Here is a 273,864-nt window from a genome sequence, read left to right as displayed (position 1 = left end):
AATGGAAGCTTAAGAAGGTAGATTTCTATAGATTTTTTTGTTTTGTTGGAATAAAAAAGAATTTTTTTGTATTTTCTTACAAATGTCTGCTAATTGTGTACATTCCAAGTACTCGAAGCATTGAGTTTTCTTGTACTGAGAAAAGAAAAATGTACAAAACTGTGCATGATTTCAAATGTTACTAGATATTATAAATATATATATAATTTATTGAGTTTTTACAAGATGTATCTGTTGTAGACTTGTTGACCTTAACATTTCTTATGCAATGCTTATATAGTTTTATAGCCTGGACTATTATCTTTAAAAGCTAAAAAAAAATTAAAATTCCAATTTTGTTACATTTTATACTGTTGATGTTACAATCCACAGGTTTGCATAGCGTGATTTTTTCAGTGAGCAACTGTTAAGTTTATTTTAATACTGTATTTCTGTGCCTGACAGCTGCAGCTGTCGAAGGTGTGAGATGAACACTAAATAAAATTATTCTGCTTTTGTTAACATGGCAAACTTACTTTTACCAAAAAAGAAGATAATAATAATAAACAAGTTGTTAAATTCTGGGTTTTATCCCCAGTTGTGAGGGTCCTTTGCAAAACCAAGTCTTCTAGGCTTGGGTTTTATAGTGCCAGGAGGGTTTAATTTTTACAGTGCTGCTTTGTGAGTCCTGGCTAGTGCAGGTTTAATATTCACAATAAATTTGTGACCTTTTTGGATCAAGGGCAGTGTTATTTCTTTGTTAGTGGGTCTATCTATAGCTACACAAGCCATCGTGTGCATGCAGGTGTTTAACTCTGTTCTGGTACAGGATTAAACGTTGCAGTAGCACAAGGGCAGAAGTTGCTCACTAAACTTTTGTTATGGATTTCACCCAGACCAGGTCTCCCAGCTGGGAGCGGTGCTCACAACGCTGCATTCAGCCCTGCAAAGCTGGTGGAGCTGCAAGGTCCACAAGAGGAGCCCACTGCTAAAAAAGGGGGGAAGGTGGGTGTACCTAGGGCCAGGTGGGATGGAGATGAGGAACGTCATCCTGCCCAGATCCCAAGGAGTAAGGGGAGCCCAAGTTTGGCTTTGCCTTTGAGGGGCACTGAGCAAGGGAGCTCAGTAAATCCGTGCTTTGCTTGTAACAGACAAAGGAGGAGGATGTTGCAGCTTGGAAAACATTGGACCAATCCTACAAGCACTTCCATGTAAGGCTAGAGGATTCCTACAAGTTACCCTGTTGAAGTGCCTCCCAGACACCTTGATTATTGCATCCGAGTTTACTTATAGCCTGCAAAATGGTAGTAAGCATTTGTAGTTTTAAGTGGCTGAGCATGGCAGTGCATGCATCTGAGCAGGTTACATCTGCACTGCTGGCCTGGCACCACCTAGATCCATCCTGCTAGAATTTTTTTTTTATTGTATGGGTTTTAGGTAATTTTCTTGTCAATCTGGAAAAAAATTATACTGTTACAATGCACCACACTGTGAGTGAAGACTTACTGCCTAGAATGAGTTGTTTCCATGCTTTAAGGACACACTTTAATGTTCAGCCGCAAGTGCTACCCCAGCATCCTGGCCCTCTGTGGCTGCAGTCGGAGTGCAGCTGAACAGCCTTTTGCCTGCTCACATGGAAATGGCTTCATCAGCGCAGAGTGGTGAGGATGTTGTGCAACTTTTGATGCCAGGACTTGAAAAACGGGAGAGGGGGACTTAACATCCTGCAGTTCTCTGCAGTGTGTTCCGTGCTCGTGCTCTGGAACTGCCCCCCAAAAAGTCCTCCAAGCACAGAAAGCACAGAAGTCACAGTCATAAAGAGGCACGTCTCTGTCCTGGCGCAGTGACTGACCCACGCATGGAGCTGGTGTGATGTTTGCTTTCCCTCTTGGGTTTCATGATGTCATTCTTCCTCTGCTGGCCTTCACCAGCAGGAGTGTTTGCTTGTGGGTTAGGGAGGAGGGGGATAATATTTTACTTTAATTGCCCTACAATGCAGCTAGTTCTTAGCCCAGAATATTTGGCTGCAGCATATGATGTGCATTAAACAATGTGCAAAACAATCTCAAGGAATATTTGGGCATCTCCGAAGCGGCGCTGCATCACTTAGCAAACAGCCCACTGCAGCTCATCCTCCCCTTCAGTGACCGCAGCCTTCCACCCAGACCGTATACCCTTCCCACATGAAAGAGGTATTTTTCAAAGCAGAACAAATGTCTTTTCTTCCTCTGTGGGTGACTTGTGCTGGCCCCTGTGACCTGTTCCATAGCAACATTCAAACAAATTACTAAAATTGTGATTTATTTTTTTTCAATGTGTTCCATTGGTCATTGCTCCATGGTGAGACAGGGAGGATTTGGCAAAGGGAAGAGAAGTCTGAAGCTCTGCAGGTGTCTGTAAGCGATGGCAACTAAAGCTAAAATAGCAAAGTTTTCTGGTGAATGTTGCCATTTAAAACTCTTGAAGGAGGTGTCTCCTGCTGATGGACTACTCGGAGCCAGCTCGTCCCTCCCAGAGGCTGCATAACCTGCACAAAGGGGAAAATGGAGACGTAAGTTTTGTTTCCATGAAAAACAATATATATTCAAAGGTGAATGATGGATCTGCCCTGCACTGCAGAGCTGCTAGGAAAGGGAGGAAACAAGGAAATAGCCAGAGATGCCAGGACATAAAGTGCTTTCTACGGCAATCTGGCCCAGGACTATGGGCTCACCAAGAGGTCAGGAGGGTGTTTGTCAGTCTTACCCGTATGCTTTTCTTCCTCCACCTCCTCAGCTGCGCTAGCTCTAAGCATGGTTTCATTTTCTCATGCCTCTGATTTAGTTTCTCTGTTTCATCACCATCATGTTGTTTTCCACAAGCAACATCTTGGGTGTAGGCAACATGTCAAGCAGAGACATCATGCCCTGCCCCAACAAGATTATTATCTAAAACCAGGAAAGAAATCAGTGTCCTAGCACATGATGATACAATCAGCTCTGAGCCCTGCAGGGACATTTGTGCTCACACACACCACTGTGATCACCTGTCTTGGCTGGTGCCTATCAAAGATGAGACCACAACCATCGCACCTGTCCCAGACCCTTTTGGGAGGGCCTGGCAGCATGCAGGAGCAGGGGATGGAAAGGGAAGTGTGCAAGCAGAAGAAAGATATTTTACCAAATGAGCAGATGGGATTGGCCCAGGAATGATTTTACTAAAGGCCAAAATCTGCATGCATCACCCACCAACCATGGATTGCTCCAGGTTCCTCACCAGTGCAGACAAAAGTGGTTTTGCTGTCAAGGAGGAAGGACCACAGCTGGAATGGGAGAGCAGGTAGAAGGGGAAGATTCGGGCACATCATCCAGCCAAGGGCTACATTCAGATAGTCATTGGGCACCAAACTCAAGCTGTGAAAGGGAGCTACATTTCCACGACACTGAGGTGCACTCCCTACATATTCAGCCAGAAAATCAGGCAGCACAAACCGAAAACAGTTCTGAGCAGACCAATATAACGCCATGGATAATCATCACATGGCCTCACCAATGCTAACACACCTTGTCTAGCTGTTTGTACTGTAAACTAGCTAGAGACCAAAGACACTCGCCCCTGGGGTTGCCTCACGACCCTCTGCATGCTCTCACGAGAGAGCTAGACTGAGACAGGAGTGGAAGCTGTTCCATTGCCTTCCATCAAAGATAGGCACTGTTTGGCTTCAGCCCACCCTGAGCTAACTTCAGCACGGATGAGAGGATAATTACAGACTTCCAGATGTAACAGACTGTACTAAAGAGCAGGTTGCAAGCAGGAGTGGTGAAACTTGCTGCCTTTTGACTCATACTGACAAGACCTTTTGATAGGAGAGGAGCAAAACTTGAAGTAGTGATGGCAGAAAATCAAGGCTCTGAAAGGCAATAGAGAGCATAGCACACCCCCTGAAGACCCTGCCAGACTGGTGGAACTGGGAAAAACACACAAATGCCTCCAAGCCCTCACTGAAGTTGCTTCAAGGAACTGTCTGCTTTGGAGGGTAACTTTGCAAACACAGAATTCACAGCCTGCACAGGCAGAGCATGAAGCTCTGTGGAGACGTGCTGTCATGCACTCCTGACATGCTTGTAACCACGTGAAACAGCTACCCACACAACCAGGATCCCACCAGTAGCCTGTCACTTTCCCAGGACCTAGCATGTTTGCTCTATCGTAGAATCATAGAATCATAGAATAACCAGGTTGGAAGAGACCCACCGGATCATCGAGTCCAACCATTCCTATCAAACACTAAACCATCTATGTAATAACTCTGGTCCTTCAAAAGAACTTGAACCCAACCTAAAAGAAATCATTCCATGTATTTCCCAGGTAGCGCCAGAAGTACTTTTTTCTCAATATAGCCAATGACATGGTCAGGAAATGATTCCTTGTGCTGACCTTCTATCAGACTTTTATCTGGTCTTCTCAGCAAGGCAGAAAACCCTTTTGTTGGTTCCAGACAGTCAATGTCAATTTTTCCACTTCCACACCAGTAACACGGGGGAGACAGACACTTAAAATTTTCTCCCAAAATAAAAATCAACTAGTCTTTGCAGAAGTTATTTTTAAGCAGACCCTGGAATTAAATTTGTTTTAGTAGTACTGACAGGTAATCTGTCGTTATTGCAGGAGAGAGAGAGAGGGAGAGAGAAAGAGAGAGAGAGATGCTTTCATCCTCTTGTGCCTCCCTGCAGTGTTTGGCTTCTTCAGCCATTTCTGTCCTGAAGAAGATGGCAGACTTACAAACTCAATGAGCACCTCCAAAACAATCATCTTCCTGTCCTGGAGTGGCACATAAATATCTTCCATGTGGGAATAACTCTCTCAAGTGTTGACATTACCTGGATGATGTCCACCACACTTGCGCTGTGCACCACCATGAAGGCTGAGCAGCTGAACAGGATCAGTTCTTGAATGCATCTGATTGATTCTGTTTGGCCAGTGGTTTCAGAGGACTCCTAGCTCTCTGCAAGTCTTCAATTGTTGCCTAAAATAGTCTCCTAGGGATGTCTTCTCTTATTTCAGGTCAGTGAGGGTTTGTCCTAGCAGAAGCAGTCTGGCCCCCACTGCACACCATCTGGTCCAAACAAGGGAACTGCAGTAGAATGTTGACTACGTGATTGTGGACCTTGAGCCCTTAGGAAACCCCTGAATGGGCACTGCTGAACACGTCAGCAGAGAGGCACTGAGATGCTGGGCTGGTGAGGGCAGTACGGAAACCAAAGGAGAGGAGCAGAGGCGAGCACATGGATGGTGAAGGCTGAGTCATCTTCACAAGGGGAGGGAAAGGGCTGAGCTGCCAGATGGTTTCCCAGGAAAGATGCAATAACTTTCCAGGTAGCTGTGAGTTTGTGTGCTTGGAATGTGCTGCTGTTAAAAAGGGGCAGTCACAGCCTGCATGTGAGAATTTCAAAGTTGCGGCAGTTTGAATGTCACCTAAAAGCTCTTGTTATACAAGTGACTCGGATTTCTGGTGATTATTTCTCCTTGGACAGAAACCATGCAGCCAACTGTAACCCACACAAGAGATGGCAGAGGTAAATTTTAGGGTTGATTGATCCAGCCATTGTAAAATGTGTTTATAGAAACACTCTCATCAGTACATGCATTCCTGCCTAATGCCGTTCTTGGAGGCTTGTGGCTTGCACATGAAAAGCTTCTACATAAACATCCCAAAGGCACTTACAGTCAAATTCCTGGAGATCACTGGGAAAATCCAGAATTGGACCATCTTAATGAGACAATACAGTGTCTCCCTTTTCAAAAAAAAAAAAAAAAAAAAGACGTTCCACTCAGAATAATTCCATAACCAAGGAAATATTTATAGCCCAATGGGAGAAATGACAGAAAAGTCTGAAAACCAAGTAATGCCTTTGTAAGTATTATTACCTTCTAGGTAGCCCAGGAGAGAGAAGGAGAGGGTGTGCAATATACCTCTGATGACCAGGGGCTTTCTTTTGACAAGGCAACCGCCAAGGTCTGGAACCATCGTATTTGTCTCTTGAGCAGCACAGTGACTACTAGATAAAAAAGTGCAGATAAATGCAACCCATGTCATGAGGTTGGTGTTAAATAAATACCAAGAGCCAGACAGGGGTGTGGGTCTGAGGCTGCAAGTGAGGAAGGCAAAGGAGCTTCCAGCTCTCCTTGTACAAGCTGTGCAAAGATGTTCGTGGTCCATGAATGGAGCTGACTAAGCTCTGGACCTCCTCCAGCCCAATAATTGCAAAAAATTAGTGTTTCTGCTAAGATAAATGTCTGTGGAGAGGGCAGGCTGGTGTACCTGGAGCTGTGCCAGATGAGTATGACTCCCCTTTTCTCTGCAACAGCGGGATTTTTTGTGCTGGTTAACAAATATGTAGCAGTTAATATTTACATGATTACTATTTATATTTTGCTCCAAAGGACATAAATCTGCCTTAAACTGGAGAAGGTGTCAGATGGGCTGAAACATTTTGCATACTTCCAGATACGTACCTTCTATATAGACAGTATATAGAAGGTGCATAGGAGATACATGCACACTCACACCACATTTATTTTTATTCTGAATTATTATTTATTTGTGAGGATCACATTTTTTTTCTCATTTTTAAAAATAGAAAGGAGTTAAGAAACCTGAGCCAGTGGGAGTCTTTCGATACCAAGTCCATTTCATGCAAAGCTTCACTATCAGCTTTCACTCTTCGAGAGTGATTTTAATGACATTTTTCAGGAATTAGGTTTTTCAAAAGCAAAACTGTTACTGGATATTCAGAAAACAGAAAGGTGAGTAATGTATTCATTACAACATTACAGCGCTATGTTGGCACAGAAATACACATGACTCTTTCATCAGCCTTGTACTTAATATGGAATTTAAGAAATTTTTACAAGGTAGAGAAAGTGCAAGAAATTATTGGCAAAAGGGGTGGTTCTGAGGTTACAGAATCCAAAATAATTCTGGTTAGCTGACCAAAAGCTGGCTAATTTTTCTAAATACAGCACAATTAATGGTTGGACTCGATGATCCGGTGGGTCTCTTCCAACCTGGTTATTCTATGATTCTATGATTCTAATTGTCATATAGGTGGTACTAACCTGTATTTGCCTTGCCCTGATCAGTGAATCACATAGATTTTATGGACAGGGAAGAAGGAAAGGACAGCATGAGCTGAAGGAGAATGGGCAGCTCTCCAAAAGGGAGACGCTCATCCTCACCATTAAAGTCAATTTTAAGAAACCGTGTAAAAGGCTGTCGTTTTATTTGTTAGGCAAAATCTCCAGCACAGCCAAGGGAGGTTTGCTTGTGTGGGAGGGACTGGAGAAGCAAGGCCTCTGTGCATGTGTAAGCATGTAGAACAGGGCAGAAAAACAGTTGTTTATGCAACATTTAAGTAGAGAAACGAAGCAGTCAAGCAAAGCAGCGTTAGGGTTGAATGCTCAGCTGTAATGTTGCCTCCCAGCACTTAAGTGTTGGCAAAGGTGGTTTTGCATGTCACTATGACTCCCTGAAATAGGCAAGATCTGTGAAATACGCTGTAGTTGGGGTTGTTCAGTGACAAGTCAACCTGTGATTATCCTGCAAAAAAGAGCAACGCTTTAATTTGAGGCCTCACCATCCTTCTGGCCCCGTGCTTTGTCCTTTATTTCCCAGGTTAGCTCCTGCCTTGGTGCAAGGGCCACTTCACACTCTCAGGAGCAGAGAATTATGCCCAAAATAAGTCTGTCACTTAGCTGACCGCAAAGTGTTTTGGTCTGGATACCAGCATCCAGACAAGAGTCTAAAATTGTCACTGCTGACTTTAGCCGCTGCCTGCTCTGCAGATGAGTGCCGATGAGCTGAGTATCCCGGCTGCTCATGGAGAGGCAAAGTGGCCAAGAGCTCTGAAATGCCAGGGCATGGGCAGCCCCTGCCCATGCAACCCTGCACACAGCATGTTGCAGGACCAGCCTTTCTTATTCAGCGTCTCCTAGGGAAGCTGTGTTCTGCACTGCAGTTCCTGATTTTTCATTATTCACTCAATAATGAGCTGCTTCCTGGCTCTTGGTCTAGGATGCTCCTCATAGCTGACACGTATCAAACCCAACTGCCCCTTCTTGCAAGCACAGGAACACCTAAATATGGTGCTACAGATAGTCCCTTACAAAGTCCATATCTTTCATCTTCCAAGAATTCATCATCATCTTCCATCATCATCTTCCAAGATTCAGCTACGCAAGACAGCCAGGAGAAATACAGTCCCACGGGTTATGATGAGAGTTTTCTTCTGACTTTGAGAAATGAGAATCTGTGGCTTCAAAGGGACAGATCTTCCACATCCCTGTGCCTTTCAAACTTTTCAGCTTGCATATAATTCCAAAGCTGATCTGACCCTTGTTTATTTTTCTTTCCTCAATGTCTGAGTGATTCATTTGGCTCAGAAAATGGATTTAACTATCATTTCAAACAACCACTAATTACAGTGACTGCAACCTAATACTTAATTCCAACCTCAAACGAGCCAGTGGTTTGCATTAACTATCAGATAAGGCGAAACATCTCAATTTAGTCTGGCTATACATTTGTCAGATTTCTGTGCAAGATGCATGCATGAGCAAGATACAACCAAAACAGAGGAAATCAGATATCACCAAGCTCTCAGTGACACTCAAAGAGCATAACCCATGCCATTTGTCTTAGGTATCTTGAAGCTCAGACACCAGTGAAGCAGGTTTCGGGTGGGACATCTAATGTGCAAGGAGTGGGAATTTCAGCAGCAAAATAAATTGTTAATCGTCAGTTTCTCTGTTTTCATGTCCTAAAGGTGCTGAAGCAAGAAACACTTTTGCAAATTTAGTAGAGCAGGAACAATGTGAGCTCAAGGAATGTTGTGAGTTTGTGATGTCTCCCAGGCACACAGAGGTAGACAGGGGCTAGCGACAAGCAGGGGCACAAGGAGGGGGTTTCAGATCTCTGTGTAATCCTTTAGTATGGTGCCAAAGCTGCCAAACTTGAGAGCTGGGTTTCTACAGCTAATTATTGCAGTTTGCAAGCACTGAAGATAGAGTGCATGTTTTCAGAAGGGCTGAGAGCTCAGGCTTCCGATATAGTGCAAATTAAAGAAACAGCTTTGTTAACTATCTGGTTGTACATGTAATGTTGCACCAGTAGCCCTAGGAGCTGGGCATGGTGGAGGATTAGCTTCTGGGATTTTCCACCTTGCCTGGGTGAAGTGGCAAAGGTATTTCATATTTTTTGACCACTCCCTTAAAAAATATGCCTCACAAACACCAAAAACCATGGCATTATACTATTGCCAGCTAACATGTGGATTTATCTAGCTTATCCTCAAATACTAAGGTTTGAAACTTCTTGATTTTTCTTTTTACAGGCATTTTTCTTCCTGATGTTAAACTTCACATTGAGCATTTGCTTTGAAAAGCCAAATTTGAGGAAGGCTCCAAACTGGGCACAGATTATCCCAGTAATCCCATGTACAACCACCCCAATCAGCTCCCCGAGCTGGAAACCCTTCCATACGCAGCATTTCAAGGGCTCAAGCCCATTGCAGCAGTTACTTTTCCTGTAGTCCTGCTGCATCTGTGACTCTTACGCTGGAGTATGCCTAACCCATCCAGCTGCCCTGGAGCCAGGGCTTTACCTGTGCTCATTCTCCGTAAAACCCTGTTCTGTGGGAACATCTGCTCATTTGTGCTCCACCCAAACGCCCCACACATTCTTCAGAAATTTCTCTTTCTACAGGTCTGGTTGCTTTTTGCCAGCAGCAATGTGCACACTTGACATGCTAAGAAAAAACATTTAACAGAAGGGAAAATGAGTTCTTCATAGATTACTGTCATTGCAGGATGGAGAAGAGCAAACTAATGCTCCTGTCCTTTAGAAAAGCTGTTTGCAAAAGGAAAGGTGCTCAACTGTCTCAGCTAAGGTGAAATACCTGCCATTCTCTCTCCATAAAAGATATTACTGCAAAAAGCATTAATGGTAATTTACCCAGGTCACTACTGGACTAAGCAACTCTGGGAACTGAGCTCCCCTCATGTGAATCCGTACTCAGTGAGAGACCACGGAATGGTTTTCAACCTGTGCTTCCACCTTGGCTTCTGTGAAATGGGCTGTGAATTTGGGGCAGGTCTCTGGTCAGGTAGGACAACTCTCTTTCCTTAGGTCCCTGTTGGTGGTTCATACCTGACACCAAAGCTGAATTTGAGTGAAAGAGAAAGAGCCCTGCTCTGGTAGGCGTGGAAAAAGACACCCTGCTGTTACCTGCTGTAACCCTGCAGGTTATGGGGTTTATTGCAGTTTTCCATTCCAATAGACCCTCATATTCTTGACGGGCATGGTTTAGTATTGAGGGGCATGGTTTAGTATTTGATAAGAATGGTTGGACTTGATGTGCTGGTGGATCTTTTCCAACCTGGTGAGTCTATGATTCTATGATTCACAATTCCGGCTCAAAGAAGCAGGATTATTAATATTTACTACTTTTCAGTCTAAGTCAACAGTTAAAGCTCTTTTTATTTGAATTCTCATTGTTGAATTTGGTGGGTACTTTCCAAGGACCATTAACAGCTTTTCTTCCCAGCTATAAAATCTAAATGTCATTCAATGTTACAACCCTAACATCTGAGGTTTCAAAGGAAGCAAATATGACAGTTACCAACTCTGCTTTTCACTGTCATTTAAGACAGTGTAAAACTTTATTTTCTTTTAAATGACAAATTTCAGACGTGAAAACATCTATACATGCTCAGAACTAGCTAATGGTTCAGTTCTGAGTGCACTACCCCACTCTTCCTCTGACACTGGTGTTGCTTGGAGTAGAACAGCCTTTTAGATGTGTGGTGGGGGCAGACCACTAAAACCTCTGAGAGGCAGTATTTCAGTCACGCCTGTGCTTCACACTTGATCTTCAGCCGTACAAAAGCAAGTGAGTAATACCGTAATATTTTATGGCTAGTTGTGCTTGATTTGTTGCTAGAACTCCTCAGATGACCCAGTGCTTTTCTTTAGATCTTCGTTCTGAGTTTGCAGTTTCTGTGTTTTTTTCTCATCAGGTCGCAAAGAACAATCTCTGTCTGAGCTGACATGGGCAGAAAGCTTTTCCTGGGCTTCTTGGTTTTAGTATCACTATTTTACTTAAGTATCGCAAGATTGAGATCTCATGTGACTGGGCAGTGGACAAATTGCATGGCACCCAGCCCTTGCCATCCAAGTGGCTGCTCTGGCAGGGCTGAGGTGGAAAACCAGGCTGCAGACAGCACTAAAACCTACAGCAAGAAGTCAGGCAAAGAGCATAAGTCCCTCCAGCACTCAAAAAGCCCCACTCTGAATTTCAGAGCCCTCTAGGTAGATCACTGCAAATCCCTTTAGTTAGTCCTTTGCAGAATTATCCAGCTGGTCTGAGTGTCAAGAAAAAGGGGTCACTTGTAGGAGCTGCCTTCAAGACAGATAAGTTGTCTCTGGTTGGATGCTCGGTGTCAGGGCAGTTTGGTGGACAAAGCTTCTGTAAAACCTATTCAAACCGCAACAATGCAATCCGCTTCTTCCCTTGACTCCTGTAGGTTCAATTAATCCAACTCTATTTAACCTCTCATGATCGTGCAGTGCGTTTCCATTTAAATTTGCCTCTGGTCTCCTACTAATTAGTATATCCATGCATAAGTAATGTCGGTACCTCAGATCTTGCTGAGCTGCCTCACTCTCTGTTTCATCATCTTCAGCTCCTAAAATGCTCAGGGTGCCTGCCAGAAACTGAGTGAGGGCATTTCTCCCTCAAACTTCAGACTGTCTCATGAAAAGCTTTTTGCGATCATGAGGACTGCCCTGAAACAGCTCCGCATGCAGGGAAGGCCTGTTAAATCACCCTCAGAGCCATGTATCTTATCAGCCACATTTTTTTCCCTCTGACTGTCAGAAGTGGTTCCCGTAGGAAGCAGTGTGCTCATGCTGGCTTGCAGGAGAAACTTAAGGGTGAGCAACTGTTCCCATGTTGTTTGAACCTGGTTCAAGCTCCCTCTGCCATGTATAATAACCTCCAGAAATTGGTCTGTAAGATTAAACAGCTGGTCATGAATGGCTCTCTCTGGCTTCCCTGGTACCTACCAGAACACCTTCCCTGGTAGTGCTGGAATTCTAGCCATGAGCTGGGATGAGAAATCAAGAAATGCAAACCAGGTGTGGCTGTAGATGCACATAGGGGCCCTTGGACCCATGTTGGCCTTGGTTAGAGAAAGAGTTTGGCAACATAACCTTCAAAACCCACTTTCCTGACTCCAGCTGGAAGATTTACCAAGTCCCTTAGAAGTGTACACATTGCACAAAGCTAGGCCAGCAAAAACAAGGAATGAGTCCAAGCGCATCCTTCTCACTCCTCACTTTATGCTCACAAAGGCCCACACCACTTTCTTAATGCTTGCATCCCACCTGCCCTGACGCTAGAAGAGGCAACGAGGGAGTAGCAAGTTTTTCTCTATGTTCCCCCTCTGTTTCTACTAACAATGTTGTTGAGATAAGTGGGTGAATGCTCAAGCAGATGGTAATTACAACTATAATGAGCACAGACACCAATAAGAAATGAATGAGTTATGTACTCTTTACTTGTCCGGAACTACAGATTATGTCTACAGTGGAAAAGTTCATTTTAGAAAATACATTCATTAGCATGATTAGATCAACACCACCACAATATTCAATATTACTTTGCCTTTGGCAGCAGCAAGGACAGCTGGGCAAAGCAGCATTTAACTTGAAGCTAGTTAAGGCATGTCAGATAATATTCTTTCCAACATGAAGCAGTCTCCCACAACAGACAAGCCATAGCAAAGGAACCAGTTTCGGTGGTCACTGAAAAAATGAAGATCTTTCTGAGGTTATACATACGGGATGAGTCAACACCCACCCCAGCAGGAGCCTCTCAGGAGAGGGGCAGTCCTACACAGTGGCAGCTCACAGGAACAAGTGCTAGAGCACCATGACACTGGCATCAACAGGAGCTTTGGACCCTTCCAGCAACGTTTGAAATCATAGAATTATAAAATAGTTTGGGGTTGGAAGGGACCTTAAAGATCATCTAGTTCCAAACACCCTGCCATGGGCAGGGACATCCCACTAGATCAGGCGGCCCATGGCCCATCCAATTTGGCCTTGAACACCTCCAGGGATGGGGCAGCCACAGCTTCCCTGGGCAACACTCCCTCTCCAGTGGTTACAGGCACTGTATATGTGCAAACAGGTAGTAGATGAGATGCAAATGCTCTAATTGAATAACCTACGTACTCAGCAACAGTTTCTTGGTTTGAAGGAGCAAAAAAGCCTTGTAGTGCTTATAAGATGTTTCCTCAACTTGCTCCTTATTCCTTATGCAGTCTTAGACAAGTGAAAAGTGTCTGTTGGGTCAAAAATACACATATCCTGTAACCCATTCAGGAGATGCAGAGGTACATAAAAGTTCACAACAGTGTATTACTGCAGCAAAGAAACTATTCTTCAGCCATAGCAGAGATCAGCAGTGCTCAGTCAGCACAGCAGCATTAGAGCAACACTGGAGAACAAGCCAGTGAGCATCACAACCATTTGAGCTTCACTCAATATGGTAGGGACTGTGCAAAGTCAACTTTGCCAATGTGTAGACCACAATCAGAGGTCTCTGAAGGTTGCTGTCACCATCTGAACTACATCTATACCTGCTCACTTATTATACACAGGATACAGGCATCACTGGCACTTTCCCCAGCTGTAATCCAGTCCACGTGCTGGCAGTGGGTTTCTCTTGCACTGACTCTGCCTCACCAGAGGATTCCCCAGTTCATGGAAGCTCTTTCCCTTGGCAGCTTAGCCAGTCTTCCAGTTTGCTTTACATTGCTATAGTGGCACAGAGCAGCTGGTGTGGCTACTCTGGCTGACTGACTCCTACCCAGCTGCCCAGGAAAATTCGACATGAAAGTTAATGTTTCAGAAAGATTTGTCCTGACATGAAAAAAGCCTAGGAACTGGTGTTGCAAAGACCCTGGGTCAACAGTCTGAAAAGACCACGCAGAAGAAGTTACCTTTCCTTCACATCTAGGACAGACATCTAACCAGCATTTCAACCTTTGTCTTATCTGACAACCTAGGTAGTTCTATGGATATCTTCAGCAGACCTGCACAATGCATAGATATGCCTGGGTCTTTCTCTTGTCTTCTTTTTAAAAGTGGCAAATTGAAACACGAACTAAACTAGACAAGAGACGAAAGACTCTAAAAGAGCATGTAACAGAGTGGAGATGGGAATTCAGCTGGGCAGCAATTCAGAACCCTCACTTGAAATCCATCTTTTCTCTACAGTGGAGTGTCTGAACACAATGCCTAAATATCTGTACACACAGGACATGCTGCTACAGACCATCTGCAGACCCAAAAAGCAAGGAAGTCCTCTATAAAGCTTTTTCAGCTCCTTCTGCCTATAAAAGTAAGTAAACTCTGCATTCCTTGCTGTTAAAAGACAAGATTTAGTTGGTTATCTTCATGGATACAGCCCCTGCAGGCGATCATTTCTCTTTGCTCTCCAAAATTAACTCTTGTTTATACCTGTAAATCTTCTTCCCCATGACAGATATCAAACGTTATTGAGAGGTCTACAGAGTTCTCAAAAAAGTTCCCAAGTTGCAGTGTCAGAAAATGAAGCAAATTTAATTACTTTTGATATTTAAAACCCTGGGGCATCATATCAACCCCCGCATTCCATCTCCCATCTCCTGGTCACACACCCTTGTTCACTTCCCCTATCAGACTTCCACGTACCAATTCAATGCACTTGACCAGCAGAAAACTGAGCTACCTCTTAAAGAAAGGGGCAGATCACTGCTGGGTTAGATGTGAACAGCTCAGAGAGGGGGCTGCCAAGCCCCAGGGCCCAAGAAGGGGCTGTGAGAATGTGTAACCTGGGACAGATGGGGGAAGAAGAAGCAGAGTGAGCTAGGGTGTTGCCCTATATGAGTTCCTAGGCTGTTCTTGGAGGGGCTTTCCTTATCCTCCAGGTGTTCTCCATATGAATGGACAGGCCAGGTTTACCATCCTGTGTCACAGTCCCTGTGCCAGGGGCAAGGGTTTCCCTCTGCAGCTGGGGACAGAATGGGAGGCAAGAAGTTCGTCACTCCAGGAGGAGCCTGCAGCCTGAATCTGACATGCAAAATGTCTCCAAAAAGAGTCGTGAGTTATACTGAGACAGCTCACCCCCAGCATCAGAAACAGCAGCCCCTCAAGAGAAATATCTTTCTAGTCACAAGGTGCGAAATGATTTCTATTTGCCTTGCAATGAATTTGCCACTAGCAAGGGCTGAAACTCAAGAGTTAATATGCCACAGGTTAATGGTAAATGAATGCTGCTAGAGCCCTAATTCATGTTAATTGACAGAAGCTGTCTATGACACTATGAAATATGCATATCATAGCTGCAAAACAGGAATCCCTGTGTGCATTGGAAAACAAACAGTGCTTTTTGCTTCCAAGCACCTTGATTACTTCTCTTTTTCACATCAAATAAAAAATGCTAGTTACATCCACATCTGAAATGAAGTGTGAATAGTAAAAGACGTATCTATAACAAACCAGCCAAAAGCAAGAACTGGAAGAGCAATGTACCTGAGAAACAGCTGACCATTCCCACCCATGCCATAGTGATCACAAAGCACACTGAACAACCACTGAGATCAGTGCAACGAGAATCATCAAGCAATTACCATTAGTGTGACCCATTTTCATCACTTCATTAAAAAAGGGGCCAAATGGGGTAAAATGGCTTAGCACCACTGATCAGAGCACAATCAGCCCCCTAAGACTTATCTGCTTAGAAAATGCATATATTCTGTGAATAGATGCACTTTTAACAACTGAACTGAATCATAGAATCATAGAATAACCAGGTTGGAAGAGACCCACCGGATCATCGAGTCCAACCATTCCTATCAAACACTAAACCATGCCCCTCAGCACCTCGTCCACCCATGCCTTAAACACCTCCAGGGAAGGTGAATCAACCACCTCCCTGGGCAGCCTGTTCCAGTGCCCAATGACCCTTTCCGTGAAAAATTTTTAGGATTCCTAATGTCCAGCCTAAATCTCCCCTGGCAGAGCTTGAAGCCATTCCCTCTTGTTCTGTCTCTTGTCACTCGGGAGAAGAGACCAGCACCCTCCTCTCCACAACCTCCTTTCAGGTAGTTGTAGAGAGCACTGAGGTCAATGAGGATCTACACTGGATCTACAGCCATAAAGATAAACATGAAGTTCAGTTTCTTAGTGAGAGAATTAGTGAAATCAGTGAGGGGCCGTACCCAAGGGTCTTTACTGGGAATGCCAAGCCATGGATAAGTTTGTTAGAAATAGAAGCTTGTGAAGTGAGATTTCAAATGCTATGTATGGAGAGACTTAAAGGCAGCAAGTGGAACACCCTGAAAACCTTCATTTTGACAAAATGTGCACAGCCATCCTGCAAAGACATTTCAGTTTGACAATGTATTTGTGGAAGACTTTCTGGAAGTTTGAGGAATCCCTAGCTGAGAGAGGCATCATAGTATGGAGTGAATTTTCTTTTAAATAAGCTTTGTGACCCAAAACCAGTAAGAAATTCCATTTTAGGAAACCATTAAAAAACCCAAACCTGTCTGGTTCCTATGAAAAAAATCTCACTTTGAAGCTACGAATGCTGTCATAAACAGAATTATCTGCTTACATCAATAGCTGCAGGGCACAATATTTGGCCTTAGAAAATCCATCCTAGACCAACCAGCCCAGCTGATAGAAGTTAAACCCTGCAGTGGTAAATAGAGATTTTCTCCTCATTCCCTTCCCTATTAATATTATTGAGCATTACTGACTTCAAGGAAATGTACTGAGAAGCAAAGTCCTCCTTCTAGATTATACACAATGTACTTTTTTCTACCCAACTGAACACATCAATACAAGAGCCCAGGTGTGGCCTTAAGGAAGGTATGTTCACCAGGTTTCTTGTCTTTTAGCAATGATAAGCAATAGGCCAGCTAACCCCACCTGGCTCCAACGTCCAAAGCATATTTCCATCACCTCCCCTGAGACCTGTGAAAAACCTCATGGTCTACCCATTGGCCGGAATCCCCTCCCAGCACTGCCCACCATCTCTAGTAGAGCTCCCAACAAAGCAGGGTGCCATGCAGCTCCAGGTTGGTAAAGCAAGACCTCGGTAGATGCAGGTTTGGTCACAGTGTGAAGGAGGAGGAGGTTAAGAGACAATGTTGCTCAGTCTGGGAGACTGGACAAGGATCAGAAGGTATTGTTATGGGAAGAGTAGTTCGATTAGGTTCTACCAGATTTTGCCCTGAATTAAATCTTGCCATATTCCTGCCCAATTTCTTTAATCCATGGTCTGGTTTTATATCTAACACTCCAATGGAACAGGATCAGCAGCGAATATCTCATTATTTGTTTACTAACTAATGGCAGGACTGCCAATCCTTCACTTCGTGTTGTTCCTTATTCCCAAGACAGGTGATGGTACATCCAACAGTGATCAAGCCGCTGCAAGTGAGTTCACTGCAGGCAGAACTTGGCCCAGACAGGACATCACTACTTAGCCTTAACTTGCTCTTTTCATTAGCAGAGCTGTACTTCTGGTTTGCTTCCGCGTAACTAGTGTAGAAAAGAGTGAATGACGATTGCTTCCCCAAAAGGCCTGAAACTTGTGAGCCCATCCCTGCAGTCACCACTCCCGCAGCTCTTCCCTGACTTATACAGGCAGTTCCACGTGTGGATGAGGTTGGAGGATTTTTGAGATGAGACCTCAGGTAATCCTGACCTGACCTGACTCATGAAGGGGGAGGAAGGAGCTCAATCCAACTGGCTTGGGAGGCGGTTCATCTTGCCAGAGGTACCAGATGCCAGTTCCTTTGAAAATAAATTAATCATTTTTCAGATTCAGTTTAGATACTGTTAGATGGGCAAGGAGAAATGAGTCAAAGCAAAAGACACCATCAGAAAGGAGTAGAAGAGGAACAGTAGCTGTCAGGACAAATTGTTCTTGTTCGGAAGATCAGCTGAAAAGAGATGTTCTACTGCGGGAGGCCAGTGTTTGCAACTAACAGCCTGGCTTGTGAAGCTTTCCTCTCCCACACCAACCCGGATGCTGAGTGAAAGCAAAGAGAGTTTTTAACTTATTTTGAAACTTATACTGCATCGCTCAAATCAGCCAGGCTTTGCCATTAGCCCACACGTGGGGAAGAAACACAGGCCCCCACGTCCTGCCTATCCTGACAGCAGCGAAAAGAGCATTTCTGAAACATGTCAGCTAAAATATTTGAACAAGCAAGTTTTCAAATCCCAGTGTGGACAGAAGGAGCTGCTTTTTAGCAGGTGTTAGCAGGAAAAGATAAAACTGCTCAGTTGAGAATATGTCATGTTTCATTTGGAAACGTGTCAGTACAAGCGTGTTAGCACCTTCGCGCCAAGTCTGGACAAACCCTGGAAGAGGAGAATGGCTGAACTAGCAAGGGGAGGGAGTTGGAACTTGCTTTAAGGGCAGCACAGGGCTGTTCTACTTTGGGTAAGGGAGAGAAAACAACTACCTTCTAAATGAGCATTTCAAATCCAAGATGTTGGGGAAAGGGGTTTGCAACTGTCAGCATTTTACACCTGCTCCAAGCAAAGTCCAAGGATTGTGTGTGAGGCTGTTGTGGCCACATGGAGTCTTCTCTGCATTAGGATTCCTGAGGCTGGTGGTATCGTGGGAGCTAAACTAGGTTTAGTTGCAGTGGAACCACTACAGGAGTCAGACCCAAGTGAACAGAAACAGAGAGGAAAAGAGTCACCTCCCAAGACTTCAAGCTCTTCTTGTACTATCCCCTGCTGCTGTAGCTGCTTTGGCATCCAAACCAGCATTTTGGATCTTGCACACTCAGAGATAAACCCAGCCCAGGCATTTTCATGTCCCTCCATCAATATCCATAGCAGACCTTCAAGTGTAGGATTCACTTGGCTCGTTTTTTTCCATGCAAAGTGGCTGCGTTGTCCCATTCACTTGGCATTTACTCAAGCAGCTGCTGATGCAGCCCCAAAGAGACACAATAAAAAGGGTGGGGGAATGTACAACTTCAATTTAATGTGGAACAAGGGACCAGTTAATCTGATCCCACAGGAATATTTATTTTCATGACAGCGTTGTGAGGACTTCTATTGTAAGACAAGAACAGCTCTCATCTCTTGGATCCAACTCGCTCTGTGCAAACATGCCTGAATGGCCAGTTTTGAAGCCAGATCCCAGTCTGCTGCTTGCAACCAGATTTTATGGTTTGAGACATCTCTCCGTTTGGCATAAATGGGTATAAAACCCAAGCCACAGAGACATCTAACAGCAACAGAGACATCTAACAGCAACAGAGACAACATGAATTGAGATTTCTGTCCTGTTTCTCAGGCACACCATGGTTCCACTCCCACACCAACAAATCCAATTTGACACATCAAAGGGTGTGTCCTCTTGAATGGTTCTAGAGGATTATTAAACACATTCATGAGGTCTGAATGGAGTTACAAATAATAAATGGCTAGTGTCAGTGCCTCAATATCCAGGACAGATTCGTAGAGCTATATCCCGGTCATCACGTTGCAGGAAGAAATGCTCAGAGCAGGTATAGGGAGAGCATAGAATCATGGAATGGTTTGGGTTGGAAAAGACCTTAAAGCTCATCCAGTTCCAACACCCCAGCCATGAGCAGGGACACCTTCCACTGCACCAGGTTGCTCAAAGCACCGTCCAACATGGTCTTGAACACCTCCAGGGATGGGGCAGCCACAGCTTCCCTGGGTAACCTATTCCAGTGCCAGACATCACATCCCATCTAAGAAGTTCAATAATTGAAGCAGATAAAAGAAGCTTCCTCCCATGAGACAAACAGTTCTTCTGACAGATCTAGGGACAGACTTATCTATGTAGGGGAGCCAAGACAAAGTCAGTGCATCATCTCTGTAATTATCTGTCAAGCAAAAGCAGCTTCTCCATCTTTCTGGGACATGAGGAAGGACAAACCTTGCTACTACACCCAGCTATCCCCAGTGTGGGATGAGTCTCGTAGGGAATAATTGAACAAGTTATACCTCCTAGGGTATAAACAAACAGGCCCTTTAGACACTGTGAGCTGTGTGTGGTTTGGCCCTCTTCAGTGTGTATGTGACGGAATCAAAGCAGGTATATTGGAGTCACCAGGGAGGCAAAGGAATGTTAGGGGAGTTGAATGAGAAAACTGATGGAGCATGAGTCGTTTAAAGCAAGTATCATCTTTTCCTTTTACATTGTGCCATATAGAGGACTACAATTCCTGACTGGCAAACATAAGCACTTGTGCAACAAGATGAGAACAAAATGAGTATAGTACATTTAGACTGAATATCTGTTTCCAGAGTTCTTTTAATAACGGAGTAATTTGTCAAAGGATATTATAAGAGTCACATTTCAGACTTTTTTATGAAAGAAGCCAAAATATATTTTAGATACCATCCTATGTTAAGGACTGGAGGGGGTATTTCTTTTTCATCTCTAGTTTCTCCACATACTCAGCCTTTCACACAGAGGGATTATCTCTCTCTTAGCATGTTAAACATGAAGACTGCATACTTCTCTGAAAGATACAATTTACTGAAACACAAAGTATTGAGCTTAATACAAAAGTAAACGGGTGAAGTTCTGTGACCTCTGCATTTTATAGGGGATGAGACTAGATGATCTAATGGGTCCTTCTGCTCCTACTGGCTGTAACTCCCATCGACAAATGACTTTTTGGAAGTGGTTTTTAGTTTTGGGTCCTATGCAGTTCTTTTTGCATCTTCACTAAGAGAGGTTTAAGGAAACCAAGCTGAATTAAAGATCTATATAACAACAAATAAATAAATATGCAATGTTTTTGCTGACAAATTGAGGGTATCATGGATCAGCAGTTTTATTATAGTCTCAGAGAGAAAAGATCAAAAGACAGATCAATGCATCAGCTTTGAGCAGTTTTTAGATGCCATGCTAAGGGATTAAGAACTCAAAGGATTTCCCTTCAGTATCAGAGAATTTCCAGAACTTGTAACAGTTTTAGGTCAAATTATAATAAGTAACTTGAGATAGCATGTTGACTGAGGAGGAACTTTGCCAAAAACAATTTTGCACATCGCTAAATACTTACGTTTGAAATCAGAAGGGAAGCTTGCTTTAGCTCACCCACAAGTTTAGACAGGCTCAACTATTAAAAGGGAGGTTGGTCTTTGCAAGAAACAAGAGCTGAAAGTTGTAAAGCTTCTCAAGTCAGATGCAGAGTAGTTCCAAGAAGATGATATATAATGCAGCAGAAGGAATGTTTAAACATACATGGGATCATGCTGCCGTGCAGATAGACGTGGTCTCTTAAAACTCGGAAAATTAATGAGTGACAGAACTGTTAATCAGCACTTCTTTGTTCTTGAAAGATCCTCAGGAAACTGGTAAATGTAAATGCCAGAGCTTATTTTTAGTAGGCAACTCATCTTTGATAATGAATAGATGGACAATTGGCAGGAAAAAAAATAGTCTCAGCCTAAAGTTGAAATTTTACATTCTTATTAATGAACTGCAGCAGGTCAGCCAGGTGGGATGGCCCTGCTGCAGGAGTCACTGGGTGATAATGCACAGTCTGCATCAGATAACAAGCAGAGCTGTATTAAGAGGAAAAATAGTCAGTTTTAAGATGACAAGCAGCTGTTTATTAAACAGAAAATATCCATTCCCTGTTGCTCCGTATCCAAGTGAGTGAGCAGAAGGGAGATCAAACAACTGCACTGGACAGACCTAAGTTGCATTCAATTTTATTTCATCCCACATTCCTCAAGCTTTAAAATATCATTACTTCCTATTGCCCCTGCAGGCTGCTTTACCCCTGTAGAGGAGACAAGACAGCTGGAGAAAGTGATTTCATTAAAATAAGAACTAAAAAAAAACCAACAAACCCCACACCAAAAAAAAAAAAACCAAAAGCAGGCATCTAGGCTCCAGCTTGAAGTATTAGACAGTCCAACAATCACCGGCTCAATTCACATTAAGCTGAACAAAGAGCAGACGGCAACAAGAAGATGAGCTAAATGGCTCTGTGACCGCTGCCTGTCCTTAATTCTCTGTTGACTTTCACCAGCGCCTTGTCAGAGGGGGGCGGCAGCATTTGACCCCCCGTTTCCAGGCGCGGGCAGGGAGCTGGGGACACATGCGGCACCGTTAAATAGGCGACTCCGTCCCCGCGTGCCCCGGCCCTGCCATGGGTGACTGCTTTCCCAAGTCAGCCTATCAGGAATTTATTGCCTCTCCTCCATCGCCCGGCAAAGAAACTGTCCCACAGATGTTGGCATTGTAACTCATTCAGTGTCACCGTGGGGTTCTCCACCATTGTGTCCCCGCACAATGGGGCGGCATTGAGGGGAGGGCATGGCGGGGCTGCAGAGGTAGCCCGGGGCTGGGGGACGTGCTGATGCGCTCTTTGTTGCAGCTTCTTCGGCGAGGGTATCGCCTGCCCTTGCACTCCCCTGCGCTGGAGGCATGGCCTGGAGAGGAACTGGCAGGAAGGAAGGATTTTCTGCCTTTTGTGGGCTCTTTCTGTGCTATTTTTGTTCTCCTGGACGGCTTTTGTTGCCCAAGGTAATGATCCTTGGCCCTTATTCATATCTCAGCTTTTGTCCGGGGGCCTTTGTAGGCAACGCGGGGTTGAGGGGGACACCCGCCAGACAGCACCAGGGCCAGCCCCGCTATATATGTAGCTACAGATAACTATTTGCAAGTTATATAGTATGAATTCATCCTTGTCATGCTGTTGGCAGCAGGTTGTGCAAAGGGTTTCACAAGATACAGCAGATGCGTCTCAGCTACACGAGGCATCCCCCACTCTACCAGCTGCAGAGGTGACGGGATGACGAGCAGCACCTCAAAGCCCGGTCAGGACAAGCATCTTCCCAGACTGCCCCACAGCCATGTACTGTGGTCCCCTGGGTTTCATTAAATGCACATAGACCCCTATCCATAGCGAAGGCCAAGAAAAAGGGTTTACAGGAGTGATGTAAACCAAAGCAAAACTCTCCCTTCAGACCTCTGCTGAACCTCCTGGGATGATGCTCTCATTCCTTCCGCGTGCTCCTGCCCCAGTGCCTGTGAGGCAATGAGATGGCAGGAAACACTGTGTTCGTAGCTCTTTAGGCACACACATATGTACATAAATCTAAAAAACCAAAACCATCATGTATCCTTAAAAGAGGAGCTCCAAGGCCATATCTTTTCTCCCCACTGGCACTGCCAGCACCACTGGCATCCTCACCACCACTTGAGCCTGAAAGACAAAACCTGGAGGATCTTGGGCAGCCTGATCCAGTGGGAGGTGTCCCTGCCCATGGCAGGGGGGTTGGAACTAGATGATCTTAAAGGTCCTTTCCAACCCTAATGATTTATGATTCTATGACAACGCTCTGCATTGAAGCCTCCCCTGGTGAGCCCCAGCCTCCCGCGCAGAGCTGCTCCCTGGGCTCCAGACCTGCAAACAGTCATGCAAGTACTCACATGCATAATATTAAGCATATTTGTTTTTCGTTTTTTTCAGGTTCAAGGCCTCAGAGCATAAGCTCTGGAGGGTATGGAGGCTCTGCAGTTCAGACATCTGAGGCACCACACCCAGCCGGGAGGAGGAGGGATTTTTTAAATTTTTTTTTTTTTTTTTTAAACTCCCATCCATCAGCTCAACAGCAACAATGGTGCCAAATGAAGTCTTTCCACTCATGCCGTTTTTGCGGTCTTAAATTCACCACGTGTTTAACCGCGACTCTTTGGCTGTTCCCCACAGCACCCAGGTTCCCAGGTGGTCCCCAGTCTCAGCACCAGCCAAGCCTGCAACTGTTCAGTTTCTGAGCTCAGGGCAGTCAGGCCAGAGTGGATAGAGGCCAAATATAATATAGACACACACAGGCCTATATTATATAAAATATACACACACACTTGCACATATTTTATGCATATACATATATACATATGTATAAAAAAATGTATAAACTCACATACAATGTGTGTGCTTTTAATAGAACCCCTCAACCAGAAAATAAAATATTTTACTGCAAAGTGAATACGTTTTTTAATGCTTAGAAAAACGTGTTCAAATAAAACTAGAACGTTAATGAATCCCTGTTCAAATCTGATGAAATACTGTGCTTCTTACTGACTGCAAAAAAATTTTTTACTGTTTATTTATATCACTGCTAATAGGAAAATTTTATTTAGAGTGAAATACTACACCTGCTACAGAAGAGGCCTATGTCTTCACAGTCCACCAAGTGTCCTCTACAGCAAACCTATGGTACAAAGGGTTTGAAAAACCCATAGCCTTGCAGAATTTAAAGTTGAATATCAAAACAGAACTGCAGCACATAAATGTTCACCCTTCTGGTAAGGTCCTTTTGCCCTTGTAAGACTCCTGAGCCATGCAGTTTTGTCTGAGCCTCTGCTGGGGAAAACCTGTCCTCCATACCACTCCCTCCTTTTGAAGCTTCCCCTCAAACAGGTGCTATCTTCTGCGGAGAGATGTCTGGTGTCTCCACAAGCAAGGTGGCCTCCCCAAATGATGTACTTCTCCATAGAACTTAACCTACCGTGCATGATGCTTGCATTTGAAGAGAAGACCAACTCTACATAACACACCCTGTTGTTTGATGAAAAGACTCTGGTGAGAGTTGGTAACCCAGCCCAGAGAGGGTTTCTTGATGGAGGTAGGCTTTGCAACCTCAGACCTTCAAACAGAAGGCACGAATTGTGTGGGCAGGTTCCTGAATCATCACACCCTGTTATTAGGGCTTTCAGCTGGGAAGAGAAGAAACCTGGACTGTTCCAGTGGCAATTTAATTATTTTATACAAATGGGAACATCTTTAAACGTTTTAGAGCCTGGGAGAGGCTTTGAGAGCTGCGTTTGGACATTTCTTTGGGGAAAGCAAGTTCAAGTCCCATCAAGCACAGGAAAATCAGTCATGGGAGTTTAGTATGTCCCAGGTGAATACTTTAATTATTGGTCTGGGCACCAGGATTTGCTGGGGGCAGGAGGAGGGGAGGGAACAACAGTGTTAACAGTTTTCTCCAGTTCTCTTACTGACAGAAGTTATTAACCCTTCTTGGGCATCAGACCAAGTCCAAGTTTTGGTCCTCCAGTTACAACAGACACCTCTAGCTTATTCAGAAGTAACATCCAAAGGAAATGGTAGACAGTTCTTTGAAGTGGTGAGGGTGCTAAGGATGCCATTAAGCTTCCCCTGTGGTCATTGACCAGAGATGGTTGCCTCCAGAAGGCAAACACAACCATTGAAGACACACATTTCCCTCTAGAGGGGTCTGGTTCTTCCCATTGAAGGAATTGGGATCCCAGATCACCACAGTCCTAAGGAAAGGAACCTTCCAGGTGCTGAAACAAGGTGGGATGAATCATAGAATGGTTTGATTTGGAAGTGACCTTAAACATCATTCAGTTCAAACCCCTTCACTACTGGCAATCTGAGCACCAAACTCAGTGTTTCCTCAGTCCCTGCCCTCCTGAAATTCATTTATCTCATGCTATACAGTGCCCAGTGTACCGTGTGGATGCTCAGTTTCCCTGCATGAAGATTGTTTACACAGCGACCCGTAAATCTGGCCAGATGAGAGCACTAACATTTGTAGAGGCTTGAGTTCGTGGAAGCTAATGGGAAAGAAAACAAACTAGTACGCTGGCATAGCACTATAGTATGGAGTAATCAAGAAAAAGAGCAATGCTAACGTGGCTTGAACAGTAGATGAAATGAACAATGTCAGGTAATGCTGACATTGAAACGCCTGAAAAATGGTGGGAGGAATTCCTTTTCCTCAGAGCTGAGTAGAACACGGTGCCCTGAACAAGCTGGGAGAAACAGCCTGTCAGGACAGGACAGCAGACCCCTTCCCAGTCCAGTCAGTAACTACATTTCACCAGTTTAACAAGGAAAGCTTTCAGCAGGTAAGTGTAATGATGGCACAGCCCTAGGAGAAGGTCAATGTTCACAGTCAAAACAGACTAGTCCAAATCAATTTGTTATGGTGGATGTATCTGAGCTCAACCAAGGATGACTTTGAGATTCCTTGAGTAATCTTACATAGCAAACCTAGCAAATGGCTGAGCTTTGGGTTTGTATAGGTTGTAGTTCATAATCAACACTGCATCTGGAAGAAAAATACATTAAAAATAATTTTGCTTTGTGTTAGTCTAGAACAAGAACATAAATGTTGATGTTCCCCATGGAAAAGGCTTTCTGAAGCAAAATTACTGAGAACAGCTCGCATAGATTAGATACCTCTAAATCCCCAACAGATCCAGGGGTATAATTCTGGTTTTTCACTGACAGATTTTGCCCAGGATAGTCACACAAGCAAGGGTGGCTCAGGGTGTAATGAGAGCAAAGGAGTCAAGCCTATAAGTTAGGTGACAGTCCTCCTGAAACTATCCATCAGTGACTAGACCAAACACCCACGGAGCTGGTGGAAAGAATCTCGTTCACTTCAGTGGTCTTTGGATCCTTTCCCAAAAGGGAGAGCAATTTCCGTCACAGAAATATGTCTGCCACCTAGTTCATTTATTGCTCCTTTGTTAAATGTACTATAAAGACTCACACAATAAAGTTGCAGAAGTCATCCAATATCAACAGGTTTCAGCTGGAGTGATTAACTAAAGTCCAGGAACTTGGAGAGAAAACGTATTCATGTCTTCTGGCCACTAAATCTTTCTTGCCAAGCAATAAAAGAGCCAAAAAAAGCGAAGTAATTAGGAAGTTAGCACAATAACTCCAAATCCCAAAGAGGGTTCACTAATTGTTTACAGAAGATAGATTGCAAAGAAGGGATGATTAGAAATATGTCAGCTGCAGGACTTTGATAGCAGCAAATCTGTCTTGGTGAGGGGAGGAATAGACTAAAACATTGCAACAGCAGTCAGAGAAGCAGAGGGAATATTGCTGGCTGCTCAGCCTCAGAGATTTTGCAGTTCTGGAAACACCCCGTGTATTGATCTGAATGTAAGATGGTATCATGAATGCTTTTTTCCATAATGGGAAGCAAATTAAAAAGAAGTGAACAAATTAAAAAAGAGTGGACACATTGTGGAGCTGTGGTGTTGCCTTTCAACTCAGCCAGAATCATCTGTCCAGCTGACAAAGCCGAGGTGCTTCTTGGGATCAGCACTGTGCACAGCTGCTGTTGGGGCAAACGCTGGGCACTGGTGACCCAAGGCAGCTTGTGCCACTTCGCAGCCCTGAGAACTGAAGGCAAACTTGGGCAGCATCTGATTCTGGGTTTCTGTTGCTGCCCTTGGTTTTACAGGGCATGGGGACAGCTAGAGGATAAGGTAAAATCTGAGGTTCTTGATCAATGTCTTCAGTGACTATACAGTGAATTTTTATAATAATTTTCATGTCTGGGATAGTGCAATATCCCCAGGGCTGTGATGCTCCACAGTCCCGCTTCTTGGATGGCTGCAGCCCAATGGTAGGTGTATTGACACCTATAGCTTTGGGCTAGATCATGCAAAAAGGAGCACAGGAGTGCCTGTGAGGTGGATGGAGAATTCAGATACACTTTACCTATATGAAAAGTCAAGGCCAACCATCATCAGTCACATGAGCTCCTCTGACTGTTGCATCTCACCACTCCAGCTGTGCCAAACACCATGTGTAGAAGCTCAAGGCATCTATCAGAAGAACAGCTGAACAAACACACACACAAATACCTCCATGCCAAAATGCTGATAGCGTTGTTTCTCTTTTTCATGGCTTTCAGATCAATTTGGCTCTATTTACATCAGATTTTTTTTTTTTTTTTCAAATTTTCAGCACTGCACACCCTGCCTGGAGCCCATTTAAGTAGTGTCTGTACATCTCAGGACTCAGGGCTGTTCACAGTAGTTACACATGGGCTCTCAAGGGAGGGAGAAAACGGGGATGGGTTGTAATAGATACTAACATGGTACTTTAACAAGGCCTCTGGGCACAGGTCCATGAAACTCTCTGCACCTCAGCCTGACCAATGTAGCTTGTGTGCCCCACAGTGTCCTCTCCAAACCAGATAGTCCAAGGGTCTCCAGTTAAGCTGGCCAGTGGGAGACAAGGTGCTTTGTTCTGCTGTAGCTCCTTCAGACACACAGATCTCATAGCTGGTATCAGGAATTTCTGCCAATGACTTCAAAGAGGGCAGGATTCAACTCATCGTTTGAAGCCCAGCCCCATTCCCTGTCCTTAGGCAAGTGGAGGAGCCATGAGAACAGCTCAGAAACCTCAGCTGCTTCAAAGCACACGTGCCTGCCATGGGAATCTAGAGGCATCCTAAAAACACACCTCCCCTCTGCACCTGCAAAGCGCTGGTGATCCATTTTCACTGCCTGAGATGAGATGAACACCCATGCCCCACTTGCCAACCGCACGGTCCTCAGCTGTCCAAGTCCCTTCTATTTCACATCACCTCCCAGCTCTTCCCACTGCATCCTGCCACAAAAGCTGCGTCAGCCAAGAGGCTTCACACAAATCAAGCACCAACAATCAAATGAGAAGAGGCATAATCCCATCTAGGATGCACGTCTTGATAGTTTGTCCAGCCTGAGAGCACTGGCGGAAAAAAAACAAACACAGTAATGTTTTTGTAATGTTATGGAAATCTCCTTCTTAATTAATACTGTATTGCACTAATTCAGGCTGTTTACTGCTCACAAGACGTCAGTATGAAATGACTCACCCCCAAAGGGGCTCATAATTCAGATGTTTTCCCACGGTGTGGTGTTCCTCCCCCCATCCTGTCCCACCCGAGAGTGAGGCCAAGTAGCATCCCTGTTTACCCGTGAAGTCTATGGGGACATTTTGCAAATGAAGCAATACAATGCCTAAAGAGCCAGATGAAAAAGAGAGGGGGACCCTTCCCCAGCTCAAGGCACATAGAAGAGGTTGGCCAAGTGCATGTTCTCCCCACCCTAAAGGACGAGTTTTGGGAACAGCCCCAGGCTCCTGATTTCCCTCGGGTGGTGCTGGGACACCAGCTCAGCGAGTGTGATAGGTCAGGGCACAAGACAACGTGTTGGCTGTGCATGTCTACGAGAGGCCACGGAGCAGAGGGACCTGTCCATATCGACCACTGCCGCCAGCTCTGTGCATGACTTGTTATGGAGACAGAATTTCAAAAAGCAGACACTTAATTTTCTCTATGAAAAAGACCCAAAGGGAAATTCTGAAAGAGGCTTGAGACACTTAATGGAACCTTGAAGGAGCTGGTTTAGGATGCCACTGCATGAGGAAACATGTAGCCTTGGGAAAGCTCCCTTTTCTCCCTGGGCCTCCATTCCCCATCTACCCAACAGGAAAAACAGCATGTTCTCTTCTCTCAGGCATGTTGTTAGAGTTGTACATCAAAAACTACAGGGCGTCCGGGATGCTGTAGGGATGAGAACCAGATGAGCACCCAACCTGAGATGAAAACACAAAGGCGTTTTCAAACAGAAGTAGCCTAAGTCAATTTTGTCATCTCCAACTTCAAACACATAAGCTCTATTATTTTGTCTGCTCAGGAAGTGGAAAAACATTCTTCTTGTCCAATATAGATTCATGTCGACAGCAGGCAAAATTTTGGCCTATTGAATTAATTAACATTGTTTTTAATTGAGGTTCCAGATTTCACCCAGCCTGGCTTGGGGCATGTCTACACAGATGGGCGCAGACACACGCGGGCTTCTCTGTCTGCCTTCCGAGCCAGCTTGACTCAAGTTGGCTTCAGCATCACACCGTGCTCGTATGAGGTATCTGGCTACTTAAGGGGAACTAAAACACACTCTTAATAGACTGGGTACAATGTTTAAGGCCAACACTTCGCTTCATGGCTTCTGGATGATGCTGGCTTGTACCCAGTTGGCTTGGAGAGCAAGAGAGGAGCTCACATCTGTTTGCACCCGTCCATGCAGGCATGTCCTTATATGCCTGTTTTCATGTTTACTAAATAACTTTTTATTTGGCCACCCACTAATGGAATTATTTTCATGACAGCTTTCAGAAATTGTACAGCTTTCCATTTTACTATTTCCTTTTACCGTACGAAACCAAAATATTGTGATGTTCATAATCAGCAAAAATCAGGATTAGAAACATATATGATTACGACAGCATTAAATAGCAACAAATTAATCACATTTGTAAAACATTTTTGTTTCTGATAATCACAGGTGCTATTTACAATACAGATTTCATTTCACAGGTGGGCGTGTGCAATAATCTATTATGTTGGCATATTCTTTCTAAAAAAACACATTAATCAGTCCTTACTTCAATAAAATACTCAGCCACAGTAAAATCTACGAGACATGGAAGTATCCATGGAACGGATGCAGTCACAGGAAAACAAACCATTCCCATTTCATCTGTATTAATGCTCAGCCAAGCTCAGGATAAATACACACAGAGAGACATAGCTGAAACAATCTGAGCATTTACTATGATCAGTTTTCAGCACAGGCCACAGAGATGTTTGGAGTGAGCCCAGACACTGGAAAGAAATTCTCTGGTTGTGGAATAATAGGAAGTGCACAGAGTGCACAGGGCAAAAACTTTTTCACAGGAACACAAATAATTCAGAATTCACAGGGACATAATTTACAATGAATGTAGGAATTTACTCAGAGAAGGAGGAAACTAGCAATATTTAATTTTGAGTGGGTTTCTTTGCATAAACATTGACCAAGATCACAGAATCACAGAATAACCAGGTTGGAAGAGACCCACCGGATCATCGAGTCCAACCGTTCCTACCAAACACTAAACCATATCCCTCAGCACCTCGTCCACCCGTGCCTTAAACACCTCCAGGGAAGGTGAATCAACCACCTCCCTGGGCAGCCTGTTCCAGTGCCCAATGACCCTTTCTGTAAAGAATTTTTTCCTAACGTCTAGCCTAAACCTCCCCTGGCGGAGCTTGAAGCCATTCCCTCTTGTCCTGTCCCCTGTCACTTGGGAGAAGAGGCCAGCACCCTCCTCTCTACAACGTCCTTTCAAGTAGTTGTAGAGAGCAATGAGGTCACCCCTCAGCCTCCTCTTCTCCAGGCTAAACAACCCCAGCTCTCTCAGCCGCTCCTCATAAGGCCTGTTCTCCAGCCCTTTCACCAGCTTTGTTGCTCTTCTCTGGACTCTCTCCAGAGCCTCAACATCCTTCTTGTGGTGAGATAAAGCTTATCAGAGGCATTCTTATAGCTTTTGTGTCCAATTGTAGTAGTCCATGGAGTATTAGTTATTTGGCAGTTAACATGTTATTCAGCTATAAAACATATAAGGCAATTAAGTATATTTAACCATTCGCTGTCCACTGATGGAATAATGTTGGTCATCCTCATGATTCTCAACTAAAGTCTTTGGTTGTGACACTGGCATCATGATAATCTTGCAGATAAAAGGTAAAATGAAAGTTCCTACCAAAATAACAGTCGCCGGGGAAGGAAATTATAGAGAGAGGCTTGCAAATTCTACCCTATTGAAGAAAAATGCCCAGGATGCAAAACGCACATAGTAGCACTAAGACTTTCTTCTGAACAGCAGAGATTTTAGGTCTTTACTCAATGTCAACTCACAAATTCAAGCACCTGAGCATCCCAGGGGACAGCAGCTTTCAGAGCCACTTTGTAGACCACTGAGATCAGGTGGATTTTCCAGTCAAATGAGAATGGTTTTGCTGCTTGTGTCAGTGCCAGATAGTAAGAATTCATACAGTGATCAGGAGACACATTAGTCATCAACAGTTAGCGCTTACAATAATACAAAGAGGAATTGCTATAACGGATCAAGGCAACATCTAGGCTGTTATTACTGTTGAAAAGAAGCAGATTTTTTCATAGAAAGATAAAGGGAACAAGCCCACCAGACTGCTGTATTTTATATTCTTCTTGTAGCCTATTCCTCTGTTGTGTGCCTGAACTATTCATCCTAACATGATCCTTCAAAATCAGTAAGAAGCTGGCACGACTAAAGTGCAGGTAGGACTGACCCAACGTGAGATCTCCACCCATGCTCAGATGCTGCACGGACAAGAGATGAGAAAGGTTTATTGCTTGAAATCTGTGTGGAGGCAGGAAGTTTGCTATGGTCACCACTTCTTGGATCTTAATCTAAGCTCTTCAGGCTCAGAAAGAAATAAATTAATAAGGCTGGACACTGGAGCTGCCAAAACAAAAGATTACTCTACAGTCATAAGAATTAATATCACTCACCATCTGAGCCAAAATCTCTTCTAAGGAGAAAAGTTTTCTGATCATCTGTGGAAGATAATACCCCAATTAATAGAGGACCCTAACTAAACAGTTATTCAGGTTTGGCTTAAAGGGTTTGGCCTGCAGAGATATTGATTCCTTGTTTATAGACAACGTGCCTTACAAGACTGAGGGCTCTCAGGGCTGTGAAACAAAGCAAGGGGGCTTGAGACAGTTAAATGAACAAGATGACCATGGGAACTGGTCACCACACTGACCAAAGCTTAAGGTAAAAATATGTCTTTAACCATCATGGGATATCTAGTAGGTCTGATGAATTTCAGCTTCTCACCTTAGGCCCATACTGGTGAAGTTAGACTTAATATGAATGAGAAGACATATGCTTAAACAAACTTCTCCTTCGACAGCCTATCCCATGCGCCTTTTCTGGGGACACTGGTATCAATGGTATCCATATTTTCATTAGCTTCACTGTGCCTTCAGTCAGGTCCTACATCTTGTTTCATCTGGGTACCAAACATAGGCTGAAGCCCACACAAACCTGAGCCTGTCTGTTGTGTTCATTGCACAGACTCCAGCTCACAACTCCTTTGCCACATAAAGGGACGTGAAAACAGAACAGATAATGCTGCATATACAGAGCTCCCAAGAGTTTTTGCAACAAAATGCTCAAAGTAACTGTTTGATTAGTTCTTCAAAATAACTTTATAAGGTGGTTGTTCTTTGCATATTGATATAGAGTGGCAAGAGGAGGATTATTTTGATGTTGCATTTCTCTTTGAGCTTCATTTTGTCCCCTCTGAGTACCTAAGAACGGTGGGAATTGTACCAGGTTCTGCAGGTTTTCCCACCTGATAAGCAGGCGAATAAATAGTTGTTATCAACCATCACCAAACCCCCTTGCAAAAAAATACAGCCATGCCTTGTCTCCCAAAGGAACTTGCAGCAATATTTCTGACATGTAAATTATGACACTGTAGAAATAACCCCCTCATTCCTGGAACTGAATACAGCTCCACATTCACTGTTAAGATCTACTCAAAAATGTCATCAGGATTAATTCCACTTAAAAATACCCATCTGCAATTTTCTGTCCATTACCAAGCTAGACTGGGCATCCAAGAGGGTTTTTCCTTGATTTTAGCAGGAAAGCCTTTCCTTGGTTGTAGTAGGAAAGTCTTGTCCTTTCATCTATGGACTCTACCCATTGCTCTCAGCAAACGACCCTGTCCTATCCCATCCAGGCAGCTCTCTCCAGATCAGGAAAGACATACAATACTTACAACTGGAACATTAATTTTCTCTTCAACACACCACAGTTGCCAAAATAAACTCTCTAGAAGACAGAGGCAAAAAAATCACCAACAGAGTGAGTTATGCCCTGATTGCTGCATTCCTCTCAGCATTCCCTGGGGCTTGCTTGCTGCACAGCCCTGTGAGGAAGCGCTTTGCAAGCTGGATTTGTTTGTGTACCTCTTCAGAATTTAATTCTAGCAACACCTTAAGGCAGCTTGTGAATGAATGAGTGAATTACTGAATACAAAATAAGAGCAAACAAAGTGTGCTCAGTCCAGTTCCTGATTCGCTTTATCCCATGCTCACTGGGCCAAAATGAGGGGCAGGTGTATGTATTCGTGACCTACCAGGCTGTTTCTGCATGAAAGTATCCACCTTTCTGTTAGTTTTGAGCTCTTCATTACTTTTTTGACTGAGTCTTTCTTTACCCCTCTTTGCCTGCACTGAAGGGAAACTAAAAGCTCTCTCATGACCATGATGCTCCCTTTCCTTCATCTTCTTACTAAGGTAACTCATCTCAACCCCCGTCCAAGGTGTGCTGGCCAGCACCTCAGGCTGTGTGCTATATGAGGCCACGCTGCTCATTGCAGCAGGCAATAAAATATTCTCCCTGTTTAGCCTCCTCCTCATTCCTTTCCCTCATGTCTACTTGTTTTCTCAACTGATGAAATGCACAGAACAAAGGTTTTGCTTGTCTACAACCCTTTCCTAGTTAAAGCAGTTCATTGAAAAAAACTTTCCACAACCTGCACTAACTAGACTTTCTCATGTCATCATATTTAGCTTTTTCATTCCTGTGGCTTTAGTTACTTTTTTCAACTTCTTTGCTTATATGGAGACGTGTGAGAGGTTCATTCATTCCTTTATCATCCTCATAGTCTTTTTACATACTAGTGCAGTTTGGGCTACACTTTACGCCTCTGGAGTGGCACCCAGCGGGGAAGGACCCATGCACCCTTGTTGCTGGTGGCATCTCACTCTCAGCTGCCCTGGAAACTTCCAGCTGCCCAGGAGCATTTTTGGACAATCAGTTTTATTTCAGCGACCTGAAAGGCCACCAAGTGGAGAGGCGTCCCAGGTGTATCTCACTTCCACAGACCTAGCAACCGATGCTGAACAAATCTCTTGACCTCAGATTCATTATATTGCGTGGACACCTCCTACTAAATGCATGATTGAAAGCCTCTAAGGATTGAAGCCATATAACCATCACTTTCTTGTCCATTCAGCAAGTTCAATACATGCTTAAGCCTTATAAGGGCAATACTCAAACATCAAGCAAAATCTCAAATCTCCTTTATTCTGCACAAGGATAGAGTCCTACAACAACGATGTGACAGTCACTCTCTTGTCATGGTGAGATGACCTCTTTAGCAGACTAGTGACTACACCTAAGCTTAACACCATCTTTCCACTAACAACTGCAAGAAGCTGCCCGGAAAGGATCTGCTTTGTGCTCCCCTCCTGCTTTTTGTCATGTCCCCACGCTGTGCCCCAGGTAGCGCCAGTTGGGGTGACTGGCTGAAGCAGAGCTGGGAAACCAGAAGTTTCAACCACAAATCACTCAGAAATACTCGTGTCAGGCACTTCTCAGCACTGCTGCCTGCAAGGAAGATGCGTCTTTTACCATGAAAACTTGCACATCTCCATCAGCTGATCTCATCCACTCTCTCCATTCTTGCTTCCAGCTATTTATTCACTCCAAATAACATCCATGGCTGGCTGCATGCTGAGAGCTGGGTGCAGACATGTTAGCGCTGCCTCTGTTCAGTGCGGAGCCTGGAGCTCTTTTTTACAGGCGGTGCTTGCACCCTGCCCAATGTCTGCCAATTTATTAATTAAAACATGGAAAGCATCGATCTCTCTCTGGGGAGCAGGCAAGTGCCCCACTGCCGGGCTGTCCAGCCCAGCCAAGATTCCCTAATACTGGACACTTACTAAAGCAGATAAGTGGCTTATTTGGTCATTTGACCTCCTCCAAGAATGAAATCATAGCTCACCATGACATATTCAGGGTTGTTTTGGGGGGACAAATTCTCCTTCTCCCAAGAAACAGGTTTGCCTTGAGCAGAGGGTTGCCTGCCTTGATGGAGAAAATGCTTTTTTGTTTTTAACTGTTCATGAAAACAGCTTCTGCTTTCTAAAGTATTAGGATAGTTGTAACCTTCCAGAATGACATACTAGCTATCTTTTAAACACACTTAGGTGTTATTTTAAGGAATGTATGGCACAACCTGTACAAAACCTTAAGCTGCATCAATATTAATTTTCATAAAGGGAAGAGGACAAGTTTCTGAGCAAGTACAAGCCAGGAAAGCACGCTCCAATTATATGGAAAGTCACTGAAACATACAAACACTTGGGGATATCCTTGATAATCACTACGTGCCTTAACAGCCAATCATCCCAGTGTAGATATTTATTGGAACAAAGATCAGCTTCATCAGATCTATAAAGATCAATCATACAAACTTCTACAATAGTTCAGGGCTTTGAACACAAGCTAATTGCAACTGAAGCAAACATTTTATTCTTCAAAGCTTATTTTCTTCTGCTGACAGAGCTTCTAATCCCAGGAGCAGGGTTGCATCTGCAGTGTCAGTGCCTTCACTAATAAAGAATCCATGGTGGTTAAGAACCCATTTCTTGGTCAAACAGTAAAAATATGAGCTGATAAAAAGCTTCTGCTTGTGAGAAAAAGCACCTTCAGCAATAGCAAATGAAGTGCTGAAGATCAAAATAATAATTTAGGAGCATGATCTCTGCTGAAGCAGCTTTTTGAGTTGTCTGAGGATTTTAAGTAAGTAGTAAGGCTGAGCTGATGATGTGCATGACAGAGTGTAGAGGTAGGTCATCATTAGTCTGAATGGGTGCAGGGAGGGATAATGTGGTGCGGTGGAACTCCTGGAACTATCACTGGCAAAGGCAAAAATAGTTTCCAGCTCTGCATTTTCTAATTCAGCCATTAAATAAAGCACTCAATCTCCTAGTCTGGCTCTACATGGTGAGATAGGTAGGCTGTGATATTTGCTAGTAGATGTGATTTCAAAAGCAGAAAAAATATCCTGAGTTTCCAGTGAAGGCAGCTATTTAGGGTCTCTGTGCCTGAGGTCTATGCAGGTCCAGCTTAGCAAAGCATCTTCCTACAAACCAGACACCAAGCAAGAATGTTCCCACCAAGTATCTTTAATTAGTATGCACAGGCTGTATAAAAGAAAAACTGGAAACTTAACCAAGGAAAACAAATTGAATGGTAGGCAGCAAACAAAAACAAATACAAAGGTCTAATTTTACTTATCACTGGAAAATTCCACCAGCTCAAATGTCAGGATCTGCATTTAAATGTAATTTAAGCAATAAGAGGCTGATTTTCAAACCGACTTTGACTGTTTCTACCATCATCATTCGAACATCTTATATTTGGTTTAAAACTATGGCACTAAGAGTAGAATAAACACTTGAAATTAATTCTGATTGGCTTTGATACACTAGAAAATAAACCTGGCACAGACAAATCTATTTTATTATAGCAGCATAATGACATTAACTTTATATTAATGTATCATATACCCTCAGTGCCTTGTTGAGCAGGAGATCATGGTTAATGCTGGTTCAGCTGCACCCAGAGACACAGGAAAGGAGAGATGCGGTCTGACTGCTTGGCTGAGATGGGAAGGTGGAGCCCTAAATAGTCAAAGGGGAGATTAACTCACATAAGAGCTTTTTGTACTTAAAATAAAATGCAAAATGAGAGAGCTGTTACTAGCAAGTCTTGGCTGTGGGTGCAGCACAGGGGTTTCCATCATGCAAAGCTGGTGTGCAATGGGCTGCTGCTGAGCCCAGCTGACAGGGGTGCTCCAGCCAGCAGGAGCATCCCTCCAAAAGCCTCTGCTGCTATCATCGCTGTGTATCCTCCCACTCTGAAAATCCCAGTGAAGTTTGCAGCTATTCAAATCAGTTTTACATTTCTTTGAATGGACAGACACCAGTGGAGTGTCCCCACAGGCTGTGGCTCTGCACAAGCACTGCAAGGCAGCTGAAGAAAATTCAGCATCTGACTAAAGACCTCTCTGGCTTCCAGGATAAGTTACTTATTCTGAGATTTTTCTGGACAGAAACCTGTGCTGTGCTGTGCGCTCAGAAAAAGCTCCAGACATCAGAGGAAATCAGACATGCTATCCATACAACCTGCATACATATTATACAAGGTTCTTGGTGAAGACTTGTACCAGCAAAAGGGGTTTCAGTTGTCGTACCTTAGAATTTGAGGCTTTGTCAATGTTCCTACCCTTCTGTGCCCCTCTAGTCAGTTCTATTGACATGCAGCCCTGGATCTTTCACCAGGAGAGGCTCTGAGCAACCTGATCTAGCAGAAGGTGTCCCTGCCCATGGCAGGGTGGTTGGTAATAAGTGATCTTTAAGGTCCCTTCCAATCCAAACAATCCTATGATTCTATGAAAGACATATTTTGGGGTTCAAATGTCTATTACACGCTTCTTGCATCACATGGATTCAAATTCACCATCCCCAGTGATCAAGTTCAGTTCTAGGTCTTTCCATCCTTCCTAATGTGCCGCTGGTAGTTATAAAGCAAAATTTTTAGTTGCTCTGGCAGAAATGAGCATTATCAGCCCAGTGGCACAGGGCTACCAGACCTAAGCTGACTGCCCCATCTGGGGAACCAAAGAACAGCTGCTGCCTGAGACGCATCCCAACAAGAGGGAGAGGAAGCATGGGGGATTTGGAAACCCCCTGAAACCAGACTTGTGGCTGATTGAACTTGCTAGATTTGCGGACCTAAAAAAAAGAAAAGAAAGTAAGCCTCCAAGAAATTCTCATACCAAAAAGAACATTGGTAGCTCAGATGAAACCTGGCCGTGTCCACAGGGTGTGATTGGCCACACTTTTACAGCACAGGTTACTTCAGGCAGCAGAGAATGACCCCTATAAGACAGTTTTGGGAGATGAGATAAAGTTCCTCCTCGTATGCAGACTATGGAAGGTGCCTGATGCAAAGGCTCACTCTATGATATTGCCACAGCCCAGAGCTATCCTATATTAAGTCTCAGGAAGGATAAATACAAATAACATTTATTGTTATGCTTCTCATTACGCATCAATACTGAGTCTACCTTAGCTGAAGACTTCACAGGCTCAGCACAAATCAAGTTATTTGTTACTCTTACTCTGCACAAGAGATTTTTGTGGACACCTTTAAGTAACGAGCTGTGGTCCAGAAGTCATTTGCAGCTCAGCTCCCTGATGGTAACTTCACTGTGCCAACCTTACAATGTTAAAACAGATTTATGGTATTCACCTAACAAAGACAGACAGTGCTTTGCAAGGACCATTCGCAGACCACATTTCAACATGTAAAACCAGCTGTGTCTGTTCTATCAACATTCACTGAAGGAATTCTAAGAAATAATAATGGCAGAAAAGTTTCCTGTCTCTCCTTAAATGCAGTGGTGACTTAGTAATATTTGGCTTAAATAAGTATACATGCAGACGTATGGTTTTTTGCAGGTGGAAAATGAGCCAAGAAAATTTCAGCCCAAAAGCTGAGAATTGAAACAAATTGCTAACTGAAAATGAATTAGAATGGAAGCCATTATCCGACTTTATCTTTGTTATGATAATTTACAGCTACTATTCCCTTAGGCCTAGTATAATGCCAAACTCTAGTCTCTTATCAATCTTTTCCCTAGGACAAGAGGATCATGTGGTCTCTTACATTACTATATTATGCAAAGGAGATACTGTGAATTTTGGTTGAGTTTTGTAACCCTACGTCTTCAAATCCTCTTTCTGCACTCTATTTTAGAAAAGCAAGAACCATCAGACTTATGCTACACAAAAATTGTCTTTCCCTGAATTCATGAGCCTTGAATAAATGCGCAGGCACACCAGAGCATGGTATGAGGGTCTGCATATAGAGAGGAAAAAAGGTACAGGTCAGGTGCATACAGCACGCTACAGACTAACAATGTATTTTGTATTAACATTTTAGTAGCTCAGTATCATGACAAAAATTGCAATGAGGCAGAAAGAGGTAGGTTGAATCTACCCAAGGTACCATGTTCATGCAGAAAAGCAAAACCTGGTTCATAACAACTCTACTGCTGCCATACCAAAGATTTATCCACACTGCCCTTCCACAAGGGACTTTCCATGCATGCATCTGCAGGGCTCCTCTTCTCTTGCCACCCTCCCAGATGGGCCTATGCCCGGAAGGCTCCCGTTCCACAACCTGTTCCTCGCTTTGGCAACACTAGCAGGAGTACTTTGCATCTCTAAATCAAAGGTAATTTGCTCCAGGTGGAGGGTGCAACAGCAACAAACATCTCCCAGCATGGCTCTAAGCCCTGTGCCCATCACCTGGTATACAATGGGGGCAAAGATCCTCCAGGTTCACCTTCTCAAGGGCGTTTCTACACTAGCAGCCTCCACCAGTATTTCTAAGTTCTGTCTTTTCTCCCCAAACACATTAGTGTGCGTGTGATTGTATTTATGAAAAATGAATTGGTGCCTGCATTGAGTACAGGATGAGGGGACTACGGGGTGGAAGAGGTGGAGGGAAGGGCAGATTTGGAGCAAGGCCCTGGCAGCCTCACCATCCAAGGGGGCAGAGAGCGAGTGGTAACTTGAACATCTGCCATTCAGCAACACGGCTTCCTCCTGAATCAGCAGTTTGCTTGATGCTGTGTGGGAATGCCCACAGGACACATTTTGCTAAAGTTAGTGAACAAGTGCAAGCAGCTGTACACACTCACTTTGAAAGCATATCCTTTCCTTTCCAGGACTTTATGCACATCAAAATTTAACTCTGCCTCGTAATCGACTCCCTGCTCTGAGGACATCTCTCACTGGCCTTTAGAATAACCATTCACCATTACATAAATGCAGGGTTGATTCTTTGTGAGCCATTTAACTTGGTTTTGCCCCCTTTTTCCTGCCTGCTGGACAGAAGAGAGCTATTCCCCGCACACAGCTGCTCCGCTGGTGAGTTACCAGCGGTGCCTGACCCCATCTGTTCAGGAACACACGTGCACTAAGTCCAGCCCATGTGCACTCAGCATGCTCCAGTCAGTACTTCTCGCATGCTATATGCTGAACACACCCAATGGTTCCTTTCTTCCCTTCAACTGAAACATAATCTTGTTTTCCACACTTTTTCATCAGCTCTGGATGCAAATTGGCTCATTATCCATCTGAACGGAGACCATAGAGCTCTCGACAACCACTTGAAAGGAGGATGTAGCCAGTGGGTGTTGGTCTCTTTCCCGAAAAACAAGTGAAAAAATGAGAGGAATGGCCTCAAGTTGCACCAAGGGAGGTTTAGGTTGGATATCAGGAAAAAATTCTATACTGAAAGAGTGGTGAAGCATTGGAACAGGCTGCCCAGGGAAGCTGTGCAGTCACCAAGCCTGTAGGTTCTATAAAAAACTTGTGGATGTGGCAACTCAGGACACGGTTTAGTAGGCACAGTGGTGTTGGGCTAATGATTGGACTTGATGATCTTAGTGGTACTTTCCAAACTCAATGATTCTATGATTACCTTGACTAATAGTTGCCCCCGAACAATCCTGCTGCCAAAGTTGCAGCCAGCTACTGTTCATCCACACCCCATCTCCTTAGTTTACGCCCCTACCCTGAGTACACAGATACCTGTCAAAGACCTTTAAATGAAAATTTCTCCACTCAGTATTCAGTGCCTGATACCAGGGGAAGGGTTGGGTTGTTCTCTTTACCCTCATTACAACAACCTTCCCAGGACCTCCAAGTGACACTGTCATCTGTAATGATGCCACATTAATAGCAGCATTTGGGATTCCACAGATCTTAAAAGCAAGGAATGAAGTCTCAAAACTGACCTAATTTTTTTCATACTACTCTCGTGATAAGCACAAACACGTCAGCTTCTGACTGGGACTGAAAAACAAAATATCAAATCCTTGCTATCTGTTGGGGTGCTTTCTTTTTTCCTTTAAAGCCATTTGGATGCACTTAAGCAAAAACTACAGCACTACACTATCTACTATACCGTCATCTTGCCAGGCCCAGGTACATTACAATCCCCATTATAAAGGAGCATGTGCTGTGCCCGCAATACTGGATTTAGAATAGAATAGAATGGTTTGTATTGGAAGGGACCTTAATGATCATATGGCCCCAACCCCCCCTGCCACGGGCAGGAACACCTCCCACTGGATAAGGTTGCTCAAAACCTCTTCCAACCTGGCCTTGAACACCTCTAGGGATGGAGCATTCATGACTTCTTTGGGCAACCTGTGCTAGCGCCTCATCACCCTCACAGTAATAAATTTCTTCCTGTATCTAATCTACAATTTCCCCTCGTTCAGCTTAAAACAATTACCACTCATCCTGTCCCCACAGTTCCTGATAAAGAGCCGCTCCCCAGCTTTCCTGTAGGTCCTCTTCAAGTACTAGAAGGTTGCTATAAGGTCTCCTCAGAGCCTTATCTTCTCTAGGCTGGACAACCCCAGCTCTCTCAGCCTGTCCTTGTATGGGAGGTGTTCCAGCCTTCTTATCATCTTTGTGGTCCCTCCTCTGGACACGCTCTAACAGATCCATGTCCTTCCTGCACTGAGGACTTCAGCACTGAATGCAGTGCTCCGGGTGATGTCTCACAAGAGCCGAGTAGAGGTGCGGAATCACTTCCCTTGACCTGCTGGTGAGACTTCTTCTGATGCAGCCCAGGATACACTTGGCTTTCTAGGCTGCGAGTGAATGTGGCTGACTCAGTTTGAGCTTCTCATCCACCAACACCCCCAGGTCCTTCTCTTCAGAGCTACTCTCAATCCATTCTCTGCCCAGCCTGTATTTGTGTTTGGGGTTGCCCCAACTGCCCTTGTTGAACTTCATGAGGTTGGCACCAGCCCACCTCCCAAGCCTGCTGAGGTCCCTGTAGGTTTCTATACCTAAACCTCTGAAGAGAGGGCAGGTTGCAGTCTCATAAGGCATCCCATCCTGACTGAGGGTTATTCAAAACAGCAATGAGGTAATCCAGTAGGCCTAACAAGTCAGGTGTTCCTGTAAATCTCCTGTGCAATGGTGGAAATGTGTGAAAATTGCAAATTGGTTACAGGAATGGCTGGATCAATCAATATTTCACTCACAACAGGACGAGTAGTGTATCTTTAGCTGTCAGATTGGGCTGTACATTGCGTTGTCATCTGTGGACTGGCAAACAGTGCTTTATAGGAACCATGAAGGCTGTCAGCCCAGGATTTCATAGAATCATAGAATCATAGAATAACCAGGTTGGAAGAGACCCACCGGATCATCGAGTCCAACCATTCCCATCAAACACTAAACCACGCCCCTTAGCACCTCGTCCACCCATGCCTTAAACACCTCCAGGGAAGGTGACTCAACCACCTCCCTGGGCAGCCTGTTCCAGTGCCCAATGACCCTTTCTGTGAAAAATTTTTTCCTAATGTCCAGCCTAAACCTCCCCTGGCGGAGCTTGAGGCCATTCCCTCTTGTCCTGTCCCCTGTCGCTTGGGAGAAGAGTCCAGCACCCTCCTCTCTACAACGTCCTTTCAGGTAGTTATAGAGAGCAATAAGGTCTCCCCTCAGCCTCCTCTTCTCCAGGCTAAACAACCCCAGCTCTCTCAGCCGCTCCTCGTAAGACCTGTTTAAACCCAGTCCCACAGACGGCATCTCCAGCCACAGTGATCCATGTTTAATCCTATGTCTTCCAGTGTAACAGGGCACAAAAAGTGGTGCGTCACCCCAAAGACATCGTGGTCCCCAGGAACCTCAGAGCTCTGGGGCTTTAGCAGGGCATAGTTGCATGTGTAGCAAAGCCCAGGGACCAATCCATCCATTAGTCTGGGATGTAACATGAGATAAACTTCGTAATCACAGTAATCCTGAGAATTTGTCCCAGTTTATTCACTTGGGCAATTGGGCTGCACTTGTTGTGATTCCCTGTAATGGCAGAGGTTATGAACACATCAGGTTTTGAACTCTTTTAATGAAAAAAGCTCAACCTGGGAATCTCACTGTTTGTTAGTCTGTAACTTCTACATGACCCATGTGGCATTAGGAAGGGTGCTGGACCTGAGGGGCTGCCTTACACCCTGAGAAAGATTCACTTTACTGAGGACTGCTGGAGACAGGACTGATGTCTTCTCCCTTTTCATCTGGGTTTCTTTTCCCCTTTTTAATTATTTGATGCAGCCAGAGATTTTCCTGTCAATAACCCTAAATTTTAAACCAAACCAGGCCCATCTTCCCCCCCACACACACCTCTCCACCTCTCCGTTTCATCTTTACAATCTTTTTTCCCAACACTGAATAAGACAAAAGTGTTATAGAAAGAAAGGGGTTTTTTTCTTAAGAAAGCAATTCTGCGTCATTTCCTAGCTTATAGTCTTTCCTTTCTCTCTCCTGTTTCAGAGAAAGCCACTTTCTTATCCCTGCTGCTGCCAACCTCCTACTTACAAGAGAATGAGTCCAACATAAACTCTTTAATTTCAGTGAAGATAGTTTGGAATTATTTTATTAAAATCCAAGTATAATTTTCCCCAGTTCTCTCTAACCACTGCACAGATTCCTGTGATGCACTCAGATTTCAGCCTGTGTGCAGCACTCTTAATAACTCAATTAATGGCACAAAAAAAGTCACTATAACTGCCTTATATTTGAGGTTTTTTTCCCTGAATCATAGCAGATTGACCTGGGGAGACGCAGACAACCTGATCAGGTGGATGTCAGGATAGTGGAAGAAATATTATCTTTTGGAGGCGTAGGCTCTGCATTTCTGTGTTCCCATTTTGGAAGTGTAGTTTCATATCCCCAGCCAGAATGATTTCAGTTAGGGGATTTAATATGCAGAGTTTACCTTTGTTGTGAAAAGATATTTTAAAAAATCAAAGGTGAAAAACCACATGATCATTTATTACAATATATTCAATTTATACCATCCTGAAATTTTCTCTTAGAAAAGCCAGACGCATTATTGTCTAGAAAGCTGCCTGGAGGAGAGGGACCTGGGGGTGTTGCTGACAGCGACTGAACATGAGCCAGCAGTGGCCCAGGTGGCCAAGAAGGCCAGTGGCATCTTGGCTTGGATAAGAAACGGCGTGACCAGCAGGTCCAGGGAGGTTATTCTCCCTCTGTACTTGGCACTGGTGAGACCGCTCCTCGAATCCTGTGTTCAGTTCTGGGCCCCTCACCACAAGAAGGATGTTGAGGCTCTGGAACGAGTCCAGAGAAGAGCAACAAAGCTGGTGAGGGGGCTGGAGAACAGGCCTTATGAGGAATGGCTGAGAGAGCTGGGGTTGTTTAGCCTGGAGAAGAGGAGGCTGAGGGGAGACCTCATTGCTCTCTATAGATACCTGAAAGGACGTTGTAGAGAGGAGGGTGCTGGCCTCTTCTCCCAAGTGACAGGGGGCAGGAGAAGGGGGAATGGCCTCAAGCTCCGCCAGGGGAGGTTTAGGCTGGACATTAGGAAAAAATTCTTCACAGAAAGGGTCATTGGGCACTGGAACAGGCTGCCTAGGGAGGTGGTTGAGTCCCCATCCCTGGAGGTGTTTAAGGCACGGGTGGACGAGGTGCTGAGGGATATGGTTTAGTGTTTGCTAGGAATGGTTGGACTCAATGATCCGGTGGGTCTCTTCCAACCTGGTTATTCTATGATTCTATGATTATTCATTCCTGTATTGGGACAGGGCCCTGGAGCTCTCCTTTAACTGATTAAATGATTTGGTACTGAAATTTGTCCCACTTGTTTACAAGCACTGCAAAGCATGCAGGATACCAGTAACGACTGTGCTTCAGCTACACATCACCCTGCTGGAAAATCGGATTGTTCAGGACATGCACCAACATACAGACAACAGGATTTTGATTCCTAATTATCCACCCGCATGCGGGAAGGCAGGGTGTGTATATCAGTATATCTCTGAAGTTTGGAGGAGAGGTAATACCCAGGATTAAAACTGTTACAGACACGTTATTTCTTGCCATACAACATGGAAACATCAAAGTTCACACCCTGTCATTCTGGAAGATCAAACCGAGCATGGATGGCAGAACCTGTCTGGCTGTTATACTCGCTACGCTGAAGAGCTTGGTTGGGGTTTTTTGCCCAGTTCTTAATTTTTCCAAATTCTTCCTAGGCCATGCACTAGACCAAGAGAAATTGCAGTGACACCGCACCACGGTGAGGATGATGGAAACACCTCTTGGACTGAGCAGTTGGCGTTTTGGGGCATCCACCTCACAGCCCCATCACTCATCCCTAGAAACTCCACATCCAGCCCTGCTCCTCCCAGATCCCACACAAAGGCTGGAGAAATCTAAATATCACACACAGCCTTCCTGCATTGCACTGTAAAACTATTCCCCAGTCTCAAAGAGCTTTATTGCCTCCCCAAGGGCTCTTCTTCCCTCCACTCAGGGAGAAGGTTGGCTTCCCTGCCCTTCCCTCACAGCTCAGCTGATTGATACCAGCTGCAGTTGTCTCAGTTGCTCAGCATTTCCCCTCTCATAAGTAAAAACATCCTTTTCAATCCCCTGAGCCCATCCTCCTGTGGGCCCCACAGCTTCTGTGCACAGCTCCAAAAAAAGTGGCTGCTTGCTAGATAACAGCAACAAATCTCTCTCACTGGCGGAGCATGGGAGGCAGTGTGTGCTCCTTCTCCCTGCTTGCTCCCTAATGGGTTATTTAAACCACCCTAACCAAGTGATGGCAAACCATCACTCCCCAAGAGCAGGTTTTTTTCTGTTTCCACTTCCCTTCTTCCCTCTCCTGAAGCCTGGGTCTTCCTGCAGCAGTGTTGGGGCATCAGTGCTTGCTCGCCTGCCGCAAAGCAGTCATTGGGCACAGATACAGCCAAGTTAAACAGTTTTAGTGACTCCTGCAGCAGAAATGTGGGCACCTCATGCACGTGCTCTGCTTCCAGAGCCTAATCAGGACAATATCTTTTCCACTCAAAAGGCAGTTTTTCCCATCGGTTATGATAAAAGCTCAAAGTGGAAATGAGCTACCAAGATCAGGCTGGATGGATCAAGGGTTGATAGTCAGAACGGAGGAGCTGGGAGGAACTATCAAAGAAAGACTGTATCAGCAACAAATTGTCCTCTGGGGTCTTCTTGGTTGTTTTGCTCCCATTCATCCCAGTACATCACCCGTGGAGGTGTTTGAGGTCAGGCTGAATGGGGCCTTGAGCAGACTGGTTTAGTGGAAGGTGTCCCTGCCCATGGCAGGAAGTTTGGAACCAGATCATCTTTAAGGTCCCTTCCAACCCAAACCATTCTATGATTCTGTGATCTGTTTCTCTACCAAGATTTGCTCCAACTGCAGGAAAAGAAGGCTTTGAGAAGAGAAGCCAGAGGAACAGCTGTGGGCATCATCTGGTTTCCAACGCTGCCTGTTAGGAGTGCAGTTACATTTTTCATTTATTGACTAGGTTTTCACTAGGGTTGTGGAGGCCTGCAGGGGAACATGAAGTCCTGGAAGCCTCCAGAAATAACACATGGACATGCTAAGGACCACACATCAGCATGCTATAAAGGACAAGCTGTAGCACCAGCCATAGTATGGGCTACTGGCAGGAATACTGTGGTCAAAGCATTTTAGCCAGTGCCAGACTCATTGTGTCCCCATTTTTTTAAAAGTCTATAAATCTCCTTTTCCCCCTTCAAAACACCAGTTTTGCCTGTCAGCGTCTTGTTAGCAACCGGCAAAATGCAGAGGCATTGAAGAGACGTGGGACACAACGGAACTGCTGGTACGGAGCTCGCGCTGGGCTGCGGACATAGAGGCCACTGGAAGGGGGTAGCCCACTCCACCACTGACTGTGCAAACCTCCCAAAACCAGCAGCTTGCCAGGGTGCTGATCTCATCTGTCCCACAGCTACCAGATCCACACGCTTTCACCTGATCTGAAGACACTGCCCTTGGCAGAACCCTGGGATGCCTTCAGAGGACGCTTCGCAAATTAAGAAAAAAATCCTAGAATCATAGAATCACTAGGTTGGAAAGGACCCACTGGGTCATCAAGTTCAACCATTCCCATCAATCAATAAACCATGTCCCTCAGCACCTCATCCACCCATCCCTTAAACACCTCCAGGGAAGGTGACTCAACCACCTCCCTGGGCAGCCTCTGCCAGTGCCCAATGAACCTTTTCATGAATTATTTTCCTAATGTCAAGCCTGAACCTCCCCTCGTGGAGAGCTTGAGGCCATTCCCTCTTGTCCTGTCCCCTGTCACTTGGAAGAAGAGGCCAGCTTCCTCCTCTCCACAACCTCCTTTCAGGAGATGCTTTTCAGAAGCAAACAAGCAGCACCTGCCCACAGAGCCTCAGCTTTGGTATTTTATTGCAATCCAAATCATTTTATCTGCTCTGGAGAAATAAAAGCTCTCCTGCAAATTACAAGGTGCCTGGGTGAAGCAACGGGGATGGTCTGGGGACCAGCTGGCCCCTCCAAGCTCTAGTTCTTCCTCCCAGGTCCTCTAGCATCTCACCCAGAAACTTTCTAAATTGAGGTATGGTCTGCTGTGCCAGGGGCTGCAGGAGAAGCTGTTCACTTGCAGGTGGAGGCATGTCAGGAAAACTGCCAGGCAAAGTGTTAAGCTGTGAACTACAAGTAAACTCGAGCGCAAAGTGCCCACTCGCCGAAAGCAGGAGCAGTACCAAGGAATCAGCTGACATCCCACTGCTGCTACATCTTGCAGGAATTCCAACTCCTCCTCCATCAGTGTTCTGCCCTTCTCTGACCACATCTTATCTCTCTGCAGAGCTGTGTCTTGGGTTTGGAAATCTGAGAGGTAGAATTATCATCTTGATTTGTTCTGGTGCCATATCACAGGACCCTGAGAGTATTAGGGTGCAAACAATGGCCAATTACCCTTCCTTTGACCCAATGTGTGGGCAGCTGGCAGCATGACCATATACTACCTGGGACCAGTGCTTGCCATCACAGCCTCTTCTTGTAGCCAAAATCTCAGCACAGGCAGAACCAATGTATGGAGATCAAAGTCATGCATTTCACACACAAGGTTAAATGGCCCCTTTGCTCCACACGGTGGAAGAATGGGCATGGGCTGCAGGCTAAGAGGCCACAACTCTGCTTTTCTCCCAAGCTCCTCATCATGCTGGGACCTTCAGGGAGCACTAGCCTGACACAGGGCTCCAGCTTGGGTTCTAAAGAGTGGATTGAGCCACACTCAGTTGCTTCTGCTGCCTCCACACCTTTACTGGGAGCCCACAGAGACAGACTCACTGATGACCCTGCTTTGAGTGGGAGGGCAGACTGGAAACGTCTGGAGGTGCCTCCCACCCTAAATTATCCTAAAAGCCTATCAACTCCCCCTCACCCTTCCACCCCACAGTGTGACCCTCTGAAGGAAAGGCCCACCCAGGTGAGGACGGGGGCACTTGGCAGCCCCTTTCCCCGCAACATGGGCACATCAGGCAGATCTTTCATCTCAACCCCTGATGCTTCAAAAGCCTCATGAATTTTTATCAGACGCTAATGGTTTAATTCCTACTTACATATGTAGAAACTTTGACATGAATCTGAGCTTTTTTTTTTTTAGGGGGGTAGAGTGTTGTTCTGTTTCTTTTTTAACTTTATAACATATTCAATTTTACACGTTCATAAATCAACTCTTCTTCATTGCTCTGCCCCACACCTCCTCACTGGGTGTGGCTATAAGCAAATGAGACCACTGAATGAAAAATAACTTTCTGTTTCTTTCTTTTTTTTTTGTTCCTTCAAGAATTGCTCATGTCTCCTCACAGCTTCAAATATTTCATGCATGTTGTGCCATGTATTTCACAAGCTAAGCCAAGCAAAACACTGCCTTCCATATACACGGCAAAAAAATGTTTTTCAGAGCTCAAAGCATTTCTGTCTTTGGCAGAATCCTTTCTCAAAGCATACTGAAAGAAAAGTATGGAAACGAAATACAAAGAGTGGTTGAAATAATATTTTGGGTAGAGATGAGCCCAAACCAACCCCCAGACTAGAAAGCCATTTACCCCTCTAGATACCATTCCCAAAGTGAGAGGTTTGTTGTGATACTCGGAGAACAACTGGGAAATGTTGCAGGTCTCCCACTGAGTTTCATTTAATAATTAAACTTATAAATTACTTAACCCCTACTGATTAACAGCTAACACAGACCCTATTACAGTCACAGATTATATTTACCCAGAGAAGCCCTGGGTGGGTTAGAGTGGGGTGGACAGGCAGTGGGGAAACCGATGGGTGTCCAGCATGGCAGAGAGGATCCACAAGGCAGAGGGGCTCTGCTGAACCCTGGCAGGAGACCCAAAGCTTCCCTGGAATTCAGTGTGGTTATATCTGCTGCCTGGATCCAGCCCGTCACTGACATGGGCACAAACTGCAGTGTAATTTGGGGTTTCATACACAACATTTAGAACTAGATCCAAAACTCGAATGGAAGAAATGTGGGAAAGAGGTTTTTAAGAGTTTAATGTGAAACAGAAAACCCTATTTTTGCCCTGGTCTTCCATTGAGATTTTTTTTTTTTTTCCCCCAATCCTCTAGTATGCCCAGGCTTTTCAGGCAACCAACAGCAATTTCTCAATATTAAATAGGAGTCTTTATGCTATATAAATGGTGAACAGATGATAAACTCAGCTCTGTGTGCACCCGCTTTTCTGGAGAGGTGAACAAACAGCATGTTATGGCTCAGTGCATACTGTTACTCAACAGCAGCCAAAAGGAAAGCCAAAATTAAACAAAGCCTATCTTGACAACAGATTTCAAGAGGATAATTGCACCTACTAATTCATAAATACTCTCAGACACTGATAATGCAATTCTTAAACTGAGAGACATCTCTACTTTCTGTATTCCAGTAGAGTCCATGTGCATGACTGTAAAATTAAGATGGTTTGATCACATAAAGTATATTTTAATCTGTAGCTTAATATCTTTTATAAACCTTAAAATAACTTTGAAAACCTTTGTCCTAGCACTTGACGGGATTTGGGGTTTTTTTTCCATTGATTTAGTAGTTGTAACACAAAATTCAAAACAGAATACCTGGGGGATGGAGAGTGTTTTTTTATTCCAGAAGCTGAGAGTATACCCCACACATTAGCCTGCACCAGCCCCAGTGTACAAAGCACTTAACATTGTGAGCTGAAACTACCTCAGCTTTCCACCAACTAAGGATGGACCTGCCCTGAGCTCCGGCAATTGCTCTGCTCCATCCCACACGGTGCCAGGGCTGCTCGCAGCTGGTACTTGGACCACAAGCAGGTACTCGGCCAATTCTTCCCCCATCTTCAATAAACCAGTTAACAACACGTCCATTCCTCTGCCGTGAACACAAGGATAAGGCTTGCCTGAAGTGGTGGACCTTTAGTGAAGCACACTGGATAAGTGGATGCTACCTGTTACTAGGCAAAATAAAATGTATAAGGCATGAAAAGTCTACAGGGCAGAAGAGATGACTCATTAAAAATTCTTTTTTTTCCATAGAATGGTTTGGGTTGGAAGGGACCTTAAAGATCATCCAGTTCCAACCCTTCAGCCACAGGCAGGAACATGGTCCACTAGATCAGGTTGCTCAAAACCTCATCCAACCTGGCGCTGAACACCTCCAGGGATGGGGCATCCACGACCCCTCCAGGCAACCTGTTCCCTCTCTCACAGCAAAAAATTTCTTCCGAATATCTAACCTAAATCTACCCTCTTTCGGCTTAAAACTTTTTGATGTTTTATGTTGTTAAATCCTTGCCCATCACAGCCTAAAATTTTTTGGTCTGCATGTCCCACCTTTAATGCTTACAGCTTCCCCTGGAGCACAATCCCAGCATCGATGCCAACACCTCCTTGCTCCTCTCCCCAGACCATTTGCTGCCATGGATGCCTGGGGAGTTTTGAGAACCACGGGCGTACAGGCTCACAAGCAAACAATGGAAGTCAGTTGGGTTGCAAACAATGTTCCTGGACTCCATCAGCAACATCTTCAAACTCAGACACCTTCAAAGAAACCGGACTCCACAGACCCTGCTTGCATATACATACATGTGCACGCAAAAACGCTTATTAGCTTAAAAGGGTGAGTATCAAAATGTAATACTAAATTATCTGACATCTTTATTGCTTAGAATGACAGATTCAAACAAAGCTAACCCTTTAATTATGTTTATATAATGTAATTTGGCACAAGTCATAAAGCACCCCTTTGGCAATGCCAGATTAAATATTTTACATTTGCTTGGGCAGCGTATTACAAGATTGAAAGCAGTATTTTCTCCTGATGCTCCAGAGCCACAGTTGCAGCAGTGCAGATGGGAGCAAGGCTCAGCACAGAGGTTTTCCTCAGGGAGATCTGCTGTGGGAGTTGCTCTGTGCTCTCAGGAACCCCAGCCCCACATCCCACTTTTCACAGCTACTCTTCACACCCTCTCACCCAGGCGACTGGCAACCCTGGTGTTTGCCAAGAGCAAAACAAAATACCCCGATGATGCCAATGACACCAGAGGTGACTCTGCTACTGCTGGTGGGGTTTCCTGGGGCAGTCACCTTTCTGCTCACTGCTTCTCCAAGTCCTTCTTTTGTGTACAAAACTGGGGAGATACACCCTTTACGCTACCAGAAAAAAAATCTCCTAATGGACTTTAGTAAAGTTCATACCTGAGATTTCAGAGAGAGGATGAAGCCCCCTGAGCTGTTCTGCAACATGGCAGGGGAAAAGAAAGCAGTGTCAATGTTCAGATTGTCAGGGCTTATTTTACCCATCACTGCTAAGACTTCTTCCCAAGAAAAGTGAGTTTCCCACACCAGGCTTGGTGTACCTGTTCTCCTGCAGGAAACTCTGCAAGAGTCCAACATCCAGGCTCTGTGGCCTTGTTCCACACTGGGGAACCAGAAATGTTAGTGATACTAGCTGTCTGTTTCTAAGGGATTCCAAAATTTAAACATGGCACTCAATCCCACAGCAGGTCCTGTCAAGCCACTCCTCTACTCTCAGCACATCAGGTAAGTGGATGTAGCTGAAGTTAGAACAAAATCCCTAAAGATCCAAGATAAACATTTCACTGGCAACCGACTGGTCTCCCTTCCAAAGGGTCTGCATTTTCCACAGGTCACCACCACCCTCAGCCCTCTGAAATACACCTGCTTACTCCGACCATAACCACCTACTCCAGCATATGTAAAATCACCATTCCCAAGGGTCAGGCTTGTCCAGCCTGACTACGTAGGTTCTCCAGAGAGGTTTCTCTGGCCAGGTTATGCTGCTACAATTACACAGTAGCACAAAACTGATATCCATAAACAAACACAACACAGTAGGATCCAGCAAGTCCAGAAAGAATGTGGTTGCCCTTGGAAGATGTTTGATTGTATTGAAACCTGCTCCACATTAAAAAATAATTCAAATTGTGCCCAAAACAATGCACAACGTACAACTCTGAGCAAAACACTGAGTAATATAAAGAGAAGAGGACTTCAGGGTACCAAGCAGAGCAGTGATTTACAGATTCTGGGGTATGCAATGTTTACATCAAAGCATTTTAATTACAGAAAGAATAAATCTACCCAGACAAAATTTCCTTGCATTCTTCAAAGCGAGTCTTGTCTGTTGTCAAAGCATGCACCCTTTTTCACCTCCATATAAATTATTATGTGCAAAAAAAAGTCAATTAAGAGAGAATATGAATTATGAAATATTTCCCTGTGTATATGTAGAAAGGTGTGCAAATCTCATTGAGATTCGGTTGAGTTGTATTGCCCACACAACTAGCAATCTTAGCGAAAGCCACACAAAAGGCTTTCTTCCCTGTTGTTTATATAAGTATTTTGGAAACAGAGCAAATATTGCTACGCAGAAAGGGAGCACAGACAGGACTGAAATGTAATATGTTGAGCTAATAAAACTGCAAGCTTTCCATTTGTTTCCTTAGTCCTACAGAGCCATTTCTGCTTAAGATTTATATGGTCCACTGTTAGCAGAGCTGGTGACAAGCATTTTCACTGCAGATTGTTAAAGCTTGGGGGCTACTTTAGTTTTAATTAAGAGAATGTTTCCCAGTGGCTTAACTAATGATTTAAGAATCATAGAATCATAGGATGGTTTGGGTTGGAAGGGACCTTAAACCACCCTGCCATGGGCAGGAACACCTTCCACTGGATCAGGCTTCTCAAGACCCCATCCAGTGGGGCCTTGAACATTTCCAGCCATCCACAACTTCCCTGGACAACCTCTTCCAGAGCCTCACCACCCTCATCGTGAAGAATTTCTTCCTAATGTCTGATCTAAATCTTCCCTCTTCCAATTTACAGCCATTCTCTGTTGTCCTATCACTCCACGCCTTTGTAAAACATCTCTCTCCTGCCTTCCTGCAGCCCCTTTTAGGTACTGGAAGGCTTCTGTTAGGTCTGCCTGGAGCCTTCTTTTCTTCAGGCCGAACAATCCCAACGCTCTCAGACTGTCTTCATGGGAGAGGTGCTCCAGCCCACTGATCAATTTTGTGGCCCTCCTCTGGACTTGCTCCAATAGGTCTGTGTCCTTCTTTTGTGAGGGGCCCCAGAGTTGAACAGAATACTCCAGGTGAGGCATCACAAGTAAAGAGGGAGAATCACCTCCCTCAGCCTGCTGGTTGTGCTTCTTATGATGCAGCCCAGGATTAGGTTGTCTTCTTGAGCTGCAACCACACATTGCTGGCTCATGTCAAGCTTCTTATCAACCAGCACTCCCAAGGGCTTCTCCACAGGGCTGTTCTCAGCCACATCACCCACCGGCCTAAGTAGATTGGCTGGCTACACTGTCCACCTAACTAACTAAACTCATTTAAAGACTACACCAACCCTAGAAAAACATGAGATTAATCTGAATTCCAGGGTTTCTGATGTTTGCAATGAGCTTGGCCAAGAATAATCTAATTATTTTCATATTGCTTTACATAGCGTTACCAGCACTGCCTAATTAAATGAGTAACAGCAAGCAACAAAGCCTTCTTCTCACACATTCAGAACTGTAGAGACACTCTTTCATGCAGAAAAGAACGGTATATATAAAATAATTAATGTGGACATTAGTGAAAGCAAGAAGGGGCATGAGCTTCAGGAAATCAGCCAAACCACTGGAGCTTGTGGCAAAACATCCTGAACATCTGTGATCTATTTAGTCAAATAAGGGCATCAAAAGTCTTAGTGGAGACACCCCATGTAAGTCAGTGGTCACAAAAGACCATGGAACAGCAGCTGTCTCCTGCTGTCCTTACAGGTCAGCTTGCCCACTTCAGCCCTTAACCAGCAATGACAGAGAAATTGAAAATAGATAACAAATTCTGTGGCAAGCAGCTCTGAAAAAGCTCTCAGAGGTGTCCATCCCTGCGTCCCAGGAATTCTAGTTGCTCAGACTCCATCACTCCATCTCTAGAAGGGATCACAGGCCATTCCTGAAGACATAAGAAGATACTAATGGGAGGAAAAGCTCAAGCGTCCAGGAGTTTCTTGTTCCCATCCCTCCCCTGATATTCAGGCAAAATGAATGAGAAAAAAGCCAGCTTTGCTGCACATGTACTCTCAGATCATCATGGCTGTAGCAGCTTAATGCTGCTCTGTACATTTGCAATGCCAATGCCAACATTTTTCATTAATCTAAAATATATTGAAAGCAATGGACTGTCTTCTGCTCAGTAGAGAGGGCTGTGGGCCAGCTTCAAACTCTCTTACCTCTTGGAAATCTCAGTTGATCCTCTCACTCTTGAGGACGGAAGGAGAAAGAGATAGACAGTTCAATCTAGATCCTCAGTAGATTTCAACAGGATTGTGATCATTTACAGTAGGAGATAATGCCACCAACAGATGAAGTAGTGTTTTTCTTCATTTGTACCAGACAGGGATGAGATTCACCATCAGCAGGAAAACCATCAGGGTGCAGATGAGGCGTCCTCAATAACCAGGTGACATCAGCATGTTTCACTTATGAACCTCACATCTACACCAAAGTAAGAGGAGAAGGTATGCTCCTCCGCAAAACCTCATATTTACACGGCTGTGTGTGCTGGGGGATTAGGTGAAGCATCTTGGAAGGTTTTATGGAAGAGAACTGAGCACAGAGCCTTTCTACAAGACAAAAGATCCTTCCTACAGGAACAGAGCTCTGAGAATAACACCAAACAAGTGGAAAGCATGTTAAAGTCTGCAGCTGAGCTGGTAAACGTCATTGGAGGTAACTGGGCAATTTCTTTCTGGCCATGCAATCCCTTTCCTAAGCAACCACACAGCACCACACTCTCCCAGTCCAGCCTCAGCAGAAACACCTCCCTGGGTGTTTGACCTAACTCATCTTTTCTTCACTCAGTCCTTGACTCAGAGTCAAACCTCCCTTCCCATGTTTTCTCCTCACACATTCACACAACATTCCCAGCTGGTTTGGTCCATGGCAATCTTGGGTGGATGGTCACCTCCTGGTGACAGCAGCAGTTTGCTCCCGTGCCTGGAACCATCCAAGCCATTTGCCTGCAGCGTGCACAGCTCTAGCAGATGTGCTATCAGGGCAGCTCAGTGGCTATCAGGGAATACACAAACTAGAGCAATGAACTGTACGGATTCTAACTGTATGGATTCTCCAACAAAAGTGCTTCTGGCACACACACACTTATGCAGCTGGAAATAAAATCAGGTTTCATTTCCCTCTCTGTGTCACACTAAGTAAATCATCATTTGCCTTGTAAGCAAAGAGCCTTCCCCAGCAATAAGCCTTAGCAGTAGAAATATAAAGCTACCAGTAGTGAGAAATCTATTTTCATTTGTGTTTTAAACTAGCCCTTCTTCACCCACTCCTGCATGTTTTCTGCTTATAACAATTAATTGCTTCATAGCTGAAGGCAGGGTTTAATCCTGCAAGCATAAATTCACACGTACAGTGATGTGATCACTGAGGTTTTTGGAATTAAGTCCTTGAGTCCACCAGAAATTTTCACAGGAGTATAATTATAACCAGACATGCAGCTACACGAGTGTTAAAGGTAAGCACATGTGTAATTGCTTGGCAATTTGTTGCACTTTTTAAAATCAGAAAAATTTTTCAGCATCAAAATAAAGCGAGCTGCCTGGGCAGGCATGCACAGAATAGAGCTGATCAGAAAATTCCTTTTGAGGGATTCTCCTGTTGGTTCTTTACCTAGCCCCTCCTCAAGCCCCAAATCCTTTCTGAAGAAGCAACTTTCCTCCAGCAGTCTTTATGCTCTTGGTCCTCCTGACTTGAGCCCCTCCTACCACCTCTGTATTAGTCACAGACCTAAAGTTTCATCCAAAGATGTTAAACCTTTCACCCATACATCTCACAGCTTTTTCCTTGCAGGCCAAAGGACAAATAAGCACTAAACAAGAAGTTAACATTCTGTTAATTACATGCTTTTTTTACCTGAACCCCTCCCATTAATCCAGCAGCTGGGAAGAGGAGATCTTCGTGTTATCTCCAAGATGACCTGCTTGGTACAGTGGGTGCTGTGGCTCAACAAATAGCTTCTTGCCCTCTTTTGAGAGCACATCGCTCATGCTTTGTTCAGCTCTGTCCTGTTCCCTCTGCATCTCAGATGAAACCCCAGCTTGAGACTCCTCACTAGTAACTGCAAGTCACAGGCCAAACAACAAGCAGCCACAGCAGCAGGGAACGCACCAGAGGAACTCCAACCGCCAAACTGCAGCTCTTCCTGCTAAAGTGATTAAGGAAACAATTTACAAAACGTGTTCCTTGAGCAGCTCCTTTTGCAAAATCTCTCCAGTCAGACACTTTCCCTTATCACCTGCTGCCACTGCATCCCCAGCAGCTGCTTCTGATCCGCTCCCAGGTCTCCACCAAACCCATCTTTCTCATCTTAAATTTCCCACATCACTGTCACAACTCCTGTACTTACAGGAATCTGGCAGTGCCAACCCACACGCTGCCTGGCCAGCTGCCCAGTGCTGGTACAACCTCCCACATGCTTTTGATCCACATTTTCAGCTGCTTTAGAGCCTTTCCAAAGGGCTGCAGTGAAGAAGCAAACCACCTTGACTGCACCTTCTTGGTGCTCTGGGGTTTGGAGTGGAGCTTTCTCCAGGTAAGTCCAGCTGCAACTACTGGATGAATGAGGCAATTCAGATGGCTAGTGCCCCAGCCTGTCTGCTGCTGAGAGCTGTAGCCCTGCTGAACACTTCCTGAGACCTGTGGCTATCGCTCCAGGCTTTCCTCCAGCCCCATAGTGGAAATCAGATCACTGGGGTTGCATTTGCACCATAACCTTGGATTTGAACCACTGGTTGTAACTCGTGCATGGACTACATGGTGCAGGTGCTGGTGTTTTTTGTGATTATCCAGCTGCACCAAATTATGCAAAATTCTCACTAATTGATGAGCAACATCACTACTGCAAGAGGTGGCTGTCAGGTGAGACAGATTGAATAAAAGGCACAACACCTGCCCCATAAGCAGTGACCCTACAGCAGCAGTGAGGTCTTCTGAAAGTACTGGGAATGTACCCGCATCCTCCTTTCTCAAGGGCTCTGCTTGTTCCTGTCCTCTGAATTCTGGGCTTGGAGCCAGTAGGACAGAAATCCTACTCTTGCATGCTGTGCAAGCTTCTCACATACCTATGTACACACTAACCTGAGCCAGTATGCACAGTGTCTTAGTGACGGGCTGAACTGTCACAGGTATGAGGAAAAACCACACTTCTTTGTCCAAATTTTGAGCCTTTCTGATGGTACCAGTCATCAGCCTGTTTCGTGGGCTACAGCTAAAATCTTTAAATCACAGAAGGAGACAACTAAGGTTGATTTAACAGTAAGTTGTTTGCTTAACCAAACAGAGTGCCAAACAGGGAAATATTATTCTTTCCCCCTACTAGAAGCATAATACAAATTAAAGTAAGGGTAATGAAAGAGGAAAACACATCTTTGGCATTTCTCCGTCAGTCTGAAATCAAACTTCTTGTTATAGACCCTTTTAGAAATATTTGCTCCTTTCAGATCACACATGCTAGGTTTTGAATGGAAATGAACTGAGATAATCAGCATTTAAACATCCACATAGAAGGTTAAATTCCAAAATGACAAAACAGCCTTAAATATTACCTCTCCAGTTATGCACTGCACAAAAACTTTGCTTACTTAAAACTGGAATTATTGTTTTTGGTACTGAGTGACAGCTGCTTGCACAGCTGTTTCTAGTGAGAGTTTATGCTTGGTTCAGGCAGAAGAAAGGAGCCTAGAATTAACCTTTGCTCTCTGCTACTGGTAATTACCTTTGGCACAGCACAGAGCGCACCAGGCACGCAGCATCCAGGCAAGGTCCTGCCATCAGCAGCAATGGCATAAATCAAGATGTGACAGCATGAAGGGACAAATAAATCATTAAGGGAGAGATGACATGGGGACGAATAAGAGCTATAAGCAATGCAAGCAGATGAGTACATGGCCAACACCAGCTGAGCTGGAGCTGGTTTGGTTGGTATCAGTTGAATATGTGGAGTTGAGCCTGGTTTGTGCTGTGACCTGTGTTGCGGAGACAGGAGAAATAAGACACAGAGAAGTTAAGTTTAAGTATTTCAAGACGTTCAAGGGATTGAGGCACCCTCTCCTAGCATAGGGTCTTGTCTAAGCAAAATTCCCATGGAGGGTTGGTACCAGGGCTAGAGACAGCATAAAGGCATCCCAGACCCTCCTTCTCTGACATTGGCATGGGGAATTCAACTCATCCTTTACTATTCAAATATATCAGCACTTCTACTGGAATGCTTTCTTTTTGAACTTCTGCTGTTCTTTTTGAAGAGAAAAAGAAATCTGTGTTAAGGTGCCTTAACAGATATTGATAAAGAAACGTCCTAATAGAAACTACTTTCTTGGAAACTACTATGCAGAAAGAACCTTTACTCCTAAAACTCTACATTAGAGCTGGAAAAATAAAGAGGAAATCTGCTTTTTGGTGATTTTTTTTTCTTTTTCTTTTTTTTTTTAAGAGGAAGTGAGAATGAGCATCTGTGCAGAATTTGGCTCTTGATGGTATCTTAGGGATGTTGCTTAGGGATATGATTTAATAGTGGACATTTACAGTTGGAGTTTATGATCTCAAAGGTCTTTTCCAACCTAATGAGTGCTCCCATGTGACAGGGAGTACTCTCTCAGGTATGGCGTTGTGGTTGGGGAGAAAGCAAAATTACTTCGACAGCTTCCCAGAAATCACTTCCCAAGGTTTCATCTTTAATCTCTTTCCCTCTGTACTCTGATATGAACAATATTGAGGAAGCCCTGAGATCAGCAATGCAGCCCACCCTGATGACAAAGCCTGTAAACACATCCCAGCCCCTGCTTATCAGAAGTGATAGCAACCATTTCATTTCCTACAAGGCTTGTGCAGACTCCCATCGTAGTTATGTCTTCATTGCCACTGAACCGCAGATATTGTCAATGGAAATATCTGCTTTGGGCTGCAGGTTCCTCCAGCGGGAGGGTACAAGTGCAAAGCTGGGATATTCTAACAGGAAGGGGTAACTGCCAGCCAGCTCCACAGTTAGGGAAGAGAAATCTCTTTGCTGGAAAAAGTGAACCTGTACAAACAAGCTTTCTCAGCTCCTCTTCTCTTGCCCCAGTGAGGGAATGAACTGGCTAGTCTTTATACTGTCAAGATGTTTGTTTCCAGTTTGGTGTCTCACCATGAACTTGAAGGCCAGGACATAACTTACAGGTGGTGAATAGCAAAAAACAATGATAATTACAAGGATAGAAGCCACATAACGGGGGGAAGAAGAAACACAGCAATGACTGAGTGAAGAGAAATCATTGCACACCTGGAGGACTACAGACCAGGACCCATTAGAAAGCCAACAGGCAGCCAATGTGATGTAAACTGCAGTAGTAAAAAAAAAAAAAAAGAGACATATAGCATTTTGTGCAAGATTCTCACATTGGTTTGTGTCCCACAGCACTTTTGAAGTTAACAGCTTGAAAAGTCCTAAAAAGCATCCAGTGTTTTTGTCAGTATTACATGTTGGGAAGTTTTTGTTAACAAGGGATGATAGAAGAGGGTATTTTTAATAATAAAAATGATACTTTTTTTCCATTTAACTACTTTGAAGAACTTAGCCCTGAGGAACAGACGTCCCCCTGGAAGCTGATAGCAGGCTGAGAACATAAGAGCCTAAATCATGAGGTGCTTCAGAAAATTTTATACTAGCCATGGGGGACACAAATACGTGCACTTTGGGAAATATACCAACGATTAATTATGGATAAAAGCAATAGGTGGAAATAAAGAAAGAAGTCCATGTTATCAACAAGGAAATCTACCACACTGACCTGCTACCCTGCTGCAGGAAAGCATTCCTCATTCTCCCCCAACTTGCATTTGATTTTGTGGAATCAAAATCCTGACAGATTCCAGCTTTCTTTACCCTTCCCCTCAGTTTTTTTGGACGGAATTACAAAATGATGGGGTTAATAAAGCAAAGAGCAGCTGCAATCTATTTGGAATTCACTGAAGGGCTTGATACTGTCTCCTGAAGTCTTACGCTCCAAATTAATTCAAGTTGGCTCTGGCAGGAAAACACTGTCATGTCGATGGAGAGCTGCCTTAGAAGACTGTAAACACAGGGTAATGACTCCCAGCGACCCTTTTGCTGTGGCTATTGCAGGCCAGAGAGCTGCGTGCTGGGGTTTAACCTCATCGGTTCTCATGGGACAAAAAAGGGAATCCAAGGAGCACTGACAAAATGTCACAAATGCAGTTAGAATGAAAGGAGGTTGCATGCATTGGGCCGAAGGATAAAACCCTTGAGGTCAAGAGAGCTAAGAAATGTTGATAAAACAAGTCAAATTTTCAGTGGGAAGGGAACGTAAGAAGGGTTGAGCAACACTGCCTACCTGTGATAGGTAAATGTGTAACATTTGAGGGAAGGGAAAAATCCGGGGGACGGTGGTGTTAGGAGAGATCTTTCTTACTCAAAGGCAAGAACAATAGTAACATTATTAGATTCGTCAGCTCCCAGCCACAGAGCCTTCTGCGATGCCAGAGGCTGCACGCGCCGGGTGCATTCCCACTCATGTTGCAGCAGGGATTCGTGGCTTGCTGACGCGGGGAGCTTGACCAGAATAGCTATTGCAGAATGAACTATTCCACAATCATCACTCTGGAACAGCTCCCTGCTCAGACCACGGTCTTCCACAATAAGAGTCATTTTACAGTGGAAGAATTAATGCTTTCTTCCAGAGCAAAATGATTGCTCTGGAATACATTCCCTCAATAGGGATTAGAGGAGCAGCAGCTCCAGAACAGCTCTTACAAAAGAGATTATTATGGACAACTTTGCCTGGTAGGCAAGCCCCCAAATCCAAATGTTCCTGATCCATGGCAGGAAATTCATGTGGTGACTGAGGAAAAGAGCTTTGTAGCTGATGCAATCAGGAGTCCGCTGCCTTTATCAACTTCAAACTCTGATGAGTGTTCCTCCCACAGCTCCTGAAATCTGGGGGAATTTTGCTGGAGAGGATTTGATTATGGACAGTTGCAGGGTTTTCAAGGAAAAATGGCTTTTTATATTAAAATTTTTAATCATTTTTGGGTTTAGTTGGGGGTTTCTTTTTCCGTCTAATTTCAGTACAAAATGAAAGTTTGTCAGCTTTGGAAGGGGAGGAAATTTGGACAGAAAGATAACTGAGAAGAGTTTGGGGAAGTTTAGGAGAGGGTAATATATTTAAAGAAAATGTCCAGAAGAAGATAGCTTGCATTTCCCAAGTACTACTGACAATTGTTTTCTTTGGCCCACCTGCTTCCTCACATGCGTGGTTCCCAAATTCTCAAGCAGAAGATAAAACTTCAAGAACTCCCCCAGCATCTCCTGCCCAGTGCTCTCCAGGCTGTATACAAGGAGCTCACCTATGGACTTCGTGGTATTTCAGTTTTACAGCAACCCATGTGAAACATCATCTTCCTCTTCTCCTTCCCTGTATTCTAGAAGAAAAATCACTGGTGCTCTGAAGGAGCCAGTACCTTCTCCTGCTTTGAAATATTCACCTAATGCAGCAATGGGCATTTCCTGAAGCAGCCAGTGGCTGGGGAAACCAATCGTTCCGAGTGCTTTAACAACTGATTAAGTCATTTAGCTGTTGGTGTTCCTCCAGTGATTTGGATTTTGTGTCCAGAGTTCACAAGAAGACACTACCCTCAGCTCCATCACCCCCCCAGAGCAGGCTGCATGTCCTGGGAGGAGGCTTAGGCAGGGGTCTGCTCTCATCAGTAGCTCAAAGCCCAGGCTCAGGGCTAGTGGAATTCATTGCTGGGGTGATGCTAGTTTGCCTTTCCAAATCCACAATCTTCCTTGCTGTTTCTTCCCTTACCAAGATCAGGAACTTGAACAAGGCAGGGCCAGCACCAAAGCAGGATGCAGGGCAGAGTGGATTCCCCCTGCTCCCAGCAGAATGGGAATCCTTCACATGAGAGTTCCCTGTGCTGTGCAATGCCCTGTCTCATCATTGCTATTCACCATCACTCAACTCACAAAACACAAACACCCCCAGGGTGGAAAAAAGCGACCTTAAAAAAGCCTGATTTCTAGTTCAATGCAGACTCCATAAATCACCAGTCACTGGGGATGTAAGATTCAACCTTCTTCATCTCTCCCTGCCTAATACAAAGCAGATGCCTTTTATTAATGAACTAATTGCTAATTAGTAAACACTTCATTTCTCTTCCATCAGTTTTCTTCTGGAGTTCAGGCACAGAGAGGGAAGGCTGCATAAACAAGCCAATCCCTATAGGAACGTACTGCACATAGAGCAATTCAAAGGCAGCAAGGTAGGAGGTGAGCAAGTCAGTGCCTTATGCCAGACAGGGCACTTGACAGGGATGTGGGACACCCTATTTGCCACTTTGAACATCTGTTGACTTCACAAGGTATTCAGCCCTCCTGTATTGGCTCAACGTTGCTCATACCTTGCCTGTTCCCATGATAAACACTAAACAATGGATAAGTTTCTGATTTCAGTCCTTAGCAGAAAGGGGCTGTGCTATTTCCTAACATCTTGGAAACTGTAACAGGTTAAAACACTGTTGCAGTTTCTCCTTGCTTGCTTGAAAAGGAACAGAGCTGGGCGATGTTGCAGCCAAATTCACATGCCCAGCACGAGCTCGTACAAAGACAACATGCACGGAGCTCTAATAGGGAACGAGGACAAAGCCAGACCTTGTGCTCAAAGCCATGAGGACATGTGGGTTAAGCTGATGTGGCATAAAACATCAGGACTTCTGTTAACATAATGTTATTACTAAGACCAGAATCACATACCTCCTTGAAGCCAGGTTCATGAACAAAAGCACAGACCAACAAGGCCTTACTCCACTGTCCCATCGCCCGTGGGACAGTGTGTAGGGTACCATGACAGTAATCCATGAGTGACTTGGACAGCACAGTGATTGTACCATGTAAGTGCCCCAGAAACAAAGCACATCACTCCTGAAAGCTGGATGAGATGCCCTCTGTTCTTTTTTTCACACTGAATTCCCACATGAAACTCCAATATTTCCCTAAAAAGTTTTCTATTCGATGCGTCACTCTGAGCTGACATGGATACAACACTGTGACTTTGAATCTAAGTGATAAATATTTCACCCACAATCCACAGACGAAAAATAATGGTAAACATTCCATTTTCCTAGTGGATGTGGCAGTACATCTCAGACAGCCCTCAGAGCAAAAGGCTGCAGCTCACTGATCCATTTCAGGTCCAGCGTCCTCATCCCTCTGTCCCTGGATGCTCAAAGGGAGAGGGGAGCACCAGCAGCTGGGACACACCACCCAGGAGCCCTGAACTTAGGACCTCTGAATTCCGGCCCGAAGTGCTACATCCCAGTTCAATCAAGAGAGATTATTTCTTTCTGCAGTCTGCATTCAAAAATGTGATTATATTTACGCATTATTTATAGAAAAGGGAAGACATTCAAATTCTGCTTGGGTCCCAGCCACAACATTTCATCTTTCTAATGGCTTTCCAGCAGAGACAGATTCCTGTTCTGGTTGCCTGACTCCCCTTTCCACTTTCCCCCTGATACTAAGGGATCTTAGAAGCTGAGAAAGATGTAGCCATGCTAATTTTGTAATACACTGGAACCCTTTTTTGCATCATCTTAAGCGGGACTTACTCTAACTTGTTTCTTGGAAGTCATTTCACCCCTCATGAAACAGCCTAAATTGTAAACTTTCCAATTAACTCCTTACACTAAGGCATTTAAAAGTTTCATTTTAATGATCTTTGTAATAAACAGCTCTAATCCTTATAGAGCTTTATATCCTCATGGATCCCAGAGTGCTTTCAACCACTGCCCACCAGTTACAGACAGCGATGAGTTCAACACCCTTCGAAAAGGTGGCGGTTCCCAGTGCCAAGCAGCGCTGTGAGGGACAGATGCCCGAGCAAGGGGAGAACAGCATCTCTGCAGCTTGGCCAGCACAGTCACTGTGTTATGATGCTCAGATCTGACCAAAGCAGGAACTGTTCATGTCCTCCATTTCTGCAGCACCATGAAATTACAGCCTGGTAGGCAGTTACCAAGAAACAGACTCCTAATTGATGGATTTATTAATTATTAATTGACATTATTGATTGCACCTCGATAGATAAGAGGCAATCGTAGAAACATAGAATCACAGAATCACTAGGCTGGAAAGGACCCACTGGATCATCGAGTCCAACCATTCCGATCAAACACTAAACCATGCCCCTCAGCACCTCGTCCACCCGTGCCTTAAACACCTCCAGGGAAGGTGAATCAACCACCTCCCTGGGCAGCCTGTCCCAGTGCCCAATGACCCTTTCCGTGAAATATTTTTTCCTAATGTCAAGCCTGAACCTCCCTTGGCAGAGCTTGAGGCCATTCCCTCTAGTCCTGTCCCCCGTCACTTGGGAGAAGAGGCCAGCACCCTCCTCTCTACAACCTCCTTTCAGGTAGTTGGAGAGAGCAATGAGGTCTCCCCTCAGCCTCCTCTTCTCCAGGCTAAACACCCCCAGCTCTCTCAGCCGTTCCTCATCAGGCCTGTTCTCCAGCCCCCTCACCAGCTTTGTTGCTCTTCTCTGGATTCGCTCCAGAGCCTCAACATCCTTCTTGTGGTGAGGGGCCCAGAACTGAACACAGGATTCGAGGAGCGGTCTCACCAGTGCCGAGTACAGAGGGAGAATAACCTCCCTGGACCTGCTGGCCTCACCGTTTCTGATACAAGCCAAGATGCCATTGGCCTTCTTGGCCACCTGGGCCACTGCTGGCTTGTGTTCAGTTGGTTGTCAACCATGGCTACAAGTGACAACACAGGAAATTATAATTAAATGTAAAGGGGAAAAAAATCACTCTAAAAGTTGTCAAATGTCTCAAATAGTTTGTCCAGAGGGTTTGTGGCACCTCCGTCCTGGGACTGAATCCTTGAACCCAGCGGGATGAAGCCCTGAGTAACCTGGTCTGGTTGGGACCTGCCTTGTGTAGGGTCTTGGATGAGAGATACCCTGCAGTTGCATCCCAAATTCTTCTACACTGTAGTCTGGTGCAATAACTTAAAGCGTGAGTGGTGTTGGTTTAAATTAACACATCAACTGCTGAGTTGCAGCATCTGTCACGGACTGGCATTTACTGTTAGTTTACAGGCCTAGAAACCTCCAGCCAACACCGGGAACTGCAATGCCTCAAGTTGTGCTACTGAGAGCCTGCAGAATCCCCACTGTTCCAGTAATTTCACTGAAAATTAAGTTGATTGCTCTTGTCTCGCCCCAGCAGCTGCGGAGGAGAACAGAGCACCAGGCCCCACACAGCAAATGCTTCTGAACTTGGTGTTCCCTGCCTTTAGTCCTGTTTTCTAGATTAAAGCAACACAATGCTGTTAACTGTTCCTCACAGCAACCAACCACTCATTATTCTTGTTAAGCTGGACGCGCTCCAGTTCATCAATACTAGCGGTGAGGGGCAATACTCAAAGCTGGATTCAATATGCTGTACTTCAGACCTCATCACCACCCGGTGTAGCCACCTCTCTTATCTCATATACAGCTTTCCTATGAAGCTGGCCCAGAAAGCTCTTACGAGGCAGACAAACGGCGTCACGCTGTCCCACTTGGATTACAGCCTCCCATAGCTTCCAGATGTTTCCCTGTCATGCTGCAGCCTCACCAGCTGTTGCCTCCTCTGTAGGAATTTGTGCACTGGATCACACCTTCTTGCTTACGTCTTTGCTGAAATTTGTTTGGCTGATGGCAAATTTGTGGTTAACGTCTTCTGAAAAGTAATTATTCCCCCTCTCACAACTCCTGTTGTGCATCCTATGCAAGGAATGACAACTAGACCTTGATAGCAAGGCTCCACCGCTGCCTAGGGGTTTATTTCAATAGTTAACTTTCAGAGAACCACTTTTCAGCTTGCACTAGATACTCAGGAGGTTTCCTTGTGGCAAAGCTACAGCATGATGTAAAGACTTGGTAGCTAGACAGCAGCTACAGGCAAATTCATTGCGTAAACCAAGCCTTTTGGGGCTGGGAGCCAGAGAGTGTGGAACTCAGTATGGAAGACATCACTGTATTTTTCCTTGATAACCTTATATTTTAAGTTCTGTTTCACTATAGTCTGAAAATACTTTTTAACCCACTGCTCTCACTGTGATCTGCCATGACCTGATTGCCTTGTGACACTGATCCTGAAGGAATCCTCACCTGCATTCAGGCTCTGCCCAGACTTGGGTTTGGGATTTCAATCTGATTTTGCATAACCTTCAGATACTCTAAGGAAACAAACAGTCCCTGTAGCGTGGAGCATTTTTGAACAAGCAGTAGCTCTGAACTACTGAGGCAGCATTTTAATAACAGTTGCAGGGCAGGGAGACCTGGGGCAAACAATATAGATATCTATAGATCGAACAAAAACCCTGTAACTCATTGACTTTGGACAATGGTCTAGCGAGTTCCAGCTCTGCTGCACAGCAACTTCTAAACTGCAACTACCAGCACTGTTAAATAAGTCGAAAAAAAAATCTATACTGCTGAAGTTCACATCTCAAAAGGACATAGGGCAGAAAACATGCAATTCAAAGGTAAATTGTAGAAAAAATTTTTGTTTAAAGCTTTACCCCACATAGTGTAAATAATGAACGGGTCATTTATAACTTGTAAGATCAGTACATAAAAAAAAAATCACATAAACTTTTCAACTTACAACATTTCACAGTGATAGGAATGCCATTACTCTTGTCATCATTGCAACTGAACACACACCACTGTTTAGAAGAAATGGGGGAAAGAAAAAAGGAAACTTCCCACCAGAAAGTAATGAAAAGAAAGTTAATTACAGGACTTTAAAAAAAAAATAGTAGTTGGACATTGGCCAGAAAGCTTTCTATTTAGACCCGGTTAATTCTTCCTAAGGGAAGCATTATTTGATTTTGATGCAGAGACTCAAATCTATTTTTAGAGTACGTCATAGTCAATGAGTTTAGTACTTTCACATTTGAACCAACAGTCTATTAATATTTTTTTTCATTCTTTCTGTAACACCACATGGTAGTTTGCTCACTTAATAATAATTGCGCAAATTGTCGTCTATTCCGTGCCTGTCATTAAACTGGCTTTACCCTGAATAACCTCCAGGATTTGGCAAGTAAGACTCGACTATTCTACGTTGTGCATTAACCGTGTGACCTCCTGGTTTCCATTTCAACCCGTCTTGTTCAGTATTTTGTTCATAGTGGTCCTTGTCCCAGAGGGGAGGGCTGTGTGCATAGGAGCTCAGCATCCTGGAGAAAACAGCTGATGGGAACATTATGAAGTGATAGAAAGGGAAATACAAAGTACTGCATTTCCTGAGAGGAAAACTCCCATGCACTAGTACAGAGTGGCCATTCACCATTTGCACCACGTCTTTGCAGAAAAGATCCTGGTGGAGAAGTTGACCATGAGCCAACAATGAGTCCTTGCAAGCGAGAAAGACCAACAGAACCCTGGGCTGCGTTAGGGAGGGCACTGCCTGTAAGTTGAGGGAGATGGTTCTTTTCCTCTGCTCAACGTTGGTGCTAACACACCTTGAGTCCAGTTTGTGGCTCCTCACTGCATGAACACACTGGAGTGGAAAGAGCACAGGCCACCAGTTTGGACGAGGGCTGGAGCACGTGGTGTATGAAGAGAGGCTGAGCCAGCTGGGCTGATCTTGGAGAAGAAAACTGGGGCCCTGCTGCAGTCTGTCACTACCTAATGAGAAGGTGTGGAGAAGGTGAAGTGAAACTCTTCCTGGGGTGCATGGCAATAGGGCAAGAGGCAGCAGGCACCAGTTGAAACTTAGGGCATGCCCATCAGGTTGTAGGAAAAAAATATCATCAGGAAGATGGTCAGACACAGCGCCCAGGGATTTGTGTCTTCTCTGCCCCTAGAGACAAGCAAAACATGAACTGGGCAAGGCTGGGAGCAACCTGATCTAAATTTGGCCCTGCTCTGAGCAGGAGGGTGGATGACCCTGGGGGTCCCTTCAAGCCTGAATTGTTCCAACTCTCTGATTCATACCTTTTCACCAAGCTACATTTTTAAAAAACATTCCTGAGTCATTTGAAGCATTGCATCCAAACCACTGAATCACATGTGTGTCACCCACTCTAAACTGACCTAGCATTTGATCTTAAAAGTGCGTCACGTCGAAGAAATGAGAATGGACTTTCAGGTTTTGTTCACTGTTTATAGCTCTGAGTAATGCATTTGTTAAGACCTTGAGACAAAAGCCAAATCTGTCTTTGCACAGGAGAGCACACCAGCACGGCTGCTTTTATAGCACTGGGAAAGTGCTGGGCTCTGCGGGAAGATGCAAACCAAGATTAGCAATTTAAACCATCACAAATGGACTGTATCATCAGGGATGTTTGGGTGTCACCTCTAGATGTCAGTCAAACTGAATGCCCTGTAGCCAAGGTCAGTAAAAAACCTGCAAGGCATATTTGAATACCTTGATCGCAGTGTCAATACTGAAGAGCTGACGAGCCAAGGTGACATGTCAGCAGCCCAGAGGGAAGAGCTCTGGGTAGGGCAGGACACAGGTCACTAACTAGAGGGTTGGGTAACTTTCGGAGGAGTTGTGCAGCTCCAGAGTTACCCTCCTTACCGCAGCCCCTAAGCAGCCACCCCAAAGAAAAGACTGTGGGGAGCTTTTCCACTGAAATAAATAGAAAATGGCATTAGACAAATTCACTAGACACAGTCTGGATTTTTGTTACTTGATTTTCTAAGGTGGGGAGTTAATTTGTCTATTTTTAAAGACTCTTCTCCTCCTCTGCAAGAAAATCCCCACAAAGCGACAGCGACAAATGAATGCAGGGGCTCAGCAAAAGGATTGTGGTGGATTCTCCTTCACTGTCACATTTTAAACGGAAATCAGAGAACTTCCTAGAAATGATGCAGTATTTTAAAGCGGGATTAATTCTGGGAAGTCCAGAGGCTGATTATACCAGGTCATTTGACCGGATAGCAAAGGTTTATTCTGCTTTGCAGGCGTTACCCTGTTGGAAAGCAGAGCAGGCGGTCAGGGCACGCCATCTAGTGAGGTTCATCTAGAGAGATGTAATCCCTGGCAGCCACCCTCCCTGGGCTTGGGGGGCAGCGTCTTGTTTTGCAGCTTGTGTGTAGTTCTTGGGGTGGAAACCCCAGAACGATGCTGGTCGCTGTGCTCGGACAGGCAAATTCACACTGCCTGTAGCCTCCATGACACACAGGAGCTTTAGCAGCCGCTGTGTTCCTGTGGGATAGACGTGTATAGATAGAGAGAGGGGTTTGAGATGCTTTCTCTATTTCTTTAAAGCCCTGAGTTTCAGAAAGGACTTCAGTAAGAGTATTAAGCTTGCTGGCCTTGAACACCTCCAGGAACGGGGCAGCCACAGCTTCCCTGGGGAACCTGTGCCAGGGCCTCACTGCCCTCATGGTGAAGAAATTCCTCCTTCTGTCTAGCTTAAATCTGCCCCTCTCCAGTTTATACCCATTCCCCCTCATCCTACCACCACAAGCCTTTGCAAACATTCCCTCCCCAGCTTTCTTGTAGCTCCTTTCAGGTACTGGAAGGTCGCTATGAGGTCTCCTCAGAGCCTTCTCTTCTCCAGGCTGAACAAGCTCAATTCTCTCAGCCCGTCAATGCTTCCCATCATTTATTTGTAGAGATTTTTTGGGTTGACATCAGTAATTTCCTGAGTTTGCAAGTCCAAAACTTAAGACACCCAAAAGGATCTCATTTTCGAAGTGGGTACAAAGGATTTTCTGGGGAGAAAGATGACTTAAGTGCTTTAGGTACAGCTCAAATTAAATTATACTGAGCCTCTAAGGAACCACAGCATTAGTTTAATCACAGAATTTGGATGGGCAACTCAGATTGCAGAAAGGAGGTCTAAAAAATATATGTGTGCCCTCTCTCAATGTCACTCTTGATTTTCAAGAGTCTTTCTAAGATCATATTTCCCCCTGAAATGCTGTGGCTTATGGAAAGGCATATGCAGTTCCCTCTGATAAGAACACACGGGATTCAAAAGGGAAGGATGAAAGTCTTCTGCTTTTATGAGCATCACACAGGGACCATGGTGGAGCTGGTGTAATTATGATAGAGGAAGGTGAGAGTGGAACTTGATGAAGGCAACTAATGACTGAGTTTATGTAGAAGCAATCTAGTGAGTAGATGTTCACTGGAAAGGTTAATGGTCACTATATTTCAACTCTACATCCACCAGTGCGAAGAGAGGTACTGAAAAACTCGGTGCAACAAGGACTCCATAAATCTTTCCTACGTAGTGCTGCATATTAAGCGAGGGATAGAGAAAAGGGAAAGATAGTGAATAAAGACCTGCTGATTTCCTAACTGTTTTGGGATATATTACCTGATTAAATCCAGGGGCATGGGGGAAGAAATCTCACATTTACAAGTTTGGAGTAGGCTGCAGAGATCCCCAAGTTTTCTGCATGACAGGCTGTTAATTCCCATTGTAATTTAGTAAGATTAAAGACTTTTTAATTCTTATTATTTTGTTGCTCAACTCCCAGTTGCCCTTCAGCTCCTCGCAGAAGCTCTCCTTCAGGTGGAATCTGAAGATCTCGCTTAACCAAGGATGTGAAAACATGGTTAGAAAATAGTAGGAAGGAACTTGGATGGCTCTAGCGCTGGAGCTAAGACAAAAGGAGGGGGAGAGAGAATCCGCAGCCGCTCCCAACATTCACGGGAGACCTGACATCTTGAACTGCTGGCTGCAGCATTCCGCGAGACATAAATCAGGCCAGTCATGAAGGGGTCTGCTCTGCCAATACACATAAAGAGAAATACTAGACGGAAAGAGGCAAATCTGAATTAGATCCATCTCTCACACAGCAGAAATCCTTTACACCAGTTAGATGAGAGAAACTGATGTTTGAAAACCACAGAAGGTTTGGCAAGGGTGAAGTTTTACATGCTAATGAGCCCCCAAAGAATTTTAACCTGCAAAGGGTATTTAACTACTGAGAAAGATTTGTATCTAATAACACGCAAAAATGGAAGCGAGCACAAGAGTATGGGGAATTAGAAACATACTACAAACACCCTCCTGCTCTCATCAGGGTTGAGGAATAATTCAAGAAAATACCAGAAACATTTTTTAATATATAAGCAATGAGAAATGTAAGATTCCTTAGCTGTGAAAACTATATGGTATGTCCTGTCACTGTCTGCATTCAGTATTTAAAAGCTTTATTACAGCAGAATACTCTAATAGGTCCTTGCAAGGAGAGACTCTGCTCTGGAGAACTTGTCATCTGCCACATCACTGTCAAGGAGGTTTTATGTTCCAGTGGCACAAGAGCCCAGTGACATACTATTGAAAGAACAGGCATTAATGGAAGACATTTCCAAAGCCTCAGGTCGATGAAATAACCACGAAGCTATCCATCTGTCCCATTACCACTATGCATACGTATTCACCCTTTAAATGACATTTCACCAAAACAGCTTGCAACAAAACTCTTTCTAAATCCTTTTAAGACCTCAATTTCACAAAGTCAGAGGTTTTACCAACCAGCTTTCTGAACACCTGTTATTACCAACCTGCTGTAAAAGGGGCTTCCACACAGTGAAACTGTATCAATAGGTCTGTTATCTACGATTTCTACTTTGTGAAGTCAGATACCATTCCCTCTGTGACTATTTGTGGACAACGCATAAAATCGTATCTATAATAAGAGGTTATTGTTGCAAATATGTCAGAAAAGATTGAGGAAAGAGTACAATTCCTTTGATATAACCAATATATCTCAAAGAAAACACTGGCTCCAGACCATCTCTTTCCTGGGCATTGAGGAGAGGGGTGACTATGATGAAGTGCATGTGCCATTGTCCACATTTAATTTGCAAACTCAAAGCCATAATTTCTCCACTAATCTGCTTTAACACACTGCTGTGCAAGTCTTGTTCACCCTAAAAACGTCATTAAAGGAAATCTTTAAAGCAGAAGCTTAAGAGGAACAGGTTATGTCACTTATTATGCCATTTATTTGATGTTTGGCTTTAAGAAAAAAAAGGAAAACACTACAAACCAACCTAGCTTATCTGTTATTTTAACAGTATCTCAAGGCAGGAGGTTGTTTTCAGCCACCTGTTGAAACACTTCGACACCTGAAAGCAGATGTTACGTTTGTGCATTCCCAAATCCTCTTTGAAAGCAGCCAGGAAACTTACTTTTGTCAACACAGACCTGTGCAACAGGGCCTCCACATCCTCTGGGTCTGGATCTTCTTTGCTATGCATGTGCCAACCACAGCTGGGCCAAGAGAAGCACCGAAGCTTCCGAAATACAAGGCGTGTTTGAGATATCTCAATTACTTCCTAGGGAGAAGATGTGCATAGGGCACCCTGCTGGTTTGGGATGTCTCTGCCTTCCCACCCAGGCTACCAAGGCTTCGGGAGGAGAGGTAAAAATACATCATTAAGAGCTTTTAATCAAAAAAGCATGTAGTTGGATAAGCTTAAAGCCTTCTGTACACTGAGATTAACATTGTGAGGAATATTAGGATTATAGGGGAATACAAATAATTTTGTAGAAGCACAGGTGAGGGGCACAGTGTAGTATAAAATAATCTCTAGAACCATTTCAGACGTGTTTTCTTCCCAAACTTCAATAAATACCACAGATCCTTCCGAAGGAGGCTTATTTCTGTTTGGGATAGATCTCAGCCTTTCCATGAATTACTTATGGTGAAGAGTACGCTGCTCCCCCTTTTCATACCTAAAATGTAATAGAAAGTTTTAGCAGAGCTCACTGCACCAGGCAAGCAGTCCCACATGTGACAAGAGAATTTCTGCAAGAATCAACACCCACACACACAACCTACCATCCCTAGTTTAAGATTTGTCCTTCACTTGCTCCCTTTCACCCCAAGAATTTTTTATATTACTCAGCTCATCAATGCTCAGCTCTGACTAGCACCTCACCTGAACAACAATAAAGTCACAGTAAATAATCAAAAACAACAGAACAGTAATGGAGAAATTAGTTTTCAAAATTATACATTTATTGTAACTAAACAAATGACACAAGCTCCAATTAACTTAAAAATCTTATATTGCATTATGGCAAACACAGGACCAGTATGCTCAGAGCACAGACAAATGATTTTCAACAAAATTTATAACGTGGGCTGAAATTCTTTAACTGAAACAACAGAATATGGGATTATTCTTTTAATTAAATATACCAAATAATTTTATATAAACCATTTAAAAGTATTTAAATACATGCTGAAGTAGCTAAAGTTTAAACAATTAGCAAGGTATGTAGATACAAAGTTACAAGAAGTATTTTGGAGTTGTATAAAAGATGTAACTTCTTCCCCCAGGCAAAGCCTAACTAAGTGTAAGGAACTATCCTGTGAAGAGATTATTCTCTACCTGCATGCACTCTTAACTTGCAGGCAGACTTACTCTCACAGCATGCAGTCAGGGATGAAAGTCTCTGTAAAAACACCATCTTGCGAACCAACACAAAATGGAAACAAATTTTTCAATAAAACAGGTCCTATAAGCTGCTTGTTTTGAAGGGGAAAAAGAAATTACGACCTACTTTACCTCTCTTCCCTGTTGCTAAATGGATTTTAAAAGCTTTTCATATATTTTACATTTCCCCCCCGAATAGTTTAGAATCAGAGTCTGAACTTATCTGAATCTGAAACAACTCTAACTGTGGTCACACCAATTACCTAACCCTGAGCTTAGAGGCTTTGCCTGTGTAAGTCACAAGGTCACCAAAATCTCACATATCGTTTAATTATTTAAACAAATATTTACACCTCCAGATTAAATAGTCATTCAGGAATAAGTTCTGACCAGTTACTATATACTCAGCAGTCATCCTTTCTCTGGAAGTATTGCAACCTCTCTTTTTTTGGTCAACACGAAAGACAACAAAGCACATTTACTGCAACAGTCTCAAGCCACGGATTTGCCAGCATGGTCTGTAGCACCAGGCCAGAGCTGCTCACAGGAAGGTTCAAAACTGAATAACTGTGAAGCACCAAGGGCTTCCTAAACTTTTTAAGCTTGCAGATCATGTGTTGTTCTAGTCCAGCTGTCATGGGTTTTCCTATTTCCAACATCACAAGGAAGATATTCCCTGCAAAAATGCTTCACTACGTTTCATGTGTACACCCCTTAATCGGGGAAAACTGACATTTGTGATTGACATTTAAATGTATTTTGTGTAACCTCTTGCAATTCCACAATATGCCAAATTTCAAACAAGTCTGAAAGATAAAAATGTTCAATAAATGTATCCATTATTTTAATCGGCATGTTTATTAAAAAAAAAGAGCTGGTTTTGGCTCCTTTCTTGTTTAATCCACAGAAAATTTAAGTGTACAGTAAACACAGAAAAAGTACAGCAAAGTGTTTTAAAATCCTAACTATTACAACCAGATAATTTACTGTAAGGATAGTTAAAGCTCTGTAAAACTTTAATCAATATATCTTCGAAAAAAGTTTCTTCTGCCACTTCCCTGTTTTAAACTTGCATGCATTCAAGTGCACACAATTCTTAGGTTTTTGATATTGCATAAAACGCAGCAGACAATTTTAGACTATCTTTACCATGTTTCAGGAATGTCAAGTAAGAGAGTTATATATCATTTTCAAACTGAACATACACAAATGCAAAATTTACTGTACTTTAAAGACTATTAATTCTAATTGTAAATTATACAATACCAAATTAGATTTGAAATTATATTTTTGTGAAATTAGTTTTACTCTTGCAATTCCATCTAATATAAGTTTTGGCCTAAGAAAGCACCTAGTGAAGCCTTATCTTCAAAATCTACCAAATGACTTTCATGCTGAAATCTCTAAGTTAATATTAATTTACAAGGAAGAGAACAGCCCCCTTGTTTAGGGCCACACTACCTGCAAAGATTGTACTGATGTGAAACTTCAGCTTTGCCACAGCAATTTTAGACTTGTGATAAAATTACAGTAATTCTCAGGAGGATCTTACTTACCGTAAGCAGCTTTCTTTGCAAACTGTACAGAACAAGAACTCAATACTCAAAACTAAACACTGACCCTTGTTCTACAATTAATTGTATTGTACATCTTATTGTACATCTTGCTTTGGAAACAACTAAATACAATGGTCCATCATGCAAACCATGAGACTGTCAAAGCTTCTTTTGTTCCACTAACTTCAAATGAGTTTTTACAAACAATTTAGCCAATCTAGATAAATACTGAACATGGAATTATGCTGAAATACGCTTAGGAGCCAACATTTTCTATGAAAATATGCAACTATGACTAAAAGCATTTAAGTATTAACTGCCCACCTCTATTTCACTGTGTACAGTGCCACTGTAAGATGTGCTCTCTATAGTGTACACAAAATCAAGGATGCTCATATATTTTATAATACTGGGTGCAAATTCAAAATAAAATAAAAAACCAAACCACAACCCTGCTACTTCAAGTCACACTGTATGTATTTCATAACAAATTTTAAGAATGAGTGGAAAATTTGGGCTACCGGGAATTACAGAACATCCTGAAGTTGGTATTCTAGCTTTTGAACTTAAAAATTTACAACTAGAGACAAACATTGAGTGAAGCTTGACCTCCTGTCAGTATTTAATCACACAGTTAAAAGACAGTAACCATAATCAATTCATAAGAAAGCCAAAAATGTCATGAAAGCACTGGCAAAAGCAGACATGACTTGTTGACTGCACAATAACCAAGGCCATGAGATAAAAGTATTTATGTATTTTGACTATACCTGGTATAGTGATTTTATACCTGAGATGAAAATCGAGAGGTAAGAGAAACAGTTATGGTGTAACTAATTACCAGATGAAAAGTGACAAACATGCAAAGATAGCTGCATTTTTTAAAAACATATGCAAAAAGATGACAACATTTTCCCCCTCATGATTATTTTCATGTTGCTATTCAGACAAACTTTAACTCATTTTACTGTGTGATAGATTGCATTCTGAAACAATTTTAAAGGCTCCTGTGACTTCAATGCTTTAGTAATACACGGAATTTTGAGTAGAAGTGACATCCTCTATTGCCTAGTCTTAAGAAATTTAAGGCACCCAAAAGAAGTAAACTTCATGGGAAATTTCCAGAAGAGAAATTTTCTACATAAAAATAAATCTGATTTCCCCTTCAACAGAAAAAAACAAACAAACCAGGAATTCATAAAAGTGATTAGAATGCCACATTCTCTGTCAGTGAGGCAACAGCTTAGTGATATTTAACTTAAATAAACTCAACCTAAAGAGCTGCTATTGAAGCCACAGAATCTTCACTAATAGGTTACAAAAAGTGTAATACTTTGACAGAATGGAAAGTTTGTACTAAATTCTGAAAAAGCTAAAAGGTAGAAGCAGAGCAAGGTTGGGCCCTGTGTAATGATGAAAGGAAATAAGTGAGAAACATTTTTCCATGATTGATACACTTAATTTATACAGCAAACCTGTAAGTTTAATGGATCACTGTACCACAATGAGTGCAAATACTTGATTTTGTGGGCAGGAGCACTGCTAAAGAAGCATCTTTTGTTTTCATCTGTATGGAATGACAGCAAATCACTTCTTTGATGAACAGAAGTTTCATTCCATATGTCAGAAAACATTTAGGATTTATTACTAGAATCAGCTCAGAACACTTCCCATAATCACAAAAGCTCAAGTGATACATAGTCATTAGACACAGACACATATACAAGGTTTTGGTTACAACTCAGATTAGCTTCAGATTCTGAAGCTTAATTCTTTGCTTCTGCAGCTTCTTTATCATGCTTTTCCTTTGCTTTCTCTTTTTCTTCCAGTTTTTCTTCTTTTTGAAGCAGTGCCATAATCTCAGCAACTTGACTGGTGCCAATATCAATATCTTCTTTGTCAATCAATTCTACTACCTACAGGAACACAGAATGAAATTGAGAGAGCATTTACTTTTCACATAATTGAGGCATTTTCACATCCTAAATTTTGTTGAGGAATCGGTTCATTTATAATGGACCTGAAAGACAACTGATGGTCTGATGTCTTTCAAGCATAAGAAATAGATATTTCACTGAGACCCGTAAGGTATACAAGCAAAGCACAGTTGCTATACTTCATGGCAATAACACAAAGATAACTACACACACTATGTCAAGACTTTGGCTAGTACTGGTATTCCTAGAGTAGCTCTTCTAAAGCTCCTTCCCATCCTCCCTCCTATCCATTAGCAGCACACCGAAATTCCTGTATTCTACAGAATATGACATACGCACGCTGAAAAACCTACAGCTTTAAAAGTAATGTGGGTAACAGTCCCAGGCTAAAGATAGCCTCCTCAGACACCCTGAACAGCCATATAAATTCTGAAGTTGCTAATGTGTATTGTAATATCTATTTATAATAGATTACCAATTACCTCACTACCACCAAGTGAATAGTCTTGCAGAAGAAAAATACATAAATTTAAGTCAACAGGTACAACGTCTGAAGGATGGCTACAACTACTTTCTTTAAGTAGTCCACAGACTTACCTTAACAACATTATCAATATCAATTTTGCCATCCTTGTTTTCATCTAGTGCCTCTGCAATCCTAGTTAGCTTCTCCTCTGGAATCTTCTGAATTTGTTTCATCGCGTTAATTAGCTCAGCAATACTGATGAGATTCTCCCTGAAGAGGAAGCACAATCTGTACATGGCAAGCAGTTACTCCAATGGAGTAAAGTTGACAAAAGGTAGCCCTGAAAATCACTAGACTGCAAGTCATTTTTAAAAACATTAATTGTTCATTTACAATCCTAAACAGAAGGCAAAAAGCAAAAATGATGAGCAAGCAGACTTCAAATCAATCTTTATCTTACCATCAAATCTCATACTGTTGGTTTCCATGTGCTTTACTGCACAAACACAGGTATCCAGTAGGATTTGAAATAAAGTTCAGCACAGCTTCTGTGCTTCCCAGACTGTTTGTCTAACGCCCTTTGCCCTTGCCACCTACCCAAGATGCAGTGCCATGCACCTGCCATGCTTTTAGATTTAGGGAGGCTGGCCTACACAAAATTAATGAAAATGACAGGAAAACAAAAGCTGCAAATTAATCACTTGAGAATTTAGCTGCTTTGTTAAAATAGGCTTCATCTGCTCATGCCAAGGAATGGACTTTGCTGAAGAGGGGGCTAAACCTGACTAGCATATTTCAGATGTTTTCTATCTGCTCACTGATCTCACAAAGCTCAAGTTGTCTGCCCTCTGCAACCTAAAACATCTGCTTGCCTTTGTAGTTCTGTTAGCATGAAGAACCATCTTCCAGCACAGGTCAAGCTGAAATGCAAGAGACTGTGAACCCAATAAATATTAAGCAGAAGGGCTTTATCAATGTAGTCCCAGCTCCATAGCTGTCCCTAGTGTCTGGGCACAGTCTGACTTTTAATCAAGAAACAATTTCTCAAGCTGCCACTAAGTGTCCTGGGCTTGTGTTATTTCTATGACTCTTGATGGCTCAGTAACGACTGCACCAACTTGAAGGTTAAAAAACAAGCCTTTGTCAATTAGACAATATTTAGACTAATAATCTTCAGTCATCCACAATCACCTACAAAATTATCCACAAAGCCATCCTTTACATAAAATATAATTACATTCAGCACAAATAGATTCTATATTGTGTTTTTAATTCACAAACTCAGATGGTTTTGATTATCAACAACTCCAGAGCACTACTCATATGGCTGCCTTAATCTTATTACACAAAATTTGAAACAAATGACCATTTGCCCTGGGGACTGGAAAAAACAAAGTCTGGAAGCAACAAAAAGAGAATCCTTATTTCTGTTTCTGTTATGCCCTATTGGTGTTGGGGAGCTCTTAATGAATCGCACAGAATGGTGCAAGCATAAACTAGATTAATACAGTAATAAATCACAAACTGAGAATTATAGTTACAGTTTCTTAGGTACTGCAGTGCTGGTAACGTACAACAAATGTTTCAACATACAACCGCCTGAAAGACACTGCGGTCGCATTTTGACCTGGAGAAGAGTTGATAAATTAATTTTACACTGATATTATCAAGAAAGATTTTTCTTTGAAAATCTGCAAGTGTGTTAAAGTTGAAATGAAGCAAATTTTCAGAAAGGGATCATGTAAAATTGCCTCCTTACTTTCATCAGAGCTGTGTCCCCTCTTCTCTCCAGAGACAGAACAGACTTTATTGCAACTTTTTTCCTCACTGACATCCTCACTACTGAAGAACTAACATTCTTACCATACTGTTGCCACCCTTTCAACCAATGACACAGGGCAAACCTAAAGCATGAGGAGCACGACTAAAGGTATGACTTCATCTGCGTCACCATTAGTGCTAGAGGCATGAGCAAGATGGTAAGATAAAAACTGACTCCTCAGGACTAGCATCTGGGGAATGACACCTGCTTTTTTTTCCTTCCTCATTTCATCACATTTAACATACCTTACAAGAGAAAATCTACAATTTTGTTTATTTTTAAAATAAATTACCTTATCACTCTAAACACCAATTTATTTGCCAATTATTTTTTAATCACACATCAAACAAAAGCAAGACTGAAGAAGAACAGTCAGAGATAAGTCACTTACCCAGCAGGAGGACTATCACCACCTTCCAGCTTTACATCCATCGTCTTCTGACTTGTCTCCAATTCATTAATAATTTTGTCTATCTGACCAATCATTCGGTTCACCCTCTTGGTCAACCGCTTGCTTGCCTTTGACTCTTCCACCACCTCTTCCTGGCCAGTTTTAGAGAGCTCTTTTATCTCTTGCAAATCCTAAGAGAAATGGTCAAGAGAGAAAAGCTTCAGTTGGTGTGATTTCTCAACAACAGACACTACTGACTTACACAAGTATTTCAAGACAGGAGCCATTTGTAAATGAAATGCAAATGTATAGACATATAAAGCCAAAATGGAATTAGAACAATGAATTCTAACACTGCACCCATTAAATGTTATTTTCCATGTCTTTCAAAAGGCTGGGTAAGATTCATTTGACTTAACATGAAGTATCTGTAAAACTGACGTGTATGCTTGATAAGAAAGTTGAGAACCTATTAGTCTTGTCACCTGGAAATAAGAGCAGGAACATGATTCTCAGCTGGTGGGGGCCGCTCCAGTGATTTTAACTAGGCCTTACACACATTCTACAACTGAGGATCTGTATAAAAGCTTATTTACTCAGCTACCAAATACAGGCCAACAGTCATCTAAGTAAGATAACCTTTAACTTTGTGGATCATTTATGCTAAAACTAAACACATACAGAAATTTTGTAAAGACACAATTTCCATGCCCCATTCTTCACCTCATTATACTCCTGGACATCGCCCTTCAATTCCTCAAGCTCCTCCTTTTCCTTTGTTAGTGATTTTTTCTGTTCCTGCAGCTTGGTGCAAGCATCACTTAGCATGTCAATCTCCTCTTTAGTAATTTCCTCACCCTGTAACAGAAAATACATACAAATTAATGAAAGACACATACATGATTCTCCTCAAAGATTTCAGATCTTTTACTAGAAGAGACAGACTCAAGATTCTTTTTCCATATTTGGAGTCAATACTGCACAGACTGGCATTTTAAGGCTAATGCCAAGATCTTAAATGCTAAGGCAATTAGTTTGCTACGGCACGTATCTTAAGCACAGTAGTAACTTCAGCTAATGTGATTTACTATGTGGGTTTTCACTGTTTGAAATTGTGTCTGCCTCATTTAAAAATGTTTTAGTTCCTTTTTTGCTGGGTGAAAAATCCAAACATTTGAGATGTTTGGATGACCTGATGAACGTGATTACATTCGCTAAATGTAGGAAAGACGTGTTAGACAAAAATTTGCAGAACAAAGCTCAGGAAGCTGAGCTGGAACAAAGTTATCTTCAACAACGTTTCTAAGAAGAAGTATGAATATGTATAGTTTGAGGGATACCTGTCTCCTGTAAAGCTGAGAATAAAAACCTAAACCCTGGCTGAACATTTGACAAATAACACTAGAAATGCTAAAATACCATAATACTAGCTACAGTTCGCATATTAATCTTACTCAGACACCAGCTTTTGTTTTGAACAGCTAAACTCTGAAATTCTGAAGAGCCACATAAGCCAGGTAGAGAAAGACAAGTGCAAACAAGGATGCCAGAAACAGAGCAGAATGGCAATATGCTTCCAGGGAACAACTACAGAACAGTTCACAAAGTAGGCATTCAGCACCTTTGCCAACTCAGAGTCTCAGTGTACTATTAGTATCTGGGCATCAACATCATCTCTTGTTTTAATACAGTATATGTAGCTCACTTTAGCAAAAACAAAAAAAAAAAGGCAAGTAATTCAGTTTGAAGACAAACTCCTCAAACAAAACTAGTCCTCTTCAAGAAGTCGTACATTTTCCCCCTAAGAGGTGAAAGTGTATTCCTCAGTGTCTAATATCTTTGGAAGCATTTTGAGAGGACAGGCCACACTAACCTTGGTTAAGAAATGCCACGCTAACTTTACTTCTTGTTTCTTCCTATCAGTTCAGGCTGAGAAATCACTTCTTGTGGCCCCCTGCCACACGTTCTCACAGTGCTGGAGGTGCAGCATGCAGCATTGAGAATGCTACACCAGATGTGGCAGCATCAGCCAGCTGCAACATCACACATCCTTACTGTTTCCAAACAAGCCCATCCCAGCCTTCCCTGCCTCCCTCCCATGCCATTCCTCACGGCTGCGCTGTCCTGCACCCAACCACAGGGTCAGCCAAGTCTCAAAACTCATCACACAAACATGTGTTATTTCAATATGGATTAGTTCCATTTTGCTATTACCATTAAAACCTTCTTGCCACTATTCTGAAGTAAACAATGCTATAATAAACAGGTAGATAATTATGCTGTGCAGGAAAACCGAGAATATTTTTCTACCTACATATAATTATTAAATTATTTTTTCTCTGGAAAGTAACACCGGGGCTTAAAAAAATCCTAACATCAAATGCTATGGACAAGAATAAAGTGCTCAGCTACAAATAAAACTCAAGGTGAAAGTGAAACATGAAAAGAAAGGTATACAAGAGGTTGAAGGCGGCCTGCTGCTAAATGGGAGAGGAAACCTGGTGCAGGAGTGGAAGAAAGCAGATGTCACTCCTATGTTCAATAGGGGCAAGGAGAAGAATCTGGGGAGCTACACACCAACCAGGTAGCAGATGGTTAAAACCAGCATGCTCTGACTGTAACGAAGAATGCTCTAATCACAACAAAGCATGTCAATCCCAGAAATTAACCTGTTACTTTAATGGTGGCTTATTGTTGTTCAACATCATTCAAAACTAACACTGAAAGAGTACACTAGAAGATTTTTAGGCTGGTACAAGTTTAAAAGACGAAGTCAATACAAATCTACTGCAGTCTAGTCCAAACCTAGGTCCTTACTTAATCCTTTGTCCTAGCTACACCCTGCAAAATAGGGGAACACTCATCTTTACTTAACTCTTGCCCTCTCCCTTCTCATGTGGTAACTGCACACAGATTAAACACGCACAGATCTATTAAATCTACAGTCAGTGCAAGTGCCCCCTGAAATAGGTATATTAGTAACACAGATAAAGGAGGTACTCAGAGATGGCTTATGCCGACGCCAATTTCTACATTGGTAGTTAAAAATTTGCAATCTACTAATTAGTTGGTTTTAAGTGACAGAATAGGGCAAAAGGGTTAAAAGTGAAGGACAGTCAGGCAAGTTATCATGACTCTTAAAGAAATGTTTTGAATCTTCTCATTCAAAAGGATGAAAATGTACAGTTACCCAGATTACCTTAATGCCTTCCAATACTGGGGCCGTATCTTTCAGTGTCTCTGAGTGCACCGCCATATCTGCTCTTGCCAGTTCCTGTTCAGTATCCACAGCCATTTGACTTTTTTTAACCTGCAAAGCAGCTGCTTCAAGATCTACTGCTGCTTCCATCTCTTTCTAAAGTGGAAAGACCCACAAAGTTTTAATTAAAACAAAACCAACATTAGCATTAGTAAAGAACAACTTCTCAAAATCAAAAGAGTTGCCAAAGTGGACGCAGACATTTTTGTGAGAAGACAACATTAAAAAACTGCAACACAACAGTGTTTTCACATTAAAATACCCACTTGCACTTAACAAACTGCACTTGTGAGCACCTGAGGCCTAATTCATCATTAAAGGAGACCAGTAGCTTTTATAATCAAGTATTACACAATGACATTATCAGGTTAATGGTAAATAGAAAGAGCCAAAGATAAGAACATTTAAAGTAGGAGTGGGGGAAATCAAAAAAACAAAACAAATACAAACCAACCCATCACCTTTTCTAGAGGAATAAAAGGCTTCTTATTACTCTAAGAGGAAAGAAATCCAAGATATTCATGACTGAGACAATCTTTTATGTGTCACATTTAACCTTTCTGTGTTGCAGCCCGTTTTAATACTCTCCCACATCTTCCACATGTAGACTTAAAGTCCAGTTGCTTGTGGGCAACCCTCTGAGCGGAGGCAGTAACTTACAACACGTCAATGCTGTAAAATCTAGCATTTATTTCTATATGGTCAAGAGCAGAACTTACCATAGCTGCAACCTGAAGGGTTTCTTTGGCTTTCTCTGCAGCTTCAGATATTCTTTCCATTTCCTTTTCTTCATTTTCTTTTCTGATGGCTTCCTCTTCCTGAAGTGTTGCTTCCAGCCGCGCTTTGTTATCTACTTTTTCACCTTCAACTTCTGCCACTTTGACTTGAGCCTCTTTGGCCTAAATAGGACATAATAAGTCACCTTGAAGTCTTTATGTGCATGTATATGTATGTGTACATAACGTAAGAAATTTGTATATCCTTACTGAGGTACAGTATGCTAATGAATAGTTAACCCCCCACAAAGTTACCCTATTTTTGCATTTCTCAGAAAAGGATGATTTTTTCTGAAAATGAGAACTTTCCACCCTGAAATCATGCATGTTCCCTATTCTAATATTCTCAAGACCACCAACAAACTATTCAGATAATTTCTCTCTCTCTACTTCAGCATCAACATTTCCTATCTTTATGACTTGATATCGCCTGGATTGTAGACTGCTTTTTTATGTAAGTAAGAAGTATATTCTAAATCTTCTTAGATTATTACTGTCTACCATCATGCAATGAAATATTGCCTTTCATTTGCTTTATTCTCAGATCCCTCCACATAAAAGCCAACTTCATCTGTATTTGAAGGTCACTCAAGTACACCTATCCATCGTTCAGCTTGTCACAGTAAATCATGGAGCTAAGAGGAATATACTTCTCTGAGCAGATTTTCAGTGATACTGAAAGTTGGTTTCAACAATACTTACAACACTCTCTGGTAGTGTCTGGAGTGTTGTTTTGAGCTGATCAGCTGGAGAAAGAGTATCTGGAAGATACATGGCTCTGGATAAAATAAGCAACGAAGTAGGGATTTCCTGGTTCAGGTGCAGATCTAGCCACTGTAAATGCAACAGGTAAAACAAACCTTCAGCTTCTGGATTTCTTTTTCTTTTTTAATGATCAAGTCACACATGCACAAAAAGCGTGAACACTTAATTTTTTTTACCACTGCTTATCAGCCAACATCCTACCACAGGAACTACAGGTTTAAACAGCAAAGAATTACAGCAATTAGGCTGAAGTATATGAAGAAATAATTTCTTTAAGGTAGTATTTCAGGAAGTATCGAAAATATATCTGAAAAAATGTTTCATTTCACATGTATCTTCCTCTAAATCAGGCAACTCCAAAACACAAGGAACCAATCTACTTTGAGAAAAGTTCTTTACACAATAATACAAATAATTAACAAGACAAACTGGCAAAGTTGTAAACATATTTTGGATACACTTAAGTCTAAGTACCTACTTGCATTACTAAAATATTATGGTCCAGTCAAAAATCAGAAGACCACTGCAACTACATACTTGCGCAGTAGAGATGACAAAAGCTTATTAAGGAGAAAGACTGTTTTAGCCAAGCCTCTAATGAGAAGAGAATCAAAATGACTTCTCAGAATCAAAAGAAAAATCAGAGCTAGCAACTGAACTATATGGTCTTGCAAAAACATACCTGTTTAAGCTGTTCCTTAAGACGCTCCTCTGTCACACCAAGAGCTCTCATACCTCGGGCACGACAAGCTGCCTGCAGTTCTTTAACAGTCAGGCTATCAACTCCTTCCTCAGCAATCAGCTGCACAAAGCGCAAAATAAACTTTAACATCTACCTGCTCAAAACTGAAGAGCTACCACCAACGGACACCCAGAAGTCCGTATTTTACGACAGCCACTAGAGGCTGCTGTGATAACACAAAATAGCATCTGCTTTTTAAGTGGTGAGCATTATGCTGCTGTCTGAACAGCTCCATGATGGTAACGTCAATCTCTGTTAGTATTCCAATCAGCTTCCTTACAAATTATAGTTTCATATAAACGCCTTTCTCTATAACAGAATTACTTCCATTTCTATTAAAGATAAAAGTAAAAAAAGGTCAGCTTTTTCTTACAACTAAGGACACCTGTGATTTTGAGCTCTTCGAGCATATTTGTTCTCGGTTAGCTCAAAAATATGACAAATAAGATACAAAACGAAAATGCCTATAAAGACACACACACACACATATATATATGCCTTTTATATATATACATATATATATATTCATATATATGTGTGTGTATATATATGCATACATGTCTTTATATATAACTCCATGCAGCACTACAGGACTGGTGAAGTGTGGCTGGAAAGCCGCTCCATGGAAAAGGACCTAGGAGTGCTGGTCAATAGCCAGCTGAACATAAGCCAGCAGCATGCCCAGGTGGCCAAGAAGGCCAACAGCATCCTGGCTTGTACCAGAAATGGCATGGCCAGAAGAAAGGAAGGGATCGTGCCCCTGTTACTCAGCACTGGTGAGGCCAAACCTTGAATCCTGTATTCAGTTTTGGGCCCCTCAGTAGAGGAAAAACATTGAGCTGCTGCAGTGAGTCCAGAGAAGGGGAATGAAGCTGGTGAAGTGCACAAGGCTTAAGAGGACTGGCTGAGGTTTAAACTCGGGCTGTTTAGTCTGGAGAAAGAGGGGAGACCTTACAAATCTCCGCAACTACCTGAAATGAGGTTGCAGCAAGGTAGGTGTTGGTCTCTTCTCCCAAGTGACAGGAGATAGGACGAGAGGGAATGGCCTCAAATTCCACTAGGGGAGGTTTAGATTGGATATTAAGAAAAATTTCTTTACCAAAAGGGTTGTCAAGCATTGGAAGAGGCTGCCTAGGGAAGTGGTTGAGACATGTAGATGTGGGACATGGTTTAGTGTTGGATCTGGCAGTGTTAGGTCTACAGTTGGACTCCATAATCTTAAGGTTTTTTTTCCAACCTAAATGATTCTATGGTTTTATATAAACACACTCATTACCCTCACATGTCAAAATTATTAACCATTGCCTATTTAGAATGACTCACTTTGTCATCAGCTTTTATGCTTCTCAACCTCATGGTCAGCTGGAAGCGGAGAAAGTTATTTGTCCCAATTGACTGAAGTTCCAACAATTTACAAAGTGCCACCAACTGAGGCCTGGTCAGATTGTCCAGAGTCAACTCATCTTCAAACAGTTTTGAGAACCTTAAGATCTCCTCATTACTGGGTCTTTCACCAGTTTCCCTGATCTGTAAGACAAAAACACACACAAAGCTTTTCAAAGCAAATGTTATGGCTGGGCATTATTTTGAACAATAAACATATTCTCCTAATTTGTCAAGTATTTTGGATCAATTTGAAAACAGGCCATGGAGTACAGGAGAGAAATTAAAAAAAACCAAAACTAACCAAAACCGAAAAAACAACCCAAACTTATTTACTAAAAAAGGCAAAAGAATTAATGGTGTTGACAGCTTCCAACAACACTGCATAATATACTCAGGATAAAAGTAACAAAACCAAAAATTAGATCCATCCATTCACAAAGAACCAGGTGTGTTCAAGCTGGCACTGCCATGAGATACACCAAAAAAAGAAAGATCTATCTAAGTGAATAAGTAGTTGCTACAGAAGTCACAGTGGCAAGTATTGTTTCTCGTAATGTACCTACTAAACAAAAAAGTACATTAAAAACATCACCCTGTGAGGATAAAGTGAGAAATATGTCCAGTGGCAAAAAGTTCACAACATTGGCATCCCTAAGAAACATGGATTTGGACACTTGCACGTGCCTACCTACATTCTCTCCACAACCAGATTTGTTACAATACTGTTTTGCTTCCAGTTCCTAGCTATTCTGCAGCACCTCAACACAAATGCACTTGTAATCAAAGGTATTCCAAAGTATAAACCACTATTTGACAAGGGACTCTGCATCCTCCTTGATGGAAGGTTCTCCGTAACTATTTGTACAAATGCAAAGTTAAGCTTTAAGTTATGTGTTGCCAAATGGCACTTCACTGTAACTAAATCCAAATACAGGCAGCAGAAATAAAACTCCAATGTGGGGAAAAAAATAAAAAAATCATTCCCTAGTCTCATCAGGTCATAGTAAAATATTATCATCAGTATATATGTTGATCTTTCTATTTTAAGTATACCACAGAGCGCTTATTAGCGACATTACTGAATCCAAAATTTAGAGAACTCGATAATCAGGTACTCCTAGTCACTTAATACCTTCAGTGTAAACAGTAAGTACATAGATATTCAAAACATACTTCTCCCAATGCCTCTTTTTTAAATCCCTGTAAAGATTTAAATCCCTGTAAAAAAAATAGAAGCTAAGCGATAGTAAGGACAGCCTGATTTATTACATCTACCTGTTTTACTTGTCAACTCAAATCTTTGAGTACAGGAAGAGGCAAAAAAAATGGAGTCAAGATGGTCTTGAGTCCATTGACTTTCGGAATATTTGTGTAGCAGAGAAACCAACTCAGAGGAAGAAAGGTCAAAGGCCTTGCTGATGTACTTCACCAGCTCCTTCACTGCAAGAGTGTACAAACTGAAACTCTCTAGCAGATCACTAGCAATAAAGCAACACAGATAAATTCTGAAATCCTGCAACAAACCTGTTAAGCCCTGATCAATGTTTCTTGCAGCACCGAATACTTTACTGCAGAAGCAGCTATGAAAGAACAGCAAAACGGTGGGAAACATTTAGGCGGCCTCTTGCTCTAACACTTCTTATCTAGTGCAGTGAAACAAGATCAGTAGTTTGAATGAGGAATTTATAGCTGTAAAAAGTACACCCACACATCAGAAATGCAGTGCTTGAAACCTCTTTTTAATCAGAGGAATCTGGGACTTCCTCCAGCAAGTGTGGAGTGATACGTCATTTATTTCCACAGAAATTAACCGCCAAATGTAAATTATCAGTAGCAGTTCTTTCAGAGAAAAGGAAACGTTCCAAGCATGAAGCACAGCCGTGGCATGCTCCCAGAGTCTGCAGCATCAGTGTTTCAGCTACTAACTCCTAAAATTAATAGTTCAAAATTTTGTGCAGATGAAAAATAACAGAAACAGATATTGCACAGAAGCTTCAGAGTACACGGCCTTTGCAAGCAGATACCGACCAGCAAAACTTACTCAGCACTATAAATACAATCTTATTTCCCCACCATTCAGAACTTTATTCTGACTGAGAAGCAGAAAAAGCTCAAGCTAGCTGACAGGAATTGTAAAGTTCAGATCTGAAACTCAGGCCTATGTGCCTTTTTCTGTGCAAGTACAGACTTTCCCCAAAGGAGGAGACTACACTCTTACTTTCAACTTTGTTGGCCTAATCTCTTATTCAACAGCCCCACAGTTAAAAGAAATCAGAAGCGCGAGCAGACCAAGATAAATCCTGTCCTGAGAAGATATAAGAAGATACTTTTCATTTCTCCAGGGAACACCTTACCCTTATCTATAACTTTGTGAAAGGAAACACTGTCAAATCGAAAGGCCATTAGTGTAGGCGGCAGGTATCTGACATTTAGTCTGTGTCAGTAACTGCTTGTGAACAGAAAAAAATCCATACCAAACACAGCCCTCACATTCTAGCAAAATCCTAGTTTATACCACACTCAGAAAGGATTTCAGCAGTACAGCAACTGTACACAAAAAAAATGATTTTATAAGCACAATAAAATTTGACAAAAAAACTTTTACTTTTTGGACACTAAGTTTTAATAAGTTAATTAGGAAAGAACTTTTCCCTCCCTTTCTACTTCAAATGTTCAAAAAGATGTCAAAAACTACACAAGTAATCACTGAGAACATAATCTTTTTGATGTTAGAATTAACTTAAAAACAAAATAAGAGAGTAAAAAAGAGAATAAAAAGTCAATAAGTAGAAATATACAGCTTCTAAAATTAAACAGTGTGAAAGTACCAAACCCAACTACAGTAAAACTTAAGCACGTTGAAGTATTACTTGTAGAAAAGAAATCTATCCCAAAAAAAACTATTACATCCTGCTCCTTCAAATTCAATAGAATAAGGGTAGCTGATGACTACCAGAGACCAAACAAAAGACCATGCTATTTTTTGGTAGGAAAAGAAAATACATGTATACATTTTTTTACCTTTTGAAAGAACGTTGAAAAATCTTTTGTAACATTTCCTTTGGCTGCTTTATTTTTTAAGGCCATCTCCTCAATCGTGTCCTGAAGGAATTTAGCCACTTCAAGCTTTACTCTCAACTCTTTCTTCAATCTTTCCTCCTGTTAAAAAAATATTTGGTTTTAAAAGTTCTTTCCAGAAATACACACACTAAATATCATTTCTTCTGCCCTCAGAGAAGTTATGTGGAGTATTTCTGAACTTCTGCTGCAACACACACAAGAGGACATTCACTCTCACCAAAGATCCCCAAATCACACTGAAAAACAGGCTGATGAGCACAAAGCTCCATGAAGCATGAGATGCAACATCAACAGAGTGAAATGCAGGATGAGCGGCCTCTCCTGCTACAACTAACAGCCACCCTCTGAGTTAGTAACAGGAAAAGAGATACTAACCAACTTCAGTTTGTGTAATTTCCAAATCGTGTGTCCAGCACAGAAATCCTATACTACACCTCGTTCAAACAGAGAGGAATTTATCACAGAATTAGAAATTAATGGTTGTTTAGATCCAAGTATACAATCACGATTGATTATATCTGTGGCTAACTAGGGGCTCCCTACATACAAACCTCATGTACGTAAACTGTGTTCTGAAAGTGAGAACTTGGGGGGGGGGTGCCTTTACAAAGCTCTAAACAATTCTGAGAAAACTTAATTAAAAGAAACAAATTTTAAAGAAAACAATGCATAAGACACTATTTCAAATATTGAGCATATATCTAAAAAATCTTGCATCAAAAGTAAGCACTACAAATGTTAAAACAAAGTCTGCCTATTTTAATACAAACTATAGAAAAATAAAGGTTTCATAGTTGTCATTTCTGCTTTGTAAGAGTCACAGAAAATGGAGATGAGGACAGCAAAAATAACAAGAGAAGTTAACAGCCTAGCTAAGCACCTGCCATACAAAAAGGTAAATCAGGGTGGCACTGGTTCATCACTATTTGTTAAAAGCAAGATCATCAAATCAACATAAAGATAACAAAGCATTCCCATAATACAGAAAAAAAACCCTTCTAATTTTTAGATTATATTCTGATTTATGTGATTTTTCCGATTTCTTCCTTCACCAAGAAAAAATCTATTTCTTCAAAACTTATCACTTGATTATAAATTCAGACCTCCTTACCTTTTTAGACTTTGTCTCAAATGTTGAAGGAAGCATATTAGGGAACAACTTAAGAGCTACTGGAAGCAAAAATTCCATAAATGGGACGACAATAAAAACTAGGAAAGGGACCAAGCGGAAAAGATCAGCACATATTCGAAGAAACTGGAAGAAGAGAAAAGAAAAAATTGATCGATAAGCAAAATTCTAAACATTTATCTAAAAAATACTTGATATGATCACTCACATTATCATTTAAAACTCACATATGTATTGGCTACAAAGGAAATTTAAAATAACACAGAAAAAGGATTGACAAAGTCAGGTTTTAGTGTCTTTCTTCAGGTTGCTATATACCACACTGCATCAGAGCTTCACCAGTTTTCAACACTATCGAAAGTATTCCAAAAGCCTCACTGTGTCTCAATAGGATTATTGAACAAGTATCTCATTTAAACCTCTTAAAAGCACCTGAAAACAGGAGGTGGTCATTTGTTGTCATTAAAGCTGCTTAACTTCTTTTATTCATCTTTATTTGCGCTCCACCACTTCTTACATGCATGAGCTACTAGGGACTATGTAATCAAGAATAAAAAGAAAGATCCCTCCTCCTCTGCCTTATAACAATTGTAATGTACATTTAAATCCAGGGTAATGAGCCCAGCTTGGTAGATCCTTGCTTTTTTTAATCAATGCTTTTGTACAGCAGTAATCCTCTGAAGCAGGCCGATGCATTAGTTACCAAATCTTGAACTGCATAAAATATTGTCCTTATCATTTCTGTAGACCCACAAATGTATATATTAGGCTGTACAGTCTATAATAAAATCTTTCAGTAACAAGGTTAATAAGTTGCTTTAGATTGGGAAGTACAAACTGCTTGACTCTACCTTGTTTTACAAAGTGAATAAACTGTTATTAGGAATAATGTCAGAGACTGAAGGTCAGACCAACTCTACAGTGCACTCCTGCCACAGCACTGCCATTCAACATCATTATTTCATAAACACAGCAATAATTGGCAAAAACTGGCCACATGAATGTTATTACACAAGGAAACCCATGCTTGCCCCTCTGTGCCCTCCTCACAGCTCATGCCAATCCAGGGGAACAACAGCCACAATCAGTACAGATTGCATGCTTTGCGAGAATACAGAACCAGTACAACTTTAACCATAATCTTCCTAGAATAAAACCAGCCGAAAATATAAACACGGTTTGAGGAATCTAGACTCCAAGTTCAGCATTTCTTATATATAAAAAAAACCACTTTCCCCAAAGGGATGCCTTGGTCCGTTGTTTGCAGGCACAAAGATGCTTCCATTCATTCCAAAAATAGAAAACGAATGACTACCAGCATGTTCAAAAATATGTAAGAAAGTTTGGAAGAAAATCTTAAAAGTCAGAAGAACAAGTACATTTTCCCTAAAAATACCCTCAATTTCTACAGCATGCAGTACAGAATTCCTATTTCCAATCAGTAGCTATTTTCAGACAGCATGTACAAGTACTTTGCACAAGGCAAAATCCCTCTCTGAGGAAGCAGTTGTACAACCAGACTAAGCTAACCTAATGCTGGCCTGAGATAATGTATAAAGAGCCATGAACGCAAGCTAGCAGTCACAATGTGAAGTTATACCACTGATACAGCTACAACTAACCCACAAATACACACACACAGGCAAGCAAAAAAGGAACAGTACAAACTGAAAATGGGGTGGGGTGGAAAATCTGATTCAAGGACCAAGGAGGACTGTCTTTTTTTTTCAGCAGCACTGCCCTGGATATCAGTTTACACAAATCATGAAACTACACCCTCCGCTAACTCAAGGAGAACAACTTTGCCCAGGAACCTAATACAATGGTGCATGATTACACACGCATTATTTGGCAGCTCAGCATGAAAAACTTGACTACTCTGTATCTGCTGCTACAGTTCATGTATTCCACTCTTCCCTCCTCTGCAGGGCCAAAAGGTTTGTAAAGGTGATATACCTGCCACAAACTCCACAGTGTTCACCACCTCACTTTGTGTCCTGAACCATCTTGTTGTAGGAGGCAGCACTAGAGCAATGAGTTTTTAACAGCCGGCACCATATTCTGCACATTTTACTTCTTCCTGCTTTCTCTCCTAAGTGCAAATATGTGACCCTGCCAAATCCAAACCCTACCAGCAATTGTACAAGCAGAATTTTGGAATGAACTTTCAGTTTACATAAGCAATAGCTGCGTTGAATTAGCCACGCTGCAATGGCTTGTTAATGTGTTAGATTACATGGATATCTTTCCATTATTGCCTCCAAAGAGGAAGGAAAGGGCAGGCAGAAATAACTCATTTGTCAGTCTGCGTGAAGATAAGGTTTCCCTAGGACTGTCAGTTCAGATGCAGTTTCACACATTTAAAGCAGTATGTACTTTTTTTTTTTTTTTTTAATTTCAGGAGCAACTTTTGTGAAGTTAGCCACTAATCTGGCATCAAAGTTTTAAGACTCCTTTAAATCAGCTAGCGTAATTTAAAGCTGAACTGATAAAAAATGAACTACGTTGAAATAAACTTAAAGTAAGTTTTTAAAAAGGCTGTAGGCTGGGTTGCTTTTCACTGACCCCAGGTTCTAAGCCAACCATGACTCCATTCCAGAGACAGGACATCCTCTGCCTACATACAAAGAAAATACAAAACCGAGATTGAGAATATAACACTGATGTAATTCTTAAAAGTATTTTCTCTACATCTTCTACACTGGATTGAACGCACACAGACACACACACATCATTAGACAAGAGACAGGATACAGCAATGTAAACACTCGTTTATACCTGCACAATAAATTCCTATTTTATTTTAAATAAGTGAATCGATACTGAAAAACCACATCTGTACAAAAAAAGAGAATCCAGGAAGGCCAAAGGTCAGAACACTATGTAAATATGACAAAGACAGCTCTGTCATCACTAGATGATAAAACTGAAGGGCAATCAAATGAGTACCCCATCTATTGATGGACTAATGCATGCATGCCCAAAGGCAACATACTACTATTAAAGGTTCATGACTCCTAGTCCTGATCTTACAGCAGAAATATTTCCATGATATCCAAATTTTACTGTTATTTGTATAATTTCTCAGAAGCATGGCTCAGTGAACATGAAACAGGCAGGAAAACCAATGGTTCCAGTCTTGCCCTCTGGAGGATTTCTGATTCTGTTTTAAGCCATAAATTAATTTGTCTCACTTGGTTTTCCAAGTTTCCCAAAGCTCTCAAGAAGCCAGCAAAAGCCAGAACTGCTGCTTCAAGGAGTTCTGTGGTCCTCGTTCCCTGCTGTCCTTAGTTACTCTTTCCTGGCACTACATAATCCCCTCTCTCACGTCAGCACAGACTGTTATATTTATTGCTGAGCAGCGTTTTGTCTGGAGCAGCTGCCAAACACTCACACCAGCAGAAGGAAGAGGGCAAAAATAAGCAGCATGAATATGCTGAGACCAAATACAATCAACCAGTGCCGTTGTAGAAAGAGATCAGGTGTAATCACAGATGAAAGCTGCTACATTTAACAATTTTTTAACAATTATTTGTCTTACCTTGTGAATACAGGAAAAAAACCAAAACTTTGGCACACTGCATTAAGATGTGATGGTTTTTAATGTCACATAAAAATGTTCAATTATGTACCTAATTTTATCAGGAAATTATTAAAACAATGAGAAAATATTCATATTTGTGATCATTTCACAATTTTTTTGAAGGCAGAGACATGAACCTAACGCATGGTGTATAAACTGCGAAGAACTGGACCCGTGACTGCAAGCAGCACTATTCGCTCCTGCTGCCGAAGTACGGACACTTTTCACTCTCCAATATTTCTTCCAGCACATTGTTTTCTCAGCAACTGCTGAAATGTTTTGGGTGTTTTTAAAAACAAAGGCATGAAGACAGACTTGAATGTCTTATCTTAATAAACTGGTTAAATATCTTTTCGTTAAAAACAATAAAATGGGAACTACTAAATCAGCATGTTTGATATACTGCTAATTGGTGAACACCAATGCATTCTTCCAAAAACATTTTTTTAAACCATAGGAGTCTTGAAACAGCTTATTATTTTGTATTCTTTTCATATACAAAAGCTCACATCAAATGTTTTTAAATCATTCTAGTTGAATAAGCACACTTACTTCACAAACTGAAATTACTATTGAAATGCATATATATCCTAATTTGAAAGCACTCTCATTTTGCACTCCAGATTTCATCCCCACCTCCTCTTTCCTTTTCCTTAAAATTATCAGTTGCATTTTTACAGTTTCATATATCTAAGTTATGTGCCATAAAGAAACACAGTATTATAAAGCAAAAATTTTCCTCAAATTATCTTATTTGGACTAAAATTAGATGAGTTAGAAAACTGATTCTACTTTAAACTCAAACCACAACACAAATATATTTGCAACAGATAGTACTAATATCTGATTATCAGCCATACATTTCAGCCTGCAGCTTTTCTTCTGTTTAAAAATAAAACAAAACACAACATAACTGGCACAAATCCAACCTTTACTAGAAGTGCTTTCCCTCTATTTTTACAGCTGGAGTGAAAAGCCAGCGAAAGTGGCCATCTACACAGAAGCAGCACATGGATGGGAACTTGAGAACAAACCACAATTGCTGTCCACAAGCCAAGACAGAAGAATCCTCTGCTGCTCCAGCTAGAAAATACCAAATTCATCTTCAATAACAGGGAACAAAAGTAAAACATTTTGGAGTCGAATCCAAAATTCTTACCGTCCTCACAAGGAGGAGGAGGGAAATACAACTAGCAATTTTCATTCTAGGAACAGAAGACAACGGAAGGAATTAACTCAGTTCAAAACAAACAGAGCAATCACTAAGGATACTTGAACGACATCCATGTTTACTCAGTACCTGTCTCCGTTCTCGACGAGACAAAGTATTTCCATGAAGTATTCGCCAGAGCATCCTCGCAGCTATCTTTGTGTCAATCCACAGTAATCGAAAACCATGGTAATAGTGCTTCAGTTCATCCACAAACCTCTGTCCAAGAGATTTTTTCACAACTTCCACTTCTGTTGGACTATATACAGGACCTCCTTCTTCCAACTTCTTGTTTTTGTCCTTTAAGGACTTCAGTGACTTTTCAACTATGGAGTCATCTTGAAGGGGACGTGAAGAATGCCACCATCTAACTGGAAGATACTGGGGACCTAAAACACCCACGGTTGTTAGTGGCGTCCATGAGCCAGAGGAGCTCAAGTATTTTTGTTCAGATCCTTTAGTCCAACAACAGTAGTGATCTTTTCTGGAGTATGCGTAAACAGGAGGGACGCTAGTGCAATATTTAAAGTGTACAGTCCTTCAGAAGAAAAAAGCATTCAAGAATTAGCAATATAATATAAGCTATTTATATATTTACATATATTTGTGTAGTTACATAAATTTATGTATTCAGAAAATGCATCATTTGAGAAACATCTACTGCATATTTAAGAAAAAAAAACATACCCGTGACTCACAATCAAGATGTCTATACCTGAAAAGAACACTTGGCTTTACTTGATCACAAAAAATAACCTGCAGGGAATTTTGCATTAGGCAACTTTGAAGGTAGCTTATTTTACTCCAATTACATAAACATCACCAACCAGAAGTGCTTTCCATTTAGAAAGCTACATTTGAAAATAGATCTGTAAATTGGCAAGTAACAAAGTCCCTTCTATTACTTCTGCTTGAACAAAACACTCAAAAGAAAAATAGAAGTTGTAGCCTTGGGATAGATGCTTAGTTAGAAGAGTATTAATATCAGAGAAATTCAGTTTTATTAGAGTTCCTCTTCTATTATCTCCATGCATCTAGTCTTCCTTTTTCAGCAGGAACTTTATGCACAAACTTCCATCATGGTACTGAGCTGGGGAACACAGAATCAACACTCTGCTACCTTATTCAGAACTTTGCTCTTTTCCTTTAATTAAATGTAAATTGAAGTTAGAAAGAAAGCATTGCTCGAGTACCCCAAACACCTATTATACACACAGAAGAACTATTCATTATAGTACAATTGCACACTTTTATAAAAGGATATGACAAATCTGAAATAGTAGATAAAATACTTAATGTAAATGAGTTCCATTAGTTGTCCTTCAAATTGAAACACCAACATTAAGCCATCTACAGAACAGAAATTACTGGGGTGTTTCTTCACCAAGCCCTTGTACTACTGAAACAAAATCTAAACAGGTATTTGTCTTTAGACAATGAACAGAAAATAGGTGCAAGTGGCTCTACAGCTCTGAGTTACATTTCAAGAAAAAAAAAAAAGTTTATTGAATATTTGTAAGTGTAGCCTCACTCATTCAATTTTCAGCCAAAAGTACTTTTTAAACTTAATTATCACATATATCCAATGAATTCAAATTACTTGAATGGTTTTATCTATTTAATGTTATTCAAATAGAGCTTTGTACAAGAAAATTTACTAAATTATTACTTTTTAAAGACACATGAATATTTTTTAGCTTAAGCTAAATTTTTAAGCATCTGACCATTCTCTGGCCAGATAACTGCTGCAAAAAACAGCCACACAAAACATTGTCTTGATTAGCTAGAAAATTAGACTCTCATAGATCATAACTAATGAGAATTGCAGTTCCTTCAGGAAAATAAAGTACATATTCAAAACCAGATTAAAAGACTTGCATAAATCAATCCACCCTGACTGTAAGTCATTACCCAAAAGCAAAGATCCCAGCCTGCAAACCAACTTCTATCTAGAGGCATCTACATCCTTCTGCATGCAGAGAGGAAGGGAGCTCTGCCAGCAGAACTGGTTCTGAGTCTGCAGGGAAAAAACAGTTTCAGAAGAAACGTGCCTCTCTGAACACTCTTGCACTAGCAGGATGTCAGACAACTTCCGTCCCAAATTGTCCTTAGAAACGGTATCGCTGCAGTCCCTTGCTTTTGGATCTGGGTCATCTAGGGAATGCACGCTAGTTTGTTTTATTTTAAGCAGCAATATTACATGAACAGCAGTTTTTGGTAAAAAAATTTCCCCAAAAAATAACAGCAGCTTTCTCCCAATATTCTGTGGCTCACGTAACAGACTTGTATCTGTCAGTTTCCATTTTGCCAAGAGAGGCCTCATACAAAAATTTAATAAAGAGTAAAAAGAGATCTGAAATGCTTTATGTATTAAAAAAATACTCATAACTGATTATACGATAAGTGGTATAGAACTAAAATGACATGAAAGGGATTACTTTATGCTTTCTATCAGAGGGTTATGTGTAGAGACACATCCTTATGTTAAAATGGAAACAGGAAATTGAAGAATAGCCACTGTCTCCTGAGCAGTTAGACTGTAAATAAGCTAGAGAATACATCTTTTAACATTCCAAGGAAAGGAATTAGGAAATTCATATCCACAGGTATGCCTTGTGAGCCAAGTCAGGAACAGGAAATGGAATCTGCCAACATCCAACTACTTAAGTTCCTTAAGACCACACAGCAGCTGTATTACTTTTCCAAAGAGGATGCCATCTCCTAGAAGAGCCTCACTCAAGGCTGTCACATACAGCAAACTACTTTGTTTTAATAAAGATACAACTCAAATGACATACATTCCCAACTGTCAACTCTAGTTTTTTGTCCCAATTTCAAACCAGATTTGACTGAACGATTACTGTAGGCAACTCCACAGAGAAAGTATGCAAGAAGCCCATGATATCCCATGACGTCACCTGGAATCACTCACACACAAGATTAATATTCTACTGCTTTCATATTGTAAGTGAAACCAAAAGGGAGGAAGTGGGCGGAAAAAGGAAGACCTCACTTTCCTTCTCCCACACACAGCCAAGCAAATCAAAAAAATAATACCCAGCCTTCCTTTAACTTGTCAATAACATAAGCTAAAGCTAATATTTTCACACTTTGTCTAGAAGATTTTAACCTACATTCTATGAATATATACTAACCGATGATTTTGTACAGATTCAGTTTTAAGAAATAGTTCATATTTACTCACATTTTGTCTGCCAGCCTCAGGGATGTACAGCTAAGACATGCCCGATCTCCCAGGTTACCTACAAAACAAGCAATAATTAGCATTAATTCTGAAATTCAGGAAGACCTTTACCCACATAGTGACGTGTACATAAATACGTGACTTAAAAAACTGACTTATGCAAAAATGTCTACTACTGAAAGCATAAAACTGACGCTGCTTAACAGCAACAGGGCTTCTTTACAGTGCCTGTTTTAAGCACATTCCCACTCTGGATGATTGTGCATCACAAACAGCCAAGTCTTAAAATTGTTTTGCTTTGACAATAACCAAGGGAACTACTGAAGATCAAATACCTCATCCTGTTCCAATACAAGTCATAGCACATGCCGTGTTCTCCTTATTTCTCTCAATCTGTAATCCCAACACACAGGATGAAAGACAGAAAACTGGTGGGAAACAATTCTGTAGCACAGGTGACATCTCCATAAGTGTTCAAGCAAACAGTCCATATATGCAGTCAAGCTCTGTGGATGTGCAGGGTACTGACTGCATTTGTTCCACTGCCTGCAGACAGGTTTCCAAGCCCCTCAGACAAGTAGGAACCTAAGCGCACCTCACTGGAGAGGTGGAATCACATCACCACTTTGATACATTGCTGTCCATTTTTATCAGCACCTGGTAAAGATAGCTCTGCACCTGGATCTCTCTGCAAAGAATTTAAATTGTCCTGAAGGGCCAGAGATCGATCCAAAGCCCATAAAATGTTAGTTTTCCAGCAAACGTCATGTTCCTCAAAATGAATTTAATCTGACATGCTAACTCAGAATCAGTCCTAATAGTAACTAATAAATTCCACAAGGAGGGCTGATGTCTATGCACGTGCATCCTCTGCCCAGGTTCAGAGACAAACAGCATCCATCCTGGTAATAAACTGAGGAGACCATGAAAAAATAAATCCTAAGTCAGTTCACATGTTTCTGTAAAGGACTATGCTTGAGAGCTTTCCAATCATCCAACACCATGGAAGCATCATCAGCTACATAAAACACTACCTAGTCATTGTATGCAATCTACAATAACTGATTCCTGAACCCATTAGAAAAGCATCAATCTCTCTACAACAATTAAAACAAAAGATCTTGTATTGATATCTAGCTGCAATAACTCAAAGCTAGCTGATACCAAGTGCAAAAAGACTCTAGGACAGAACAAAAGATGGTCTCATGAGCAGGAATCCAAACACCTTGATTCTTCTTGGCTAATCTTTTCAGAATTCACTGTACCCAAAACACAAATGGAAAGCTGGATGGAGTATGCACACTGTGGTTTGTTTCTCCCAGCTGGGTCCTACTATTTCTGGTCAATCCTAAGAGACAGCAGGATAGAAAGGTCATTTTAGAGGTTAGCGGTCAACATTTTCACCTTCAAAACAAAGATATAGTCTGTCACAGAACCTGAAGTAACACTTGTATCTGAGAAAACACAGCACTCGATGCTGATCACCAGAAGCCTTCCCCAACAAAATGTCTTAATTATTAGAGGAAAAGAGACACCTCCAAAATTAGGTAGGGAAATCAGAAGATAGAGGGGGAGATAAGTTAATTTACCAAAGAAATTTTTCAGCAATCGTGCTAAGTGGGCTTTGGTGTCATTACAACAAAAGCTACATCCTTGACAAGTCAAAGGAAAACAATTTACCAATCTCAAATTATATCAAACTAACAGGCACTCACTGCTATTGCAAGTGGAGTTAGTGGAAATTTTATCTCCTTCTGGCTCAAAAATCAAGTCCTGAGAATCTATGAAGGCATTCTGACACTCTCTAATATTTACAGAAAGATCAGCAGCTTAATTTCTTGACTGAGAAGTCTAGCCATCTCAGAAGGACGTCCCTGACTTTAAGGAACAGCTGATCAAAGCAGACATGAACTCGAAGTCTCGAGGAATAAGTAGCAGCACAGTAATCTGTCTCTCACCTGAGTGCCAGGAAGCACGTAAGGTCTACAGCACAGTAATCTGTCTCTCACCCAAGTGCCAGGAAGCATATAAGGTCTATGTTCCAAAAAGAGAGTCCTACTAGCAGTGGACATTACCTACTATGGACAGGTGTCCCCTCAACAAAGAGGAATGATCTGGAGATCAAAACTGTTTTGGAGTTCCTTAGATGAAACTCCATAAAAGCAAGACACTTTCACTTTGCTTATCTTTCTTTTTCCAACCAGACTCATTAATGCTAAGGAAGGGGCCAAAGAACAAAATACCATGGTTACCATAAGAAAACATGCTGACTCAAGCACTTCTTGTCATACAGCTATTCAGAGTGTGAACAGGTACATAGAAATATCATTTCACCAAAAGATTCCATAAAGTACATGTTAATTTCAACTCTACCAGTTCTGACAACAAAGCTCTTCATGTTTTGCAGTGTCTGTTCTAGCCGTGTACCTAAGTACAAGCCAGCCTTGAAATAAAATACGTACAGCCTCCACAAAGGAGCAAAGTCCATATCCTAGGAGCAAGGAATAATACAGACATTCAAAATTGTCTGGAGAAGGTCAGTGTGACTAAGCACACTCATTTGAAGTGTTGAGCGTGTAAGGGATCTGCATTAGGATTACTCTGTTTGGAAGTAAGACAGGCAATAGTGCCAGAAAAGCTGTTTGCTATTGCATTCTTCATGGAATCAGTCAGAAGAAGCTTTTTTTAAAAGATATAACCAAACATCAAGTCTAAACTTTAAATGTAGAATAGCTATATACTTTTACTATTATATAGATTTTTGCAAAGAAAAGGCTAACATGAACTGAGTCTCTACAGAAGTACAAGCCTGTGGTACTTAACAGCTTGATCTTGACGGGAAGAACATTTAGGATTCTTAGAAGCACTTAGCTTTAACCTAATCTTAGACTACTTACACGCAAAGCAAAGAAGATGAGCTAAGTAAAGCAAAACACTATAAAAAAGAAACTACACCACAGAATAATGTAGTAATAATACATTATCACCCCAATTAAAATCACTGATTATGCCACAAGCATGGTGTATTGAAGCACACAAATTACTTGATTCTATCACGGTATTTCAGCAAATGAGAATTTTCATGTGGGTCGAGATCTATAATATGCAAAAACACAGGGATGATTAGCATTTCTCCTTATGCTTAGGCCACAAAAAGAGTCAGAGCTCTAATCTAATTTGAAGGTACGTGATGTATTTCTTTCCTGTTTTAAACAACTAGGATGGCTAAGATACCCCAACTTCTTGTCCAGGTCACTGTGGAAGCTCAGCCTAAATAAATGTTTTTACAACAATAGCCAAAAAAAAAAAAACCAAAACAAAACTCAAACCTTCAATAAGAAACAGCTACCGTACTTGAGGGATTACTGGTAACCAAGAAGCCAGCTTGTTTATCAAAATGAAGCAGCATCTGTATGGTTGATCAGGTTTGTCCGAATCTAACATGCAGACACTCTGTCCTCACTGACAGCACTTCAGGGACAAATTGCTGCCTGTTAAGCTTTCACTCATTCCTCACTAAACCCCTACTCCAGCATGTAAAAAGCAACTGCAAGCCTCATGTACGTCACAGGTTATCAGCTGCTTCGTGACATTAAACTTCACTGCCCTAAGATATTTAAACCACCAAATGATCTTGATTATTAATGGAAACTACCACACATTGTGTTTCCTTTCTACTTTCCAAAGTTTTCAAAGCCACTTGGTAAAAGGCAAACTCACACTTTCCTAATGCAGGCTAAAAAAGCACGCACTTTCCTAAAGCATATGGAGATGTGGGTAACGGGTGACAACAGCCAAACTATATTGAGAATAAGGCAGACAGGTCTGAAAAGTAATAACACGCTCCTCTGCCTTAATAAAACCCACGCGTTTTAATTCCTCAGCCCACTGGCATGCGAGAGGCACACAGGTCCCCACTGCCACTTGAGTAAAGCGCCTCCAGCCTGCTGGGGCGGAGGGGGCTGCACGGGTTGGGGGTCCCAGGAGATGGGGTGGGGGCACATGGGACAGAGCAGCGGGGTCGCACAGGACAGGGTCACAAGGTATGGGGGGGCACGGCAGGGGTGGGGGGTCGGAGAGAGGCACAGCAGTAGGGTCTAAAGGGGGCACGGCAGGGGGGTCTGAGGAGAGGACGGCAGGGGGTGTTGGAAGGGGGTACAGCAAGGGTGGGGGATCGGAGAGGGGCACGACAGGGGCCCAGCGGCCACCCCCGTCCGGGAAGCTAGTCCTCGGCCCCGCGCCAGCAGCCTTCCCTCCGGCCCTCCCTTCCCCCCGTGCCCAGGCCTTCGGGCCGCGCCTCGGGGCGGCGGCGCCTCGAGCCTCACCCAGCTGCGGCTGTCGGCGCAGCGCTCGGGGCAGGCGGCAAGCGCGCCGGCCGCAGGTCTGCAGCAGCATGGAGGCCATGGCGGCGGCGGGCTAGCGGCGGCGGCTGCGGGCTACCGGCCTGCTCATGTCCCGCCGGGCGATCCCCGCACGCCCAGCAGCGCCGGAGCCGCCGCCGCCGGCCGCGCTTGCGTAGCGCCGCCTCCCGCCGCGCGGGGCATGCCGGGAACTGTAGTCCTCGGGAGGCGCACGGTAAGCCGCCAGCGGGGGCGCGCGGCATGCTGGGATCTGTAGTCCAGGGCGGGGTGGTATGACCTCATGGAAGAGCTTTGGGCGGAGGTTCGGGACGCGGTGCATGCTGGGAGATGTAGTCCAGGACTGGGTAGTAGAACGCGGTAGCGTCTTCGCGGAGGCGCTGGCGCGGTGCATGCTGGGAGATGCAGTCCTCCCGCAGGCGCGCTTCCCGCATGGCGGTGGCTCCCCCCCGGCAGCCCGCGGCGGGGAGCGGTGGGCGGGCAGGTCCTTAAGGGAGCGTCGGAGGCCGTGGGAGCCTCCCCGGGTTTGTTTACCCGAAAGGACCGTGGAAACGGCGTGGCGCGGAGCGGTGGCTGCCGGGAAGGTGGCGCCGGCTGCCCTGAGCCGCTCGGGCAGCGCGGAGCCGCAGCCCGGAGAGCAGCGCCCCAGCGCCAGCGCCTCCCTGCAGCGGCGTTCCCTCCCGTTTGGGGCTAAAACGCGGCGTTTACGCTGATGGCTGCCTGGCAGCAGTTGTTTGGCTGCCTGCACGTCCATTGTGTTGCATCTCGGGGGAAACGTGTTCTCTCCCCAGCCCCTGTCTCGCTGCACGCGATCGATGGAGACCGCTCCCTCGTGTTGCCCAGGCCTGAAAGAGGCTGCTTGCTTCCTAAAGCTCCAAAATGAGCCTTAGAGAGTTCTATTTGCTGGCGTTTTCGGTATCACTGACAGAAAAAATACCTTTCTGGTGGAGCAAAAGCATTTTTTAATATGAAATCCTACATAAATTAGCAGGGGTGCTTTGGTAATGCTGGCTAAGTCTGCCTACAGGTAGCAGATTATTCGTTGAATAACAGTCAATACCTGAGAAGCATCGGGATCTTTTATATTTAGGTACTGAGTTAAAACTGTCTTAAATAGCACCATTCATTTTGCTTAGGTTTTAATTGCACAGAGAAGACGCGGGGAATCACCAGAAGCAAATGGCAGAACTTATAATTTCATCAGAGAACGGTGTGCTCTCTGATTCCATGAGGCATGCGTATGAGGTTTGGGTGTTAACGCCTTCATTTTTCATGGAAAATGGGAGTGGGGGGGAAGCTGCTGGGTCTCTTATTCAACAAGATGGCTGACACCCCATCAATAAGATGGCTGCCTCAAGGACAGGGCTCCACATGACAGGGATGCCAAGGTTTCAAGGCTCCTCTCTTCCGCAGCGCTTGCTCGCCTCTACACCCACCTAAGCCCCAGAGAAAACAAGTCCTGTTCATATATAAATGGTAGCAGGAGCTTCAGGTTTGACCCAAAACATGAATAAAACGGTGTCCCACATGGAAGGCACCTTAAAATCATCTGGTTCCAACCCCCCTGCTGTCATCCTTTCATGTTTGAGACTTGGTAAATGTAGTAACTTGATTGGTGGTATTTTGAAGTTGTTTTATGTATTTAAATAAAATCCTCAGAAATTTCTCTTTAAGTATGAAAAAAATAATTAAATTTAAAATACTTGTGTTTTTAATTCAAGAGAATATGGTGTGATATTCAGTTGACCAAATCTGAAAACAAGATTTTAATCAAGACATGCTTTTCTCACATGTTTTAAGTGTATTATCTACAGAAACACTAATGTTTAAATTCAGTGACTATTAAAATTTAATTGGTATTTTTATTTATGTACTTATGATTAGAGCTGCTTTTAAAGTGTTAGGCTCCCAAATGTGTTGCAAGATTTTTAGCCAGCTGTGTTTGCTTTACGAGTATTTAAATATGTGGTACATTTAAATGGTTAAAATTGTTTAAAATGTGCAACTCAACAATAGTGCTTTATGTTAATACAGCACTCTTAAAAAAAAAAAAAAACAAACAACAAATCTTCCAATCTACACATTTCTCTCACTAGGCTGGATTTGTAGCCTTCTCTTGTTATTCTTTTTTCTTTCTGGTTGGCTGATAACAAAACCAAATTAAATGGGGCAACTAATGGCAGTTCCTCTAACAAAGCTGCTTAATTATGTAGAAACATTTTATGAAGCCTAAAGAAGAAGAATAATATGCTCTGAAGTCATTAAACTATTGACAAGAGATTTCAGACAGCAAACAGATGATTACAGAGGTCTCAATACATAGTAACCAGACTTTCAATAGTTTCATTAAATTCATTAGTATTCAGGGTAGCAGACAATGTACATGCATGAGCCTTTTCAGAACTGAATCCGTTATGTTTTTTGTACAGTCTTTTGTTCTGGATTTGTTTATACCTGGAAGTTACATGGTTTTCTATCCTGTATGCACTCTGTAAAAATTTCTTAAGTGGAGACAGTTTCAAAATACTAATTGGTTTTTTGCATTTGCCAAGCATTGTGAAATAACGCGTAAGAAAACACAAAGTATTGATAATATTCAAGTAGCTGTACAAATTGATCCCATGTGAAAAGGCTCTGTGACTGTAGGTGATAACATGGGCCTTCAATGCAAGTCAGTTTTTGCTTTAAAGAAAAATGTCTTTCACTCCGTCCAGACCAACAGCCTATTAGTTCACAAAGGAAGCACTCATCCCCAGAGTAAAGCACGACACGCATAGCTTCTAGGGTTTAATTTTTTGAAAAACTTAAGCTGCAGCAACAGTGTTGTTTGAAAAAGTTGTCAGCCATCTTATTGAAAAGGATGTATTTTCTAGCAAAAACAGGGTGGGAGACTGAAAGAAATACATCCTCCTTTTTCTGTATCAATTTAATGATTAAAATAAATGTAATCTTTAAACAAAATTAAGGCTATTATTTAGACTTAAAAAAAAATTCCCCTGAATGGTAAATGGAAGGAAAAGCAAGGTGAGATTTATCTGAAAAATTACAAAACAAACTCCAGATAACAGAAGATTGTGATGCCTGTTACAGGCTGTGGAAATAGCAAACATGTTTTATATATATGAGCACAGCCCAGTGATATGAAAAAAAGCAAGAATGTTTTACTTGTCCAAAAGCATTATGTGTATAAGACCTAAAAATCACAAGATATGCATACATCTGTGCATTAATTGCATAGACGTGAAAAAGGAGCTGATGAACCTGTAATTCTTGCTGAGGAAGTTTGAGAGATCCGTCTAGAAATGTGGGGGCAAATGTCAGTATGAACTGGGAGCAAAACTGTAGAGTAACTAGCTATAAATGCAGAATACTCTTTTAGAACACCGCTGTTCCACATTGCAAAAAAATTCTCATAGTAAATAGTTAAATGAAATTCTTATCTGCAGTTATCCCTTATTTTTATCTCTCTCTGCCACCTAGGGAGCTCTGGGGTAAACAGATGCACACAGGGATCGGGATTCCCCTGTGGCCTGTCCAAAGCATCTGCAGAGTTGGAGGGGACACCCCTTCATGCTCACTACTGTTGCCATCCCTTCCCTAAGGACATGTCTCAGGAAGGGCTTCCTAGATCCTGTTGGTTCTTAGGATAAAATATCCTCACTCCCAACTCAGACAGGTGCTCGGTTACCCTGTAGCTTGTGAAAGCTGCTGTATAATAATACAGAATCAATGATGCTCCTGCCAGAACCACCACGCTCGTTACACCGGCACAGGCTTGGTTTCCCGTCACACTCAGGTGACAAGCCAGGCTAGCAGCAAGGACAGCAAGGACTGGGGAGATAGGATTCAGTGGGTGGAGGGGAAGGAGGTGCAGTGCTTCATGCTCTGTCCTGTAAGCTGGAGGAGGTGGGAGCATTTGAGGAGATGGGAGACAGGTTTGCCATTTTTTCTGCTGGAACATCGTATTTGTGTACACAGTGTGATTCTGAAAGCTACACAGTGGTACAGGTCCATAGACAGTACTGAAAAGTAGGATTGCATCGTTAGTCTGTAGAATCTGTTTCCATGGCAATCCTCAGGTTGTCTCCTTGAATAGATGTAACAATGTGGGATTAACCTCATCTTTATTCACCGCTGCTCAATGTACATCTGAAGGAAAAAAGAGGGAAAAAAAGACATTACTGTGCAGCTAGTTGCATCAAGTTTCCACTGGAGGGAGAAAACCAACAGATTATTAGTAGTTCTTTAAAAAAATACTCCCATTCATCATCACAGATTTTTAGGAGAGACTCCTGGGATACGGAAGCTGGTTGCTCTGTAAATGTTAGAGGCCAAAGGTAAAAGTTCAAGTGGTTGCTGGATTACAGACTTGCTCTGTATGTACGTCCAGGTCATAAGTTCAGTCCTGTGTGTAATGGGCCAAAAACAAGCGGCAGGGGCTGCAATGTTAGCGACAGCACAGAAACAAACTGCCTCGGGAACCTTTGCACACAATGCAGTGAAAAGCTATCCAGACATTTCCATGACAGTAATAGCTTGCTGTAAACAGTCATTCCAGATCCAAGGATAATTACCTGCTCAAATTCTAGTCAAAAAGTGACATTTTTAAAAGATTGCATGGGCTTGACCCAAATTAGCGACACAAAATAATTTATTAGGTTGTCATTAATTAAATGTGACATGCAGGCAGATGAGAACACAGCTGGGAGAATACAAACAGGTAATTTTGAAAATATTTTCAATTTGAGGGAAGAGCAGCACTTGCCGTTCATGGTGAGTCACACAGATTCTAGCTTTAACCAGCAGATGGAGCTTATGTGAAACAAACAACCTGAAAAACTGCATCATCATCATCATCTTCATCATCATCATCGTCATCCCACAAAGCAGTGTTTTGGGGTGCTGCTGTCTGCAGGGCTGGAGGAGGACATGAGGAAAAAGCTAGAAGGTTCTAGCCAAGGCAGGGTCAAGCAGGGCAGGCAGTGTTCAGGCTGTGTACGGATAGCAAAAGGCAAAAAACTTAGCTATAACGAGTAAATTGATTCAGAGACTGAAAAATCGGAAAGGGGGGGAGTGGAGAAAAAACAAAAGGAGTCTCTACTGTTAAAAATACACCTGTAAATTCCAGCTGATAGGAGAAGGTATGAGATTTTGCTACAGAATTGCCAGTTCAGTATTTTAGATAATCTGTTATGCCTCCAAATGTGTCAGTTTGATTTTATGAATGACAGGCTTTAGAAACATGTATTTAGAGTAATTCTTTGCTTCCAGGTTTTCTTGAATCTGTAAGGTGTGCAAGTTCCTGTGTACTATTAGAAACACAGAAAGCTGACAGCCTTATGTCATCGTCTGCGTCTCAGAGTTAGGTCTTTAAGAAAACACCAAATGTTGTGTTACTGTCAATAAAAGCTCAAAATCTGCCACCTCTGTTTTTATGAACCCCTTAAGAAACAAGACAATAAAAGACCGGGGAAGTCCTTCTCCACCCCAGCCCAGAATTTGTGGACCTGATCCTGCACTCCTTATGTATCTCCAGACTCCTGGTGAAGTCAGCCAGTTTTATAGGAGCGCTGGAAAAATAGGAGTTCCCTGCAAACCAGAGATACCTTTCTGTTTGTGTCCATTAAAGAAACAGCAGAAGGTTAGCACCGTTTAGGAGAATTTTTACCTCTATATTCTAAAAGGGAGAAGAATGGGCTACTTCCAAAGGCCATTTTAGTGGCAATAATGTAACTTTCTTTAGCAATTTGGCAAGGCTTAGCCTGCCTGTGGTAAGCACTGGTATAGAGGGGAAGAATTACAGCCAGCGCACACACACAGCTGGATGACTTGTTGCAGGCAAAATGCTGTGTAGTCCCATTGTCCCCCAGGCATATTCGGGCTTGATCTGTATCTAAGGAGAGAAGAAGAACTAAACATTCCTGTTAAAAGAGCAAATAAGAAGGATATTGCAGATGGATTGGTTGATTTGCTTTTTGCTTAAAAATTCCTGTGCAGATTTTAGCCCTCTTGGTCTTCAGCTGTTGTTACTTCTGTCTTGCTGGTTTTGCTGATGATCTTAGTCCTGGCCCATATTTTTCCCTAGAAAACAGCCTGGATGACCCCTCCAGAATATCTTTTCAACCTTTTAATTGCTGTCTCCTCTTTACCTTTCAGCATTAAACTTTCTACCTTATGTAATCCAGACCAAGCCTGTAACACAGATCTCACACTTTTTTATCCTGTTCTCCTTGACCTGACTAACACTCCCATCTTCCGTGCTGCTGTACAATGACCTCCCCATTCCAGCAGGCAAACCCGCAGCCCCTCCTTTATTCAAGTCAAAGAGCTGCTTTTCTCAAGAGGCCTCCCCACAGAGATAATGAAAAGCAGATTAAGAGATTTAAAAAAAGGAGTTGGTTCCTTTGGAATGGTCAGTGCGCTTTCCCTTTTTACAACCATCCTCTATACTGTAAATTTTCTAAATCAGGGTTTGTCTGGATGTCTGTCCCGTGACCTCAGCAGGACCTAAGCTGCTGGGCCCCAATCCTACACATGCTTATGCATTCCATGTCACTTTGCTATCAGTAACGTTCACAGACATTGGTAAAGGAACAAGCAAAGTTATGTATTTGTAAAATAAAATTCTGGTGCTTGCCAGGTAATATCATAAAAGTGTTGGAAAAGGCTAAAAATTAATATTTTTATCTTTGTCCTTGTGACACTGAAAGAATGGCAACCCTGGTTTGGGCTGATTTGTAGGTATCTGAGAATCTTGAGGGGAAATAACCTGGTGCAATGTGATGTGAAGCTATAGAAAAATAACAAAGAGCCATCAGCACAAGTACATCCCAGTGGTGCTTTGCCAGTATCCTGCCTTTTTCTTGCAGCTGAATTTCAGGCATCAGAAACAGAAGATGCTTTGTCTGGGCTATCCATGTAATCAGCAACCTCTCTCCTGCCTGTCTTAGGCCTCTTTTCACTTTATTACTATTACAGCATTACCTAGAGACAGACAGAGACATTTAGCCCAAAATGTCCTGTTACCTTAAAGCGATTAGTTATTTTGTCAGTAATGTATTATGTGCTTTAATCCTGGGTTTGTGCTTGTGTGAGGTGTGGCTTTCGAGTTATATGCCTATATGAGAAAATACAAAGTTAACATGAGAGAGCTTTACCACTGGATTTGATCAGTATCAAGGGGAAGTAAAGTCTCAGAAAGCAGGCGCTTTTCTCTAAAAGAGGGAACTTTGAGTACAAACTGAAGTCTTAGCTGGGGAATGCTAAAATCTAGCCATTAAATCAGCTGGATAGAGCGAGTGGAACTCATTGGGACTAATCTGAGCAACAGGTAAAAGTAAACCATCCAGAGTGTTTGTCAGTCAGGATGACAAGCCTCACACTCATTCCAATACAACATATATTGATAATTTTCTTTTTTAATTACTACTCCAACAGCTGAAGGAGGAAATACACCCAACAGATAGCAACAAAAAGACTTCATTCCCCTTTGGCTCAGCCAGCAGTGCTGTCCTGCCGTGCCAAGGGAACAACCGCCTCCCCTTTCTGAGGCCTCTCCTCTTAAGGAACAGACATCTAACTCTCCCTGAGTGGGAAGCCTCTTTCAGCGTGCCAGCTGGGAATCAGGGCCCTGGGCACAATCCCAGCACCTGTGCCTATATTTCTTACAGAGCACGGCCAGCTGCTTTCCCAGGTCTGCAAATGCCCCGTACACCATATTTCGCCTCATTTCTGTGTATTGCTCTGGATAAGCCATGCAAATGTGTTTCTTATATTTGGAGTTTTGCAAATACACTATTTTACATTTTTCTTAACCTGGTGTATGTTAAGCATCGTTTCATGGTACTGACAAGTAGAGCTATGCCTTGTTTTCAGTAAGCCTTAAAGCAGTGGTGTTGAAGCAGCAACGCCCAGAACCCCTGTACTATTTTTGAGGGAATTTGAAGGTGAGCAGGGTGTAACTGTGGGCCACTTTCTAAACAAGTCACACAGAGTTTGGGCAGAAGAAGTGTTTTTAATGGTTAGTTTTTGTTAGCAAACTTTTCTGTCATTAATCAAGGTAGCACAGAGTATAGCTGACCGAGCGTTCACACGCGTTAGATAATTGCTTTGGCTCTGACTTGGTTCATAGCACATTAGACTAGTCATTTCTATCTGTGACACCAAACTATCAACTGCAGACTTCCTGTGTGGAAAAAATTATGCATATTTTCCGAGTTTGCATTATGTTCTTACTTATCCAGCAGTTCTTATGCAGAGGCAAGGCTAGAGTTAAGAGGAGGCTGGTGTCACTGCTAATAGCTTGACTCTGAAAAACCCTCCCATAATTCAAAATTCTAGTATAAACAGGAGCCAGACTAGCGTTTGCATTCTCTACTGCAACAGGAAAAGGATACGTAGAGGTCTGGAAAATAGTGAAGGTGGGAGGAAAGTGAATAGAAAATGGTTATTATCACTGCTGATAATACTGTATTAAGGCAATCAGTTTATCAGGGACCAGGGCTTAAAAAAGGAAATAGGTTTTCATATGAAGTCTTTGCCACTGAATGTTCTAAAACCCTAAAATATTAATAAATAGGTTCAAAAAAATAGAAATTCAAGGGAGATAGGCTTACTGAAGCCTGTGACACATGCGCATCTAGATGCAATGTCTGGTTCAGAACCTAGGAAGTCCTTAAACTACTGATTTTCAGAAGCAGGAATGACAGAAGCAAGTAAAAGCTCCTTTTCCTGTGCTCAGTTTCCAATTCTAAATAACTATTTCTACTTCCCTTCTTGGTTTTCCCTGAGGAAAGGACATCCCTGTGCCTGCTTTGAATTTTTAAAGCCTTCTCCATTCTGTACATATGGAGGTGTGAATAAGAGACCATAAATGATTAACCGTGGGCAGCTAATGAAAACCACAGGATGTGAGTCCTAAGTTGGAACCAAGGAGTGTCAGAGGTGAACTGAAGGGTCATTTTTGGTGGGTCTCAAGCCACTTGACTGGAAGCATCCATAGCTCATCCCATGCTGGGGGTTATGGCAGTTCAGTTAGCCCTAGACAAGCACAACACTGTTTCTGCCATCCTTGCAACTCCAGGTATTGCTCTCACTACGGAAAGAACAAACAGGTTAATAGAGATGGGGATTTTTTGAAGAAAAGTGAGATGAAAGGCAGGTCAGAAAGGGAAAGGATTTCAGTCCAGTTGGTAACTTACACAGAACTTGGCAGCATAAAACCCTGCTGGGGAAGGGAACTCGCATCTTCTCTGGCTTTCTTACCACAGTGTTTCCTCTCTGGACTTTAAAAGTCCAACTTCTGTCATAATTCACCTGGCAACAAGTTACTGTCTATCTCCCTCTAGTGGGTAATTGCCCGTGAAAGCCATGAGGAGACATGCATTAAAAATTTGCCTTGCACTTACTTTCCTTTATCTTCTTTCTTCAGTTTCCTTTCTTCTTCTTCTTCTTTGCTCCATTATCTTTCTCACAAATACAATCAGTGTTTTTCTTGCTACCTTCTAAACATAACGCCTGCTCTTCCTCCATTCCTGTGCTGTGTGAGGAGTTGGGCCATTTGAGGGTTTCTGTTTGGCTTTGATATAAGGGGAAATGAAAGTAAAGAAGCTGCCCATTGGTGGTGCTTGCACAGAGGCACGTGTGCAACCTCCAGGACACGAGACTTAGAAATCTGGGAAAAAGAGAAACCTTAAAACTTAAATGGGCTCCTGAGGTTTTCAATTGGTTTGGTTTGGTTTTTTTTTTCTTTCTGGAGTCAGTCAAAAGAAATTCACAGTTGGGTTTTCTTGTTCTCAAAGTTGATTTATTTGGGTGGAAAATCTGCATTCTGTTTAATAGTTTGCTCTTTCTGCATTTGTTGTTCCATTACCAAAAATATTAACAGCAAAATACATAAGCCAGCTGTGTTATATCTGAAGTTAGCTCTCTAACAGCAACAGTTAACTACCACAGAGTATTCCCAGAGCAGAGCTGACATTAATTGAGAAAGATAGTGCTCTCAAATATGTCAAGACAAGATGCTATAGAAATTGATTTAACCAGACCATGCCTTTTGTCTATGGAACTGCATTTCTGTCCTTTGCAGAGCATATAAGCTAAATAGTATTGCTGTTACTCCATTGTGATTAATGGAAATATATTAGGGATGAATCTCAAAGGTGTTTCCTTTCTCTGACTACACTGATTTTTTTCTCTGGCTAAGCATCTTTCAAAAAACAAGATGAACAAGCCAATATTTTCCAAATGAAAAATGACAGATCTGGTTGAAAGAAATTTTAGGTCAGGATTTGATAATAATGCATTTCTGGAGTGGTAGTAGGCTTTGCATTAATAATTATCTGTTACCTTTCTGATTACAACTTTGAATTATCTAAATAAAATAACAGGAAAGACATTTTGCTTCAGTCCAAGTATTTTCCAGATTCCTTGAGGCACTGACTGACCTTTTTCTCAAATCACTGTGGCAATGGCGTTCCTCAAAAGTCACTAATTAGAAACCCAACAGAGCCTTTATTATGGTAACTTTGAGTTCAGCAAGGAGAATGAATGAAATGAAATGAAGATAAACTGGAATTTAACTAAAACAAAGGAAGATCATGGATTGTTTGTTCTGAGCAAATTCTGCTCCCACTAACACCTATGCAATCCATATACTTACATTATTTTATGAAACCGCATCATATAAAAATAATTCTGCTATATAGCATATCAGGATTATCCACAGAGTCATTTTACTTACATGGATAAAAAAACATTGCAGCTTTTGCTCCCTTTATAACTGAGATGTCAACATAACTAATTTCATCTCACTGTAATAAAGAAGAAATGAATTCCAGTCCTTCTCGTATATCAGTAACGACATATTTTTATTCAGCTGAGACGTTTCATAAACCTGCTGAAGGTAAGAATTGCAAGCGGCACTGAGACACAATGTGAAGGCAGGGAGAAGGTACTGCAGAAGAAATTTACGGATTTTATCTCCAGAGCTTTACTTGCATTGATGTACCGGAAAAAAACAATCCAGTGACTATCAGCTTTCAAGACCAGCTGACAGTAAGAAAATGTTCTTTTCCTTCCAAATCGAGTACATTTGTTCTAGAATTTATTAACGTGCTATAAACAAAGAAACTTACAGTGCCACATCCTGTTCTTTGTTCAGGTTGGATGAGGGCTTCATTTGGCATTGCGGAAACTAGAACAACTGCGTCGGGCTAAACCAGAGGCCTGTGAGTCCCTTTATCCGGTCTCTGATCATGGTCAGAAACAAGTGCTTAGGGAAAGAGTATGAGAAATAGGGCAAGCATAGCGTGCTGCTGCCATCAGCCTAGTCTGCCTGCAGCAGTGGCTGCTGTATTTCAGCGCTGCCGATAAAGAAACAGTAGAGGTAGTGTACTGGTCTGAGCACAGAGCAGGGAGCTATGAATCTGCATGTTTCAGTCTTGCCTTTGTCACCAAGGTTACTTGTAGATTGCTGTGTCCCAGCTCATGTGGATGTGTGCTTGTGGCAAACCTGTCTTCAAGCCTCTGCACTGCAGAGGCACAACACACACTTATCTACCCACGCTCGCATTCACGCTATAGTTGGCCAGGTCTGGAGTTATGGTTTGGAGAGATTTGTTCCTCCCTAATGAGCTACTGAACATCTGTGTTTCCTGAAGAGCTGCGCAGCAACCCAGTGCACTTCTTATTGTGACCCTTTCCTCTTCTGTCTTCCGCATTCCTTCTGGTTCTTCTGTTTTTCACAATGGTTATCATCACCTCTCTTTGATGTCCTTTTGCTTTGTCTTAAGTGTGTCATCCCTCAGTTTTAGTACTCCAGAACAGCAGGCTCAGTGTAGTGTAAAAACTCTACAAATGTTTTCCCTGACAGCATATCCTGAATCAAGATCAATCTATAAGGTGGCATGGAGAGGCTGACTCTTTCAAATATTCCATCCGAAGCAGCTGATAAAAAGGAGATGTTGTTAGATTTCCAGAACAACCAGAAAGGTAATGTTTAAGTCACCTCCTTAAAAATTTCCATTAAAAACATTGCTTAAAAACTACACTCCACCTCACTTCAAGACTACCTTGCAATGCCCAGCACCATGGAACCTCAGAAAACTAATCTACCAGCTGCACGCCCACTTCTAGTGAGCCCACCGTTGCTCGTGAAACTCCGCCACCTCCTCCTCAACTGTCTCCTCCTCTGCAACTGTTGTTCCCACCTCTTTTGGTCTACTATCTTTCCAGAAACACAGTGTGCAAGCTCCACACTCGGGGCAGAACTCTGAACAGCATGATGCAGGCAGGTAGGTAGGGAGTTGCCAAAATTCCTGTTTCCATCTTTAACTTGCAATGGAGTTTCTTTGCCAGTTTGATGCCCTCTACAGCTGTTGGCCATGTCCTCATTTCTATGAGCTGATTGAAGCTGGCTGGATCCAAGGGCACATTTGAGGCATTTCCCCCCCGGATCCTTGCACCTCAGGTTGAGCAGAACCCTGGAGAGCTCCTCTTCCTCCTCTTCCTCCTCTTCCTCCTCTTCCTCCTCTTCCTCCTCTTCCTCCTCTTCCTCCTCTTCCTCCTCTTCCTCCTCTTCCTCCTCTTCCTCCTCCTCAGGGGTGCACAGAAACTGGAGGAAGCCACATGCAGATCAGGGTTGAGTGGTAACCAACCATGTCTAACCCAGGGAAGCTGGTGGGAAGAGCAGAGTCAGTGCAGGGGAAGGGGGTGAGCAAACAGACTGGAATATACAGGTCTTGGTACATCAGCATGTCGGTGAAGGGCTGTGTGTAGTAAATAAATACAGGTACACACGCTTTTGGTATTTCCCCAGGGTGAAGTGGGTAAGCATGTGTTCAAGGAATAATATTTGCTTTAAACTGTCCTGCGAGCACAGGTTCAACACATACATTAGGAAGTATTTATAGGTTGTACGTGTGAATGATCAAAGAATTTAGACAACAACCTGAACAATCACTAGCATACACCAAATCACATCTCTCTGATCCCAGCCCTAAGTTGCTTACTTCTCAGTGTTACAATTTCACAAGCAATTAAAATGGCTACTTACCTGTGTTATGTTATTATGAGCAACATCACCTGTCAAGTATTTTAAGTAAGAAAAATGATGTTATCAGTCACTACTGCCCAGGTAAAAATTACATCCCAGTGTTAAGAATGCACAACAATATACCATTAATTTGTTTAGTATGATAGTTTCCAAAGAGTAAAACGTTTCTCTCTTAATTTGTTCATTTAAATGTTTCTGCAGTAAAGATGATGATTTTGCAAACCAACCTCATCCCTAGATTGTTACAACTTGACAATTTTGAAGCTTTTCAACACAGACCCTTGCATGGATGTCATGTATCGCATTGCAGATTTCATCCAATAGCAGAAAATGTACTCTGAATGCAATATCATCTTATCAGTATTCTGGTACCATAAGCTTTCTCACTACAAGCAGGGTACTGTTCATTACAATGAAACTGAAAATGGAATAACTGAAGGATTGATTTATATGAGCTTCAGTCAGGAATGTTCTAATTCTGACATAATCTCTCTGATTGAAATCCTAAACTATGTGTAATTTTGATTTATTACCCTTAAAAGAGCTTAGATCTATAGATCAACAGAATACCTAGCATGAAAAAGAGTGGTGCAACAGCTCAGGAAGACTGCACGAAAATGCAGATAGATCACGTGACTTTACTCCAAACATTGTCTCAGCCAGCAAATCCAAGAGCAGTGCTGAAAGCAAGTGGAAAAACATTATGCGGATGTTTTCACAAATCCGTTCCATCACTCGGAAATCTCTCATGATTATATACATTTTTGTAGGAAAGATAAGAGTATGTTAATAAGTTAAAGCATTAACCAATTTGTTTACTAAAAGTTGCAGGCAATATTTATTAAAACAGCTATTTTATGGCAAAATGGGGCCAGAGCTCGATTCCTGATGTACTACACAAAAGGCTGCTTTACCAGGCAGCTCTGTTTTCCTCCCACACCAGCGGTACGATCCGTTCTATGCTATTCTCTCCTAACATCTGCTTGTCATGGGAGCCTGGGGAGGGCTTACCTGGGGGGTCAGGGAAGGCTGGGCCTGTGTCTGCCAGCACGAGAAAGCCAAAGCAGCCCTACAGTGTGCTGCCTAAAAATCCTAGCTGGTATATTTAAAGCAAAGCAGCTGGATCTAAATCAAGTAGGGCCTTATTGTACTGAAAGATGAATCGGGTTGGTTGTGCTGCTACTTGTATTTTTTAGTGAGGTAAAGAGAGCAATTAGAAGCAAGGGCAGATACAAACTGTTCACAACAGACGGGTTGATAAATGTACATTAAAAGCTCAATGAACACAGTTTTAATACCCTCTAGAATTGAAATCAACAGGTTAATGTTAAGCAGACTGAGAAACAGAAATCTACCCCCATCCGCACCTTTTTTTCTATTCTTAGTGTTGGGTAAAATGAATTCTTGTCTCCTTCCCTCCTACACACTCAGCTCACATTTCCCCCTTAGCCACTTCCCAGTCTTGTTTTGGAGAAATCTTTATCTTATCACCTTTCTTTGCAAATCCTTCTTCTCTAGAGCACTTAACATCCTCCTCTCACAAAATCCACCTTTTAGAAGTGGTGCCTAATCAATCTCACTTTATCCTAGCTGAAAAATAGAGGTATTTATTTTAGAAAAATACAAACTTTTATTCAGTGCATTTTGTGGCTGCTACGCAGGAACATTTGTCTGCTTCGCTGTATTGCACAATACTGGTCCAGGCATATTATTCTCACCTATGAATGGGCCTGTTCCTTACGACTCCCAGAGATCAAACATTACACAACTCTGCCAGGTTTCTTCACTTTCAGGCAGTCTGAGCTACAGCTACTGCAGCCATTGTAAAAGCACTACAGCCTCAGAGAGATTATTCCTTCCTTCCTGAATACGTTAGAGTGGATATACCAGGAGCTAAATTTGTTCTTAGGGCATAGCAGGAAATGCCTAATTCTTTCTATGCATTTGTAGAAAGGAAAAAGAAAAAAAAATCAACAAAACAAACCCAAAAACCTAAACCAAAAAGAACTGGGGTGGATATTGCCTCAGCTGTATGGATACAGTTTTCAAGACCAGTAAAATATGTTATTTATATCAAACCTTTTTTTTCTACTAGAATGATGTAAAATCCTGTTAGCAGTGGAAAAAAGAGAAAAAAATAGTGCATATTATTTTTATATTCAGTTGACACCATAATCTTATATGGTGCATATCAACATATGTGAACACAATATAGACAATATTATTTGGACTAGAAAACTTAATGTAAAGCCCAGTTCTGCAAACCAGGCCTGGCATGCTTGTTTTTCAGCATGAGCTGTTTATTGAATTCTCAAATGAATGTATTTATCAGGGAAAATCAAACCAGCAGAGGAAGTAATATAGTCCCAATGGTGAATTCATTAGCAGAGTCAATTCTGGACTCGGCCTGGCATCTTATCCACCAGACAACACTCACTTTCCAACATCATGACAGATGGTTGTAAGAGCTTAACAGCGTTTTGCCGTGTTGTTAAAGCAGGTAGGGATGGGAGTGAAAAGCAGCATGGTATCTTCTTCAACCAATGGCAAACCATTAAGGATGAGAGACTAGGAACTAGACTTTATTAGGATGATTGTCATTACCCTCAACAGCAACTATAAAAAGCTCTAAGTCAAATGGTTCTGACTCACTTGTTGAAGGGTACTGGCATCTGTGTAGGAAATTCTGGGCATGGGCTGTTGCTGGTGGCTAATCCCTCTGGAACAGGTGCTCAGCCGTTTGCCAGTCCCACATCATCGTAGGGCTGGAAGCCAGCAAATCCAGCTCATAAAAGAGATGCCCATCTGGAAAAAAAAGGTGGAACAAACCAAGAAAAGGCACTGCCTGTTGTGGCATCTCTCCTGAGTGGCTTCCATTGGTAAAGTTTTGGTTCCTAGTAGAATTTGGAAGCCTTTCTCTGCTCAATGAGCCTCAGTGGTGATACCCTCCTTGTCCTTCCCCAATATCAAATTCCCCTGGACCACAGCAGCAGCGCTTGGGTGAAGTACTTTTGCAGGCAGTATGTTTGCAATTGTAAATTCAACAGATTTACTGTAAACTGGTGACTATACGGTTAAAAATATCACTAAAACGCATAAGATCAATCTAACCTGACTAAGGTCATAGAATAATTATTAAGCCCTTACAGGACAGAAGGCAGAAATATTGCAAAATTGACTTTCAAATTAATTAACAAGGAATAGAGACTCAAAATCTGAGCTCTGGCAGATGCTGAACCTGGTGTCATTTGATCTGCTGCGGCACTAGGGTGTGTGAGTAGGTCAGCTGAAGCAGAAGGAAACCTTTCTCAAAATTACTGCTCTTGATCAGCTAGTCCAAACTGGTGGCTTCTGAGTAAGAGATAAACACTTTCTTGCATTATAAGTAATATAAATAAAATATAATATAATATAAAGTCTTGTTACTGATTCAGATACAGCTATTAAAAATTAGATGTTAAAGAGTTAGAGGACCCTGTTATGAGACTGATACTGTACAGATGGGATTTTTTGAAGGGATTTTTTAAAATCTGAAATATAACATACCTTTCAATATAATATTTCTGCCTAATTAAGGTCATTCCATTGATGGAGAGCCTATCAGTCACAGTTAGATTATGATTACAATTTATTGTAAATTTACTACATTCATTATTAACCGGAGCTGTAAAAATATTAATACTAGTAGTTACTAAATTCGAGAACAATGCAAAATAAAGACAAATTTAAAAAAGAGGGAAATTCAGCTGATTAAATGTCTGGCTCCCATTGATTGCCAATAGCTGCTAGTGTTAAATTAGGAGGTTATTTTATTGTTCTCTGCAGCCAAGCTCAGCCATACTCCATTCAATAACCAATAATTTAGGTCTTTGTGTTAATAATAATCACAATAAAAGTATTCCCCACTTTCTGGCATGCTGTGTTTATTTTAGGATATTAACACAGCAATCCAAATACAACACGTAAGACTCCCTCGAGGCTTTCTGTCTCTCATCCCAGACCTTCTGTTTCTTTATAAGCTTTAACAGCCACAGTTATAAGAGATATAAATAGTCCGAAGCACAAGAGAATCTCTCTTCCCTGACAGAATCTTTATTTACAAGCTGTACAAACCTAAGTGGGTCAAATAGTCCCTTGCTGGCAGGTTAATAAGGCCCACCTGCCAAATAAACCCACCAGTGAACTCCATGGGGCCTACATAAATCCAAAAAGCTTGGACAAGGAAGATTTTCTCCCTAGGAATCACGCTGGGATGGGTTGCTTATAGTTCAAAAGGGGTTCATCTTTCAAACTCCAGACTGCTTGTCTACCTGGCACAGACTCGGGAATGTGCAAAAAGCTTGCAAAATGCATGGTTCTCACCTCCACAAGACACCGTTCCTGAACATTTATGTTTCAATTTTGCCTACAGGACATCTGTGTGCCAAGGAAACATGTAAGACTTCTAAGTCTCTGCCCTTGAGAGATTTTAAAAGGCAAGTACAGTTGGGTCATAAATTAAATCTTTAAAATTATTTAAGACTTAACATACAATTAATTTGCCTACAATGCCATGAAAGGGAAAGAGAAGAATAGGATAGCTGATTATATAAGCTGACCTAGAAATAAATTCTCACAAGCCGCAGTACATTTTGAAATGAATATTGACTGCTATCAAAGTGGAATTCTGTTCTGAGGCCTGAGCTGTTCAAACACCACTCTTGGGTAAATGTTTCCCACTGAATCAATGACTTCTTTATGCTCTTCCCTGAGTCAAATAGGTCCAGCAGCTGTCCCAGTGAAGGCACATCCATGGACTTTTCAAAAAGCCTAGTCACTATGTTTATATTGCATTGTAAAAGCATCTCCAAGCATCCTTCGGATTTCTCTTAGCTGTTTGTACAGTCAGCAAACTGGTAAATTCTGCAAGTGCGCCTCCTAATCTGTCGTACTTTTAGGATGGCATCAGGCAGATGGAGGCAGGCAGCCTTCATCAGCGGGTTGGGGTTGAGCAGAAGCTCCCCCACCCAAGACTCCAAACCAGGAACTTGTGATCCATTCATGAAAGGAGTCGTTTACCTTTTTCATGCCAGACTGAGAACTGCAAAAGAACCCAAGCTGATTCACAAATGGATCCTATGTCCCAGCCTCAGAGGTGGCAACAGGGAGGGCACCACATGTCTGGAGAGGCAGCGTGTGTCTATGGAGGGATCACAGGTGCAACTTAAACTAGCCAGTGAAAGCCTGATGAAGCCCTTTAAATATATCATGAGTTTTACGCCCATGCCAGGCCTACGAGCTGTCTTATGCCTGCTTGTGAAAATCCTTGAGGGCAGGTTATAGGCAAATCAGGGATCATATAAAAAGGCGTGTAGCTTTCCTTCCTGCAGGTCTAGAGCGGGTTGCACCAGACTCGCCGCAGGCACTGGGGATTACAGCTGTATTAAAACATATCGGGTTGGGGTTGCAGAGAGACAAGTCACATACGTAACGCTAAGTACCTATATTTGCCAGACTGGCTCCAAGTATAAGTCAAATATAACAGTTTTACAAGTGTACATGAAACAAGGAACACATGTAGAATGTGCATTTCAGACAGTATACTGTGGCAAAGCATTTCATCATACTTCGAAGGGTCCTGTGTCAGATCACTGGAGAGAATGCTCAGTTTCAGGATCCTGGCATTTTAGATGAGCTGCATGCTGGGAGCCGTGTACTTCTAGCCAGAGGCAAAAGTACCTCTCCTAATCCCTATAAAGGGCTTTTGGGCTGAGGCAGCAGTTGGGGCTTTGAATCACAGGTCGGACTCCTCAGTTCTGAGTGAAATTTAAGCGCCTGTCTCCTCCTTTGTACCAATAAAAACAGTTTATTCTCGCTTTGAAGAACCATCTCAAACCAGAAGATGCACGTAACCTCAGCACCTTCAGCAAACGCTACATGCCCAATTGCTGTAGCAATTGCTGAAGGAGGAATGTCCAGCACGTGATGGCGTGTGTCCACGGGAATGATGCTGTTATTGGTATAATGGTACTACAACCATGCCCAGCTTCAGTGTTCAGAGACGACATAGACTGGGTAAATCTTCATGTGGGCTGTCTCCTACACACTGGCCAACCCCTACACTTCTTCTCTGTTAAGTATGTGCTTTGTTTGAATCACAGTATAGTTCAGTTGCTGTAGACGCAGCTGAGGTAGCCCAGTGTTACGTAAACTGGATGCAGATTCGGCGCTGGAGCCAGAACTGCCACAGTGGGATCACTCTTGCCTTTAGGGTTGACCTGCTGACACTGAACCGCAGTGTAACCCCTGCAGGCAGCTCAGCAGCCACCTTTCACTCCCTGCCATGGCTTGTTCACCAGGCAAGGGTGTCTCATAAAATGCCAGCGCTGATTTGCAAAGTGAAAGCTTTGGCTCATTAACAATCACTGAAGCGAACAAATATAGCTTACAGGAGCAAGCATATCAAGCTCAGGAAGAGTGTAAGAACATGGTGAAATGTGCAAGAAACACATCCTACTCCTTTCAATTTTCACAGCAAAAACAGAACAGGTGACACTTTAGCAGTTAGGCCTGCATTTGCAAACTCTTTCTATGCCTCAAATCCAGTTGTTTCAGCCCTCGTTTGTCAAGTGCGATTGCACATACTCAACACCAATATAAAACAAGTGCTAGGCATCTTATATAAAGTCCCTAATCAGTTCTCAAAATCAGCAGATACTTCTGAAAATGTCTGTCAGTGAGTATTTTTCTCAAGGCATATATAGGGAGTCAATGGGATGTGAGCACAGCTACAGTTTCTCAGTACAGGAAATTGCCAGCCACCAGCATAATTAGAAACAGTTCATATGATCAAATTAATCATTCAAAAAAGAGCAATTACTGTTAACAGAATAACGGCATGCCTTAAAAAAGAATGAAATTAACCTTTAGGACTGACATAGTTACCCTCACCATTCTGTACTGAGGCAGCAAAGATTAATATATGTGCAAAATAAAACACTGCATTAGAGTCTGCTGAAAACAGAAGTAGCATTATCTATCTGGCCTATTCAACCCATAACAAACTTTATTCTTTGGCACTGGCACAGAATGGAAATATCAATAGCCACTTCTCTGCCAAAATGAAAAAAAACCCCCACTTTGAAGACTTACATTGCTATGTAACTTACCACATTGTGTTTATCACTGAACAATAATTACATGAAGATTAAGCATAAGCCAGTAATTTGAGATGCAGTAAAATTAACATTCAAACATACGTTATGGCTCCTCAAAAGCTTGGAGTTAGAGTTAAGCTTTAGCCTTAACAAGCTCAGATCTAGAAATGCATACTAAGCATATTGTGAAAAAACTGTATTTTTGCTCAGTAGTGCTAAGCATTAATTCTGATTATGAATGTATTTCAGTATTTATACTTCTAAATGAGATTAAATTTATGTTTATAAACGTAACAGCACTATGCTATCAATAGAAGATAATGTGTTTTGAATCCTCAAGCTGTGTGTTTCTACATAGGTTAGATTTATTTAATTCTGAATGTCAGCAATGTTTAAGTCATACTGATGTTGAGGATAATTAGAGACATATAACTTATATAGATAAATTTATTAGCACACTGAAGTTACTTATACTAGGCTGGAGCCTGTTAGCTGCTTAGAACTGGTATACAGCTGGTTTTTATCATCCCAACACTGGAAAACAGCAGGGACATGCTCCTCGGTTTTCCTTTCTCCTGGCCTCTGCCTTCCCCCGAAGATGTATCCCACTCCCTCATGTCTTCAACTTTCCTTTGCTCCCTCAGTGACACTTCCCTTAATTCTGTTCAGTACAAATGATGCAAACAGCAATGGTCATTTGCAAGAAAAGGGATGTTTACCCCATTCTTTTCCTTATAGAAATGTATCTGCTCAAAAAGACTGATGCATAACTCTTTATATGAAGAAGATTCACATTTAACTGTATATTTTCATCAGTTATGATTTCTTACTCCGTACGGTATTTAAGATATAAGCTATAGTTGCACTTAAGATGTCTCTCACTTGAATAGACACTAACTCTGTTTGAAATTCTCTAAGCAGATTTTCATTTTCCCAAAGAATCAACTTCCAATTAAGAAATAGTATTACTTCATTTTCATGAGATTACACAAAACATATGGGAAGTCTGAAAAGCCTGCACCTTCTCATTTTCAAGTTAATTTAAAAGTAAAACCAATTCTAATACACAATAATGAATTTTTAAATAACCATTTTCAACGAACTTTCATTCAAATTAATTGGCATTTGTATGTGCAAGTTCTCAAGAATGCATTTAGTGCTATAATTTTAAGATGACTATGCCACATTTAATATAAAAAAAAATCAAAATGCTGATTTACGTTTTATACTACATTCTTTCTTGATTCTACATCAGCAGCTTGCCTCTTTATAGTAAACAGCATGCAATATGCCACTTGGCTAAAGGCATAAATGCATAAAACACCCATAAAGATTTTTCTTAAGAGTCAGGATGACATACAGAGTGACACACTGAAGGATCAGTGGCTCTGTCAAGCTATACCTGTCACAGGTTCAGACAGGGTTCAAGCACGTTGGAAACAGTAGTTCCTCACTGTTAATCCAACTGAAAAACATGGACCCCTGGCCAAAGTCAGCACTCAAGTGATGGGTTGCCAGCTGACAGTGTGAGAGTAATGGTGATGGAGGTGGGGCAAGGCTGGGAAGATATCTCTGCAGCAGTGCTCCAACAAAACAGAACAACGGGTGGCATTAACTTTTTCCAGCGCATTCAAACTACTGTGAAATAAGGAAAACCTATATCTGTAGATTCTATAGCCCTTATCTCATTAAACACCTTTAGCATAATAAATGGTGTGGAAATGCTGTTCTACTGTACTAACTCGGGGATATCTGATTAACCCGTTGACTGCACTTACATAACTTCAGTTTAACTCTGCTCATAGTTATCATAGAATCATAGAATAACCAGGTTGGAAGAGACCCACCGGATCATCAAGTCCAACCATTCCTATCAAACACTAAACCATGCCCCTCAGCACCTCGTCCACCCGTGCCTTAAACACCTCCAGGGAAGGTGAATCAACCACCTCCCTGGGCAGCCTGTTCCAGAGCCCAATCACCCTTTCTGTGAAGAATTTTTTCCTAATGTCCAGCCTAAACCTCCCTGGCGGAGCTTGAGGCCATTCCCTCTTGTCCTGTCCCCTGTCACTTGGGAGAAGAGGCCAGCTCTGTCCTCTCCACAACCTCCTTTCAGGTAGTTGGAGAGAGCAATGAGGTCTCCCCTCAGCCTCCTCTTCTCCAGGCTAAACCACCCCAGCTCTCTCAGCTGCTCCTCATAAGGCCTGTTCTCCAGCCCCCTCACCAGCTTTGTTGCTCTTCTCTGGACTCGCTCCAGAGCCTCAACATCCTTCTTATGGTGAGGGGCCCAGAAGTGAACACAGGATTTGAGGAGCAGTCTCACCAGTGCCGAGTACAGAGGGAGAATAACCTCCCTGGACCTGCTGGTCACGCCGTTTCTGATACAAGCCAAGATGCCACTGGCCTTCTTGGCCACCTGGGCCACTGCTGGCTTGTGTTCAGTCGCTGTCAACCAACACCCCCAGGTCCCTCTCCTCCAGGCAGCTTTCTAGACAGACTTCTCCTAGTCTGTAGCACTGCACAGGGTTGTTGTGCCCCAAGTGCAGGACCCGGCATTTGGCCTTGTTAAACCTCATGCCATTGGACTCTGCCCAGCGGTCCAGCCTGTTCAGATCCCTTTGCAGAGCCTCCCTACCCTCCAGCAGATCATGTTTGAATTGCCACTACGATGACATGCGTTCAGGAAAATATTTACTAAGCAGATGATGATATAGGATCCTGAAACAGGAATAAAAAGGGATACAACAAAGGCATCCAGAAAGCAACGAATCCTTAGGATCCACACAGGAGAGCAATGTAAACGTGAGGCTCCTGCACAGAGATGGACAATGAGATGAAGCGTGCTCGCTAACTGCGCTGTCATTAAGCTTGGCCTTTGCCAGGAGGAAGGCAAAGCTTGAGCACAGGGACTGCTGGTCTCCGTTATTTCTAACAGCAACAAGTACCCCAAAATGTGCCCCATCCCTTTGTTAACAGGGCTGACCAAGCTCTCAGGGGACAGAGTTCTGCACTGTTGCATGGAGAAGTGCCACGCACGTAGAATTTGTTTCTGAGCCCTGCCTAACGCAGTGGAACTACAGCAACAGCGATGTAGGCCTCAGCTTTTCTGGCACCGTCTGTCCCTGGGGTGGCAGCAAACAAGTCGTCTTTCAGCTTCAGAATTTCACCATATCCCAGTTTCTGCCTAAGGTCAGGAGCATGAACCATTACTGTTCAATAAGTGATCTTGAAAGGGTGTTTAAATTGTAAGTTATCCTTTAGCCTAGTAACTAACCGATAATCTCTAAAATATCTAAATATTCCTAGAAAAATATGCAACCGCTACATTTATTTAAATTCCTTTATTGAGTTGAACAGAGGGATATAGAGCTTGTTAATATTTCTGAACACGATATATCCATAGAAGTTGAAAGTAAAGAGCAAAAAAATTTTAGATTCCAAATAAAATAGGTGTCATTAATAAATGCTGTTATCAGCTCTACTTCGGTTTCAGTGGCCTGTACAGCTATCTGAGAAACATCAAACGATTAAAAAGATTGGCTAATTCAAAGTCACAAGAAAATACACTAAAAGAGAATAAAACCTCCACGAGGTTCAGTCTGGAAATCTGTGACTACTAGAAATAGATTAGAGGATGTTTACTTCAACTGTTTCAAGGCCGTAACTCAAGCATAATGCAGTGTGCCTTTTACTTGTCAGCACGAGCACATTTTGCATCGCACGTGCATTTACACCGTTGGAAGTTAAAACTTTTCTGAACTCAGTTTTCAGAAGTGTAATAGAACTATAAGAACTCTAAAAGAGTCAGCCTCTTTGTCTAACTGAGTGATTCATTATCAGAATATGAGAGCAAGAAAACAGGCTATTGATTTTGAAATTAAAAAACCCGTACGAGTAGTTTCTGTTTGAAAGGGTCACGACATTGCAGAAGTTTGCACCAGTGTTGATGCAGAGCATAAACTGGTGCTATTCCAGTTAAAGGTGTTAAGTCCCAGCATAAGATTTCCTGGAAATTTGCAGGGGAGGCTGTCAGGAGGTAATTACATGTTTGCAAATCTGAGTGGCATGGAGAAGGCGACTCATCTATAGGAACTGAAAGGACTATAACTGAAAGGACTGTCCAGGGAGGTTATTCTCCCTCTGTACTCGGCACTGGTGAGGCTGCTCCTCAAATCCTGTGTTCAGTTCTGGGCCCCTCACCACAAGAAGGATGTTGAGGCTCTGGAGTGAGTCCAGAGAAGAGCAACGAAGCTGGTGAAGGGGCTGGAGAACAGGCCTTACAAGGAATGGCTGAGAGAGCTGGGGTTGTTTAGCCTGGAGAAGAGGAGGCTGAGGGGAGACCTCATTGCTCTCTACAACTACCTGAAAGGAGGTTGTGGAGAGGAGGGTGCTGGCCTCTTCTTCCAAGTGACAGGGGACAGGACAAGAGGGAATGGCCTCAAGCTCCACCAGGGGAGGTTTAGGCTGGACATTAGGAAAAAATTCTTCACAGAAAGGGTGATTGGGCACTGGAACAGGCTGCCCAGGGAGGTGGTTGATTCACCTTTCCTGGAGGTGTTTAAGGCACGGGTGGACGAGGTGCTGAGGGGCATGGTTTAGTGTTTGATAGGAATGGTTGGACTCGATGATCCAGTGGGTCTCTTCTAACCTGGTTATTCTATGATTCTATGACTAAGGAAGATTTGTTGTCACCTTGATCGTGATAGCAAAGTCCTGTCTCTTAAATCATAAGCATCTGACACAGAATGCAAACGTGGGAACTGCAATATCTGGAAGGTCTTATGTATTTGTCATAAGTACAGAATAAAAATCTGTTTCCCTTCTGTAAGTCATATATTGAGATGGATTTGTATCATTGGGCCTGAACACAGAATTTATTCCCAAGGAATATAGATATCAATAACTGGCACACTACAGATGTGTTAACTAACCTGGCTTCTTACACAAGTGGTGTTTTTTGTGGGGTGGGGGGTGGAGGGGACATCAAGCACCTCTGCACACATGCCATGCTTTGTACTTTTAATATGTTAGCATTATTGTTCAACTCTGGAAGAAAAACATACCTGTATATGCCCTTATGTAGCAAAAGAACAGGATTCACATATTTGTATTTCTGTTTATTTGTATTGATAATAGTGCCTCTACTTTTTTTTTTTTTCCTATAACTGCATTTAACAACTCCGGAGAGGAAGCTGGAAGATAAAATTACCGTGACTTAATTCAAATTAGCTGTTTTAAAAATGTGATGGCACTTTATCTTTCTCTTTAACACTGTAAATACTGACATTTGGAAGCTAATCTTGTTTGTCTAACACCTTAAAGATAGTGTATTCTTTTACAGACAGGCTGTAAAACAAGTTAAGGTACCTTTATCTCTACAGACAGATTTCCTTCAGCCACTTTCAAATTAAAGTTTTAATCAGCCGATGATGAAGTTTTTCTTTACTAAGTAATTAACACTAAGTTTTCACTTAACTGCTAACTGCCACACTAAGAAAGGTGCACCCACCACTAAAACACACACATTAAAACATCAAACTTAGACATGCAGAAGTAAATTAAGGATTATGGGGAAAACAATAAATCTAAGCCTTTCACAGAATCACAGAATCACAGAACAACCAGGTTGGAAGAGACCTGCCGGATCATCGAGTCCAACCGTTCCTATCAAAACCCGTTCCTATCCTTTCTGTAACAGATGGCATGATTTTACCATTACACAGAACGTATGATGCTGGTGTGCTCCCCTCCTCCATTATCGACTGTTTACCTTCTGCAGGAGCTGTGTTCAGCCCTTAACGACCAGGTTAACACAGTATCCATAGCACCAAGGAACACTGTTCTCAGCCTTGCACCGAAAACACAGGTTCCAAGTGCTGCACGAGTCCTTTATCAAACCATCGAAAGCTTGAAAGAAGTTGGCCATGACCTGCTTTACATTAACTGGCGTGACAGTTCACGAGAATATTTCTTCCTACTGTAACATGACATTTAATGATTTGGCCTAAAAAAATAGAGGCACTTTCAACTGGCAAATTGCAAGCACATGTACTTAGTTTGATGGAAGCTTTAAAACAAACGAAGCAGGCTGTTCTTCCAGAAGAGCGAGCTTGGGTAATTCACAGCCAGGTGCACTTGGGATTGTTGGAATCACTACAAGAAGGACATTGAGATGCTGAAGTGTGTCCAGAGAATAGTGAAGAAGCTGGTGAAGGGGCTGGAGAACAAGCCCTGTGAGGAGGGGCTGAGGGAACTGGGGTTGTTTAGCCTGGAGAAGAGGAGGCTGAGGGGAGACCTTATCACTGTCTACAACTGCCTCAAAGGAGGTTGTGGAGAGGTGGGTGTTTGTCTCTATATTCAAGTAAAAACTGATAGGATGAGAAGAAGTGGCCTCAAGTTGCACCAAGGGAGGTTTACATTGGATATCAGAAAAAAACTCTTGACTAAAAGGTTTGTCAAGCACTGGCAGAGGTTGCCCATGGAGGTGGTTGAGGCCCCATCCCTGGAGGGGTTTAAAAGACGGGTAGAAGAGGTGCTCGGGGATGTGATTTAGTAGTAGGCAGGTATGGCTGGATTTGACGATCTCAAAGGTCTTTTCCAACCAAATGATTCTATGATTCTGATTTGATGCAAGCTTTAAAATACATAAACCAGGCAATGCTTCCAGAAGAGAGAGACGAGGTAATTCACAGCCAGGCACACTTGGATTTAAGAACCACCCGACAGCCTCAAAATTGTGTGCACTTGTACAAAAAGTCAAAGTAATTTGTCTTAAATCAGGGTTTCCAGAGAGTTGCTGAGGCCTGTGGATGAGGAGGGCACATTCAGCAGAGAACACAGTCCATGGCGAACGTCCCCCTGCCCCAAAAGGAGGCTTATATGATTATATTAAAACCAGAATATATGACATATCATAATATAGTATATTATAATACATTACAATACTCCATATTAGAATATATCAATATATTAGATAACATAAATATATTATGTAATATTTTACAGCCTATTACGATATCTAAAATAATATTGTATCATCATATATTGTAATATAAAATAATATAGTATAATAGAATCATAGAATCGTGGAATAATCTGGGTTGGAAAGGACTGTAAAGCCCATCTAGTTCCAACCCCCCTGTGATGGGCAGGGACGACCAGGCTGCCCAAGGCCCATCCAGCCTGGCCTTCAACACCTCCAGGGATGGGACAGTCACAGCTTCCCTGGGCAACCTGTGCCAGCGCCTCACCACCCTCATCGTGGAGAAATTCCTCCTTATGTCTAGTCTAAATCTGCCCCTCTCCAGTTTATACCCATCATATTATAATAGCATCTATTATTCATATATCATCATATTAATAATGACACAATTTATTTATATAATACATTATACTATAGTATATATTATGATATGTAAAATGATATCATAATATAGTATAATAAACTATGTTTATTATGTTTATTTATATTATAGTTCTATATAGATATTTATGTATTATTCTATAGCTATTTATTATATTTAACTAATACGAATATACCAATATAATAAATAATATTACTGCATATTGTAATATTATGATGTAACAGATTGTAATTACATATTCTATAAAACAATGTATATATAGTATATATTATATAGCAATATACTATAATATAACTAGCATGTCCCTGGCCATCGCAGGGGGATTGAAACTGGATGATCTTTAAGGTCCCTTCCAACCAAAACTATTCTATGATTCTATGTTTTAGTAGTGGGCAGGTATGGTTGGACTCAATGATCTGAAAGGTCTTTTCCAACCTAGTGATTCTGTGATAATAATTTATATGCATATTATAATAATGTAATGTAACATATTATAATTACATAATGTATAATATAATGCATATATAATACACAATAAAATATAATAGTATAACTAACACAAATATATTAATATCATATTTGTATTACTGCATATTATAATAACATATAATGTCATGCATACATAGTATAGATATTATCTAGTGATATATAATAATATAACTAATATGAATATAGTAATATAATTGTTTATATTACTGCGTATTGTAACATCATAGTGTAAGTTCTGGTAATTGTATATAATATAATGAATACATAGAATATATTTAATATAGTAAAATACAATAACATAACTAATATGGATATACTAATGTAATACTTCATATTACTGCATATTGTAATTAAATTAGAGTGTAAGATATTCTAATCACATCATATAATGCATATATAGTATATATTATATAGTAATATACAATAATATAACTAATATGAATGTACAAATATAATAATTTATATGATGGCATATGGTAATATTATAATGTAACATTGTAATCACATAATATATAATGTAGATATAGTGTATATATATTATAGAGTGATTAATAATAACATAGAAAACATATATAACATAATATATAATATATATAACCAATGTAATCTATATTTTATATATATAGAAAATATAGCTATAGCATGTATAATATTCATATATAACATATAACCAATATAATCTATATTATATATATAAAATATAGCTAGAGTCATGCATAATATTTATATATAATATATATAACATATGCAATCTATATTATATATATAGAAAATATAGCTATAGCATGTATAATATTCATATATAACATATAACCAATGTAATCTCTATTATATATATAAAATACAGCTAGAGTCATGCATAATATTTATATATAATATATATAACATATGCAATCTATAATATATATATAAAATATAGCTAGAGTCATGCATATTTATATATAATATACATAACATATGTAATCTATATTATATATATAGAAAATATAGCTATAGCATGTATAATATTCATATATAACATATATAATATATATTATATATATAAAATATAGCTATAGCATGTATAACATTTATGCAAAATATATATATTTGCTGCGTATTTTCTCTATAATTACATATACACCGTATCGCGTTCTCCGTGTTGCTGCATTGGGACACCCCGTTCCCCGCTCCACCCCCACCCCCGGCTCCGCTCCCCCCCCCTCCTCTCCCCCCCCCGCCGGGCGAGGCCGCGCGTGCGGGCGGCTCCGCGCGGGGGGATTTGAAACAGCCGCTCCGGGGGCCGCGCGGCGGCGCCGCCCAATCAGCGCGCGGGATTTTTCGCGCTGGTTCTGGCCGGAGGAGGGGGCGGGGCCGCCGCGCGCGATCGCCGGAGCCGCCGCCGCCGCCGCCGCGTCCGCCTCGGCTCCCGCCGCCGCCCGGCTCCGCGCCGCCGCCGCCGCCCGGTCCCGCGGGGCCGGGGATGCGCTAGGGCACAGGTCGGTGGGGCGGGGGAGGGAACGAGGCGCCCGCCGCGCGGGGTTCCCCTCGCCCGCGGGGGACGCTGCGGGCGGGGGGGGGCCGGGCCCGGGGCGCCACCCCCCCCCCCCCCCCCCGCGGGCTGCGCGCCAGCTCCGCGGCCCCTGACCCTCCATCCCTCCTCTCCTTCCCTCCATCCCTCCTCTCCTTCCCTCCATCCCTCCTCTCCTTCCCTCCATCCCTCCTCTCCTTCCCTCCATCCCTCCTCTCCTTCCCTCCATCCCTCCTCTCCTTCCCTCCATCCCTCCTCTCCTTCCCTCCATCCCTCCTCTCCTTCCCTCCATCCCTCCCTCTACCTTATCCTCGCCGAGGGTCGCAGCACCCCCTCCATCCTATTCCCACACCCCCCCTCCCCAAATCTTTTCCCCATCCTGTTCCCACACCCCCCTCCCCAAATCTTTTCCCCATCCTGTTCCCACACCCCCCCTCCCCAAATCTTTTCCCCATCCTGTTCCCACCCCCCCCAAATCTTTTCCCCATCCTGTTCCCACACCCCCCAAATCTTTTCCCCATCCTATTCCCACACCCCCTCTCCCCAAATCTTCCCCCCATTCTATTTCCCCCATCCTATTCCCACACCCCCTCTCCCAAAATCTCTCCTCCTCCCCATCTCATTCCCACCCCATCCTATTTCCTCTTCCCCCCTCCCCAAATCTTCCCCCCTCCCACCCCCATCCTATTTCCACATCCACCCTCCCCAAATCTTCCCCCAGTTCTTCCCACCCCCCATCCTATTCCTACCCCTTCCAAATCTTCCCCCATCCTGTTCCTACACCCCTCTCCCCAAATCTTCCCCCCCCATCCCATTCCCACCCCCTATCTTATTTCCACATCTACCCTCCCCAAATCTTCCCGCGCCCCATCCTGTTTCCACCACCCCAAGTCTTCCCCCCCCATCCTATTCCCCCCCCCCAAATATTCTCACACCCCTATCCTATTTCCAACCTCCAATCCCATCCAATTCCCTCCCCCCCATCCTTTTCCCCCCCATCCTACTCCCACCCCCCAACTCTTCCATCCCATTTCCCCCCCAGCTCCCCGGGGTCGGCGCTGCGGGCCGGGCCCGGCTCTCGGGTGGTGGAGGAGCGGAAAGGAGCGATGCCCGAGTCCCCGCTGTGGCAGCTTCATCCTTTCCCCCCATGCCTGCCCTCCTCCTCCTCCTGCCCCCCTGGGCGCTGCGGGAGGCCGGGGGCAGCATAAAGGGCTAAGGGAGAGCTGCCCCCCCCCCCCAGTCCCACCTCCCGCTCCCGGGAAGGGGGTTGGAGTCAATCAGTGCGAACCAGAAAGAAAATCGGAGCTGGGGGGGGGTAGGAATCGATAGGAAGGGGAGGGAAAAAAAAAAAGGCTCCCGCAGGGTTTAAACCGCCTCCTCCAGGGATGGGGTGGCTGCTGATGTCCCCCCCGCACCGTGGCGGTGTGGGCGTGCGGAGGTGGAGGCTTCTCCTGCCCCTTCCCTCCGGGTAGGACTGGGATTGTACGGCAGCTGGAGTGAATGTAACTCTGGAAATGTATGGAGGGGGAAGCCATGTTTGATTTATTCCTCCACTAAACACTGGTGTGATGATCCTCCTGCTTACACCCTTCTGCAGTCCATCCTGGACCTGTATGGCAGGAGAGCCTTGTTAGGAAAACGGGAAGAAAACATTCCTGGGAAGATGTACGGGCTCGGTGGCTCAATCTTCATTAAGTATAAGAGGATAGGGTTCTTGTAACTTGAATTGATATTTGTGTGGTAAAAGAGCCTGGGGAACTTGTATTCCCAAGGCCATAGTTAGAGCTCATCCGCTGTGGCTTTACCGCTCTGGGGGTGGAGAAGGGAATTTGCCACACTTCTTGAACGTATTTATACTTGCTGTTTTGTTTTGTTTTTTTAAATATGTCGTCTGAAAGGAGGAGTAAATACTAGTGGAAGTACAGAGACAGTAAACAGCGTATTTAAACAAATTTCAGAGAAAACAGGCTTCTTGCTAACAGGCATTACACAGGCAAGAGGCTGGTATCAGTCACTGCCCCGGTATTTTGTGTGCATGAATAGTTTCCTTATTAGCATTTGCATTAAAATTGGTTTATAATGATTCTTAAATTTAGGAGCCAGTGCTGCCCACGCTGAGTAAGCTAAATGAAGTCTGCTTAAAAAGAAAAGGGAAGATGTGTTTGGTGTTTAGTCTTTTCAGACATCTAAGAAAGGTAACTAAACACTAAGATGGCAATGAAGTTTGTAATATGTTTTGCAAAGAGTCATTGCGGATGGTTTGTGTGGAAATATATGCTTACTGAAATTCCTTAAACGTGGACCGTGTGGCTTCTACTGAAGGATAATTTGGTTCTTCACCAAAATGTTCGTATGTTAGTAGTAGAATTTCTATAAATTTATGACTGAAGCTATTACTTGCTTGTTTTGCTGTGGGAATTTTGCTCAGGAAATCTAGCTTATCAACCTTAATGAACTCCTCAGTTTCACATTGTGGTATCATTGGACTGTTGGATGTAATCATTGAATAAAACCACTGTTTTTCAGGACAGCTCAGGGCTCAGTACTTTGAGTATGGGCAATTTTTGATTATTTTGATAAGCATCTATATCATTTATTAAAGCACGCTACGATTTTCATCTAGTATGCAGCCATCAGAAAACATGACCTTTTTTCATGATTTGAATAAAAAAATCTCTGGATATTCCTGGGGACTATATGGCTGATTGTTGTGACGGTTATATGAGTATCCACCCTCATGCATGCTCAGAAAAATTCAGATATTAATTTATCAAATATTACTTGAAAATGTCAGAAGAAACTAGGTCATTTATACTTTAAGGGTGAAGGTTTAAAGTAGTTTAGAAAATGGAAATGAAATGTAAAATATATTTACTCTTGGTTCAATATGAATCCATTGCGTGACTAGTAAGAACAAAAAAGTGGTTTAATATCTGTAGGGCTACGTGCTTTTGCTGAAACCAGTGGTTGCTTTGCAGCTGAGACTATTGCATTTAAATTACTGACTGCATGCGATAGACTGGATATTACAACAAAAACAACCCCACTTTTGTTTTAGACTGGAAGCAAAAATACTTGTTGGGGGAGGTTTGCTTTCTAATATTTGGGTTCTTAAATTGATGCATACAGGTATGCATATGTATGTGTATTTGTGTCTCTCTCTCTCTCTCTCTATTTTTTTATATATATGTTATATATATAGAGTTTGTGTCCAAAACATTGCACTAACAAAATAGCAAAGGAATGGAAAGAAGGGATTGTTTTTCAGTCTCCTATTGTTTGTGGCCCATTCACCTCTCACTTTTCCACTGAGCCTGCTTTTTGTTCCACCGGTGCCAGTGTGTTTCCCAAGTGAGGCCCTGTTTCTACAGACTGATAAATGCGTGTCTTTCCTTGTGGTCGATGAAAGCCTATTGACTGCATTGGGACTCCATGTGTATATAAAGGTTCACCTGCTCTGGTCAGATTACTGGATCGAGAATGTAGTTCATGATGAGGAGAGGATACAAGCACAATTCTTGCAGTGTTTCAGTCGCCTCTGGTCACTCCTCCTTACATAGCTACAAGGCATCTCTTCAAATTTTAAGCACAGAAGATGGTTTAACGTATGAAAATTGCAAGTTTTTTTTTTGTGTAGAACTAGGTAAAGCACCTAGCCTTTCCTGTGAAAAAATCTCACCTCTTCCCAAGAGCACTGGGCGGCTCAGTGGGAAGCATCCACTACGTCAACAACAGGTACTGTAACATTCAGTAATCAAACATTGATAAAGAAATGCTTGGTGGGACTAGTAATAATGGCCTAGATGATGATGGCTGCATATTTTAATATTATTTGGCTATGCTATTTTGGGTCTTTCATTACTTTTCTGGAAAGACGAAATGGCCTTGTGGTTGAGTAAATGTGATAGATCTGGTATAATTGAGTCTAGCCTTTCAATGAAGGAAGAATGGAGATACTTAAGTGGATTGAAATGGATAATTAAGTCCACGTTTCTAGAAAGCAGTTAGGTTCTAGCTTTAAAAAATGTCTTCACTGAAGATATGTGGAATCTCGATTGTGTGAGTGAGAAGATGGAGATGGAATATGGCACCAGGATAAGTGGTGAGGTAGAAAGAGAAAATAATGTCATATCAGAGCTTAGCACAGAAATCCATATTTCCTTTGGTGCACAATTGCCGAGGGCTTGGGAGGAATGGGGTGAATGAGCAAAGTCTGGTTGACAAGCCAGTAGTCATCTTGTGAATTCATGTAGCTCGCTGAACCAGTCAGCTATTCTATAAAATCGATGGTTACTTGGTAGGCTTTGGTTCTGAGAACATTTTTGAAGGAAAAGAGGGAAACTACCATGATTCACCCTACACTGCATGTTCAAATTAGCTTCTCTGTGACCTGCAGTCATTGGAAGTAATAAGACAGTTGTATAAGTGTATTTACTTTTCTCCTTCCAGTTTACTCTGACAGAAATTACTGAAGTGATGTGTTGAGTGCTATTTTTAATATTTTGATAAAGTTGATGTTGTCCAGCATAGTTATTTTAAATTTTCTAGCAATAGCAGGAAGCAAAGTTTTTGGAACATATTATAAAGGAAACTTAAACCATACGCTGTTCTGCTGCCCTTCTGGTGAACAGCAAGCTACAAAAATATGTAAGATTCCCGGAGAACAGATCATATATACTAATACCTTGTGTGTGGTGATGATAGGTTAATGCATACTCCATCATGGATTACTTTGCTCGCAAGCAACCTTAAACTTTTAACACTGGGTAATCTATTGGCTCTGGTACATTTAAAAAGCTCCTTCTGTCCAAAGTGCGTAATAGTTTATACCATAAACTGATTTTTTTTTTTAAATGTATTTTGTGTGCAGTTAAGCGTGGTTGAACCAAAAGCAAGATTTCTACTGTCCTTCTTGCTTTTGTTATTTCTTAACACCATTACATGGGAATTGTTCTGATAACAGAACGTTGTGATGAGCTACATGTGGAAGGTAGATACTGGAAAAGCTTTTTAAGGTTTCATAGCAATTGGATTAACTCAACCAAGTATGGAAAAGTGAAACCTTAGCCCATACATACTTCAGAGTATTCTTGTGTTGGGCAAAAATACTTTGCCCTGGGGCACCACTGATGTAGGTTCTCATACTTGATGCAGTTTGAAACTAATAAAATATATGTGACTTAAAGCATCTATTAAAATAGGAAGGATTTTCAACATGTGGTGGCTCGGTTTCTAGCTTTGTCCCCATGCTTTTAACTTGTCCTATTTTTATCTTAGTGCAAGATAGCAATTTGATCTTATTTTGAACTTCCAGTATTCAGCTCCTCAGCATTAATTTGAGCTATTCTATATTAATCCATATTTGGGGTAAGACTAAATATGTGACAAATGACTGGAAAACTATAGCGTGATGTGCTGTTGAAGTAGACTTTCATAGAAGATTTAACATGTTTATTCTGCTGTCTGTGAAGGGTAGGGTGGTCTTGTTCTGTTGGCTGAGGGGAATGGCTATTTAACTGTCTTTGAAACATTTTCTCACTTGTGCCTCACATCAAGATAATAAAATACTGACATCTCGCATCTGTGCTAGAACGCATAACAAATTAGAAAATCATCTTTAAACATGTTTGGCCTTCAGGGTTTAACATCAGAATTCCAAATCTTTGCCATGGGCAAAAACCTAACAGAGAGTGAATTTTGTCCTCAGCTGTACTAAATAAGAGAGGCAGGCACTAAGGAGCAAAAGATGAAATATTTTGTGAGAAAATATTTTCAAGAAAGAAGGCTGAGGTTAGGGGAAGACTTTATTAGAAACATGGTCTAAACACCATTTGAAATATTTTGAAAAGGTAGGTAGAATAAAAAAAGCAATAGGAAGGACGTGTTAGTCTCCTGTCATCATATTTGGGGCCCATTTCACTCACTTATTCATTTTAATAAGTCAGAGTGTAAGTGCTCCTGCTGTGGCATGGGTTAGTCTGTGGAGCTGAGGTTCCCAAGATCATGTTTCAGATAAATCAGTTGTGGAACTTGCCAGCCTTGGTGGGATGCCATCGGAGCAAAGAACCTGACTGCACTGGCACTCTGAAACATGTAAATTGGGGAGTTATCTCTGTAGTAAAGAATGCCCAGATTCTAGTCTGATAATAAAGCCAGAGGGATTTAAGCCAAAGTATGAACCTTGTAGAGCAGTGTAGGATGAAGATACGAATATGGATCATTTTACTATACAGAATAGTTGCCAAGAAATTTCAATCAGATAGTTCAGAATGAAATTACTGTTTAAGTTTTTCTGTGGATGCAAAATGCAGACCATCAGAAGCTGTTTTACAGTAGCAGTCCTGAACAAACTAGAAACAAATGCTGTGATGAAATGTGGAATATGACTGAAATTCAGCAATAGTGCAAAAAAACCCCAAAGTACTAGGTTTAACATATATGGTGGAATGTGTACAATATCCATTCATCAGGTGAGTGCTTGGCTCGAGTGGTAGTGATCGTTGAGTCGCCAGAAACTGCAAGGAAGGACAGCAACTACAATTGCTTAACGTAAATTATTTCTACAGTCAAAACTTTTTAGGTTTTCCCATGCAAACTAGGCACAACAGAATTTGTCTAAAGAACTAAACTTGATAAGGCAGTGAAGTAATTCCACAGAATGAATGCAGTGCTGAGAGAAAGGACAGCAAACATAAGAGAAACCCGTTGCAAACATCTCAACACAAACATTTTGGAATGTGGACAAGGCTTTGGCTTGTTAGACAAGAAAGTGTTTTATCTTTCTGTCTCAAGTTAAATGGTTAAGTTACACGTATCTGCAGAAATGTAAAACTTGCCTAAAATTCCAGACCTTTTACCTTTTAGTCGTTCTAATTTTTCTTCCAGAGAGATTGTTGATGTCAATGTAGCAAAAAAAAAATATAGGGAATTGAGACACCGTGAGTAGTAGTAATGCATTTTGGCAAGAGCATGTTAAAGCCCCAGCACAGGGAGATGCTTCAAATAGTGTCCAAACCAGAAAGGTCATTTATTAGCAAGCATTTGGATTTGTTTGGAGAGGATCTAATGTTTTAAGTGTCTTGTGAGCTCAGGCCTTGTTTGAGAGTTCCTGGCATACGTCTGCCAGTTGTGGGTATGTTTTTCGCTTCAAGGTAATAGATAGAATAATTAACATAATTGCAGGTATGTACTTACAGTCTGTGTATAAAGCAGACCAGAATTAGCACAGTATGGCCAGGATTATGTTACGTTGCAGACAGTTACATTGATCAGATACGGATATATACAGTTCTTGAGGAAAGGTGCAAGTCTGTAAGTAAAATTCTGTAGTGCCATTAGGTCAGTATTAACTACCTTAGAACTTTGCTGTCTAGTTCTTTGCATAATATTACGGGATGTGAGGTTGAATATACTGGCTAAAAAAAATATTTTTGTGTTACCTGTGCACTTAGAGGCAGTGTGGCCAAATATTGGTCCGTGATAAAGATTATGGTACTCTCCTACGTTTACATAGCTAGCTAGGCTTTTGAAGTGTAGACAAGGTGTCATGTACAGCCATGGCATAGTGCTGTTTTTTAGAATTATTCCAATGCACCAAGTTTGCGTCTGGCATCTAAATCCACCCGCTTGGGTGAATAGGTCATGGTAGACAAAGATAGCAGATTTTTAAGGGTGTAGGCAAAATGACTGTATCCTCTGTATTAAAATTAATTGTCTGGGTAATGCTGTTTATTTCTGTAGAGGTGTAGCAGATGACATTTTCTTAATATTATGGTTTCATTCATTACTTACATTGATAACTTATTTTGTGGTGTCATCCCAGATTGGATTTTCCCTTCTCAGAATTTGCACAACCAGAAATTTTTGTGATGTTTGCAGTGAAGCTTCAGGCAATTGCTGTGCTGTCATGACTGCATATGGGAATAAGGTCAGAATCATTGGCACAGTGAAGAGGAAACAAACAGACTATAGCACATTTATCTACTGCAGTGAATATTCTCTAGAACCAGAGGATCCAGGTCCTGAAGGTATGCTGCAAGGAATCAGAGGTAGGATGCTGAAAAGTTAAAGCAGTGGAATTAAAAAAGGAGAGGGAGGGAGGTTCAAGTAGGCTGGGACTAGGTGAAAAAGCATAAATAAAGAAGGATCTCTGCACTGAAGTGCTGAGCTATTTGAGATTGTGTTTGGTTCTGCATTCCCAAGCTAAGTAGATGCCAGATGCACAACGCTGTCCACCTGAGAGATATAAATTCATTGATGAATAAAGACTGAATGAGTGTTTTGCTGGAGAGGGGCCGTTCCCCCTTCAGCTGAACCCATTTGGAAGTCTTCAGGAGACAGAAAAGTCCCTAATTTGCATTTGAAAACATAATTTTATTTATTTATTTACTTCTAGCCTTTTGTTAAGCAACCGTTGAGTGCTACCTTTTAGAGTTTATTAAATACTGGTAAGTAAGTCGAGTAGTTCCTGCCATCTGAGGTACCAGTGTTCCTCTCTGTTCATCTGCAGAGAAGCAATTCTTTTCCTTTTGATTTGTGGTCCCTCCACCGTTGTATCTATATTCTCTCTTCAGACAGAAATTCAGTGTTTTACAAGAACTTGAATTTATTCATATCTATCTCCTTCCTCTACCACCCACCTTTAGCAGCAAGAGTGGAAGTGACAAAATTCAGTTTCTGCAGCAGTGGAAAAAGAATGTCTCTTCTGATTTTTGAGGAAAGAAATTAATGGAAACGAGTCCTGTTAGCAAGTCTTCTAGTTTTGTCCTTAGCAGCAAGGGTTGGTTGCAAAAGCTTTTCCTGAGGAGGAACAAAAAGTCAAGTCCGTCAGTTTTTGTAAGCTTGCCTTCTACAGTAGCAAGAAACATTTGAATCAAAGAAATTTTAGCTTGACATTCAGCAGTTCCTAACTGTACAAGCTGGTATTGCGTGTTGCATTCATGAAAAGGCAAAATTCCCATTTCAGTTGATAAAAAAGACACTAACAATTACATTCTGAAATTCTATCCAGTAGAAAAAACAAGTTAGAAAATATCGATGCTGATTTTTTTTTTTTAAAACATTTGGTGGCAAATAAGTGTAAGTGTAACTGTAAGTACACTAACCTTTTCCACACAATTCTCAATGCATTCTTGATCTTTTTGTGCAAATGTGTATTATGTCTCTAATCATTATGTATTATACGTGCAAAGAAATTTTTGTGTACTTTGTAGGTCACCCTTGCCAGCCGACTGGTTAACTTGAAATCATTGTATAGTACTGCAAGGCTAATGAAGTCTTCACTTCATCTGCTTTTTAAGTTAAAGTAGGCTTCTTTAAACTAAAACTTACTTGTTTTTTCTCTTTGCTTTCCTAGGTGTTCTCTAAGACTAGCGGTAAATTGTTAGAAAGTTTTGGTATAATTGTTTTCAGCTCTCTATCAGCTACTACAACGGTGATTTCCTTCATGAGAGAGAATGCTTTTGAATTTGCTAGATAAAGCTGGTTTGTAACCATTTTTTGCAAACTCACAATGTGATTTTCAGTTACGTGGTGTTTTCTAAAAGTAAATCCTATTTAGATCCTGTAGTATTTTTTCATTTTTATAAGGTGAAAAACAGCCATAGTGTACTGCATGAGAGTAAATATCTTTACTCCTATTTGATATTTTAGGGGTTTTATACAAGGTAACGTGAATAAGCATAGTCAAGTTTCCCATGTATTAGCAAGAACGTGTTGTAACATTACTGATCTCTTAAAGTGCTTTGTTTCATTCTGATCTGAAAATAGGAAAACCTTTGGTCTTAAAATTGATGAGGGAATGGAGAAGACTTATCAGAAGGCGGTCTTTACAGAAAAAAGCAGCAGCCAGGTATTAGCTTTTTCAGTGCCAGCTGAAAGCCTCATTTGTAGGTAAAAAAAAAATAGGTTTTGTGGATAACTGTTCTCTTACTGTGAATTTGTATCTTAGGTGTGACATCTTCCCAGTCTCCTCACCTCCCAAGTAATTCACCTGAGAAATGGGTTTAAGAAAACCCTTAAATAGAACAAAAGTGGTATTTAATAGTGATGCTTGTTGTTGATTACCTACTCTATTCACTCCTTTTGGCAGAATTGGAAGGAATGGACTACTCCATTATTTCTGACACACAAGAAATGTATTTCTGAAATTGCAGCAGATGTGGAAGAAATGAATAATAAATATCACATAAATGATAGTGGCCTGGACAGTGAAGGAGGAATCTGGCATGCAGACTAGCTGTATTTGGTTCTTGGCTCCTGTCAGATGATGGACCTTCAAGTAATTAATAACATTATTTAAAATGCCGAAAAATCATTTGCCTCATGTAGAAGTTTTTTTTAGTATGAGAATATCTGCAAAGCCATTGCAGGGATTGTCTTGTCTGGTTAAAATATCTAGAGACCTTTCTCTGACAGGTGAATCTTTAGCTTGCTGAAAGCTATTTGTTCACAAGCCAAAATATGTTTATTCAGCAGACTCCTTGGCTATCGTGTTTTTTTTCCTCTTTGCTAGTGAAAATGGTGCTTGTTGGGTCACCAGACCCTCAATATGGGACTGATACTAACTTAAGCTCATTAGCTGCTACTCGTGTGTGGTGCTTTTGTCCCCTTCCTTTCCCTGCCCTCCCCCCAGTTTCCTTTTCTATAGATACAGAGTCATCTAGAAAAAGATAAGGGAGTGCTTTCACTTCTTTGTGATATGGTGGTCCGGCATGAGTGCACTAATTTAACTACCAAATCTAATCATATGCACAGCTGCTTCAGGATTTTACTCGTATAACTTTGGTCAGCCAGATCTTGTCTGTGATCTATCTCACTTTATTTCGTGTCCTGCCTTCTAGATCTCCTTGCATTAATTTTAAACTCACGGTACTGCTTGGTTATCTGTTGCTGATAATTTTCTTTCCTTGCCCTTTTTCTTTTCTGATCTGTTGTCCTCTCACAAAAAATTTAGTCCTTTTTCTTGCTTATGGTTTTGTGCACTCATGAGTTTTAGATAGCAAATGTTATGCAAAATTTAAGTAGCTTCAATTTCACCGTTGTTTCTTGAAGCGCTGTTATTCCTGTGCGTGTGTTTGCTATCTTCCATTTAACAGGACCCCTCCATGTAGCATATTTCTTTACAAGGAGGACAGAGATGCATATCAACCATTTCCCTCCATTGCTTGTCCCAGGGATGTAGAGGGCAACTTGCAGGTTAGTCATCAAGTCTCATCTTTACAGTGGGACTGTATTTACTTGTAGGTATTCACATCTGTTTTCCTTGCCCATTATTCTGCCTTTTAATTTAAGCCTTTTCTCATTTGGCTCCATTAAATCTTTGTACAAACATGGTGTATTTTCCATATTCTGTGATCTGTATCTAATGGTTCTGATGATTTTACCAATTCAAAGTCTACTGCCTTTATCTTCATCTTCCCATTTACTTCTGGCCTAGGTACATCAACTTCTCTTTACCAGTTATACTAGCAATTCAAGGGGCCTTTTCAGTGCTCTTTAGTGACCTGTTTTGGAGAGAATCATTAACTGGACCTTCCCTCATTGAAGTTCTAGAACATACATGTTGAGTATCTTTAGACAAATCAAGGTAACCCCTAGAAGTTCAGGATCTTTCACTGGGTGGTGTTATAATATGGAATTATTAGCCTTAGGTCTATTAGCTAGAAAGACAGTAAATTGATTTCTTGAAGCCTTGTCTTTTCACAGTTATTTATGTGTCACTGTTCAGACATGGCCCTTGGTGGCTTGATCTGTATCAGGTTGGAATAGATCTCGGGAAGCCCTTTCCAGCCTAAGTTCCACTGTGACTGTGATTTTCTTTTTTTTATGTTTTGAAACTTTTAAACTGTCGGGTTTTTAATGCATTCAGTGTTCTGAGATTGAGTACACCAGTAACATAATCTAGTTTGTTGCTTTTTTTGAGTTGTCCTGGTTTGCCTCAAGCTTGATGGCTTTCTAGCTTAAAGAGAAAAGTGATGGGAGTAAGAGTTACTATTAACCAGGACAAAAAAATACTAGTAGAATTACGTATTAAAACAAACAGCAGTACAAAATGCAGGCATCTCAATCCAGAAGTCCAGACCCTGGTAAGCAGCTGATGGAGCCATATTAAAAAATAATTTTCAACTTAACTGTAGCTAATGGACAGGAGGAAATCACACAAGGTGTTCCTGGTGATAGCCTTCTTGCGAGAAGCTGTGCTTCACAGCAGTCTGTTGGGCAGGGAAGTGGGGAGCTTCGATGTTGCTGCTCTGGCTGGTTCAGGCAACCACAGGAGGGCGTCCGCAGCCGCAGGAAAGCCACTCACCCAAGTGGCTTGTTTTTTTATATAGAGGAGAATGTAGATGCCCAAATAAAATCTCTGTTTTGCATTCTGACTTGCTATGTTGAGAATTTGTGGGAAGGAATTGCAGCTTTAGCAACAATTCAGTGTTTTGGGGTTTTTTTAAGGATGCTGACATTTCTGTAACCATAAGCGTCATATGTTCCGTAATGGATTTGCCTTTTGCTTAGAGCTTTACAGAATTTGTCATCAGTTGTTTCTTAAAATATATATGGTTTCAGTTAAATCTGCTGAATCACAGCTTGAAACATCGTCATAGTATTAATTGGGTTGAGAGTCTGTCTGATGTCCATGTTTTCAGAGAGAATCTTGTGAAAGTACATGAATTTTCTTTCAGTTTAGCGAGTTCTTTGTTCTGTTCTGGTGGAGTTTTGAGTTTCCTTTTGCCTCTGGCTCCATTTCAGCAGGGTTAATGTCATTGGCTAGTTTCCACTCATTTATCAGAGAATTTATCGATAATCCAGACTTCATGTGGTTGAAGAAAGATTAGAACCTTTCCTGTTGGAGATTCAGTTGGAGTTCAGGTACGCTTGCTCTTCTTACCTTGTTAAATGCCAGCTTTTCAGGCTGCTGTTTATCCCTGACAACCATTTTAATCTCTCAAATGAGTCTGTATAGCTTGTATGGAGAGATACCCTTTTATCTTGTAGGTACCTTAGAGGAGCATGTTAAGAAGGTGGAATCATTTTCTAGGGATGATGGAGTTAGCATTTTTGGATTTTTTTTTTTTTTTTGACTGCACCATTGTGCATGAAGAGATTTCATGTTGGCCAATTGCTTTGAATTCAGGCTTGACACCCTTAAGAAGCTTTATCAGGCTAGGGTAATGCTCAATTACAAGCATTTGTACGTTGCTACTCCTTACGTAGAGGTAGCAAATGCACAAGATTTGGGAGTATGCCAGTTGTAGGCATTACAACTGTGTACATTCATAAACAAGGTGGTAAGATTCGGAGGAGATTTCTTCCATGGCAACCAACAATGCAATAGTTATTCATTATGGGGTTTGCTGCAATTTTTTTTGAATCATTTGAGACTGGATTTGATGAATTTTTTACTTGATGTGACAGTTCTTGGATTTAATCATGTATGAAATTTGTTACCTTGAGCATGGATGTGATGATTGTTGTGCTGAGATTTCATATTTATGATGGTGTATTTCTCTGTACCGTGTATACAGTGGACCTGATAATATGAGGAATCTATGCATGTGAATTTTAAAAAAAAATTATCATCTTGCCTGGTCTAGGAGCACAAAGGAGCGATCCTGCCAGATTCATTTGTTTGCGACGGTAGTATAATGTTGACATGGGTAGGGTTGGCTTTTAGAACTCTCAGAAAACCTTTCTAGGGTAGATAATAGTGCAGTTTTAGCTTGTTGGATGTTTTCAAAAGTACATATGAAAAATAGGTCTTAGGTGATGATAATGTTACTAAAAAGCTGAAAATCTTGCAGTTGCTTTGACCAGTTAAATTTTGCATAGTGTGGCCACTGGCCTGAAGGATCAGTGTTTTCCAGTGGGATGGTATTCATGAATCAGAGTGCTCACCTTTCATTTGTTCTCGTAGCCAGAAGGCTTTGGGATACATCTGAAGACTGAGCAGTGGTGTTTCCTCAGGGGGCGTTTGGTGCAAGATGTAGGGCCTGTCTGCAGAGTGAAGAAGAGAAGCTTGTGGTGCTGCTGTCCATGGTGTAGAAGCTGCAGTAATGCAGCCAGTGAGGTTTTAACGCTGACATGACCTCATAGGAATAAACTGATCCATTTTATACTGTTGTTACTATTATGTAAGGTATAACTTGTTTTAAACAGCGCAGTAATTCTGGGTAAGATTCGTGCTGTAGATTGCTAAAGTAAAAGCTGTGATTTTGCTTTCTGCTTTGGTTTTCATGAAATTGATCATTTCATAAATCTGTTTTTCTTGGACTTTTTCATAATGCCCTTTAACAGATATTGAATTATTTTGGTTATGAAGATTGTAAGCAACATGTTAGTAAAACTCAAATGATGTACACTTATATTAGTGGAGACATACCTATCTGAATATTTATGGTAGCTTTTGATATTTCTGTGTTATTAAAAATATTCTCTCTTTCCCTTTTAATATAGCAGTGTAAGACTGGAAACATCTGGGCTGAATGGACTGTAGCATCAAAAGAAGTTCTCAACTGTTAACTCGAAGAATTAACTACATCAAAATGAAGCAAGTACCAGAGATCCTTGGAAATGCCAATGGGAAGACTCAGAATTGTGAAGTGAATCGTGAGTGTTCTGTCTACTTGGGCAAAGCACAGCTTTCTGCCACCCTACAAGAAGGTGTCATGCAAAAATATAATGGCCATGAGGCTCTTCCGTTTATTCCAGCAGACAAATTGAAAGATCTAACCTCCCGTGTGTTTAATGGCGAGTCTGGGGCCCAAGATGCCAAGCTGCGCTTTGAACCCCAGGAAATAAAGGGAGTTGGAACACCACCAAACACTACTCCTATCAAGAATGGCTCTCCAGAAATTAAGCTGAAAATCACTAAAACCTACATGAATGGAAAGCCTCTTTTTGAGTCTTCCATTTGTGGAGACAATGGTGCAGATGTGTCTCAGTCAGAGGAAAATGAACAAAAGCAAGCAAACAAGGAAAGAAGAAACAGAAAAAGAAGCATAAAATATGACTCCTTGCTTGAGCAGGGTCTTGTTGAAGCAGCATTAGTATCAAAGACCTCGAGCCCCACTGAAAAGAAGGTAGGACTTGTTTTTATATTATTTCTTTTGCAAGGTTTGTTAATACTGAGAATGCATTTGTTCATATGCTATTCTTCATTTTGGGTATTTCAGTAGGTGCTTCCCCCAAATAGTTCTCCTTCCGTAACCTTATTTCTTTGTCTTAATCAAGGACAGATACGCTCTTGTTCTGATTAGTGTTTCTTGTCTATGCTAGGAGTACTCCATAAATTCTGTCTCCATGTAAGTAAAATAAGTCTCCAGAGCAAATAAGGGCATGTGGTAGTATGGGATGTATGAAACAGAAGCTTTATCCAGCTATGCAGCCAAGACCTAGCCAGGATGTGCACCTGGGCAGGGAGCTGGGGATGCCTCTAAATTTAGAGATGGCCTTTAACTGTTGGAGAATGAGGTATTCTGGCTTCCTAATGACCAGGTGTTTCAGAAAAAAATGTTCCTGGTTCCGGATTAAAGAAAATTGTACTCAGCTGCCAGTTGGCTGATGAGCTAGTCCCTTTACCTTCAGGTTTTGGCAGTTGGAATGTAGTCCCTACTCTTATTTGTCATCTGAAAAGAGTGGGGTTTACTTGCTACAGCCTAGTGAATTGTATTAATTTAGAAGGTCTAGGTACTTGTATTACATGTTATTAACTTCTGTGGGGAAGCTCATCTGTTTGGGTATTTTTCTTAAATATGGGGAGAAATGGAAATTTGACTTTAAATTTTGCTTCATCAAGTTGTAAATAAGAATGCTGCTGGGAGCCCTTTTTCCCCTTTACTTAGTTTTTGTTGCTAGACTCCATTTAAAGAAATACAGTTTGCAATCATTTTGTCTTGGAGGAAGAAACCTACGTTGCAGGGGTGCTTCTATGTATATTAAGATTCTTGGTGAGTAATTCAGAATAGTGTTGTATAACAATGGTAAATGTTAATGATACTTTTGCTACTGAAGAGGTTCTGCTTTTACACACCTTAAGAGCAAAATATATGTTGTAGTTTTCTGCCAGCTGCAAGTTTACTAGTTAGTGTTGATTCCTACTTTTCCCAAGGTCGCATGTGCAGAGAAGATCCGCACACATAGCTGCTGTATTACTGATTTTATTTACCCTTGTTTTCATTAAAACTACTTAATGAATAAGTTTATTGAACTGTGTAAACAGTCGAAGTACCAGAAATATTTATCATTAATTTATATTTTCACTGTTACCCATCCTAAAATGATCAGTAGTGATGCTTTCAAGAATTTTATTAGACAGATTGTGTTCTTTAAGGAGAATGTTTCAACACTAATTCAGACTTTTTGTTCAGACTTTTCCAATCACTACTCTGAGGTAAAAAGAATGGGCACAGTCAATAATAGGAGTAATTTTTTTTCCTGTTCATGGTTAACAAGGATAAATTGGACTAAAAGGCGGTATATTTATTAGCATCAACAACTGCATCGCATTTATGTGGCTTTTTTTTCTTTTTTTTTTTTAGAAGGATGAGGCAATATTTAGTGTGCCTATCTACAGTTTATCATGAAGCCTTTCAAATCGGTAGTCAGTTAAGGGTGATTATTTTTCCTGGTCCAGTTAAGATTAAACTCTGGCTTCTCAGAGTTGTCTTTTGGCTAGAAATGGTCAGGAGATGTTTCCTAGTGTTTGAGGCCTGATGCCTGGAGGGTGATAGGGTTACTTACTTCTGTGCCAAACTGGTAAGCGACCAAACTACCAAATCTGGACAACCACCTGCTTTATCTGACACTTTGCAGTATTATAACCTGACTCTTTTCTGAGCATTTGAAACAGAATGTCATACTTCTGGCTGTTTTTTCTTGCTTAGTGTTCTTTAAAGCACAAAGGGCAGAAGGAAAAGCATTTGAAGGTCACAAAACGTTGTTTTATGATGTAACTCCTTGACTGTAAAAAGTCTGAGACTTTGCTCTCTCTCACAAGGAGGTTTTGCAGCTGCAGGTTTAAAATAAAGGAAGAAAAATACAATGCTAGGGAACATGCTGAAGGAGATTTTTCAGATGTTTGTGTAGATATAGACTAGTAATATGCATGTGATCGTAACTAATCTCTTAGTATTGGTGTTCTTTGGTTTCAGGCCCCTAATCTGTTATTTCGTCGCCAACATCAACCTTAACATTAGTGCTTCATACTGTGGTTTTATGTAGCTGATTGTGGCTGCACAGTGGAAGTTGGAGAAATACCCTTGGAGTAAAAGCTGATTAATTTTGCACTTAGATATCTGCCTATTGTAGGCTACAAGTTCATGTAGAACCTGTTTGTCTGGTTTTATTTCTGGGCTGGTTTCTCTCTTGATTTCTTGTTGTCCAAGCTCATATTCTTTTGATTTAGCAAAAATAGCATGGTTCAAATACTACCTTATGTGGAAGGTAATTACATCTCTGTTTGAAGGACATAGCAGATTACTATCTTGCCGAGGCGAGGGGCATATAGTTTAACAAATGCTTCAGTGCTCTGTTGTTAGGTTTTCTTGTTGTTTGGTCGTTTCTTGTTAACAGAAAGGAAGGCTGTTTACAACTTTTATCTGCAAGTCAGTTTTCATTTGGGGATAAATGTGATCTGCCTTGCTCTGATGCAAATTAGATTTCTGGTGATAATCGCCACCTTTTCCAGGCCTCTGAGAAGCAGCTGTACTGCTTTCACTTCCCCAAGGGGAAGGAGAGAAAGCGGGATAAGCCATGGTTCTTTCTTCCCTACTCGCCCTTCTTCCCCCCATCCTGCTGATCGTCCACCTAATTTAAAATCCAGCCCCTTCTGATAAGACCTTGTTTAGCAACTTTCATGCCAACTACACCAGTGGTGGTGTGACACCACCTCCAAACCTTCTGTGTCACTGGTGGCAGGAATCACGTGTTAGGATACCCATCAAACCCATGGACTCTGATAGCCGCCCGCCTGGTGGTGCTGCTCACAAGAGTGGCAATACTTCAGCACCAGATTTTGTGGTGACTTCTTTTTGAGTCCTTATTTTTGTCATTTCTCACAACACTACCAGCTAGGAATGAGGATTTCTCTAGATGTTTCTCACTCGGTACTTTTACTAGAAGTGAAACAATCCTGTTTAGAGGACAATGGTGGAGATAAACTTCATATACTAATATGAAGTAATCCAAGGCCAATCCCTAGAGCTATCCAGAGTTTCTGTCTGGGAAATAGAGTTCATGCAATTGCAGCTCTCATGCTGGTGGTCCCAAAGTAGGTCTGTGCTCTCTGACCATTAGAACAGCTTGGTATGTGCTTCTGGCACATTAGAGCCTGTTCTGCATAAGCCGGTTTGGGCCTGCGAGTGGCAGTTTGCCCTGTTGGCAAGGCTTCCTGGCATGACCTCCTAGCACAAGTGCGGTAGCTCAGAAAAGCAGCAGTGCTGTGTCCAGGACAAACCTCGAAGTCCACATACTGCTACACTTGCTAGTTTAGGGATTCCAGCTGTGTAAGAGGTACATGATCTGAAAGCTGTACCTTCCACATAGCTTTGTGTCCAGTTTTCTGGTAGCTCGCTTTTGTATTATACCAGAAACTTCGCAGTTTGTTGTTTTTCTCTGCTCAGTATGGTCCATAATAGACCTTGCAGCAGCTACTTGGGAGTCAGTTGCAAGTTACTGCAGAAATTCCCCTAGTCCTTGTCATGTGTTTATGTTGCCATTTTATCTTCACAGAGGAAAGCTGTTCTGGCCAACACCATTATATTCAATACCTACATGGCATTGTGCCTTTCCTAACGAATGGCTAAGATTCAGAAACCCTGTAAAGTAAGACTGAAGTAGCCAGAGGATTATCCGCTGCTTTTTATGCTTCTGTGTGTACTAAATAAAGGAAGATGGGGACCACTGAAGGGCAGTGATGTTGCTCTGATGCTTGCATCTAATCAGTAGACATGAGCAAAAACCAAGTTGCCTCTGTGGGACTGGAGAGCTGTGCCCATCATGTTTGATGATCCTGTTACAGTCAGAACCTTGAGTGACTTGGTTTGCTTTAATTTCTAAAAAGTAAGAAGAAAAGGAAGTAAAATAAATGTGTCTTTTTAGAAGGAGGGCTTGCTTGATTGTTTTTTGTCATCAATTATTAGGAATTTATGGTCAAGTACAGTTACTAAAGTTGCCATAAAATGTGCAGCTAAACTACCACGGGAGTCAGGATCTGTAGTTGTAGGGTAAAATGAACTTAATTGCCTTTTCTTTTTTAATAGACTGTTCTTCAGGTCTTAGATCCTGTCTTCAGGCCCATAATAATACAGGCTGTCTGGCTGATACCGTCAGAATTCCAAAGGAATAGGAGTAACCCTAAAAATCTCTTCTGGGTGATCCCTTCTGGAAGAATAAAAATAAGTTCTTACCCCTTTTGGAAGAGTTCCTGAGCTACTGTTTTGTGTTAGCGCTCAGTAAAGGATTATGTTTAGCTACGCCTTGAAAACTTGTTTGTGCAAAGCAGCTCACAATGTGCAGCAGTAATTGTTACTTTGGAACTTTTAATTGTTTGTTCTTAATGCCTCATTGGAAAAGTATCTTCAAGAACTACTTACAGAACTACTACAAGTTCCTGTTAAAGAACTGCTAAGAAGCACCAAAAAGCATGCAGCCTCAAGAGCATACTGGTTTGCGGGGAGATGAGAAGCTGTGAGTATTCTCAGAGCGGCTACAAAATTAATTACAGAAAGCTGAAGTATTTGTTGAAGGCTCTCCATACCAGACTTCCTGTTCTTTTACGAAAAACTGGCTGAATTAAGTACACTTTCTGCGTAAAACTGTCATCTCAATATGTAATATGCAAATATTTCCACCCCCACCTCCACTCTTCAATCATATTGGTGAAGAATCCAAATCAAATATGAAATATCTTGAAGTGATGGCAAAAATGCTTTATAAAAATAGTTCTACCATATTGGATCAAGGAGCCATTTGACTCGGCTTCTCGGCTTGGGGGTGAGGTTCAGGGGAGGGTGCTGGATGGTAGGTTATAGACATGGCAAATGATGGAGTGATGGTCTCTTCGAATACATTCAGCCACCAGCATTTTGTGACTCAGAGCTTTCTATAGCTGGTGACTTTGTGTTCAGTAGCTGTCGGTGGCTACATTCGTGAATGAAGACCTGGGTTTTTTTTGAGCCATTGTGAACTTTCTGCATCCGTGGCATTAAGTAGTTAAGCAACAGAGCTGCTAGTTTTCAATTTGCCACCTACTTGTTTCCCTTGATTCTTTCATTAAACTAGAAGGAGGGATCACGGACAAACTTCTCTATTACTGATAGCATTTCTTTTTCTCAAACCTGATCAATTTTTAATTTTGGCTTGAAGAGACGTAGTGCCTTGTTCCACATACAGGAGCCATTCCAGAATGTTACTTCTTATTTCTTATCATTGTTTCTCTGTACTGTGATGCCCTGTGGGCTTGTTTGATTTTGTTGGTTGGGTTTTTTTTGAGATTGAGGGACCAGAACAGTACAGGACATTCAAATACATGTCAGACGAAGGAAACCTGCTCCCCTCAACCAGACAGCAAAGCCCCATATCCCCCTGGTGAACAAGTACCACGTGCTGCAGGAGGAATCCAATCCTGCAGATGAGGATGATGGCTCCCACAGCCTAGAATCTTTCCCTAGGCCGCACCATCCTCAGAAAAAGATAAAAACATCCTCCATTAAGAAGAAGAGGAGGGTGATTGTTGTAGGGGGCTGCCTCCTAAAAGGAATGGAGGGACCCATTTTCAGACCAGACCCACTCCACAGAGAGGTCTGCTGCTTACCGGGGGCATCAGTGAAGGAGGTAGCTAGAAAACTTCCTTCCCTGGTCCATGAGACAGACTACTATCCTCTGATAGCAGTCCAAACTGGTAATGATGATCTAGTAAACAGAAAGACCAAAACCATCAAGAATGGCTTCAGGGCCATTGGGAAAATGATGGAGGGGTCTGGGGCACAAATAGTATTCTGCTCCATCCCAAGGCTAAATAGAGAGGAGCAGGAAGTCAGGAAGAAGAATTCGATTAATGCCTGGCTCCGAGCCTGGTGTGAGGAGAGGGGCTTCGGCTTCTTTGATCATGGGGTGGCTCGCGCACCCCCAGGCTTTGTTACTAAGGATGGGACACGTGTGTCTCCTAGGGGGTCTAAAGCCCTTGCTAAAAACCTAGCTAAGCTCATAAACCGAGCTTTAAACTAGATGTGAAGGGGGAGGGGGTTGAGACCAGGCTAGACAGGAGCGAGCCTGGACGTGGGGCACTGGTGATTCGGAGTGAGCTTGCTGGTGAGGACCACCAGTACATCACCACACAGAAAGTGGGGGAGGACACACCTGGGGGTGCTAAGGGAGATGCAGGCACTCTGGAGCTAGCTACTCCAGTTACCAGGCAATTGGGAATGAACTCTGTTCCCTCTAGGAGGGCTGAAGGCTCAGCAGCTCAGCTGAAGTGCATTTACACCAATGCACGCAGCATGGGGAATAAGAAGGAAGAGCTGGAAGCTGTCGTAGTGCAAGGAGCCTATGATGTCGTTGCCATCACGGAAACGTGGTGGGACGACTCATATAACTGGAGTACGGCTATGGTGGGGTACAAACTCTTCAGGCGGGATAGGAAGGGTAGGAGAGGAGGCGGGGTAGCCCTCTTTGTAAGGGAGGACTTGGACTCTGTTGAGATGGATTGTGGCGATGAGGAGATTGAGTGCCTGTGGGTTAAAATCAGAGGAGCCCACCAGAAGGTAGATTTTGTGATGGGAGTCTGTTACAGACCACCCAGCCAAGGAGAAGCAGCTGATGAGCTCTTCTATAAACAGCTGGGGTTAATCTCTAGATCAATGCCTCTTGTTCTTGTGGGAGACTTCAATCTTCCTGATATCTGCTGGAAGTACAATAGAGCAGCAAGGAAGCAGTCTAGGAGGTTCCTTGAGTGCGTGGAAGACAACTTCCTTGCACAGTTGGTGAATGAACCAACAGGGGAAGGTGTCCTCCTGGACCTGCTGTTTGTGGACAGAGAAGGCCTTGTGGGGGATGTGGCAGTAGGTGGACACCTAGGACAAAGTGATCATGAGATGATAGGGCTTTCTGTTCTAGGTGAAGAGGGTGGTTAGCAGGACAGTAGCATTAAATTTCCAGAGGGCGGACTTTGAACTCTTCAGAAGGCTCGTTGGCGAAGTCTCATGGGAGACAGTACTTAAGGGCAAGGGAGCCCATGAGGGCTGGGAGCTCTTCAAAAAGGAAATCCTAGCAGCTCAGGAGAAAGCCATCCCCATGTTCTGGAAAAAAAGCCAGCAGGGGAGAAAGCCAGCTTGGTTGAACAGAGAGATCTTGAGTGATATCAAGAAGAAGAGAAATGTTTATGGGCTCTGGAAGAGGGGACAGGCCTCTTGGGTGGACTGCAGGAGGGAAGTGAGATTGTGTAGAGAAAATATCAGAAGGGCTAAGGCTCAGCTAGAAATCAGATTGGCAAAGCCTGTGAAAGATAACAAAAAATCTTTCTATAAATATATAAATAATAAAAGGAGGACTAGGGAGACCATACAGTCCCTATTGGATGCAGAAGGAACAACAGTGACAGGGGATGAGGAAAAGGCTGAGGTACTTAATGCCTTCTTGCCTCAGTCTTTAATTGTAAAGAACGTCGTTCCCTCTGTGTACAAACCCAGGAGCTAGAGGAGCATAATGAGGCTCCCGTGATCCAAGAGGAGGTGGTCAGAGCCTTGTTAGCCTGACTAGACACCCACAAGTCTATGGGGCTGGATGGGATTCATCCAAGGGTGTTGAAGGAGCTGGCGGATGTGCTGGCCAAACCCCTTTCCATCATCTTCCAACAGTCCTGGAAGACTGGGGAAGTCCCACTGGACTGGAGGCTGGCTGATGTCGTGCCCATCTACAAGAAGGGTCGCAGGGAGGATCCAGGGAACTACAGGTCTGTCAGTCTGACCTCAGTGCCAGGGAAAGTCATGGAGCAGGTGATCATGAGTGCTATCATGAAGCACATGCAAGAGAACCAGGTGATCAGGCCCAGTCAACATGGGTTCACAAAAGGCAGGTCTTGCCAGACGAACCTGATCGCCTTCTATGACAAAGTGACTCGGCTGCTGGATGAGGGAAAGGCTGTGGATGTATCTTCCTGGACTTCAGTAAAGCCTTTGACACAGTTTCTCACAGCATTCTGCTTTGGAAACTGTCAGCCTCTGGCCTGGACAGGTGCACACTCTCCTGGGTGGAAAACTGGTTGGCTGGCCGGTCCCAGAGAGTGGTGGGAAATGGTGTGAAATCCAGCTGGAGGCCAGTGACAAGTGGAGTTCCCCAGGGCTCAGTGCTGGGTCCAGCCCTGTTCAATGTCTTTATCAATGACCTGGATGAAGGCATCGAGTGCACCCTTAGCAAGTTTGCGGACGACACTAAGCTGGGTGGAAGTGTTGATCTGCTGGAGGGTCGGGAGGCTCTGCAAAGGGATCTGAACAGGCTGGACCGCTGGGCAGAGTCCAACGGCATGAGGTTTAACAAGGCCAAATGCCGGGTCCTGCACTTGGGGCACAACAACCCTATGCAGTGCTACAGACTAGGAGAAGTCTGTCTAGAAAGCTGCCTGGAGGAGAGGGACCTGGGGGTGTTGGTTGACAGCGACTGAACATGAGCCAGCAGTGGCCCAGGTGGCCAAGAAGGCCAGTGGCATCTTGGCTTGTATCAGAAACGGTGTGACCAGCAGGTCCAGGGAGGTTCTTCTCCCTCTGTACTCGGCACTGGTGAGACCACTCCTCGAATCCTGTGTTCAGTTCTGGGCCCCTCACCACAAGAAGGATGTTGAGGCTCTGGAGCGAGTCCAGAGAAGAGCAACAAAGCTGGTGAGGGGGCTGGAGAACAGGCCTTATGAGGAGCGGCTGAGAGAGCTGGGGGTGTTTAGCCTGGAGAAGAGGAGGCTGAGGGGAGACCTCATTGCTCTCTCCAACTACCTGAAAGGAGGTTGTGGAGAGGAGGGTGCTGGCCTCTTCTCCCAAGTGACAGAGGGCAGGACGAGAGGGAATGGCCTCAAGCTCCACCAGGGGAGGTTTAGGCTGGACATTAGGAAAAAATTTTTCATGGGAAGGGTCATTGGGCCCTGGAACAGGCTGCCCAGGGAGGTGGTTGAGTCACCTTCCCTGGAGGTGTGTAAGGCACGGGTGGACGAGGTGCTAAGGGGCATGGTTTAGTGTTTGATAGGAACGGTTGGACTTGATGATCCAGTGGGTCTCTTCCAACTTGGTTATTTTATGATTCTATGTTCATGATTTTCTTATATCGTTGGCAACTTCATTATTTTTCATTATAAATAATACTTAGCATTTGATTGATTCTTGACTGTTTCTGGATACTGAGCCACTTTTCTGTGGAAAAGAGCTGACCAGATATAATCTAACTCAAATTTGGAGAACGTCAGCAATTTGCATTGTTTCATACTCGTGATTTTGCTTTGTGTTTTCCAGGACTTTATTTTGGTCTTTTGGGTACTATCGTAGACAGGATAGATGAAGTAAAGTGCTGAGCAGACCATCTTCTGGCCTTTGCAACTCAACAACAGCTTGTGTGCCGTAACGCAGTTCAGAGATTAACGATGCTTTTTTGGTTTAATTGTCTTTAAGTTAACCAGACTTATTCCGAGTCGTAGCACTGATAGTATCATTATTTAAACGAATACAGTCATCTCAGCATGTCCTTTTCACATGGTATTGGCCATTACTGGTGTATGTGGCAAGGAATTTGCTTGTTTTCACTGCTTTTCTGACCAAGATGCGGTGAAGACTTTCTGTGCTCTGCTCAGAGTTCTGCTTCACCAAAATTATGCATGCGTAATTCTAGTATTTAGCTGAGAGTTAGATCTACAGTTCAGGGTTATGTTACTTGGATGGATTTACAGGCAGATTTTTGGGAAAGTTAAGTGATCTGTACCAGATGTCATTTCTGGCCCTTAAAGCCCCTTTTTGTCAAGGAAGAAGGATGCTTTGTGGTAACCCTTAGGCAAAGTAGCAAGAGCAAAATATTTTGATCTGTCTTGGAACAGTGATATGGCCTCCTTTACAAGTTTCCTTGTTCTTGAGTGTATTTCATGTAGGGCACGTGAACTATAGTGCCTCTAAAAGACACTGATTTTGTTTGTCTATTACCATGTTTAGTTATCCTCCCATTATAAATAGGTCCAGCTATGTTAACATTTACATTTCTGGTTTTTGCAAATACCATAAGTGCCTACAGAAGTTGTTCTCTTGTGCGTCATAAAATGTTCAGTAGTTGAAAGTGTATGTTGTCAATAACAAGGAATTATTTCTCTTCTCAGAAAGACAGTTCATAAAATTGCTTTGCTTTGGAAGCCCAGTGCAAGAGGGAAAGCGATCTTGTGCAGACCTTTGTCAAACAAGCCCTGCTACTCTTGCATGAAGAAAGAAAGTGTATCTGTGGCTTGATAGCAGCAACTATTGCCTGAAAAGCTTGAGTTTGTTCCTTTTTTGTTGTTTTGGTAAATAAACATCAACTGAAGTGTATGTTGAGGATGCTTGTGATGAAATAAAATAATATGTGTTCTTAGTTCTTGTGGGATTGATTGCACTTGGATCACGTGCTTTCTGATGCTTTACTGCAACAACTGCCCTATTTTAATATTCATATGGCATTGGGACGTTTCTCGTTAGAGTTTTCCAGGTTTTCTGTACATCTTTATTGCTGAAGGTAAGTATCGTTTCAGGAATATGGTTCAGCATTGCCAAATCAAGGTCATGTCTGCCTGTTTCATTCTTGTGGTTCCCCCCACCTGCCCAAGGCCAGTTAACCACTGATACTATTTCTTGTATTTCGTGTGTGGAAGAGAAGGACCTGCCTAGGTATATGTAACAGCATGACTTGGGTGGAATCCTCTTGTGCCTGCTTTTTTATTAGTTAGCTATAATGCTGTTTCTTCATGCTGAATCAGCATTTGTTGAGCTTAGACCTCTTCTTTCAGCAGTGTTCTTGTTGAAAAGAAAGCATAGAGATAAATATCTGCCTTCACCAGTAAACAGTAAGTCTGTTTGTATGCTGGAAGTGTTATCTGCACTTGGGTTATTCTACTTTTTCCAAGAATATTAGGGTTCAGAACATCTACTTGTGCTACCCTGGGTGCTTGTGAGCTACCAAGAGGAGGGTACATATTAAGAAAGAGTATTGGGAGAACTTTCCTACTGAACTCCGTAAGGGTGTAGGAGAGTGCTAAGGTTATGGCCCTGATACAGATTCTGATCTTGAAAGTATGTATATTGTAAATGTAGTTAACAAAATACATATGGAGATGGCATTCTGAAAATCTTTAGGTACACTGAGATGGTTTAGCTTTCATTCTGTTATCTTATGTGAAATTCATATGGAGATTATTCAGAAATAACCATTTTCTGTGCCAGACTTCCTCATCACTCTACAGCTGTGCTTTTCCAGACTTCTGTAGCATCTCACATCCACACTGTCTTCTGTACCCAGATACTCCATCAAAAGTTTATGCTTTTGAGGTTGGGTGAAGGTTATTGGAGTTGGATGTAGGCAGGAATCTTTTTCTAATACTCAGTGTAAAAGAAGGTTTCATTCATTCTCATCAAGCCTTACCTAATTTAAATTTCTGAAACGTGGAACCTTTCAATAATAAGGCAGTAACTTACAATTTAAGAGGTCATCTAAATGTAAATGCAGAAATTCAGTAAATGAGTTCAAAGAAACTTCTCTCCATATTTTTAAGAAAGCTGGAAGGTTGGGAGGTGTTCAAGAACTTGCATCTCACTGGATCTATCTATGATTTCTTGAATCTGTTTCTCTCCATCCCTTTACTCTCAAAAAAGGGTTGTATCCTAGTTACTGAAATACTGTATTACGCTTATTTCTAAAATCTTGCTCAGATAATATTTTTGTAAAGGAAGACTGCTGATTGGGATAGACAGATTTGTTTTTAAATGTAGAAGCATCTTAAAAACAAATTTCTCATCTGCTAGAGGCTTGCTAATGAGGGAACCAAAGCCAGAGAAAAGAATTGAAATGTATCCAGGAGTTTAGTGATTGATTTGAAATACAGAGTTGTCTTGTTTTTAAATCCATAATCTACATTATCAATTCCTCTCTAAACTTAAATAGTTTTTTTTATTGCCTCCTGCTTGCTTTCTGTCTTGGAGGAGAGGGTCCTATGTGAACCCAACATGCTGTCCCTGAACTACTTTAAATGAGTTTGTGGAAAGACGTGAAGGAAACAAAACATATTGCCATGAAACTTATATTTGCTTTCAAAGAGCCTCAGCCAGCACAGAAAAGTTTTCAGGGAATGTGCAAATAGAGCAGTGATTTTTCTTCAGCCTATTTTATCCTCTTGTTTCATAGCTTTACCAGCTAAGCACATTGAAAAAAAGTAAGAACGTTGAAGAAAAGTTGTGGCAGGAAGGTTCAAACTTAGTGTCTTCTGTAAATGTAATTCACATTGCCAGATATGACTCCCTTTTAGTAACAGAAGAAAAGAAGTTAAGTGGTTAGTAACAGAAGGAAAGAAAAGATAACTTGAAGAAATACATTTAATGTAATTAGTCTTGAAATTTAATTGGGAAGGTTTCAGTTAAATCCTGGCTTAGTATAAAACATGGAAATCTGAAAAAACTAACAAACCATCTCCCAGTACAGGGTTTGTTCATTTTTTGTGTTGATCTGGATATTTCATACCTTTCTTCCCCTCAGTCTTTACCTCACTGCACAATGTGATGTGTGTTATACAAGGGTGTTGCAGATTTAATTGCGCAAAGGTTGATGCAATGGCCATTTGAGGGTTGCAGTCTTTGGTCTGCTGAAGTGTCCCTTTCTGTTTTACTGAAGGTGGAACACAAAACTTTGCCCATTCATTGCTCCTTTCTTAATGTTTCTTCATCCTTCCCCATTTGTGTTTTCTCTTAATCATCTGATGAGGGTCTGGTTTATTCTTTGGTCTTCTGCCTGAAACATTCTGTAGACAGCGGTTTGCTGAATAAGTCATTACGTAGCATTCTTCCGTTAGATGATAAATAGAATATAACAAGACAAAGTGGAAAAACTTATTTTTATCCTTTACTCGCTCAGTTACTTGTGGTTTGCTATCAAAATATACTCCCCCACATCCCAGAAGTTGGTAGCTATTTGGATAAACATAGGGCCTCTGAGGATTTGTCCTTCTGGGATGAAAAGATTTACTGTAATGTGTGAATTATCTTTAAAGAAAAGAAACTCCAAACCACTAAGTGAGGATACTGTGGTTTTATAAGCAGAATCAATTAGAATAAGCACTGGCCATTCCTTAAGAGACTTAAATTGCCACCCTTTTCATTTGAAGCAATAGTGTATATTGAGGATTTTACATAGATTTTAATCAGCTGTAGTTATAATTTTTTGGTTTGTAGTGATTTGACTTCATGAGATTTTTGTCCTCAGTCAATGGAGTGAGAAGAAGCTGTTTCTGTGTTGGGAAGGACAGAACATCCCTCATTGGGAAAGTAGCTGCATCCCGCCATTCCTTTGCCTGAAGACTGAATGGTGACTTGTCTTTTGTCAAGTGCAATTCCTAAAGTTTTCAGGAAGCAAGAGCTTTCCTAAGAGCATAATTATGATGGTGGTTTTTCAGGGAAGAAATGTTTTGTATCATTGTCCTATTACATAGTTTGGTGGGATTTTTGTTGTGTCCTTAATCATTGGTGAACTCAAGTGAAAACAACATTACAAAGCCAGTCTTGTTTGTTCTGTTGCTCCCTTTTGCTCCAGACAAACCCACCACCTCTCCTGAATCTCTGAAAGGAATGAAGTTTGTTCTACAACCACTTCCTTAGTTCACTGTCGTTCCTGATACAGGCAAGAGATGACAAAGTATTTTCACTTGTTTTTCTGTTGCACAAACCCGTGATAGGAAAGCAGAGTATGAGTGGGTGACACACAGAACAAGTAGATAGCAGGACCCGAAAAATATGTGGCTTGGGTCAGCAAGCAGTGTTGTCCTTTCCATGGTATGCAAACATGTTTCACTGTTTGTGTGTTCTGTTTAGGGAACTTGATTATTTTGGTTTAGTTTCTTTGTACTGCTGGTAGGTTGGCTTTTATTCTAGAGTGCTAGTGGACCTTCAGCAGTCGGTGTTTGTAGTGTGGCCTTCTAGTACAGTGCAGTCCAGTAGAAGTTCTTTGATACAGGATGGAGCTGAATTGAAAATGAGCACAGAAAGTGGGATAGCAGATATCTGCAAGTTCTTCAATATGTACTTGCCTGTTATGTTCCACTAAGAACGTTTACTGTCTTCATTTCTTTTAATTGTTCTTTTTTCCGCCCAATATTAAATTCTGGTGGTGTATCCTTCACTGATCCTCAACATTGTTCTTAGTCTGATCACTTTTTGACACTTATAGTTTAGTGAAGGGGATTTTTTACATTATTTCTATATCTTTCAAAGTTTGTATAGTGAAATAATAGCTTTTTGATGCTTAAGGTAATTTAGTAGTTTTGAGGGGTTATAATTACTTGCACATATATGCCCATGTGCACATATACACAAAATAGATAATATTAGTATCTCTACCAGTGGTAACTTTAAAAGGGATAAAGTTATCTCAGTCTGATGGCATTTAATAAGTCTTCTAGGTAGTGGGGTGTGTTTTTTCTTTTAAATTACCTTTGTCCTTTGTTTACTAAGCAGTCATTATGGTGTTTTCATAGCAGAGTCTACACACAAACCTAAATCTCTCAGTACAGTAGAGATGCTACCCTTAAATGCATTTTTCTATGGTCATTTTAAGATAGTTTTAAGCTTTGAAAGTATCCATCGTTCACAGTGAGTTCCTGTCTTGCCATTACTCATTAGTCAGACCAGAACTAAATGGAAACTGATTGGATTCTTTTGATCAGACACAGGCAAAGTCAATTAAATACCAACGTCTTCTGTGCCTGAGCCACTTCTTTGGGCTGGTAGAATGCTGACAGCAGTGTCATAAATCCTCATCAATCTGCCTGTCACTAATTGCTTATGAAAGTGCTGAGAGAAATGACAAACAAATCTGTGAAATGGTAAGGGAAGAGGAAAGCATGTTAAATTTTCTTTTCTGTTTTGGCCCTTCTCAGCCTGTTGCAGCTGCCAGCCCAGATGTGTTTTTAGGGATGCTGGTACTCTTCAAGGAATCACTTCTCACAAAACCCCTGAGTTGCAATAAGGGAATTACTCCATTCCATGGCCCACACCCCCTGGACAAAATAAATTTAAAATTCATCTAGTTGCCTTTTGAGCAAGTCTTTCTTACAATACTAAGCCAGAAAATCGGGAATTCTGATATGTGCCGTACTGAATAGTGCAGAGCCTGTCAGATGGCCTGTGTGTTCAGCACTAGGACTGGCCTGTCTGGGAGTCATCACCTGCTCCCCTAGGCTTTCATTGCCCATTTATGTAACTTCTCTGCAGTCCGGGCTTGAAAGGGATAAAAAACCCCAAACAAACCCAAAACTGGAATAGGGTAGAAAAGATAAATGATCACTAGCTGTTTCCTTCTTCTGTTCAGTAGAACTGGTTTAAATTTGAGGCTAAGGTGTCTGAGATGGTCGTTATCTCGGAGGCTGTAGAGAGTGTAATTAAGGAAGGAGAGGGAGGGGAAATTGTGACTAAATACTAAGACTAAATGTGACTTCTATTAAAACTGCAGTAAAAGGTGATGGGATGGGGCACATGCAGAGTAGTCCAGACTTCTTAAGCAATGACAGCAAGCAAAGGTTGTTCTATGCTCCTCTGCAGCACAGAAATCCAGACAGTCATTACTTGGACATTTATGCATAGAAAATCTAATTAGAAATGAGAACAATTTAAAGAAATAAGTTGTCAAAAAGGTGCAAAGAGCCAAAAATTGAGGGGAAGGTATTCTAACATAGTTAGATTTTGTGTGACCTTCCCTTAACTTTGCAGTTTTGCTCTAAACAGGGAGTCTCCCATCTTAGTTTGCTTGCTTAAGTCTTCTCACAAAAAGAACTGATTGACTATTGCAGGAGGAGGTATTCCCTGTCTTCTGGTGCGTTCACACAGACCACCAAATATGCTCTTCCTGTCCTTGCCTCCCCATCTTCGACAGCTGCACAGCCAGATGCCCTGTTCTGTCTGACTTTATATGGCTAGTAGTCAGAATTTCCCTAAACAACAGCTCCTGTTTTCTTCTGGATTAAAAAAAGCTGCAAGCCAAATTACGTTTTCTCTGTACCACTTTGTAACTTGGACGGTGATTTCCTGTTCTTAAAAACTGCAGAGAACAAGCGTCTCATAAAGAAGCTCCAGCTCTCACTGCATGGGGACACAGATGCCATCAGGGGACTGGGTGGCAGATTTGTTTAGAAATGCTCTCTTCATCCCACCCCATCAATAGTTTAATAAAAAAACAAACCAACCACAACGTGGATACTGGAGTAAAGTCTGTGCATATTATTTCCTTCCAGTATTGAGCACATTCTGATGGTTTTAAACAATTTAAATACTTAAGCAGTCAGTGCTATGCTGACAGTTTTCACAAATATTTTTGAGAGGAAATATTGAAGGGGCTGTTGATGTCCTACCATTGCTTGTCTTGGAAGTAGATGCCAGGAATTAGACTTCACTGTTTACTATTGAAATACCTGTTAAATAGATCAGAGTTATTCCTAGAATGAGAAAAGCAAACTAAACCAGGATGATGTGGGAAAGAAAGATGGAAATGAGTGGGTTCATGGTGATGTTTTCTATAGGTTTTTAAATAACCTCATATGAGAGCTTTTAAAAGAAATTAAATGTATGGAAGTCTGTGCTGTATTTTGCCGTTCTTTTAAAGTATCACAGAACAACCAGGTTGGAAGAGACCCACCGGATCATTGAGTCCAACTGTTCCCATCAAACACTAAACCATATCCCTCAGCGCCTCATCTACCCGTGCCTTAAACACCTCCAGGGAAGGTGACTCAACCACCATGTACATACAATGTACATGTATGTACATTTTATCAGTAAAAACCCCCACAAATACAGCAAGTGTATAGATAAACCTTGCAGGTTTTATCAGAGCCTGTTATTTTCAAGATTTTAGTGTGATCCAGTGTAGTTAAAGACTTCTGGGCATATTTAAAATTGGCAACGTATTTGTAAGTGTATTGAAATGCCATATTCATCCAGTACTATGTCATGTCCCTGCTTCCCTCCCCTGTTCCGCCCCCCCCGGCCTCTTTAGATCATGCTGCAATAAGAAGCACTGCTAGAGCCTTTTCATTATTGCAGCCAGCTCCCTCGCAGGCCATAGTCATAAATCTTTGTAGCATAGTCGCACTTTCTGAGAAATACAGGGGCTCACAAATTAAAGGCGAGAGTCAGAATCCTGAGTAACTTACATTTCTGGAAAATTAAGTCATTGAAAAATATTTTCATCCCACCTGAAGTCAGTTGGTGTGTGTTAGGATAATGTTTTTCCAGATCTGTTCTCAGCTGGCATGTCTTATTTCGTTTTAGCTTTTAAGCATAACTTTTCATGTCACCTTGAACTGCCAGAAGGATCATCTGATTTTTCACATCTGCTTGGAATCTTTTAGGTCTGTTGAGTGTGCTGGACTTGAGGCAAGCTCAGTGGGAGAGATTTTCTGACAGTCTTACAGAATCCTTAGAGAGCCAAAAACCTCCAGACATGGGAACGTGGCTCTAGCTGGAGGCACATGAACCAAGTCTGAATTCGTCAGAAAAGCTGAATCACAGGATGAGTAACTGTCCGTAGCAATCAGATGACATAGCATCATGTGTGTTTACCAGGCAGAGCTTTAAAAGCTTTCAGGAAAGAAGTTTGAGTCTATTAAGCTTTAGGGTTTCTACTTGGATGTACATCTGTGTTTGAGTTGAAAGAAAATCTCTATGCTGTTGCAGCACATCAAAGATTTTTGTTGTTTGTGTTTGGAAAATAATGCGTAATTAGTCATGGCAGTGTTCTGTGGGTTTAGAGATCTGTACAAGGTAACCTGATCTGATTCAACATAAGCTCAAACTATTTTTTCTGCATTCTAGATTTACATTTTCATAACAGTGCTCTTTCTTCCCTCTTAACTCTTTTATTAATTACAACAGGATTTTGCTTCAGCTCTAACATTAAATCCAGTGAAAGTCTAAAGTTCCAGTCTGTCTTCTGTTGGGCTGGTACTATGCAAGGTGAACAATGTAACATGTTTTACATAAATTTAGTACTAGAAAAATGCAAAAACAAGTTAAAAATGTGAATTTTATTTTTCTTTCCCCAGATATCGGTAATGAGACACATTCTGTGCTTTCTTACATTGAGTTAGTGCCTACCTCAGTAAAGGCATTAATTAAATAAAGGCATTTGAGCAGTGAAGCTGGTGAAGGGGCTGGAGAACAAATCTTAGGAGGAGTGGCTGAGGGAGCTGGGGTTGTTTAGCCTGGAGAAGAGAAAGCTGAGGGGAGACCTCATTGCTCTCTATAACTACCTGAAAGGAGGTTGTAGAGAGGAGGGTGCTGGCCTCTTCTCCCAAGTGACAAGGGACAGGACAAGAGGGAATGGCCTCAAGCTCTGCCAGGGGAGGTTCAGGCTGGACATCAGAAAAAATTTTTTCACGGAAAGGGTCTTTGGCAGAGGCTGCCCAGGGAGGTGGTTGATTCACCTTCCCTGGAGGTGTTTAAGGGACGGGTGGATGAGGTGCTGAGGGGCCTGGTTTAGTGTTTGATAGGAATGGTTGGATTCGATGATCCTGTGGGTCTTTTCCAACCTAGTGATTCTGTGATGGTTTATGTTAAATAAAACAGATGGAGGCAAAAAGACAAAATTTAACTAACTTGATGGAATGGTTTTAGTTGGTGAGTAGATGTCTGTCATAGGGGAGCATGGAACTCCACATAGCAGTGAAATCTATCCTTTGAAATGGAAGTAGTACTGTAATTGGTTTCCAATAGCTAAAATAGCTTCAGAGCACTCACAAACTTTTGCTGCTAGAACCGGAACATAAAGAAAAACCCTGCAAAAAGATGTGGGGAAGAGTTCGTGTCACATTCTCAGGATGTAAAAAGGCAGCTGAAAGATAGAGTTCAGCATTTTTTGACTGGCTGTTTGTTCAGGCATAAAGACACAATTTCAGCCTATTCTAGTTTGGGATCTTATTTTATTTTTAAATCTAAGAACACATTCATGTGTATAGCACTTAATTTGTTTAATAATATTCAGTACAGAGGGAGGTTGGTTCTTCCACATCCAGAGCCAGTGCTCAGTTAATATATTTGAAACTGAAGTAAGCCTTCCTTATGGTCTCTCAGTAGTTTTTCAGAAAGATAAAGGGAAATCACAGCTTACTTGCCAGTATTTCTAACTAAAACCAGAAACAAATGGAACTTGGATTTATTATTTTTTTTGCTGTGAGAGAAAAAAATTGTGACTTAAAGCTTTTCTTATTTGTGAAATATAATTATGCTTTCTTAGCAAACGTGATAGTTCTTTATTCTGGTGAACTATTTCTTATTTCTGTCCTTCCATTACCACTCTCTGTGTTTTTACATAGAATGTAAGTGTTTAAACACAATATGAACTGTAGTTTGTTTATTTTTGTGAGCTATTCAGTAATCCTAGTACATATCTGAAGAAATATATATATATTTCTCTTTTTTAATCTTTAAGGCTCCTGCTAAGAGAGATTCAACTCAAAGTATCATCAAAGAAGACAAAGTCCATCTGTTGAAGTATAATATAGGAGATCTAGTGTGGTCGAAAGTGTCTGGTTTTCCATGGTGGCCATGTATGGTTTCTGCTGATCCTGTTCTCCATTCCTACACTAAACTAAAAGGTATGTCAGTGATGCTGCAAATATCTGGATTTCTTCAGGTATACGTAATCATTATTTTGGGAAAATTCTGTTCTTTATTTTATCTTTTCAGTTGTATCAGTAACTGGATCAGCTCCTTGTTGTCAAGAGGAATGTTAAGATCATGTAAACGCTGTTCTTGAGCATATAGCAGACATGGTTTTTTTCTGTCTTTTTAATTCTGAACGTTTTCTAAAAGATATCTAAATTGTAATCTATGAAACTGTGTGGACTCTTTTATTAAACCAGTTACCTGATGGTACTTTCCATTGTTTTTGTGGAGATGCTTGGAGAAGTGACGGGCTAAAAATTTTATTGAAAGCTAATGGGAATTAAATACTCCCTAATTCAGGCAGCTAGGTTTTCTGTGATTCATAGAATGAATACTGTTATCTACAGACAGGGTAGGGTGATTCTAAGCTGAGGAACTACCAACTGAGAATGACATTTTTAGGTAGGAATCCATACTGTTTCTTAATCTCATTTGCATCTTTGATTTCTATGCTGATCCCCAAAACTTCATGGAATCATAGAATCGCTAGGTTGTAAAAGACCTTTAAGATCATTAAGTCCAATCATACCTGCCCATTACTAAATCATATCCCTGAGCACCTAGTCTACCTGTCTTTTAAATACCCCCAGGGATGCGGACTCTGCCACCTCCCTGGGCAGCCTGTGCTAATGCCCAATAACCCTTTCAGTGAAGAAATTTCTCCTAATGTCCTGTCTGAACCTTCCCTTGTGCAACTTGAGGCCACTCCCTCTCATCACCTCTTACTTGGGAAAAGAGGCCAACACCCACCTCTCTACAACCTCCTTTCAGGCAGTTGTAGACAGTGATAAGGTCACCCGTCAGCCTCCTTTTCTCCAGGCAAAACAACCCCAGCTCCCTCAGACACTCCTTGTGAGACTTGTTCTCCAGTACCTTCACCAACTTCGTTGCTCTTCTCTGGACATGCTCTAGCTCCTCAATGTCTTTCTTGTAATGAATGGCTCAAAGCTGAACACAGTATTTGAGGTACCACCTCACCAATGCCAAGTACAGGGACAGAAAATTCTGAGACTTATCTGTGCTGGTTGTCAAATGATAAAGTAATAGAGATTGGAAAAGACCTCTACAAATCATATAGTCTCCAAGTTAGAGCAGGTGTCTCAAGGCATTGTCCAGTCAAATATTTTATGTCTTCAGGGATGGAGACATTACGGCCTTCTGGGCAACTGTTATGGCAAGAAGACCTTTCCCTTTATCCAGTTGAAATTTCCTTTGTTTCAACCCTATGCCCATTGCCTTTTGTATTAGAGCTGTGTGAATCTGATTAGCCACAGTTTGATCTTGGTGAGTCTGTGCAGGCTTTTCCCAGACATCATCTTGCCTTTCACGTTGTAAAGCCCGACTTGGCTTCTTTCTTTGCCTTAAACACTTTGTCTGAAGACTGCCCATTTGTGTCTTTGTTTTGTGGCATGAGGGGTAATGCAGGAGCGAGCGCTGCTCTCCCTTGTGCGTCTGAGCTCAAGGTACAGAGCTGGCTGCAGCGGGGGAAGCTGATGCAGCAGCAGGCGCTGCCCCCCCAGGCTCCTGGACCCTCCCAAGAGACATGTGGCAGGCCCACCCCGGCGCATGCAGATAAGCATCGGGCAGGCCTTATGAAAGAACTCACAAGGAACCACACTGGGGTTCTCACTTCCATGCTCTCATGCTTTCTCTCGACCATCACTTCCCATCACTTAGATTGGACCACACAGCCCGGCAGAAGCTGCTGCTGCCTTTGATGTGGTGATTTCTTTCCTTCTCTTTCTCTCTCTCTCTCTTTCTCTGTGTCTCTCTCCCGTTATCTTACAGTGTTCATGTCTCAAGCTCTGCTAGGGGAGATTCAAGCTGGACATCAGAAAAATATTTTTCACCAAAAGGGTCATTGGGCACTGGAACAGGCTGCCCAGGGAGGTGGTTGAGTCACCATCCCTGGAGGTATTTAAAAGACGGGTGGATAAGGTGCTCAGGGGCATGGTTTAATGGTTGATAGGAATCGTTGGACTTGATGATCCTGGAGATCTTTTCCAACCTAGTGATTCTGTGTTAGGTCAGATCCAAGTGACCTGGGTTGCATTTAGGGATCAGATTGTGATCTGAACATGTTGGGGTTCGTTTCTGTAACTTTGTGAAGTCGCACCCCCATGTGTCGACGGTGCACCCGAGTATTTTGGTCTGTTTGTTTGCTGGAGCCAGAATAAATATTGCTTTTGATTTTTTCCCTGGGAGTGACCTTATTGGCTTCTGGATTGCTGCACGGATAAACAAACCCACTCCCTGAGTTGTGCCTGGACACAAGCATGTGGCTCGTGGGCCTGGGGCAGGACACATTTGCATGGACGTGGCTTTTAGGAGAATTTACCCCACAGCCTTCTAGGCATTGAGAATAAGCTATTCTGCTTAACTTGTAGTTCCCCAGATTGTTCTTGTTTTTCCTCAAAGATAGGTGCGATGCTTGCCATATTTGCCTTTTTCCAGTCATCGAGTATCTCCCCTGATGGCTGTGACTGAGGTCACCCTTGCCATCACATTGGGTAACACCTTCAGCTCTTTCTGAGGCATCCCATCTGTTCCCATAATCTCATGAATGTCTAGTATGATTAAGCGTTCCCTGACTTTTTGTTAATAAGCTCTGAGCAATGCCTCAGTCTTGTGTCCTCTATCACTGAAATAAAGAACCTAGAGGCTTGGGGGCAGATGTCTGTTTGTCCATTTAATAAACTAACAAAATGCTGAGAGACAGAAAAGGTATAGAATACCCCAAACTTTTCTGTGTCCTTTGTCACTCTGTCTCCTGCCACAGTCAGCATTCCTTAGCCTTCCTTTACTGTTTTATTTACAGGAAATCTTTTTGATGCACATTGCATCCCTCACTAGTTTTAACCTCAGCTGAGGACAGTAAACTACTTTTTTAGTATATTTATGCCAAGCTGTACTGAAAGTTTGAGAAGCCTGAAAAGAGAATCCAAACAACTTGCAGTTTAAGTAGAAAAAAGTTAGCAGGAGTATCAAACCCAAGTAGGAGCGGCATGTAACTTTAGAAGCATAAACATCAAACCAAATACTTTCATGTATTTAATTAAAATAAATGAAAATGTCAGCTTCCATTGCTGTGAACAGAGTAGGGCATTTACTAGGGCATTTGCACTCTCACTAGAGATTTTAGTAACTTTTAACTATGTATTTCCAAGTGTGTAAGGGAGTGTTTTTGTGGTTTTGTTCTTATGTAGTTTTCAAGGGTTGCATTGAGAACTTGGAAAACGGACTAGAATATGCATCAAAAATTGACATTGGAATTATAGGTTTCCAATGCAGAGGGACTGTAAAAATGTAGGATTGGAAATCAGAATAATGTTGATGTTTTGGAATTACGGTGTGAAAAAATAATGTGGTTCTGTAGGAGTAGGTGTTGGATTTTTACGTGGATCAAGCTTGCAAATGAGTGGAAAGCTGCCTTTTCACAGAAAGGAATCTGAGAGTTGTAGTAACCCATTGTAGTTTTCTCTACAGAAAGACCACATTCACACTGACTTTTTGGATAGTTAATTGTGCTGCTTATAAAGAGCCTGAAGTAGATCCTTTGATTTTTTCCCGTGTATCATGATGGGATTACATTCTTCATTTTATGCTGTTTGGGCCATTTCATTTCAAGAAACACGATCCAAGAGGAGAAGGTTCTGAGGCCAGCATGAACAGGCATCTAGGGGTCTGCCTGCACGGGCAGACGTAAGGAAATGGGGCTGTTTATTCTGACAAGAAAGAGCTAAAGGAGAACCCAGTAACAGGCCTTAAATAACTTGGATTATATGCAGACAGGAAAAGGCATAAACTCTTCTTGTTCTGGGGGGAGAACAGCTTAGTAGCAATGATATTTAGACATATTAAGAGCACTTGAAAAGGATAAAGATAGAGAAGCATTGGAGTGGATTTTTTTGAGAAATGGTATGGTCTCATTCACAGGAGGTTTTTAAGAACAAGTTGTATGAGGATGTCTAGGATTGTAGCCAGACTTAGTGTTGGTAGTAAACGAAATGGTTTCTTGGGAACCCTTTCAAGCATTCATACAATTGCTAGAATTGTTATTATAGGCTCCTCCAACAAATTTTTCTTGTAGCAGTCATTCAGAGTTTTGATCAGGCAGTCCTTGGGATTCTTTGGATTATTAGGTCTATTATGAGATAAAGAGCTGGGTTTTGAGAAAATTACAGCTATTTATAGAAATAGATCTAGCAAAAGCCAATGTCCTGTGTCTAAATGCCACCTGTGGAGTACTAACAGAAGGAAGAGCCCACATACTTGGAGATGGTAACTTCTATCTGTTTGATGTAATATGGATAAGGGTCATTTCTGATCTTTCCTCTGGAGTCTGCCTTTTCCTTTAGGAGGTTTCACTAGATCTAGGTAGCCATCATAACTTGGTAAGTGCACGCTGATATGCGTATTCATTCCCATCACGTACTTCCAGCCTTGTGTTATCTTCCTAACATTTACTGTAGAGGCACTATCAAAAGTCTGCTGTTCCGAACAGAGGAGTTCTTTTATATGAGAGTTGTAGAAATACTCAACTAGGCCTGTTTTCCTCCTTCCTAGGTTTAGGATCACCAGCATTTATAAAAACCTGAATTTTGGGATGCTAATACTTTATTTCATCATTCCAGCTGTTTAGGCTTGAGAAAAGTTTGTAAGTTTGAACTTGCAGGATACACACTTTTGTGCAAGAAGGCCCATACTAAGTCAGACCAAAGCTCCATCTCAGTCAGTGTCCTGTCTCTTGACTGCTCAACCACAGATGCTAAGGTACAGAAAAAGACAAATAATAGTGGTGGTTCTCCAGAACACTCTTCCAAACCTTCCATAACTACTGGTTCCAGGATTCTGTGAGCCAAAAATGATGTCTTTAAATACAGAAACTCTTAATGAATTCCATTATTTTATCCAGGGCATCAATATGAGTTCAACCCACAGAAAATATCTGAAGATCCACAAACTGGTTCAGTGCTTCTAGTGGTAGGCATTGTTACTTAGACTCCTTGATTAGGCAGCTGCAGGGGTCTAGTGCTATGTTGCAAAAGGAATAGAGTATCTATGTCTGCTTGGAACTGACTGCAATATTGGCTGCTCAGAAGCAGATCTTTGCAAGTGGTTCTAAATGTCGTCTGCCGTCTTTCTGGTAGGACATTCTGGTAAAATAAAAAATTACCCTTTATTTTGTCATAGATTGTTATTGGAGTTCAGTGGTTCGTAGTTAAGCAACATTTTCTTGATAAGGACAGAATAATTACTGTGTAAGGGAATTGCTCCTGAATGTACATGACTTGAACATGTCTTAGACTACTGGATTGTATTTGTGATGCTTACAGTCCCGAGACCTTTCCCTGTGCCATTTCTCTAGATTCTCATATCTGATCTCAAATGAGTCATTATCGTTCTTGTATTTCTCATATATGGAGTTATTTATCTATAAAATATATTTATATCTCTCTGTGATGGTGAGTAAAACTTAGGGTTGTATTATTAATTAGGTTTATTTCATATTACTGACCCAGATGTTTCATCTGGAGACAAGAACACACCCCTTTAAAAATAACTGAGATTTAGGGTCCTGACTATACTCCTCGCCTGTCCCATATTCCTCAGGACTTTGAACTCCACTAGTGCATGGTCACTGATGAGCTCACTTGTATTGGTGATTGTCAGGTCCAGTATTGCATCCCCTTGGGTGGGGGTGTCTGTTAGCTGGGTTAAGAAATTATCTTCGGTGTGTTCTAGGAGTCCCCTGGATTGCCTACAGCTTGCTGTAACCTTAAGTAATTTAGCAAAGCATATTCTTTTTTGGAGTTGAACTATTGGGCTTTTGTATCAGACTTCATGGATTATGGCTCGGGTGAGTAAGTTGGGTTTTGAAAGGGTAGCCAGTTGTGCTGTACTTTTGTCATGGTAACAATAGCAGCTTACAAAAGACTTTTAAGTCTGAAAGTGCAGAAAGCAACAGAAATTGTATCTTAAATACATTTTGTTTTAATTTTCAGGACAGAAAAAGAGTTTTCGTCAATATCATGTTCAGTTTTTTGGAGATGCCCCAGAGCGAGCCTGGATATTTGAGAAGAGCCTTGTGCCCTTCAAAGAAAAAGACCAGTTTGAACAGTTATGTCAGGAAAGCGCAAAACAAGCCCTCACTAAAGCAGAGAAAATAAAGGTAAGAGGCCACCAAGTCAGACAAGATTTAAAAGTTTTTATTTTACTGTTACATGTATATATGAATATAAATAGTTGTTCTAGAAAGCTTTACTGACAGTTTATAGTCTTATATTTTGCTTCTAGATGCTTCTGCTTTGTCAGTGATTCATGTATGATGTCAGTACTATCAAATACAGTTCCATCAGAATGTCTGAATTATAATTATTACATTTAGTCTCCTGGGTTTGTTTTGTGATAATATTGACGTTTTGAAATCACAAGTGGGCAAACTATTCACAGTCTTCTTTTCTTGCAGATGTTAAAGCCCGTTTCAGGGAAGCTGCGGCCACAATGGGAGATGGGTGTCAAGCAAGCAAGTGAAGCGGTAGGCATGACAGTGGAAGAACGGAAGGCCAAGTACACCTTCATTTATGATAGGGACAGACCTCATCTTAATCCTCGAGTGGCAAAAGAAGTTGGCATTGCTGTTGAACCGATAGAGGAGACAGATGAGTCATCTTACTCAAACGAAGAAACCACTCAAAATCTGAAATCGATGAAGGAGTCTGGCATTCCTAACAAGAGGAGGAGAAGGACATCAAAACTGTCTGCCACTGATGATACACAAGAAAGCAATCAGTCAGGGACTAAGAATACGACTCCTCAAAAGTCATCTGAACAGGGAGAATCCAGAAGAGGGATAGGCTCCCCTCTCAATAGAAAGAAAACTCCAGCATCTACTCCGCGAAGCAGAAAGGGCGATGGAGTATCTCAGTTTTTGGTCTTTTGTCAGAAGCACAGAGATGAGGTTAGTCTCTTTTAGCTGTTACTGTTGTTGATTGTCTCTTCTCATTACTGTACTTAAAGAAACTTATTTGCTTGAGTTGATTAAAAACCAGTTGTTACTGTAGAATCAATCAATAATACTCCAGGCTTGACAAGAAATGCCTGCATCCAACTTTATTCTAGACAGGAACAGAGAAAGAAGGGAATGTATTACAGATGAGCAATATAAACAAGATAGTGATAATGCCATTGTACTTTAAACATAAGTTGTGTTAGTATCTTCCTACATAATTTGATAGTCCTTTGTATTAGCCATATTTTGTTTTATGTGTGTAAAATATATTTGGTATGCATACATGTGCTCAGGCAAATACAACAAAGGTTATGCTGCTGATGGCAATCCACTCGTAGTTATCTTGTATGTTCTTTTTGGTGTGGCTCAATACCTTCAGTGTGTTCCCCTGTCTTTAAATTCCTCCAAAACTCCATCTACCTACCTTGAGTCTTTTGCTGAGCTTCCAAAAAAGCCAATTACCAGAGTTTGTGAAAATCTCTGTCAGTGTGCCGGCTGCTGGGATAGAAACTAGGGTCGTGTTGAGAGGATTGTGCTCCAAGTCAAGGTAGGATAGGGGAAGTACCTTAATATCAGCATTTCTTAGGAAGGCTGTTAGGGAGTACAAAAGCAGTGCTGCTGTTCTAGCTCATCACTTTAAAATCATGACCATAATTTTTTTTTACCCTGCAACCCTCTGCTCCAGCTGCAGTACAATTCTTTGCACTGAAAGAAGCATGAGATGTCATTTTTCTTGTAGTTGTACTATTCCATAATACCCACAGAGGAGGACCAGAAAGTTAGTGGTGACTGTCACACTTGTTAACTACTGAATGTTTGACTTTGTTATAGGATATTTGTTAGAAAACATTAATAGATATGAACTTCATATAGAAAAATTGACAAATGGTTTCTGTTGAATGGGAGTCAATTAGTTGTGATTCAACTTAGGATCTTCTTAGATCATCACAACTTAAGCTAATATTGAGAATGAAAATGAGCAGTGTAACGTGTACCTTTTAGTGCCTTTGGTTAAATTGAGAAGAGCATTGTAGTTCAGTTTGCTGGTTCCAGAAGGGAAAGGGGTTTGTAGCCAGACTATGAAATACAGTTTGATGTATTCATTATGAAATGCTGTATGGGTAAATTATCTGTCTCTTGAGAGACCTAAGTTCTACTCTAAGTATTGTTGTGCCTTGTACAGTGGCAAAGGGAAAATTCCTTGGCCTTGAACAGCGGTGGCAAGAATTCATGCAGTATTGAGGGATGTGAGATTACTTATCTGGAGGAAATAAGATTATGATGACTGGTTTTATAAACTCTTAGCCAAATCTATCTTACCACAGTAGATACATGTTAAGTCTCTGTTATAGTTGTATTTTCTGTGCCAGTTACAATTCTATTTTCTGTGCTTTCATCCTCTACTTTGGTTATACGGTAATTCTTAAATTAATAGATGAAAATTATGAAGACTATTAACAATGTTTGGCATTGAGGAATTGCTTTGTCTTTAGTGTAACTTCAGGAAACTGCAGAACTTGCATGAACTTTAAAATCACAGTAATTGTAGTGGCTAATTTTGCACAGTTTTAGGTAGAAGAGAGTAAGTTTCAAAATCTTCATATATGTTTAGAGAAAGGATGTCCTACAATTTCTGCCTAGAATACCCTTTAATAAGATCAGTCATGAAAACGCAGATCCACCTGATTGTGTGATCTACTCTAAAAAGGCACAGAAGCACTTCCGTGTGTAGAACAGAAATAGGTTACGAAAACTGCAGGTATCAGCTGCAGAGAACTCTCTAACTGATCAGGGCAGTGGAACTCGTCTCTCCTTTCCATTAATTTGAAGTTAACTGGTGAAGTGGGGAAATACCATTTTGGATCTTCATGCTTCTTGCATAGAACCCAAGTTCCCTGAGTTTAGTTAACATTTCCAGTCTGTTGGGCTGCTTTCAAAATGGCAGGTTTGTGCCTCTGGTGAAAGGCTGAGATTGTATCCAAATTAGTGTTTGGAGTTCAACTTGCATGGTTTGCTTTCCATCCAAGAGTTTGTTTAATTACTGTTGTAGATGTTCTGATACTTTAGGAATGATAACATCAGCTAAAAAAGAGCTGGTTTTGAGCTACTTATACTGGTGGTAATTCAGAGTTTAGTGTATGGCTAAGAAAGGAAAATTGGATCCAGAAGAGGCTTTTTGGCATCCAGATTTGCAAAGGGGTGGAAATCGGTGGAAAGGAATGATCGAAGACTTCTTTTTTGGGACCTCTATTAATAATCACGCGCTCTCGTAAAAGTAGAGTCATTTCTGTGGTGTCTTGCTCAGAGTCCAGCTTTGTATGGTAGTAGGATTCGTGTTTCAGTTCCATTTTATTAATTACCACTTTCTATGCTGCTTTTTCTGTGGATAGGAAGGTGAGGAATATTGAAATTTTTAGAAATGAAGGATGGCTGCTGGAAGGGTGGATGAACTGCTGGAAAATCTTTTTAATTATTTAAGAGGCATGGTTCTTTGAGGTGTTGAAAGCTTGGAGCACTTTCATGGTTTCAGTGATGCTCTAAGTATTTTGTGCTGTTACCAATAAGCAAAGATCTATTTTGTACTATTGAGATTCTTATGCACTTCCTCTGTGAAATGTAAGCATTGTAATAATTAGAAGGGAGTGTCTGACTTGAGGTAAAGGTATCGTTCGGTGAGAGGCAGACAGTTGTGCTGTTTATACGAGTTCTTTTATTTGGGCCTTGAGTCTCTTCTTAGCTAAATGAAGAAATAATTTCACTAGTAGGGTTTACAATTCAAGACTTCTGCATGCGTAGGGAGATGTTGAACATCAAAACAAATAAAAGCAAAGATAATATGCTTTGCTTGGATGTACTGGGATGTGCCTGGTCTAATTACCATGTTTCCTACACCTATAGTGATATCAATTCCCAGATCCGAGAAAATTTCTTCCATGTGTTTCGTAGCACCTGGGAGAAGTGCATGATTTCACGTACGTCAAGGTACCCAATGCATCATTTCCAGCGTGTATGCCAAGGTTCGAGTATTACAGTATGAAGACTAGAGAAGCCTGCTGGGAATTTTCCTTGGAGGCCTTTTTTACAAGGATCTCTTTAACCATTAAGAACCATTAGTATGTTTTATTTGTTATTTCACTGTGCTCCTAGTTAGTTGAAAGCTGGTTTTATTCGTATTTTGGTGGGACTGGAGGTGATGTTAAACTGTATCTCACTTGTGTGAACAAAGCTAGTTATTTCCTAGAGGTACTTAACTGTGCCCTGCGTGAGTGCGATAAATGATACGCTTAGCAGCAGTGGTCAAAATTTATGCTAATTTCTTTTTCTAAAGAAATGAGATTTGTGTGAGGGGTATCTTGTCTGTGTTCTCCCCTCTCCGTAACTTTTTTGACATTGTAGGATTTTAATTAAACTTTGAGTAGAGGCCTCCAGCAACAGTTGTATTCTGCAAGCTTTATGCAGAGGGGTTGTGCCAGATAGAAGCAAGAAAACTCTTAGTATTCTACTAGGGGAAAAGTTAACAGCATGAATTTCCCTACTAGACACTGAATAATCCCAGTGGAAGGAAGATACTACAACTATTCTAACCCCTGGAGAAGCTTCAGTCACACGCGTATCATTTTGACAACAATAAACACAATATTAAGACACTATGTTCTAAGAAATTAGGTTTAGTCATTTCCACTTGTCACAGAAAATTTGTATTTCTGTTCTGTTGAATGCTGTCAGCGTTTGAATCCTTGGCTTTGTTTACCTCGTTTTTATTTTGTTCCACGATTTTGAGGTATTGATTGCATCACTTTGGTATTAGGATTTTGGAGAATGCTTGGGTAACAAGATTAGAGGGGTTGTTATTAAAGCTACTGTTTCTTTTCCGACTTCTGTGGTTAATCAAATATGGGTTTTCTTAAGTGAAAATATGAGAATACTGAATGAGTTTGGGAGCATTTTTTGTTTAATACTAGATTTTCCTGTTTGTGTTGAATAAACGAGAAACTCTTTGAAATTCCATATTGATGGCTGCTATTTGTCACACTCTTTTTGTGTGCAAAAAAGTGCACAGCTTTTGAATTCCTAATATTCATATGCATAGTATATAAAGATGAATTAGTACAGGAAAATGTTGTGTCGGGTGCTAGCTTGTGTAAATCTCTGCTAGAAGAGGTGTAATGAGCTCTCTGAGTTCCCCAGTGAGTTGATGGGTGTCTTTGTAGGCACGTGTGTATTCCAGTATTACTTGCCTTTCTTTTGTACTGTAAACACCATCAAGAAATAATACAAATTTTTTTGAATGGCTAGAAGACAATATTTACTCTTATTCAATTATTTGAATGTTAATTCAGATAGATTCTTCCAAAATGACTCTTAATACTTCTGAATATGCTAATAGATTTTTTTTATTTCAATAAGACAGAGAGAAGTGGTTATTCAAAGAAAAACTGGATAGAAAACGTTTTAATCTAGTTCTGTCTACAGCGGAGTTGGTAGATAACTTGTTTGTATCCAGTTTTCCAAAGCAATAGAAGTGTGTATGTGTTCTTTTCAGTGGTCACTTTTTTTTAATATAACCCTATTTCTGCATGTATAGGTGGTTGCTGAACATCCAGATGCTTCAAGTGAGGAGATTGAAGAATTGCTTGAATCGCAGTGGAACATGCTTAGTGAAAAACAGAAAGCTCGCTATAACACAAAGTTTGCCATAGTGACCTCTCCCAAATCTGAAGAAGACTCTGGTAAACGTAAAACTGTGCTAGTGTACTCTAACTAAATTTGATATACATAGTGGTGTTAAACTAAGCACATATTTGAGACCTGTAGGGAAAACAGCTTTCACTGTTTTCCAGTTTTAATTCTTGGTGTTTGTGCCAATAGCAAAGGAATGCCAATGGTTACAATAAACGCAACCCGTGAAGTCTACATTTCTTGCTCATTGTTCTGAAAAGTTGTTATATGTAAACCCTCTACTGTTCAGAGATTGCTGATTCTCATTCTTCTTCTGCCCATAAGCAGCTGCCATTGTGTCCACTGTTGTGTTATGAGTGGATGGTGGGAAGGGAAGACAAAGCGTTGCTACTAGTAAAAATTTGAGTTGCTTGTTTAGAGAATAGTTAGGAAATGGTTTAAAAGTTTAATCAGTGCTATACGTTTTCTTCAGATATACCTAAAGAGTTCATATCATCATCAGCTCAGGAAGAAGGATTCCAAACTTTAATCTAAAGCTTTCATCCGTTTGGCATTTTATTGTGCTTTTTAGGACATTGTACAAGATTGCAAATACTCTTTTTTCTGCTTTTATTTTTGGTTGCTGTTGTCTAGTGTTTGATTTTGATAAACAGTCTCAATTATTTCACAAAATATTTGAAGGGGGTTGGAGTCACATATTTGAGAAAGGAGGAAGATAGTTTGGCATTTGCATGAGCTCTATCAAATTTAACAAGCTATCGTTTTTCAAATTTAAATAGCTTTACAGCACTGTAAGAGGAATTATTATGGAAGTATTAGAAGCCAACAGGTGCTGCTTTGGGCAATGACAAGAATGAGAGGGAGTGTTTGAAAGTTCGTGAGACATGGAAAAACTTGTATAAAAATGGCAGTCAATTTTGTTAACTATCTGTGTGTGTGTGAAATAACATCGTTTTGTGGAAAATTGAAAAGTTTTTAACTTTAAATTTTAAGTGTCAAATACTTGGATATCAGTTTAAAAGAAAAAAACACGTTCTGTATCTCTCAAGGTTCATCATTGAAGAATATTGGAGAGGCCAAACGTAAAGTGTTTCAAGACTCACCTAAAAGGAGATCAAGATCCAGAAGTAATTGAAATTTGTGTTGTGTGCAAATAGTTCATCATTATAAGTAGCTATTGAGTGTATTTTTTTATGTAATCGCCCACGTATCATAATCTCTTTATTTTATCTCAGATGTTGTCTTCCTTGACGTTAGAGTTTTAATGGATCCCAAATTAAATATCTAAACGCTGTAGTGCTGAATTTTGTTCACCTTCCTCAGTGTCATATTGCAAGAAATGTAACTGAAATTGTACCTGTACCAGGTGTTTCTAGTACATATATTGTGTACATTCATAGTTATCTACAGATGAAAACATTTCAGTTCAATCGTTCCCCTAACTAAGTCATCTTATCTTAAACTTAGAAGAATATCGTGGGATTTCTTTTGCTGGCTTTTTGTAAGTAGCAGGTTCTCCTGGAGCCATTTCAGTCTGCTTTGTAAATTAGGAGTCCGATATTAGAGTATGTCCTAGATTGTTTAGAAAAGAACATTAATTTGAAAATTATCCATATTTTCAAGTTGCTCTATTTTTAATATTTACAGCTATTTGTTCCCAGTGGAATAGAATGCTTGTAGCTGTAGGGCAATTTTCAGTTAATGTATTAGCGCCCCTGGAGCTTGCAATCTTCGTATTAATAATACTCTTTAGCTTCATAAACTAGAGTACAAGAGAGTGTAATAATGTTGTTGTTTCATCCTGAGGAACAGACCATTTCCTAAACCTTCATCTGTCTTTTTGAGGTAGAGCAATGCAAACAATAGCTGAAGCTGTGGAAGGGATATGTAGGTTAGTTACTGACATCTTGTAATTAAGCAGCTGCTTGAACTTTACAGTGAACGATCATTTAAATACGTGAATAATTCCTTGGTTTAAAATGACCAACGTGATTCTATTCTTAAGATTTTGGTTCACAAAGGGGATGTTGCAGTCTCCTGTGAAATACAAGTAAGCTTGTTAGAGTCTGGAACTGCCATACCAGAAAGAAAGACTTAATTTGTATGGTTGGCGATATAGATGTCACCAGTATCTTCATCTGTATCATTTGAAGAACTTCAAGGAGACTTAAGAAGGAGCAGACAAAAAAATTGGTTTCAGTGATAAGACACTGATACAGAGTGGCAGGAGAGTTAAATGCTGTATGGATCAATCACGAGCAGTCTGAGGATATGAAGCATATTGGGCAGTAATATTCATATCCTAAACTAGTGCTTAAACAGGTAGATTAATCTTTCTGATATAACTTGAATATGAAGTTGATTTGGATGTGTTCTAGAATTAGTCCTCAGGACTAGAAATCAGACCTTAAGCATTAAGAGGTCATCAAACTGTGTTAATGTTGAATTATGTTTTAAAAGTAATGACTGAAAAAGAAGTAAATTAATTAACTAGATCAGTTCAAAATAATTTGAAAGTGAGTTTTAGATTATTTTTCATGTAAGTTTCCCCCATCCCCCATCCCAAGGTAACTTACATGGAAATAAAAGAAACCAAAAAAAGAGGACAAAGGAGCCTACAGAAGATTTTGAAGTTCAGGAAGCACCTAGGAAAAGACTCAGGATGGATAAACAGAATAATCGGAAGGTAATTATGTTGTTGGTTTGTTTGGGTTGATTTATAGCAGCACCAGTCACATTGCTGTAGTTAAGTTTGTCAGCATTTCCGTTTTCAGGATTAAAAAGTAATGTCTGTATATCAAACCAAACTGTTGCAACTACTCAGATACACGTGAGCTTATCGCTGAGGGGTTTTTTTTCTTTGGGTTTGAGAATAGAGGTATGACAAGATGCACTTAAACTGTGGTAAAAACGTATGCTGAGAAAGTCTTGTGTCCCAGAGGTATGTGCAGAGGCATGACCTTTCCGTGCTGTCATGCTTTGTAGTTCTTTTTTCATTCCTCCTGAATTGGAGTTCAGAGATGTATATAAGAAAGGAAAAAAAAAAATCTTTGGTCAGTACTTAATTTAAGCAGAAGGAGTGTGGGGGGATTAGAGAGGAAAGCAAGTAAAGCAAACCAGAAAATATACTTTAGAAGAAGTAGAAGCCTATGGAACATTTGAATGTGGCATGCTGACCCATGTCTTAAGTTTGGAAAACGCAGTAAATATTACAGTATATTTATTGCACAGATCACAACCTCCTTTTCAGTTTAGCTTGCTTATGAGAATGAGGATTTCCCTTACACAGATTACTAAAACTACGTGTATAGTTACAGTCCACATCTTGTAGAGACTTAAGCATAGATTTCTTTAGTTATGCACATAGACGAGTGAATAGTGCAGTGTGAGTATCGCAGACCTCATCTCAGGCATTTATGGTACAGCGACTGAGTCAAACGACCTAATCTGAGGAAAGGTAGTGGATTTATTTTTTTAAATTATTTTTGGAGGTCACATTTGTAAATGTCAGTTTGCTTGCTAGGCTGGTTATTTTAATACCTCTGTTGATATTGTGGATATTCTGACAGTTTGTTTAGCATTCAATAAAAAAACAGAATTTCAGGTGGCCAGACTTAATGAGCTTATTAGCAATGGACAAAGATAATCCATAGAGAAATGTTGTTATATTTGCAGAAAGAAGGACCAAAACTGCTTTTTGCACATCTTGCTGTAAATGGCTTAGTTGTGGGATATTTCTTCTGTATTCCAGAAGTTTTTGGACCCTTTTTAAGCTCGTCTAATTGAATTCACCATAATACACTAGATCCATGGATTAATTAAGTTTTCCTACTGTAATTAATTCCTGAAATTAAGTCCTTCTTTGACTGTCCCTAAAGTTACTTCTGTACCGTCTCATTAGCATTCATACACTACAGTTAGCCTACATTCTCCTTGTAACAATGAAAGGTGGTTGCAGTATAGTTCATGCAGAGGTTGTTCTGGTACCTTGGATGCTCTGATGCAGATGTGAATATTAACAGGAAAATAAATAAATAATGGATGATGCCCACAAGATCCGTACCACTAATAATGCCAGCTTAGTAATGTGCATTTAAAAAGTGTTGTCCTCTATTTAATCCGTTTATCAGAACTAGTTACAAGTGATCTGATGTGTGTAAATGTTAGGTGATTTGGAAACTCAAAATGCATATAGCAGTGTTCATGCTTCTGTCTGCAGAAGGGTCAGACACCATAGAGTGGTTGCTTTGTGGTTTCTTTTGTGAATTATCTCGCAGTCTTTCCTGCCTTCACCAGCCCAGGGTGCTTCCAGCTGTGTGTGGGTGCTATTCAGTAGAACCTTTAGTGAGTGGCAGTGAAAATGACTATGTAATGATTCAAACTAGTAAACACTAACCATACATCTTCCTTCTGCTATTCCCAGTTTAACCTGCAGGCTTTTGTTACAGTTTTTTTAGATAGCAGAACCTTTAATGACTCTTTTTGTGACGTTTTACATCTTGCATGAGTTGTGCACTGTCCTCTCCTTTTTGTCCTTAATTCTGAATTACGAAATCTGAATGTTTTTGCACAAAGTAATTAAGTCAGAAATTACCCATATGGAAGCTTAGAAGAACTAATTTGTTCTTCAGTGCTTTCCATATGATTGTAAAATGCACATTAACAAAGCGGGAGTTCTGTAAAGCATGCTTTACGTTTCACTGTGAACTCTATTGTATATTTTCTTTCATTTCTGCCCAGAAGTGTATTAGGAATCGTACAAACCTGATATTGGGAGCCTTGGTGACATTAGTGGTAGGGCATCTTAGTCTACTTATAAATCAGTAAAAATACAGGGTAGCACATCTGTAGGACAGTGGCCATTCATATTTATTTTTATAAAGCAAACCAGCTCTCTGGCCTTGGAGGTATTCACCTGCATGTCTTTTGTAAAACTGAATGTCAGATGAAGACCGTGAAAATGCATGTAAAACCTATTTGGTGGAGTTGTTCTTATTGAGCGGCATTAAGAATTCTTGACTGCAATTTTAGTGACTTATTATTTGAATGATTTTGTAACGTACAAAAAGGAAAACAATAGTGGCATGTGTGAAGAAGAGTGTCCAATTTTGACACAGCTTTGACCACAATTTCCCCAGTTTTTAGCCTAACATTTAATGATAAATTCTCGATCTGGAGCAGATTTGTGTTGTTTATGCTCCCTTGAAAACAGTGTTATATTTTGGAAATGCTGAAACAATCTTAACCATGGTAATTTAAAAAATGGCACTGCTATAAGTTGTGGAGTTGAAAGCAAGCCTCTCAGACTTAAAATTCTGTACGGGGTTTATTCTCAAATTTATATATTAACTCTACAGTTTGCCTTTAGTAATTAAAGGTTTTAATTTTACCAGTTTAGACAAAGAATAGTAAGGATCATTTTATTTGTTTTGTGTTCATTTAGAGTTCCCCTTTTTGATATATGGAGTTTGGGATGGATAAGTGGGATACTGGAATACTGTGTTCTTTATTTTTATTTTCTCATTTGTTTATGGGTCTGTACCCTGTGCTGTAAATGAGTTTTAAAAATCATTTAAATGGGGCTAACTTAACTACATTACCATTCAGATATTTGTAAAGACACTTTCTTTTTAATAACATAAATCCAGACGTAACTGCCAGTTTTATCCAACCACTCATAAATTAGGAGTTTTTTTATTTTTTCATTTTTTTTTTTTGTGACAGAGGGAGACAAGCAATGACAAAACAGCAAAAACAAACTCTTCTAAGGTCACAGAAACCTCCTCTTCACAAAAGAACCAGTCAGGTAATGTGGTCAGAATAAGTTTTAATGTAACTTTTTCAATTAAATAATTTTAAAATAAGCAGGTTGTCTGAAGCAGCCGGCTAAATTTTGCAATGCACTAAGTAGTCACGGCCACTGTGCCATAGATGGGGGGGGGAATGTGCCCTCTTCCTTCACTACCACCATTTTGCACCATTAGATTTGACTGAAATTGTTCATTGCTGATTTGGAGCAGCACTTCACAAGTTCACCATTTGATGGCACCAAATTAAAGCTATTGCTCTGTGATCTTGCTGAGTGGTGATACAAATCCTACAGCTCCAATTTGTTGTTGTGCATTAGCCCAATAAAACAGGTGCAGTGACCATCAGTGTAATCAGTTACTGTGTGATTTTAGTCGTCTTAAATGATGCTTGATGGGAGGCAGTGTGGAGCACGAGAGGGAATTCTAAATAACCTTGGACTGAAATCCGAAAGTTAGACTTTGTTAATGATGCTCAAGTTTAAGGTAACTGCTGTTAAGAGCATGTCTCTAGGTGTTATATGCCAAAGACAAGTAAGCTACATGCAAGTTGTGCGCAACGTAGAAGCGGTGATGTGCCGTAAGATAATGTCTGGTATCTGGCTCCTGTGTTAGTGGTGTTTGGATTGTGATGAGATCACGTAAGCATTCTGATGTTTATCTGAGGAGATAACTGTTAACTCTGCTTTAAAGAGGTCATAAGTCACAAGATATTTTGATTTTAATAGAAACAAACAAACAAAAAATAATGGGAAAACATTTCTTAGCCATTTGTAGTACATATTTGATTAATAGAAACCTCGTTATTTTTAAAATCAAGTCAAAACACATGGTATCAGAAACTTAGTTCATGTTCTCTCAGCCCTGCATAGGTGCACAGAAGACCTACCTAAATCATTCTTTCCTTTATCTGAAGGAATATTTTAAATGGCTTCAGGGAGATAACATTTTAAAGTTCCAAACTTCACTTTGTAAACCAAAATTATTTTACAGCAACGAAAAATCTGTCTGATGCATGTAAACCTCTGAAGAAGCGAAATCGGGCTTCAGCAGCAGAATCTTCAACTCTTGCTTTTAGCAAGAGTTCATCTCCTTCAGCTTCCTTAACTGAGAATGAGGTAAAAAAAAAGTGGTGTTTGCACACAGCCTTTTAATTACAGAAATTCTCAGGTGTGAATCTCATTTAAAAACAAAAATCAAAGGCGAATTCTCTAACATTGGTGCTCTAGACAAGTTACAGCTCTGGCCTCTGTGAAACCTGTTAATGTGTGCATTGCAAATTCATTTATTGTAATATGAACGTCTGATTTGCAGGCGTTGAGATATTATTGTGGTTTTTAATGTATTTACCAACAAAGTTTTAGAATTGTAACCTTCTATTAGAGGCAAAGTAAAATGCCAGTGTGTTCTGTATTTTCTTCTACAGACTTTATGTAAGTGTACTACATTAGTTACATTATGTAACTCAGCATTGTCATGTTGCCATAGCTTTTATATTGAAGCAAGTTTCCTAATCCTGTTTGATGTAGAACTGGACGGTTTTCTGAGCAGAGCCCCTTTAAGCTTAAATTAGTTTTCAGGCTGTTTAAGTGCTATTTGTACGTGATTCAAATAGCTTCATCCGCAGTAGAGTTAAACAGGCAATGAAAGGTGTGTCCTCTTGATACGTACTACTCACAGTCTTAGCTTTGCCTGTTTAAATCTATAATTCTTCTAAACTGACATAAATGAAATGTATGTACCAGATGCATACAATCCTTTAAACCATTCCCCAGGCCTTCTACACTATTAAAACCAATCGGCCAAAAAGTGACAGCATGAGAGTGAAGTATAGATGCTGTTTTGCAGGTGGATTCAGAAGTGCAGTTGGTAGGGTTTAGTAAAATAACCGTAGACAGACAGATTCAAGCAGTTTGTATTACAAAAGCTGTAGAGAAAATACTTGCCTGCTAACAAGGGAGTAGGGCTTTCAGCTATCCTAGAGACTTTCCTCTCCCTTAACAAACATACGATATGCTTAGACACTATAATGAATGCAGTTAAATATCTCTACAATGTTTAGTAAACGATTTATCTTTAGGTGGAGAAGAGAGATGGCATGTGAATGGCTGTATTTCTTACTGTAACTAGAAACATATTTTAACAAAAAAACTCAACAAATTGTCCTCATGTACACCAACAAAATAAGCAGAGGAAGTCCCATGGGAAATAATGTCCATCGCAGCAGTCAAGTAAAGTAATACTTGTTCTCGTTTTGTTCTCTCGGTTGAGAGACTCTCATCTATTGCCTTAGCAGCTTCTGCTGTTTTGGCTTTGCTGCTGGGACTTGCTGTGCAATGCCTGTTAGCGTTTAAGACCATCTATCCATTCAGTCCAGTTTAGGGAACATACTGTCCTTTTGGCTTTAAGCATGAGTCTCTAAATATTGCAATCTCAGGAGAAAAATTCTTCTATTTCTAGATATTGTATTTTCTCTACAAAAGGTTCACTTCTGTAGGATTTTTTGGGTTGTGACTTAACAGTTCATGTGTAAAAAAGGATATGGTTATATTGGCCGAGGTGGAAATTTTAAAACTTAGCTCTTAATTTGCTCAGCTGCTGCTAAGCAGCAAAAGATGTGAGAAAAAAATTAACTACATACATTGCTCACAGAACACAGATACACAAACTAGAAGGTGAATTAATTGTTTTCACGGGTTTAAAAGATTTTAAAATAGCAAAACAATTGCAGTCAACAGAAAATATACCCTGTCAAATAACAGAGATTTTTCAAGGCTAGGTGCAGAGGGGAGTAGTTCAGTGGGCCAGATACGTAGCTGGTTTGAAGTAACACTGACCTGAACTTGCACCAGTTAAGGGTTGGCCCAGTTTGTTTCCTGTGGTATTGGATATATTTTGCCTTTAAATAAAACAAAAAGTGTCAAGACACGTGTTTCTGAACTTACTATTGATCTATTCCACAAAACAAGGAAAGCTATCAGGTTTGGACTGTGTGGGTGGCTTTAAAAACCTTTGTCCCTTTTGTATTATTATTTTGCATTTGTCTCAATGGCTAAATATGCCTGTGCCCTGAGAGTGCTCATCCAGAGAGAAACCTCCAGAGTGTTAAGGGAAAGAGTTTAAAAAATAAAGAGTCATGCAATGATGAAAGCCTTACACGGCTAGTTGAATAGGATGTAATTCTTCTCAATATTAAATACGTTTACTGATTAACTTTTATATTTCTGTATTCACTATAATACTTCTAAATGTTGGCTTAGATGTTCTCTTAACAAAGGTAGAAAAAATATTCCACAAGCACATACACCTCCAGAAGCAATAATATGTGGATTCTGGCCTTTTTTTTCCCTCTCCTTTCTTTCCACCTCACACTATTTGTGGACAGATAGTTCCAGAATGAACCTGTCTATGACTGTTATTTTTCAAGGACTGTTCTTAGCTGCACACCTCTTGGATGTCAGTCCATTGCAGCTAAATTCTGGGAAAAGCGTGTTCAGAAGGAAGGGTGTGCTCAGTTTTTTCTTGTTTGAAAGATGCATTTTATTTTACATTTCTTAAAAAAAGACTTTATATGCTTTTTGTCATTATTGGGGGTATTTTTTTTTAATGGGGTTTACTTGAAATATAAAGTTAGACAAGGCCAAATTTTCAATTGATAATTCACTTTGGGTACATTATTTACTAGGGAGAGAGATGGGTGGGGGTGTGGATTTCTGTCTTAAGAACAAACATAGGCTTGACATCTTGGAGATCAAAAGGTAGGCTCTCGCTCCCTTTCAACTATTGGGCTTTGAAGTTGTTTTAAGATGGGTGGACAGAACTAGTTAGGTTATATACGTGAATAAATGATTTTCATATCTGCATTTAATCTTGAAACAAAATATTTAATTTTACTTCTAGGCACTTGACATCAGTAGTCATTTCGTCCAGGACTTCATGTGAAATGTGGTTTTGTTTAAAATCTAGTTCTTAATGAACAACTGATAGGGCCAGATGTAAGAAAGATGCTCAACACTTCGAAGTCTGCAAAAGCTCAGAGTAGTTTTTTACTGCCTATGTAAGACTTGGTGTAACCATCCAAAAGATCGTGATATTTGTGAGAAGGTGGTGTATTCTTGTTTCTTTTTTTTTTAACCTTGGGCCTCCATCCCCTAATAATGTAGTAGGTGCCTGTAGAGTGTAACCAGTATTTTTTTAATCAATAAAAAAGGCTTTACATTACCATTACTGCTGGATGACTGGCGCACTTTGTGTGTTTGCATGAAACATATCTGCTTCAGCTTTTCAATCAATTTTTGTGGTTATTGGCTGGCTTCATTAAATTGAATGGATTTGTTGACAGCAGATAAGTGTCATAGTATCCTATGGAGTCTATCTACTACTAAACTTTGTCAAAGAAATCGTACTTTTCTCTTTTTCTAAGAGAGGACAAAATAAAGAACGTGCAGTACTCTCAATTCTTAGCTAGCCTATCATTCATCATGTTCTCGTTAAGCATGAGCTGACCAGCAGATGGCAGTTTAAAGAAGCCTGTGAAAGATTTTGAAGGTGGTGTTTTTGTCATCAGTTCCTTATATCTTCCATACAGGAATCCTTTCTTCTTCCTGTGATGTCCAGTGTCAAAACAAGCTTAGTTGCTGGTTAAAGCTGCAACTTGCCATGTTTCCAAGGCCTAATAGTGCAAGTTATAATAATGCAAGCCTTAAGGTTTACTCTTTTCCTGCATATTAAGTAGAATATTTTTTTTGTAAGTTTGAGGCAGATTTGCTTTGTCTGCATTTTTCAATGGTTATTATTGTGTATACACAATGGGAAAAAAAAGTACAGTTCTTAAAAGGTAAGATGTATTTGATTGAGAAGGCAGTCATGTGACGTGTACAACTCGCAACTAAAAAATTACGTCAGCTCCATTTACCGACCTTGGAATCTACTTATCCTACAGTATACAACTAAAATACTCTAGGCACGCTTACTGAAGGTATAAATAACTCTTTGAGATGCTAAGAGCAGGAAGGAAGGTATTCACATTATTTTAAACAAAGTAGTTCCCTAAATAAAAAAGCAGTTGAAGCTGAACTTGCAAGTTGTTCAACAAAATCAGTGTGCTTCTAGCATTTCATTCTAGCTTCATTTGAAGATAATTTTCTCTTCAAAACAATACTTACAGATAATTTAATATCTAGTGCTATTTGAAATCCTCTGACATAGCAGACAGTTGTTTCCTGTGTTAGTTTCTGTATGCCTAGAGATTCCCTCTCTACCTGTTTCAAAGCACCACTAAGCAGTCAGGGGTATATTTTTGTGTAACACTGCAAATAATTTCTTGTTAAACCTCCACTAAAGCCTCTAACAATTTAAATGACCTGCATCGCCCACCAGATCATACAGTTCTGTTATGATGCTTCTACTTTTACATGGAAAAAAGTTTTAGGCTTGACTCTTGTTCTTTGGCAGCACGTTCTGTGTAGAAAATTAAGTTCTTATGTAATTACTCTCATCTTGTGTATTACTTAGGTTTCAGAGTGCAGAGAATCTGTTTACTGAATGTTTACATGATGTAGGTTTTTATTCCACATCCCCTACCAAAGTATCACGAGTATCTATAGGTAATTTTATAATGTTTTAAAGTGTTCTCAGTTTTAATTAACTTTCCAGGCAAATTCAGAAATGCATAATATCCTTATCTGAAACGTCTAACTCTTGCTAATAATAAAAATGAAACTTGTCCCAGGCCGTCTTTTTTTGCTATTATAGTACTGTGTACACTTGTGGCACCGCATACTTAAAGAATTTATCTAGTCTAGCAGTATGGGCCAAAATATCATTCTTCATTCAGTTCAGGAATTCTTATACTGAAATAAAGGAAATGTTAACTGTACCTCAATTGGCTCTGTCAGTTTTTCTGTCTCCGTGTGGGTGCACGATAGATTGTCTTTTGAATACAGTCTGCTCTGTTTGTATGTTGCTTATTCACTTACTCTTACGTAAGTTGTGCTTAGATTAAAATTCACCCAACCCTCTTGCTGCTGAGATTGTTTTAAAAAGAAAAAAAAATGCAATTGGGATTTTTTTTTGTGGAAAGATTAAAGAGTTTGCTTATCAAAACATGCATACTCAGAGCTTTCTAGAGAAAGCTCTTGGCCAGACCACTTCCTCCTGGATGGCTGTGGTACAGCAATCGCTGCTCAGAAGTCACCTCAGGAAGTCTGAGCTTGTTGCAGTGTTCTTAGCTTTAAGCAGAGTGGAACTTAACCACCACCAACATTGAGAAGTCATGGAAACATGCTTCTACAATGCTTATAAAAAGATGCAACGTATCTGTTAAAAGATAGTGGATGACCTGAGAGAGGATGCTGCTTAAGCCCGCTGAGTGACTTGAGACAGCTCTGAAAGGGCCCTTTATTTTACAGATCCTGATGCTCTTGCCGTGGAGGTGGCTTGCCTACCAAACCAAAAAGCAGAAGGAAATAATTTCCCACAATGATTTGTTTTCATTTTATATATCTCTGCCTTTAAAACAAGTATACATAGGGGATTTTGTTACCATTTGATGTTCTACAGCTGGGATTACAAAACAAGAGACGCTCGAGTGAAACAAGGGGAAGTGGGAGGGTTAACTTTTTTGGCTCTGGAAACATTTGCCCTTTACTTAGTTTTATAACTGCTTTGGCACAATGTGGCAGAAAAACAGTATTGTCTTGAATATGACTGAGACGCTAAAGCTTGTGTTCTTAATTCTTAAGACACCCTGCTAAGCAAGCATATATAAGTGATAGAAGAAGTGCATCTATAAGACTGAATGAGTAAATAAAGCGAGTTTTCTGAGGAAGTATTTTTTTTAAGTGAAAATTACACTTTGGTAGCTAGAAAAGTCTGAAAAGATGGAGTAGGAACTGCTAGAGCCCATTTCAGTGTGAGCACCGTAGAAGCACAAATGTTAGCAACTCTTTAACTCAGAAATTCCAAATGTGTATTGAACCTTCAAACACTGGGCAGGGAAAACTTGTATAAATTGGATCTAGGAGAGGAGTTCTAGTGAAGCTGGTAAGCACAGAAATGTCAATGTGGTTCACTTTGCAATTGGCAACACACAGTGAGTAACATTTGAAACTTGCTTCTGCTCCATGAGGCATGAGATTTTGTATAAGCAAATACTGATGCTCTAGTACCAGGGGTACTTACAGGGAGGGGAAAAAGACACACCCCACCCCTTTCCGGCCCCCCGGATAGCAGACAGCCAGCAAAGATGTTTCTGTAGATTATCTTTAAAAAATGAAGACTTAAGCCTAAGACTAAAACAGAAAATATGTTTAATAGCCAGGTCCGTGGCTGACTGAGGGCCAGTCTTGACTAGCAGAACAGTTGAATTTCATGTTCTTGTTACGATAACTTTTTGAATTCTCAGGCTGCAGATCGGATGTGTACAGCAGTTTTGCTTTTCAAACCTAGAACTTCTGAATCCCTTTCTCCTTGGAGTTGCAGTGGAATGTTTTTGCTGGCACTGGTATTTGCTATTTGATTTTGGAGGTGTCTGAAAGAAAATAGAAAATTTTAAATGGTAAAATTCTTTTTTCCTCAAGTGGGTGAGTAGATGGAGCAAATATTCACATAGATATTTCACTTCATCTTTACCTGATTCTTTGGAACACAAGAGCATTTTCCTGACTATCCTTTCTTGTATCGTGTGTCAGCATGATTGGGTGCCAACTGAGAGTATGTCAGTACCTCTCTCTTTCTCTCTCTCTTTTTTTTTTTTTCTAATAAGTGACATTCCAACCATCCAGATGTGGAACTAAGTATACAATTTGCAAAGTTCACCCACGTGATTCTAGAAATATGCAAGCTAAGCGTATATATCAGCTTGCATCCAATTTTAAAAAAAAAAAAGCCAGAGGGAATGAAGAATTGGCTCACATTTCTGCTGAGGTGTGTGGCTGAGACTGGAATCAGGTACCTGGTTGCAAAAAAAAAAACGCTTAAAAGATGTTGTAGACATGGACTTGACATTTAGATGTACTGAATGGTGCAAGAAATGGTTCCCTACATTAATGCTTATCCTTTCACCTTTGAAAGCTTTAATTGATGGTGCTGTGAACTATGTAGTTAACGGAAACTTAGTTTCCTTGGCTGAGGAAAGTCTTGCAAGTAGATAAAACATTTGAGAAGGGATTTTGTACCCAATGCTTCTGTCAAATCGTCTTCCTGCCACCTCCTCCTTTTTAGAGAGCTTCAATCAAAATGCAAAATTCAAAATATAAACATATAAACTCAACGTACATATAGCTGACTCAATTTAACTCTTTGTAATACCCTAGAGTCTTAGTTTAGATGTGCAGAGTTGCATGTATTTTCTCCTCCTTTCTCAGCCTGCACACCAGTCTCTGTCAAAAACAAGTTCTTATTTACTCAACGTAGTACTGAGAGGAGACTCCAGTATTCCCCAAACAGTCCTTGGATCTGTATGCACCTTGTATATCCCCTTTGTGCAAAATGGGGAGAAATAGTTCAGGAAACAGTAAAAAAAAATGTTAAATCTTGTCTGTATATTTAGTAATTAAACAATTACCCAGTATTCAGTGGGAGATGCTGGTGTAATCTGTCTTTATACATCAAATATTGCAGTATGCAAAGCATTTCCATTCAGTTAAGAATTAAAGCTGAAGATTGATTTTTATAAGTGTCCTTAAATAACCTTTTTAAGAATAGGTTGATATTTGAAAGAATCTATTAAATACTACTTTTAGTTATTGTGAACAGGGAATCCTAGCATATAGCTGAAAAGGAAATTAAAAATACTTTGAGGATACAAGGTCTTGATAAGTTGATTCCTTTACCATTGTGGGTCTGAGTAGCCGTTACCAAAAAACAGTTGAAGAAATATAAAATATAGGATCAAAATACCTTGAGATGAGTAGACCCAATTCCTAAACTAGTGACACATTGCCACAAGTTGTATCTTCTCACCAGGAAAAATACAGTACTAAACCCAAAGAATTTACAGGCATGCCGAAATTTTTTCCAAGTTTGACTCAGTAACAAGTATTTTTCCAATAACAAAGCTATAGAGAACTTGGAAAGCTGCAGTAATGTGTCCTTACATGTTCTCTTTGAGTCTGACGTGTTTGAGTAGGAAATAAGAACTGGTACACATGGGAAAGGAAGGATTGCCTCAGGAGTCTGATAGTAAACTTCTCGCTTCTGTCAACAACTGTATTCTGAACTTCATTCATTCCTGAAATGAGTTCTGGCCCAGCCCAAATGAAAGGCAAAGCTGTCATGATATGTTTTTTTTCCCTTTCTCTCACTTGTGTACGCAGACGCACAGTTTCCTGTAGGAAGAGCTGGATTTGGTTTCTGAAATACCACTGGGTTGATCAGTGATAAGGCAGTGCAGTGTGAAAGCCTCTACGGACAACTACTCACAAAATAACGTTGACATACAATATTATGGAGAAATGGGAAGGAAAGTCTGACTGATGTTCAAAATATAAAGTTTGATGGTGCTCATGATGATAGTAACTTCAGCAAGAGGAAGGGCATCCTCTCTGTTGTGGCATCATTAATTACTCATGAAAAACTGAGGTGATTATAGAGTTCAGGTACGATTTCATTGCAGAAACTTGTCGCTATAAATCTGAAATGGATAGCCTTGCCTTTTTTTCCCCTAAATTTGTACTCAAAAATAGTACTTTGCATTTATGAGAACTCAAATTTTGCATTTATGAGTTACTCAAAATGTAAAACAGAACAAAATAGAAAACCAGCCATCTCTACAAATTGCCAATTAACAGCTTTTGCCGTTAATCTAAATGTTGATTACTTTGAACCTTGGCCCGACTATCAGAAAAGTTAATTACATGCCATTTACTTTGCTAAGGAGATTATATTACAGAAGTAAGGACAAGACAAGGTCTGGCATGATCACAAGGGAGAGATTTACGTCTGTAACTTAACAGTTGCTAAAAAAAGAAATTAAGAAAAGCCCCCCAAAACCTGCCCTGTTTTTTATTGAATGCTGTGATTTGGGCACTTGTACGTGAACTAGTATATTTTCCATTAGGGAAAGCTGTGTTAACAAGCCACAGAAGCGCTAAGTTTAATTGTAGATGTGGCTGTGTTTTACGTCAGCATGTACTCATTTCTAGCAATTGTCTTGTAAATCATCTTTAGTTAGTGACTGTTCTAATCTAAAGGTATTTTTATTGTAAGACTCAACTTTCCCTTTGGTGAATCGGAAGCTGGTAGTACCACAGTAGCTTGCTTGGAGAATAGATAGTTTTCCTAACCATCTCCTGCCCTACCCATCATTAGATTGTGAATCCCTTCTGGAAAACATTAGATGAAGGTTGTCTCAGCCTCTTCTACACAGACCTGAAGGGACAGATGCTCATTTTACTTCCCTGATATTTCCATTAGCATTTTTGGGGATAACTCAAGGATCTGAGCTAGGACAGCTTTTCCGAAAGGTGGTTATATAGAACCACAGTTACATGCAGAGAGATGGCTGGTAGAGCGTGTTTCACCTTCTGCAAGGTAGAAATCAGATGCAAGTAGGATCAACCTCTAAAAGATGTTTCCCTTTAATATAATGGGAAATCTGCTAGCCTGCCCCTTTATTAGCCCCCTAAAGTTAGACACGAAAACTGGTATGTGCAGTGCATACAAGTTGTGTGTGAGTTACACATAACGTGGTTGTTGGATGTGATGGCTAAAGCTTTGGTCGTGGTAGCAGGTGTCACGAGATGCATTCTGCAGCAGCAGCAGCAACGTGCATCAGGCGGTTGAAGTATGTCACTGAGCTTCTTATGAATATATTGATTCTTAGGAATTTCAACAGCCACATGCAGGTATCCAGGCTTGTCTGCGTAGTGCAAAACTGGTAGTTAATAGAGCATTTGATTTGTGAAGTGTATGAGGCTCCTGACAAGCATAAAAGAGGGATCTTGAAAAATGCTCTCAGTCTGGTAGCCATACGGATGATGAATTAAAGGTATTTTGTTCCTACTACGTGTGTTGGTATTCATGCTTGAAATCTGGCATCAGTCTACTGGTGGGTGTAAATTGCCAAGTTTTATCTTGAACGGGCTGATAGAATTTGGCGTTTGTGCTTGCATTTGTGATGTAGAGTTTGATTCTTGCCAGCATTGCTCCTTTTTGGCTCAGTAGCCATTTAATTTAGATGAAGGGCTGGTGCATTAAGTCTGAGGTTGTAGGAAAGTGGCTATCAACCTGTGGTTCACACATGGCTTGGACTTCAGGACCTATCTCTTGGGGGTTCTGAAGAACTTCCACCTGCCAGTGGGGTTTACCTTTTCATATAGATGTCTGCATCCTTCATCCAGTTTTTGGACGTTTTAGCAACCTGATTCAGTGGAAGGTGTCTCTGCCCATGGCAGGGGGATTGGAACTGAATGACCTGTAAAGTCCCTTCTGACCCAAACTGTTCTACGATTCTATGATTTTACAAGTCTATAAACCAAAGAAAAGTTAGGAAGCCATTGCTTGAAAATCAACCTTATTCTCTTGTGATTGATCATGTTTGTCACTGGATATACACTGTTTCTTTGTTCTGCCTTCAAAAGTAGAGAGCTGGGCAAAAAGGAATGCTTTCCTCGAGCTTTCAGTGCTGGAGAGACTAGCTTAACTCTTAACGTGTCCTGCAGAAATGCTTTTTCTCGGGCCTTTAGGTGTGCTTTGTGGTGTGGGGAAAAGATGGGGGACAACCATTCTGTTTGGTTTACAACACAAAGCATACTTCTGACTTTTTTTTAGTGGAAAGGGAATACTAAGATCTTCCAGCTTATTTTGTCTTTTTTTTTGTTTCCAAACGTGACTAATTTTGGCTAGTTGAAACAGGAATACAATGAGGTTCTAAAAATGTTAGAGCAGTGCACTGTGTATGCTAATTAATGTTTCTGTGTGACTAGTTTAAACAGCAAAACCTACAGTTTTACCTTAACCATAAGGGAAAATGGTTTTGTGTTTTTGCTGAACTCCTGCGCTACCTTTCCTTATCTACTGGCTGCTCCTGGCCATGCATTCAGCCTGCACTTCCAGTTTACTGTTACGCAGCACATTCCAGCAAACAGAGATTCCCTGGTGCCTGAGCAAAGCAATGATTTTACTTGCAGTGTCTTTTTAACCACTTCTGTTGGGGTTAGGCAGAATCACAGAATCACTCCACTTGTAGAGATATTCCTAGGCGAAGCGTAGGCTCGGAGCACTTTGATAGCCTACATTTGCTCAGAAGAAATGCATTTAAAGCCTTGGAAGTAATCTGGGGGAAAAAAAATAACCAACTAACAACTGTCAATCTGATCCAGTTTACAAAATATTTTTAGACACAGTGAAGAAAAGCAAATGTTAAATGCAGGGATGATAGTTAGTTGGCAGCAGTGGTGAGAAGTAATCGCTCAAAGCCAGCGTTTCTAAAGGGATTTTAGAAATACTAATTCTAGGCTGGGTTTGGGTTTGATTTTCTCTCTGATTTCAAAACAAGTAGCTTCTAATAAATGCACACATTACACGGAGGTTGGCTGTTAGGGAGGTAGCACATAGCTGCCTCCATTACTGAGTAAGCTGGGCCATTTCTAATAAAGTGTGTTTTACTATATGTAAATATGAGATAGTATGTCTGAAAACAGAAATCAGGTTCTTCATGTAAAGTCTGTCTGTATCCTGACAAATGTCTATTGGCAAAATGGTCTCTTGGGCACCGTGGCAATATCCAGTGAGTTTCAGCGCTGTATTGAAAAGACTTAGGGAGATCAGAACAGAAGCAGTGAGGAAAAGCAGCATGTTGATTTGCTTTGGATATTGTACTTAGGAGACTTGTAACGAGCTGTTGCTTCCAGTTCTCTAGCCTGATTTTTGAGCAAACATTTTAAAGTACAGTTAAGTTTTAGAGAAAACCCAACAAAATTGTCTTGAGGCTGGAAAAAATTCCTTAGGGAGAAATTACAGGGTATTTTGATGTACTGGAGAGGATTGAATTAGGCTTAATTGCAGCATGCTTCCACAAGAGGAAAATGTCTGGTGCCAGTGGACTTTTAATAGAGCTGAAATACCTGGAGGTAGCATCATCGACTCTGAGTTGCGGTTATGCAACTCAAAAGGGGCATGAGGCAGTGTTTCTGATGGTATGTGTGAATGAGCACTAGAACAAGCTTGAAGAGAAATGACTGGTTCCTTTTTCGATTGCGAATTGTGATGTTCTGCTCGAGAATGTACTTGGTGAAACACAACTCATTGAGTACCATCTAGGGGCAGCAAGATGAAATTCTGCATCTTTTGGTGTAACGTGAGAAAAAACAACTGACTGGGTTGACCATTCCCTCCCTAAATTCTATTGAACTGAAAACTGACCTATACTTTCTTTTGACTATGTTACTTGAGTTTGGATTTTTAATTAAGTTGTTAGTATTGAAAAAAGCCTTCATCTTTAAAACATCTAGATCTGTTATATAAGATTATCCATAACAGGCTTATCTTTTGTAGTGTTTTGAATTGATGGCTAGCTATAATGTTCCTTAAGCATATATGGAGATCAGTTCGTTCTTTCTTTCTCTCTTCTATGCACTGCTTCCACTTCTTAGAGAATGTTTGGGTCAGAAACTGTCATATGTAGCTTGAAGTTTTCCATGTTTCTTTCTAAATTTAACTGTTATTCTCATAAAACATGCATTCAATCTTTAATCAAGGGATTTGAAGAGATCACTGAGTTACAGGCTTGGTACTTCTAGCTAGCTGTATTACAGAAGTGAGTAGTCACATTATAAAGTTTTGGTGTTTTGGTTTGGTTGCTGTTGAGTTGGTGAGGATGATTGTTATATGATCCTTTTGACGAGTCTTCCACAGATGCATAAAATCAAGCTTTTCCTTAAAGGAGGGGGAAACAAAACTGAAAGAGTGTGCCTAAATCTGCTAGTCTGAATTGCAGGCTGTTTGCTGCCTGCAGTTGATATTCTGTGAAAGACTGACCATACATGACTGCTTTCTCTAACACCTGTGTTTGATCTTCAGATCTCCGATGGCCAAGGAGATGAGCGTTCGGAGTCTCCCTATGAAAGTGCTGATGAAACTCAGACTGAAGTGTCTATATCATCCAAAAAATCTGAGCGAGGAGCAGGAACCAAAAAAGAATATGTGTGTCAGGTGAGAGATGCTAGCTGGGGCAGCAAATAGTGTTTTCTGAGGGTTCATAGAAAGGTTCTTCTAAAATATGAAAATGATGATATTAGGCCAGAAACAGGTTTATCATTTGTGTCTGAGATGTCTGTTAGTGATGATGGTGCCGTGCCAATAGATGGAATTCTTCATTCCTAATGGGTTTTTTTAATCTTGACTTCCAATAAGTGACTGAGCCTTTCTGCTTGAGTTTCCAGATCCGTAAGATAAGCATAATTGGTGCCCCAGAATAAGTGCAGGACTGTTGCCAGGTAACTGGTTAAATGATTGAAAAGAGCTGCTCACTTATCTATTAACAAAGAGGAGGGAGTAAACCTGGTGGGTTTTGTGCTTCTGCGTGTAGCAGAGATTGCAGCTGCTAACTGAAAACAAAATGCTTTCTCAAACTATTCTGGAAGACTTCTTTACATTATGAAATGATAACACAATACAAGTGGACAGATTGAATTTGTTTCCACAAAACTGGGCCAGCAGTTATATTTTCACTTCTTGTACGTAGTGAGGATGAGGTTGTATCTGTCTTTAAATGTTGGCTAGTCCTTTAAATTCTGCCAGCATTATTGTTTGGTTCATTTTTAGTTGTGCATGTGTCATTGCTAACCACTTGGACATAGAAGTATCACTGTGCCACCTAGATTAATTTCCTTTTGCCAAGGAAAAGGAAAATAAAGATGCTTTTTAACCCTCCTCAGATGCATCAGTGTGCTCAGGGAAAATTTCTTCAAGCTTTTTTTCTCTTCCTTTTTTTCTGTCAGATTGTATTTACTCATGAACTGTGGTTCTATGAGTGAAAGTTCTAGTGTTTTAATGACTGTTACCTCTTTTGACTGGAAGCCAGGGCATGTGATGATACTTGTAAAATTATCTTTCGCTTATTAAATTTGATTTCAGCAATGGGAAAAGAGATTTTGAGGAGCAATATATGAAAAGGAATAAAGAAAACAATTTCTTCCATATATGAACTTTTCTTTAACATTCAATGCCTTTGTGTTGTAAAAGCTGTGTGAAAAAACAGGTGATCTCCTACTGTGTGAAGGACTTTGCTATCGGGCTTTTCATGTAAGCTGCCTTGGGCTCTCTGGAAGACCAGCAGGAAAATTCATTTGTAGTGAATGTACATCAGGCAAGTTTGTCCCTTTCTATTAATAAAAACCCAAAGTTGTAGTTTTCCCATGCGTTGTTGTAGGAAGTTGTCCTGGACAATGTATCTTTGACAGCACATTTATCCTTTGGTGCCTGACAGGGTGGGAGTTCATACAGGACCATAAAGTGTGCTGTGTTTTAGAAAGCTCACTGTTTTCAGTGAGAACTCTCTTGCAGCTTGGCTGATTTAATCTTAATTCCATTGTCTTAATAACTGCAGAATATATGCTCTCTGTACAATTACAGATTAGATTTACAGTCAGTCGCAAAGACGTAAGAAATCCTAGGCAAAATAGCAGCAAGTGAAACATTTTAAGTCCCTTTTCAGTCATTTGTGTGTCTGTATCTTTTGCTTTCCCTATAAAAAGACTACCTTACTGCTATTAATTTCATTTGCTTTTAATCCTGTAATAACTGCTTGAAAGTTTCTAATCTCAAAACTTTATGTCATAGATTTGCGTTCTTGCTCATAAGCCCAGTTCTGTACATGTGGCAAACCTTGTTGGAACAAAGCTGCTTCAAAATAAAGCTTTCCCAATGGTCCAGAAAGAAGATTAGAGGATGCTTATCCTTGGTTTCTGAACCTTCTTCAAATTTGACAGGATCACAGACAACCCATCATTTCTGCTTCATTGCTTAAAAAAAAATAAAGCAAAAAATTCAGAGTTGTCCTGGCATGCTGAGGCTTATAAATAAGAACATAAAAGCAGATGAGTGAGCCTTTGGGTGTTGTGTACATTTTAACTGCAATGGGTTCACATTTTAACTTTATCTGTATCTGAACAGATTAATATTTAACACCAAAGAGTTAAAGTAAATAAATTGCTGCATCAAATAATAGAATTTTATTTGTGTTTGTTTAAAAAAACCCACAACTACAGCATCTCCCCCATACATAACAAAAGCTCAGAACAGAAACGTTTTAAATTCACACGTTAGAATGAAAAATTAGTCACATTATTTTTATTACTTTTGCCGCTAGGTGTACATACCTGTTTTGTGTGCAAAGAGAGAAAAGCAGATGTGAAACGCTGTGTCGTATCCCACTGCGGAAAATTCTACCATGAAGCTTGTGTGAAGAAATTTCACCTTACTGTGTTTGAGAACAGGGGGTTTCGATGTCCTCTCCACAGTTGCCTGAGTTGTCATGTTAGTAACCCCTCACATCCACGAATGTCAAAAGGTAGTTTCATTTTACAATTTTATGACTGATGAATTAAATCTGTTTATGTTATGTTAAGGTAAGGAATCTGTCCATGGAATAACTGCTAGCTGCTGTTTTTCAGGCATGTTCTATGGATGGATTCAGGATTTTTTAAAAAAAATAATGATTAAAGAATTTTCAGTCAACATTAGTATTTAGTATCTTCTTTTTTTAACTAGCTTTCAATTATATTTTGTTAAGGATGTTTTCTTCTCAAGAGAGAATGAAATCTAGAATGCATAAATAATGAGAGACGGGCTGAGCAGAGTGAGGGTGGGACCTGTGACTGTACAAATGCTGCAGCAGGGTTTGCTGACTGTGGAGACGTTTGATTCTGTGCATAGATGTTTGATTTTGTGCGTATTTTTAGCTTTGAGCAACATCTGTAGACCAAACTGCATGACTGAGGAAAGCTTTTTACCCTGGCGTGCATAGTTAAAGCCTTCACATTTAAATAGTCTAGTGCTTTAAACTCAGCGTAGGATTCTTTAAAACCTTTGTTAATTCAGTATTGCTGCTAAATGCACGTATGCAGAATTTGAAAATATAATTGATGTAATTTTTTGTGTGTATGAGCTACCTTGGGCGGTTTTTAGCTCAGATAATAAATCAGTTTTGTTCTAAAATAATACGGCAGTATTTTGCTTTGCTAGGAAAGATGATGCGTTGTGTTCGCTGTCCTGTTGCATACCATGCTGGAGACGTTTGCATTGCTGCGGGATGTGCAGTCATTGCTTCCAACAGCATTGTTTGTACGAATCATTTCACTGCCATGAAAGGAAAAAGTCATCATGCGCATGTCAATGTGAGCTGGTGCTTTGTGTGTTCAAAAGGTAAACAGATGTAAAACTCTTCCATAAATGCTGCATCAAAATCTTTTATTCTTCAGTGTGAATTTTATTTTGGTAATCTGTTTATAAAAAATTATTAGAAACGTGGCAGATTAAGGTAGGCTTCGTTAGGTATTGAAATAACTTCAGGTTGGCTTATGCTGCTTCTGGTTTTTGAGTATCCTTTTTTTTGCAGATCTAATTTATTAAAGAATGTTTTTACTTGGACTTCATCCAGCAACCAGAAGCCTGATTTTATTCTTTACCAAAGACACGTAATGAGAAGTATTTCTCTGTTCTTTCCCCTCTGTTGGATGTACTTAAGCTTTTTGTATTTCGTTATTGCAAATACGTAATATTAAACATAAATATTTTAAGAGTTGCTTTAGTTTAGCACCAGACAGCAAATTGAATCTGTAGTAGTTGTTACTGAGAGAGAGCAACTAATTAAGGATGGTTTGTTTTATGCTGTACAATAAATTTATTTCTTATTGAGTGTCACAATATGCATAGTGCTGATTAAACTGTAGCAGTGAAGGTTTACCTGATTTAACAAATTAACAGGCAGCATAGCAGCTTTTAAGCTGCAGCTAGCTTTCCACTTGATAATTCATGGAACATACTAACAAACTCATTCCTTCCCCTTAGGAAAACACATAAGAGAAATCTGTTGTTGTGAACATTTTGCATACAAAGAAATATTAATATATATTTAAAAAATCCCAAAGTAATAGTAATTTGCAGTGCGTTATTCTGGCTTTTTTATTGCTTGCTTGCTTGCTATTTTGTCTGTATTACTAATCCAAGACTGCCAGGCTTTCAAATCAGAAAGGACCTCAGGGTTTGTACATAACTAAAGGATATGTAGTTGTTGCAGGCCAGCTTGTTTTAACCATTTATTTTCTAACTGAACCTACCACATATGTATCACACTGCTTTGAAACTGGCTGGAATGCAAAACCTTTATTTTTATCTTGATGTTTTTCAACCTTTTTTTTTCCCCTCTGAAGGAGGAAGGTTGTTGTGCTGCGAGTCATGTCCTGCGGCGTTTCACCCAGACTGTTTAAACATTGAAATGCCAGATGGGAGCTGGTACTGCAATGACTGCAGAGCTGGGAAGAAGCTCCATTTCCAGGATATTATTTGGGTTAAACTGGGAAACTACAGGTCTGATGAACGGATTTATTTTGCTTTACAGTACTGGCATGTTTAATTAAGGATCATACAGTTGGTTCCTTCTGTAGGCGAGCCTTCCTGTACACAGATTTCTTATCCCTCCATGAATTAGGGACCTGAGCTCCTTGCAAGCTTCGATTTCAAAGCCTTGGAGCTTCAGTTGTGCTCTCAGACAAGGCATGCAGTCCTTGTAGTCTTCTGACGTCTGCTACCACTGTATGACTGTTAACCACTTTTGTTTCAAGGATCTCTTCAAATAATTAAGCTGCTATAACTTATAACTGGCTGAATTACTACCTTGCAGGCTGGTAGATAAGTCACTCAGGTTGTCAGTGTTTCATATGTTGAGATTTAAGTGAGATAGAGGCGGGTAGGGTTTATCCTGGAAAGCATTAGTAGCTATTATCAGCTGTTTCTTGGCCTTTAACAATTACAGTGATTGCAGGTCATGTTAAAGATGATGGTTTTGCTAACCAGATGCAAGGAGTTTTGTGTGTCCTTATCTTGCAGATGGGCAAAAGTCCTACAGACCTGAGTGTCCCGCTTTCCTTTTCCAGTCTTTTCTTCTCTTGTTGCCCGGGGAGTGGGAGGAGGAAAGGATTTTAAATCCAGTTGGATCATGGAAATAATAATCAGTTACTGTTGTTTAGGATGGTTTTATTAAGCTGTCTCTTGCAGAAAGAGCTTGACTAAAATGCTGTATTTTTTTATTTGTACCTCTGTGCTAGATGGTGGCCTGCAGAAGTCTGCCATCCGAAAAACGTTCCCCCAAATATCCAGAAAATGAAGCATGAAATCGGAGAATTTCCTGTGTTTTTCTTTGGTTCTAAGGATTACTATTGGACGCACCAAGCCCGGGTGTTCCCTTATATGGAGGGAGACCGAGGGAGTAGATACCACGGGATCAAAGGAATTGGAAAAGTCTTCAAAAATGGTACATAGCTAAAAGTAAACAAAAATAATCTTGTGATATGCGTGCTTTACTTTCTTCACACATAGCCTTGGGACTGGGTTTGTACATTTGTTTTACAATATTAAATTAAAAAAATTGTTTTGGTGTCCCAGGCAGTAGTCACTACCACTAACTTTGAATTAAAGCATTATTGCCGCAGCTTGTAAGCAACTAGCATCTAATTGGAATTATTTCTGATGACTTTCACTTTCTGGAGAGGAAATGATGAATGTAACTGGGAGACAGAAAGGGTAGAATTGATACATCTGCTAAGAGTATTAACATTCAGAAGCATTGTTTGGCAGAAGATTGAATGGTGGGACTAGGAAGCAGAAGATGATTCTTTATTTAACACACATGGGAACAAGCAAGTCAGCTTGGGAAGGAGTAATCCTCTTTCTAACATTTCTGTTAATAAAACAATCTTTTTTAGCTTTGCAAGAAGCCGAAGCTCGATTTCGAGAAATAAAGCTACAGCGAGAAGCCAAAGAAACCCAAGAAAGTGAACGTAAACCTCCACCATACAAGCACATTAAGGTAAGGTATGAGGAATTTACACTGGGTACTCTAAGGTCTAAGCCAGCACTGGGGGGAGAGAGAGAGACCTGAGTGGCAAGATAGGGAAGAAAGGTTGTAACAGTGTGCTGGTAATTGTGCTTTTATAGTCATGAAATGATGAAATTTTGCTTCCATTGGAACATCTAATTTTGGATAACCGAATCAATAACCACTGTAATAACTCTAACAAAGAATTCAAATGTTTTAAAGCAATGTTTGAACTATTTTAATGTATTATTTAGGTGAATAAACCTTGTGGTAAAGTGCAGATATATACTGCTGACATTTCTGAGATTCCCAAGTGCAACTGCAAACCCACAGATGAAAACCCTTGTGGCTTTGATTCCGAGTGCCTAAACCGGATGCTGATGTACGAATGCCATCCACAAGTTTGTCCGGCAGGAGAACGGTGCCAAAACCAGTGCTTTACGAAACGTCAATACCCTGAGACAAAGATCATCAAAACTGATGGGAAAGGGTGGGGTCTGGTCGCTAAGAGGGACATTAAAAAGGTATGAATCATTCTTGCCTTGCGAAAAGCTGGTGTACTTGTGAAGCTGCTGGTGGGTTTGGTATATACTTCACTAGTGATACTTAATCTCTTTCAGGGAGAGTTTGTGAATGAGTACGTGGGTGAGCTGATTGATGAAGAGGAATGTATGGCAAGAATCAAATATGCACATGAAAATGACATTACCCACTTCTATATGCTTACAATTGATAAGGTAGATTATTTTACATTTTCTTCTGTTATTCAGTTGTAATATTGTTTTGATCTCTTCTGCTTCTGTTGATCACATTCGTAGGGTGCTCTGCTACCTTTGATGTTCCACAGTTTCATATATTCACGAAGTTTCATCTTGTATGCCTGCTTACTCCATTCTATATATAAAATACATCTTGTTAGTTCTAACTGTGTAATGTAATAAAGTATGTGTTAAGATCTATAAGTTGTGCTTTGTTGCAGTATGAAGTTTTGGGAAATAGTAGTGGTATGTTTTAAAGAGTTACTGTTAGCTGTCCTTTTACTAGAATTTCAACAACAACAAAAAATTTCTAACGTGAGGGTAGTGTGGGCTGTGTCCTCACAACTTAAATTGAATGCCCAAAACATTGGGCATTTAATTTTTTTTTGCAGCTCTCTGTCCCTTTATTTCTTTATAGCAGAACTCGGCTTGTGCTTTCATAGAAACTCTTTTCTGAAAGCGCTGTCTCCATTAGTAGCCAGCCAGCATGCCACAAATTGATTCTGCAGCACATTAATCCAGCAGATTAATTGATGCAACAGATTAATCCAGCATCTGTGGTTCTCTGTGCACACTTCCAAGTATTTTGTTCTGAGAAGAAAGCATCCCCTGGACAGCAGGGGATATTGATTATAGATGTATTATATTGTTTCAGTTCCCAACAGCTAATTATGAGAAAAACAGGAGTTGACTGTCAGTCCTGCATATTTTTTCAGTCCTAACGACCTTCCTTTTGCCTGAGACAGTCTGCTTTGTTTTCATTAGTCCTGTAACTGAGGAGTTCCTGTGCAGGAGTTATCACCTAAGGAAGATGAAACCACATTTCTCTGAACACTTCGGTTTCTCACCTCACTGCTACTCTGACACACGATGTCAGTGTGTTAAATATCTGAACCAAACATATATTTGACTTTTGCCATGGTTAATAAATTATCTTTGTGGCTCTGTCCTTTAAAAATGCCTGTAGCATTATGAGGCTGAGCTGTACTTGCGGTTAAGAGTGGCTGGATGTATGTGCGCATACTCATGACAATCGTACACATACGTTATAAATATGTGTTAGAAAGCAATCTTTGTTCATAAAGAAGCAATGGTGTCTTAATCAGCTCTGGCAAGGAGCTTTTCAATTTCAGAATTCTTCTGGCCGTTTCAAGACTTTGTTCTGTTAATGTCTGGTGTGTTTGGTGACTAGAAATTAGAAGGAAATTGTGTGTAGGGATGGGATTTTTTTTAGTTCACCAAGAGCTTGTTTTTGTTTAAACTAGGCTGATTTGGGAAAGAAAGCTGTTGAGAAACTGGTAATCTCTGCACGTAATCATGCAGTGACTTGGTAAATACGATAAAGCACAGTATTTGTAAATGCGTCACAGCTTTGTGAATGCAGAGTGAAAGGTAAATGGACTGAGTTTGAGTTTTGAGGCATTCTGGAGGGAGGGGGGTCTAACATGACCAGTGCAGTGCTCACAAAAACACTTGTCCTGCCGCGTGGCTGAGATGGGTTCTGTGAAAATGTGAGCTAGAGCAGTGTATTGCATTGGGAGTGTCACGTTCCAGAGCACGTGTGACACTACAGTTTTCAATACAACATGTACCATCGGTTTGCTTGTGTGCTTCTGGGTAGCAGCACCATGTCTAGTTTGAATGCAAATACTGAAATAATTTATGGAACTATTTTTTGTGTGAGGTGGGGAATAAAAACATTGATTCTGTTGCTGGTTTGATCTCCAGGACCGTATTATTGATGCTGGCCCCAAAGGAAACTATTCTCGTTTTATGAATCACAGCTGCCAACCAAATTGTGAAACGCTAAAATGGACAGTAAATGGAGACACTCGTGTCGGCCTGTTTGCTGTGTGTGATATTCCTGCAGGTATATCAGCTTATATTGGTTTTGTTTTAATTCCCAAAGTTAAACCTCTTCCACAGTAATGAGTGGGACAGGTTTAACTGAAATATTTTTGTAGAGAAGTCAGAACGCAGAAGAGATGCTTTGTGATCTGCCTTTGACTTCAACGTTTCTTCACAGGGAGTCCCATGGCTGGGTTTTGTTACTTGTTTCTGTGAGAACACCAAAGAGCCCCTAGTTAGTGTCCTTGCATTCATTTCGTGTTGTAGGGCCTGGTTTGTTTTAGAGATCTCAAACAGTACTCTGCATCTTTTCTTCACGTGAATATAATGAGCTTAAGGAGCAGATGTAGGAGGCTGTTTAAAAGAACAGGCTGCCCAGGGAAGTGGTTGAGTCACCATCCCTGCGGGTATTTCAAAGATGTGTAGATGTAGCACTTAGGGACATGGTTTAGTGGTGAACCTGGCAGTGGTAGGTTTATGGTTGGACTCATGATCCTAGAGGTCTTTTCCAACCTAAATGATTCTATGTTCTGGTTTGTGTACACGTGTTCACACACACACATATCTGTCTATAGCTATATCTAGCTATACAGATACATAGATACAGCGTGTTTGTGTAGACCAGACACATGCACACTTTTGTAAAGTCAAACTGATTTATTTTAAGATGTAGTTGCATAAGACATCCCACTGTACTGGCATGTAGTTAATCATTGTCAGTGTTTATAGCAGTGAATAGAGGGAAAATCCTGTGATCATAATATATGAGCAAGCAAGTATGAAACCAGAAGACAGATTATGAAACCTTTATTTGTTTGTAATAATTCTGATGGGCCTCTTTACCTTGTCCTTCATAACAAAAGGATACATCTTATCTTCCTCAGGGACGGAGCTGACTTTTAATTACAACCTTGACTGTCTGGGCAATGAAAAAACAGTCTGCAAATGTGGTGCCCCAAACTGCAGTGGATTTCTTGGGGACAGACCAAAGGCAAGTAATGTGTCAAGGGAATTTAATGATGTTTTGTTTTTCTAGCCTTGTTTTTCTTTTGGGGGATGTGTTGGTGGACCAGTTCTGCGTTATGATAAGGGTTAATGCTGCTTAAGTTGAGGCTAGCTGTCCCCTGAGGGAAAAGCTTACTGTTTCCATTGCTGGGAAGATGGAAACATTCTCTTGCCAAACAACCTTGGTGCTAAAGAGTACACTTCTATGCTGTAACACTGCAGCAGGTGATGCTGCTTTTGGGAACACCCTAAAGTAATTTCTCCCACATTCTCCTATGAGAAATTAATTACTTTTGGTCCTGAATTAGAAATACTGCTGGCTGTATTCTGGAATCAAAAGAATATAAAAGAAAGGGTTGCAGAGGGAATAACCTTCCTAGTCCTGTTTAAAGTATGAAGGAGCAAGGGCTGTAGGAGCTAGGAACTGACTAAGAATGAGCCTAACTATAACCAGTGAGATTAATCTGACGTTGCACTTTATATTTCCCTCATCTAAACCTTAAAATGAAAAGAATTTTGAAATGTAAACATAAAGAAAAATGAAATTATGTCATGAAAGTGGCCTGTATGATTCATGTCAGGTTAATTTAAAACCTGTAATCCAGGAGAGGTTGATGGGGCTTTTGGAAGGGCTGGCACAAGTAAGTTCCCAAGAGAAAAAAAATCTCACCTGTGGATGTACAAAGGCTGCACCACCTTTTGTAGTACTTTACACTGCTCAGTATCCAGCGCTTCAGAGGACTTAAAATCTTTGGAATTCACATTGCTGTTTTCTGTTAAGGGAGAGGCTTAAGTGGGGTTTCACATGAACTTGTGATCATTTTATGGGTACAGCCATGAAGAAATGAAATGTTACCGTTCAGTTTTGCAGGACTGTCTGCACTGGTTGATAGAAGAGGCTAATTTTAAAGAAAGTAGTTAATGATTACTGGGGCCAGGGGAGAGAGTGATGAAAGAGATGTTAAAAAAACATCCAGAATGAATTCTAGATTATTTGGTGAAAGAGACTTGAAAGTGCAAGCAGCAGATAGATTGAAGTAGGGATAAGGCTTGGTATTTTCTTTCTGGCATTATGAGCACAGTTATAGTTTGTAAAAGCCTGCTGTGCATTCCTCAAAGAAGTGAATCAGAGGCTGTTTTTAATAATTCCAGTGAGAACAGGCACAGGTGGAAGAGAAAAATGGATAGTGAAGTGATTGATGGTGCAATAACAAAATGGAGGTAAATCAGCTCCAAGTAGATTAGACTGGGAATTGGAAGACCTTTTTCAGTCATGAGAAAGTGGAGGAGCTTTCTAATATGAAGGGACTGTAGGAATGAGGTCTGATTTCACAAAGACTTTTTATAGGGGTCAGCATGTTCATTTTATCAACAAAGATAGGCACAGTGAGGCTCTGGACGGGTCAAATATTTGCCTGTGTGCGCAGTATGCCAGGCATGCCAGCGGTTTTCCTAGGTTGTGTAATACTTTTACTTTGCAAAACTGGCATTTAGAGAATTGAATCATATTCTTTCAGAATTCTTCCACTAATGCCTCAGAAGAAAAAGGCAAAAAGACCAAAAAGAGAACACGGAGACGCAGAATGAAAAATGAAGGGAAGAAAGAATCTGAAGATGATTGTTTCCGTTGTGGTGACGGAGGCCAGCTGGTATTGTGTGACAGGAAATCTTGTACTAAAGCTTATCATCTCTCCTGTCTCGGTCTGGTGAAACGTCCTTTTGGTGAGTCAGCTTGCCCCTTAAACTTAGTCAAATAAATAACTTGCACAGGAACCTCATTCATTGCACTGAAACCTTGTCTAGAGCGTCTTCTTGAAAATGCTCTTTTCATATGCTAAGAACTTAATTGCTGCATGGTATAGGAGGTCTTTTTGAGTGTGGAGATATGATGATGGTGCCCTCCTGCCTCTGACAAAGTGAGCCTTTTGTTTTGCAAATGTAGGTAATTAAGTACATCACTTGGTAGGAGCAGTGTGGCCCATCATGGGCAGGTTAATTATATCTAAGAAATGCGTGAAGCCAGTTGAGTTCAAGCCAAAAGAATAGCAGCAGCAGCTGGAACAAGGCAAGCAGGAAAATATCAAGGGTAGCAGGCATTGGATTGCCCTTCCAGATACCACAGGAGTCATCTGGTTCCACAGCCAGCCATGTCGGGTGGGATTTGAAGAACTGAGGCAGGCAAAGCCTGTTATCCCTGAAACAAGTGAAACAAGGAATGGTAAAATATGCTGGGGCAAAAGAGTGTCTGTAGGTAAAGCCCATCAGCTGTCCCCTGAGCATTTTAACGTAGGCAGCAGTTGACTGGATGTTTGGATACGCTACCCGGCTGCAAGTTCTGTAAATTGCTGTTGAGTAAAGCCTGAATAATTTCTTACAGCTGGAGCTTCGCTGCCTTATTTAAATGGAAGGATGTCAAGTTTGCTGCTTTCTGCTGTCAGTTGAGCTTTAGAAGTGTGATGTAGCACTTTGATTTTTGAGATTAGCACCGGTGGTTGCTTTCTCATCTTGCTTTTTCAGGGAAGTCGTGTGTTGTTCAGTGGCTAAAACATAAAACTTTAAAAGACAATGACACGTTTTACTCTCTACTGATGTGCTCTTTGTTTTTGATCACAGGGAAGTGGGAGTGTCCTTGGCACCACTGTGATGTTTGTGGCAAACCTTCTGTTTCCTTCTGCCACTTCTGCCCAAATTCTTTCTGCAAGGAACACCAAGACGGGACAGTACTAAATTCTACTCTGAATGGACAGTTATGCTGCTCTGAACACGTTCTCGGGGTGGATTCTGTTGAAACTCAGAAGACTGAGAAACCCCGCAAAAAACTGAACAAGTTGAAGCCCAAGAGAAAGCAGAGGAACAGATGGATGAGAGCTGAATGCAAATAGTCATGGACTGCAGTTTCTACTGCCAACACTATCTTGTAGATAAGTTGTGAATATGACCAGGGAAGGACACAATTTTACATATATTCTGTAAAGGTTACATGGGGGGGGAATTTTTTGTTTTATTTTGTTTTTATAAATCCACTGAGCCAACCACAGCAGTCTTCTGCTGCTTCTGCACTGATAACGAACTACATAGTTCAGAAAATTTCAGGACAAACCAAACTTATTACTCAGCATTACAGTTACACTTGAATTGTTACGAATGTAAAAGGTTCCCTCCAAAGTATTTTGGTTGGAGGTAGGTTAAAATCAAACCAGGTAGGCATAAATGTAGGTTTTGAGATCGTATTTGTCAGCCAACAGATGTTTAAAATAGTATATCCTTGAAAGAAGTTATTAGCTCTGAAGTCCTTTTAAGTAAGAAATGGCTTGGTCCGTGGTCCCAATGAGATTTGCTTGCCTTGTGTGTTTTTGAGCAAGTGCTTGAATGCCATTCATGATCCAGGTACGTATCTCGCTATGACTACACCCATCACAATTTGTTTGTTCTTTTTATAAAAATAGGTCTCCAGTGATTCTTAAACCAACATGTTTTTAAGTATCCTTCCACGAAGAAATATAGTGTGTGGTGGGGAAGGCACACCCTGTTCCAGAGAGGGGAAATCTTATGTTGTAAGAGATTTTTTTCTATACTGTTTTTTCCTGTATTTCATTCCAGCGAAACAGAAATGACTTGATCTTGCAGAGCTGTACAAGTCTGGATTTAAAGGGATATTGTCTTGCAGTCTAGGCCCAATACTTTAGGATTTTTGTGTCTTAATAAAAATAAATCTTAAAAACCTATTATTTTAAAGAATTACTTGAATTTTTTTTTTTAATGTTAACTAAAATGCAGAGGCAAACATATCTTTTAAATGCTTGGGAGTCCAAGCATTACAACTTTCTGATAATGCAAAAAATGCCCAACAGGAAACAAAAAAACCCCCCATGAATGAAACAGAAGCTGAAACTTGAATTAAACACAAAAACTAAATTCAAAACAACTAATTAGAAGTCAAATAGATTTGTGCAGAAGCACGTAAAGAACAATTTTAATGTGAAATTTAGCCTGACTCTTCCTTTTGATAAAGTTCATATAAAACTGGCTACTTGACTTGGCAAGCTGTTGGATATTATTTACTTTGTTAGGAGCTCTGCTCTCAACTCTTACCGCCACAGTGTTGTGTCAGCAAAGCTGTTTTGAATTCTTTGCTGCCATTAGGCTCTCACACTTGCAGTGAGATAAATATACAAGATTTAGTATTGATGGAAATAATATTAGAACTAGGAAAAAACGGTTAAGAAAAACGTCTTTACCTGTTTTCTTCCCAGTGCATGCCATTGGTGTGTGATTAGGCAGTGTTACAAGTAAGTTTTGACTTGTGCCATTGTTATCTAGCCTACGTAAACACAATGTGCGCCTTCACGTCCATGTAGTGATTTGTGTATGTTCTAGCTTAGTTTGCCTTTAATAGTGAGGAAACTCTGTGTAGCCCTTTTGAAAATGAAACCTTGCTATATCATGAAAGTATGTGGGTTTTTTCCAGGAGTATTTCTTCAGGGTTTGATTGCAGATTTAGTTTTTTTAATTATTGAAATCCCCCTTTGTTCCCAACAGGTAAAAATTTTGCTTTTATTAGAAGATGTTAATTGAAAGAGGTTTTAAACGTAGCATTGCCCTATGCTGAACTCTTTTGTGACCAAACAATGGCTTTGTTCTTCTTATCATTCTTTTATAAATACTGTTGGAAGGTTTCGTTTTTTTTCAAATAATTTTGAGAAAGCAGCACAGTTCAAAATAGAGGCAAGTGTTACATGTGGTATGCAAGCCTTGCACTTGAATTAAAGATCGAGATTTCTTAATTGATTTTGAGGGAAGCTTTCCCTCTCCTCTAGGCATTTGTTATACCAGCACTGAAGCATAGGCCTGTGCCTAAAATCAAAACCAAAAAATGATGTTATGTATGTTTCTGTAATGTTGGGGTTTGAGGGTAGGAAAGTGAGATCAGGTAGTAAAGCAGAAAGATTTTCCTCATGCTTTTAAACAAAATGAAGGAATTTGATGTCATTGGGACCATTCTTTGAATACTCTACCATGTAAGGAAGGCTTTATAAGAATACCTTTAAATAAGTTATTATAAAATCTTACCTTTACATTCCATTGCTTTTATAATTTGTTAATTTTTTAGCTGTTTTGTCGCTTTTTCCTCTTCATGTATAGGTGTAACAGCTCTGGCACCCTGGAACAGTTATGCCCCAAGTCCTAAGAGGCAGATACCCAGTTCTAGAAACCACCATCTCAAATAGTTACTGATAGAACTAAACTAAATACTGCTGCAGTAACACCACTTGTTTGAAGGCCTGTCACAGAGCCTACAGCTCCCTGCCTGCTTCTCCGGGGGGCTGACAAGCACATTTATTATGGCAGGATGCAGGACAGCCACCTATTTTGTATCTGTCTGTGGGTAAATAAAGACTTTGGGGTTCAAAGCAATCCCTCTTGGTGCTTTTGTCGTGACATTAAATTTACACATACAGATCTTAGGAAGTGGCTGTTTGCCTTTCTGCTTCTTTCTACCTCTTCTCTGCTCTTTGCTACTCACCTCTTTGGGCCAATAAAGGCTTGCAGCAGTAAGACTGCAAACCAGGAGTTTGCTTTTGAGCTGCTAGGATTTCATTCCTTCTGCTGATCACAGACTTTGGCCTTTAAAAGAAATGTGGATCATGCTCTCCCTTAATACGTACTGACCATGTAACCCCACGAGCTCAGCCACGGATCTGGTAGAATTTTAGTTTCTGATTCAGGAAAGATGGGGTTAGGTGTCTTTTAATGAAGGTTTCTTTACCTCACTCTGCAGCACTGGGAGAACAGGCTGCAGTTTCTTTTAAAAAAGAGGGCAAAAGAATAGCTCTTCCATTATTATTTTCCTCCTCGCACTGTTCAAATACAAGGGAAAACAATCTTGAAAAAAAAAAGTTTTCTCATGATGCAACTCAATACTTTGTAACATTGAGCAACTTCTAAGCTTTTTCTGTTATAAATTCATCTAAATAACATCTAAAGTATGGCATTATGTACTTAGTGTCTTGCCCATCAAAGCAGAAAGATGTCTTTCCTTTTCCAGCAAGCTCTTCCAAGCTGGTACATGATAGCCAATTCAGAATTTGTTGTTCTTTTATCACATGAGCAAGCATGGAAACAATTTTCAGTTGAATATGTTAGGTGTATTTTCATGCAATCTAGGAATAATAATCCAATTAAATGTCTGTTTTTTTCAATAGCTTTGTGTTCATGGTCAGATTTTAGGGTTTTTTTTTTTAATATATTTTAATTACTTGGAAAAGCACAATGTCCTGAAAGACGTATTAATGGGATTTTTCCACATTGTTGAGTCACATTATTCCATGTCTGACTGCTTGAGAAATGTCAGTGTCTTATTAAATATTAAAATTTATTCCTAGTTATTTAAGAAGTTGCTAATTCTTTTTTTTTTATGAAACTATTGTATATAGTTGGTTTTGCAATTTTTTTTTTTATTTAAAGAAAAAAGGTGAAATGATACATACTAAGCAAGTGTGGGTTGGCAGTGAGGGAACTGGAGGATGTTCTTTCATAGGTGAAACTTGCACTCCAAGAGTTCCCAAGAGTCTCGGTGGAAATAATGTTTTAATCTTATTTGGAAGTGATAACGATTGCGCTTTGGCTTGTGTTCACAGCATTGCTTATCACAAAAACATTGACATCTTTTGCAGTCCAGTTTTTCCTGTTAAGGGGTTGTTTTCTATTGGTTATAATTTTACAGGCTTTGAGCTGGAGTCAGGCAGTCCTGCCAGTTCTGTTTTCTTGGGGCTGTTCAGCCAGCCCTGGTGCTGTTCCTGCTTGGTCATGTCTGAATTTAACTGCGTTTTGCTTTTTCAGCTGGGTTTTAGTTTGGGTCTGGTTTGACTTTGAGTGGAATCGCGATGTCTGACAGCAGCTGCGTTGTTTTTTAAGACTCTTTCAGAAAAATCCTTTAATATTAATGGATTACTGTTCTGCTGAGGTCTCTGGTGCTGTGCATCAGGATCATGTCCCCTCTCTGCTCCTGGAAAAAGCCACTATTTTTGCCACTTGAGAAACTTAACCACCTGTCTACTCAATCAAGAGCTTGAAGGAGACCCTTGAGGAAGACATGGGGAGCTCTGCCTGTGCTGTGCATGCCCCATCCCCCCATTTGAGGGGCTGGGCAGCAGAAGAGGGGTGAAGGCATTGTTTCCAGCACAACACAAAAGCCATGAGGAGGGTCTCCTGGTGGCCACTGCTGCCGAGGCCCTCATTCTTCTCAGAGCTGAGACAGCCCCAAGAGATACCAGATTTCAAATAAGGAGATAGACTTGGAAGGAGGTTGGGTGAAAGGAACGAGGAGGTAACCAAGATTCAGTGAGAAATTTGGCTTGGGAACAGACAAAAATGAGACTAGGGGATGGTTTTGGTGCAGGAGGCTACTTGGAAAATGCTGAGGGAACTGATAACGAGGTGGCATTGAGGGGGTGGTTAGAGGTACTATGCATGTTGCTGCTCATCCAGATTAGAATCACAGAATGGTTTGGGTTAGAGGGGACCTAGTCCACTCCCTCCCACCACCACAGGCAGGGACACCTTCCACTCCATCAGGTTGCTCAAAGCTCCATGCAGCCTGACCTTGAACACTTCCAGGCGCAGGGCACGTACAACCTCTAAGCAATCCATGTGACCACAAAGGGTGATGTACGTATCTTCCCATCCATTTATTCATCTGGCAGAGTCGAGAGAGATCAGAGAATTGATACTTTTTTTTTTGTTTGAACACAGTATAACAGGCCGCCAGCAAGAGAGGAGCATGAACGGCTGAGATCAGTGACCACTTAACCCCCACCAGGTGGGTTACTTAGCTGACTTGGCTGCTGCAGTAGCCCTGTGAAGAGATGAATGTGAAAAGTAACACCTGCTTCCACCTCAGCGCACCTTCATTTAAAAGCATAGATCTTTTAATAGGAGTTACTGATTTTACTAGTGCTGGTGCAGCACAGCGCTGTGACGAAGGGTCGAGCTGGCTGGTCCGTTTGGGGTTGCGCAGCACCCCTACTGCACGTTTGCATTTTGCTGTAGGAGGAGAGGGAAGACAACAGCGTGGGAAAGTTGAGACCCCAGGTACTGATTTCATGGAGCTGTTGAAGCCAGCTCTGTTCCTTTTCCAACCTTGTGATTCTGTGATTACAGTGGATGGACACTGCTGAGTGCCTGGGGTGCTGGTGAGACCTCACGTGGTCACAAGGACCAGGTGCAGAAAGCTGAATAAACATCACTGTGAGAAAGAAGATGACAGGGAAAATACAGCAAACAACAAGTTTAAAAAGAGAAGAGTCAACCCAGCATACAAACTGCTGCACAATTTGAAAAATACAAATCACGTCAGTTTAACCAGATGCTTAAACTAGGCCAGCTGCACAGGGGAGAGCTTGGAGTCCCACAGCTCCATACTGGGCGAACTGGTACAAGTGGCATGTGCTGCTCTCATGGGTGGGAGGTGAATCACATGTCAGGGATCAGGGCAAGAACTTCGCACAGAGATTTAGGTGGTGGGGTCTAGTATAGGCACGTTTCCTGGGCATCTTCAGTGGCTGCAGCGCGCCGTCCATTGGCTCCAGGGCATTGCCAGAGCTTCATGGCTTAGCAGTGTGGCTTGGTGGAGAAACAAATAATTTCGGTGAGGTGCTGAGCTGCTTGTGTAGCTCTAGTACAAAGCACCAGCTTACAGCAGGAAACACAGGGAAATATTTGTCTAGGAATCAACCTTTATTGTAGTGGCACATGTTTTCCCACAGCTGAGAGGAAGGGGAAGGCTTTGGGATCCCTTTCCTTGACTTTACTATTACTTAAAGCAAGGGTAAGTTTTGAGAATGGAAAAAAAAATACTGCATGTTCTGAAAAGGAAGCAAATTGATGTTAGTTCCAGCTCAGGTGGAAGTTCTTGTATTGCAGGAACCTCAGTAACTGGAAAGGTTAATCCTCACCCAGTTTGTTGAGCTGAGTGTTTTAAATGAGGAGAGAGACAGAGTTGTTTGCTGTTTGTTTGGGGTTTTGGTTTTTTTGGAGGGAAATAGAAAAGTATTTACTTGAGAAAGAAGCCAGCAATTGAGAGGGGAAGACTTTTTCCATCAGTCCATTTTAGTACAGCAGGCAGCTGGGTTGGTTAGCACAAGTAGACACAACTGAAAAATTCACTTTTCTTTCTCGGCACTTATCTTCTAGCTCTGCAGAAATAAGTTGCTCACAGATAAACATCTTGCCCATACACACACATCTGTATTGCCCTGGGAAAAGAGATGCAGGTGCTTGCTGATGGTACAACCTGTGCTACCAGCCAGCATAGACTGGTTCCCTGTGCTCGATCCCTCCGTAACTGCTGTGTCGTCCTGAGTCTCTGGGTAGCAATAAAGACTTCAATGATTTCTTGCTATATTCTTGCCCTCTTCTCAGAATTATTAGAAAGACAGCAAGGATTACACCTGGAAGGAAGGAATGACACTTATTTTCAGACAGGAAGGTGAAGTGTCAGGTGGTGTTTGCTTCAGGGCTTCCCACTTCAAATATTCTCTTCTGGTAAATTAAGGGGTTTTTTCTCCTATACTGCACACTAAAAGGTTTGCTAGCTATAATAACAAATATTCAACTTCAACATTTCAGTTTTACTCTGGAAGTTGTAGAGAATTAACAGTAGCTTTTAATGAGATAATTTAGTAACTTCCATTTACTCTGCACTCTGTGGAACCATGATTCTCCACTTGGCATCTTATCCATTGCCGATCCCACCAAAGGATCTTGTTGAGAAACAGGTTTGCTCTGTGCAGCGTTTACAAGAAGTAACCGACCTAGATTAGCTTTCAGTCTAGACTGAGATCAGGACTGTCAGGAAAAATTACTTGTAGGTTGGGCATAGCCATGGAAATAATTGGCAAATATCAAGCATTGCGACCCACTGTTTGTTTGGATCTGGCAGAGGCAGAATCAGGGAAAACCGATCTTAATAGAAGAGCACAAATCTGTCGCGGTGATGCAATATGGCCAGACAAATATGTCCAAATTTAGGTTGTGTGTGCCGACAGTCTCACGGTAAACAATTCATCTGTTAGACCAGCCGTGAAATGCTCGCAGGTTCTGGTGTGGGCTCCTCCTCTCACCCCTCTCCCGAGCGAGCTCAGGACTTCACTGTGGAACACTGCTGTGTGACCCTCAGACTCGTTTTGCAGAAATGCTGGCTAATGGGCAATTGTCCCAGGCCTTGGACAGGCTTTTTATATGCTTCATTTTAATCTACTTTTTCTAATTAATACTCATGTCAGATGGCATCTGTTTTGGCAGATTTTTTGGACTACAGCCTAAGACAAGGGGATATGGGCCAGTGGATGAGATTTCCACAGCTCCAAGCCCCAGCTCTGTGAGAATGACCCTTGTCTGCTCTCACCAGGACACTGTTGGTCTCGGGGGAAGCGCAGTCAGGCAGTGCTGCTAGAGCTATAGCTCCTCCAGCCCCTCCTGTCCTCTTCTCCTCTCACGTAACCATGGAGTCCTCTCCTCAGGTGCTGAGAGGAGCTGGATGAGAACAACCTGCCCCGCTTTGTTGCTGAAGACGCAGCTTTGCTTTTTATTTGCTGCGGGGAGTAGCACATCTATTTTATCTCCCACCGTGCCTTTTAACAGTGAGCTGGACTGGAGAATGGGTCTTGAGGGAGCACATAAATGACCCACTTAAAACACAAAGCCCTGTGGATATAAGCTTATAATTCCTTATCGTCTAAATACTGAGTCATTGCTATGATTTAGAGATTAAAATCATGCGTCAAGAGAGCTGGCAGTGTACCTGGCACTTACAATGCTCAAGGAATTCTGTTCATCTGCCTGTGCACAGGAGACGAGTCCCTCTTCCCAGCTTGCTCTTCTGCTCTTTTTACAATCCACAGCAGTAACAGTTGTTCATTTGCAACTCTGATTAAGCCTCCCCCAAACATTGATTAAAAACTCTAGAACTCTTGGTTTTCCCCTTTGCTAAGACAACAAATGCGTATTCATTGTTTTGGAAAGAGTATTCATGGTGTAGCTTCCAGATGGAAAAGCTCATCCACCCATTGGCTCGTCCTAATGAGCTAATTATAGCAGGTGGCGGCTGGGATGAGGGATGGTCCACATACTCAGTAGGTGGTGGTTGTCTTTCATTCTGTTGGTTACAAGGGGCACTGCAGCATTAACAGAACCAACACTGCACGAGCTGACAGCGCCCTGTCCTCCTGGATGCTGCGGCAAGAGTTACAGCGGAGAAAGCTTTTAGGAAACTTCAAGTCTTGCACCAAAAGGAAATTGTCCTTTTTCCTACTTTAGGGGCAGCCAAGAATTTCCTGGTTTGGGGCCCATACACACCTGCTTCCCAAGGCCAAAGAACATGCAGCACTGTGCTAACCTTCCTTCATTATCCCTACTTACAAGTAGGGAAAGAATGATGGATTGCATTGAAAGCAAAGACCTTTGTTAGAAATCCAGTTTCCAGGAACATAACACACACCATCCAGAAACACTGTTGGCATAACAGGAAGGCTCCCAGCTGGAGATGGGTGTCTAATTTTATCAGAGGACAGAGAAGAACGACGCTTACTTACCTGCTGAGAAGATGGCCAGGAGAACAACTGTTAGGGGGGTCAGCTGGCAGGAGTCCCCTGCCTTGTAAAGGAAAAGCTCCATGCAGTACGCCGGCTCAGAGCTGCCTGACGGGCAAAAGGCATCAGGAGGACACCTGACTGGGTTCACATCTGGACTCTGCTCAAGAGACAAAGCAACTCACTCAGTGCCAGCAAACGGGGAAGACTGCAGAAGGTAACTAGTGTGAACAGAGGTGACCTTCAGCATCAGAAAAATAACCAAGAAATGAAACTGCCGTCATTAAATACAGCCTTTCTGCCCCAGTGCTGTTACTCAGAGCAGGGTGAAGAGCAGAAGGTGCCATTATACAGCACATCCATACATCAGAACCCGTCAGTAATGGATACACCATCCTCTGATTTTCCCCTGATGGCGCAGCAGCTCCAAGGGTGGCACAGAGCCAGACTCATAATTTTAACCACAGAATCACAGAATCGCTTGGTTGGAAGAGATCTTTGAGATCACTGAATCCAGCCATATGTGTCCACTGGATCCTCTCTCCAGCCCTTCTTGTAAATGGGTGTTAAAATCTGCCAGTTTTAAGTCAAGCGGAACTTCCCAGTCAGCCAGGACTCCTGGTAGATGATGGAAAGGGGTTTGGCAAGCACCTCTGCCAGCTCTCTTAACACCCTTGGGTGGATCCCATCCATCCCCATAGACTTGGAAATGTCTGCTTGGCCGAGCAGGTCTCTAACCATTTCCTCGTGGATCATTGGAGCTTTGTTCTGCTCTTCCTCCCTATCTTTTAGCTCACAAGGCTGAGAACCCAGGGAACACCTTACCTTACTATTAAAGACTGAGTCAAAGAAAGCATTAAGTGTCTCAGCATTATCCTCATCCTTTGCCACTGTTGTTCCCCCTGCATGCAGTAAAGGATGGAGATTCTCCTTCGCCTTCCTTTTGTTGTTAATTTGTTGTCCTTTTTGTTGGCTGCTGGATGAGGGAAAGGCTGTGGATGTGTCTTCCTGGACTTCAGTAAAGCCTTTGACACAGTTTCTCACAGCGTTCTGCTTCGGAAACTGTCAGCCTCTGGCCTGGACAGGCGCACACTCTCCTGGGTGGAAAACTGGTTGGCTGGCCGGGCCCAGAGAGTGGTGGGAAATGGGGTGAAATCCAGCTGGAGGCCAGTGACAAGTGGGGTTCCCCAGGGCTCAGTGCTGGGTCCAGCCCTGTTCAATGTCTTCATCAATGACCTGGATGAAGGCATCGAGTGCACCCTTAGCAAGTTTGCAGACGACACTAAGCTGGGTGGAAGTGTCGATCTGCTGGAGGGTAGGGAGGCTCTGCAAAGGGATCTGGACAGGCTGGACCGCTGGGCAGAGTCCAATGGCATGAGGTTTAACAAGGCCAAATGCCGGGTCCTGCACGTGGGGCACAACAACCCTATGCAGTGCTACAGACTAGGAGAAGTCTGTCTAGAAAGCTGCCTGGAGGAGAGGGACCTGGGGGTGTTGGTTGACCGCGACTGAACACAAGCCAGCAGTGGCCCAGGTGGCCAAGAAGGCCAATGGCATCTTGGCTTGTATCAGAAATGGCGTGACCAGCAGGTCCAGGGAGGTTATTCTCCCTCTGTACTCAGCACTGGTGAGACCGCTCCTCGAATCCTGTGTTCAGTTCTGGGCCCCTCACCACAAGAAGGATGTTGAGGCTCTGGAACGAGTCCAGAGAAGAGCAACAAAGCTGGTGAGGGGGCTGGAGAACAGGCCTTATGAGGAGCAGCTGAGAGAGCTGGGGGTGTTTAGCCTGGAGAAGAGGAGGCTGAGGGGAGTCCTCATTGCTCTCTACAACTACCTGAAAGGAGGTTGTAGAGAGGACGGAGCTGGCCTCTTCTCCCAAGTGACAGGGGACAGGACAAGAGGGAATGGCCTCGAGCTCCACCAGGGGAGGTTTAGGCTGGACATTAGGAAAAAATTCTTCACAGAAAGGGTCACTGGGCACTGGAACAGGCTGCCCAGGGAGGGGGTTGAGCCACCTTCCCTGGAGGTGTTTAAGGCACGGGTGGACGAGGTGCTGAGGGGCATGGTTTAGTGTTTGATAGGAATGGTTTGACTCGATGATCCGGTGGGTCTCTTCCAACCTGGTTATTCTGTGATTCTATGATGATATATATTGGTACCCCTCCCTCCATCTGGGCTCTGTCTATGTAAAAGAAAAGGAACTAGGCTCAGATAACCATGGTATTAATCAAAGTGTATTTAGCTTGTCATGGGACAGCAGTATTTGTTAATCCAGGCTGTTAAACCAAACTACTCACAGGGCAGTAGTGATTTTCTGGGCACAGGTCACAGCTCTCCTTGCCCCACTGTAACTGGTATTCTCCTGTCCTGCAGGCCTTGCACCTGTTGTCACTGGGACCTTTGAACATACCTAAAGTAGCAAATAAGCACAAAATTAATATCTGTGACCAGACCCCCGAGGCCTTTGCAATTCCGTACGGATACTCCAGCTTTTAAATCCATGAGGAGAAAGACTGTTAAGTACTTCACGTGTGTAACGAAACCTGAGCTTGGACTTCAGGCCTTGCTTGGTGGCAAAGGGGCACAAAAGAGAACAAACAGACAGAGGGACTAAAAGATCCCTGGGGTTAGAGCTGGCAAACAGTAAGTTTGAGTAGGAGTTTGGTGGGAGATGGGTTTAATAGTGAGCCCTGGCTTTAAGGAAGAGGGAAAATTGGAGCTGGAGGTCTGCTCCATTTCATCCTCTCTAATTCTGGGTTCAAACACTTTCTCCAGCCGTTTGAAAGTCACTGAGCTAAGTTTAAAGCACAGCTCAGTTTCCTAAGCTCTGTGGGAATGGTGGGTCACCGAAGTGCTGGGTCTCAAAGCGGTGAATGCTTTTCTGGATGTTTAAAAGGCAGCTTAACTGCAAGAAATCCCTGCTGCCCCCCAGAGAGGAGGCTCACATCTCACTGCTGGTGGTTGCAGGGTGGCTGGATTCCTCTGCCCTCCCCCTGGCTCACCCGTTGCGGTTTGATGTTACTCAAGGCAGTGATGGAAGGAGTGGAGTAATTTGCTCACTTCCCCTCACTGACCTTCCCCTTCGCCACTGCTGCTTCCCAGCCTCATGAGGTGACAGAGATGAGTTTGGGATAAAATCATTCCTTCTGGTGCGAAAGCTGCGCGTTCCCAGCTGGGCTGTCACTGCCCACCCTCCACTGCAGAAGTTACCTGGCCGGCAGGGCTCACACTCCCCCGACGCCTCCCGAAGAGCCTCTTGCCCACCCGGGCAAGGCAGACACGCCGTGCAGCTGGTGGTGCTGGCGTAGGGAGAGCAGACAGACAACAATGTAGGACAAGCACTTCCCAGACCAGATCACCCAACCAAAGCCAGCACAGGCTGGATTCTCCAGGATCTACCAGGAGATAAGCTTTGTCCATTTTGCAGGCATTCATGGTGTTCTCTTTCCAGCGTGGTTTCTCCCATGTCTAATAATGACTGGGCATACGATTTCTGTCCTCTCTTCGATTGCTTAATTGCATGAAACTTGTAGGATCTTGCTATCACAGAAGTTGGTATTCCTCAGCTAACTTGGCTGGAGCTGGTCAAGGGATGCTGAAGGGAGTTGGGAGAGAGACTGGAGATGCAGCTGGGTAAGATCTGGATCTGTTTTTGGGGCAATTTAATCAAATTGCAGCAGAGATCTGCTGCGTAACCTGAACAAGCAAGGTCAGAAGGAAGGTAAGTGTTCACATGCCAGCTTTCCTGCTTTGGTATAAACCCTGCAACCCCTGAGCAGACATCCCTACATGGGAGGGTATGAATCCCATCATGAGGCACCCAGCAGCACTTCTCCCACTCCAAAGGTAACAACGTACCTGGAGTCATTTAGCTGCTGCCTTCTGCACATCCAGACTCAGGATAAACAAACCATCATCTCAGCTTAAATCTACAAAACTCAGAGTGATGCTCAGCTCAATCCCTGTGCCAGAATCACTCTGCCTAGCAGTGGTGTGCGATGCCCACCCAGCACAAAGCATCAGCAAGAGGGGATGGCAAAGTACCATCCCTCTCTCACCAGGGCTCAGCATCCCTACAACTATGGCAGGCAATTTGCCTTTGGCCATGACATTGGATCTTTCAGCCCAGTGCTGACTACCAAAAATACACCATCCCTCCTTGTACCCTCAGTGCCCAAGGTCACGTGGACTTCTTACTTGCAAAACGACCCAGGTTGGCAAGGCAGACAAAAAGCTGCATTCTGCTTGGAGCTAAAATACCCTGCAAAAAGAGAAGAGTAAGGCTTCAGGATCTTCCCTTCACCGTCATTGCCGCGCATCCTTGCATAGTTGCTCATCTCCACTTTACAAGCAACCAAATCAGTGCCCCACAACATGCCCTGGGTGGCATTTCATGGGGTTAATTCAGGATGTTTGGGTTTGTATTTGTCAAAAGCCCTGACAGAGCAATAAAACTTCCCTGACAACCTCTGCTGTGCCAAGGGAAGCACAAGGGAACATGGGCAGTTTTCCCTGATGTCATTCTCACAACTGAAACCCCATCATGGGACAGAAAGCCCCGTCAACCTTCCTAGCACCACAGCTTGAACTGGAGTGAAACTGAGGTAGGTGATCCCAGTGCTGCCTCCTGGGTTATTCAGCTGGAGCTGGTGCCTGGCCAGAGGAAACCCTTCTGGTCACCAAAACCTCTCCAGGGTTTTCCCTACCCCAAGAAGCTTGGGGTGCACGTCCTTCCCCACAAAGGGACAGAGATAGGACCCACTAACCAGGACAGCTCTGCTCGGTTAAGAAATCTGCTGTTTGCTCTCCCTCCCAGCACCACCAGGACCACAAAGAGCAGGAGGACACACACAGGCCCTTCCCCAAAAAAGCACAGGAGTGAAATTCCCTGAAACACTCATGCTGTGGGCAAGGGGGCAGGCAGGACGCAGCTTAGGAGTTGCTGCCACACCAACGGGAACCTCCACGGGCAGGAGAGCATCATTCGAGAGTTCAGGTGGTTTGGGGAAGGTGCCTGATGATGTACGACACTGGTTGCTGCCATGGGTTCACGTTGGACGGACAGAATTAAGGTGCCTGTGGAGCTGGAACCTTTTTAAGGTTTATAATTGATTTTAGAGTGATTTTAGCGTGATTTTAGAGCCCCCTATGTGGTCAAACAGGGTGTTCAAGTCTGCTGAGTAAAAGGAGTGACAACGCAGCGCTGTCACCTGTTAGATATTTTTCCTCGCAAACCTAACAAGCGATAGCCAAGATTTAAGGTACCAGCCAAGCAGTTTGGTGAGCGGATTTTCAAAAGAACAGTTGTGCATGCATGAGGAGCATTTAATTTGTGTACAGAGCAGCTGCTGCATTGCATGTGCTAATTAGGATTTTTGCATAAGTAAATGTGGGTCTGTTTTAAACATGTTGTTACACTGTCTACGAACACATTGTACCAGGCTCAAATTGCACTAGTCAGGTGCAAAGCAGCTCACTGAAAGCCCTGTCTTTAATGTCTGATGATTAAGGAGAGTATTACACATAATATTCAAACTGCAGAAGACTGCTTAACTAAAACCAAAGATGGTTTACACTGTTTTGCCATTAAAACTAAGAGAATACTTTATTTTCTTGACACCTTCCCTCCCCCCTGTGCTATAACTGAATTTCATAAACATTTTTTTCCTGATTTTCTGGGAAAGGCTTTCATTGCAGCGTTAGTATTAGCTTGTTGCAAACAGAAGCACGACTCCCCAATCTGTTCTTTTCATTTTAATAAAAATGTCAGTAACAGAATGGGAAGAGAACTGCTATTCTATTTTTAGCCTGAACAAAATAACCTGTTTGCTCTCCAGTGCTTTTAAGTTACCTGGTAATTGCATCTGGCCATGGGAAAAAGCATTGCACTGCCTGATGAAAATGCATTTGGGTTGAATGGAAATCAAAGCCTACCTACCTTTCTCGCAGGCTCGGCAGGCTGTAGCCCCAGACTCGTTAGCGTAATTACCAGGTGGGCAGGGAAGGCATGTGGTGCTCCTTGTGAAGCTGGGAAAGAAGGGGGCAGAGGTGAGTGTTATTTCAGGTCACCTGAGCCTCTGTCCACTTTAAGAGGATGAGCAGAGCACAACTCTTTCTTTTGCCAACAAGTCTAGAAAAAGGGTAAATTATAAGGAACGAGTCAGAAACGAGGCAGAAAAACAAGTTGAACTCACCTGAACATTAACGAAGTGTAAAAGTAAGCATATTATTTCTATATTCTGTATTATTACAGAATTTCTGTTTTATTGCATAAGCCTGGTAGATTTGAGAGTGTTAGGTTTACGGCTGGACTCGATGATCTTAAAGGTCTTTTCTGAAATAAATGATTCTACAATTAACATTAAAGACATCCTGTGCCTACAGGCTATATGGAAAGGGATGGGCTTCCAGGTCTGAATTCTAGGTCTTCAAAAATGTATTTAAACAAAGGTTTTAAACTTGGCTACAAGTTAGGCTCTTAAATCCACACTTGGAAACTGAATTGAATTGGAAAGGTGCTCTATGTTCAGTATCCATCAGCAATTTCAAAAAGGAGCTGCTCCGTTGTTGAAAGTCAGGGTCATCTAGGAGTTGAAAAAAGGAGCTAAACCACAGGCAGTGATGTGTGAGAGTCCTGACCTTAAATAACAGGGACTGTGGGAAAGGGGATGTAGCATGTTAGACATGTTAGAGGAGGGGGGAGAAAAGAGGGAAAGAGCCGAGAAAAAGGAAAGCATTTGCATTCATCGCCAACAGAGCCAAATCCCCAACAACAAGCATGTGGGTATAAGAACTTGTTCACATACTTAAGGATGCTTTGGAGGAAAACAAGGACACGCTCTTTAATTCCTTCGGAAACCCCAGGACTGAGCAAGATTTATGGGAAAAAAAATAAAAATCAATTGGAAACACAGCAAATGCTTTCCTTGAAACAAACCCACACAGAGCCTGAGCCAGCCAGAGCCTCTCAAAGCTCAGGGGAGCCTGGATTCTCCAAATACCACAAAAATGTTAAATGATCCCATCCGAGCCCTGGAGGCCTGGGCAGCTGCCATGGAGATGGCCATGCACACGCTCCCTGCATCCCCTCTTCTTCTCCCCTCCCCTGGCCCCCAGCATGTGTAATTCCAGCTGCTGGTGCTGACCCTTCCTTTCTGGTCCCCTGCTCTGTGTTGCCCCCTCCGACATCCCAACAGGAGTGTTAGTGTGGTGCCCTGGGGACTGATCTCAACTGGGTTTTTATAAAGCACTCGTGGAGGAAAATAAAAGAAGGGAGGTCCTCACAGCAAAAACAGTGAGAGGAGAGGATGGAGGAGCAAGCTAGGGGCTTCAGACTCAGGTGCTGCTGTAAATAAACTGCACGGTCAGGTCACCCTTCCCCATGTCTGGGTTTTATACCCTCTCCCCCCTTGCCAGGGCTAGTCTGAATGGAACCACCCTGTGTGGGATGGAGCCCCAGGAAGCCCTTGCCACGCACTCCTGTTCCTGCAGCCCGCTGATTGATTGCAGAAAGCATCAGATGCACCAAGGGAAAATGTGATGGGAATGGTGAGAGCAGCTCATGCACAAGTCCCAGAGCCAGAGGACATTTGTACAGTGTCCCCAGGACAGGGCAGCCGGGTGAAATCGCAAGGCTGGGCTTCTGGTTGGGATGTCTTGTTAGCTTTTCCACACTGTTTCTTTAGTTACCAGCAACTTAAATGTAATGAGATCCCTCCGAGGTGACAAAACAGGGATTGAGAACGTAACTGGGCAAAGGACAGAGATCACAGAATCATAGAATAACCAGGTTGGAAGAGACCCACCGGATCATTGAGTCCAACCATTCCTATCAAATGATGACTTTGATGAAGCCAGTTGGCCAGAGGTATCCCAGAGGAAAGCCAGGGAGATGAATAATACATGCTTCACTCCCAAGTGTTCCTCCATCACCAAAAATGCGTTCTCTCCTAATACATATAAAATATAATGGAAAAATAAAAGGGCAGCCTGTAGAGAGCTGGAGCCAGCTGCTGGGAAGCTCTCCCCACATTGGGGTTTCCTAGAGAAACTGAATAAGTGCACCCCTTTGCACCACCGCTTGCCCCACAGGGACTTCATTTAAAGTGCAGACCAAAGGCAACCTGAGGCTTTCTCCGGGGTTTGGACTGTCCATAGATAAGTTTAACAGGCATGTAGCTACTTCAGTTTTGCAGGGAAGGAGCTCTTTGATCCAGTTTGCAGCAAAGCCCTGTAGGAACCTAGGGACCACACAGGGACCACTGCTGCCACCAAGTGTTGTGCACCACGGGTGGGTGCTGGGGCAGCGAGTTCCTCTTGAGGAAGCAACAACCTGTGAAAACCACACTAGCAGCACCTTTGCCTTAAGCCCAATAGAGGGGATTTTGCCAGCTGGGAAGTGTTTTGAGGGAGGAGACCCACCACCCCAAGCCCAGGGGCTCAGTCACTTACTTGGTGTAATGCCCCTGCGGGCAAGGCAGACACGACAACTGGCCACTTTCAGGCTGGTACTGGCCCAATGGGCAGGAGATGCAGGCACCCGGCTCCGTGCACGAGCCCCCCGCACAGCACGAACAGTTCCAAGCGCCTGCAGCAGAAGGAAAAGTTCTGGATCAGGACCCAGGAGACTTGATTTAAACTGCTTTGCTTGTTCAGGACAGGTCACTGCAACGAGTGGGGAAGCGTTGGGATGCAACCCCTCCAGCAACACAGTCCTAGGGGGTGGAAAACTCTAATATTAATGATATGTAATTAATATTAATGATATGTAATTAATATTAATGATATGTAATATTAATGCATATGATCTTGCAAGCTGAAGAGCAGCCATAGGTGATTTAAGGCTTCAAATCTACCAACACGGATTTTTTGGTAATTAAGATAACTGCTTTTCCCTCTCTCGATTTGAGCAGCCAGGAGGGGTTTCCTTGTTTCCACACTAACACAAAAGCATTAAAAAACCCAAACCCAAAAATCTAAAAATCAAGTCCCTTTGGTTTGCTGTAATTTAGGTTTGTGGGAAGCAGAACTGAAGACTAAAAGCCAGAGCAGAGAATCTGCCTCAAGCAGCAACAGCTTTGAGCACCAGCGTCATGACATTCCCACTGGACACAAGCTCTGCTCCACAAAACAAATCAGAGCTACACAGGGGAATCATGTGCGATTTACTGTAGCTGCACACTTCAGATCTGCCATCCCATGGCTTGCAGGAACCAGTCTGTGGTGCTGCAGCAACCAAGCTCAGGCAAGAGGAGAAGATCCCACAGAGGAACAGCCGGAACAGCCTGCACATGGGAATTGCCTCCTGTCCTCATCACATTTACCCTAAAATATCAGAGCTGCTTGTTCCTCTTTTAAAAAGTACCCTGCAGTGGGGGAAGAAGCAAAAAGTACATGGCTGGTATTTGGGTATTTATTTTTAACTTGGCCTTTTTTTGAGGTAGGTGGTGGTATTTAAAAAGAAAAAAATACAGCCAAGTTACAACATAAATCACTTCTGAAAAAGGTAATATTTTGCACTCCTGACCACAACAGAGGTTGACTGGTTGGTTTCTTAAGCTTAAGTTGAAAGGCTGTTTCCAAGCAGAGATTTTCTTTCAAATATTCTAGTGGAAGCTGTCCTTATATTTGGCGCTACCTCAAAACAACATCCTCCAGCCAATAAACCAGGTTGTACTTGCATTCACTTCACAGCCACAACCCTGCTATTTCTCCATCCTCCTGGGGAAGCTTTGGGAGGACCAATGAACGGTACGTGCCCAGAAAAGGCTGATTGTTTAACTTCAGAAAGGTGGAACAAATTAACTCCTAACCCTGCTGCCTGTCCAAGCCTCTAACATGACGGCATCTGCTGGTTTCAACTCCCTTGGGAAGTCACTTTTCCACCTAACAAGAGAGCTGAGGCAGGCATGGGTTTTTACCTTCATTGGGAAACGTCCCTGGGAGGCAGGGGGCACATGCTGCCACATTCACTCTGCTGCAGTTCGAGGGCTTAGCAGTGGTGAAGAATGGAGCTGCTGATGGGACCTCAGGAGACGTGGTCACAGCTGGAGGGGCTGAGGGGATGCTGGTGGATGTGGCCATTGGTCCTGTAGATATTCGAGAGGTGGCCATGCCGTCAGAGGTCAGGATGGTCACATTTGCAGTGGCAAGTAGAGTCTGAGCAGGCTTCTGTGTGCTTGGATCAGCAGACGGCGCTGCCGTGGATGCGACAAGGTTTGCAGTGGTTGATGCCGCTCCAGGTGAGGGCATTGCAGAGACCGTTGGGGCTGCAGAGGCTGCGGTAGCATTTGCAGCAGGAGATGCTGGGATTGATGCAATGGGAACCTGGGTGGTAGTTGCACTGGGAGGCATCGGGGTTGATGCAATGGGGATCTGGGTGGTGGTTTCAACGGGAGACACTGGTGTTGGTGCAGTGGGGACCTGGGTGGTGGTTATCTGGCCTAAAGCAATACCTACGAGAAGAAAAAAACATAATCAGCACCCACATTATTGTTCTGCTTTCAATGAGGGCTCCCCCCTTAGCTCTGCATAACAGCTTAACCTGTGTATCTTTGCTCAATGTCCAGAAAATTCCTTTGGCTACGTTCCACTACAGAGCCATGCGGCAGAAAGAAGCAAGACAGCTCTGGCAGCATCTGAGCATCCCTGGCACACAAGACACTTATCAAGGAGGTACAGTAGAGGGTCCATGAAGCCACAACTCAGTAGATGCCTATGTCCAGGAGGTCTGGCTCTCCTAGATAAAAGGGCATGAAAGTTGCCTGAAACACTCGATTTTGATGGTGGCAGCTTGAGACAGTTTACTCTGAGATCCCAGGACAATCTGATTTAAGATGCTTGTCAAGTAACTGGCTGTTTTATCCCATCTCTGTTAAAGGGATCAGCAAAGAGAAGTCATAGGTTTGGGATTTCTTTTTTTAAAGCTGTTCTGGAGATACATCCAGTAATCAGAAGGGAGCCTGCAGGCCAAGTCTTGCTTTGATTCCCAAATCCCCCTGTCAGAGCAGGGATAGCTGTAATCTTCAGAGAAAAAGGGTATTACTGCAGTTCAAGTTGTTTTGCTGCGATACGTCAGGGACTGAAATGCTATCTGCTGGTGAAAGCCTCTCAGCACACAACCACAGGGGACATCTTCAGTCTCCAAACGGAGGAGACACCCATGAAACTAAACATGAAAAGCAGCAAGTTGCTTTCAATGCAGCAGTGTGGTACTAAGCATATGAAGCAAAGCAAAGCCGCGATAGCCAGCTCGTGCCACAGAAAATGTCACATCAGCTTGGGGCAGACACTCAGGGCTGCTCTAAAATAACTGCAGCTTCTGAACACATCCAACCTCATACAGCATCAGCACTCAACTGTGGTGGATGACATGGTGTTTACACTCTTAGAACTAGCACACATCTGCTAAGCCACCACGACAAACGGGCCTGCTGGCCATTGCCAGGGGGAAATGAAAGGACTGTTAGAATAAATTGCTTTATGGGAGCCTGAAGAACACAGCTGACACCTGACAATGAGATGTGACAAGGAAGGACAAGAGCAGAATCAGGAGCTGGAGACTCGGGGAGCCACACTTTTGAATGGTGACTGCACAAGTACCTGGTGACAGCAGACCCACAGGTCCCTGCAAGCTTTTTCCCTAAGCCCAGTTCTCCCTTGACCTTTGATTTCTCTCTCAGGTTGAGCAACACTGTGTGAGGCCAGCTGCCACAGGTACCAGTGCTTAGCACTTCCGTGGTATGAACAATATCACACAGACCAAGTTGACTAATAACTAGTTAAATTTCTACAGTAAGACAAGGACATTGTATAAAAGAATCCTTACAAAGCTGCGATCACATGAAGAGAGCCTGTTGGGAGTGCTCCCTCCTCTTGCATACTGCCTGCTTTGTGCTCCACAGAGCGAAAGCCCCATCTTGCCGTAGCTACTGAGGGAACCAGCAGATGAACACCCAGCCGTCTGGGCCCACTGCCTACATTTTCTTGCTGTAGCCCCCAAAACAGAGATGCTGAATTGAACTGTGGTCATTTTGTGGTTTATTTGCTTGTGGCAATCCCAAATCCAAGTGACCTGGATATGCCAGCGTTGGCTCAAGGCAAGGAGAGCAGCTCTGCAAGAATCCACAGAAGACACAGGTACCTTGGCCACACTTCCATCCAGGATGGAAATGCAATTCCCCTCATCTGTCTTATCTACATGAGGTCAGTCTGCTTTTCTTTCCCCACTGCTGGCAAAGGGCCAAGCCTGTCCCAGGTTTTATTAAACTACTCTCAAGATAAACAGTAAATCAAGAGCACCTTCACATTCTCCTGGGAAAAACTCTCAAAAGGACCCCCAGGATCAAAGTCTGATCTCCCAGAGCAGCCTGTCCCTGACTGGTGCTCAGCTCTGCCAGCCAGAGACGCTGCAGTGGAGTTAAACACTTTGAGTTGCACACAGCTGGATGAATTTGGTTGGTGTTTTTTTTTCCCTTAAAGATTTTTTTTTTTTAATTGCCCCTTTGTAAGCTTTTGTTGGTTGGTTGGCTCTGGCATTAAATAGTGGCACTGTTAAGATAGATTTTTTTTTTAATTGGAAAACATATTTTCATAATGGGAAGTAGCGGAGTCTCCTTCCCTGCCATGTAGACATGGCACTTTGGGACATGGCTTAGTAAGCATGATGGTGTTGGGCTGACAGTTGGATTGGATGATCTCAGAGGTCTTTTCCAACCTTAATGGTTCTATGATTCTATAACATGTTACTAAAATAATCATTAAAGTGTTGCTTGCAAAGCTTCAGTAGCTATCAACAGCCTTCAGTAGCCAATACATCATAAATTCATTCAAACAGCTTCTAGGAAAAAAAAAAGAAGTAGACAGTCTAGAAAAAATAGCTTTGAGCATCTAGTAAAAATGGGTGATGTTTTGTTTTACTGGTTATATGAAACAAGTGTGAAAAAGCAACACTTAAATAATCTTAGCTTCATCAGACCTTTTCCATAAAATCATAGAATGGTTTGGGTTGGAAGGAACCTTAAAGCCCATCCAGTTCCAACCCCCCTGACATGGACAGGGACATCCCACTGGGTCAAGTTGCTTACAGCTTCATCCAGCCTGGCCTCAAAGACCTCCAGAGATGGGACATCTGCGACTTCTCTGGGCAGCCTCTGCCAGTGCCTCACCAGCCTCACCAGAAAAAAATCAGCTTAAAACCATTACCCCTCATTCTACCTCTGCATTCCCTAATAAAAAGCCCCTCTACAGCTTTCTTGTAGCCTCTTTCAGTACTGGAAGGTTGCTGTAAGGTCTCTCCGGAGCTTTCTCTTCTTCAGGCTGAACAACCCCAGCTCTCTCAGCCTGTCCTCGTATCAGAAGTTCTCCAGCTCTCGGATCATCTTTGTGACCTTCCTCTCCAACACTTACACTGTCTACACCAGGGAGCAGTGATCTTTCCTTCTAGAACTTTTTTTTTTTTAGGGGCACAATGAATCAACAAAAGCGTCTCCAGGAACACTTCAAGGATGGGTCATTTTGTCCAGTGCCTTAGTATGACGTTTCACTCCAAAAGCCTTGAGGATGTTAGTGAAGGTTACTGAACTCAACTCCAGAGCTAATCCTTCCTGCTGCAGAAGGCAGGCAGCTCTGCTGGCTTGCAAGTCACACAGGCACAGGGTGGGAACTCCCAAAATGCAGAAATAGGATGGACACTCCCTTATTTCTCCTTCCTGCCATCTTGCACAACTGTACAGTCTGCTCTTCTGAAAAACTAATCTTTCAAGCCAAACAAAACACAACCGAGTCAACAGTTCTAGATCTAGGTGAAGATAATCATCACCTTTGGTGAATTCAACAGGTGAATAATTGTCTCCTGAAATGGAGTTTCCCCAAATTGTTTAATTTCATGAGATTGCCAGACTATAGCTCGTACCTTGTTACGTGTGCAGGCTGCCCTGGATGCACCCAGTTAAGGTGAGCTTGGTAGGTAACCGCTCTAAGTGGTTTTGCCCCTTCCAAAGAACTCTGTAAAATTCAAATTGTCCCAACAGGGCTGCTGGGTTCGTACTCCAAGAAGCGGGAGAGCTGCAGGCCCCCCAGCAGCCTCCGATTCCCCAGACAGGGATGGGCTGCAGTGAGAAGGGTGTAGGGCAGCACCTTGTCCCAAGGAGCCTCCCGTTCCCCTTGGCCAGGCTCGCCCTGGAAGGTACGTGATCTGAAGTGCAACAAGTTTTGCAGATCCCAAATAGAAACAAGATCTACTGTAAAAACACAGGGTTTTTTTTCAGCAGTACAGAAGGATGGGCAGAACACAGAGAGAAGCAGATAGATGCATGATTACAAAAATATTCAGGCATTTCTGTATATACTCTCTTATAAAGACCCAGTTACCAAAACACAGAAGAAAGCAAACATAGCAAGGTATCCTGCTCTTTTGGGCCGTTGCAAATCTTCAGCATGTGGGATAATAGGGCTCTGCTTTTCCTCCTTTTTCTCGTAAAAGCGAGTTTTTATAATTACCATGTATTACTCCCAACAATGCTTATCTTTCAACGCTTATTTCCCTTCCTGCCTTTCCCCCTTTGCCCTGCCCTTCTGCAGGACCCCACGACAACGAAGCCCAGAGCTTTCACAAGCCCATTACAACTTTACCCACCTCCGCACGCAGCCAGCAAAGAGAAACACCACCTCAGGAAGACTTACCTGTTAAACATGCTGTAGTTAAGCTCCAAAGCAGAGGAGAGGGCCAGACACTCATTTTTCCCCAAGGAGTAACACAGTTTGTCAAAAGGCAAGATCAGCAGCTAATCTCATACGCCCAACTGTTTATTCTCTTCCAGTTTCATGCTCATTATTGTCACCTGACTCTGATCATGAGGCTTAGTCAAGTCAACCTCTCCCCAACAAAGGGGGGTTTTATATTTGGAGACTGCAGCAGGTCTTAAGATGTTACTGGCCTTCTCGGAGCGTAACGCAAACTAAATACCGAGCAAAAAAAACCCAGATCTAAGCCTCCTCTTGCCGTGTGCAGAAATACACGCAAGAGAAGCGTCCTGAAGGAAGCGATGGGCAGAGCCACGCAGGAGCCTTGTGGCTGGCTGCTGGCCAGCCCCCCCGTGACCTCATGAAGTGAAAGGAGTTCATTTTATAGACACCAAGGATTTCCTGCAAGAAGAAAAAAAAGAAGAAATAACCCCAGAAGGGCCCACAGTTCAAAGCAGCTCCCATTTTAAGTGATAGCAACCATGTCATAATCAAAATTTACCTTTTGGTCAACATAAATGCTGATTGGGAAACCTCTAACCCCCACCTTGTTGTCCCTAGGGCATCAAGCTTGATGCATCAATTTGTTGTGATCAGAATCAAACTCAACAACCCCAACAATGATGATTTTGAGGTGAGTGCATTAAGTTTAGAGAGGTCCCATCCCTTTTCCCATATTATCCAGTGTCTGTCCTGTGTGCTATTCATGCCCTGAGGCCAGATCCTTCTGCCTGTGCCGGTACTGCTGAATCATAGAATCACAGAATAACCAGGTTAAAAGAGACCCACCGGATCATCGAGTTCAACCATTCCTGTCAGACACTAAACCATGCCCCTCAGCACCTCGTCCACCCGTGCCTTAAACACCTCCAGGGAAGGTGAATCAACCACCTCCCTGGGCAGCCTCTGCCAGTGCCCAATGACCCTTTCTGTGAAAAATTTTTTCCTAATGTCCAGCCTAAATCTCCCCTGGCGGAGCTTGAGGCCATTCCCTCTTGTCCTGTCCCTTGTCACTTGGGAGAAGAGGCCAGCACCCTCCTCTCCACAACCTCCTTTCAGGTAGTTGTAGAGAGCAATGAGGTCTCCCCTCAGCCTCCTCTTCTCCAGGCTAAACCACCCCAGCTCTCTCAGCCGCTCCTCATCTGTGACATGTACATCTGTGAAGGACGCAGATGCCCATGTAGTTTCCTCACCTTGAAGCCCTGCTTTGAAAGATTCCCCCCAGTTTCCCTCTGGATTGCTGAGATTCCCCTGTGAGAGACTCTTTCCTTTTGTGTGTGGCTGAGTGCCGTATCTCACATACATCACATCTTCCCCCAAATCCAGGCAACAGCTGGCTCCTCATGTAGGATTGTGGATGCTCAACGTGCAGAGCCCCGAAGCAACACATTTGATGAGCAGATCAGGTGCAGATACGTACGCCAAAATCCTCCAGAAGGCTCTACAAGGTGAGCCAACTGTTAGCGCGTTCTAACCCAAACCCCAGGGGCCCAAGTAGGATCGGCTTGACATGACACGCGGTGCCCCAGTAGCGCTGTTGTGCACACGTGCTCGCTCTGCCGCATTGCACAGCTGCCACTTGGGCTGGCAAGTTGCACAAGGGAAGGTTTCTCACGCAATCTCTGCCTGCTTAGCCCAACGGTGCCTCCTGCCCGAGCTGCATCCTATGGGAGATGCCAGCACGCACCAGAACTTGCCCAAGGACCTTCTCTGGTACCCAAAGCTCTGCTGGGAACACCCACATTCCTCTCTCTCCCTCAGCAACAGACACTTGATGCTAACATGCCTCATAGTAGAGCGACGAAGCTGGTGAGGGAGCTGGAGAACAGGCCTTATGAGGAACAGCTGAGAGAGCTGGGGGTGTTTAGCCTGGAGAAGAGGAGGCTGAGGGGAGACCTCATTGCTCTCTACAACTACCTGAAAGGGGCAGGGGACAGGACGAGAGGGAATGGCCTGAAGCTCCGCCAGGGGAGATTTAGGCTGGACATTAGGAAAAAAATTTTTCACGGAAAGGGTCATTGGGCACTGAAACAGGCTGCCCAGGGAGGTGGTTGATTCACCTCCCCTGGAGGTGTTTAAGGCACGGGTGGATGAGGTACTAAGGGCCATGGTTTAGTGATTGATGGGAATGGTTGAACTCAATCAGGTGGGTCTTTTCCAACCTGGTGATTCTATGATTCTATGAGCGGCCCCTTGCAGAGAAGCTCCCCAACAGCTCAGGACAAGGCAGTGATGGAAGTCTGCCCTTTTCCCTCCAGGCAGGCAAGCTCACAAAGCAACATTTCTCTCCTTGCCTTTATAGGTTTTGCAAGTCCCCGTGCAGGGTGTTCAACCTCAGTTTGTATAAATAACTCAGTGACCTGGTCCACCCAGATCATCCATCAAGATCTACTCTGTTAGAGGAGTTGATGACAGTCGTCCCCCCCCATGAACGGCACCTTTCGTTTGAGGAGAGCCTCCCCTACGCTCCCAAGTCCCAAGAGCAAGTCACACATTTCCTGGGTGGCTACAGCACACGTACACACACACTGGAAAAGCACTTAGGAACTGGATGTTGGCACTCACCTCTGTGACAGAACTTCCACTTGCGAGTTTCAGCCTGAAGAGAAAGGAAAATTGCATCTTAAACCCCACCCCATGCTATCCCAGCCTCCTTCTTAGACTAGCTACCAGAGGCCAGCTGGGAAGAAAGGAAACATGGTTTAGTGTTTGATAGGAATGGTTGGACTCGATGATCCATGAGGTCTTTTCCAGCCTGGTGATTCTATGATTCTATGAAAGCAGCCTGCCTCACAACTACATTTGCAACAGAACAAGTTGGAAACACGCTTCCGACAGGAAAAGTCTGATGCCACTTCAGGGCACAGAAGTACAAATAGGTTCATTTATAAACTCCTGACCTGCCCTGGCTTGTCTCTGTTGAGATTAAATGCTTTTGCTAGACGGTTCACAGAGAATAAAAAAAAGTGTCGTGGCTGATCAAAAGCGATGTCCTAGGCTGGCACAGGGCCCCCTTCTTGTCACTTTGGTTGCTCTTCCATGGGTGGTGAACCTCGTGTCCCCAAATAAACCAGACACTGCCCTCCGCCCTGGGTGCTCTCAAAAGCTGGCTGCCTCCTTACGTGGCAGAGGCAGCAGCAGTGATGTTTCTTCCAAGAACACAGCATCCTGATGAAACACGCAGGCAGTTTATATAGACTCTCCCACGCAGCTTCTCCTGGAGAGGACAGCTCTTGTTCAAGGCTGCCTGGAACCACACCTACACGCAAGCTGGGCAAGAAAAGAAAGCACCATTGGGGATCTCATCTGGTGAGGGCAGACTTGGATTTCTGAGCTACCCAGGTGTTACAAACCCAGGGGCCAGCCCAGGACCATGCATTAATTGGCTACATGTCACCTGGGTGTTAGATACCCAAGTGACACATCTGTTTACCAGGAGAGTTACTTATTTAACATGAAACATTGAGCAGAAAGAGTCTCTCAAACACCAGACCTCTTCACAGTGTCAAGAATGAGCTGTCCCAACCCCAGCTTTTGTTAATTGGGATGGGATAGTAAGTACTTTGGGGGTGAATCTCCAGGTGAGGTCTCACCTACAGCAAGGATGGTGAAAAGGAGAGGAATACTTGAGCTGAGAGCAGAGGGATATCAGCATGAAACCGGTAACGGTCACTAGGTGAACCTCTAAGGTTAAAGAGTCCCTATAACTGCCAGCAGAAGAGCAGGAAGATCACTTCAGTCTTCTGTCTTTAGTCTCTTCCCACAATTATCAACCATTCCACTGTCACTGCTGGGGTTCCTGGCTTAACAGAGACTTGCTCCAGTGCCAAATGACTGTCATGCTCCAAGCCAAGCAAGCTACTACAAAACTTTCTTGTTCCCACTGTGCTGGGGGAAATGATAGTCCTTGATGTCCAGCTATTTGACAAGACTACAGACCTTTGGCAGTGCATTTACATCCTGCTGCTGAGCTGTACCTGCGCTGCATCTGTTTCCTGGGAAGGAACAAGACATTCAGGCAAACTGCAAGCTGTCTTGACAGGTGCTTTTCTTGGAAAACTAGTTTTCTTCAAGTAACGCAGCTTGCAAGTCGTATCAAGACTTGGTTGCATGTAGGAGAAGCTCTGGCCAGCAGGTATCACTTTCTCCTTTGCAGGTAGAAAAAGCACCTGACACCCAGAGGATGCACTGCCCCATGGGCTGGGTTGGGAAGCAACTAGGAATTCAGTGTCCCCTTTCAGATGCAAGGTTATTCCAAGTCCCTGCTATACACAGTGACTCTCAGAGCAGCACAGGAACTGAACTTCAGGAATGCTGGTCCAACAGCCAATCAGCAATGTAAATTCAGCTTATCCTCTGTAGGCTCTTCTGTGTCTGACCCACAAAGCCATCCACACATGCAGTGGATGAGCTTTCAAATCAGGAGGAGCTTTGCTACAGGACTACGACCAGACTCCTCAACAGTTCTATGTAGATCTTGAACTCAACAAGCAGGAAGGAGGCTACCAGGAGTTCCTCATTTCAGGTAAGAAGTTCTGCCATGCCATTTGCACCTGAACGATACTGAAACCGGCTTTGGGCCCAAGAGGACGGCCAAGACACTTCTACATAGCGAAGAAATTAAAAAGCGAGGCGAAGCCATGAGCGCTCCTGAAGGAACACACATTTTTGTGCTCTAGCAGACATTAAAACCTGTACCTGACCACATGGCCACATGATGGCACCACAGCTTTGGGGAGTGAGGACACATCACTGCTTCGGAGTCAGGATTAAAACCCTCTTAACAACACAAGTAGCATCGTTCTCAAACTGCACCAGCAGAAAGCCCCATCTGTGTTGTGTAGATGGAATAACAAAACCCATAAAAGGGAGCTGAAAGAATTTGAACAACAGTGTTATCGCAGCCACTGTGAAACAAATAACTCAAGCTTCCTTTTAAAAATGTGTTTCTTCTGGGCTTGGATTTATAAGGAATAATAATAATTAAAAAAAAAAAAAGCTAGCCAAAGGAAAAGTGTGGTACTGAAGCAGAGATCTGATGGTTTATCCAACCAAAGCCATAATGATATATGAGCTGAGTCCAGAAGTTTGTTTCCTCACAAGCAGCACTGAACATTTAATTCTTAATTAGCTCCCATCAGTTAAAAAGAGGATCTTAAAATGTGAAGAACTTCAAAACGGATCAGGTGCAGTGTTAAGGGTGCAGGCCAAACCCATCTAGTGCTCTAGGTAGAAAAATTACACAAATTAGTCAACTGCCTTAGTGCAGAACACGTATAAGAAAAGTGTGTTCTAATGAGCTGGGATTGTTTAGCCTGGAGAAGAGGAGGCTGAGGGGAGACCTCATTGCTCTCTACAACTACCTGAAAGGAGGTTGTAGAGAGGAGGGTGCTGGCCTCTTCTCCCAAGTGACAGGGGACAGGACAAGAGGGAAAGGCCTCAAGCTCCGCCAGGGGAGGTTCAGGCTGGACATTAGGAAAAAATTTTTCACAGAAAGGGTCATTGGGCACTGGCACAGGCTGCCCAGGGAGGTGGTTGAGTCCCCATCCCTGGAGGTGTTTAAGGCACGGGTGGACGAGGTGCTAAGGGACATGGTTTAGTGTTTGATAGGAATGGTTGGACTCGATGATCCAGTGTGTCTCTTCCAACCTGGTTATGCTATGATTCTATGAAATAAAGAGAAAAGGGGGTAAGTGTGGTTTGTCTGAAATGCCGCTCTCTAGGATCACACACAGCTGAGGTGCTGGGTGTTATCAAGTCAGCAAGGTCACTGATCAGCAGCCAGAGGCTCTAACATTGCCCACATTCTTGCTGGTCCTGTGGTTATTTAAACTCCTGAACATCCACGCTGAAGGTGTCAGGTTTTCTAGCAACAGCTCTCAGGGAATTCCCACCACCTGCCCCTCATGCACCTAAAAAAGGGTGGGGCCTTCCTAGAGTGTTCCAGCTCTACTGGATTCAAACCAGGATCCAGAATAAAGGAGTTTGTAGGAGGGGAAATGCGTTTGTTAATCCATGGCTCAAAGAATCTCAAGATAAGGCATCTTGTATTTTCCTTCAAGTCATTGCTTACTGTAGGCAGCTGTCAGCCATCAAAAAAAAAAAGGTATGGAGAGCTGTTCTTGCAATGCTCCTTACCTGCACAGAGCAGGTGTGACAGATCACCTAGCATGGCTACAGCTCCAACTGTGAGCCCCACCCCGGCCTCTAGGAAAGCTGAAAGGGTAGTTGCTGGTCTGCAAGAGAGTAAACCAGAATACACCAGGAAGGAGATTGCAGAAGACAAGACTGAAATGTTTTCTGAAACAGCTATGTTCTACCCAAAAGAGGGGAAAGACATTTAAAATCCAGTGCAGGTAGTGTTGCTTCTGCTGTCTGTGTCCAGAGCATTTTGGGGAGGGAAGGAAAAAAAATCAAGGTTGATCTTCCATTTAGGTACAACTTGGGTACCACCTGGCCAACAGCTCTGGATCAATGCAGATGACGATGAAATCTTAGCACAAGCAAGATCAGTCATGACAGCTTTTGTCTCCAACTCTCCTGCATGAAGAAACAGCCGATAGTAAAATAATTATTGAAAGATGAAGAGCAACTATGGACTTTAATATTAGACACTGAAGACACTAGAACCAAACCTGCATACTACTGAGGGTTTGACTCAACCATGTTTAGTGAAAAGGATTGCTTTCCATCATTCATGACATTTCTACCAGGAAGGACTAAGTATATTCTAACACCAAATGCTACTCAGGACTTATGTTCTAAGAGCTAGTTGAATATATCTCCCCAAGTTCCTCAGGAGAAGATCTGGTAATACACCAAGTGTCTTGAAACACAGCAGGTTCTGAAAACAAAGTTACCTCATCTACCTTAGAAAAATCACTTTTTGTTTTTTGCTCCTTGCCTTATTTTTCTTTTCCTGCTCCCAGGAGAACCTATACGTGCACACTTACATGCACCGGGACAGGGAGAAGAGTGAAGTCCAAGATGTTCTAGGATCTGTCTAAAGGCATTAGGAATACAGGGCAGCATCTGACACTAGTCTGGCTGGGTGTCAGAGGCCAACAGTTGGTCAATCATCAGTCACAAGTGTTACTACTAGAGTAGCAACCTAAACATTAAAGAAACCTACATGCTAGTGCCAGCTATGCCTGTCCAAAATGTCTAGTGACACAGATCACTAAAAATAGATGGGTCTGAGTCCACGTAGGCCATTCTCAGAAGACAAACTGACACACACGTATTTATGTAAGATGTGTCAGTGAGTCACACACTTCAATACTAGGAAATCTCCTTAACAGAGCTAGTGTCCTATTAAATAACAAACAAAAGGTGCATCTTGACCTGTTCTCAAAGCTTTGTCCCCAGCGTTCTGCCAGAGCAGTTCACCTGAACAGAATTCCTTCCCGGCTATTTGATAAGGTCAGTCCAACACAGAAAAGAAAAACCTCAGACTATGCCTGGCACTGCACCAGCACAAGCAAGTGTAACAGAGCCACCTCACACAGCTGTACGTAACGTTGGAATGAGCCCAGGCACATACATCCTTTTAACTCACAGTTGTAAGATAAGCCTTCACATTCATCACAGGATAACGAGACTACAGAAAACGTTATCTCTAAACATGAAAACAGTTTCTGAAAGAAAACCCCAACACCAACCCCAAACCAAAATCCACCTACCTTCCACAGAACTCTAAAACTGAGAGAAGCCTCCCATTGCTGTAGTTCAGCTAAATGTGGCGATAAAAACCCAAACACAACAGGGTTTATTCTACTTTCATGCCATGTGGGCCACGCACGGTCCCTGCGCATGGCACATCTTCCCTGTATCATCAGTCTTGGCTGTGGCTTGAGTGTTTCAGCGTGTGACACCCACACATCACGAAGATATATCACCCAAGGCTCATCAGCTTTCAGCAAATCCACCCAGAAAGCAAAAGCAGGTATATCAGTAACACCTCCTACTCACAAATATCCTAACCAGCAAAACTAGCTCATGTCAACTTTGAAATCTCAGTTTTGAAATGCATCTACAGAAGCAACGTAACATAAATCTAAAATGGATACACATTTTCTTGCAATTTGGCTGTCTGGTCTCAGGCCAGTGGTATTCATCATCAATTCAACTGTTAGTACAATATGCAACTTGATTATTAAGAAGAGCATCAGTCCATTTCCTTAGAAAATCTAGACTTTTATTATACATACTGTATTACACTGAAAATACGTACCCAAAGACAGAATATTTTGAATTTACAACTGTACAAAAAAAACAATAGAAAACATAAGGGCTATGCTCTAGCTGTAACATTTTACAAAATGACAGTTCTTGTTAAAGGCACCAGATTCCCAGAGGGCTCTGGCTTAACATTTTTTAGTCTTTTTTTTTTTTTTTCCCAGTCAGATCTTACTACAAAACTGTGATTCAATTTTAACCTGTATAATGTCCAAGTCTGAAGCTTATTTCATCTAGACAAGTGGTCTGCACTTTGACACAACTTAGAGAAAAGTGACCAATTTCACACAGAGGTGTCATGCAACTACCAAAGGCTCTTCCCGATTGCATCCAGCTTCCTATGGTATTTAATGCAAAGATTAAATGGCAAAGCTGCCAGTGAAAAAAACAAGTTAAACCACAAAATACTGGCCCAACACTAGTGTTAACCATACTAAGCCTAGACTGTTTTGTATGAAGGTAACTACAGATCAGTAGAGTAGGAAAAATGTTCTGTCTAAAAGGAAGATGTAGTCTATGATCCAAACTCTTGCTCAGCATCCTCCTTGGCCTCACCTTTTTCATTACACTCACTTCATTCTTTCTGGTCCTCACAGCATTCATGAAAGAAAACTGAGTTTAAGGAAACCTAGCACTTTTTTGTGGGGCAAGACATTAAGGAAGCATGGATATGCATGCATGAGTTCTTTCTCCCCCAAGAACAAAAAATTTGGACCACAAGCCACTTCCAGGGCAAGAGAAGCTGGAACATCCTACCTGGCTGGGGTGCAGTGATGCACTTCTGAAGTGTGGGCTTGCTAGTTCTTAAAACTTCATGCTTGGATAAGGGAAAGGGGGAAAGACACAAAGCTTTAAGTAAACTCTGAACTACTACTCTGGTCAATTTGTCAGCACATCTGCAAATCATTCTAGAGTCAACAAATGTTTTTGTTTAACCTCACTGCACTCACAGAGCTTCCCTGAATGGAATCCAGCTAATGTCCAAGTGACCAAACATTCAAGACAAAAAATATTAAAGTTCCAGGGCCAGATTTTGTTCCGCATGCAACAATTCCATTATATGAAATTTAAATTTTGCTGTTGCCCTTTCTGAATTGTCAGGCATTATCCCTACTTTCATACCACTGGTTCAGTGATTTCATTCTTGTAGTTTTACTTTTTACTGTATAATTTTAACATTGCAAAAAAAAAAATTCCCTTTAAGTATTTTAAAAAACCTTTCTAGATTCACAGATCAAGCTGAAGTGATGCTCTGGTATTGAGGGTCATAAAGTCACTTCAAATATATATTTTTTTTCAGTGTTAAATTGTCTCATCCTAATGACTTAACAGAATTAAAAATACACTATGCTTTTATGTAAAATTTCAATTTATTGCATATGACTGACTTTAGACAAAGAGGCCTGGAGATGGTCTTTGTTATTCAGCAAATACAAATAGGCAGCAGTATGGCTAAGCTTCCTAATCACTACTGCACTCAGATGACTCCACTGCATTCTGGAAAGGCTTCTTGAAGAGGAGCAAGAGAGCCGTCTGCATTCTGACGGCACAGGTCTGAAGGACTTCTGTGGACTAACAATGTCCAGCGAGGGACCCCCATCAATCTCAAGTAAGCCAAAGGAGCCACCACACAGCAGCTCCTGATCACTACTGAATTGCAGAGTCTTGAGTCAGCAATTGACAATGACAGTATGTGCCCCTCAAGTCAGCCAATCTTATAAAAGTTCTTTCTTAAAAACATGCTTTGGTACTTGCAGCTTATCTAGCAAGCAGGAACAGTTAAGACAGCAGTATTGTACCTGTTTACAGAGAACTAGTCATCACAATTTAAAACTCTGAATGCACACAAGAAAAGGAATGTCACTTTTCTTCAAACCTTTCTTTTAAAAAAGTTGAATGCTTTCATATTCTACTGTTAGCCCTTACTGTGTAACATACTATAATCAAATACGTTATAACCATGGAAATGCATTCTACTGAACTCCTAAAATCAAAACCCACTACTCATCCTCGCTTGTCAGGCTGGTTTCTAACTGTTTAAAGGAAAATCGCAATCAGAATCACAATCTACACTGCTTCTGAAATGGGGTAATTATGTGGAGGAGAGCGCCCAGTGTGACAGTCAAATGTGAGTAACTTTCACTCTAATACATGCACAACATTCTGTAATGGTAGCAGGTACCATCAAATAACTTGCCCAATACAGAGGCTAGAACATTCTGTATATTTGCTTAAATAAAGTCAAGAAATCCATACTTTTGGCCACATCTTAAAACACGGTAGAATACAGATTTTCTTATTATTTATACTTGCTCTATCCTGTTGGATAATTTGTTCGAAGAACTAAATATAAAACGCAATAAAAATTCCCAATAGAAAAAAGGCTCTAATCAATCGACTAAATGTCTTCATTATGTCTGTAAGTGTACTTATGGGATTTGGTCTGCTTTATTTTCAGAGAAAGAAAAAAAACCAACCCAACCCTCATTTTGTCCTATGAGTTCCACTTTAACATGAGTCTCTAGTCAGCCCAAGGTATCTCCTCAGCACCAACCACTGTGCTGCTCATCTTTGGATTCCCTCCTTCCAAGCACCGTACCCAACCAAGCACAGCTCCACAGCCAAGCACGAGCAAAAACCAGACTTTTAACTCAAGCCCCCTTTCAATGATGAAACAAGGTCTCCAATGTTTCCTAGTCTCTGTGTACATAAAGCTTGCATTTACTGAGGGTTTACTTGTACTATTAAAGCCAGATTATACCAGTGGTGTGAGCACAGTAATAAAGATAAAAATATGCTTCTACTAGAAGGGGACAAGTAGAAGGTACACATATATGCCAGTGTAACTGTGTCCACATTAGTGATGATGCCGATATAACTACACTGGTAAGAACCACAGCAAGGTCATTCAAAACCTTTTGGATCAGGGCTTGGCAATGGAACATGTTATGACTGCTCAACCAAATATAAACTAATACTACCTCAAGACAACAAACCTTCCCAAACATCTTTGATATGGATCACTGAACCATATCTAGGGCCATTTAAAATTAGGCTGCAATTGGTTTTGATGTAATAGTTTCAATTCCTCCCAGGTAAGTTATGCTGTTCAAAGGGCTTGCTATGCAAAGCTTCTACCCTAAGGGTTACATGGCAAAGAGCCATCACTTCCAGGCAGTGAAAAGCCTAGTGGCTTACTTTTTCTTAATTTTGATGTTTTTGTTCTTCAGGAAGTTACAATAGTTAATTTTTCTTGATCTTAAATTATGTCAAATATAGGTTAATTCATGCTGGGCATGGACACTGACAATATAGCGAGTTAACAAAGCAGCTCAATCTCACCCTATGACCCAAGCATAAATAAGCTAAACACACAGTGGGTACCATTAGACACTGGACATCTACCACCTGCAATATTTAGTTATACCGCAGCTGAATTGCAAAATGATCAAGCACAAACCTATAGTGCTTTAAGTGTCCATTCTTACAACAGAACCCATGTAGCCAAAGAAAATTTTTTTACAATAAAGATCTGTGCCCTCTTTTAATGGTAAACTGTGAATGACTCTGCAGTAGTCTTCTTTTCCGGTGCTCAGAAGTAAACTGCTCCCATCTGTAATCTTTCAGCTGTGATCTCCTTTTCCAGCATCCTGAACTGTATAAAAACAAAAGCACACCAACAAGTTTCCCCTCCTAAGATTACCTTGCCCTATCCCAAGATTAAAAAAGAAAATAAATCGAGTTTGACACCGTCTTCTTCTCTGTTCACTGAGCCCAGTTAGGTTGAAGAACCACAACTTCTATTCTGGAGGGTAATAAGAATTGTACACATGAATGCCATTTTGTACAGCTGACATACTCTATTAGCTGGTTGACTCTAAACTTGATTTGGTCCAAGTCGGCTGTTGCTGCATCTCTTAGGAAACATTAGTTATAGGTTTGTACTTCTTGAATCTGGTCCATTCACCAGTGGCATAGTTCATTTCAAAGACCGTATCAACCAACATAGTAGTGCTGCCAGTGCCATCTGCCTTTGGTAAGTCTTCTGTATGCTCACTGAGTTTAATTTGGATGATGTCACCTTGCTCTTGGCAAGGATTCTCTGCAAAAACAAGAACAGGAACAAATTACACGTTTCAGTGCTGTATTAGAAAAGGTAAAGAACACTTGGAGATTCTAAACCTGATGCTGAACTTTCCGCCCCACACCCCAAAATGCAACAAACCAAGGCCAAATCCAAAGCTGTAAAAAGAATGTCACTAATACGCAGAGTCACACAAAGATCTTCCTCCCTCCATACATCACAGGCTAAGTTTTAAGGACAGTACAGCAGAACCCAAAAGATGAACCCTAGGGCTAAAATAACCAGGAGAACAACAAAAGGGAGAGTAAAGCATGTCAACATCATTTCTGTATGTCTCAAGAACTGTAAGAGAAACTTCTATTCAAATAGAAGTTGGTGAATTCAAACTAGCTTTTACTTTATTCGGGAAATATTTTGTAGTTAAAAGCCTCAAAAGTTTTCAGCTGTTCTGGAAGCCCAAACAGCTTCACTGAAATCCAGTTCCATTCCAGTAGAAGGAATGAATGTTACATTTCAAAGTACAGGAATTGATACTCAGGAGGTTCAATATCAGAGCCGGCTGTTACTTGCCCAACCTTCAAAGGTGCTGACATTATTACTGAAGGAACATTGTTACGTATGTATATGTATATTGTCAATATATAACACACATGTACACTTCCAAATTCCTATTTTATCCTGCATTACAAAAAAACCTGTCCACGTAGGTATTAAAGTATGCTCTCCTACTGCAATTTGAAGTAGCACCTAGTACTAAGAGCACCGTCATTGAAGCAAGATACACAAAGCTTTCTTAAAGCCCAGGTATCATCACAGTAACGCCACCCTGGTCATCTTCAATAATGTACTGCATTAATCCAAACACACCAGTCACATTCAGTCTCCAGCATCTCAGTGATAATAGCCTTCAAATACCAAATTAGAAACCAAAACTAGTGCAGATGATAAGAGTTCACTTAAAGACTCTTAAGCCTCTTCTCATCTTATACCTGATAAACTTTAAGGTAGAACAGCCTGGGCCTATCCAAGACCAATATAAGATAGGATCTAGCTATGAGACAGCTTATCTCCCTGCAATTCACAGCACTTGTGGTTACCTAAATTCTCCAAGAGTACAGCTGCTACATTTCTAATGCTAAGGAAGCGTACTACCCCATCTGTACCTCGGGTTTGCCACCAAGGAACTTACATTCGTTGGTCTTCTAGACAGATACCAGCACCTAATCAGTCTGATGACTGGTTGACTCCTTGACTGGCTGCCTTGTTTCTCCTCAACCTCTAAGCCATGATTACAGGCGTTCAGTTGTATATATACTGTGTTTGGCAGTTGCTCTGACAGATTGCTTGACTTACTGGAAATAGACCCAGAAGATCCGTTTCCAGATAGGTGTAACTGTAATCCACAAAGCCACATACAGTCCAGAGTAAAGCAAATAGTCCAGGACATACAGAGTAAAGCAAAAGCAAGAGTCTTGCACTCACACTTAGAAATGCTAGGCTATATTTCAGATTTAGGTATCCAAAAGAAAGCTAAAATTAGTCTCAATACATGCCTCTTGATCCTGCCATGAATCCAAGTATAAGAGCCTTTTCTGGCCTTGTAACTTTGTTTGCAGTCTTGAACATTTCTTGTGCAGCATACATTTGCTCCCTCTGCAACAGATAAAGCAAACATGAGGTCCAGTGGAAAACACACAGCCAACAGGTACCATATTAATTCCAACAAACAAACCTAAGAGTAAGGTACAAGTCTGTAGATCTACAAGTAAGCAAAAAAAAGCACCTTAATTTCAAGGCTTTCCTTCTTTAATGCCTACACCTAACACTTACAGCAGTGACAACTGAATTCTAAAGCTGGAAAAACCACCCCACTTTTAAATAGTTATAGAAGCATGTGGCAATAGACTTGTTTCCATTATCAATTTTGAACTCTTTATGACATTGGGTAAAAAGGAGAGAACACCCAGTCCTTCCTCTACATTCAAACAGAGGCTTGCAATAGTTTCAGAGGATTTTTCTTTAATAATTGAAGTAGAGATACTGAAAGAAAGTTACTCAGTTTCTTAAAGTTCAGATCTTTCAAGCTAGGATTACAGATGTGCTTAGCAAAATCTTCAACTCAGTTGCATTTTGGATTAGTTACCTGCTTAGCTCCAAGCACACACATAATATATACCAGCATACCAGCAATAAGAAGCTTCAGGATGCAAATAATTGCTGTTGTATCTGGTTTCCTTCCCACTCCCAGGCTTTAAAAAGATGTATAATGGGGAGCGAGGGGATCAAAAGCACCTTAAATAATCTATCGTTACCTTATTACCTTTATTACCTCTACTATGGCAATGACAGGATCCTTTTTAGCAGCTTGCATTATGTGCAATTATCTGGGCAACAGCTCCAAAAATTCTTTATAACGAGTAACACAACATTATTTTACATAATAAATAGGAGTAAATAAAGATATCTTACTGTAATATTAAAACGGCACAACTAAAAATGTTGTGATTAACATCATGACAGTGACATTAACAAAAAGCCACAAAGCATCTTCATTATCTTTGGTTAAAAAAAGTAGCCTCAACCACTCCATGATCCAAAGGCAAGGAACTGTCAACACAGTACATGAGATCCATAATAAAAATTTGCATTTTCCAATCTACATAAAAAGCAGCAGTCAAAAAGAACCTGGTTTTACTTACTGTGAGAGAGAGGCTTTTTTTCGGTGGTGGCTGTTGCTGAGTTTGGGGGGCCACTTGTGGTGCCTGTGCTGCAGGCGAAATGGCAGGAGGTGTGGTAGGTGTTAGAGGTGAGGTAGGTGTAGCTGCAGGTGGATTAGAGTTACTATTGTACATGGGTGTTCTTTGTTTGAATTGTGCAGGAAGAGTTGTAGTAGCATTTGGAGCTGCAGGCTCTTCGGTTTGTCTGTTAGTCTGCAAGGCCTCTCGTGCAGAGCCAGCTGCAAAAACCAATCAGGATAATTAAAAGCACTGTAATCCAAACAGTGCTTCGCATCACCAATGGCCTTTAAATAGAACTAAAAATTCCAAATATTCCATCTTAGCACCATGATTTGATATGCCATCTCATATCTATAAGAAAAACTGAAGAGCTAAAGCTCTTTCCACTCAATTCTCTTTAGCAATAGTTATACAACTGAGTGACTGGCTGTTCAATAAGAGTTATACTATATTTAGCATCAAATTTTATGGATATCATCTTTATTAAATCAAAATCGCTTTACTTGCTTTTCACCTTACATTGCTATAACTGTACTCTGACTCTACCAGGATTATTGCTGTACCATAGAAATATTTAATTGGTTTTTACATAATGTAGGAGCAGCTTCCAAAGGAAACTGTAATTGAGTCTCACTCAGTAACAAATACTGAAAATACACAAATACTTAAACAGATGACAGAATTAAATGTAGTCTTCACAAACCACTCATCAGTTAAACACCTACTGTTAGGAGGGTTACATCTCCACAGTATTAACAAGTTGATCCACTCACCTGCACTTAGGGGAGTTCCTACTCTGAACCTGAGTGCAGGTGGAGGTTACAAATAACATCAAGTTACTGTGATTTCATAAATTACCATCTGTCCAGCAAACTAATGACCCAGTGAATACTCAGGCCAGTTACACTGTGTTGCAGCTCAGAAACAGGCACAGCTGCTTAAGCATCATTTGTATCTCACAAGGTTTAAGGCAACCTGTTCCCATTGTGTTCACAGTAGACCAAGAGGCAAGATATTAAACAGAACTATGCTGATGCCTTTGAGATCAGGTTTTAGAGAATGAGAGGTCTACCACCCTCTTTCTAGGCACAGACATAGCACTTGTTTTAACAATATGGCTATCACCTACCAAGGTGTAAAACAGGCCAGTGAATGCTTGAGAGGACAAACATTTTTAACAACTAGTTATCCCTTGATTTTTTTTTTTACTGTCTTCCTCTCAAGTCAGAAAAACTGACTTGCATAAAATAATTACGCAGCCTCAGATTATAAAAAGACCAAATCCGTGGATCTTCTGCGTGCATCTTACATCACGGAAAGAGTTTTACTTTCCTTGTCTGTAAGAGCTTGATACCCCATACTCCAAAAGGAAAAAAAAGAAAAAGAAAAATAGAGAACAAAGACAACAGAAATTTTTAAACTAGGCTTTTACTGCTGTTGAATACAATGCCAAAGCTCTGAAAAATAATAGCTGCTGACAACACTGATGTGCTCTTGGCTGTGCTCCTTCTGGAGAAGCCAATTTTCTGCCAGAGCAAGGTTTGCATGAATCTTCAGAGAGATTCTGAACTGTTTCAGGGCCAAGTGAAATGATCAGGTTTTGCATATGCACTTCTATAGAGTGACCAACATGCCAGAGCTCACATACACAGAAAACAAACATTACAGTACCAAATCACAACAAATGAGTAAAACCAATGCATTCAACTGAAATGCTGGTTCTGTTAACTACAAGGTCTGGTAATGAATCCCAGTCATGCACATCTTAGTGCAAAACTGATACACTCCTGAAAGTCTTTACATGCAGCACAGAAGGAAAAGTAAAAACAAGTGTGCTAAAATAAAAGTTGTAGAAATAAAGCATTTGTACAAATGCTATTTTTTACTACTGGTAGTTTTCTAGAATTGGAAAATAATGTAGCACTTTTAAAAAAGCACAGGAGCTCAGCTATTATCTATCAGATTGTTATAAAGAGGTAAAACCAAAATGGATGTCTTGATCCCAGCCTATGTGAAAGCTAATATGTATTTGCGTCTAGAAATGTATCAGACTTTTGAAAGCACCTGTTTTGTAAGTGCCAGCATATGAATGGATTTTCCATTACAGAGTACAGAAGAAAATCCAACCAGTAAATTGCTTTGCTTGCTTGACTTCACTAGCAGTCATTTTAAGAGCTAAAAACTTTTTTTTTATTTTATTTTTTCTTTATTTTAGTTAAATGACATCTGGTTACGCAACACCCAAAGGCTGGGTTCCTCCAATGGATTTTTAGACTGCTAAGGTTAAGTATCACTAGAGTTGAGGAATAGTAGGTTTGTAAATAGAAGAAGAGCTAGGCTGCACAGAGTAGGAGGTACTGGGTTCCAAAAGCAAAAAAATACCTTTACCTGGCTGTGTTTCAGAGCTTGGGATATAAGAGGAAGACGGCACCACACTAGGGGTAGCAGGTAAATAACTTGTAGAAGGTAGTGCAGGCTCATTGTTCAGCGCACCAAGTTTCTGTAGAGCAGAAAAAAAATCTAATAGCTATATTGCATTGTATTCATGTGCCATTCCTGCATTTTAAGTACAATTTCAACATCAGTTCTGCTATGATACTCCCTGCTCTTTTGGGAACTTAGTTATGGACTCCTCTGTTAGGGCAAGTGTGTCTTTTCAATCCTATGGACTCCTCTGTTAGGGTTTGTCCTTTCAATCCTAACTCCCTACAGAAACATCAAACATTACAATTACCCTAAGAGGGAACGCCCCCCCAGCTTTTATTTCTCCTAATTCAGATCAAAGTTGCCTCCAAAAGCACAATCTGAGCTAGCAAAAAATACTATTATGGAGAACGTACTTCAGCAGTCAGGCTGCTGTTCCTTTCTCCTATTCCTCAGTTAGCAGTGTGAAGACCAGACAACGAAATTTGTGCAGATGGTACTCTCGGAAGAATTACATTATAGAAATAAGTGATCTTCTGGTTGAGCAAACATGTTCTTCACTATTAGCAAGCAGAAACCTGTGTTCATCTATGGGCAAAAGGTCTACTGAAATATTACCCAGGAGAATGCAAAGGCCTCTGGGACATAAGCAAGCAGAAGGCAAGAGCACAAGCACAGGTAAAACCCTGTTTCCAATAAAACAGGCAGTCAACACCAACATGACAGATGTCATCTAGATCAAGCCAAAGAAAATGCCACATTTTGTACTTAATGATATATGATATTGCACACAGCATAGAGAACAGCATAGTATCCCCATCAACATCTTCTCTTTAGTCCAAATCAGCCTTATAAACACCAGGAATAGACAGAGGAAAGAAGTTTTGGGGAAAGTAAGTCTAGCAGACAAATCATTTAAGGTGACCTTACTAGGCAAAGGCAAGATGGATATTCCTTAAAACGTGGAGCTTGCCAAGAGATACTCTTAGCATTCTGTGGAAAGACATACAACATTCACTCCTGACGCAGGCCTACTACTATCTTTCCATATATTGATCTTGGCATGTATGCCATAGATTGCTGCCCCCATAGCCATGAAATCAATGTTGCATGTTCTTACTGTTAAGGTCTACAGGAAAAAAAAATGCCTGGCTCAGCAACCAAACCAAAGATCTTTAAATAGAGTGCTTTACAAAGGCAAATGCTGCACGTCAATGCACGCACTTAAAGAGGCAGAGTAATCACGACCACCTTAGATGTGGAACAAGAGGAACACTTAAGACTTGAGATGGATTTCTATCATCCTGAGAGGCTTGCAAACACTGAGTGCAGCAGCCTCAAATTATCTATTAGTATCTAAAGAACCCAGTTATCCAAATTAATTACAGGACAAGGCTTGCTGGAACAGCACAGAGTTTCTAATTCAAAAGTAGGGGGAGGACCTTTTTGTTTTCACATTCATAAAAGCTATGTCCAGAATGAGAAAACAAAAAGCTGCATCGCAGTACTTAAAATGCACTGTATCTGAAAGAACAGGAAAACCACTCCCACACACAACTCATCCACCCCTCACCTCCCACCCTCCAAGAGAACCACCCCTAGCAACAGTTTAGGTTTTTTTTTAGTAGATCCTAACCAACTTTTAGACTAAAAAAAACCCAAAGACAACTGTTAAGAGAAGGAGCAGTTGTCTTTCAACACCATGGGTTTTAAGCAGCACAAATTTATAAGCCATGGGTAACTTGGATGGAGATCAATTCCACTGTATTTACCTTCCCCCTTCCAGTAATAATGGGACTGGCTAAGCCTAACTACAGACGGGTTTGGAGACCTCAAAAACCAGGTGCCCTCTGGATTAAACATCAATTCTCAAAGATTACAAGCTAAAACCAGAGAAAAGAACCACAAAAGAGCAGTATCAAGTAGGTTCTTTTCTCGAGGCACAAGAGTTGTAAAGACTTTTACCTTACTTCACTGCTTACATTCAATTATCCCTCCTGGGCACAGGCCAATGACAAGGGCTCCTCACTGATACTTCTGTGGACACTATTTCACTATGCCACAAAGGATGCACAAGCATGGAGTGAAACCCAGAGGAACTCCTGAAAATGACACTGCCTCTCTAGGGTCAGAGTTCTCTCCTATCCTTTTCATCTCTGATTGAAGACTACAATCTTCAGTTACAGAAATACCATACCCACCACAAACTTACAATGGTAACAAGAAAACAATCAAAACTAACTTAATCTTATTTTCAACTTTTTTTTTATAGTTTGGTGAAAATCTAATGGAATTTTGAAGTAATTATGTAAAGATTTTTACATTAAGAGGCATGTTTCAAAAAGCTAGTAAAATATCATTCAAGTGTTTTAGAATAACACATATCAGGGTTTCCTCTTTTCTTTTTTGTTTGTTTGGTTTTACCTGTGTAGACACAAGGCCAGCAGCATAATCTGGGGTAGCATTTTCTACTACTGTTTCTTCTTTGGCTTGCTTTTCCACAACTTCTGTATCTATCGCATAAAAAATAGAAGGCAGTTCAAAGAAATTTTCTGAAACATTGTATTAGATATAACATTTTAAAAATGCATTTCTCAAAGCCTGCTGAAACATACTTAGAGAGGTATTTGTTGAAAGGTTGGCAGATACAGTAAACTTCATACACAATTTTATCATCAACCTATAGTTATGAACTGAACCATGATGTATGCTCATCAAGATATAGTAACCAAGTAATAAGGAAGAAGTGGCTAATTCTGTGATACTGGAAGGCATCAAAGCCCAAGCAAAAATTTAAATTGCAACTATTATTTTGTTCTGAGACAATACTCTTTTTTTTTTTGGTGATAAATAAAGGATGTTTTGGGCAAAAACCTACTGTATCTTCCCAATATAGTTAAGTGGAGTACGTATCAGATAATATTTACATGTTAAGATAGCTCAGAATTGTGGACAGCACTATAAATTTTTTCAACATTATTTTTAATTAATTTACTTGGCCAGGCAACCAATATAAGTAAGTGCTCCAAAATATCTCAGAACAATTTAAGCACTGAAGCCACTCACACACCTATGGGCTGCCCAAAGCACAACTGGCTACTTCAATCCTTTCATGCAATGGCATCAGTACCTTGGCATATAGCAACATGATTAGAAGCATTGGAAAATAAAGGGACAAATCTTCCCTTAAAGCATTTTTAGTTTGGGCTTTTATTTATTTTTTTTCTCCTTTTTAAAAGTTTAGCTGAAGATGAGCTATAACAAACGAAGAACAAAAAGATCTTAGATGCAGGTACGTGTATATTAATAGCCTTTGTAAGCAGCATGCTATACCAACCTAATGTCTTTCTTCTTCTCTTTGCTTCACGGCCAGCACCTACCATATCCAGCTCAGATATATCTAGAAGCTAAGAAGAAAGACCATAGAGAACTTAATAACCACTGTTCAATGCATGCTATTGATCTTTAGTTGTTGTCCTTAAATTTTATTTTAATCTATTCATACTTCATTCCAAATAGCATCAGAAATTCACTTTATATCAAGGAGAACTACGCAGAAAAGCAAGACACTAAGAAAAACTGTACCTACTTTTACTCCTCTTTCTTTGCGCAAAGGTGTTCTTGAAGGAGGAATAGGAGTTCTGTTTCCAGAAGGATTAAATACGCTAGGTGCTGAAGTACTCCTGAAAGGAGCTTGTTTTGGTATTCCTTTGAGTGGGGCTTAGGGGAGATCAAAAAAAGGCAACAATTGTAATATATGTTCAATTAACTATGAAAAACAACAATAAGGAGTTCTTTGGCTTTTCCCTCTTAACATACACACACTCCCTCCCCTTTAACTTCAAATGTTCATCATGTGGAACAGTCTAACACACTGTATGTCCCTCAAAAATCAGATCAGGCTTTACACTTTAAATAAGGAGTAAGAGCCTAACTCTGGGCTAATGCTTGCAACTCCATTCTACATCAAATCACACAGGTACACAGCCATCAAAACATACTTTTCCTGCATACATTGTCATAAGTAAGGAAAGCATCAAACTTTGAACGCATAAAAAGGCATTGTGTCTGAGTATTCGGAATCCAATTACTGCCAAAGCTGTTCTTTGAACTTTAAGATCCAGTTACTTAGTAAAACTGAATTTAAGCTACTGCAGGGCTTAGGGCTCATAATTTACTGGAAACATAAACTACTGCTTCACACAGGGGTTTGAAATTCTGAAGCTGCTGTTTGCACAAGGACAATCCAGTTTAGGTCTATATTGCAAACAGAAAAGCTGCTGTTTCAATATTTAGGAGAAACTGCTACACCTATAAGAAGCTACTTCCCCCCAACTTTATACTGTTACCCTTTCACCTCACCCTTAATGTAAGCACTGAAGGCAGCATTCTTTCATCAACTGCTAAAAAATTAGGGACACATATCTTATCTATCAGGTCTTTGAGCATCCTGACAATCTCATCGTACCCTACAATTTGAAGACAAACAAAATGTTGTACTTTTTCAACCTTTTCACCATAGGACAATCTGACCACGGCGAGTAAGTTTCAGCAGAGTAAACCTCAGTTGATTCTATAACTCGTATTTCTAGAGATGAACTGACTCTAAAGGACAAGACTAAAAACTACCTTTATTAGTTCAACAGCTAAAAAGAATGCCAAGAACTAATGGTCAATTTCTATTCTGAGACAATTTTTAGTTCAAATTACAACTACATTGTTTGCATTTCCTGCAAACTTCGGCCACATCTTAAATAGCATCAACACAAAGTACTTCACAGCTTTTAGCCACCACACCAAGAAATCACTCAAACCTCACATCTCAGACTCATACTGGTGTTCAAAAAAGTTGTACATATTTTTTAAATCACTACACAGGTAACTGTGAACCCTTCTCTTGCTCCTTTTCAAAAACTTATTTGAAAAATTGATGAAGATTGTAAACTTCAGCTGTTCAGTAAACAGCTGAAATCTATTAATGCAAAGCTGAAGAATATAATTAAACAGAAACCACTACCCAGCCTTGGCTGCAGTGAGCATGCTGCCCCTTCTTTCTCCACACAAAATTATAAAAATACAAGACAGCTTCAGTCTAGTACACAGCATTTCAAAAAGCACAACAGATTGCTGTGATCCACTCTGCTCCCTTTTGGAGCAACTTAGCTTAGTCAGGAGTTATTCCTGGAATGATGCAAATTAAACTCTTGCCAAAGTCTATAGGCATGACCTAGCAGTGTATGTTTTAAAAGCATGGCAGATAAACTTGCCATTTAAGAAAAACCTCATACTCCCGTCTTCTTTCTGACACGACTTGTCAGGAACATTTAAATATCAGGGGAGAGGGAGGCAGAAAGGGAGAAATCCTTCACATCAAAAAGTATCAAGCTTTTTGTAGAAATTAGATTAATTTTATTCTTCATCAATGCTATTTTAATAGCTTTTCTTTCTGTGAAATGATGAAAGTGAGCCATACTTGTTGTGTCTATCTTTTTGACCAGGCCCCTGCCTTTAGCATGGAAAGGCACTCCTGCAGTCTTCTTGAGCTGTTGTGCAGTTTCTGTGGCTAAAAAAAAAAAGGGGGGGTTTAGTTATTACACAATCTGTGCTCAAAAAATGCAATACATGCTTCTTATGTAAAGCATTATTAACTAATATTTAAAAAGATGGGAACAACAACACAGGAAGAACTATAGTTTAATTAAAGCCTAAGTAATTTATGCAAGATAAACACAGTATTTGGAGAAAATTCAAGAATCAATAGGAGTCCGCAATGGACAAGACAGTCTAAGCTAACAGAAATGTTCAAAGTAGACAATTTACTCACTAGAGATTGAAATAATTAAAGAAAGTTGTATATCACATCACAAAAAGTTACCAATCTTGTATTTAACCCGACCAACTACTCAAGGCACATGCAAGAAAGTGGCAAGCTGCTGCAACAGAACAGCAGGTACAGTAAACTATTTTAAGACTGCTTAGTTCACACAACTACCAATACATATAGGTACACCTATGCTGCCTTCTGTTAGCAAAAGCCCTCTTGGCTTTCACATCTTATATAGCCATACCAAGTAAAAGAAAGCATTACTTAGCTGCTCTTGCTCCCTGTTGCAAAAACATACAACAAAATAAAAGTAGGTTCTCATTTCTGGTTAGTTTCAGGAGCTTTAACCAAAGCTGTGCCTCAAGTCTTCACAGCTGACTGGTAAATATGCCCATAAGAAAATAAATGTAGTTTAAAAGCTATAGCTTTTTTCTATGCCTTGAAATCTGAACAGCATTTAAATCAAAATAAGGATTTTAATGTAATCATGGATGGAATGACTTGCACCTGCTCCTTCACACATCAGTCTACCAAAGGAAACTTTAATGTTTATTCCCACAGCAGAGAATGTTTTCCTTTCACCATTTAACTTGTTACTCAATCTTATCAACTAGCTGTAATACTACTTACACTTCTGCAAGAGTTCAGCTCTGAGAGTGGCACTTTTAGGTTTCCTTTTCAGCTGGAAGTGTTTCACTGGGGGCGTAAGCGGCCCAGCTAGTGTTGTCAAGGCATTTTTGTTTAAGTATTGACATTCCAACGGCAACATAGCTGAAGTTTCACATTCACTTACTGTATAAAGAGTTAACACAGTACACATGGGTATTAGCACCTCTTCCACAGCTAGTTACAAAACATTTTACAAATAGACCATACAGGTGTTTTTAAATTTTAGATTACTTGTTTAAACACCAAGAGTAATTTAGTTCTAATTATTACACAGTATATAACCAGTCATTAAGTTGTTTGTTTTTTACATTAGCTTCATAAGAGCTTCCATGGTAATTAAAGCCTGTCAAATTATAGGAGTCTTAAATGTGCTACTACTGTTTGAGTAAAAGATGATAAAAATTAATGAATTCTCAGACTCCTTAAAAATTACACATAAAAAGGAAGCTGCTAAACAAAGTCAAAATCCAAAGCATGAACAAACAAATGATCATTTGTTTACAGTAAGAAAACAAAGTAGTTCCACCTCCAAGTAATTTCATTACAGGTCTGCTGCAATGCCAACTGAAGGCTTTTTCTAGGAAATGAGCTAAATCAAACCCATTGAATAAGGACTAACTTTGCATCACCATTTACCTACATTGTTTGAAGCAGCAACTGTCCAAGTGCCTGAGCCAATACTTTGAGCTGCCGGGCAATCTATAGCTAGTCAGACACCAGCAGTATAATTCTTCCTGTGATCAGTCTCCCCCACAACACCCAGCACTTGCTGCCTAGAGGAGAACTTCTGGCTGAGATGCACGCCACCTGCCCACTACAACCATGGTGCTTCCACACACACAAGGCTGTAGAAAGCGCTGCAGAAAGTTTACTGTTTTCTTTGGTACCACAACATACAAGACAAAGCAAGGTATGAAAAACCTCAACTTACTAAGAGGCAGTAAGGCAATTATTACCCATCAGTGCACATGCAGCCTGCCTGTGATACTAAAGAATCCACATTAACATGTGCGGTGCCCTTCACAAACACTCAGGGTAATACCCAAAATGCAAGTTTCGATGACGTGTGAAAAAATAATTTAAGAAGTTACCACTCGTAAAATATCTCAGTTCCCAGGCCAGTTACATGCCAGGTCATGAACTGCGGCAAGTTAAGAGACAAGACACACTGCTTGTCACCATACAAATACTGTTAAAATAGCAAGATTGCCTGTGAAACAACGGATTATTCCTGGAAAAAAAAAGGCATGTTTCTGCAATGCTCACCAACAGAAAAGGCTTACCTTTTTCTCTAAGCTCTCCTAAAATATCTTGAACATTGGGATTCTGTTCTTCAAGATCAAGGTTAAGGGAGCCAGTATCTGGAAAGGATTTTAAAATATCAGCTACCATTAAGACCCAGGGGTCTGAATCCAAGGTAGCGAGCTGGATAATTTCAGTCAGTGCCCCTTTCATCTAACAAAAAAAGAAAAAGAAAATCAACCAATTGGAAACAGTTTTAAACAGGTTGCAGTTGGATTTTTTTTTAATTTTAAAAAGACACTCTCATAAACATGCACAGTACTTTACTAGCAGGGAAGGGAAGAAGGAGGGAGATTGCTTCAACATAGTTACATATTAACTCTAAAACTAAATAAAGAACGAACCAAGGTAATTCTGTTTTATAATGCTTTTGGTCAATCTAGCCCAAATTTGTTTTGAGCTTTTGGCAGTTTGAAGCTTTGTTTAGCATTGAACTTTTTTTATTAAAAGCAACTGGCCAGATTTTTACATTACCGTCTCCTTATATTCTACACATACTCCCAGTGTACCCACACCTTATACTGCGTGGTAAGAATATGCAACTTGAATCACAGAACACAACAAATAATTTAGAACAGGCATCTAAATGAAGATAGGCCCCTTCTTGGGCTGCAGAACAATTAAGACAGACCATATTTGCATCATATGAACACAAACTAAGACCTCAAAGTTTTACTTAAGTTTAGGCCAAAATAATGTGTTTCATGCTAAACAAAACTGTACTGTTTGACAAAAATGCCTATTACAGAAGTAGACCCAGCCCTCTAGTATGCAATAAGTAACAAGCTTTTTTCATCTACTCAAAGTTTCTGTAGTCAAAAAAAAAGAAAAATGAAAATAATGCATAAAATTAATTAAAACATTTCATTGTTGCAGTAATCTTTTAAATTACTGATCAATATGCCTGTTGGTACTATAAAATGAAATAGAAATCAAGATGAGTACAGTCAAGGGTTTAAACAATGAACATCATAAACTAGCCATTTTACCAGACCTTCCTTATATGAAGGAGTTAAACAAAATAAACTTACCCTACTTGTGCAAATTTCTGCTGTCCATTTCCCCCCCTCCACCCCGTACTTTTAAGCTCAAACACTGACATTGCTCCAATCCTCTCACCCACCCAATGTTATTGCCCTCTCACTTCAGAAAACTTTATAAGTGTACTTGAGGGGCAATTTGTCCTTTATTCCTTGCCTGTTCCAGTGTTCACAGTAACATGCTTGGGAAAGGAACTAGATCAGTTCAGCTGACTGAAAACTAGCACTAAATCTCTCTACAGGTTTAACCTTAAACAGCCCCTTGGTGTGGCTCAATGACACAAACACTAGAACCACAAAAAAAGTGGAGTAGAGAGTAGACAATACAACAGTTAGTTACCACCTTTAGCACTATCGATTTGCTTTGGATTAGAGACCACATAACCATGACCCCACACTGTTTAACGTGCTGCCAAATTTAACCAGCATTTACCCAATGAGAGAATCAATTTCTAAGAGTCTAGTCTTTGTTGTCCTTCATTGCTAACTTCTTTCTCAGTACAGATAAAAACCTCACGCAGACTCCACACAGACTGCTTAATTTCTCTAATCTAACCCTGAACTGCTAATCACAAGTCCCTTCTACTACAGTGGATGAGGAGGAGCATGAATACCATTGAAACACAGTCTTTTTCTTATGCATCCTATAAGATGTAGAACTAATTTACACAAAACACCTGCAAATCTAAAACATGCCATGACCACTGATGAGCCTATGGTTTACCTATATTTTTTTACAAGCCTTAATCAGGACACTGCTAATGTAGGTATGTTTATAGAATGTAATTTCCTCCATCAGACCAAACTTTGACAATAACTGATATCTGCTCATATCTGCTCCACAACACTCATATTCCTACCAAAAATTCAGAGATACATGCCTATACTTTGCATGTTCCTATGGAACTCTTGTCTGGGCATGCTGCATCCACACTACTCGCATGACAGCTGAAGTTGAGGCAACCTACTTACCCTCCAACCTATCACTCCCCATGACTTTAGTTCCTTCAAGAAAAGAAACAACTTGTTCGCCTGGCACTGGGCAAATAATGTTGTCACCAGGCCTCATGGCAGAAAGAACATGGTGAAAGAACAGTCCCTGTCACACACAGCAGCGAAGCGCGCTAACATGTACTGTGAGCCAACCAGAGACCTTGCCCAAATAGGGGTTCGCATCTAACAAGCCTGGATTTGAATTTTGACTCAGGTTTGTCTTCAAATGGCAATTTAAATATATGTTCCCAGTTCACTGTTGAACTGGCAGCCGAAAAAAAAAATAATCATTTCTGGTTTGAGAAGGCATGAACTGCAACTCAAAATAACAGAATCCTACGTAGAGTTTTTCTATTACTTTACAGAGCACAGCCATAATCCCAAGCTCTTAAATGTACGAGATTGCAACACTGGATCAGCAACAGTCCCATCAGCTCCAAACAGCACCTTGTTAAGCATGAATGTCAACATCTGATGCAACATGTCCTGGCACTTCTCTCACCTAAAACTCAAGTATCTTAAGACATTTTTCTTAGCCTGCTGCCACAGAAAAAAAAAGCAGAGGGCATGATTAGAAACATCTAACACAAAAGGATCAGGCAAGATAAAAAAATCCTGGGAACAGAGACAAAAGGAGATTAACAATGGCTGTGCAGGAAGACTACACAAACAGCACCATGGGAAGGGGTAACAAAAAGGAAATGTTACAAGAAATACATAAAGTGATAGCTCCAAGATGACTTCTTGTCAAGAATTCCCATTCATTTGCTTTATATTACGCGTAAATTAATATACATGATTATCCCTCTAGACAACTACATTGAGTTGTCTAATAAATCCAATGAAGTTTTAATCTTCAGGAGCCATAGAAAAGGTGATGTTTAATAGGAACCTGTATTATTATAGAGCACTTTCATTAAGCTAAAAGCACTAGATTGAAAGCACAGTATTAATATTTACGCAATACAAAACTAGGATGGATCAAATATCACTACTGTGTATGTTTTGTACTTCAATCACGAAAAAGAGTAGAAGCAGCCAGGAGTAATATTAGATTAAAATATACCATATTACATCACAGAATGCAGGCCAGAAAGATGCATAGTAGCCTGCCTGTTTTGAACACAGAGGGAAAAGCAAATGCACTGTGCCTTCTTATTCCTTTACACTGTACCCCACAATTTCCACTTGCACTAATAGAGGACTCCTGATTTGCACAAGCAAGCAAAAGAAACAGCACTGACTTTTGCTCTCTTGCAGATAGCGTAATAAAAGGGCAGGCAACTGCTGGGATAGGCAACATATTCCTCTCGAGACAATTCAGAAAGCACAGAAGCACTCAAGTTCTCTTTCTGGACTTGCCTGTAATATTACAGTCTAACCCTGAACAAATAAATTAAATGTTGGCACTAAGAGAAAACTTGCCTTGCTGTTGTGAATCAGGTTAACAAGAATATAACACACAAAATAAACAGAAGTAACTGTTCTGCCAATTTCGTAACTGAAACTCTGGTCAGCACTAAACTGAGCTTTAGGCATGACTTCAAATAAGTGCGATTATAGAGAAAAACTTTGGCAGATGAAAAGCTAAGGTGGCAGGGAGATTAAAGAGTTAGCAAGTTCTGCCCAGAGAATTACAGCGGGAAAGGATATTTTTGATAACTGCCTACAAAACACACTTAAAATGAAAGTAGGAGCTAATTATTAGTAGTAGTCAGCGGGAACAAACAAGCAGTAATGAGGCTCACAGGATGATCCCACAGGAGCATTATAAGGATTAAGTAATTTATCTATACAATATTTGGAGTGTTTACTGAAAGCATTATAAGAATTGAAGGATATTACATTTTGGGAAAAAAAAATCACCTAAGGAAAGGACCGAGCTTTCAAGAGAGCTCACTGAAGATTCACTTGTCTAGACCAAAGCTTTCACAACGATTTAGAAAGGTTCAGCAGACAATTAAACCCCTTCTAAACCAACTACCACCACACTTCTCTCAATTCCCATGTAACTTTTTGTTCAGATGTCTGCTCCCAAATGGTTTCCACATGATTCTGTGCCTCAGTGAAAAATCAGTCATAAAATCATAAAATGCAATTATACAGAAAACAGGGAAGAAGATTTTGACAAGAAAATAACTGACTCCAATCTAGAGTTATCTAGAGAAGGAAATATCACTTAACGTGCTACATAACAAACCAGGAACATATCCTGCATCCACTACCAAGAGTCCCAAAGCTTTACAAAGCTGATGCAATATATTTTCCAATCCTATTAAGTTTCCAAATGCCTGCTCAGTGCTTCTTACACTTGATCGATAGACTGGTGCATGGCAGGGAAAACACAGATGATTTTCCAAAGAGACTAACAGAAGTACTTTCACAGTTAAGTTTAATAATTTTCAGATTTGGAAGTGATTTACAAATGATGAGGTTTACTTCCAGTCAACTACAAGTATCCTATACTGGTGTATTTCTGCTAGAAAAATGATGCCATGTTAAGGACTCCACAATACACTGAGCAGAGAATACTGTAGAGGAGTACTCAGCACAGACTCCAGCACAGGGTCCAGCCCTGTTCAATGTCTTTATCAATGATCTGGATGAAGGCATCGAGTGCACCCTGAGCAAGTTTGCGGACGACACTAAGCTGGGTGGAAGTGTCGATCTGCTGGAGGGTCGGGAGGCTCTGCAAAGGGATCTGAACAGGCTGGACCGCTGGGCTGAGTCCAATGGCATGAGGTTTAACAAGGCCAAATGCCGGGTCCTGCACTTGGGGCACAACAACCCTGTGCAGTGCTACAGACTAGGAGAAGTCTGTCTAGAAAGCTGCCTGGAGGAGAGGGACCTGGGCGTGTTGGTTGACAACCGACTGAATATGAGCCAGCAGTGTGCCCAGGTGGCCAAGAAGGCCAATGGCATCTTGGCTTGGATCAGAAACGGCGTGACCAGCAGGTCCAGGGAGGTTATCCTCCCTCTGTACTCGGCACTGGTGAGACCGCTCCTCGAATACTGTGTTCAGTTCTGGGCCCCTCACCATAAGAAGGATGTTGAGGCTCTGGAGAGAGTCCAGAGAAGAGCAACAAAGCTGGTGAAAGGGCTGGAGAACAGGCCTCATGAGGAGCGGCTGAGAGAGCTGGGGGTGTTTAGCCTGGAGAAGAGGAGGCTGAGGGGAGACCTCATTGCTCTCTGTAACTACCTAAAAGGAGGTTGTAGAGAGGAGGGAGCTGGCCTCTTCTCCCAAGTGACAGGGGACAGGACAAGAGGGAATGGCCTCAAGCTCCGCCAGGGGAGGTTTAGGCTAGACGTTAGGAAAAAATTCTTTACAGAAAGGGTCATTGGGCACTGGAACAGGCTGCCCAGGGAGGTGGTTGAGTCACCTTCCCTGGAGGTGTTTAAGGCACGGGTGGACGAGGTGCTGAGGGATATGGTTTAGTGTTTGATGGGAACGGTTGGACTCGATGATCCGGTGGGTCTCTTCCAACCTGGTTATTCTGTGATTCTGTGAACACATACTGAACACAAACAGGCATCTATGTACATTCTAGGTATCATATGTAAGACAGGGTATGCCAATTAAAATATCCAAAATCTTCACAAATACAACCTATTTTAGCAAACTCACCATGAATGATGAGTATCTGATAAGACAACATTCCTTTCAGTTCAATTACACCAGCCTTTTTTTACTGCCTATAGAAGGAAGTCCATACAATGAAACCAGCAGACCTACTAGCAATGTTGAGAGTTTGTCTTGGCTTTAACCACTTTTTAAGACCTTCCCCTCAGTTAAAAAAAAATAAACTGCATATCACTGAAGTAGATAAAATGTTATAAGTATTTTGCAAAATACGCTAAGTCCCTAGACCCAACTCAAGCGTGCTCTGTTTACAATGCAAGACTGAGTTTACAATTGAATTCACAAACTCCATCAAAGTGAAAAATCGCACAATATTTTTTTGTTACAGCAGTAACAAAAACTATATTTGGAACACAACTGATTCCTTTAACAATACACTAAAAGGCACAACAACTGACTAGCTCTTCTTTACATGCACTTTATCTCCATGGCTATAAAAAAGCACTGATAGAGTAAAGTTGCTGGCTACCATCTTCCTCATGACAACTTTTAAAAGTTCTTTTACTCGTCCAGTGAACACTCTTGCAGCATTTCAACAGGTTATTTCAGTTTGCTTGAATGCTGATCCCTTAAAGAATTGGCACTAATATTATTTATGAAAGTTCCTAATCTTCTTTAAGCTATCTAAAAACATCAATAATTTGTTAGTTTTTTCTAAACATTGCAATACTTATTTCTTCTAGGCTACCTGGATGTTCACACTACTTGAGAAGAATTTTGCATACTCAAGAGTTCATGTGAGCTTATGCATAGCTCCCCACCTCCCTTTCTGCCTTTGGTTATTTTTTATGTCCAAAACACAATTGCATTTGTCACACACAAGAAAGACAGCTTGTGCACGGGACAGGAGCTAAACACAGTGTTTCAAAAATTATAGTAAATATGCTGAACAGTAATTACTTTCTTTTAAAGTGACACCAATTATATGTAACACTGAACAATCACACAGATGCACGTGGCAAGACAGACACTGACACACACTGAACTATTGCTTAAACGTGATGCTTGTGCATTTTCAGCTCGGAAGTACACAAAAGCTAAGCACACAACAGTCAAAGTTACATACTCTCTGCACACACCCTGCCTACTATGTGTGCATATTAAGTCTAAGCAGCAGCAGCTGTGTCCTAGCCAAGAAAGAGACTGGTGCAAGCACAGCTGAGGATACTCTACAAAAGAAGGTGGGGATTAATGACGCACCACTTCCATGATTATTACCAGGAACCAATACCAGACACAGTGGAAGTAGGAGAGGAATTCCTCTGCCCTGGCTGAAGAACCTTAAGTATTTCCCAGTCGTTCTCCAACTATTGCCCCAAACATCAGTAGTTGCCTACTGGTAAGAATAAGCCAGCTGCAGAGGACATATGGTCCAGTGCCCAGTAAGCTCTTCTGGATTGATGATGACTGCTTTCAGGGCCAGCTCAGGCTTGAGCCAGCCAGCTTATTAGCTGGGGTGGGACAGTAAATGAGAGCATGGCAGTTTTCCTCAAGCAAAACCTGACTGTAATAAGGTGCAAAACCCCATTGTTCATTGCAGACCCCAGATATTTTATTCCCAAACTTTCAGTACTTGCTGCTGTCCTTCCTAAAGGTGAGGTGTTCAACTTGGTACACCTACACCGCTGCCAGTACTAAGGAAGGAGAATGAAGCTAGTGAAACGGACTGTTCCTAAACGATCCTGCCTCTCTGTCCTCGTCCTAGAACCGCTGCCCCAAAAAAAGCCCTCTCCCCAAAAGACATTCAAACTGTAACAAAACACAGCCCTAAAGCCATGATTCTGTGTGGGGGCGTAAGATGGGTTTCAGGTCATGACTGCATTCAAAAGACTACTGCCAACCAGAGATTCCCCAAAAAGAAGGAGGAGCAGCAAAGCTCCCACTCCACTCACTCCCCCACCACTGAGAAATCTGAGAGCTTTGCTTCACACTGAGGACACAGACCTCCGAGCTGGGCCTCAGCAACCTGCTCTGCCAGCTGAGACCACCTTCCTCCATCTCCCTGTCCAGGAAAGGCTGCAAGGAGAAGCAGGGATGGCTGTGGGGACCAGCCTCACTGTATGATCCTGCCCTAGAGCTGCTACTGTCTCCCCTCCCCAGGCTTGCAACGAAAAGGGCAAACAAGGGGAGTTAGTGCTGGCACTGCCCCCTCTTCTCCCCTCACACCATGTCTCACTGACCTCTTGATACTGAAAGTGCCAGCAAATAAACCCTTTAAGACTTGTTTTGCAGTTTTAGAAAGCAAGTATATTAGGCCTGGGCAACATGAGGGAGTGATCTCCATGAATCGTATGCAGTGAGACAAGAGCTAGGGACAGTATTTTTCCCACCTACATAGGTATAAACTTTCCCAGAAATCTTATGCATGTTCTATTACTTCCCAAGGACTAATTCTAATGTTATTATGAACTTCACTTGCTAACTTGGAGCTCTGCAGCCAGCTGCCTGACCCTGCACCAGAGATAGGGAAAGACTGCAAACAGAGGTGATTACAGAAGACGACACATCTGTTCAGTACAGAAAACAGAATCATAGAATGGTTTGGGTGGGAAGAGACCTTAGAGATCATAGAACGGCTTAGGTGGGACAGGATCTTAAAGATCATAGAATGCTTTGGGTGGGAAGGGATCTTAAAGATCATCCAGTTCCACCCCCCCGCCACGGGCAGGGACACCTCCCACCATCCCAGGCTGCTCAGAGCCCCATCCAACCTGGCCCTGAACACCTCCAGGGATGGGGCAGCCACAGCTTCCCTGGGCAACCTGTGCCAGCGCCTCAACACCCTCATCTGACTTCACACAAGACGTTATCATCTCTAAAGACTGAACAGTGTCCAAAAATATACCGTTTGAAACAAAACCCCCACTCTGTCGGAGGGACGTTCCGTCCAACTTTCAAAACATACAATTACTCGGGCGAAACTTAACTCTCCTTCTGCTTAAACCAAAAACATTCTCCTTCTCGCAGAGGTAACCGCTTCTCGTGTCGCTGAGCCCCTCACACACGCCCCTGCCCCACTCTCACCTCATCCACCGCCCGGCGGGGCAGGTGCAGCATCCCCAGCAGCAGCTTCAGCTTCACGGCCGAGGAGAGCCCGTGGAAGCAGAGGCGGATGTTGTCGATCACCGAAGCCGTGAGCAGCGAGGCGATGCTCGGCGGCGCCCACAGCTCGTCTGTGGAGCCCAGCTTGTTGTGCAGCCACAGGCCGGTGTCGCTCTCCCGCATCGACGCCATCTTGGGAGCGGGGCGAAAAAAGAGGGGATTCTCCACGGGCATTTTATGAAGACACCTAAAAGGGAGGAAGGGAGGGGGGTGAGGACCCCTGCGGGCCGCCGTCTTGTTCGCGAGCCAAAATGGCGGCGCCCAATGAGGTGGCGCTAGGGAAGGCGGAGATCCGGCCGTAACCTAAAATGGCGGCGCCCACCGAGGCGGCGCTAGGGGAGGCGGGGATGCTGCCGTAACCTAAAATGGCGGCGCCCAGGCGCGACGAGAAACTGCGGGGCTCTTCTCCTCTCTCGCTCACGTGCGAAATGGTGCCTGCCGCAGTTTTCCTTCCGTGCTGCAAGATGGCGGCACCTCACCGCCCAGAGGCTCCGCTGCTTCCCCCCGATTCGCTGTTCCTCGCCGCCTGCCCTCGCTTCGCCGGGGCTCTCCCCGGCGGAAAACGCCTAAGAGCCAGGAGCCGGGCTGCCGCGCCTCCGCGGGGCCGGGCGGCACAGCTCGGGGTCGGGCTGGACCCTGCCCTCCCCCCGCCCTGGGGCCGGGCCCGGCCTCCCCGGCGTGAAAGTGACGGGGAAGAAGGTTTCACGGCTCGTTCCGCAGCTTTAGAAAGGGAGCGTCCTTTGTCGGGGCCGGGGAACACGAGGGAGAGGTCCCTGTCAGTGCTGCGCAGCGAGACAAGCGTGTGAGAAACGTTCATTCACTGGCAAAATATTGAAAAGGACAAAGTCTTCAAAGCAAAGGCAATAATATTTTTTGTTCTACAATTCAGCACTGAATTGGATGCCCTTCTAAAAATAAGGCATAACATCTTACAAAAGCAGTGGGTATATATACTAGTTTTAGAGAAAGAACCATATAAATCTTCTCAGAATGCTCATTTTTTGGATTATCCAGCCATGTCTGGAGACTTCCTTCAGGTTATCTCTTGACCTAAAACAACTACGCCTTGCTAGGCAACTAAGCGTATCAACAAATTCTTGCAACTCTAAGAGAGTGTTTATTCTTTCAGGTTATTTATCCATGTCTGGAGATTTTCTGCATATTATCTCTTGATACAAAACAGATTTATGTGACAAGATAATTAAACGTACAAACCAGCTGCAGCAAAACATATGAATTAATTCTCACAAGCAGAATGAATTCCCACTCATGTGCATATAGATAAATTTTTCCAGAAATCCCATGCATATTCTACTTAAGTGATACAAGAAATAATGACTATTATAAAAAGTAGAATGTTTTTGATTTAAGCTAAAGCAGAGTTAAGAGTCTTCTAAGTAATTGTATTTTTTGAAAGTTAGATTGTCGCTCTTGATACCGAAAATGTCAGCAAATAAAAACTCTTAAGACTTGTTTTGGAGTTTTAGAAAGCAAGCATCCTTTATCAGGGCCGGGCAATATGTGGGAACTGTAGAATAGTTTAGTTGGGAGGGACCTGAAAGATCATCCAGTTCCAACACCCCTGCCAGGGGCAGGGACACCTCCCACTGGATCAGGCTGCTCCAAGTCCCAGCCAACCTGGCCTTGAACACCTCTAGCGATGGGGCAGCCACAGCTTCCCTGGGTAACCTGTGCCAGTGCCTCATCACTCTCGTCATGAAGAAATTCTTCCTTAGGTCTAGTCTAAATCTGCCCCTCTCCAGTTTATACCCACTGCCCCTAGTCCCATCACGACAAGCCTTTCTAAACAGTCCCTCCCCATGTCCCTCAATCATGTGCAACAAGACAAAGGCTAGTTACAGAGTATTTCCCACTTACAGGCGTATGCATAAATTTTCCCAGAAATCTTATGCATATTCTATTACTTTCCAAGGTCTAATTTTAATGTTATGAAACTCTGCAACAGTCAAAATTCTTGTGAGTTTCAAGCTGGCTCCAGCTCTTTACTTGACCTTGCCTTTCAGATTAGTAAGAATTCCAAACAGAGGTGTTAGAAGAAGAGACATCTGTTTAGCACAAATTGTTCATCACACAATATGTTATAAATCTGAAAGAAAGGACAGTGTCTGAAACACACTGTTTTAAGGAAAACGTGCTGCCAGAGGGACATTCTGTCTAACTTTCAAAAACCACAACTGCTTACATGAAACTTTACTGTACTTTAGCTTAAATCATAGAATCATAGAATAACCAGGTTGGAAGAGACCCACCGGATCATCGAGTCCAACCATTTCGAAATATTCCACATATTGTATCACTGTGATAGCATGTTTTCTTTCAAACAGTGTTTTTTCAGATACTGTTCATTCTTTGGAGATGATAATGTCTTGTGTTCAGTATGATCGGTGCTGAACAGATGTGTCTTCGGGAATCACCTCTGTTTGTAATCTTTCCCTATCTTAGGTGCAGGGTCGGGCAGGGAGCTGGCTCCAGAGCTTCAAATTAGCAAGATATTTGACAGTTGTGAAGTTCATAGTAATATTAGAATTAGCCCTTGGGAAGTAATAGAACATGCATAAGATTTCTGGGAAAGTTTATACGTATGCATGTAGGTGGGAAATATATTCTGTCCTCAGCTCTTGTCTTGCTGCACACATTTGATAGAGATCACTCCCTCATGTTGCTAAGGAAGGAGTGGAATCACCATCCCTAGAATTGTAAAAAAACTTGTACACATGGCACTATATGATGTGGTTTAGTAGGCATGGTGATGTTGGGCTGATGTCTGGACTTGATGATCTTGGAAGTCTTTTCCAACCTCAACAATTCTATGATTCTAAGCAATGTTGAATGTCATTTTAATAATTTTTCCTAGAGATTTTTGTGCTGGGTGCTTCAGAAATGTAGGAGGTTACCCCAGTGTCTGTAACACTAGTAGTGGGTGTGCAGAAACTGGGGGCCGGTGTGCAGACGTTTGTATTCCCTCATGATTCAGTTCATTGTTATTTAAATATGAAAGATTAATCAATTGCCCAAATCCCAGAAGACTGAGAGTTTTTCAAGTGCAGCATAAATGGTTCATTTTAGTGCTTTCTAATTGAAAGTAAAGCACAGTAGCTGCAGATGTGCATAATGAATTCACCTTCTCTCTAAGTTTTTGAATGAAAATGTTCTCTTTATAATATTAAAGGAGGTTGTTTATAACGTGATTTCTCTAGGACAGCAGAGCAATTGTTGCTGACGTGCTTTATATTTCCTCAATGTAGTGTTGTGGCATGTTATATTTTATTTGTGTTTCCAGCTTTTATTAATATCTAAAATGCTGTGTGTGTGCAGTTCTTGGGTGCTGTGAAACACTGATTTTTATCAGTGTGGATGTATTTTAGAGCAAAGAGTTTCTATGTGATTACATTATATATTAGGACATTGGGATTTTTTTTTAGCTAAGCATTTAAAACATGTGTGCAAAATGCACACACGTGCATTTTGTTGGTACTATCAATATATACTCAAAGGAGTGTGATTTAAGAGAAAACTTCTGTATACAGTCAGGTGACATTTTAGAACAGCATTAATATCTCTATTAATTAAACCCAAGCATTTAAGGTAGGCACCGGTGTTGGTAAGACATAGGTACAGTCTCAGCTGTAGTGCGAAATCCCATTGAGTTTACTGGAACTATTTGTTTCATGGCAGGAGAGTGAGCTTTGGATTACTT

General features: G+C 41.7%; 4 protein-coding genes and 1 non-coding gene across 11 annotated transcripts; 2 read left to right on the top strand and 3 right to left on the bottom strand.

Moving 5' to 3' along the window:
- Positions 1 to 74,048: 74,048 nt before the first annotated feature.
- Positions 74,049 to 104,319, bottom strand: LETM1 (leucine zipper and EF-hand containing transmembrane protein 1). Of its 2 annotated transcripts, none has more exons than XM_069856479.1 (14): positions 104,125 to 104,319; positions 99,800 to 99,857; positions 96,685 to 97,132; positions 91,784 to 91,927; positions 90,613 to 90,750; positions 87,529 to 87,732; positions 86,146 to 86,265; positions 85,401 to 85,532; positions 84,642 to 84,821; positions 83,863 to 84,018; positions 81,387 to 81,521; positions 80,664 to 80,854; positions 78,582 to 78,738; positions 74,049 to 77,963 (listed from the first exon to the last, which is right to left on the bottom strand). In XM_069856479.1, exons 1-14 carry the CDS (start codon positions 104,201 to 104,203, stop codon positions 77,814 to 77,816), a joined length of 2,292 nt encoding a protein of 763 aa, XP_069712580.1. In that variant the 5' UTR covers positions 104,204 to 104,319; the 3' UTR covers positions 74,049 to 77,813. The 2 variants fall into 2 exon arrangements, with proteins under 2 accessions (XP_069712580.1, XP_069712581.1); XM_069856480.1 differs by having other exon boundaries at positions 78,582 to 78,720.
- On the top strand, positions 104,233 to 213,197 carry NSD2 (nuclear receptor binding SET domain protein 2). 6 transcript variants are annotated; one of them, XM_069856474.1, is made up of 23 exons: positions 104,233 to 104,374; positions 148,162 to 148,787; positions 168,379 to 168,544; positions 174,620 to 174,786; positions 175,084 to 175,575; positions 180,212 to 180,356; positions 181,356 to 181,433; positions 182,874 to 182,992; positions 186,031 to 186,112; positions 187,107 to 187,231; positions 200,136 to 200,267; positions 201,300 to 201,423; positions 202,426 to 202,626; positions 203,301 to 203,480; positions 204,488 to 204,644; positions 205,382 to 205,587; positions 206,039 to 206,142; positions 206,406 to 206,675; positions 206,772 to 206,888; positions 208,638 to 208,779; positions 209,642 to 209,748; positions 211,280 to 211,484; positions 212,376 to 213,197. In XM_069856474.1, exons 2-23 carry the CDS (start codon positions 148,191 to 148,193, stop codon positions 212,642 to 212,644), a joined length of 4,185 nt encoding a protein of 1,394 aa, XP_069712575.1. In that variant the 5' UTR covers positions 104,233 to 104,374; positions 148,162 to 148,190; the 3' UTR covers positions 212,645 to 213,197. The 6 variants fall into 6 exon arrangements, with proteins under 6 accessions (XP_069712575.1, XP_069712574.1, XP_069712576.1 ...); XM_069856473.1 differs by lacking the exon at positions 104,233 to 104,374 and adding an exon at positions 133,535 to 133,678; XM_069856475.1 differs by lacking the exons at positions 104,233 to 104,374; positions 203,301 to 203,480 and adding an exon at positions 133,535 to 133,678.
- LOC138720483 (small Cajal body-specific RNA 23) lies at positions 208,367 to 208,496 on the top strand. The gene has a single exon (XR_011337413.1). It is a non-coding gene; the product is annotated as a small Cajal body-specific RNA 23 (non-coding RNA).
- A 3,021-nt stretch (positions 213,198 to 216,218) lies between the features above and the next one.
- On the bottom strand, positions 216,219 to 236,411 carry LOC138720328 (multiple epidermal growth factor-like domains protein 9). The gene is made up of 9 exons (XM_069856471.1): positions 236,033 to 236,411; positions 231,271 to 231,804; positions 229,802 to 229,937; positions 227,289 to 227,377; positions 225,548 to 225,611; positions 224,561 to 224,649; positions 223,648 to 223,760; positions 221,354 to 221,510; positions 216,219 to 219,211 (listed from the first exon to the last, which is right to left on the bottom strand). Exons 1-9 carry the CDS (start codon positions 236,085 to 236,087, stop codon positions 219,060 to 219,062), a joined length of 1,389 nt encoding a protein of 462 aa, XP_069712572.1. The 5' UTR covers positions 236,088 to 236,411; the 3' UTR covers positions 216,219 to 219,059.
- Positions 236,412 to 246,203: 9,792 nt separating this feature from the next.
- On the bottom strand, positions 246,204 to 270,397 carry NELFA (negative elongation factor complex member A). Its single transcript, XM_069856470.1, has 11 exons — positions 270,069 to 270,397; positions 261,353 to 261,524; positions 260,031 to 260,192; positions 259,050 to 259,139; positions 257,166 to 257,296; positions 256,914 to 256,983; positions 256,001 to 256,089; positions 253,541 to 253,652; positions 251,114 to 251,370; positions 249,968 to 250,067; positions 246,204 to 248,432 (listed from the first exon to the last, which is right to left on the bottom strand). Exons 1-11 carry the CDS (start codon positions 270,318 to 270,320, stop codon positions 248,248 to 248,250), a joined length of 1,620 nt encoding a protein of 539 aa, XP_069712571.1. The 5' UTR covers positions 270,321 to 270,397; the 3' UTR covers positions 246,204 to 248,247.
- Between the last annotated feature and the right edge of the window lie 3,467 nt (positions 270,398 to 273,864).

Source organism: Phaenicophaeus curvirostris, chromosome 4 (genome assembly GCF_032191515.1).
Source record: "Phaenicophaeus curvirostris isolate KB17595 chromosome 4, BPBGC_Pcur_1.0, whole genome shotgun sequence".
NCBI classification, from domain to species: domain Eukaryota; kingdom Metazoa; phylum Chordata; class Aves; order Cuculiformes; family Cuculidae; genus Phaenicophaeus; species Phaenicophaeus curvirostris.
The sequence above is the reverse complement of the archived record's forward strand: the minus strand, read 5'-3'. Positions and strand labels throughout refer to the sequence as shown.

Coding starts and splice junctions, on each gene's coding strand:
- NELFA (XM_069856470.1), bottom strand. CDS start 270,320: ATGCCCGTGGAGAATCCCCTCTTTTTTCGCCCCGCTCCCAAGATGGCG. Junction 257,297..259,049: donor CAAAAAGATAGACACAACAA/GTATGGCTCACT, acceptor ATCTCCCCTAAG/CCCCACTCAAAGGAATACCA. Junction 256,090..256,913: donor GAGAAGAAGAAAGACATTAG/GTTGGTATAGCA, acceptor TTTATGCGATAG/ATACAGAAGTTGTGGAAAAG.
- LETM1 (XM_069856479.1), bottom strand. CDS start 104,203: ATGGCCTCCATGCTGCTGCAGACCTGCGGCCGGCGCGCTTGCCGCCTG. Junction 90,751..91,783: donor TTGAGACAAAGTCTAAAAAG/GTAAGGAGGTCT, acceptor TTTTTTTAACAG/GAGGAAAGATTGAAGAAAGA. Junction 81,522..83,862: donor CAGTATTGGAAGGCATTAAG/GTAATCTGGGTA, acceptor TTTCTGTTACAG/GGTGAGGAAATTACTAAAGA.
- LOC138720328 (XM_069856471.1), bottom strand. CDS start 236,087: ATGAGTGTCTGGCCCTCTCCTCTGCTTTGGAGCTTAACTACAGCATGT. Junction 231,805..236,032: donor AACTACAGCATGTTTAACAG/GTAAGTCTTCCT, acceptor TTCTTCTCGTAG/GTATTGCTTTAGGCCAGATA. Junction 225,612..227,288: donor CTGCCGAGCCTGCGAGAAAG/GTAGGTAGGCTT, acceptor CTCTTTTTGCAG/GGTATTTTAGCTCCAAGCAG.
- NSD2 (XM_069856474.1), top strand. CDS start 148,191: ATGGACTGTAGCATCAAAAGAAGTTCTCAACTGTTAACTCGAAGAATT. Junction 148,788..168,378: donor CGAGCCCCACTGAAAAGAAG/GTAGGACTTGTT, acceptor TTAATCTTTAAG/GCTCCTGCTAAGAGAGATTC. Junction 206,676..206,771: donor CTAAGAGGGACATTAAAAAG/GTATGAATCATT, acceptor AATCTCTTTCAG/GGAGAGTTTGTGAATGAGTA.